At 34.1% G+C, this 288,358-nt stretch overlaps 31 protein-coding genes, 6 long non-coding RNA genes, 2 other non-coding genes and 3 pseudogenes across 50 annotated transcripts in view; 20 read left to right on the forward strand and 22 right to left on the reverse strand.

The window, feature by feature from the left end:
- Positions 1-1,494, forward strand: part of LOC106417325 (suppressor of disruption of TFIIS-like) — a 5,735-nt gene extending 4,241 nt beyond the window's left edge. Inside the window, exon 8 of the mRNA XM_048748628.1 lies at positions 1,362-1,494. The gene's annotated coding sequence lies outside the window, so the exon portion shown is untranslated. The remainder of the gene's footprint in view (positions 1-1,361) is intronic.
- A 1,733-nt stretch (positions 1,495-3,227) lies between these two features.
- LOC106417331 (mannose-P-dolichol utilization defect 1 protein homolog 1) lies at positions 3,228-4,315 on the reverse strand. The gene is made up of 2 exons (XM_048748629.1): positions 4,036-4,315; positions 3,228-3,952 (listed from the first exon to the last, which is right to left on the reverse strand). The coding sequence occupies exons 1-2, from the start codon at positions 4,192-4,194 to the stop codon at positions 3,386-3,388; spliced, it is 726 nt and encodes a 241-aa protein (XP_048604586.1). The 5' UTR covers positions 4,195-4,315; the 3' UTR covers positions 3,228-3,385.
- Positions 4,316-4,799: 484 nt separating this feature from the next.
- Positions 4,800-6,238, forward strand: BNAC02G09980D. Its single transcript, XM_013858157.3, has 5 exons — positions 4,800-4,943; positions 5,201-5,298; positions 5,484-5,565; positions 5,652-5,737; positions 5,866-6,238. Exons 1-5 carry the CDS (start codon positions 4,902-4,904, stop codon positions 6,065-6,067), a joined length of 510 nt encoding a protein of 169 aa, XP_013713611.1. The 5' UTR covers positions 4,800-4,901; the 3' UTR covers positions 6,068-6,238.
- Positions 6,239-17,328: 11,090 nt separating this feature from the next.
- LOC106387119 (methyl-CpG-binding domain-containing protein 6-like) lies at positions 17,329-18,724 on the reverse strand. Its single transcript, XM_013826930.3, has 3 exons — positions 18,268-18,724; positions 17,869-17,994; positions 17,329-17,798 (listed from the first exon to the last, which is right to left on the reverse strand). Exons 1-3 carry the CDS (start codon positions 18,595-18,597, stop codon positions 17,565-17,567), a joined length of 690 nt encoding a protein of 229 aa, XP_013682384.2. The 5' UTR covers positions 18,598-18,724; the 3' UTR covers positions 17,329-17,564.
- Positions 18,725-23,393: 4,669 nt separating this feature from the next.
- LOC106417346 (actin-12-like) lies at positions 23,394-25,667 on the reverse strand. Its single transcript, XM_048748630.1, has 5 exons — positions 25,587-25,667; positions 25,049-25,121; positions 24,581-24,974; positions 23,599-24,212; positions 23,394-23,506 (listed from the first exon to the last, which is right to left on the reverse strand). The coding sequence occupies exons 2-5, from the start codon at positions 25,106-25,108 to the stop codon at positions 23,441-23,443; spliced, it is 1,134 nt and encodes a 377-aa protein (XP_048604587.1). The 5' UTR covers positions 25,109-25,121; positions 25,587-25,667; the 3' UTR covers positions 23,394-23,440.
- Positions 25,668-31,987: 6,320 nt separating this feature from the next.
- Positions 31,988-33,386, reverse strand: LOC106387128. Its single transcript, XM_013826939.3, has one exon. It carries the CDS (start codon positions 33,024-33,026, stop codon positions 32,190-32,192), a length of 837 nt encoding a protein of 278 aa, XP_013682393.2. The 5' UTR covers positions 33,027-33,386; the 3' UTR covers positions 31,988-32,189.
- Positions 33,387-35,484: 2,098 nt separating this feature from the next.
- LOC125582135 lies at positions 35,485-36,108 on the reverse strand. Its single transcript, XM_048748663.1, has one exon. It carries the CDS (start codon positions 36,106-36,108, stop codon positions 35,485-35,487), a length of 624 nt encoding a protein of 207 aa, XP_048604620.1.
- A 12,505-nt stretch (positions 36,109-48,613) lies between these two features.
- LOC125582108 lies at positions 48,614-49,640 on the forward strand. 2 transcript variants are annotated; one of them, XR_007319967.1, is made up of 4 exons: positions 48,614-48,774; positions 48,888-49,047; positions 49,199-49,288; positions 49,384-49,640. It is a non-coding gene; the product is annotated as an uncharacterized LOC125582108 (long non-coding RNA). The 2 variants fall into 2 exon arrangements; XR_007319966.1 differs by having other exon boundaries at positions 48,615-48,774; positions 49,199-49,640.
- A 5,307-nt stretch (positions 49,641-54,947) lies between these two features.
- Positions 54,948-57,844, forward strand: LOC125582109. 2 transcript variants are annotated; one of them, XR_007319968.1, is made up of 4 exons: positions 54,948-56,157; positions 56,260-56,962; positions 57,048-57,437; positions 57,517-57,844. XR_007319968.1 is itself a non-coding variant. In XM_048748631.1 (3 exons), the coding sequence occupies exons 1-3, from the start codon at positions 56,879-56,881 to the stop codon at positions 57,721-57,723; spliced, it is 681 nt and encodes a 226-aa protein (XP_048604588.1). In that variant the 5' UTR covers positions 56,842-56,878; the 3' UTR covers positions 57,724-57,844. The 2 variants fall into 2 exon arrangements, 1 of the variants encoding a protein (XP_048604588.1); XM_048748631.1 differs by lacking the exon at positions 54,948-56,157 and having other exon boundaries at positions 56,842-56,962.
- Positions 57,845-58,221: 377 nt separating this feature from the next.
- LOC125582110 lies at positions 58,222-61,236 on the forward strand. Its single transcript, XM_048748632.1, has 4 exons — positions 58,222-59,442; positions 59,520-60,029; positions 60,095-60,322; positions 60,412-61,236. The coding sequence occupies exons 2-4, from the start codon at positions 59,976-59,978 to the stop codon at positions 60,673-60,675; spliced, it is 546 nt and encodes a 181-aa protein (XP_048604589.1). The 5' UTR covers positions 58,222-59,442; positions 59,520-59,975; the 3' UTR covers positions 60,676-61,236.
- Positions 61,237-72,903: 11,667 nt separating this feature from the next.
- LOC106364804 lies at positions 72,904-74,090 on the reverse strand. Its single transcript, XR_001273325.3, has 4 exons — positions 73,630-74,090; positions 73,398-73,552; positions 73,271-73,310; positions 72,904-73,189 (listed from the first exon to the last, which is right to left on the reverse strand). It is a non-coding gene; the product is annotated as an uncharacterized LOC106364804 (long non-coding RNA).
- A 1,407-nt stretch (positions 74,091-75,497) lies between these two features.
- On the reverse strand, positions 75,498-77,492 carry LOC106364805. 2 transcript variants are annotated; one of them, XR_001273327.3, is made up of 4 exons: positions 77,006-77,492; positions 76,764-76,919; positions 75,977-76,635; positions 75,498-75,890 (listed from the first exon to the last, which is right to left on the reverse strand). It is a non-coding gene; the product is annotated as an uncharacterized LOC106364805 (long non-coding RNA). The 2 variants fall into 2 exon arrangements; XR_001273326.3 differs by having other exon boundaries at positions 76,019-76,635; positions 77,006-77,490.
- A 2,319-nt stretch (positions 77,493-79,811) lies between these two features.
- Positions 79,812-81,163, forward strand: LOC125581266. The gene is made up of 2 exons (XR_007318953.1): positions 79,812-80,798; positions 80,873-81,163. It is a non-coding gene; the product is annotated as an uncharacterized LOC125581266 (long non-coding RNA).
- A 6,196-nt stretch (positions 81,164-87,359) lies between these two features.
- On the reverse strand, positions 87,360-88,903 carry LOC125581267. 2 transcript variants are annotated; one of them, XR_007318955.1, is made up of 3 exons: positions 88,429-88,892; positions 88,192-88,319; positions 87,360-87,842 (listed from the first exon to the last, which is right to left on the reverse strand). It is a non-coding gene; the product is annotated as an uncharacterized LOC125581267 (long non-coding RNA). The 2 variants fall into 2 exon arrangements; XR_007318954.1 differs by having other exon boundaries at positions 87,360-88,319; positions 88,429-88,903.
- Positions 88,904-89,246: 343 nt separating this feature from the next.
- LOC106417355 (WUSCHEL-related homeobox 2-like) lies at positions 89,247-91,287 on the forward strand. Its single transcript, XM_013858173.2, has 2 exons — positions 89,247-90,150; positions 90,430-91,287. Exons 1-2 carry the CDS (start codon positions 89,811-89,813, stop codon positions 90,891-90,893), a joined length of 804 nt encoding a protein of 267 aa, XP_013713627.2. The 5' UTR covers positions 89,247-89,810; the 3' UTR covers positions 90,894-91,287.
- An 8,240-nt stretch (positions 91,288-99,527) lies between these two features.
- Positions 99,528-100,313, reverse strand: LOC106417365 (non-specific lipid-transfer protein 4-like). Its single transcript, XM_013858181.3, has 2 exons — positions 99,889-100,313; positions 99,528-99,724 (listed from the first exon to the last, which is right to left on the reverse strand). Exons 1-2 carry the CDS (start codon positions 100,215-100,217, stop codon positions 99,715-99,717), a joined length of 339 nt encoding a protein of 112 aa, XP_013713635.1. The 5' UTR covers positions 100,218-100,313; the 3' UTR covers positions 99,528-99,714.
- A 7,661-nt stretch (positions 100,314-107,974) lies between these two features.
- Positions 107,975-113,779, forward strand: LOC125581268. The gene is made up of 2 exons (XM_048746365.1): positions 107,975-110,668; positions 111,434-113,779. The coding sequence occupies exons 1-2, from the start codon at positions 108,051-108,053 to the stop codon at positions 113,583-113,585; spliced, it is 4,770 nt and encodes a 1,589-aa protein (XP_048602322.1). The 5' UTR covers positions 107,975-108,050; the 3' UTR covers positions 113,586-113,779.
- Positions 108,507-108,613, reverse strand: LOC125582688. The gene has a single exon (XR_007320144.1). It is a non-coding gene; the product is annotated as a small nucleolar RNA R71 (small nucleolar RNA).
- Positions 113,780-126,246: 12,467 nt separating the features above from the next.
- LOC125582557 lies at positions 126,247-126,353 on the forward strand. The gene has a single exon (XR_007320014.1). It is a non-coding gene; the product is annotated as a small nucleolar RNA R71 (small nucleolar RNA).
- Positions 126,354-134,903: 8,550 nt separating this feature from the next.
- LOC106387148 (non-specific lipid-transfer protein 4-like) lies at positions 134,904-135,781 on the forward strand. Its single transcript, XM_013826962.3, has 2 exons — positions 134,904-135,422; positions 135,562-135,781. Exons 1-2 carry the CDS (start codon positions 135,091-135,093, stop codon positions 135,569-135,571), a joined length of 342 nt encoding a protein of 113 aa, XP_013682416.2. The 5' UTR covers positions 134,904-135,090; the 3' UTR covers positions 135,572-135,781.
- Positions 135,782-139,745: 3,964 nt separating this feature from the next.
- LOC106387159 (ubiquitin-conjugating enzyme E2 7) lies at positions 139,746-141,185 on the forward strand. Its single transcript, XM_013826973.3, has 6 exons — positions 139,746-139,930; positions 140,012-140,114; positions 140,287-140,384; positions 140,468-140,568; positions 140,685-140,762; positions 140,842-141,185. The coding sequence occupies exons 1-6, from the start codon at positions 139,888-139,890 to the stop codon at positions 140,917-140,919; spliced, it is 501 nt and encodes a 166-aa protein (XP_013682427.1). The 5' UTR covers positions 139,746-139,887; the 3' UTR covers positions 140,920-141,185.
- A 4,269-nt stretch (positions 141,186-145,454) lies between these two features.
- On the forward strand, positions 145,455-147,922 carry LOC106387167 (UDP-glucuronic acid decarboxylase 3). The gene is made up of 10 exons (XM_022695903.2): positions 145,455-145,488; positions 145,649-145,790; positions 146,097-146,271; positions 146,362-146,453; positions 146,594-146,658; positions 146,734-146,822; positions 146,896-146,973; positions 147,050-147,274; positions 147,354-147,394; positions 147,466-147,922. The coding sequence occupies exons 2-10, from the start codon at positions 145,710-145,712 to the stop codon at positions 147,646-147,648; spliced, it is 1,029 nt and encodes a 342-aa protein (XP_022551624.1). The 5' UTR covers positions 145,455-145,488; positions 145,649-145,709; the 3' UTR covers positions 147,649-147,922.
- A 3,366-nt stretch (positions 147,923-151,288) lies between these two features.
- On the reverse strand, positions 151,289-152,125 carry LOC106373874. The gene has a single exon (XM_013813991.2). It carries the CDS (start codon positions 152,123-152,125, stop codon positions 151,289-151,291), a length of 837 nt encoding a protein of 278 aa, XP_013669445.2.
- Positions 152,126-152,286: 161 nt separating this feature from the next.
- On the forward strand, positions 152,287-152,982 carry LOC106407678 (NAC domain-containing protein 6-like). The gene has a single exon (XM_013848548.2). The coding sequence runs from the start codon at positions 152,287-152,289 to the stop codon at positions 152,980-152,982; it is 696 nt and encodes a 231-aa protein (XP_013704002.2).
- Positions 152,983-157,477: 4,495 nt separating this feature from the next.
- Positions 157,478-159,989, forward strand: LOC125582067 (annotated as a pseudogene).
- Positions 159,990-163,850: 3,861 nt separating this feature from the next.
- On the reverse strand, positions 163,851-164,852 carry LOC125582136 (circumsporozoite protein-like). The gene has a single exon (XM_048748664.1). It carries the CDS (start codon positions 164,850-164,852, stop codon positions 163,851-163,853), a length of 1,002 nt encoding a protein of 333 aa, XP_048604621.1.
- A 16,626-nt stretch (positions 164,853-181,478) lies between these two features.
- LOC106387176 (copper transporter 1) lies at positions 181,479-182,477 on the reverse strand. Its single transcript, XM_013826995.3, has one exon. It carries the CDS (start codon positions 182,181-182,183, stop codon positions 181,689-181,691), a length of 495 nt encoding a protein of 164 aa, XP_013682449.1. The 5' UTR covers positions 182,184-182,477; the 3' UTR covers positions 181,479-181,688.
- Positions 182,478-184,235: 1,758 nt separating this feature from the next.
- On the forward strand, positions 184,236-185,249 carry LOC125581567 (copper transporter 3-like). The gene has a single exon (XM_048747221.1). The coding sequence runs from the start codon at positions 184,671-184,673 to the stop codon at positions 185,130-185,132; it is 462 nt and encodes a 153-aa protein (XP_048603178.1). The 5' UTR covers positions 184,236-184,670; the 3' UTR covers positions 185,133-185,249.
- Positions 185,250-191,077: 5,828 nt separating this feature from the next.
- LOC125581722 (copper transporter 3-like) lies at positions 191,078-192,726 on the forward strand. The gene has a single exon (XM_048747650.1). The coding sequence runs from the start codon at positions 191,352-191,354 to the stop codon at positions 191,811-191,813; it is 462 nt and encodes a 153-aa protein (XP_048603607.1). The 5' UTR covers positions 191,078-191,351; the 3' UTR covers positions 191,814-192,726.
- Positions 192,727-195,100: 2,374 nt separating this feature from the next.
- Positions 195,101-200,147, reverse strand: LOC106416662. Of its 3 annotated transcripts, XR_002655735.2 has the most exons (6): positions 199,747-200,147; positions 199,478-199,675; positions 199,121-199,328; positions 196,950-197,100; positions 196,200-196,307; positions 195,101-195,605 (listed from the first exon to the last, which is right to left on the reverse strand). XR_002655735.2 is itself a non-coding variant. In XM_013857583.3 (5 exons), the coding sequence occupies exons 1-5, from the start codon at positions 199,966-199,968 to the stop codon at positions 195,451-195,453; spliced, it is 891 nt and encodes a 296-aa protein (XP_013713037.2). In that variant the 5' UTR covers positions 199,969-200,141; the 3' UTR covers positions 195,101-195,450. The 3 variants fall into 3 exon arrangements, 2 of the variants coding, with proteins under 2 accessions (XP_013713037.2, XP_022551626.2); XM_013857583.3 differs by lacking the exon at positions 196,950-197,100 and having other exon boundaries at positions 199,747-200,141; XM_022695905.2 differs by lacking the exons at positions 196,200-196,307; positions 196,950-197,100 and having other exon boundaries at positions 199,747-200,145.
- Positions 200,148-203,295: 3,148 nt separating this feature from the next.
- LOC106416367 (D-inositol 3-phosphate glycosyltransferase-like) lies at positions 203,296-207,239 on the forward strand. The gene is made up of 2 exons (XM_013857235.3): positions 203,296-204,049; positions 205,821-207,239. Exons 1-2 carry the CDS (start codon positions 203,558-203,560, stop codon positions 206,841-206,843), a joined length of 1,515 nt encoding a protein of 504 aa, XP_013712689.2. The 5' UTR covers positions 203,296-203,557; the 3' UTR covers positions 206,844-207,239.
- Positions 206,981-208,333, reverse strand: LOC106416368. The gene is made up of 4 exons (XM_013857236.3): positions 207,835-208,333; positions 207,698-207,740; positions 207,471-207,595; positions 206,981-207,367 (listed from the first exon to the last, which is right to left on the reverse strand). Exons 1-4 carry the CDS (start codon positions 207,964-207,966, stop codon positions 207,266-207,268), a joined length of 402 nt encoding a protein of 133 aa, XP_013712690.2. The 5' UTR covers positions 207,967-208,333; the 3' UTR covers positions 206,981-207,265.
- An 11,538-nt stretch (positions 208,334-219,871) lies between these two features.
- LOC106417099 lies at positions 219,872-224,716 on the reverse strand (annotated as a pseudogene).
- Positions 224,717-233,601: 8,885 nt separating this feature from the next.
- LOC125581441 lies at positions 233,602-236,236 on the reverse strand. 6 transcript variants are annotated; one of them, XR_007319042.1, is made up of 8 exons: positions 235,614-236,236; positions 235,338-235,527; positions 235,194-235,243; positions 234,912-235,093; positions 234,775-234,822; positions 234,517-234,641; positions 234,301-234,432; positions 233,602-233,933 (listed from the first exon to the last, which is right to left on the reverse strand). It is a non-coding gene; the product is annotated as an uncharacterized LOC125581441 (long non-coding RNA). The 6 variants fall into 6 exon arrangements; XR_007319041.1 differs by having other exon boundaries at positions 235,194-235,258; positions 235,614-236,235; XR_007319044.1 differs by having other exon boundaries at positions 235,417-236,232.
- A 2,568-nt stretch (positions 236,237-238,804) lies between these two features.
- On the forward strand, positions 238,805-240,889 carry LOC106418307 (ras-related protein RABA2d-like). The gene is made up of 3 exons (XM_013858982.3): positions 238,805-239,003; positions 239,121-239,318; positions 240,210-240,889. Exons 2-3 carry the CDS (start codon positions 239,154-239,156, stop codon positions 240,696-240,698), a joined length of 654 nt encoding a protein of 217 aa, XP_013714436.1. The 5' UTR covers positions 238,805-239,003; positions 239,121-239,153; the 3' UTR covers positions 240,699-240,889.
- A 1,085-nt stretch (positions 240,890-241,974) lies between these two features.
- On the forward strand, positions 241,975-244,506 carry LOC106418304 (serine/threonine-protein phosphatase PP1 isozyme 2). The gene is made up of 4 exons (XM_013858978.3): positions 241,975-242,389; positions 243,206-243,765; positions 243,847-244,021; positions 244,247-244,506. Exons 1-3 carry the CDS (start codon positions 242,185-242,187, stop codon positions 244,018-244,020), a joined length of 939 nt encoding a protein of 312 aa, XP_013714432.2. The 5' UTR covers positions 241,975-242,184; the 3' UTR covers position 244,021; positions 244,247-244,506.
- Positions 244,507-245,234: 728 nt separating this feature from the next.
- LOC111202363 (DNA-directed RNA polymerase II subunit 7) lies at positions 245,235-246,886 on the forward strand. Its single transcript, XM_048746886.1, has 7 exons — positions 245,235-245,446; positions 245,923-246,088; positions 246,165-246,215; positions 246,319-246,384; positions 246,451-246,519; positions 246,622-246,714; positions 246,775-246,886. The coding sequence occupies exons 1-6, from the start codon at positions 245,331-245,333 to the stop codon at positions 246,685-246,687; spliced, it is 534 nt and encodes a 177-aa protein (XP_048602843.1). The 5' UTR covers positions 245,235-245,330; the 3' UTR covers positions 246,688-246,714; positions 246,775-246,886.
- A 150-nt stretch (positions 246,887-247,036) lies between these two features.
- Positions 247,037-249,638, reverse strand: LOC111202855 (annotated as a pseudogene).
- Positions 249,639-258,882: 9,244 nt separating this feature from the next.
- Positions 258,883-259,464, reverse strand: LOC125582137 (probable L-type lectin-domain containing receptor kinase II.1). The gene has a single exon (XM_048748665.1). It carries the CDS (start codon positions 259,462-259,464, stop codon positions 258,883-258,885), a length of 582 nt encoding a protein of 193 aa, XP_048604622.1.
- An 8,531-nt stretch (positions 259,465-267,995) lies between these two features.
- Positions 267,996-268,880, reverse strand: LOC106383900 (NAC domain-containing protein 96-like). The gene has a single exon (XM_013823951.3). It carries the CDS (start codon positions 268,878-268,880, stop codon positions 267,996-267,998), a length of 885 nt encoding a protein of 294 aa, XP_013679405.3.
- A 10,297-nt stretch (positions 268,881-279,177) lies between these two features.
- Positions 279,178-282,269, reverse strand: LOC111213030 (putative L-type lectin-domain containing receptor kinase II.2). Its single transcript, XM_022714691.2, has one exon. It carries the CDS (start codon positions 282,264-282,266, stop codon positions 280,188-280,190), a length of 2,079 nt encoding a protein of 692 aa, XP_022570412.2. The 5' UTR covers positions 282,267-282,269; the 3' UTR covers positions 279,178-280,187.
- A 4,012-nt stretch (positions 282,270-286,281) lies between these two features.
- Positions 286,282-288,173, reverse strand: LOC125582138. The gene is made up of 3 exons (XM_048748666.1): positions 287,580-288,173; positions 287,365-287,423; positions 286,282-287,218 (listed from the first exon to the last, which is right to left on the reverse strand). Exons 1-3 carry the CDS (start codon positions 288,171-288,173, stop codon positions 286,282-286,284), a joined length of 1,590 nt encoding a protein of 529 aa, XP_048604623.1.
- Positions 288,174-288,358: the final 185 nt, after the last annotated feature.

Here is a 288,358-nt window from a genome sequence, read left to right on the forward strand (position 1 = left end):
TTGAGATATGAATGGAGTAGTACATGATACTCCTCTAAACAAAGTTAATGGCAAATCACCTTGTGAGTGTGAAATGAGGCCGTTTCTAGGAGAATGAAGGAAATGCTATATTCTCCAAGTTCACTCATGATTAACCAGGACTGTTCACGACCAAAATGAGCACAATAGAGAACCTAGTTCTGTGAGAGAATGAAGATGTGTTATAGCTATTGTCTAGGTTTACTCCAAAGCCCGGGAGGTTCAAGACATCATGGCCACCTCCTGGCCGAGTAAATCCGATAGCTATTAACAATGACTGGTTCAAGGCTGAAAAATTGCTACCAACTCATCATGCAGTGAATTTCTCGTTTGTACTCACAAAAGTCTTTAGGTCGAGTCTTGTCTAGGAAGTCAAGTCTGTCGAGTCATCTAGTGTCTAGAGTCATTTCTATTCATGTGGGGGATTGTTGGAACTCGTTTTTGACAAAAATGGTTTTAGACCATATTTCGGTAAGTTTCTGGGAGAAGACGTTCGTCGGAATAACCGAATGTTTGACACTATGAAATAGTGTAACCACATGTCAAAATCGTAATGGTTTGAATGAGAAATGGAGATTTAAAGTGAGTTACTTGAAAAGCTTATAAAGCTTCAAAATTTGGCTAAATATAAAAATTAGCAAATAACCACTTTAGAGATTATGGATTTGGACTACGGTCTTAATTTGTTAATTGGACATTATATCCATTAACTTATTATTACACCAAACTTATGATAATCTTTTGTGTTAAATTGATTTTACACAAAAAAGCAAATCCATATTGAAGTATATTAGTGTTTTTCAAATTGGTCAAACATAATATCTTCATTTTAATCACACAATAAAATCTAGGTGATAATGGTGTTTGACTCATCTTTTTTGTGATTAATATATGTATTAAAAGTCTCCGTAATGCACTTGTATGTTTTAGTTTTGTAAAAGCCACTAACTTGTGCTTCTCAATCTCTTTTCTATATAAGGCTAATAAGCCATTTAGAAAAACAGACTCATACGATCAACAACAACAAAACCAAGATCCTCCGCTTGAATATTTTTCTTAGTTTTTGAATCTGAGAGTACAACACAAAATTAGATTCGATAGATTCTGTTTTTCGGTGATGGTAAACAGAAACAATGTTGCAGTTGTATCATGGGAATTTGAGCGCCATGAACTCGTCACACTACGGGGCGTTTAAAGATTTAAGAAAAGAGATTAACTATCTCGACTCTGCAATTCTTCTTTATTTTTATATTTCAGTATTATAATTTTAATTTATGTTCTTATTATTATTTACAAATATCAGTTGTCCTATGGCAGTAAAATAAGGTTCTTACATATATTATATAAGTAATTAATGTATAATAAAATAAAAGTATCCAAGATATACCGTTTATTGTTGCTGCAACGGTTGATATATATGGTCTCTATGTATTTGAACAACAAAACATGTATTATCTGTTTTCGTAACACTTAGGTTAATTAGAAAAAGTAATTGTTAACTTTTAGTTTATGTTGTTGGGAGAATTCTGCTCATGTTGTTCCGACTGCTGATTAGTGATTATAGCATTCTGCTAAGTCATGAGTTACACCATCTTAATACATTAAGGTGTATATTTTGAATAAAGTGTTCTTGGACAATATGTTCATCTATACCAAGTTTCTGAGTCATATAATCAAAATGGCGACAACAACAAAGACAGGTTCAGATATAACTTGCGCCTTGCATTTCGCTTTATAAAGTGACCAACATCAATCCTTACAACTCAGATATGAGTAAGAACACAACCAAATCTCTACGTCTCTCTCTCTTGTTCGTTTTACCTAATCACAATAGCTTAATAAGTTCAAAAATTCATTGGTCGTATTTTCAATTGTTCTTCGATGTCAGCAACCGTAACATTGAACCCGGGAAACGTGTGGGTGTCCACACCGTATGGGAAAGTAAAAGAAGCAGTGACTTACAAGTATAAAACAGAATTCAAAGCCACCTGTGTGTTTTATCTTTCTGTGTTATTAGGCTCAGCGTCGGGATGTGGACCTATCTCAGTGAAACATCGGCACTGGTCTCCAAAAAAATTTGAAAAAACATATACATGAACATATGACACTATATTATAGAAAAAAAATTATTATAACTTTTATTAGTAAAATATTGAACAAAACTTAGGTTCACCTTTAGGATGAAGGGTTAAATTCACCTCATCTCTTATAATCAACCTAAGTGCCATGTAGGACTAGTTAAAAAATGTAATAAAATTAAAAAAATAAATGGCTGAAAAAAACAACACGATGTTAATGCTGTCTGCGAAACCCGAAACTCTAAAAATCTAAAATCTAAATCCTAAACCAAAAACTTAAACTTTAAACCCCAAATTATAAACCCTAAACTCTAAATCTTAAACTCTAAACTCAAATCGTAAACCCTAAACCCAAAACTCTAAACCATAAACCCTAAATACTATCATAAATCCTAAACCCTAAACCATAAACCCTAAATACTACCATAAATCCTAAACCCTAAACCCATCACTTGATTAAGGTTCAGGTTTAGTATTTAAGGTTTAGAGTTAAGTTTGATGGTTTAGGGTTTATGGTTTTGGGTTTAGGATCTAGGAATTTAGTATTTAGGGTTTATGGTTTAGAGTTTTGGGTTTAGGGTTTATAGTTTTGGGTTTTGGGTTTAGGATTTAGTATTTAGGGTTTATGGTTTAGAGTTTTGGGTTTATGGTTTAGAGTTTGGGTTTAGGGTTAAGGGTTTAGATTTTTGGGTTTAAGTTTAGGATTTAGGGTTTAGAGTTTTGGGTTTAACTTTTAGATTTTTTGAGTTTCGGGTTTTGCATACGTTGTTAACGTCGGTATTGTTTTTTCTCAAATTTTTATTTTTTTTTATTTTGTTACCTTTTTTAACTAATTCTATATGGCATTTTGGTTGGATATAAAAGTTGAGCCAGAGTGGTGAACCCAAGTATTGTTCTAAAATATTTACGGCCTCTCTCAGATCCTATATTAATTAGGCTGTGACCTCACACAAAAAAGAAGTGGGTAGCTATTGCATTGGAGCATGATTGGTTGTGACCTTACACAAAGAGGAAGGCGTAGATATCGCATTGGAGCATATTCACAACATACGTGAAGCTCTTTCTGAACTTTGGGAAGCTGTTGACGACAAAGCCGTGGAGATTAGATACATCATACATGCAAAGAAACCATTGCTTAAACAAACATTTCACTCACATTTCTCAGCTGACAGTAACTTAAAAAATAGCACAAAGACTACTTAATCACTGTGAATAGAATAATTTTCAGGGATTACAGAACTGTGAGATGGAACTGTAATCACTTTTACAAAGCTAAAAACATGACTAAATCAAGACATCTTTTTAGCATCCACTTGCTTTTCTTCTTTTACCCGATACAAAAGAATCTGACTCATGATAATACCATTGGTGAAAACCGCAAGAACAATACCCAAAAGCATACTAAACGGAGCATTCACCTGAACGGTAGTGAAAACCCTCGCCATGGACCCACCCAAGTTCATCAAACAAGTCAAGAAACTAAGCTGCCCAGTGCTTTGACTTCTAAAATTCTTCCAAATCTGAGGCACCCTCGCGGACAAAAAAATCAAATGCTTAGAAGCGTAGAGAGCTTCAAAGACCAAAGCATCAATCTTCCCAGCGAACAAAGCCGGCGCTAACGCAAAGTACACAACCACTCTAACCCAAGCCGAAACAGAGAGAGGCTTGGAGAAGTAGTAGATACAACCCATCAAGATCAAAGCTTGGATCAGAAGAAACGCAATCTCACCGAAAGCTGAGAAGGGCAGCTTCTTGTGGAGACAGTAGGCGAGCGAGATCGTGTAGCCCACGACTTCTAGCTCGAATGCTGTAACGCTAAGGCCTCTTACGCTCTTGTTGTCAACTATTTTCATTATCTAATTACATAAAGTTACAGACTTTTTTATTTAGAATATATGAATCTAGGGAAGTAGAGTGTTGTGAGATTGAGTTTGGAAACCTGAGGAAGCTTGACGGTCATTGAAGCTGCGACGAGGAAGTAACTGAGCAGCTTCGTGACGAGAGGGAAGAGACAGTCTTTCGCCGGAAAGTGGCCGTGCCGGAGGGAATTGGAGGCGCAGAGAAGGTCGATGCCAAGATAGTCCATCGCTTTCTCCATCGTGGGATAAACGAAAGGACCAGACGTTAGTTGCTCTTCGTCGTTGACTTGTTTTGTAGATTAGATTTTGGTTTGTTAATACGGTTTAACCGAACCGAACTTTCCTGAACCGAACCGTTCAATATTCGGTTGGTTTGGTAAAAATATTTGGTTTTCAGTTTGATTCGGGTTCGGTAATCGGTTAGTTCGGTTTTCTAAAAAAATTTGTTTTCCAAACAATAGCAATCGTAACCGAAATTTTGAACCGAACTAAGATAACCAAACTAACTGAAATAACCGAATCGAACTAACCAAAATCCGAAAAAATAACCAAATAACCGAAATTTTTCAAATTTTATTCAGTTCAAACCGAAAGTGTAACTGAACTAACCGCAAAACAGAAAAATTTGGTAAAAAAATTTTAAACCGAACTAACTGAAAATCGAACTGAATTTTTTTGTCCATTTCGGTGAGATTTTGATCGATCTGAACTAAATGAATTCCGAACTAACCGATCCAATCTACCCGAATAAACCCAACCGTAGGCCTACTAGTTATAGCCAAAAAGAAAAACTAAACCAATTCGATTTTGGTTTGGTTTATCCATTTTATTTTAATTGGGTACGGTTTGAACCGGTTACGGAGCTTCTTCAAATCAGAAATGAAACCTAATTACACGAAAACACTCGAGTTTTGTTCCTCCTCGTCGCCGGCACCGGGAAGCTACGATGGCGAAGAGAGAGATTAGTAGCACTCTGAGAAACCTAAAGGTTTGTCTTTTATCCCTACAAGTAGCTTATCAATCAATATACACACATGCTTGCCTTGTATCTTCACGGTTTTGAAGCAAATCACTCGTTGATTGGAACGGGTTTTCTTGAGCTTAAAAACTTAGCCTTTAGAGCTTAGCGCAAGTTATAGAGTTGATTTGAGGACCAAAGTTGCAAACTTTCACTAGAGAAATTGCGTTATCAATCAATCATGTAGCTCTTACGACTTGTAATGATTGGTGCTCTTTTGTCTGTAGTTTATGCAAAGGTCTGCTCTCAAAGAGGAGAAGAAGAAGAAGATTGATGAAGAGCCTAACGAGAGCTTTCCTTCCCTTGGAACTGTTGCAAAGAAGTGGTACTTGTTCGTTTAGCTTATTACTTGATGATTAATGTTTTGTATGTCTTGTCCTAACCTTTTATTCTTGTTGTTTTGGAATCTTGATTGATTACTTCTCTGTGCTCATGAATCATGACAGTAGTTCTTATAGTTTTGGTTATTTGTCAGTGTGTTTGTTTGTGTGATTTTATTTTGAATTGCAGTGTGGTCATAACAGACTGGGATCCTCAGCCAGGAGCATCGTTAGGACGCATGTCGTTTCAGTCTTTCAACCCTTCTATCGAGGTCTGTGTCAGTGGCGCTATGGCCTGAGATAGTTTTTACGGTTCATGTTGTGGCTTTCTATGATTAAAAAACTCTTACTTTCATAGAAACTGAATGAAGAGGCGATAAGCGGTGGACAAACAGATGCTTCTCCCACAAGCTCTAGCAGTAACGGTGGAAGAATGTCTTTCAGGTCTGTGTACCCTTCGCTTTTGCAAATCCTTTTGGTTGGTTCAATGCGAGATCCATTTGTCACCTATCATTTGCTTCTCTTTTTACATTTTTAAAACTGTAAGTAGCCAAAACGTAATCCTCTTTCAGTGAACCGAAGAAGGTTGAGACAAGCCGGGAAACAAATGGTGGTGACTTGAAAAGGAAACAGCCCGAGGAACAAAACCATCCAAGCAAGTCCGTGAGGAGCAGCGACAAACCATCACCAAGCAACAGACAAGGCGATGATGGTTTCAAGAAACCCAAGAGCTGGAGCGGTTTGAAACCACCAAAACCTCAAACCAAAAATTAGCTAAAGCTCAGCGACCTAGTTCAAATTAGTTCACATGTTTTATTAGATCATTCGTCGCCCGCTGTCTGTATCATCATTCACATGGTGTTGATGGTTGTTTTGTGCTTGTGTTTATCTCCAGATATATGATGAAACGGTTTTGACTTTCAATTAAGATTACTACAAGTATCATTCATGTGATCAAACAGACTCTACAATACCATTGGTAAACAAAGTAACAGTTTCTTCCTCCATGCTTTCTGTAACGACCCTGATCTTGTTTTGGTGGAGCCTTTTTGGTTTTATTAAAACTAAAGCCCAATTCTCTTTTTTTATTTTGTCCTATATTGGAAGTTTAGAAAACTTACCTCATTTTCCTCCCTCTATATAAGAAACTCAATCCTTCTCTTTATTCTCATCAAGTCAAAGTATTTCTTTGCATGTGACGAGTTGTTGTTGAATTATCCGACGACCAGTCACTAGTGAATTTTTCCGGTGGGATTTCCGGATGAGCTTCCGGCGAGATTTCTAGGCGAGCTTCCGGCGGGATTTCTGAACGAGCTTCCGGTTGGTTTTTCTAGTAAGTTTGTCGCTTCCATATTTCTAGTTTTAGGAATCTATTTTAGGGAAGTTACTATTTTAGGAAAGTTTCTAATTTAGGAAATAAGTATATTAGGGAAGTTTCTATTTTAGGAAAATTTCTATTTTAGGAAAGTTTCCATTTTTGGAAACTTTATTTCCTGAGACTCTGAGCCTAAGTCGTTGATCTCGTGATGCAGTTGACCATCTCCCGTCGATCATTCCAGCCAGTGACTAAGGTGAGGGTCTATTCCGTAAATCTCGTACCAGTGTAGAATTCTCTCTATCGTAGTTTAGATTTCGAATCATGATCCGTCTGTTTGAATTGAGTCTTGATTGTTAGTTAGTTCATTCATTGTAAACTGGAACTAGGGGTCTAGAGGATTCAACCTTTGATTGGATTGTGTGATGTTAAGAGATGCGATATATATATATGTATGTATACATAGTTATTAGTAGGGACTATGTGCGCGGGCGCGGGCTCAGAGATGTCTGGGCTAGCGACGCTACTTTGATTGTGCGGGCAGGGGATCAGAGACGTTTGGACTTGCGAAGCTACTGGTGCGGGCGTGTGGTGCAGAGACGTTTGTACCATGAACGCTACTTGAGAGGGCGGGGGTACAGAGACATACTGTACTAGCGACGCTACGTATTATATATCCATATGAGGAGATGCGGGGTGTATGGACTAGCTATATGCTATCATCGCATTGTTTGGTTTGTGTGATGCGCTAGGCGTCGTGTATGTTCATGTTAGAGCTAAACTTTTATAGTGGGAGTTCTATTTACTCAAGTCAGTGGTTTGCGTGTTTAGCATCCCATACCTCACGGAGTGACTCCCTGTTGCTCACCCTCCTATTCCTTCCCCTTTCAGATGAGACTGACGAGCAGGAGTGATTGCTATCGGGCTGGTGCTTTGGGAGTTTTATTTCATTTCTTTTTCAGACTTGCGGATTTTATGCTTTTATCGATATTTTTAGGATTTATTATGTTTTTGGATTTATGGCTATTTATTGGATTTACGACTTTGGAGTTGACTTTTGAAAAGTAATAAAAGGAGATTTCAGACTTTTTATTTATTTAAGTTATTTTGTAAAAATACGGGTTTTACACTTTCATCACGAAAGCATGTTCACATAGATGAAAACAAATAATAATCGTGTGAACTAAAATTGTAAAATTTATAGTGTACTTTTTTAGTGTAAATCCCACATGATTTAAATGTTAAATTTATAGAGTACTTTTTTAATAGAGAAAAAATTTCGATGTTACTCATCAGTAATTACTAATTAGCAGCAGCAACTCCGTAGAGCTAGTCTAAAAACTGATATTAGTTGATGTGTTTATGTTTATTGATGGCAATTTTATTGATGCGAAATATACAGTGAAAATCAGTAAAAACAAATTCTGAAAGAGGCAAGGAAATCGCGGTTACGAATTTGTGTTATGAAATTTATTTTTTCTTCCGTAAATTTCAATCAGAAGAAATTAGGACAATTACATTTGACAATTAGGACACAGAAGAAGAGAGATCGACAAAAAGTATAAAGATAAAACTTCAGGAGGCATGGTTAACGTAGAAGAGATGATTCATAACACTTAAAAAAAAAACTTATTTTAACATAATTTGACAACCAAAGATGACAGTATGCTTCACAATGCGGCTCATGATAATACGTCGCCCCACTATTAACACATGACCACAACATATAGTCATATAAGATGAGAAATCGAGGGAAAATATAAAGAGAAAACTTGAGGAGGCATATGTAAAAGAGATTCATGCCACTTAAAAAGCTCTTTTAATGTAATTTGACAATCAAGATGACGGTATGATTCACAAGGCGGCTCATAATAGTACGTTCCCCCACAATTAACACATGACCACTTGACCGAGTTATTCTTTGGCGGAGGTGAACCTTTACGTTAACCAACCAATAGGATTTCATTATTTCAAATTCAATATCTTTTAGAAAAAAAAAACAAAATATTGTCAAGTTATATAATGTTTTTAAAATAAAAAATATTAAAAAAGTAGTAGTTAAATTTTTTTTTTAAGTCGTCAGCAAAACACTAAACCCTAAATCCTAATACCTAAACCCTAAATTCAAAACCCTAAACCATTGGGTAAACCCTAAACCCCTGGATAAATCATAAACTCTAAATCAGAAACACTAAACACTAAAACCCTAAACCTTAAATCATAAACCCTAAACCCTAAACTCTTGAGTGTTTTGGTGTTTAGTGTTTTTGATTTAGAGTTTAGGATTTATCCAATGGTTTAGGTTTACCCAAGGGTTTAGGGTTTACCCAAGGGTTTAGGGTTTACCCAAGGGTTTAGGTTTTAAAATTTAGGGTTTAGGGATTAGGATTTAGGTTTAGTTTTTTCTTGACGATGTTTTTTTTGTAATTACTACTATTTTTTATTTATTTCTTTTTATCTTTTTATTTTTAAAAACATAATATAACTTGACAATATTTTATTTTTTTTTATAAAAGATATCGAATATAAAATAACACAATCCTATTGTCAGTGAACCTAGCTCAGGAATAAGTCCACTTGACCTGTCTCAATGTGTAATAAATGGAAATTTTCCTTAGTATTTACATTAAAAGTAGGGTTGCCTTCTTTACACCCCCCAAACTACTTAAACCCACACCAAACCCCCCTAAACTTTTAAGCTCATTAAGAAACCCCATAAATTAATCAGCTTCATTAGTTTTCTCCCTAAAGTATTTTTCCTGAATTAATTCCACATATCGTATGATTTTGACGTGATTGCGTTTAGTTTCATAAAACGCGATCAGACAAATCACGTTGACCCTAAAACTACCCGATAATCACCCCACCCAACCGTATGACCCGAATATGAAACTCTCGACATAATTTCGCCCTCAATTGCTCTGAAACTAGGGTTCATAGCTTCATCTCTATGAAAAGAAGCTTAAGGAAGCTTCATAGAAATTGTTTTTTAGTTTAAGATTTGAATCTTAAGAGAGCAACGATCTACAATATTCTTTTTCTTTTTTTTTATGAACACGATCTAAGGTATTCTATGTAAGTTTTCTCATATGTTTTTTGCTTTGGATTATTTGTGGTTTGGTGGATGTTTCAGTTCCCTTTTGTTCCAGGACCTATGTCTAAAGCTATATATTACCGAAGAACTTTAGTTACAAGCTCCAAGAAATTTTTATTCAATGCAAGTGGCAGATGAACCCGGGATGGTCTTGCAGGCTAAAGTTAGAGCGTTACAAGCTGCAACCACGTCAAGAAAAATTCTTCTTCTTTTGTGGCTTTTACTATTGAATTTTTGAGATTGCACATTATTCTGTCCAGAGTTCTATAATCTCAATCGGGCTGTGTTCTGTGTGTTAGAAAATTTTGTTGCTTACTTATTTCCCATAAAACAAGAGAAAAGAGACAAAGGGATCATCTTGTTCTCGTTTGTAAGGAGCCACTTTGTTGTAGTGACATAGTTTGTTTTATAAATGTAAACATTTGTAAACTTGATTATGTTAAATGTAAGCCATCACAGTCATCACAATAACTTGAAGATTATTAGTCTATGTTTGTCTGAGAACAACAAAAGTGTCAATTGTCAAACAACATGCACTACAAGAAAACAGCGGTATTCCGACGGACATTTCAATGGAAAATGAAATCCTCGGAATTTCCCGAGGATTTCCGAGGATATTCCGAGGAAACCCAAAATTTGGTTTCCTCGGAATATACCGACGGAATTCCGAGGAAATATCAATCCGTCGGAATATTCTTATGAATTACCGAGGAAAAATGTATTCCTCGGAAAAAAACGATGAATTACGAGGATATATTATAGCCGTTGGAGAGCCGTTGGGGGATTTTAAAAATTCCGAGGAAATTCCGACGAACTAGCCTGTTCCGTCGGAATTTCCTCGGTCTGTCAGCAGGATTTCAACTATAAATACAAGCACCCCTCTTCCTCTTCATTCACTCCATATCTTCATCCTCCCTCTTACTCTCTTTACACACGAATTTGATTCATAAAAAACATGTCTTCTTCAAATTATTTTCGTTCTTGGATCGATCGACCTCATTTGAATCCGAACACGAGATTGCTTACGGAAGAATACCAACGAGGTATAACCGAATTCATGGGGTTAGTTCACCGACAACCGGAAGCAAAAACAGGTATGTTAAGATGTCCTTGCTCTAATTGTAAAAATAGAAAGGTTATTAAAGAGTGGGATGTTTGGACTCATCTATATTTGAGTGGGTTTACACGAAGTTACAAAATTTGGTATCATCATGGGGAAACTGATTATGAACATGGTAGTACTAGCGAACCTCAGCCAGCGGTTAGATTAGAAGAACCAATTAGAACGGATGTAGATTATGGCGTAGGTACTGAGGAGATGGTAAATGATCATTTTAGAGGGGAAGATTTACCCAATGCACAAGCTAGGAGATTTTATGATATGTTGGATGCTGGAAAGCAACCATTGAACGAAGGTTGCAGAGATGGTCATTCAGCTTTATCATCTGCTACAAGATTGATGGGCATTAAAACAAATTATAATTTGGTTGAAGACTGTGTGGATGCGATTGCTGATTTTGTAAAAGGTATTCTACCCGAGGATAATGTAGCTCCTGGTTCATACTACGAGGTTCGGAAACTCGTAGCTGGTCTTGGTTTATCATATCAAGTAATAGATGTATGCAGCGACAACTGCATGATTTATTGGAGGGCGGATGAACAGTGGGTTACATACAAATTTTGTGGAAAGCCTCGTTATAAAGATACGAGTGGAAGAGTTCCAGTGCCATATAAAAGGATGTGGTATTTGCCTTTGACGGAAAGGTTGCAGAGGTTGTATCTGTCTGAACGCACAGCGCAACCAATGAGATGGCATGCGGAACACTCAACAGATGGTGAGATAAGACATCCTTCAGATGCAAAAGCGTGGAAGCATTTCCAATCAAAGTATCCCGAGTTTGCGTATGAGAGAAGAAATGTCTACCTTGGATTATGTACTGATGGTTTCAGCCCGTTTGACAAGAGTGGAAGACAGTATTCTCTATGACCAGTCATTCTTACACCATACAACCTACCCCCAAACTTGTGCTTGTAATTAAACATATTTTTTTTCATTAAAATTTGATTCATTATTAAGTGTTTGTTCTTTTTATTAGGTTCAACCGATCCGGGAACGGGATCAGCGCATGGATCAACCGTATGATGTACTCGGCCGACAAGGGACATCCGACTTTCACTGACTTCCCTACCGACAAGCAGCATCTGTGGTTTCGTCAGTTTGCAATAAGTATTCTAATTTTTTACTTATATTTTTAATCTTTAATATAAATTTTCTACTAATTGTGTTTTTTTTTTTCAGCAAGAATTCACCTGGAATTCCGATGAGACGCTCTTTATCTATAACCACTACGTCCATAAAGTTATGGACAACTACGGGAAGCAGATCCACGAGTGGAAGAAGAAGTGGGAAATCAATAAGGTTCGATTTAATTTATTAAACAATTTTTTTATTTATTAAACTATTTTTTTTTTATTAAAAGGTCCCAAAGTCGATAAACAACACGGTCTGGACGGAGTTGTGTGCGCATTGGGATAAGGAAGAGACGAAAGAAACTTCTTCCACCAACTCCACCAACCGCAGGAGCGACCGTAAAGGGAGGGGCGTTTTCAAGCATAACTTGGGTGCTCAATCTATTGCCTCTCTGGGAGATCGCATGGTAAGTTCAGCCGTTTTTTCTTCAATTATTTAAGTTTTGAAATTTTATTTTTTGTCCATTTCTTCTAATTTCTAATGTTTCTTTAATTTATGTTTTTTTTCAAGGCGAGAGAAAATGATGGCGAGCCGGTTGATGATCTCGCCCTAATGAAGAGGGCGTATACCAACAAGAAGACCGGCCAGATTGATGACAGTCTTGTGAGGGAAGTGGTCAGCCTGGTCCAAACTCAGGTGCAAGACGAAGTGTCTCAGCTTCAAACCGAGGATGACGCTTCGACGGCTTCGACCAACTTATCCCAGTTTCGAATCAACGAAATCGTTGAATCCGTAAGTTCTTTTTTTTTTAAAGTTCAATTCATTTATTTCTTGATTTAAATTTTTAAATTTGGCTATTTTCTAATTCAGTCGGTTCCAAAGAAGAAGGGACGTTTGGTCGGTTTGGGTCGTCGCACCCGGTCGGTTCCTCCTTCTTCTGCACCACCGCCCTTTGTTGATCCAGAAGTACTTGCGGCTCAGTTGAAGGACAAGGATGATCACATATCTTTGTTGGAGACCCAGATGGCGGCTCAACAGGCGGGCTATGAGGCACAGAGGAGGCTGAACCAGCAAATGATTGAGATGATGCAGAGGATGTACCCGAACGAGGTGTTCCCGGACGTGCCAGACCCGTAGTTTTTTTTTTTTCCAAAAACTCGGAATGTTTTATTTTTATTTGTGAAACTTTGAATATTAATTAATATGATTTCAATTTTAATTTTAATTTTATATTTTCAAATTTAAATTTCAAAAATTTTATTTTTTTAAAAAAAATTATTTTTTTTTACATTCCGAGGAAATAAACCCTCGGAATATACCGAGGGACATCTTCCTCGGAATATACCGAGGGACCCCGTTCCTCGGAATATACCGAGGGACATGTTCTTCGGAATATACCGAGGGACATGTTCTCGGAATATTCCGAGGGACCCCGTTCCTCGGAATATTCCGAGGGACCCCGTTCCTCGGAATTTTCCGAGGGACCCGTTCCTCGGAATTTTCCGAGGGACCCGTTCTTCGGAATTTTCCGATGAAAATTCCGAGGAACAGTTCGTCGGAACTTCCGAAGATTAGACCATCGGAAAGTCCATCGAAATATCCCGAGGAAGTTCTCCCTCGGTATATTCCGAGGAGCTTTCCGACGAACTGGTGGTCCTCGGAATTTCCTCGGAAATTTGTTTCCTCGGAATTCCGTCGGAAAATTCCGAGGGATTTCCGAGGAAAAATGAATTTCCGAGGAGTTATTTCCGAGGACTTGTTTCGTCGGTATGTCGTCGGAATAACGTTATGTCGACGACATACCGACGATTTTTTCCCTGAGTATGTCGCTGTTTTCTTGTAGTGATGTTCACATGTCATCCTCTGGATTCATCGTAGACAACGTCTAATATAATTTTCCGTATAAAGGAAAATATTCAAAGTCAACACAAGGAAAAATGGTTTACTAAAAATTCTTAGAAAACATCATTTATAGGATCACAAAGTTATTAAAATAACCATAAGACACAAAACTAAACAAGAATTATAAAAACTCCCAAAAGTCATCATTCATAGATTTGGTTTGTTATAAGAACATTCATAAGTCACCATCCTTCCTTAGTTTATGCGTGCCTCATTCTCCATCTTTAATAAATAGAACCTTCACCTAGTAGCTCTGTCTTTCTCCAATTCGATACATGTGCTTTACGAGAGTGGCGTAAGGTTATTTAAGGTGTACGTGTAAGGTAGGGTTTGTTAGCGTAGGTTTTTTCTATTAACGTGTCGGGTCTTTTTGTGTGGATCATGGATCAAAAAAAAATTATTGGATCGGATAAAGGGTAATCGTTATTTTTAAACGCTTTTTTTAATTTCTAAATGCATGTACTCTTATATAAGAAAAAATGTGTAATTAACTTGAAATAAATAGTTTAGGTGGATATTTGATGAATCATTTAATTTTGTGGGGGTTAGGAGAAGAGCTTAAAAGTATAGGGGGATTGACCGTGGGTTTAAGTAGTTTGGGGGGCGTAGAGAAGTCAAACCTTAAAAGTATGACTTGCTTCGCTTATAATTATTCTATCGAATATAAGTTATTTTCAGAAAAGATATGACATCTATTATAAGAAATTTCAATATACAAAAGAATTTATAATGTTTTTAAAATATATTATTGATTTTGAAGTATCCAAAACAAGTATTATTAGGTTTGAAACAATATTAAGTACTCTCTTTTAAAATTAAATATTTCAATGAATAAATCAAGTATTATTAGGTTTGAAACAATATTAAGTACTCTCTTTTAAAATAAAATCATGATCAATAAAAAATATAGCTAATAGAATAATAATATAAAGCTGTACTAACGTCTAAATATCAAATTACTAGATAGTTTTCTACACAAAGCGCATAAATAATATTTTTTAAAATTATTTTATTCGAAAAATAAAAGAATTGTATTTTCCATTACATTTAGTTTGAAGTTCATTAATTTTAAAAATATAAAGTAATCATTTGTAGTTTTGATTAGTTTAATTTCTTCTCTGATTGTATTTAAATTAGTTTAATTTAATAAAATTATTTTCATATATTTTAAAAATAATTTATATAATATTTTATTTCATTTTAAAATTAAAATAAAACTTAATGTTTTTTGTTTTAGCTTAAAACATTAACTTATAAAATATTAATTAAACCTAATGAATTGAATGATGATCACTCCATTAAATTATTTTATTGCAACTAAATTTTATTTAGAAAATTGATTATAGGCTTATCTTCACATTGAGTAATAAACTTAACTATAAATTTACGTATTTAAATATACCCAAAAATATTTATATAAATTTTAATCTTTGATATGATATTAAGATTATTAAAATGTCTAAAAATCTTGTCAAAATGTAAATATCTATAATAAATTGATCATGTTACAATAATTTTTACATCATGTAATAAATTTTTAAAATTAATATTATATTATTTATAAGGAAAATGATAATGGCACAAAATTTTAATAGCAATACTATATTCTTTGAAACATATGTTTAAAAAATATAATTTTTTTGAAAATATGAAGCACATATTATTTTGCAAGAAATAAATTATTTTTAGATTTTAAAATATTATAAATGCTATAATATAAAGCACAATTTATTTACATATTATATTGTAAAACATTTTAAATGGTATAATATAAATCAATTTTTATTTATATTTTTGAAAAAATCACAAACATAAACAATATATAGAACAATGTAATCATGTAAATATAAGTATACAATGAAATGTCTTTTTGCAGTTTTGCCATATATGGATGATTTCTCATTTATAAACATTGAAAATATATAAACTACTTATTAAATAAATGAATGTTTTAATATTTATCTAAGATTTAAAGTATTTTACTTATAATTTTTTAATTATGGTAGTTAGCATATAATTATTATTTTATATGTGAATTTCTATAATTAAACTTTGTGTCGTAATTGTGTTAGACCACATCATAATTAGATATGATCTATGTCATCATTTTTAATCGGCCGTGTCACTATTTTTTTTTAATGATTGTGGTGGGAACACATAAGCAATCACTTAATAAATAATGTATAACATTAATTAGTTAGACAACAACATAGTATCAAAGAAGAAGAAAAATGACGACATATGAGTAAGACCATCTCCGATTCACCTATATTTTCATCTCTATTTTTATCCTAAATTAGAGAAACTCTATTATAGATGTGAATTTGCTCTGATGTATGTCTCTATAATAGAGTTTCTCTATTTTTAGGAAGAAATTATATAAAATTACTATTTTCATCTCTAAATATAGAGACAAAAGTAAGATTTTGCTATGTATTCCTTTAAAATAGAGAAATTCTATAAAAATAGAGTCATACATTGAAACAAAATCACCACTATAATAGAAATTTCTATTTTAAAGGAAAATATAGAAATATACATCGGTGATAGTCTAACTCAGACCTGGAGCCAAAAAAATGTAGGATATGGGGGCATCAAAACAATTTAATTTCTTAGTTAATGGGGGAATAATGGCAAAATATTACTAATTTACTAAAGATCAACTAAATATTCAGCTAAGTAAATAAAATCCTTAAATATACTGGGTCAGCTTCCGCCTCTATCCATGTTGTAGCTCCACCCCTGCATGGTGAGGTAAGGCAATGAGTGCATGGCCTTTGCTCTTGGGCCAAGATTTTTTGAGCTTCGTTTGCTTTACGTAAAGTTGGTTATGTTCGTAAAGTCCTGTTGTTTTCGGAAACTTGCATGTCACTCGCACGGTTTTATTTGTGATGATATGTTTGGTTTTATTTACCCATGGATTTTTCTTCTATGTGGTGATTTTGTGGTGTTATTTTCATGTTGAGTTTCGTGGGAATTTAGGAAGATTAATCAATCGTGCCAGTGAATTTTATCTTTGTCTTCAAAGAAAATATTCCAGTGGAGATATGTTATTTGAAGAGAAAATTCATATACAAGTAAAGGAAAAAAAGTAATGCAGTATAATGTAAAAGATTGATACAATATAGATATCAAGTAAAGTATGAGTTTTTTAGATCCAAAAAATCATGCAGTATAATGTAAAAGATTGATACAATATAGATATCAAATAAAGATTGATCATGCAAATTAATGTTGACCACTATAACTAAAGAAACCAAAAAAGTCTAGAATTGTCTGAAAAGTTATGCAAGTATAATACCGAGAGGGTCTCTTCGCATCACTTACTCTCTTCTTGGTAACAGAATGTATTTCATATGTTGGTCTGCAGATCGCATGGATTCTTGTCTATAGCTTGGCACACTATTAGAGTATTAAACCAATTAGTCCAATTGTATTTCGGTATAAGAGTTGCTAGCATTTCGTAGACGAACAAGACTTTGGAACATTGAAAAGTTCCATGTCCAAGTGTCCGAGAAGAAAAGCTTCGGCACTAAATAAAGTCTTCATCTTTTACTAGTCAAAAAATGATGTCCATAACTTGTCAAAGGCAAACACAGATATGTATATCCCATTATCATATTACAGTACAACTTGACTAAAATCATGTGAATACTAAGCAAAAAAAAAAAATCACCCAGTCAAAATAACCCTACAACTCTCCGTTAATCTTATAATAGATGCAATCATATCATGCAACAACCCAAAAAAATCGCCACCTTGTAATCAATCATCTACTTGGGTTTTTGGTAGTGATAACTGTAAACGCAGTGCACCAATCTCGTCTCACTGAATCTTGAACCTTGCCCTCCCCAACAAAAGGTGTCCAAGCTTCTTCTCCTGCGTTTCCCATACACCAGCTTACCTCCTCTGGTGGATTCTCAAAATCAAAGTTCAACGGCGGCAATGCCGGCGTCTCTTTAACCTTTCTACTGGATTTGTTCCTTCCTTTGCCTTCCAAATGCTGCAAATACAAGTTTCCATAAGTAATCACGAGTAATGAAAAATGCGAAAGGTTCAAACTTTAAACTCACGTCTGAACTGGAACCAGTGTTCTTTGCTTTCTTGCTTCCTTTCTTAGGGGTGGTTCCATGTTCCAAGTAGTAGAGTACTTCGGTCCTGGACCGAAACTTACGTCCTGTGATTGGTTCGAGATAGTACTACAAAAAAAAAAAAAAAAACAGAATAATACACAATAGTATGTCATAATAACTCTTTAACAAAATCAATCTCTGCATTGGACGTTACAAATCATCAATGACAATCTTTACCTAAAGTGGATCCCACCAGAGGAATCTAGCTAACAATAATCAAATTTATAACGGCCTTAGCACATTAACACACATCTATTACAAGAACACACTTCAAACTAAGAATCCACAATTCGAGCTACGACGCGGCACTTTTGGAGATGAGATTTGATATATATATACCTTGTCCACGGAACCAGCTGTAGCGCCGGAGGCTCGAACCTTATCTTCGACTCTCCAGCCAGGTGGCAGCCAGCTGTTGTCTAACGGCGCCGAACGCTTCCGCGACTTCGATTCCGAGTTAGCCGGCGATGGATTCACCTGATCTGACATCCCGATTGCTTCGCTTCCTCCCTGAACCGGCGGCTGCGTCGCGCTGCTTCCTAGGGCTCCGTCGGCGGCGGGGGTGGGGGAGGAGATGAAGGAGCCGGTGGAGAGAAGCGGGTCGGGAGGGAAGTCGCCGGGGATAGATCCGGGTTGGGTTACGTGATCCGACGGTGTGGAGATTGACATGGGAGTTAGTTAGAGATCTCGATGCTTCGATGTGATTCGTGCTCTCTGTTTCTGGGGTTTCGAGTTCGGTCAAAGTTAAAAAGCCGAAATCGAATAATACTAAAATCACTCTTATCTGTATTGCTACCCGCACTGTACCGAACCGTCTTGTTTGTTAACTCCTTCACTAGATCCTGCTCTGATAATTTAGGGTTTTTGATTATTTAATTAATTAAATGATGTATTTGTAATATTTAATATATTATATTCATTAAGTGAATTATTTTTTTTGGGTCTTAAATCATTGATTTATGACGAATAGTCGATATCATATAAACAAATTGAACATATGCACGTAATTAGAGAATTGTATACGATATATAAAAACAATGGTTATGAATGTAAAATATGAAGAAATATTATATAATGCCTTAATATGGCATAAAAGATTGTAAATTATTTATACATATTTAAAGAAAATACAATGATTTTTTAAACTTATATGAAGAATTTAACATATAAAAACAGCTGATTTATGTAAATAATTTTAGATGTTTCATTAATAATAAATTATTTATATTTTTTGTTTTGAGATAAAGATAAAAATTAAATGTCCATAACCCAATTATGTTAAAAGACCTTATTAAGAAACTCATGTGATTATCATTAAGGTAACTGAAAAAGACAAACAATAAAATAGGAAGTTTAAATTCATTTAAGCATATTTCATTAATGTAACTGAAAAGACAAGTAATAAATTATGCAGTTTTATTCGTTTTAGGATATTTCATAAATGCAACTGAAAAAAACAAGCAAAAAAATAGAGAATTTAATTAACGAAAAAAAAATATTTTCAAATAGGTACTTCTCTTTTAATAATATAGATTCATTAACCAAGACATGATAGTTGTCTCAAGTTAATCTTATTTTAATTATTTCCTTGCAAATTCACAGTGCGAGAGGAAAATTTTGAAAGCTAAAAGTAATTGATAGGAGATTAATTAAAGAAGAATTGCTTAGGATACTCCTCTTTTTTTTTTGTTTTTTTTTCATAGAAAGAGACTCCAACAAATAGTCCAAAATAAACTTTATCAAATAGTAAATATATTTCTCTAGGGCTAACTAACCGACTTTAGGTTTAGAGTTAACAGTGGGTTTTGAGAGTGTGGTTTAAAATTTAAAAAATAGAAAATAAATATTAAAATTTAAAAATAAAAATTATAAAAATAGTCTCAAAAGCACGAACTTTAAAAAGATTTTTTTCTAAAAAAATAGCAAAATAAAATTTCAAAAAAATTCAAAAAAATTAAAATTATAAAACATAATTTTTATTTTTATTATTTTTATTTTTTAACATTTATATATCTCATTAAGCAAATAGTAGAATAATATTGGGAAAATTGCTTTTTTAGAGCAAAAAAATAGAGACATTGTCCCATTAGACTAATCCCAAAATATAATTGTCTCATTAGGCTAATATTTTCGTAATTGCCTATTATAACCTTAAATTAACTTAATTAAAGGTAACAAATTAATTTAGTTTATTATTTATTATACGTTACAAAAAAATAGAAAAGGGGATGATTAATTTAATATTTTCGCGTCTCCTCTGTCTCATCGAGCTCGGAGCCATCCAACATCGCCTCCTCCGTCTCCTCCGTCGGTCGGAATCTACATCCACGTCGTTCTTCTCCAGTTTTTATCCTTGATAAGTTCCTTAACATTCAAAAGCTTTGTTTCCTTGAAATTGAAATCACTGAGCTTTGTTTCTCCGGCCTAATCTATTATTAATCTCTTCTTCTCCCATCAAAATTGCAGGTCATATCGTCACTAGTCAACCAGACACCGACTCAAATCTCTCCGGGTCCGACATAAGTCTCTTCTTCTCCGGTATAATCTCGTGGCTCCGTCATACTCTCTTCGTCTCCGGCGTAATCTCTTCTTCAATTCTTCTCCCATCCAAATCGAAGTTAACATACACACTTTTCAGTCCTAATTTGTTTTCATGGTATGAAATTTTTTTTTATTCTTCTTTGCATGTGTTTTGATCGTGGTTAGTCTCTGTAAAAAGCATATAGATTAGTGTTTATGTATATGTTCTTGTGTTCTTGTGAATCGATTTAAGAATGTAGGTGTTTTTTTTATGTGTTTGTGTTCTTGTTTGGTCTCTGTTAGCTTTGTTGTGTCTTGTTTCTTGATTATCATGTATGATTGTGTTCTTGTTACCTTTCGGGATTGTTTATAGATTAGATTTTTCACAATGTTGTGTCTTCTTTGTATGTTGTTGAACCGTGTTTGATCTCTGTTAATCCCACCTTCTATAGCTTAGGACAGTTTTTTAACTCGTTTACACTCATGTCTCTTCATGTTTATCCCAAAATGTTTCTTAACTCGTTTACATCAAAGCATCCCTCTAGGCATGTGATTATTGCAATGTTCAAATGATTTGGTGCTGGTTTTGATGCAAGAGGAAGATCTGAACATGGAGAATGTCTACTATTCAGAGATGAACGATGCTGGATTCTTTGACCCCGATTGGGAATAATAAGAACCTATATACACAATGTGAAAAGGATTGTTTACAAATTGTCATCTTAGGGCCTACTCTTTGACTTATGTATGTGTTAATACAAGACTCCCTATACATGAGTGATATAAGGAACTTCTATCTCTCTCTCTCTTGCACGCATTTTGCCTAATCTCGCATTTGGCATTTCGATTTAAGAAATGAAAAGAACAAGGCTTCATGTGTAACCAAAAGTTTCAGTCGACAAATAGAGAGATCCATGGCATACAGTATTAGCAAAGAGTCGCTTTACTTGACATATTAAAAGAAAATGACTGAAAGATTATGAAAACAACAAACACAAAGCCTCAGATAGTCGGATCTCTTATACTAAATTACTTCTTGGCTTGCACTCTCTTATACTAAATTACTTCTTGGCTTGCACGAGGTCATCAATGAGCTCATCAGCTTCCTCCACTGAATCTTCTGTGATTTCTCTTCAGCCATTTCGATGTGAAACTCTTCCTCTAAGCCCATCACTATCTAAACCTGCAAAAAAACACTCCGTTAAGCAGTATTTAAAAAAACTCAACAAGTTATGTATTCACATAAGAGAATTTTCGATGAATTACCGTGTCGATAGAATCAGCTCCAATATCGGTGAATTTGGTTTCTCCAACGACCCTTTGATCGTCTTCGAGTGATAGCTGCTTCTTGACGATCTTAGACACTTTCTCAACTGTCTCTGGTTTGGCCTAATAAAACCAAATAGACAAAACCAATTCCCACACCCCATAATAGGCATAGATATGAATCATGGAAGACACTTTGAGAATTTTTTGTGAAATTTTTTGTCAAAAATCAAGGGGTTATTGAAGGGGTAGATACGTGTTCAAAGAAGACGTAGCCAGGTTTTTTTTGTGCAAAAAATCGATTTTTTTTTTAAATGGAAACAAAATATTTCCAAATATTTTCAAAAATCTACTTCCCATATTTTCGGAACTGCTCATACTTATCCGTAGAATCTGCATTCTACTATGTGTAAAATATAGTTAACCCGTTAGAAATCGATTTCTACAGTTTTTAGATTTTATGTAATGTGTAGATTGTAGGTTCTACATATTTTAGAATTGTATGCTAAGCGCGGAATGTGTATTCTAAATATTTTTAGATTACTGTTATTTTTGTAGATTTTGTATTCTAACTTAGTATTCTAACTTTAGTACATTTATTGAAAAACGTGGAAGACATATTTTAATCATTGTAGATCTAATGAAAAAATGTGGATTTTATTTTCTACTTTGTAGAATGTACATTCTACAGTCCGTAGAACGAAATTTGAAATTTTTATTTAAACATTTTTAGAACAAAAAAAAAATACCTCTAAATTGGTATAGGTATTTACAATGCAATTCCTATTTTTCCTAATTTTTTTTGTTTGTAAAACTATTTATTTGATTTATTTTTATAAATAAAAAGGACATTCCTATGTGTAAAATATAGTTAACCCGTTAGAAATCGATTTCTACAGTTTTTAGATTTTATGTAATGTGTAGATTGTAGGTTCTACATATTTTAGAATTGTATGCTAAGCGCGGAATGTGTATTCTAAATATTTTTAGATTACTGTTATTTTTGTAGATTTTGTATTCTAACTTAGTATTCTAACTTTAGTACATTTATTGAAAAACGTGGAAGACATATTTTAATCATTGTAGATCTAATGAAAAAATGTGGATTTTATTTTCTACTTTGTAGAATGTACATTCTACAGTCCGTAGAACGAAATTTGAAATTTTTATTTAAACATTTTTAGAACAAAAAAAAAATACCTCTAAATTGGTATAGGTATTTACAATGCAATTCCTATTTTTCCTAATTTTTTTTGTTTGTAAAACTATTTATTTGATTTATTTTTATAAATAAAAAGGGCATTATAGGAAAAAATGGACCAAATTTGAAATTAGTCTAATGGGACAATGTCCTTATTTTTTTGTCTATAAAAACAATTTTTCCAATAATATTTTGCTTCTTTAATGAAACTTTTTAGGTCATTTTCTTTTTTGAAAACCTTTTTGAAACAAAAACTTTAAAAAAAAAATATTCGAGAGAATTGTTTTGAATCAAAATAAAAAAAAAAAAACAATAAAAAAAACACTATTGGTGTGATATACGTAATTATTAAAGAATTTTACTGACTTTGGTTGAGTTGCTTCAAATCAAAATTACAAAGAACAATTTGCATAGAAATGTGATTATATAAACAAAAATTGCAATTGGTAGAAAAAAATCAATTTTTTTAAAGTTTTTCTTTTTATCATTTTCTTTTAGTTCGGATATCCTTCTCATGAGTTGTGATTAGAAGCACTTTCTATGCACAATTGACGGTCCAGATTCGTCGTACTCCGCTTTCGCAATCCACATCTATAAATTTACATAGCAATATTTATACCACAGAGAAAATGTTTAAAATGTTAATATTAAAAAAATGTTGATTATGTTTAAAATGTTTTTACCTGTTGGAAAGTGCTGAGTGAAGCCAATATAGAACCACCGATCCAAACACTGTACTTCCTCTCCGGTGGAGCCACAACCTTAATCTTCATACTACTGGGAGCCAAGGCCGTAATCTCTTTGCTCATTCTATCACCAATCCCACCAAACATCGTGGTTCCACCACTTAGCACAATGTTCCCATACAAATCTTTCCTGATATCCACATCACATTTCATGATAGAGTTATATGTGGTTTCATGGATTCCTGGATTTTCCATTCCAATCATTGATGGCTGGAAAAGAACTTCTGGGCACCGGAATCGCTCTGCTCCAATAGTTATCACTTGTCCGTCAGGAAGCTCGAAGCTTTTATCAACGGAAGAGCTTGTGTTGGAAGTCTCTAGCTCTTGTTCATAGTCTAGAGCAATGTAAGAAAGCTTCTCTTTCATGTCTCTAACGATTTCACGTTCAGCAGTCGTGGTGAAGGAGTAGCCACGCTCTGTCAGGATTTTCATAAGGTAATCGGTTAGGTCACGACCCGCTAGGTCAAGACGTAAGATTGCGTGTGGAAGAGCGTAACCCTCGTAGATTGGTACCGTGTGGCTCACACCATCTCCAGAGTCCAAAACAATACCTAAATCAAAAATTGCAAAAAGGGTGACCATTAAAACCGAGTTTGATTTAAAAAATCCATATCTAATAGAAAAGTTACAATGTTTTTACCCAAGCCAAAACATAAATAGAGAAACTAGAAAATAATCCAGTATACTGGAATTAGTATTAAGCCAAACGAAATACCAGAATAAAACAAAACAAAGCGAATGTAACCAAACCAAATAAACCTAAAATCATTATATTTTATACACACTAGAAATAAAATACACTAAAGTTTTTTCGATACAAAACAGACTGGTTCAATGCCCTAACCTAAGACCAATCAATAGTGAATTCATCAAGCATAAACCTAACTGAATTAATGCAATAGCTCAGAAAATTAATTACCAGTTGTACGACCACTGGCATAGAGTGAGAGAACAGCTTGAATGGCAACATACATAGCTGGAGCATTGAATGTCTCAAACATGATCTGAGTCATCTTCTCACGGTTAGCTTTCGGATTAAGAGGAGCTTCGGTTAAGAGAACCGGATGTTCTTCAGGGGCGACACGAAGCTCGTTATAGAAAGTGTGATGCCAAATCTTCTCCATGTCATCCCAATTGTTAACAATTCCATGCTCAATTGGGTATTTGAGAGTCAAGATACCACGTTTTGACTGAGCCTCGTCTCCAACATAAGCATCCTTTTGTCCCATCCCAACCATCACACCCGTGTGACGAGGGCGGCCTACAATGCTCGGGAAAACCGCTCTTGGTGCATCATCACCCGCAAACCCCGCCTACACCATAATAACTTGCTTAAGTATTTTCTGGTATATAGTCATGGGACACATATCATTTAGAGAAACTTTACCTTAACCATTCCGGTTCCATTATCACAAACAAGTGGTTGAATATCTTCACCGTCAGCCATCTTGAAGTTCTATCTGTATATAAATCAAGACTAGGTAACAAAAACATTTTGGGTCGCAAAAATGATTCTTTGTAAAAATTGAATATGTTCATAACCGAATCCATGGCCACGTAAATTCCTATTGAACATACTACTTATGGCCACGTCCAATACCTTTTTGATTGTAAATTCCATTAAACTATTCGTAAATCCTGTTCGAAATAAACTATTTTTAAATCCATACATTCAATTCGTTATCAATCATTTATGCCATGAAAACTCTCAAAGCAGTATAAAATTTTAAAGAATGTTTAATAAAAACGAGCCATGTTAAATGAAAATGATTTACACATTTTTTGAAATTTAAATGATTTACAACACATCCAAGCAGATTATTCTAAAACCTACTAGACATTTCGGTGTGTCTTATCAATTTCGATGGAAGTAAACCAAAATTGATCCTAAAATGCCAAATAACAAAAGGTAATCAGTCAATCACCTGGTGGATTCAACGACGAAGAGATCCTGAAGCACCTGTCCTGAATAGGTTCAAAATTTCTGAAAATATCAAATGAACTTTCCTTTATATCGCTCGAATGCTAAAATATCCTTGGCCGGTCGTTCTTCGCTAGAACCTATATCTAAGGGTATGATGACAAGTGTACACCTATTTTTGGACAAGGGAATAAATTACAGCCAAACCTGAACGCAAACTACGGTTTTGGTCCTGGTTCTCCGGAATAATCGGGTCAGTGAAAGCTCGTTACTGAAATAGGCTTTTCAAAATATGGATCATTGGGTAACTAATTATAAATATTAATATTAGTAAACCTTGATTGAATAACTAATTATAAATATTACTATTATTTGGATCATAAACTCTATTTGAGAAATTCCACCAATACATATAGTTGATCAAAAAAAAAAAAAATCCACCAATACATATAGATGATCTAAAATATATGTTTGTCTTGTCAGTTCGAACTTCGAACCATTCACCAAAGAGTCCAAGACCTGTGTTTCTTCCTTCCTTTTTTTTTCTTTGATAAATAGAGGATCCTAAGCTTATTAATGTCCATAAAACCATGGATATGGTTAAATCTATCTCAATCAAGAAGTTGACACTTTGAACTTCCCCCCCGCCAAACATGCGCCCGTGTTGATCATCCCCACAGGGCCACAGTTATCTTATCCTTACAAAAATATTCCTCTTTCGACGTAAATCTCAGTTTATATTTTTTTTGTTACTTTATATTTAAAAATTTTAAATGCACCAACACATATAATGTTACTATTATTAAGTTATTTATCCAAACTTATTGCGTACTGTATACGCATATATGTGTATAAAAATCTAAATATACGTTGTACTGGTATGACATTAGAGGAGAGAAACAAAAACTAAAAACACACCTAGAGTATTGTATCATTTATTCTTTAATCCTAACAAAATAAAATTAAGTATCCTACTAAACCCTGGCAACTACAGCTGAGTTGATGACTAATCAAATACTTAATTACAAGGTTCTATCCAAACTAGTGAGTCTATTCTAATTTTTCTAATTCCAGAAAAGGTTAAAAAAATATAATTTGTGGAAGCAACATGACCTAGTGATGAAAGTTTATAGATTTTTACACCAGGTCTGGAACTCGATTATCAAAAGATGCAACAGTAGTACTTCAGACATAGTCGTTTGTTTTTATTACTAACCGTCCGTTGATCAGAGTGTTAGAAAGAGAGTTTGATTTTATAATGATCTACCCAGTATTGGAAAAAAAAAAGACAAGAAAAAAGTAATAGGAAAGGGTTATAGAAGCTCTGGAGAGCCAATTTTTTTCTAAAATTGTTTTAAGAATCAATCGTGTTAAAAAAAAAGAATCAATCGTGTTTTAGTTTTAAAAAATTAATGGAACCATTTTAATGGTACGTTGATAAATCTAGTCTTTGTATTAATATAACTTTCATGTATAGAAACACTTTTCCTAAATTGACGATAAGGTCAAAAGAAAAATCTGTGACTTGAACACTGCAGGTTAGATCAGGCGCCTTTAGTCCCAATACAATCCGAAAGTGTTTCGAATGCACTAGGATGAGAAGTAAAAACGGTGTTACCGATTTGGCTTATTCTCGAAACGGCAAGCAGTTTGTTAATTTCTGTAAGCAATACGAGAATCTTGGTGATTAGTAGTTTTCTCAGAGGAGGAGTTGCCTTATTGGTCTAGATCAAGATTAGACTCTCTTTTAATGCGAAATTATTAGTTTCACATGTGGCCATGCGAATATGATGTATTTCTTACGGCCCATTTAAATATCCAGGAAAAAGTCCATCTGTGAACTGCACTTTACACCCATGAGTTAGGTCTGTGTCTTTAATAGATTCTTTGAATGGGCCTACCCATTCTAAACTTGTACCGTCACAAAAACTACGTTGCTTGAAGAAGCCAAACAAATTAACTTGAGAAAATGCTTTTTGAACCTACGTTTGTGAATTACGATAGTGATCAAGCTAACTAAACTCATAATACACTGAAAAGTAAAACTAAGCTACTGATGCTATGTCTTTTTAACAGTTTTTTTTCTTTAATTATTATCAAAAGGACTTTAATCTTTTTAATGCGATGTCTTTCTGGATCGAAAATTGTAGTATACTAAAGGTTTTTTTAGTTCTAATTTAGTTTTAGTTATCATGAAAATGTTGTTAAACTAATCTATTTTATATATTATTTATGATCTGTTCCAACTATCGATTGCAGGAGTCTTTGTCTCTAATACGCTCTCTCAAGATGATGTTTTTTAGTATCAATCTCAGAATGTTTGGGTAATAATCGATAAGACAACTTTGGACCAGATCAATGTTAGATCGGGTTGGATTGTTTGGATCGAGCTTTGATACCATGTTAAGCTAGATGAGCTTCAACATAAAACCAATTGGTGATAAGTGGATTGGCTCATCTATCTTATATATTATTTATGATTCTTTCCAACTACCGATACATGAGACTTTTAAATCCCATTTGTTCCCCTAGCTTTCGTTCTCTAATACATGACTCTGATACCAAATTAAGCTAGATAGACTTTCAATCTAAAATCAATTTTCATTTTAGGTTGAAAGCCCATATAGCTTAACAAATGTAATGTTCATTTTCGTCCTTCTTGTATGCTCACAATTTTCCCTCTATGTGGGGTGAGCTCACCTTGTCTGACACCGGGAGCCTAGGAGATTCGAACGATTTATGATTTATTTAGTGATCATGTAACAATCATATAGTTTTTACATGATTTAGCCTCATTCGAACAGTATTGCAAATTACTTTCCGATAAATTATATATTTTCATTATTTTGGTTGAAGCATGTTTTACTTTTAAGTTTATCTTTTCGGACAATTGACCTAAAATATAAATATATATTGATAAGATAAGTATTACTCAATTTTTTATAAATCTATCCACATATACCACACATACCAAAAATCGAAATTTTACATAAAAATAATTAAAAACGACGAACTGAACAAGAAGTGAAAGACGGAACTGGAAAGCCACTCACTGCATAAGATAATGCCTATCTTGGATAGGATCGAGTCGTATACAATGGCCAAATAAGTTAATCCAACTGAATCTAAATGAAACCACAAGAATACAATTGTTTAGTTAAGTTGTCTTTTCATAAGTACTGGCATAGAGTAACTTTTTTTTTGAACAACTGCATAGAGTAACTTAATTACAAATTAATTAGTAATGGCAGTTGATCATATTTCTTGTGTGTAGGCAACACTGGTCATTTAGGAACTGACTCCTGCAATATAGTTATTATGACACATCGTATATTCAATAGGTATTAGTGTTAACAATTTCAAATAATGATTCATGCTCATAAAAGAGCATGAAAAAATAGAAAACAAAGGTGCATGTGAATGATATTGTTTAATTTTTTTTTGATAAAAAAAAGGGTTAAACTCGGTTATATTAAAGACACAGACTTAATCTCTGGATGAGAGGTGCAGCCCATGACGGACCTTTTCCCGGATTTTCATACAGACGTATCCGCAGCCGTGGTAGTGAGAAGAACAATGTGACTTAGTTTCCGCAGCAAGAGGATCAAACCCAGAATGTTTTTGCATCCAAGGTCCGTCCACTACCACTGAACCACAAGGCCCGCTCGATATGCAAGAAAATAAGGAAATGGAAAGAGTTGATCAAACACCAAAAGGCTAAAGATGTTCGGCTGATATTTCACAAAAGAAGGGAGAGGAGGTAACAAAGCAAGTTATCATAATTAAGAGAAATATTTACACTACTCTAGCTACTTGAATAAAACCTTAAGCACGTGGGTTTCATTTGGCTTGTTGCATATAATGGGGCTAGATGGTTTAATACTAAAGTTTACGGAATAGTTCTTTTAATTATATACTCAAAAAATTATATGCAGAACACAGTTACGACAAATATCACAATATAAATAGGAGGCAAGTGTTTAGAAATAAAGTGAGGGCCGGCTCAATGGTGTTATGGGCCCTGGAGCAAAAAAAGTTTAAATTTTTAAACTATTATTTTTTTTAAAAAAAATTTGAGAGATATATGTTTTTATAAAAATACATGTATTTTTTTAAAAATAAATCTTTGGAAATAAAAAAAAAACTTTCATATAAAAAAAATTTGGGCCCATTTTCTTATTTGTAATATAAAAATACATGTATTTTTATAAAAAATCGGGCTCTTATCTATTAAAAATAGGGAAACAACAGATTGGGCCTGGAACGGTCGCACCGTTCGCACGTTTAGTTTTATAACCCTGGGTCAAACAATCAATACTGCTATTAATATACAACGAAGTAAAATAATCTTTGAATGTTTAATTTCCTTGTGCTTATTGAATTTATCAACGCAGAATAACAATATGAGGATGTAGGAACTGTTGCATACTAGGAATAATGTTACAACTTACAATGGACACGAAGTACTTTGTTATAGTTCTGTTACATTTTACCCAAAAAGCGTCGCAAAACGTTATCACAAAATAAATGAGGCCATGCAGTGTTTAGTAATCACTTGCTACCCACTAACAAAAGGAAAGAAAGATATTTAATGTGCAGAGAATGTTTACCTCTTTGATCAATATGAGAACGTAGCCTGCAAAAGTTGAAGAAATGAGGGTAATTTCACAAATTTTGAATTTTAACAAAAAAACAGTTTTGGATCTTGAGTCGTGTAACTTTTCAGGTTAAATACGACGAATCGGTTATTGACTACTGTACCTAGTAATTTGCTGTATGAACGTATATTAAGTTTCAATGTGAATATAGTCTTGATTGTTTAAAAACTGAATGATAAGGCTAGCATATGTTGAGTTGAATTGTTTCCAAGTGTCATCGGTGAAGATTAGGCTTCGTCACTGAGTTGTATTGGTTGAGTTTTTAAGTTTATTTATCGAAGTTGGAATCTCTGTATATTTTTGGTGGTGTTTGTCTGCATGTGTAATTATTTATTGGTTAGAACTTTAGATGATGTTATAACATCTGATAGAAACATAGAAATCATAGTTAATTATGAATATTTAGCAAAGTTGAGCTCCAGAGAATTTCGAAATTAACAATTAAGGTGGGGCTCAAGATGTTGACGACTGATCTCGAACTCCTTCTCCTTTTCATGTCTCTTTGAGTTTGGTTCTTTCACGTGCCGCCATGTTCACATTTGTCATCAAATATGTAGATATATACGTATTGACCGTATGATTAATGTATTTGTACATTTACACATCCTTTTCCCTAGTGCATAAGTATATATGTAAGTGTACTTTACCAGAATACATTTTTAGTTTCTGTTCATACATACAGGGTTTGACTTTTGTAGTATTTTTGCTGCATTTTCTGATTCGAATAAAATTTTGAAGATATAAACAAAACTGTAGTGATTTTAAAATTTGTCTGTTTTCATCACCTATTCACCAATTTTATGTTCTTTTATTCAAATAAAACATTTAATAGTAAACAGTTGTTGTGCTGTCTCTAACATCCGTTTTGTCATATTGATTGAAAATAATAGATTTCCTGACGAGAAAAGTGTCGCTAACTCACCACTAATAAAGTCTTATCAGTAGTTACGTGGTCCTATAAGACCTTTTGGCACTTCAAGTAAATAGTATTTCATGCTTGAAGATTCTAAATAAATTTAAACTTTTTGTAATATTTTCTGTTCGATTTATTATACAAAAACCGCATGTAATTAATTACTAATAGGCTAATAGCTAATATATCTTCTTTTGGTTGCTTAAAAATGGAATCAAATACACCTGTTGCCTGTTGATAGGTATATATATTCCTGAAGGAAAACTTTGGAAAAGGCAAGCGAAATTAAAACAACCTTTCGGCGATACATCGCGTGATGCCATGAACTTTTCTAGTTCAGACAACACAAAAGGTATATATATTTGTTTCTTACAAGTTTTCGATTTATTCAAATAGTGTAAATGTATATTTATGTATAAAACGTTATGTTTAATTTACACTTAAGAAACATAAAGAATCAAAGTTAAGTAATAATCACAAGTGTGACTTTGCTTTACCCCAAAAAGAAATCACATGTATGGGAAAAAAATATTTATTCATGATATATTATGCCATAATTTGCGGGATTAGAAAGCATTCAATTCACTAACCGTATCAAAGAACATTGCAATTTATATCGTTTACTTGAAAATGAAATAGTAATATTTAATCGGACTGGTAAGATTAAAAAAAAAAGTAAAAAAACTAATGAGGCTGAAGATTTCAAACTTGTGGCGCCGTAAAGATTTGAATTATTAACCCCAATTTCCAAACCTAACACCAATTTAATTTTAACTTATTTCCCAAAAGCTATATACAATTTACAACTTTTCCTTTTAACTTTTTTCTTCAAACGAAATTCAAACAAGCATCTGCAGATTTTTTTTTCAGATTGATACGTACAGAGGAAATCATTTCCAAAGAAAGGAAAGATAATTCACATTTCACACAACTAAAAATTGAAATTCTTAATAAAATTTGAACCAAAAAAATAAAAATTAAAGCAAGAGAGGTCTAATACTAAACAACCAGTGCAAATGATTTCTGGTCTAACGTTCTAAGACTTTGTACCTGATGAAGTACGAAACGACACCGTTTCAACAGATTCTTGATTACTCTGTTTCTTCTCTCTGTTCACCGTCGCAGGAGTCATGAACTTCAAGAACGAACCTTCTGATACAACCGAAAGTTCCGGTTTTAGCTCTCTCCTCTTGGCTTCCTCGATCATTCTCCTCCTCAGCTTCTCTTCCGCGTCCCTCATGAACTTGAACTTCGGCGGAGGCGAAGAAGACGACTTGAAAAACTTGTTGAACTCAAGCTCACCCTCTGTTTCGAACAGAGGATTGAACTCGTGGTGCGAGTAAGACCCCAAAGGAGACGACTTTAGTGTTGTCGGAGAAGCCAACGGTGTCAATCCAGGGGTATTACTGTCATTTACTCCAGCCGGAACATCACTCAAGCCCCTCGTCCTCGATCTCGACTTCCCATCGTCAGATTCCAAATCAGCTTTCGTCTCTTCCATGATTGTGAAGAGAAACCTCTGGTTATGAAGCTTCATGAGCTCTGCTTCAAACCCTTCTTCTCCTCCTCCTTCCAGATGTTTCATCAAGCCAAGCTCCAAATCTTGATTCCTCGAGACTTCTTCTCCTTCGCTTCCGCCGTTGTTGGCATGTAAAGACTGAGGCTTTTTGAAGCAGAAGAGCTGGATAAGTTCCTTAGCGTACCCAGTTTGTTGTTGTTGCTCTTCTTCTTTCTCTTCCTCACTCTCTTGGCTTATGACTCTCTTCTTGTGCTTCTTCCATCTCAGAAGGTAATAGACTTCTGCAATAAGTGCTAAGAGAAGAAACCCAAACACCAAACTCAACCCAATCCCTAACTTAATTATAGTCTTCATCTTTCTCACCCAAAAATGCTCACATCACATGGAAAGAACCCAAAAAAAAACCCTAAATTTTAGTTTCTTTCTGTGATATTACAGAGGAATGAAGCAAGATTTGGTTACCCTTGGCAAGATATTTTAGTAGCAATTAATATTGCTAGGGGAGCAAAAGAAGGAAACTTGCCTTGGTGGTGAGCAAAATTTACGGTTGAAAGAGAAAGATTAGATTTGTGTGTGTGTGTGTGTGTGTGATATAGATAGAGAAACTTCTCTTTCAAAGCAATTTAGGTTCACAGGTTGGGTGCCTTGTAAAACTTGGCACAGGAGGGCCAAGTCTGGTGCCTTTAACTCAACAATTTGAATTAAAAAGAGAAGTTAGAATGCAATTTATGTTTTAGAGTAACAAAAATCAGTATTGTCAGTGAAAATTTAAAATTGAAAATTGAAAACTGAATTAGATGTGAAACAAGTGTAAACCGTTCAAAAGTAGGTATCATGTTGTCAAAATGCGAAAACAACAAACAATATACATTCATCAGCTATATTTGCTTATTTAGTTTTTTTTTTCTTTATAGATATATTTTTATAACCAGATGACATTTCTGTCTGAAGTTTAAGCTGCCCACTTAATTTGAAACTTTTAAATTTAATTGTGAATTTGTTGATAGTTTTTTTTCATCAAATATTCACTAAAGTTTGGAGTTATTTTTGAACAGTATCTATATTACAACTGAGATAGTCCGTTTAACATTTTGGATATAGTTATAAAAATTTAAGTGGATGTTATTAATATTTAAAGTATGAGTTTGAACCATAACACATATTTTCTAATAAAATAGTATTCCAGGTTAGAATGACTACAAAATAAATTAATCTTTTACGAGAGTTGAATACTCACGTAATTGCTAATCTAACTCCATATATGGTAGAAGTAACTTTATTATATGTTTAGAAAATGAATAGTAGTAAAAAATAAATATAATGATGTTTGGAAACATCGATAGATAGCAGTAAGTGAGGAAAAAAAAAAGTAATGGATGCTATTAAAAAAATTAGAAATCCATTATAAGGAGTATTAAAAAAATAAAGAGCTTATGTTACTTGATATACATATTCAAATCAAAATAATAATTTAAAATTGATTTATATCAAAAATTTATTCAAAAATATACATATATTCAAAAAGTGATTTTTACTAACATATTTTCCAATAACCATTATAAAAATGTTTTCAATATATATAAGAAAATTACAATACAAAGCTCAATTTCAAATACCAACTTAAATTATGGTTTTTATATTTTACATTGAAAATTAAAATATAATATATGCAATTATTTATATAATTGTACAATAAAATATTATCAATTATAAGATTACTTATTTGATGGTACGTATAAAATATGATTAATTATATGATAACACATATTTTTGTAACCTATGATGACACATATATGATATATAATAGTGATTAGGAGTGGACGTTCGGGTTCGTTTTTGGGTCTATTTAGGATTTCGTGTTCGGTTCAGATCTTTGAGGATTCGGTTCGGATTTGGATAATCAATTTAAATTATTTTAAAAAATTTAAAATTTATTATATGCTTTAATTTTAAAAAAATCTATAAATAATAGAATATATTACATATAAATTTGAATAACATATGTCAGAGTACCTAACTTAACATATAAATTGGTTTGAGTTAAATATTTGGATAGAAAATTAATAATTATTTAAGTATTTTTGGAGTTTTGAGTATATCTATACTATTATATAGGAAGTGATTTAGCTTATTTGTCATGATTTTCATGATTTTAGGTAATTTTTCTTATTTGTCATGTTTTAATTAGGTTTAAACTGAGTCATTAATTTATTAATAGTTTTTAGTTGAGTCCATAATTTATTAATTTAAATAATATAACTATAAAATATGTAATTAGATATATAATTATTTTGATTTTGCTTATTTATCATGTTTTCCATGATTTTAGTCAATTTTTCTTATTTGTCATGTTTTTTATTAGGTTTTAGCTTAGTCATTGATTTATTAATAATTTTTAGTTGAATCACTAATTTATAATTTTAAAAAATATCTGTAATAATTTATATATAATTAAAAATGAATTTTGATTTAATAATATTTAAATCTATATGTTATATTAAAATTCTTATTTTCTTATTTGTCATATTTTATTAGGTTTTAAGCTTCTTCTTTTTTTATGAAATGTTAAATTTATTGATCCTCATAGGGCAAAGAATAGTTATTTACAATGAGAGCCTAAGAATTGTTCATCGTATGAAACTTATCTTTAGCCAATATGGGCCAAAACCCACCTCTGCATCAAACCCTCCAGTCCTTTCTTCTCATAGTATCTAGTACATAGTAACCTCTGCCTGATTGTCTTCTCAATGATTTTCGCAAGTTGAGTCGCCGGTCTACTTCGCTGTGAGTGTCGCCTTTCATTTCTCTCTCGTCATACGTAATAAACTGTAACTTGCAGAGCTAATCGCAATAGGATAGATACATGTCTGTCGTGTGTTACACTCAGTATTCGAGCCAGAATCTCTGCCCAGTCCGGCGAAGGAGCAGAACGTAGCAAAGAACCAATGACCTGCAGCCAGATTCCATATGTATAAGGACAAGCAAAGAACAAGTGATCGCGTGACTCCTCTGGCTCGCCACAAAGAAGACAGCCTTGCACAATCCCCCAATCTCTCATTCTAGTCCCTGTAGAGAGCCTATCTTTGATAGCCAACCATGTGATAAAAGCATATCGAGGCACACCTTGCTTAAACCAGATTAGCTTAGACCACGACACTATGTCGTATCGTGCACAGATCATGTTCCAAGTGTTGAAAGCAGAGAAAGACTTCTTGAACTCCTCTTCGCCGCTTTTCCATGTCACTATATCATCGACAGTTTGCACTATAGTCATTGGGAACTCCTTCACACGAGTAAGGACTTGTTCAATGCTTCTATCTCTTGTCTGCCGAAACCTCCATTGTTGGTCTACTAGTACCTCAACAATCTTCGCATTCCTTACAATTCCCAGTTTATGGGTTCCTCTCTCGCCAATGACCTCAATCAAACGACCCATAGGATGCCAAAGATCAGTCCAAAACCCCACTACGTTACCACTGTGAACTTCAAAGCGAAGAAATTGTTTAGCTAAAGGTTTTAATCTTTTATATAGGTCATTGATTTATTATTAGTTTTTAAATAAGTATTTATTAATTTTCACAAAACTCGTAATGAATTTTATATATAATAAGTCTCGAATTTTATTTTTAATAATATTAAATTTTATATGTTATATTAAATAATTAATTATAAACTAATATAATAAAATTTTGAAAATATATTTAAAATTAAAAGAATTCTTATATATATTGTGTTGCTATCTGAAAACACTATTTTTTTTATTATAAAGTTAAAAAATTAAGATATAAAATAATTTATAATTAAATATCAGTCAAACAAAAATATTTATATAAAGATATTTTCTAAACTATTTCTAATATACGAGTGTTTTAAAACTTTTAACACAATAATAAGTACATAGTTTGATGAACGTTTTTTTGACATATATAAATAATTTGATGTTTGATTTAACTATTTAAAATCATAAATAATAACTTAACTTGTGCCTGAGTTCAAAACAAATTTTCTTGCTTTTACTTTAAACTGGTTTAAGTTTAATCCGTGAAACACTATATCTTCAATTTATGACCACTAGAAGAATGAAAAAAAATGAACAAAATAAAAAATAAAATTTCATTTGAATAATTGAAAAAAATATATGATTTTTTGTTCAATTTGTTCCTTATCAAAATTGCATAGGAAAAGTTTTTCTTATAAATTAATTCTTCCATGGGGAATTTAGAAGAAAAAAGTGGGATTTACCTTTCAATAATTTGACTAAAATTTCAACATAACTGGTATAAATTTTGATGAACAAAGAATTCACCATAATTTTTTCCTTCAACATGTTCACCAATAAGAGTTTTATTATGCCAATTTTTGGATTAATAAGACATAAAATAATAAGTATTTGTAAGATGATTATGTCCGCATGTGCGGGTAAAACACCTAGTCTATATTATTATTTGCGAAGTGAATTTTCGCCACGGAGATCTCACGTTAAAAGTTAGAGTGGTTAAATACGATGTTACCCTTAATGAATAAAATATATAAATTAGCTAAAATAAAAACAAGTTTTAAATTTTTTATATAAGGTAAGTTATTAACACTAATAATAATAAGAATTATCTAAAATCTAAAAAATAAATAAAATAGTTATTTTAAAATAAAAGATAATTACTTTATATATTGTGTTGTTATCCTAAAATATATTTGAATAACATATTTATATGAATCAATATAAATTCTTAATTTATATAATTGAAAAGATAGTACTGAGTGATTTCTAGCATTTATTATTTAATGTTGAATATAGTATACAAAAAAAAAAACAAAATTATAATAATTACGAATTTTTAAATAAAAAATAAATAGTAATTTATCATTATAATTGCTTATTTAGTAATGCATATATTAATAAATAATTATAAAATGCTTAAACCCGCAAATGTGGGCGAAACACCTAGTTTTAACTATTTTAGATATTTACGTTTGATTATTTATATATTTTCAAGTATTTAAATGAACTTTAAAATATCATATACAGTGAAACCTCTATAAATTAATAATGTTGGGACTACACCAAAGCTATAATTGTTTTATTAATTTATAGAGATATTAATTTACCGATATACTAATTGAACCAAAAACTCAATTTGGGACTATAAAATTATATTATTTTATAGAGATTTTCAGTGTATATTAATTTATAGAGTATTAATTTAAAGAGGTTATACTGTATATTCTGGATGTTTTTATATATATTAAATCTAAAAAATAATTAATATATATAAGTATATAAATCTATTTTGGATACCCAAAATACTTCGGTTTGGATCGGATTAGGTTTCAGTTCTTCAAATACCAAAATTTTGAATAATTCAAATATTTAATCAATTTCGGTTCAGATTTGGTACTACTTATTCGAATTGGGATCGGTTCGGTTCTTCTAATTCGAGTTTTTTGCCCAACCCTAAAGTGACATAAAAAACAAATAGTATCATATTTTTTAAAAAATACATCCGTGTGGGTGCGCAGGTCAAAATCTAGTTGTATTTTTTAATAGAAAGCTTTGATGAAAATTTTGACCAAAAAAAAGAAAAAAGAAAGTAGCGATAAAAATATTAAAATTTACTATCTTGTCTATCATCCACATTATTGCTATTCAGGATCAGACTAGTTTCTTCACTTCCATCCGCAAACATTATTTTTATGGTTGGTGTCGGTTGTTAGCGTTTCGCAACAATCAGAAAAACAGTTACAAATCGCTTCAAACCGCTCAAAACTTCTTAAAATCAAAAGCTGGTTCACGCTAGCGTTTGCGGTTGCGGTTGCGGATGGATAAATAAATATAAAAATATTTTAATTTTAGATTTCATAACCGATACCAACTATAAAGACAACGTTTGTAGATGGTAATGGAGAAATTAGCCAGACCCTAAATGGTAATAATGTGGATGATAAGACAAGCTAGTAAATTGTAATATTTTTTATCACTTTTTTTTTTTGGTCAAAATTTTCATCACAGCCTTCTATTATATATAAATTTAAAATTTAAATTTAAATTCACTAACAGTATTATAATTTATTTTATAAAAAAATAAACAAAAATTATTCACTATAATTTTAAACATTAAGATATATACATATATAAAACTATATACATACATAAACAAAACAAAATATTCTTTTAAAAATTATAAATAAATCTTCAAAACAAATATTATTGACATTATAACTTTCATTTAAACTACAAAAATATATAATAGCAGCGTTACGCTATCATTTATAACTTTCAGTTAAACTACAAAAACATAAGCCGCTGGTATCTTCTCGCTCCGCTATCAAACTTGACATCTCCAAAGCCTTCGACATTGTGAAATGGTCATTCATTGAAGCTACTCTCCGTGCAATGGGCATCCCTGGTTTATTTGTCACCTGGATCATGAGGTTTGTTGATACAACAATGTTCTTGGTCTCCATCAATGGTGATCTGGAGGTTTTCTTTCCCAGTTCTAGAGGCATTAGGCAAGGTTGTTCATTATCGCTGTATCTGTATGTTATCGTGAGCAATGTCTTATTGCAAGCATTTCAAATTTTTGGTGTGCAGCTTTTTGCTTACCACAAGACTGAATTGATGAGATAGAAAGCATGTATTCAGCTTTTCTCTGGAGTGGGTCACTAAATATTACAACTAAATCAAAAGTAGCATGGGAAGAAGTATGCACACTGAAGAAGGAAGACAGCTTAGGAGTTCGTAGAATAAAAGATGTCTCAATGGTCTTTGCTCTGAAGTTGATATGACGTTTGTTTGACAACTCATGGTCTCTGTGGGCGACGTGGATGAAGCAAGTTATTCTGTGAGATGTCTCTTTCTAGGATATTAGAGAAGGGACAGTGGGTTCATGGATATGAAGTTTCACAATGGTCAGGTAGTAGGGTTTTGGGACAGATATTTGGCACCCTAGAGAAAGATTGATTGAGGTGATAGGCGAGAGAGGCACCCATAAACTTGGCATTGCTCGAAATTCCCAGATTTCGGATGTCATAGTTGATCATGAATGAAGGTTTCGGAACTCAAGGGACCGACGTATTGAGCAGGTGATATCTCTGGTAAAGGACTTCCGGCTAGAGCGGGAGACTAGTGTGGAAGATGTGGTTCAGTGGAGGAGAGGAAATGAGGACTATGGAAAGGAGTTCTCTGCGCAGACAACTTAGGATATGATTAGGCATCGACGAGCCACAGTTCCTTGGTCTCAATTCGTTTGGTTTGCGCAAGCTGTGCCTAGGTATGCATTCATAACATGGTTAGCCATAAAGGACAAGTTCTCGACATGGGTTAGAATGCAAGCCTGGGGGAGAGTGCAAGGCTGTCCATTTTGTGGTGGACCAGAGGAAACAAGATAGCATTTATTCTTTGCATGCTCCTACACATACAGACTTTGGTTGCAGGTCATTGGCTCATTGCTTCAACCAGCTTCCACCCCTGGTTGGAATGAGATTCTGGCTCGGATTCTTGGAAGCTCCCATGATAGAGTAACCTCTATTCTATGGAGGCTAGCTTTACAGGTGGCCATTTATTATATTTGGAGGGAAAGAAATGGAAAGAGACATTTATAGAGAAGCAGGCCAACGGACCAACTAGCGAAGTTGATTATGAAAACAATAAAACTTAGAATTTTGTCTGCTCGGTATTGTGAGAAACCCAAGATATCAAGTCTTCTTCAAACGTGGTTTGGTGGTCATATGGGGTATTTATATTTTTTTTTGTCTTTTGATACATATTAGATTTTTGTGTAAATAACTATTCTTTCTTCTGATGATAAATAAATTTAAAATTTCATCAAAAAAATATATATATAAGAGCATAATATTATTATTAATTATATTTTATTATTAATTATTATAATTTATTAAGAATTATTATATTTTATCATAATAGTATGTTTTGATATTTTTATTATGTTATAATGTGTTAATATTGATAATTTTTTATTAAACCGATGCAATATCTCATAATCATCTAATCATAAATATTTCGCAAAACGCACCAGTTTGTAACCGTTGTATCAATCGTACAAATTTTTTATTACCGCTAAAATTTGTAACCAGTTACATCCGCAAACTCATGTAAGTGCACTCGCTATCTTTCATTCTATCAGACCCTTAACCAAAACAAACGACACCTCCATATTGGGACATGCTAATGTATGGTGTTTTTGTAACACGTATACATGCTTTTTTGGGCAACACACGTATACATGCTAATATGCAATAGACACTTTGTTTTCTTGTTTTGTTAGTGATTAATATGCTATGAACTAGTAATATACATGTATCAATAACTATTTTTTTTAATGTTTTCTCTAATTTATTGCTAGTTTTTAGCATGTTTGCGCAACAAACACACACATAATACATAATTTATTGTTTATAATTTAGAGTTTATGATTTACCCAAGAGTTTAGGTTTTATCCGAAGGTTTACCACTAAGTCGTCTGATATCTTCTGGCTTGTACTTTATTTTATATGCAGCATATTGATGCTTGGATTAATGTGCTGAGGAAGAGGTACAATGCTAACCCACAACATTTCAGGAGCGAGAGAATGTGCTTCCTTGATCATCTCTTTGCTCAGCAATGGAGATTCAACTTCAAGGATTTTAAGGACTCGAAGCCCGATCAAAACGGTTTAGGAAGAAGACTCCCTGGTGGGGCGTGGAATTATTATGCAGGCACTATACCATCATTTTGCCAATCGAACAAGGTTTGGGGGACGGATATTGATGATATCTATGCGCCAGTAAACTTCGCCGATAGTCATTGGATTGCTATTTGGATATCGATCCCTAAGAGGCACATAGTCGTCTTTGACAGCATTTGTTCCAGTATCTCCCCAAAAGAACTCGATGTGGTAATGGAGCCTTTTCTCTACATGTTCCCTTATCTGCTTGTTGAGTACGCTTCCTCAGACGAACTACGTGCCCAATACAGCCTGGAGCCATTCACATATGAGAGACCGACCAATATACCTCCGGCCCGAGCTGGTGATTGTGGCGTGTACACTCTAAAGTACATTGAATGTCATGCTCTTGGGATAGAGTTTAGTAAAAAATACTTTGCTAAGGCCAACGGGAAGAGTATGAGGGATAAGATGGCGGTGGATATATTTCAAGAGCTTCCTGACGCGCATGAGTTCGAAAACAAGGACATGGATGACATCCTGGGTACGTATGACGGGTGATAAACAGGCCACTTTAGATGATTTTGTATGATAGATTAGGCTGATGTGTGTATTTGAACTTGATCCCTATTTTGTAACAATATTCTGCGCAGAAGACTTAACTATAAGTAGTCTGGAAAGTCTTCTGAGCAGTGACCTTTTGTAACTATATTTTGGATAATATAAAGGGCAAGACCATCTCAAATTTGTTTGGTAGTGCAATTTGACAAAGAAGTTGACACATATAAGTTCATAACACAAATTTTTAGTACAAAGACTGAACACTGGACGACTAACTTGAAGGTCTTCTGGAAAAAAAAACTCTAGACGACTAACTGGACGACCTTCTGGACGACTTAATTGAAGGTCTTCTGGAAGACTAAACACTGGACGACTAACTGGACGACCTTCTGGACGACTTAATTGAAGGTCTTCTGGAAGACTAAACACTGGACGACTAACTGGACGACCTTCTGGACGACTTAATTGAAGGTCTTCTGGAAGACTAAACACTGGACGACTAACTGGACGACCTTCTGGACGACTTAATTGAAGGTCTTCTGGAAGACTAAACACTGGACGACTAACTTGAAGGTCTTCTAGGAAGAAAAAGCCCTGGACGACTAACTGGACGACCTTCTGGACGACTTAACTGAAGGTCTTCTGGAAGACTAAACACTGGACGACTTACATTGTGGTTTCGTATGGCCAGTTTCCTTGCATTTTGAGCATCTATAAGCTCTGTGTTGCTTCCGGGGTTTGCGTCCTCTCATCCTGGATAGCTCCAACCAAGATTGCCATCTTGATTTCTTCTGTCTTCCCGGACCACGTTTTACTTCCAGAGGAAAGCATGTGCGTTCCTCAACTTGTTGTCCAACACAAGGATATATATTCTCTGAGTATCCTGCAAACAGAAAATCCTTTGAGTACACTGGACATACAAGTGTGGAGATATGCAAACCAACAGATGTTCCAGCAGCTATAGCATGAGGGCAAGGTATTTTCTCCACTGCATAGACACCACAATCACACTTTCCATGTTCCAAATCAACCACACAGTCCATTTTCCCACCTTTCACAAAGAATCGCCATCCATCAATTGGTTGTACCGTCATCGTATCCGCTATCTCCGATCGAACAGCAAGCAAGTATTCAACACCTCGACTATGTTGAGTTGGGAGACTCAAAGCATCTTCTCTCCTTTTCCAAAACCACTTTCCTAGCTTCTCCCTTATGAACTCCAACAGGAACTGAACCGGAAATCCTCTAGCTAGCTTCAGAGCGGAATTAATAGATTCAGCGATGTTGCTTGTCTTTATGTTGTACATGTCCCCCTGACAATAAACCCTTGACCATAGGCTGACGTCGGCATTCTCCAAATACGTTGCAAGGTCCGGGTTTGCACTCCGTATCTCAGCCATGTACCGGTCAAAATCTGAAACCGTATGAGCATAAGCAGCACCTTTCACCAAGTACAAGAGATGTTTCCCTTTATACTTTTTGACAATGTTATCTTGAAGGTGATAATAACATATTCCTCGGGTTGCCCAAGGAAACACCTTATCACACGCACTTTTAATGGCCGCGTGCCGGTCAGAGACTATCACCAGAGGCTGCTCATCAGATACACAACTAGCCAATTTTGTGAAAAACCATTCCCAAGAAGGTTCATCTTCAGCATCTACGATCCCAAAAGCCAATGGAAATATCTGAAAATTCCCATCTTGTGCGGCTGCAACTAACATAACACCTCCATATTTCCCACTTAGGTGAGTCCCATCCACCACAATGACCCTTCTCTGATACTTAAAACCTTTGATAGAAGCTCCAAAAGAGAGAAATAGATACTTAAATCTATTGATAGAATCAAGTTCTATAGCCGTGATAGAATCGGGATTTGCTAAGGAGATTTGCTCGAGATATGATGGCAGACGCGAATACCCATCTTCTGCTGATCCTCTCACCAATGTTTGTGCATATAAAAGTGCTCTGTATGAAGTGGTGTAATCAAGCGTCATGCCAAACATGTTCTTCATTGCATCAGTGATATGCTGCGGATTCAACCCATCAATGATTCCAACACGATCAATGAAAAGCCTACCAACATACTTCGGAGTACAGTGTCTCCGCTGAGCGAGTCGGTCTCCCGCTGAGTATGTATGTTTTTCCACATACTTTGTTACCCAAAACGTGTTTGTCCCATGTTTCACACTCGCTCTGACCTTCCATTGACAACCACTAACCGGACATGTTGTCACAAGGAGAGTTTTCCTTGACATGTATATTCTGAAGGAGAACTTAAACCTCACTGCTGTCAACCGCAGCTCTGAAAGCAGTGCATCCTTGCTAACAAAACTCTGGTTGACATAGATACTGTTACCATTCGATCTTCCTCCTTCAATCTTTTCGATATCTTCAAAACACATATCATCATCTTCCTCATCCTCATCTTCAACCTTTCCATAAACACTGTAATCCTCACCATTCTCGTCCGCTTCAGCAACAATAGAGATACCAGCATCCTCCTCCCCATCGTCCTCATCCCCATCGTCCTCCTCCCCGTCATGATTTTCATCTTCAACCAAATCAACATCATCATCATCTTCAAAACATTCATCAGCTTCATCATCTTCCCTGAACTCTGAAACCGTTTCCACCTTGCTACGGCTTGATACACAAAGCCGTACTTCATGCGTTTTGGTTATCTCGAGCAAGTTTTGAACTTGTCTATCACTTGTAACATGAATAGGAGGGGTGTCTGGAGCCTGCATCATTTCTGCTGGTAATGAGTAGGTTATCTCCACAGATTCTGTGCTCATGTCCAGGTTATAATCTTCTTGAGCCATTGCAAGAAGTTCAGCATGTGTCGAACCTTCCCCCAAAAAAATGATTCTCGCTCCTTTGACATTATCAACCACAAAATCCCAACGACAATCATTCAACAACCATTTTCCATACACTGCATGTAACTGACGCATCATCTACAAAAATTCAAAATAAAACACATTAGTAAACATAGAGAAAATGAAAGTTTACTAAACATTGACGCAGACGACATACCAGTAAGTCGTCTGGAAGACTTACCAGTAAGTCGTCTGGAAGACTTACCAGTAAGTCGTCCAAACAGGTCATTTTTGCAATTGAATTTTAAATAGGACGACTTACTTGTAAGTCGTCCAGCTTTGTTTGTTAAAAAAAAAAACCTAGACGACTTACCAGTAAGTCGTCTAGGATAAATGGGTTAGTTTTGCATTTGACCGAATTGTATCAGATATTTGACTTTTCCTGGACGACTTACCAGTAAGTCATCTCAGGGAAAACAAAAATTTCAATATTTTATTAAAGCTAGACGACTTATTTGTAAGTCTTCTCAGGTTAGTTTGCAATTCGAAAAAGAAACTTATATATTTAACTTTACCCAGACGACTTACTTGAAAGTCGTCCAGGCAGACGACAAACAAGAAAGTCGTCCGAGATAAGCAAGGTTTGACCATAATCTAGGAATTAAATCTGGACGACTTTGCTTATCCTGGACGACTTTCAAGTAAGTCGTCTTACTGGACGACTTCCGCGTAAGTCGTCTGGGAAAAGTTAAATTTAAGTTTTATTTTCCAATTGCAAAAGTAACCTGAGACGACTTACAGATAAGTCGTCCAGATTTAATAAAATATTGAAATTTTTGTTTTCCCGGAGAAGACTTACTGGTAAGTCGTCCAGGAATAGTCAAATATCTGACACAATTCGGTCAAATGCAAAACTAACCCATTTATCCTAGACGACTTATCAGTAAGTCGTCTAGGGTATTCCCTAGTTCTTTTTTTAACAAACAAAGATGACGACTTAAAAATAAGTCGTCCGTTTGACCAGAAGACTTACCCGTAAGTCTTCTACAGCCAGACTACTTACGGGTAAGTCTTCTACACAAACAGATCTGGAAAAAAATTCAGTTTCATACCTTAAACTAGTGAGATGACTTCCTTAGCACACAGAGTCTTCTCCAACCACCCACAATCTCAAACGAAAGTAACCCACCAAGAATAGTATGCTTGAATGGCTCTATAAACCATAAAAAAATTTGAATCAAAAGCTTGAGTTTTTTGGATGAATATGGAGGCAAAGTGAAAGAGATGTTGTTTTTAGTTCATAACAAGTGAGAAAGAGAGAGAGTAAATCGATTTTAGGTGCATTAAGAGCTTCAAATTGGTTGTTCATGGTGGTTGGGGTATTGATCATAATGGCAATCTTGTAATTACTTGAAATTGATGAGGGTGAGAGAGTAAAAATATCATTTTCGGAAAAAAAAAATAAAAAAAATTTGATGGCATTTTCGTGAATATCATGAACTTGTGGGGTGAATAGGACAAAAGAAAAATTCAAGAAAAGCATGAGTTAGTTTTAGGTTTGACTTTGAGTTTTGAGTCAATCTTGCAAAAAGCTCTTTAATAATCAGACTTTAGTTTGTAACAATTGGTTCATACATATTGCTCTGTTAAGTATCTTCAATATCAATCATCCAAAAGCACTAGAAATCAAATGATTTCTGATATGCATATTTTATATGGTAAACTACAATTATATACATTAGAAAATTTAAAAATAAATATTCGATACATTAATATACACGATACATTAATAAAGTTTGTTGATCCCAAATTGGAATATTTTAAAATGTGACATAAATCGAATATTTTAGAAGATCTTATGTAAATAAATAGTCTCTTTAGAATCATATATTAATAATTTATAGAAATATAAATAAAATATTTTATAGTTTATTTTATATTCACAATGAATTTTAGTTCAAATTCTTCTTACGATTTTATAATATTTTATAATATTAAATACAATTATATCTAAAACACACATTTAAATTATATGATACATATCTCATATACATTAAATAATATAATAAAACAATATGAAACTCAAATTTGTAAAATTTAATAAATATATAAATAATGAAATCAATTATATGTTATTATATATATATTGTAAACATATAAATATAAACATATAAATATTGGCATATAAATATAAATATTTATATTTATTTATATAAACATATAAATATTTTATTATATTTCAACATATAAATATTGAAGTCAATTATTTTTGCTATATATATTTTATATAATTTTATTATATAAAATATATATATTTCAAAATATATAAATCTAAAAGAGAAAACGCTTTGTAAATTAATAGTTCTATAAATTAATAAAATATTATAGTCCTAACAGTACTAACTAATAGTGTGTTTACTGTAGATATTTTAAAAAAATAATAATATTTGAACAGTTTGTAACAGGAAATGTTTTAAGAAGAGTCCATCGCCTAAATGCTGGAATGTTTGTATTCTTAATTAAATTCTTGGTATTCAGTTGTCTTCAACAAGTAGATAAGAGCACCATTAGTGGTATTTTAGATTCTAAAAATAATATAAAGTTCACTATTTTAGATTCTAACAATGGTATTTTATATTGTATAACTATAAAACTATATATCATTGTTAGAATCAAATAACGATATGCAGATAAAATAATATAAGTTATTACGAAAAATAATTTATTTAGATAGATATTAAATTAATATGAGCGTTTTATGATTTTTTTTTAAAAAAAAAATCACAAATGTTTTGTTTTGTTTTTTTAACTTGAATTTGGAAAAAAATGGCTTTTAATATTAAACCGGATTACTGATTTTAACGAGTTTGACCGAATTTGCCGATTTAACTCAAATCTATTTTTTTTTTACATAACCCGAAACCGGTTAGAAGAGCGAAAAACGGTTTTCAAAAAACGGTAATTAACATATATGGTGCTTCCGGTATATTTTGAATTCGGCTCCTCAATTCTCGGTTTCTCCTCTTTGTGCACGATGGCTTGGAAGAGTGTGTTTGACGGTGGCAACTTCATCTTAAGTGCTGAACCACTTTTGTGGGTTTTTAGCATTCGGGCTTTGCTATCTTGATCCTATTGGAAGATTGTTAATTAGGGTCTTTGTTATTTTCTGTATTTGTGTTTCTTTTCCTTTATTGCTTATGTTGTAACAAAAAAGTCAAAAAAAAGCCTCTCTTATGAAAGCTTTAAAAATAACCGGATACAGACCCGCGCTTAAGCGCAGATTAACTCTACCAAGTCATTATATTTTATTATTTATATTTTGTGGTATATAATATATGTATATAATATTTATATATTTGTTGTGGTGTTAATTTATAATGTAAAATGTTTCATATTATATGTTGTAATATGTGTTGTATATGGTGTTAGTTTGTAATGTATAATGATTCATATTATACATTGTAATACATGTTGTATATGGCGTTAGTTTACAAAGTCTAAAATTTAATAGATTGGATAATATTTGAACAAAAAAAATAGATTGGATAATAATGTTAGATATAATTGATATAGTATTTCTTTTAAATTAATAATTTGGTAAATTTTGTTTAAATTTTAATGTATTATATTATATTTAACACATGTTATACTATTTGCTTATTAGTTTTTTTTGTCTAACTGATTAAAACATATTTGGCCCAGAAAATATAAATGTATAAACTTCTAATATTTAAAGTTTGGGCTAATAATTTCGTTTATAGATTATGCCCAACACATAATAATTTAGCAAAGAAATATCTAATTTAATTAAGCCCTAATGTGTAACTGATTTTTGTCCGGAAGTGTAAAGTCAACAACTTCTACTGTCTTTAATTTTGTTTCTGTCGGTGTAAAAGGTAAGAAATCAGATCAAGTTCATCGTTTCTCTCTCTCTTCTTCAACTGACCGATACAAGTTTTCTCTTCCTAAACTATATACACAATTAATTGATCTTCTATATTTTTTTGGATTTTCAAGACATGCATGAGGTTTCAGGATTCAATCGGAGGAAACTAAAGGTTATAATCTGAACCCTACGCCTAATACTTGATATGCTCTTAAACGTTCAAAGATTGTGTTACTAATAGGGTTTTTTCATCGGTTTTTTGATCTTGACATACAAACCATGTAGATAAGACGCTGATTTGAGAGAACGTTCAGAATCAGGCTCTTCCATGGTTTCGATGGAAAAAAAATCCGAAATATAACAACGAAATCAGTTAAGATTGATCGTCTCGGATGTTTCTCACACATGCATGAGCTTTGCTATATCAATCTCCGTAAGGTTCAAGGTAATAATATTCAAACCGGAGTCTTATTGCTCGTATAATCTTAAACGTTTTCAAAAACCAAAGTAATATATATGGTTAATCCCAGTTTTATATTGTGTTAATAATAGCTTTCTTTCATTTGTTTATTGATCTATATGTACAAAACTTGTAGATCAGACGCTGTCAAATTCAAGATCGAATCATAGAAAATGAAATCTTCCCAGTACCAAAAGCAAATTCAATATCCGACTTTGAAACTAAAGTTAACTTCTTCAACTCAATAGCGATTAAGAAAAATATAAGTTTCTTAAATTTTAGACTCATTATATGAAATAATAAGATTTTTTTATGTTGCAGTTTATGAACTGAAGAGAAACAAAGACGATGATCACCTATATACCATGGTCCTACTGGAGTTTTTGTATTGTAAATCTAATAGTAGATAACCCTCGGTTTAATTATAGTTAAATTTCGGATTAAGAGATTGGTTTAGGTTTAATATAGGATGTTGGTTTAATTTAAGGTATCCGGTTGTATTTACTTTGTAGCGTGTAATAATATACATCAATTTGAAAAGGTTCATAGTAATAAAATTGAAACCGTCCAAATTTAAATGACAACTTTTTAATTAGATAAAATTTAGGACTCTATTTTAATAGAGTAGATTCAAACGCATTGGCGTTGACAAAAAAAAAATTATGTCTGATTTCAAGATAGTTTTGACTCGACAAATAAATCCTTTTGTCTTAAAATATTTTGCGTATACGATAATTGCTGAATAGAAGAAGCACATGACCAGTTTTGGTCCATTCAAACCAATTTTTTAACTAGGCCATGCAATACATTCGGTAAAAACTTTTCGGCTTTCGGTCTTTCCAGCTGTACACGAGAAAAGAGAATAAAACCAAATTAATTTCCGTAATCTGAAATTGCGATATGAAACAGAAATCCATTCATGACACCGATTTATAAAATATTACAAAAAGGTTATTGCATGAGTTTGAATGTACATTAATATACACTTATGTGAATTTAAATAATATACATTAGGAGTATAATTTTGAATTCAGATGGTCTAGCATTTTCCGACTTCGAACAATAGGTTCAATACTAATAACTTTTGTATAGAAAAAACTGCCTCTTCTTTCTTGAGAAATATAAATGACCGGTAAAGTGTGGACGTTTTTGATATTTATTAGAATAATGGTTAGATAGGGTTTAACAGTTTATTGGTTAACTTGTTCCGGTTAACTCAAGTCTATACAAGTTTCACTATTGTAACTGAAATCTTCAATGAGAATAACATAAATAACAAACTCTCTCTCTCTCTCTCTCTCTCTCTCTCTCTCTCTCTCTTCACTTAGCTAATGTGGTATCAGAGCGTTGAATCGAAGTTCAACGATTACGATCCGAGCTTCTGTCATCATCAAGCTCATCGTTTCCTCGTCATCAACTCATCAAATCTTTTTCCGGCGAAATCTCAGCGCAAAATGATTGTTCTTCGTTGATCAACACGACAGTCAGCTCGCAATGATGGATCAGCTGCAAAATCAGCTCCTCCAGCCAAAGCTTCTTTGTCAAATCTTATTCCGATGGATTTGTCCCGATCCACCTATTCTGGTGACGATTTCGGCGATCCACCACCTTCATGAGTTCTGATTCCTTCGTTTCCAATTCTGAATCCAGTTACATCATCTGATTCACTTGATTCTGGAGGAATCTAATACTCGCCATACTTTCTCACTAATGTTGATAATCCAGTGATTTCTCTCATCTCAGAGGTACTCGACGAAACTAACTATCATACTTGGAACATTGGCGATGACTATTTCCTGAGATGGGAAGAACAAAATTGCATATGTAGATGGTTCTTTACATAGGCTTGTTGAATCGCATCCACATTATAGAATCTGGTCGAGATGTAACAGTATGGTGAAATCTTGATACTAAAATCTGTTACAAAACCGATGTATGGAAGCATCTTAAGGTTCAATGATGCATCGGAAATCTGGAAAGATCTGACAGCAAAGTTTCATCTAACTAATTTTCCAAGATCTTATCAGTTAGCTTAGAAAATTTGGTCTCTTCAACAAGGCTCATCGGATCTTTCATCATATTATACAAAACTCAAAACTCTTTGGGATGATCGTGAAGGTGAAGATTGTATGAAGACTTTTACTTGCTGCAAAGCTACAATTACATAGACATAGCACACAAAGGTCATCAATTTTTGTTGTTGGACTCAATGATTCATACTTGAATGCAAGGAGTCAGATCATAATGAAGCAACATGTTCTGGATTTTGTCAGAGGTCTACAATCTCTTGGATCAGGACTTCAATCAAAGAAACATCGCTTCTCTACAAAATGCAAGTGCCTTCTATGGTGCCAGTACTGAGAACATCCATGGCTCTATCAATGCAACATACAACTCCAAACAATCAAGCCCACTATGCTCTTATTGTGGATACAATGGACATATCATTTACAAGTGCTATAAGATACACGGTTATCCACCAGGATTTAAGCACAAGAAGAATCCTACTGACAAGTCTTCCTATGATGATAAACAAACCAACACGGTGAAACCAGTAGGTTATTATGCGTCATGGATAACACGTCTTATATGACAGAAGATTATTTGAGAGCATGTCTGATTCTATGAATAAATCAGTAACTCTTCCTACAGGTCAGAATATCAACGTAAAAGGAATTTGTCAGATTAGACTAAACGAGTATCTTCTGCTGACCAATGTTCTCTACATACCTGATTTCAGGTTGAATTTTCTCAGTATAAGTAAACTAACAAAGGATTTGGGATGTCGTGTGATGTTTGATCAAAACTCTTGTCTGATACAAGATTGGTGATTGGTCAGGTGAAGAGATAGCCAACCTCTACATTTTGGATGGAGCACTTAACACATATCTTGCAAGTTTGATCTAATCACCATCTATTAATGTCATAGTTGATACATCTTTATGGTATAGTAGAATAGGTCATCCCTCTGTGGACATAATAGACTTGATCACTAATGTACTTGGAATCAAGCAAAGAATAAATGATCTTTCACTGCTCCATATGTTCTTTGGCAAACAAAATAAATGTTTCTAATAACCTTTGTGCTAATGCTTTTGATCTTCTTCACATTGATATATGTGGACCGTTTTATATACTAATAATATAAATACTTTCTGACCATTGTGGATGATCATACAAGAGTGACTTGGATATATCTATTGCGGAGAAAGTCAGAAGTTCTACAAGTATTTCCAGATTTCTTAACAATGGTGGATAAACAATATAAGCTCATGTCAAAGGTGTTTGATCTGATAATGCTCTGGAGTTGAGGTTCGCCTCTCTATACGGTAAGAAAGGCATCATTGCTTATCACTCAAGTCCTGAGACTCCTCAGCAAAACTTTATAGCTGAGAGGAAACATCAGCACATTCTCAATGTGGCTCATACACTAATGTTTCAAGCTCAAGTTTCTCTTCAATATTGGGGAGATTGAGTGTTAAGGGCTGTATTTCTAATCAATAGACTACTAACACCACTTCTGAATAACAAGTCTCCTTTTATCTCCTGAGCCATCTTTTTTTACTCAGGCTAAGAAATTTGATGCTTGGCTTAAAGAAATGAAAGAGGAACTACTTGCTTTGGAAGCTACACATATATCAGATATCGTTTCTTTTCCTTCTGATAAGCATTCCATTGGATGCAAATGATTTTACAAAGACGCTGATGGTACATTGGAACATTACAAAGCATGACTTGTTGCTAAAGTGGGTTGACTTTATAGATACTTTCTTTCAAGTTGCAAAGATGACTAAATTCAAACACTCCTTGTGATTGTTGTAGCTAAGAAATGGTGTTTAACTCAATTGGATTTTCAAATGCATTTATTAATGGTGATTTAAGAAAGGAAATCTACAGGAAACTTCCTCCGGGTTATACACCAAAAGCTGGTTTTACTTTGCCACCAAATGTTGTTTGCAAGCTCAATTAATCTCTGTATGGTTTAAAACAAGTGTCAAAACAATGGTTCTTGAAGTTCATCCTGACTCTTTTGTCATTTGGTTTTTAAAAGTCTCATTATGGATCACATTTTGTTCATCAAAATAGTCGGAACAAAATATGTTGCAGTATTGGTATACATGGATGATATCATCATCGCCTCTAATAATGATGAAGATGTTAACTTTGTTAAAGAGACTCTAGCTGTACACTTAAGGCTTCATGATCTTGGTCCTCTTCGTTATTTATTGGGGCTAATTGTTAGATCTTCTATGGCATGTCGATTAAACAGAGGAAGTATAGTTTGGAATTACGTGAGGAAACTGGATTTCTTGCATCTAGGATAGTGTGAAACCTCTCCAACCTGATCTTCTTCTATACAAACGAATGGTGGGGAAGGTTGATGTATCTCATTACCGCGCACTACAAGAAAACACGGACAATACCGACGGAAAAACCGACCGAAAAAAATCGGTCAGGATTTTCCAACGGAATTCCGACGAAAACTTGTCGGAAATCTATTTCGGCAAATTCGTCGGAACTGCGTCGGAAAATCCTGACAGAATACTTTCGTCGGTATTTGGTCATACGATCCCGACAGAAAACCGACAAAAAACTGACAAAAATATGACCGTTGCAAAAAATTGACACATACCGACGAAATACCGATGCAGTACCGACAATTTTGGAATTTGGTCAGAATTCCGTCGGTATATTCCGACGGAATACCGACGGATTGAACAGCCGTTTCACTTCCCAATGGAATACCGACGAATTTGCAGCCGTTACACTTCCCGACGAAATACCGACGAATTATGTAGCTGTTAGTATCCGTTTAAATTACCGACGGAACACCGACGGGTTTGGTACGTTAATTTAGCCGTTATGATTCCCGACGGAATACCGACGAATATTTTCCGTCGGGAAGTTTTCCAGATTCATTATAAATACGACCTCTCCTTCATTCATTCAAATCACAACAAAACATTATAAATTATGGGTACTCCTTATAATTTCCGTTCTTGGTTAGATCAACCTCATATGGATCCAAATACAAATTTACTTACGGAGGAATACGCACGTGGTATTCAAGAATTCATGGGGGTAGTTCAAAGTCAACCGGAAGCAAGAACAAGTAAGTATTTATTATGTCCATGTTCTACTTGTAAGAATAATATCCGTGTCAAAAAAATGGAAGTATGGAGTCATTTATATTTGAAAGGATTTACACGTGGTTATAAGATTTGGTATCTTCATGGAGAAAGATTTGAGTATGGTAGTAGTAGCAAACCTCAAACTGCCGATAGGTTAGATGAACCTACCACAAATGTAGATTTTGGGGTAGGGACTGTTCAGATGGTATATGATGCATATGGAGAAAATTTACCGTCGGGTGAAGAGGAAGGAGATAGACAAGAACAACCCAATTTAGAAAATTTCCCATGTGAAGAGGAAGGAGAACGAGAACAACCCAATCTAGAAGCGAGAAGATTTTTTGAAATGTTAGATGCAGCTAAACAGCCATTGTATCAAGGATGTAAAGATGGGCATTCACCTTTATCATCCGCAAGTCGATTGATGGCGCTAAAGACTGACTATAATTTGGCTGAAGAATGTGTGGATGCGATTGCAGATTTTGTTAGAGATGTTCTACCTGAAGATAATCTTGCACCTGGCTCATATTATGAGGTACAAAAATTGGTCGCTGGTCTTGGCTTACCATATCAGGTGATAGATGTATGCATCGATAACTGCATGATTTACTGGAGAGCAGATGAGAACAGGGAGAATTGTAAATTCTGTCGGAAACCTCGTTATCAGGATACGAGTGGAAGAGTTCCGGTGCCATACAAACGAATGTGGTATTTGCCGTTGACTGAAAGATTAAAGAGGTTATATCATCTGAACGAACAGCAGAACCAATGAGATGGCATGCAGAGCACTTAACAAATGGTGAGATAACACATCCTTCCGATGCAGAGGCGTGGAAGCATTTTCAATCAACATATCCAGAATTTGCATCTGAGGTAAGAAATGTGTATCTTGCATTATGCACAGATGGTTTCAGCCCATTTGGAAAGCATGGAAGACAATATTCATTGTGGCCGGTAATCTTGACACCTTACAACTTACCACCACATTTGTGTATGCGACGGGAGTTTTTGTTCCTCTCAATTCTCGTTCCCGGGCCAGATCATCCTAAGAGATCACTGGATGTGTTTCTTCAGCCATTGATATATGAGCTGCAATTATTATGGGAGCACGGTGTTCATACATACGATGTTTCGCGGAAAGAGAATTTTCAGATGCGAGCAGTACTTATGTGGACAATAAGTGATTTTCCAGCATATGGTATGTTATCTGGATGGACCACGCATGGGAGGCTATCATGTCCTTATTGCCAAGACAACACAGATGCTTTCCAACTAAAAAATGGTCGGAAAACGTGTTGGTTTGACTGTCACAGGAGATTTCTACCACACGATCATCCATATCGTAAGAGTAAGACATTGTTTACAAAGAACAAGAGGGTGTTTGACAGTCCACCTGAAGAAGTAAGTGGCAAAAAGTTGAAGGAACAATTAAGAGATTTTGGTGCAGATAGAACGCCAGACGTGGGTGGAAACGGACATGAACCGATTTATGGTGTAGGGGAAAATCATAATTGGCATAAGAAAAGTATCTTCTGGGATTTGCCCTATTGGGAGACTCATTTGTTGCGGCACTGTTTAGATGTCATGCATATTGAGAAGAACTTTTTCGACAATTTGATGAACACCATCCTTGATGTCCAAGGCAAGACGAAGGATAACTTGAAGTCAAGACTGGATTTGGTTGATATTTGTGCTCGTCTCGAACTTCATGTTGATGAGCACGGTAAAGGTTCTATTCCCATATATCGACTGGATGCAACTGCAAAAGAAGAGTTTTTTGATTGGATAACACACAGTGTTAAATTTCCAGACGGTTATGCATCAAGTTTGCGTAATTGTGTTGACAAAAGTGAAGGGAAGTTTACTGGCTTGAAGAGCCATGATTGTCATGTAATGATGCAGCGCCTCCTTCCTTTTGCGTTTTCCGCACTATTGCCACGAAATGTCCACGAAGCAATCGCAGGTACTTTAAAATTTAACATAGTTAAATTAATTGTCATATTATTTTTTAATGCTTATATATATATATATATGCTTATGGAATTTTTTTTCTTCGTGTATGTAGGGATAAGTGCTTTCTTCCGTGATTTATGCTCGAGATCACTCACATCAGATGGTATTCGCAATTTGGAAGTTAAAATACCGGTGATCCTTTGCAACCTCGAGAAGATATTTCCTCCATCATTTTTGATGTTATGGAGCATCTTGCTATTCATCTTGCGAGAGAAGCGGCACTCGGTGGTCCCGTGCAGTACAGGTGGATGTATTTGTACGAAAGGTTTATGTTTCATCTGAAGAAGAAGGTCAAGAATTTAAGCAAGGTGGAGGGATCAATAGTGTCTCAGTGCATCAATGAGGAAACCTCAAACTTTGCTGAATACTACTTTCCATCAGAAGTTCGAACAAAAAGTCGAAGACCTGCACGGCATGATGATAGAGGTGAAAGGGCAACATATTATGTTTATGTGCCAAACATGTTTACACAAATTGGACGACATAGTGGAAAGTCAACGGACCGGATACTTACAGTGGCTGAGCATGCTCATTTGCACACATATTTGCTTACAAACTGCGAAGACATTCTTGAATATGAGAGGTACATAGATTTAAAACTATGAATTATTTGCAATATTTTTGACACATATCTAACATTTTGTGTTTTTTACAGTATTTACTTGGTAGAGATGCGCTTAAAGTACCCGGATGCGACCGAAGAACAACTCGAACAACTCAAGCAAAACAACTTTGCAACATGGCTTTCTGATTATGTAAGTGTCTACTCAGTAATTAGTGGTAACTAATCATTTTACTTATTATCTTTTAATGAAAGAAAACATTTTTTTGTTTTTATAGGTAAGCCATTGTTTAGCTACTGGGCACCCACCTAAAGATTGGTTACGTGAGATAGTTTGTGGTCCAAAGTTTGTTGCGAAGTCATATCCGAGATATTGCACTCGAGGATATGCATTCAGAGTTCTTAAGGAAAATACTGTAAGGAGAACAGTTGATTGTGGGGTTTCTTCGTCATCCGGAGACGATGTGTACTACGGTAACGTACGCGAGATTTTGGAAATTCAGTACCCGGGAATGATTGGCATGAGATGTATTGTCTTCAACTGTGAGTGGTACGACAACGTTGTTGGTCGCGGAGTAAGCACTGACGCATTCGGTGTTACATCTGTACATTCGCGACGACGACTGGATTTTTACGATCCATTCATTCTTGCTTCACAAGCTGACCAGGTATGTATGTTGAAATATATTTTCCATCGGAAGTAATCATATATAATTACTTCGACTTATATAATTTATAATTTTTCAGGTTTGCTATATTCGTTATCCGCGGATTAGGCAAAGGAACGATCCTTGGATCGTTGTCATGTCAATAAATCCCAGAAGCCGAGTACAAGGAGTATTTGATCCACTACAACAACAATTAACCGAAGAGGACGGCGAGATTGGAGAGTTTGACGAAGACGATTCAGATTCATCATGTTCATCATCAGATAATTCCTCAGATGCAGAGTAGATACTCTTTTATGAATGTATATGCAAATTACTTTTAAACATTGTAGATTTCTTCTAAAAACAAATTATGGGTTTGAAACGTTGTATACTTTAAAATTAAAAAAATAAATTAGATTTGTTGATTTAAAAATCTAACGGTTGTAAAACAAAAATCAAGCTGAAACTCTAAATTGATAATGTCCGTCGGTATTCCGTCGGTATTTACCGACGCATTTCCGACGAACCCCTCAAATTCTAGGGGTTCGTCGGTATTCCGTCGGTATTTACCGACGCATTTCCGACGAACACCTAGAATTTGAGGGGTTCGTCGGAAATGCGTCGGTAAATACCGACGGAATACCGACAGACATTATCAATTTAGAGTTTCGGTTTCTTACAGGTATGTTTTTTTTACAGTTGTATTAAATATCATATATAACATCAGACAACAAATCTACCCATTGTATTCTCACAGTTTTAAAACTTTGAACATGACATATATATAATCATTAAATCAAAACCGTTCGAACAACATCATACACTTTTAAGTTGGCTTGTGCCAGTTCTCAGAAGTTGTAACACTCAAATAAATTTATAACATTTTTTGAGAATGTTTTATGATTATATAACATAATATATCGGTTTTAGAAAGTCGTATAACAAATATAAATAATTTCGACACCCTGTGTAAACTCTAAACCGTAATCCGTCGGTATCTCGTCGGAATATTCCGACAAATAACCGACGGAATTAACTATACCGACGAGGAGCAGACGGAAATGGTCGTCGGTATTTAGAAAATTACCCGGGTGAAGCTGTACCGGGCAAAATTTCAGCGAACCGCCAATATTAAAAAACCGACGGATTTCTGACGGGTATATTAAATACCGACGGAAAAAACCCGTCGGTAATCCGTCAGTTTGTTAAATGAATACATAAGAGAAAATCTCTTCTTTTTCCTCATTTCTTCCCCTTTTTTCTCTCTCTCCGCCCAACCTCTCCTCCTCCCTCGCGATTTCCGGCTAAATCCCCCAAATTCGACCTCCTCTTTCACCCAGTCATGTAAGATTTTCAATTCCTTTAACTTTGCTCATGGGATTTTAAAGGTTACAATGTTAGTTTTAGGGTTTATGTGATTTTGAGATTGATTAGGGATTTGGAAGTTAGTTTAGGGCCGGGATTGAAGTTTTGATTTAGGATTTGTGTGATTGAAGTTATAGATTTTGAAGTTATTGAAGTTATAAAGTTTTTTTTTAATCAAATGTTTTTAATTATATAAAAATCGTTTTTATTTATAAAAAATCAGCATATGGTATAAAAAATATTTTTTTCATTATAAAAATTCGTTAAATAAATTATAAAACACATTTTAATTATTATAAAAATATTTTAATTATAAAACGTTTCTAAATAATAAAAAAGCTTACTAATGTTTTTTTTTGTAGGGATGAACCACCTCCTCTTATACTTAGACGTCGTTCTCGCCGGGGTACTTCTTCAGTCACTCAGAGTACTCAGAGTACGTCACCCGCTAGTAGCCCAGTTGCAGCTACCACTCCTCCAGCAGCCCCCACCCCTCTAGCAGCCCGCACCCCCCTTCTGTAGCTTCCGGCCCTTCTCAAAGTTCAAGAGGAGGAGGATTGCCTACTACGATGACTGTTGCGGAGTTAGTTAGGCAACCTGGCCGAGAATCGCTTCAGCGCCTTGATCCAAATTATCTTATTGTCCCAAACACCACTTGGTAAGTATTTGTTTTAAAAGGTTCTTTCATTTTATATTCATCTTTTACATTTAATTGTGTTTGGTTTTATTTCGTAGGTTTGATTTGTCTGGCAATGGTATCACCAACAGCCTTCTTAGGATGGAGTACACGATGCTAAAGCGTGGTTATCCAACTTTCTATGACATGCCTGAAGAAGATCAAGAACTTTGGTTTCGGCAATTTGCGGTATACGTTGTCAATTTTTAATATTATAAAAAAAATTTCTACAATTGTAACTTTCTAAAAAAAAAATTGTATTTATTTTGCAGCAAGAGTTCACTTGGGAATCAGGGATTACAGAACAAGTGAAAATTGTTTTCCGCCGCAAAGCAGCTTCGCACTACACCAAGCGGATCAATGAGTGGAAGCAAAAATTCGATGTTGGCGAGGTCCCAAAGCACATCAACCCAGACGTTTGGCGGGATTTGTGTGCTCATTGGACGAAAGATGAGACAAAGTCTTTGTCGACAATCAACTCGCAAAATCGGTGTAGCGGGCGTGGCGGGAAAGGGATGTTTGTCCACAACTTAGGGGCAACAAGTTTACAGACCCGAGCACTTCAGCTAGTAAGTTTCTAATCTGATTTTCTTATTCATTTTTAAATATGTGATACTAAATATATTGTTTTTAGATGAAGGAAAACGGTGGAGTTCCCGTAGATGATTTTACCCTGATGAAGAACGCCTATACCAACAAGAAGAATGGGGAGATTCAGGATGGACTTATTAAGGGCGTAATCCAGGTCGTGGAAAATCGAAAAGTGGATCTCCTCGCGACTCAAGCTTCTATGTGTGAAGAAGGCGATTCTGCATCTTCCAACTCCTTAACCGTAGAGCAACTCAACAACCTTGTTCTCGAGGTACATTCTAATTTCTTTTTGCTATGTATGTGTGATATGTGTGTGTGCATGCGTATGTGTGTGATATGTATTTGTTATTTCTCATTCAGGCTGTTCCAAAGAAAAAGGGCCGTTATGTTGGATTGGCTCGTTCGACCGGAGGGGCTTCTTCTTCTTCTTCAGCTCACTATCCACTCGTTGATGAGCTTATGGAGCAGATTAAGACCAAGGATACGGAGATTGAGTTCCTGAAGCAGGACAATGCTGAAATCCGGGTTGAGCTGCAGCAAAACCGAATGACTATGGAGGAAAACAATGTTCTCACCCAGACCTTGTTGCAGAAGTTTAGGACCCGATTCGGTGAAGACTTTTAGTTGTTTTTTAATTTTCAAAAACTTTTTATTACTTTTTATAACTTTAATGTATAATAATGTTGAATTTATATATCTATAATGTTTTTAAATTCTAAATTATCAATTTTTTCCAGAAATTAAATTAAGAATTATAAAAATTGTTTTTTTAATTAAAAAAGGAATACCGACGGATAGAGTTATCCGTCGGAATTTCTACATTTTTCCGACGAATAAGATCCATCGATATTTTCATGATATTCCGACGGAATAAAGTCGTCGGTTTTATTTTCAGTTACCGACGGACTTTTTTCGTCGGTATTTTCTGAATATTCTGATGAACACCCTTTGTCGGTATTTTCTGAAATTCCGACGAATTCTCTTCGTCGGTATTCTCTATAAATACCGACGGATATGTATCGTCAGAAATTTTAGATAAAAACCGACGGAATACGTTCGTCGGTATTTGCCGACGAAATATGTTCGTCGGTATTTACCGACAAATTTCCGACGAATATCAGTATACCGACGAGATGATACCGACGGACATTTTTCGTCGGTATTCCGTCGGTATGCGGCTTTCCCGACGAGATTATGACGGATTTGTCCATCGGTATCGCGCAGTTTTCTTGTAGTGGCGAGACATGGTATTACCATTTTTGTTAATAAACTATGCCAATATTTCTTTGCCCCCAAAGAATTCACATCTTCAAGCTGTCTATAAAGTCTTGCATTACTTGAAAGGGAGTATTGGTTTGAGTTTATTCTATTCAGCTACAAATGACTTGGTCCTTAAAGCTTTCACAGATGCTAACTAGGGTGCTTGTAAAGATTCAAGACGATCTACGAGTGGTTATTATATGTTCCTTGGCACATCCCTGATCTCATGGAATTCCAAGAATAACTATATACTCTAGCATTTCTCTGCTGAATCAGAATACAGAGCTATGAGTTTTGGAGTAAGGGAAATACATTGGCTCGTTAATATGCTTTGAGAGTTCGGTGTGCCACAACAAGCTCCTATGGCATTCTTTTGTGATTCCACTGCAGCTATACATAAAGTTAACAATGTAGTTTTCATGAGAGAACTAAACATTTAGAATCTGATTGTCATAAAGTTCAAGACATGATCGATGTTGGACATACCAAGACGTTACATGTCTCAATAGCAATGTTTTTAAACCCGACCCGGACATTGAACCGGACTACTTACCGGGTCGCTGGGTCACTGGGTCGACCGCGGTTGAACCACAGGTTAATAAATGAATTAATTTTACTATATAATAATATATTAGTTATGAAAATAAATATATAAAAACTAAAGTTCAGTATTTTCTAAATGTTTTTTAAAACATAAAATAATAGTTTGGATATGTATATATTTTATGTTTAAAAAGTATTTAGAAAATACTTAACTTTAGTTTTTATATTTTTATTTTCATTTGACATACAAAATATGAAAAAATAGTTTAGACTATTTAAATTTTTTATAAAAAAGTAAGAGTTATGACATTTAAAAAAAATCAAGATACAAAATTCATAAATATTTAAATGTCTAATGTGAATAATAAATTAAACTTCAAATTCAGAATAAACCAAAAGTAAAAGATCATTGTAATAAATTGTCAATAACGGAAATAAACTAACACCAAATCACATCAACTAGTTTTGGTTCTCTCTACCATCGTTCACTTCATTTTCTCTAGGTGGCATAGTGAAATCTTCATCAAAATCTAAAAATCACAAATATAAAACTAAGAAGGAAAAAAACCTAACTTTTTTTTGTCAGCACTTAACTTTTTAATTAGAAACTTAGAATATAAAACATAATCTAAAAAATAGTAAAAATTATTTATTGGTTCAACCGGTATCGGATTTCAGACTTTAGTGAGTTTTTGCGGGTTTCTAAATATTGGATTTTTCACAAAACCCAAACCAGATTTTTTCTGGGTCACCGGGTTTACCGATTTAACTGCGGGTCTGGGTCGGGTTTCAAAACACTGCTCAATAGGTAATCAAATTGCGGATGTTTTTACTAAAGCATTACAGCCAGAACAGTTTCATTCTCTTGTGGGCAAGATGAGACTCATTTCAATCTCATCACCATTTTTTTTTGCTCAAACATCAACTTTCATTTACCAATTCGTGGAAAGGAGATTACAATCTCAGAAGATTTAATCCCACATGCAATGCCGTGATCTAGTATCACCTAGGAACACTTGGAAGGATCTTATGCTACCCAATACAAATCGACTTTACATATTTCACCACTCCGAGGACGAGAAAAAACCAAGACCCGAGATGAACCGTCTCTTAAACCTCTAAATTCTACCACTAAAAACAGCTACAAAACATGACCTTGACCCCAAAACACCTAGAATAAGAATTTATATACTAGCTAGTTGCAATTGGATTGAAGAGTCGGAAGAATAGGCCTTGTCAATTGCTCCTTCACCTAGAGGGTGCATATTCCACTTCAAAAGTATTCGGGGATTCAGGACAGCGGTTTTAAGTCTGTGAAAGTCAGGTTGATGCCGTGGGTCCATCAGCGATCATACCTGACCTGAGAAAACATAAGAAGAGACACAGCTACCGGGTCTGTCAATAATCGGTACTGCGCATACGGTAGACTCCTCGGGAAAGCTGAAGACCCAACACGGTTCGCGTCCAAGAACCGGATGAAACGACTTCTTCAACCAGGACACCTTCATGCCAATGTCGATACTCAGCTTGTACAAAGTGAAGCACTTCCCTTCCTTTCTCGACCGAACCATCAACGATTCTTTACGTTATCCAAAAGTTCAGACATGAGAGATAATCCAGCGAACTCACGTCCATCGTGCCATCTCCAGAGAGAAACTCCAAGGTTCACATGACCGTGAAGGGATGAAGAGCAATCCAAACACCGAATCTGCTCCAGTCGCCATACACGCGCCCTCTCTTGACGGATCTGAACCTCAAGCCAGCTACACTGAAACAGCTTTCAGATCTGTAACGAGGTGACAAACAAAAGCCTCGTGCCACCGCCTCGAAGCTGGGAGTTAACCGAGACCAAGATAAAATGTTTCCTCCTAAATCTGACCCATCCCGAGACCTCCTCTCCACACGGCTCGCCACTGCTCCAGATCCACCTTCAGTCTGACCAGGTCCTACTCCGCCGCGGTCAGAATAGTTGCCGGAACCTCTGAATTTCACCATATATCGTCAGCACATCACCGGGAAGCTTGAGAGGTGTCAAAAGGGCAAAGGAAAACTAGAGATAGAGCTAAGAGGGAGACCACCCACTACAAGAAAACATAATCTTAACCAGGGTGGTTTTCCTCGCTAATTCGTCGTAAAAGAGGCTTTCCTCGCGAATTAGCGAGGAAACGCGTTTGCTCGTTACATGTCTGTCGTAACACATATTTCCTCGCTAATTCGTCGTAACTTAGCGAGAAATATATTTCGTCGTAAAGACAAAGTAGGACGATTCGTCGTAAAGACCACGTCAATATTCCACGTAAGGACGTCGCTATAATACCTCGTAAATACCTCAAAAATAGTTCATCGTAACCTACACGTAAATACCTTGAAAGAGTTTCCTCGCAAAATACACGTAACAACCACGAAATGATTTCCTCGTAAAATGGTCGTAAACTTTTCCTCGTTATTTCCTCGTAAAATACTCGTTAAATGTTTCTCGTCATTTCCTCGTAAGGTTTCCACGTAAAGAGGTCGTACATTGGCTACGAATTTACTTCGTTTTTATTATTTTACAGAATTTAAAAATATAATTAAAAAATAATTAAAATTATTTAATTTAATAATAAATTAAAATTCAAAATAAAAATAAATCAATATAAAAATATTTTATATATAAATAAGTTTTGAATTTATATAATACAACAACCAAAAAAAAAAACTAAGGGTCGTTCATCGCCCGGTAGAATTCATCACTCCTCCTCGTAACATCCGCCTCGTTATGTACGTCGGATGACTCGCCTTGAATGGGATGTTGTTGTCGCATGTTCCTCAACATGGACTCCCATTCCGGATTTGTGGCCGCAATAACGTCCAAGAAGCCCTCGACTCCACCCATACGAGATTTTGTCGCGGTCAACTCGTTACGCAGCTGAGCGGACTCTCTACGCAGCTCTGTGACTTCATCATCCCGTCGCTGACCATAAGACGATGTCGCTCTCGGAACATCGTTGACGGAACCAATACCCAACGTCCGTCCCTTTTTTTTAGGGACAACCTTAAAAACAAAAAATAAATATTGTAAGTAAAAATTTAAAGTTAAATTAAATGAATAATTAAAAATTAATTTTTTTGAAAATTTACCTCCTCGTAAATCTTATCCACTTCAAGTGTGGATAAGGTGACGGGTAATCCGTCGGTAGACTGCTGGGTCAGCTGAGTCTGGCGGTCTTCAACCCGAGCAACTACGTCGTTGTAGATTTGCTCGGACTTGCCATCTACAAATACGCCCGCCTTGTTCTTGTGGGTCCTCTCGTAAAGTTCCATAAGAGACGGGAGATGTCCCGTCTCTTTGGCCTAAAAAACAGTTAAGAAAGTTAGAATAAATTAATATATGTATTAAAAAAATTATTTAATAAAATATTTAATTACCATTTCCAAACGGACACCGGCGTGGGGTTTTTGGCCCGTAGTGTGAAGCATCGGCCCGTTCCCGTGCTCATCGACCGTGTTACGGGAGTTAGAGCAAGCCTGGGCGATTCTAATGGAATCAGGAAGGCGCCAATAACGGATGAGGCCATCCCACACATCCGTGGTGAGCTCAGCGGGTTTGCCACGCTCATACCCCTTCACGATCCAGTCACCCTTCCAGTTGGAGACCGTGTCCAACAAGCGAACTTTCGCTTTCGCGTTAAACTTCTTCTTCACCCTCTCAGTGATCCCCAAGGCCCAATTATATTTTTGCTGTTGGAAAAAATAAATTAACAATTAGTTTTTTAGAAAGTATATATATAAATCATGAAAAAATTAAAATATATATAATTAATTAATAGAAACTTACAGCGTAAATTTTGAACCACGTCTTTCTGACGTAGTGAGGCGTCTTACTCCAGTTTGGATGTGCCATGGAGAAGTAACCCTTGATCGTGTCGGTTACGTCCGATGCAAGACATCCGTCAACCCCCCACCTGGAAAATACAAATTTAAAATATAAATTATTTTTAATGTTATAAAAGAAATTTAAACGAATTAAAAATAATTAATGCAACATACCACAACGTTCCGTCCGGTCGGTCTGGGTCGATGACTGGTAAACCTTCTCTGCCTGGCAGACTGAGAATGTCCTCTACAGTGTACTGCGAGTAAGGAGCACTCGGAGGCACCATCAGATCAGGATGAATATCGGCGACCATCGGAGGTGCCATCGGAGGAGGCACAGGAGGAGGCATCGGAGGAGGCACATGAGGAGCCGATGGTGCACTAGAAGAAGTAGACCCAGAGACTCTCTGAGTGTACTGAGTCTCCGGGACAGTCTCCTGGCCCGAAGAATTGGGAGCGGAAGAAGAGGCCGGGTCTAAACGAATACCCGGCTCACCGAAGATCTCTCTGTAATGGGCAGTAAGTCTTCCTTTTCGAACCTGAGAAAAAAATTAAATTTTTAAAATTAACATCAACAATATATTTCCCAACATTATCCACCTAATCAACACTAAATAACATAAAATCCGCAAACCTATCTAAATTCCCTATACTAACCACCTAATCTATCCTAAACTAACCAAATTAGAGAGGAATCAGAGAGGCTTACCATTGCTACGAAATGGAGAGGAAGTAGAGAGGAAGTAGAGAGGAAAGAAAGAGTGAGCGCTCGGGTGTATATATAAGATTACATATCGCCGCAAATTCCTCGTAAGTTTACGACGAAATAGCGAGCAGTTACAAAGGCCCGTCTTTTTTTTTACGAGGAAATTGCGAGGAATCACAAAGGCCCGTGTTTTTTTATACGAGGTATTAACGACGATTTACCTTACGAGGAATTAACGAGGCTTGCTTTCCTATAAATATACCCACAACTCTCACTCTCAAACCACACACAAACTCCCAAATCACACCTTATCTCAAATCACAATCCTCAAAAAAATCCTATTCAAATTATAAATATTTGAAAAAAATAGGAAAAGGAGAAGATATTAGAATTCATGTGGGCGAGACTTACGTATTATAATTGCTGGAAGTCTTGCCACATGTTAATCTGGTATTTCTCTCATTTTCCTTTTTTTTTCAAGTTTGTACACTACGAGATATTTACGACGATTTGTACTTACGTGGAATTAACGGGTTTATGTATAAATCCGTTTACGTGGTCTTTACGACGATTTGTGCTTACGTGGAATTAACGAGTGTTTTGTTTAAATCATTTTACGTGGTAGTTACGACGATTTCATCCTACGAGGACTTTACGACGATTTGTGCTTACGTGGAATTAACGAGTGTTATGTTTAAATCCCTAGAATCCGAAACCCGAAACCCGAAACCCGAAACACAAACCCGAAACTCGAAACTCCATACCCGAAACCCCAAACCCCAACCCCCAAACCCGAAACCCGAAACCCGAAACCCAAACCCCCATCTTTAATTTTCTACTTCATATATTCCAAACCCCATATTTAATTTTAAGTTTCGTCGTTATTTTTAACGAGTGTTATGGTTAAATCCCTAGAACCCCAAACCCGAAACCCGAAACCCGAAACCCGAAACCCGAAACTCGAAATCCTAAACCCGAAACCCCAAACCCCGAACCTCTAAACCCGAAACCCCAAACCCGAAACCAAAAACCCGAAACCCAAAACCCGAAATCCAAAACCCGAAATCCAAAACCCGAAACCCCAAAACCTGAAACCCCAAACCCGAAACCCGAAACCCGAAACCCGAAACCCGAAACCCGAAACTCGAAATCCAAAACCCCAAACCCCAAACCCCAAACCCCGAACCCCTAAACCCGAAACCCCAAACCCGAAACCAAAAACCCAAAACCCGAAACCCGAAATCCAAAACCCGAAACCCCAAAACCCGAAACCCCAAACCCCAAACCCCAAACCCGAAACCTGAAACCCCAAACCCCAAATCCCATATTCCTTATTTTCTACTTCATATATTCCAAACCCCATATTTATTTTTAGGTTTCGTCGTTATTTCCTCGTTTTGTTACGTTATATTTACGACGATTTCATCCTACGTGGTTTTTACGACGAATTCATCCTACGTGGTATTTACGACGATTTAGTCCTACGTGGAATTAACGAGTCCTTCGTCGTTATTTACTCGTTGGAATACGAGGACTTTACGACGATTTAAGCTTACGTGGAATTAACGACTGTTATGTTTAAATCCCTAGAATCCAAAACCCGAAACCCGAAACCCCAAACCCCATATTCCTTATTTTCTACTTCATATATTTCAAACCCCATCTTTATTTCCATTCCAAACCACAATTCCCACATTTGCTTATTCATAAAACAAACTCCCACATTACCTTATTCATAAAACAAACCCCACATTATCTTATTCATAAAACAAACTCTCTCATCTTATTCATAAAACAAATACATCAATCGGATACATCGACATTCTCGTCATCACTAGAAACATCATCATTTTCATTAAACTCGTCTTCAACAGCTTCGTCTGTGGCATCATCGGTAAGATCTTCGTACTCGTGATTATGCGGATCAATGAGAAGGATGTCATCAATTTCTTGTTCAGGTTCCTCAACTTCATTTATCTGTTCTTCTTGCAATGGTGGTTCTTCTCCACTGATGATTCGTCCTCGAGGTGTAACTTTGATTACTGCTAACCAATTTATACCTGAATCTCTCATCCGAGGGTATGGAAGGAAGCTAACTTGGTCTGCTTGTGAAGCTAAGATGAAAGGCTCGAATTTGTTGTACCTTCGTCCACCGTTGACATCAACTACACCGAATTTGTTAGACCGAACACCTCTGTTGACGACGGGGTCGAACCATTCACATTTGAAGAGGACGCATTTCAGCTTCAGTATCCCTGGAAATTCGACTTCAATAATCTCCGTCAAGATCCCGTAGAAATCTGTTTCCCCTTTCACACATATTCCATAGTTACTGGTCGCCCGCTGTCTACCATAGTCATATGTATGAAAAGTATAGCCTCGTGTGAAATACATCTGTGATGTGGTGACCTTTACAAGTGGAGATTGAATTACTTCGTGTAACCACTTAGGATAATCTGCATCGTCGTCGTCATAATCAACCTGCAAAAATAAAGAGAATGTTAATGAAATACAGATAATGTATGAAAAAAAAGTTTTAGTTAATACCTGATTCCGCAACCACTTAATGAAGTGTTGATCTTTCCTTTTGTCTACGTCACTTGTGGATATACCAGGAAATGTTTCTTCGACTTGAGAAACAAATAGGCTGTAAAATCACATTTTATAGGAATGAATCTCTCGCAATTATACAATTAATTATACTTATATGTGTTTCGAAGTGTCAATATATGTTACCTTTCAAAATAACGCATCAATGGATCTTCGCAATTGAGTAGAATATAGGTGTGTGCACTATGAGCGTCTTCTTCACTCGACCACCAAACCTCTTTAGACTTCCCACCGAGTCGCCCAATCTGGCTAAAGATGTCTGGAACACCAGCAACTGCATATGTTGGCGCAACACCACCATCATCATATCTTCTTGGAGCTCTTCTCCGTGTACGTACTTTTGACGCAAAGTAGTACGATGTGAAGTGAGAAACTTCTTCCGTCAAACTTCCAGCAATTATAGAACCTTCAACTTTGGCGAGGTTCTTTGCTTTTCCCTTCAAATATTTCATGGCTCGCTCATACTGATACATCCATCCGTAATGTACAGGTCCACGAAGCAATGCCTCATATGGGAGGTGGACAGCTAGATGCTCCATGACGTCAAAAAATCCGGGAGGAAATATCTTCTCCAAGTTGCACAATAAGATGGGAATGTTCTCCTGAAGCTGTTCCACAACTTCTTCTTTAAGAGTGCGTGTGCTCAGATCCCTGAAAAATGCTCCAATGCCTTTTATATTCAAAAAAAAATTAAACACATTGTTAGTCATATATTATTTTGTAAATTATTGTGATATAATACACTACGTACCTGCAAGTGCTTCATGTACGTTTGTTGGAAGTAGCTCCGCAAATGCAAAGGGCAGTAGTCGTTGCATAAATACATGACAATCATGACTCTTCATCCCGGAGAACTTTTGACCCTTTTCAACACATCTAGAGAGATTCGAAACATACCCATCGGGGAACTTCACTTCTGATGCCACCCAGTTGAACAACACCGACTTTTTTTCTGAAGATAATCTGAATATCGGAACGGGAACTTGTCCATTGCTTTTAATATGTAACTCGCTTCTTGAGCAAATATCCGGCAAGTCCAACCTCGATTTTATGTTGTCTTTTGTCTTCCCTGGGACATTCAATATTGTATTCATGATGTTCTCAAAGAAATTCTTCTCTATATGCATCACATCGAGGTTGTGGCGCAGAAGAAGATCCTTCCAATATGGCAACTCCCAAAATATACTCTTCTTGTGCCAGTTGTGATGAACACCGTAAGAATCTGGCATATTACGAGGGACATGCCAATTACCACCCCAACGAACTGTTTCGTTAGCTCCGTAGTAGTCGATTTGCGCTTCAATTTGTTCTCCAGTTAGATATGGAGGAGGAGTGTCTCTCACAACCCTTTTGTGCCTAAACAAATTCTTGTTTCTTCGGTAAGGATGGCCAATGGGAAGAAATCGACGGTGACAATCAAACCAACTTGTCTTCCTACCATTCTTCAGTTGAAACGCATCTGTCGTTCCATTACAATATGGACAAGCTAATCTCCCATGTGTAGTCCATCCAGACAACATCCCATAGGCAGGGAAATCACTTATGGTCCACAAAAGCATCGCTCGCATCGTAAAATTCGTCTTCGTTGAACAGTCATACGTCCTCACCCCTGTTGACCACAAATCCTTCAACTCTTTTATCAGTGGTTGTAGGAAAACATCCAGGGACCTTTTTGGATGGTTCGGACCAGGTATTAATATGGTCAAGAATAGTAACTCCCGTTGCATGCACATCTCCGGTGGCAGGTTGTATGGAGTAAGAAAGACTGGCCACAATGAATATTGTCTCCCTGACATTCCGAACGGACTAAATCCATCTGTGCATAATCCGAGATACACATTCCGGATATTGCTAGCGAAATCTGGATGTACTTTGTTGAAATGTTTCCAGGCTCTTGCATCTGATGGATGAGTCATCTCACCATCCGTCTGAGTATGCTCGGCATGCCATCTCATCTTTCCAGCAGTCTGCTCTGATTGATACAATCTTTTCAATCTGTCTGTAATTGGTAGGTACCACATCCTTTGGTACGGTACCCTATTACGTCCCCGTCCTTGCGGCTTGAATCGTGGCTTCTTGCAGAATCGACATTCTTCTAGCTTCTCATCATCTCCCCAATAGATCATGCAGTTGTCGATGCAAACATCTATCATCTCCGAAGGCAACCCAAGACTATAAACCAGTTTCTGAATCTCATAATAAGAATCAGCAGACACATTGTCTTCCGGCAAATACTCTTTAAACAAGTCCGCCCATTCGTTCATGCAACTTTCAGGTAGATTGTGATCAGTTTTAATATTCATCATTCTAGCAGCTAACGACAATTTAGAGAGACCTTCTCTACAACCACTGTAAAGTGGTTGATTCGCCGCGTTTAACATTTCGTAAAACTTTTTTGCATCTATATTAGGTTCTTCATCTTCATCATGAGCTACGAATGCATCAGCTACCATATCATGAACCCTATCATAATCTACCATCTCCTCCTGATGGTAACTATGTTCATTATGCAAATGATGATCAACCGGTTCTTTTTCCTGAAAATTGCTATTACTACTACTAGCTTCATTCTGATCATAATTAAAACCTTCTCCATGTTGAAACCAGATATAGTAATTTGCCGTGAAACCTCTATTTATTAAATGCTTCCAAACATTTTCACGGTTTGCCAGTTTCGAATTGTTGCATTTCCGACAAGGACAGAACATCTTACCACTTTCTTGGGCGAGCGGTGTTGAATCTGCTTGATGCATAAATGTCTCCAGACCCGCAAGGTATTCTTTCGTCACTCTCCCGTTAGCATCTCTATGCATATACATCCACTTCCGCAACTCGTAAATAGTCCCGGAGCCAGCCATTTTTTTTCTTTCACGTTTTTTGTTGTTGGTGTGTTTAAAATGATGTTCAAACATCCATATTTATAGGAAAATTTGAATCTGGTAGTTGTAATTTTGCTATGAATTTACGACGAAAATTAATTAGGTGGGCAAAAAAAACGTGTAACACCTATGAAGTTGGTGGATTCAAAAATTTCCTCGCTAAATACACGTAAACTATTCCCTCGTAAATACCACGCAAAATTTACGTCGTATTTACGAGGAAATAGTTTTTCCTCGTAAAATACTCGTAAAATTACATCCACTTTACGACGAAACAGTTTTGTCGTTACGTTACGAGGAAATAACGATGACTTTAGTTTTTCACGTAAATTCGTCGTAAACTCGACGCAAATTTACGAGGATTGTTTTTCCTCGTTAATTTTCGTCGTTAAGCATGTGTTTTCTTGTAGTGACCGGCGTCGGGGGAGATAACGCCGCCGCACTTAGAGTTCACTAGTAGCTAGGGTTTTTAAGAAAGATCGAGTTGAGTTTTCCTTTTTTGACATTTTCATTGCCATCTTGAAAGAGGCTGGTTAGATACGGTTTAATAGTTTGTTGGTTAACTTGTTCCAGATAACTCAAACATATACTATTGTAACTGAAACCTTCAATGAAAATAACAAACATTGTTCATCTCTCTCTCATCACTTAGCTAATAGCCACTACATGAAATGTGGGTATTAATAGCTGGCGATAAACGCTATTAGTCCGTTTTAATATTGTTCCCTAAAACGCTCTCACAGCGCCCATTATCGTATGTCCGACCCTTTTGATAACGAATCTGTTGTATGCTATAGTTAAGTTAATAATGATAGCGTTATTATCTATGCAATTGTTAATATTTATAATAACATGATATAAATATTATTAAAACTCATTAATTTGATTTTATCTATAGCAGTTTGTTATACAATTATGTTATTAATTTGTATTTTAATTAATCAGAAATTTATTAAAAATAATTATGAATTGATTTTTTAATGTAATATATATTTCGAATACTTGTAAAAACTAATAAATATTTACATGTTTACAAAACCATAAAACATTTTTCTCTTTACACAAACCATCAAAACCTATCAAACATACTATCAATATACCACTAATAACCCTTACAATCATCCTTAACATCTCTGCTCTTCCACCACCCTCAAGCTTCTCATCTATCTCTCTTCCCTCGCTTCTGAACCAACTCCATCTGTCTTCTTCCAGTATCACCAAAGGTATAAGAAAGCACCAAAGGACTTAGCCTCTGTCTTCTTCCAGTATCAAGCTCTCCATGAAGCTACCACCAAAGAAAAATAAGAAACGTAAGCCATTCATACGACAACTCCAAATTCAAAACTCATGTCAGATTCATTAGTACCTTCGCCTTGTCAGATCACCTACGCTTAAAAAATTCACCACTGTACCACAAGAAGAAGTTTCAACACATACACCAAAAGCATCGAGCTTTGCTTCTCAATTATAGAGATAAGGGTTAATGTATAAACCTAGGGGGTTCCGAGTCATTTAGAGCCACAGCCAAATCCTTTGATAAACTGTTCTCTATCCCTGGAAACGCGCAACGCAAAGATGCGTCTGTTTAGGCAGAGAAAGAACAACAATCACTTAAGCTCCAGCAGATTTACCAGCCAAAACACGAGACCTGCCATTCCAAACTAACCATTAGTCAGAGAGAATCTAAATCCTCATTTACAAAACAATAAGCTAAAACTTGGTAACCTGAAGCAATGCTTTTAGATTTGGTAAAAGAACTGCCACTGGTGAGCGCCTCGTGCTTCTTTCTCAATGTAGAGAGAACAAGAAACAGAAAGTGAGAGACAGAGAGCTGAGCGGTGGTTATGATGAGCGTGACGGTGGTGGTGGCTACTCCGGTGAAGACGGATCTGAGAAGCGATGGTGGATGGGAGCGATGGTGGTGGTGGTGGTGGTGAAGGTACAGATTCCGGTGAAGAAACTTCCGGGAAAGGGAAGGAGGTGACGACGCCAATCGCGAAAGGGAGGAGGATTCTGGTGGCTGCGATGGAAATCACTTTTTGGCTGGTGCGGCGGAGAGATTTCAGATCATTCTCGAGGCCGACGAGAGAAGAAGAAGAGAAGGAGGCCGAGATTTGCTAGGGCGTCGAGCCTCTCTCTCTCTTTCTCTTTTTTTTTTCTCAAATCGCATCTATCTCTCTCACACGATCTGTTCTTAGAAAATAATTGAAAAAAAAAGAAAACAAATCTCAAGCGTTGATTCAGTACGATCTAACGGTGGAGATGGTGATCCGCGCCAAACCAATAGAAAACAAAGATAAAAATAGATATGAGATTAATTTTGGACTTTTGAGTTAAAAATCAATCAATCACTCCGAAAAAAACAGTACAAATTATCTTGGGCAAATCTCCAAAATAGAACTTTTCTAAGTTTATATCACGAAAATAATATTCAAAAACTAAAATGACCAAAATAGCACATTTCTAAGTTTATCCTTTGAAAATTTTAATTTTTTTTATTTTTCAAAATTTGAAATCTTATCTACAAAACCTCATTTCTCAACTCTAAATCCTAAACCCTAAACTCTAAACCCTAAACCCTAAACTCTAAACCCTAAACCCTAAACCATAAACTCTAAACCATAAACTCTAAACCCTAAACCCTAAACTCTAAACCCTAAACCCTAAACCCTAAATCCGAAACCCTAAAATCTAAACCCTAAACCCTAAACTCTAAACCCTAAACCCTAAACCCTAAATCCTAAACCCCACCCTTTAACTCTAAACCCTAAATTTGTGACTTTTGATAAAACATTAAGTGCTATTTTTGTGACTTTTGACCTTGAGTGCTAGTTTGGGAACAAAAACTTGATTTAGTGTTATTTTTGTCTTTTTCTCAATTATCTTCCTTTTTATTTATAATTATTGTAAAATTAATTAAACTTTAAATAATTTGATATCAGAATTTAAAACTTTTAATCTTTATTTTGTATTTAAAATTTCAATTTGTGTGATTGATTAAAAATTAAGATTTAATGTTTTATGTGATATATGTCAATATGAGGTATGTGGTTTGGAGTTTAGGGATTGAAGTTATATTATGAATATACTGATTTTATTTATATTTTCTAGTCTGTATAATTTCATAATTTAGTATAAATAAGTGTTATAAATTTAAAATGTTAAGATTAAATACTTTTTGTATAGAGTTTGGAATATGATATAGGATTTGAAGTTATAAGTAGGGCTAGGGGTAAATGTAGGGTTTGTATTATAATGTTTAAAGTTGGATATTTCTGTATGATATATAATCTGAGTGTTTTGATTAAAATGTTTAATTGAAGATTTATGTATAAAATGAATTTAAGATATAGGGTTTGAGATATGTAGTTAGGGCTTAGGGCATATTTAGGGTTTAAAACTTAAGGTAAAAAATGTTTTTTTTTGTTCTAATTTATTATTAGTGTTGGATTTTCTTTTTATCATTTTGATTTTTATGTTATCTTTAGACTTTATGATGAGATATTAAAAATTTAGAGCGTACTCAAATTTTATTTATTAATTATTGCTTTTAAAATCATTAATAAATATAATTCACTCTAATAAAACACAAATAAATCATTAATAAATATAATTTGGATATGATATAGTTTTCTATAGTTTTCCATTAAAAATTTAAAACACACAAAGTCAATACATGAGAACATGAATTGAAAGTCTATACATCAAAAATGAACTAAAAGCATCAAGCTCTTCTCCTCACCACCATCAAGCTCATCAATTGCCTACGCATTTCCTCCAACTTGTGAAGCGAAAGATCAGTCTCTTCTGCACCAAACCACTTCAGATAATCCGTAGAATCTCCAAACTGAAACGACAAGCTCAACAACTGATCAATAACTTCCTTAAACCGATTCATTCTCAGCTTTATTCCTTCTCAGCTCCCCTAACTGCACACTAACGTTCTCAAGCTCATCCTTCAAGTTCTCACCCACCCTACCGTTACACTGCAAGAAAAAGGAAACATCTTTATCATTACCCACCACAACTCAAAAGAAAGAACAAAAAGAAATCAAACCACACTACTACTAACATGAATCTCCTGCAGCATTGGTTTGTCTGAATCTGAAATTACCTCCAAGTTCAAATAATGAAGTGAAGTGATCAAGCGGCAGAGAGTATCACCCTTAAAGAACTCTTGAGTCAGCTGGGCACAAGCTTCAGCCACAGGCTCAGCGTTGCTGTTTCCATATAGAATTAACTATAGGTATACGCATTAGGCTCAGACCCATATAGAGCCATCGCACGGAATACCTTATAGCTTCCTCTACCTCAAGACACTTTGCTAAGCCTAGATTATCATCTTCCTTCACCCACAGCCACGACTTCACCTCCTTGAGGTTTTGATTGAGTTGTGGATTCAAGTAAGATACCTCACATAGTCTTTTCCTCTGCCTCTTCGATCATAAGCCAGAGACTGTGGCGTCCACAATATGTTGCTCAAGATCTCTTCTTGAGCAAGTATCTCTTTCCTACTTGAATCTTCCTCTTTGACCTTAGATATATGTGACTCAAGATGCTCCAGGACCAATGTGGTGTCCGCAATACCAGATTCTATGGCTACTATAGTCTGATCCATAGCACTATCTGAAATTGGTAACATGTGGGTTTTCCTACATATCTCCTCTAGCTCTGATCTCTTCTTCATAAAAAGTTCTCTACTTCGTCCAATCGGACAACTTCTGCCTCAACCTGCATATGGAAATGGAACTCACGTTAAGGTTTGCACAAAAAACATAAAAAAAAATCCAATAACTTATCAGCTTGATTATAGAGTTGTTATACAACAGTGTAACAATGAAAAATTCTCAAGAGCTTACGTATTGGATGAAGTCTTCAGAGAGACTATTGGCTTGAGTTATTTCATGTTCTGATGCAGCTATATTGCAGGTAATCTGCTGATACTCTTGCTGCTCTTCTATGGGTGTATCCATCAAATTCCAGAGCTCCAGCATGGTTGGTGCTAGATCTTGAAGCTTCATAAAAAAAATCAACAAGCAACTATGAGTGACAACAGCAAAGACAAAATTTAGATAACTCGTCAAAGTAATTTACAAATTACCTTCTGCATTCTCGTTAAAACCATCTTCAAACTCGGGCTGCTCTGGAAACAAAGATCAGAAATCAAAAGCAAAAGTTCAGGGACCTGTCTTGCAACTACGTAACACTCCACCATTGGAGAGGATCGAAGCTTTCTCTTCGCCGGATCTGGAGCCCAACGATGACGGCAGAGCAAGACGAAGAGGCTTGGTCACGGTGAAGCTCCGAGACGGTGAGGAGATGACTGCGACGGCGAGGGATAGCAGACGACGATTGGAGACGGTGAGGAGCTGACTCCAAAACCTCCAGCGCGATGAAAACGCCAGAAGACAAAATGATTTCGAAACCTAAGAACAGTACCAGAGAATAGCTTGCGAAAAGGATTTTGAATACAGAATAGTAAAAGGCTATCGAGCGAGCGTTCTTCTGGTCAGAACCGATTGCTTTTATAATTTTTTTTTTGAGAAACAATGAAGAAAAATAGGGTTTCAGAAACAGTGAAGAAAGATTTCAAAAAATAAAAAGTGAAGAAGATCGACGGGTATGTATCGAGCCTGATCAAAGAATATTAACTTTAAGTATTTTGACAAAAACTTGAGATATTTTACATTTACAATAGCGTTTAATTTTGGATCTGCAATGGTAATAGGTTTATACTTAGCAAATTAAGGCGGCTAGAATATTTTATTTTCCCACGATAACAAATATAGCGTTTCGAATTGACAAACGCTATAAAAAATATAAGTGTTAGTATACAATAGCAGAACTGTAACGCTATAATCTTATGCTATTAATACTTATATTTTATGTAGTGAGCATTAGCAAAATAATTTTCATATACATAATTTTTTCTTAGCTTTCGGACCTCTTAAACTATCGAACCAGCTCTCGATCTCTTGTTGACGGCGCAAGAATACTTTGGCTGAATGCTTAAAAACAGTAAACATAGCATACGAAGAAAACAACATGCTCAGTCAAAAAAGAAAACATTTACGCACAAAAACGTATACAGTAGGTGCATAGATTTAGAATGTCAACTCATACGTACGTGTACGAGTTTAGCTACAAGCCTACAAGCCTACAAGTGTCAGCCACGCCCAGCGACACCACACGAAGGACACAAGATTGCCTTTCAGGGCAGTTAGACGTACATATACGCATTTTTGCTCATGAAGAGACATACTGCAGTACATTGGAATCCATTTTAAGATATATCTTTAGTATTAGAGGACTTCTGAGACATTTTTGTAAATGCCCTTTGGCAAATCAAAAGGACCTTATTATTTGCTAGATTAATTTGTTTTTGGCAGAAATAATTCTCAAATATATTAATTAAATTTAAAGGCTTCTGCCAAATAAACTGCATTTTTAAATGTATATATACTGGGAAAATTTGGAAAAATACCTTCATATGAGTTTATATTTTAAAAATTACACTACTTATTATTGTTTTTGAAAACTACACTTATTTATAGATAAATACCAAAATACCCTATTTAAATGTTTATATGTATTTTAATATTTAATTTTAAAATGTTTAAAAAGTAAATCCAACAACAATCAGTTTTTATATTTTTCTTTTCTAAATAATAATCTTAATATCTATATAAAATCTTATTTAAAATTTTATTCATGCGACAATATATTATTATCTCGTTGGAAATCTCTGTAGTCACCGTCATAATGGAGAAAACTTACTAACCGCCACACGAGAACGTAACCAATTTTGGAACTTTAAGAAAAGAAATCAAGTATCCATAATCTGAAGCACAAGCTCGACTAGCTCCACTGTTGCTTGCCCTCAATCAACATTACAAACTTTTTAGCAAATACTAATGATCCCTTGAAGATTTTTTTTGTTTTGATATTAGATCAGACACTCATGAAAACAATCCAGGATATATTAAAACAAACGGTGCATTGATGTATCTCTTTCACTAGTAGAAAAATTCGCTATAGCTATGAATTTGCTACGTTATTTTCGTAGCAAAATGGGAAAAGCTACGAATTTGCTACAAATTTGCCACGAACCGTAAAACGTAGCAAATCGTATCAATTACGTAGCTAAATTAGCTACGATTTTACTATGAATGTAAACGTAGCAACAAACTGCTACGATTTTGCTATGAATATTACGTGGCTAATATACAAAATGTCTTTTAGCTACGATTTGCCACGAAAATTTTTGTGGCTATTTGAAACCCTATACCATGTTTCTAACCCCTAAACTCTAAAAAAAAACTTTAAACTCTAATATTTTCATACTATAACCTCAAAATCTTAAAGTTAAACTCAAATTTAATCACTTTTAAAATAACTTTTCAAATTTTAACTCTAAACTCAAACACTATATTCCAAACCCTAAACTCTATATATAAACTCTATACCCAAATCATAAATCTAAACATTAACTCTAATATTTTCAAAGTTTAACAACAAATATCAACTTAAACTCAAAATTTAATATTTTTAAAAAATTATTTCCAAAACTACTAAACTTCAAACACTATATTCCAAACCATATACTATGGCTCTAAATCTTATATCCCAAATCATAAAATTTAAACATCAAATTTAACCTTTTCAAATTTAAACACCAAAACTTAAACATATATACTAATCAAAAAATTTCAAATTGTATTCTCAAATTTTACTCTAAACTCCAAACCTAAGACTCCAAATAAACTTTAATCATGAACATTAACCTTATATTTAAAACTTTTAAATTAGGCTAAACTTTTAACTTTAATCATAGTCATTAATCAAATCCTATATTATAAATCTATATTTAAATTTAAATTCATTTGTTTAAACCCCATATAAACCCATTTATATTTAAGTGAATTAGAAGCTTATTTGATGACCAAAGAAAAAGAATTAACATTAAATCTAATATTTTCAAAATTAAACACAAATCTTAAACTGAAATTTAAAGTTTAATATTTCTTATAATTTAGTTCCAAACTTAAATTTATACTTCAAACACTATATTCCAAACCATACCCTATAACCATAAACCTTATACCTCAAATCATAAATTTCAAACACCAAATTTAACATTTTCAAATTTAATCACCAAAAGTTAAACATAAACTACTAATCTAAAATTTTTAAAAAGTTATTCCCAAATTTTACTCTAAACCCCCAAACTAATTCTCCAAATTAACCTTATATAAAAAAAATTAACTTTATATCATAAAACACTAATTAAATAACTTTATAAAATTATATTAAATCAAGTTGTGTTATTATTAACCCAAACCTAAACCCATATTCTAAATTTAGGACTTTTCAAGTTTATATTTTAAATTAGTTTTAAAAAAATTTAAACTCATGCTAAAATCTATACCTCATTACCTATTTTCTTTATTCCAAATCTTCAATCATAAATATCTTTCAACTTTAAACTTTTAATTATCAAACCCAAATTCTAATATATTTTAGTTGCAATTCTATCGAATCATAAACAACAAAACCATTAATATAATCCTAAACTATGAAATCTAATAGTTTCTATTAAAGAAATAGAATGCTTAATTCTTATTGGTCCATCTTGGAATGGTGTGGATCACCATTATCTAATCCTAACCATCGATAATATTTGATCCAACAGATCAGATTGATTTGGTTTTGTTTAACTCTTTCTTCACTTCTCCCCTCACAAACTCCATCGTCACCTCATCTCATCTACATCTCTATTCCACTTCACGAGCTACTTTTTCTTCTGTTCTTCTTCTCACGAACTCCGTCGCCACCCTCCACCTCGTCACCTTCTTGTCTCCTCCTCATCACCTCCACTCCTCGTCTCCTCCTGTGTAATCTCTCTCTCTCTCTCTCTGTTTTCGTTCTCACTTTATCTTTGTTCTTTATAAAGGAGTTCTTGCGGCAGAAGAAGATGATATGGTGGTTGTTGGATTTGCTGGAAGTAGAGTAGAAGACCACCACTATTTGTGGCAGATGTGGTGGTCGTTGGATTCACGTCACACGGGTTGAGGCTGGAAGAGGAAGAAGAAGATCTGTGAGATCCGGTGAGGTCGAGGAGGCGGCTTCAAGCTTGAAGATTAGGTTTAGTTTTTTTTTTCTGGGTTTATTTTTTTTTTAAATTCTGGTTTAGTCTGTAAACCGGATTTTAATTGTAAACCGAACTTTAATTTATATTAAAAATATTTTATTTTAATTATAATCAGTTTTCGAATTAATTTTTTTTATTTAAAATTTCGATTTATTTGTGATTTTTTTTTAAAATATTTTTTTTAAAAAAGCTACGATTGACCACGTTTTAGGTTCGTAGCTAAATCTTCTTTTGCTACGTTACCTATCGAAGCAAAAACCGTAGCGTCGTGAAACGTTTTTGCTACGAACCCGAATATGCTACGATCGTATACGTACGATTTGGTTTTCGTAGCTTTTCGTGTCATGTTCTCTATATAGCTACGAAATAACTTTCATAGCCACGAAAAGTGAACGTGTGTATTTGGTTTTTTTCTACTAGTGTTTTCTTTTTGTTTCAATTTATTAGTTACTGTAACTTTGTACTTTGATTAGCATGATTACATGGAAGATAGTCTGTTTAAGAACTTTTGTGCATATGAGCACATAAGAATTCGTGGAGTTGCAGTTGATTTTATGACATATTTGAACAGTTTTTTAAGAGTGTAGTTTGCCTGTTTTTAATGATGGTTGATGAACTTGTAAAACAGTTCAATCTATTTCGTGAAAAAATAGACTCCAACAATATTATGTATTTATCTCAAATATAAATTTTCACACACATAAATAATAATAATATTGTCGTATTTACATTTTAGTTATTTAAATTTGTAATATTAGAATCAGGATAAATATGTCTTATCATATACAATAAAGTGTAGTTTTCAAAAAGAAAAAAAGAGAAGTGTATTTTTCAAATGATAAAAATCGACATAGCCTTTAGTTAAGAAAATAGAAAATAGAAAATAGAACCAACACTATCAAATAAAATAATAGGAGTAAATAAATAAATTCAAATAATATTTTGCTTAAAATTCATTAATACTATTTTAACTTATTAGAGAAATTTTATGCTTCATTTTCTATTTCAAAATATCGTAACTCTATAGTTTTAAGTTTGAATCCAACTCTATTTTGTTTTATTGGAATGAGAAATGAAATAATAAACAAAAAAAATTCATCAAAAATAAAATAGAGATAGAAAATTTTACTTTAAATGAGATAAGATGCTCTAATGAGACACTAAAATATCAAATTTAATGTAATTTCATTTCTAACGAAACACTAAAAATATAATATTTTACCAAATTTGGTGTAACTGTAACACTATCTATCACACCAATATTATGAAACTATATTTTTTCTGTTTATTTAAAAATATATTTAAATTAATTATTATTGTTAAAAAATTAGCTCAAAATTATTTTTTTGCATTATTTTGTATTTTGCATTTTATTTTCAATAAATTTAATAATTTTATTTTATTTTAAAATTAATAATATTACTAAATGTGTGTTATCATTTACATCATATTGTAACAAAATATCCTAGATACTTTTTATATTTATTTTTAATAATATAAAATTATAATTGTAATTAATTTTTTTTTAAACATAAAATTACAAAATTTTAACAGACCAACATAATATATATAATATTGTTCTGGTTTGAAATTTGGTATTATGATTGGAGTTGGAAAATAAAATATGACATTCAATGTTATTTTATCATCAATGAAATTTAGATATCATGAAATTATAAGATATCGTCCGCCATTTGTGCCATTTGTGTCCACCAATGGTGTTTTATAAAAAAAAATGGATATGTAAGTTTTCACCCATTTCAATTTCATTGTAAGTATTTAGTAAATAGAAGTTTCAAAAAGAATTTATTGAAAAGAAAAAGAAAATGCCTCAGTTAAAAAAAAATGCTTGCAGTAATATTTAAAAAGGTCTATATGTGGGAGTATGTCACACTGTTTCTCGAGGCAAATCTCTGCTCCTATAGATTCGTAGGTGCCTAAAAGACTCAAATTGAAGCCATGCATGTCTTTTGCTTCACAATTTGTCATTCCCCATGCAACTTCTCACAAATCATACAATATATATAGAGTATTTTGCAGATTACACATTTCTATATCAAAAGTTCATGGTAACACAATAAACTTTTAACTAACTGATAGTTGTACGATGGCATCACTCTATTAGGCAGAACTGTTGAAAGTTTGACTTTTCTTTGATTTGTCTAGATTTCAGGTTTGTAAGCTAAATTATGAAAGATGAAATAATAATAGTTTCTATATGCTGCCATTGTTGTTGTGTATTCGCTAATATTACTACTATTAAGAGTAATGGAATAGTCTAGATTTGATTTCTCAATATCTTCACTTGGTGAATATTCTATAGACTGTTTAGATATGATAAGGCTAGATACAATACTTTTTTCTTTTGGTAAAAAGCTAGATACAATACTTGATAGAGTAATCTCCAAGTAAATATATTCACAAATGGAACCTAGAATGTTCCAATAAGAGAATGACGAAATAATCTATAGTTCCAGAAATGGAATATTTCATCATCAAGGACAAGATCTCGCTTAATCATTTCACAGTGTTCTTTGGTTAAACATTTCTGTCATTTAACACAGTTACTAAGTTAAGATCCGCGCCTTGCGTGGAATCAACATTATATATATAAATTATTTTATATATTAAATATTTTTACATTGAAATAATAAATATATATTAAATAATTAAAACTCATTAACTATTAAATATATAATTAAATTAGTGCGAACATATAAATCAATTTTATTAATCCAAAAAATATTTTTTTTATATTTGATAGGATATATTATTAAATTTAAATGATACTAATATAGATAATATATTTTAGTATATTTTTAATATTAATGTCTATTAAATGATGATTTCTACTCATATATTTTTTTTGATCATTTGTATATTTTATAGAAAAAAAAATTAATTTACTGATAACAAAATTTTCATTGTGGGACTAATAGTTTTAGTAATTTATAATTTTAAAAAAATAAGTTGTCAATGATTGTTCAAAACTTTTATCAAATAAATTGTTCAAAGTAAATTTTGAAACTAAATTATTGTATTTTATATGGTTTTTAGTTTAATTTAAAACGATATATATATTAATCTTAATAATTAATTAAATTAGACTTTTTACTTATATAATTTTTGTAATCATTTGTATTTTGTCATAACAAAAATTTTAAACCATGGATCATAAAATTTGAATGTGAGACTTTTAACAGTTTTAGTAATTTATAGCCGTTTGTAAAAATTCAAAATATAACATATACATAAAAATCTAAATTTTTATTATATGGTTATTGTTGTTGTTTAATTTATTTAATAGTTTAAAATTAAACAAATATGATAGAAGATACACTATTTTTATCAAATCTTTATTATTCAAAATCATTAATTGTCATATATACTTTAGTCACATTAGACAATTCCGTAAATTTTATTTAAGAAAATAATAAAGTACATTAATGATGAATTTATTGTTAGTTTAATAAAAAGTTTATTATATAATTAGATGGACCAACATATTTTTCTAATAATTTTAAGAATCATTCTAGTGATGACATGCGGCTACAAAAAGAAGTTGTAATGCTTCTCGAATAATATATAAGGGATTTTAGCTATAGTCTTTATTTAAACAAAATTAAGTGGTCTTATAAAATACGTGTACGACTATGTATATACTTGTATAATGATAAGACGTATTTTCATGTTATCTGGTATAATCGTGTTTTTGTCTTCATCGATTTGTTTTTCGAGATATTTTATTACAGACAATTTATGATATATATACGTACAAGAAAAAGTATCATAAACTAAATCCGGTCAAAATGCATGATACTTTTTTTTTTAACATATTTTAAAATGCATGATACTTTTTCTTGTACTTATATCATAAACTAACTATCTGAAAAGAAAATGACAGAGCCATATTTGAATTCGCCACTTCGTCCTGACCTTGATTATACTAAGCAAAATGTGATGGACATCGGATTTGAGAAATGAGACTGAGACGAAGAGGCGAAGCAACTAAGCCACTAGAATTTTCTGTTTTGACGGTTTACAATATAGGATCACGGTTTTGTTTCTTTGCCAAAACATTTGAAATATTTGAAATTGTTAAGAAATCGAAGAGCCAAGCGGCTCGACTTCTTATTGTCGTGTTATATAAATTACTAGGATCGGCCCGCCCTACGGGCGGGTTGTGGATTATAAAATGATCTTGAAACTAAAGTATTAGTATATTAAACCTTGGTTGTTCATATGTCTCATGGTTTTTTTTTGCTGTTGGAGGGAGGAATGCATGGGAGTTTGATGGTTTATCCGAGTTTTGTTATACGTTGTTAAGTAGTTGGTAGATATACTAAATTTAGGATTATGGATGTCTGGACAATAATAGCAACTATTGCTTCAGTTGTACAAATTAAATAGTGTTTTAATGGTAATGACAAAGGAACGGATACTATGTTTTTTTTTTCTTCTCCGTATGAAATAATTTAATTTTAATTGTTTCGTTGGAATGAATTGTTTAATTATATATGTATCTATCTATATTATATGTGTGCAGATTAGTTTTCTGTTCTGGAAAAATTGCTACTATATTTATGCGTGTATGTAAACATATATATTTTATAAACCTATATATTAGTGTTATTTGAGTATTTTCATTTAAAAAATATGTGAAGCACATAAACCCAAATCAGAGGATAGACTATATAAACGATACGATGCGAGGATCCGTAGACGATGTTTTGAGTAAGTGTAATAAGGTCACCAACTAAATGACTGTATGTCCTGATATTAAACTGTTATTAAAATTTTAAAAATAAGATCGGGATAGCAGAAGAACTTGTCCACTTCGACGCTTACGCTGTGTCTCTCCGTTCACTGAGAGAAATGAGTCGTCCCAATATCAAATATGCAATGAAAATTACGACAATTATTCACTGCAAACAGACTCGTGTATATAAAAATGTATAAAGTAAATGTGTAGCTCTAACCTCGGTCATCCGGACGTCTTTAAAGATTTCTTTGTGGCAATAACATGAACTGTGAAGTTTGGTGGTTACATTCTCTAAAATGATGTTTAATGATCCATGTATTTAGAATGTAGGCGGGACGTCCGCCATTTTTACAGCCTCATTGTTGTAGTTCCTCATTTGTGTGAGAAATAAGGAGATCATAAGCTTTGACATAAGCCTACATGTGGAACTTCTATTTGTTATTTCAGATGGAATCTAAGTCACATGCAGCCATTGTCGTCGTTCGGAGATCGGAGCATGTCACATATTCCATAATCAAACTTGTAGTTGGCAGTCTACGCACCATAATATCTCCACCTAAATCAGTGGAGTGTAGGATTTTCGGCACTTCTGACTGCGGTCGTGGGCTGCAACGTGCGGGGTCAACACACTGTGTTATTCATATTGCACGGTTTATGAGGTGTTGAGAAATTTTTCCTTTTCATGAATTGAATTTTAAATTTATTCAACCAAAAAAACTCTTTTGTTTATTTTACAAATGCATCATATTAAAGAATAAAAAAGTTTAAATTATTTATGGTCTATACTTTCTATGATCTTGAAACTGGTGTTGAGAAATTGAGAGACGTGGTAAGCTCACAGTTTCCCAGGTCTGTTGTTTATTTGTCGGTCAGTGGCATTTGTTGCTTAAAACCTTAAAGCACAATTTAAAAACGATTGCAAGCGGTACTTTGTTATGGCTAGGTTGTTCAAAATCTTTTTTTTTTGTTTCTTTGCGCTATTCTAAAAGCCCCAACAGAAGCTTGTACTATTGTATGTTTGATATGTGATGTGTGGATTGTGTAATGGCTTCGTTATTAACACATGTATTTTGAGTTTTTGTTACCCATGGTCATGGTTCCATGTCCGGGTTCGACACTTCGACACGTCATTTGGTTCAATAAGAAGTATACCATGGTTTCCATAGTGGACTGAAATTATTTTTTTTTTTTAAGGAATTTGACTGTTCCTTTTAATATAAATGTGTTCTAAGCGTTGACAACATAATTGTTGGGTGATTCCTAATTTTTAAAAAGTAATAATGTAGTCCTTACCGGGTTTATATTGGTTTAATAGCAACAGTTTAAGGTTGATGATTCAAACAAATGACCTTCAAGCTCTGCTTCTGATTCCATTGTTTTAGTTGTTGTAGGTGCTGATAAAAAAAAAACAGAAGGTGCTGTGAGGTCAGAGTTCAAGCAAACAACTATCCTGACTAACATGGGTTGCAGGGAGGTTAGTATGCAGTTCTTGAGGGTGGCTTTTATTGGGACGCTATGTTGCGCTGCAGCTTTGTAAGGGTGTTTTGCTAAATTTTTGGTTATTTGGTAAGTGACACTGTTCGTTTATATGACCCGGTGGGTTTTGTGTGTTGGTCTCAAACATTATCCTTACATTCGAACCCATAGAGAATAGTCAAATCCTCTCCTGCCAACAGCGCAAGACAAACAACAACTAAGAAAGATGCTTGAGTTTAACATGTTAACCCCTAAAATGCAAACTACATTTTTTTTCTTTTCCAAAAAAAAAAAAAACCAAAGACCTATCCAGTGAAATCATGGTATGGAACTCCATCAAGTCTAGCCAGCTTATTGCAATTAGTCATCTGTTGTCCTGCATGCTAGACATTGAACTCTTGCATATCCTCAGCGTCAAAAGTTCACTCAAAACACAAAAACCTGTATCAATTGTAAAAATCTGACGAACCGTAGAACATCCAAAGCTGTAAGAGCTAGCATCCTCATCTCAACTCCATCTCCTCACATAGCCACGTAATGCTCCTCTAACTAAACACAGACAAACGACAGAAAACTATATTTTGGCATAAAAAACACATAAGTAAACAAAAATTATCTTTTTGGCATCAAAAACACATATGGATGCAAACACTAAATTTCTCTCAAAAAGATCTAGTAAAAATGTTGCGCTTGTGGTTAAACCAAAACAATCCAAGACCTAATTTTTTTATGTTAGAATAGACAAAACAATAAGATTTACAGACAATCAAGCAATATTCAGAAGGTCAAGAATACAATTTCATTTCGTAGACAAACAAAAACTCCACAATCCGTAATCCAATATCAAAGTTCAATTTCAAAGCCTATTAAAATCATAAGAAGAAGAAGAGAGAGTGACCATGATGAGCGAGAGATCTCGAGAGGAGGAATGAGAGGTACGGAATCGAAGATCTGCGCGACTCTGTCGTCCCTAGGGCTGATTCAAACCGATGAGGACTCCGTTCATCGTAACTTCTTGTGTCGCAGCTAGAGAATCCATTAAAGCAGAGGATTGATGAGTTAGCCACTCACATAATAAATTAACTTTGGTGTTATCACGGATTGAGAGGATGATGTTCAAGGAAAGATGGCTTACCTTTTATAGGTGCTGAGAGACCAACTTGCAGAGATTAGACAACCATGAATAAATAACCATTAACGTTTCAAAGGATTAGAAAGGAAGGCGTAAAGACGCAAACGAAGCTTCTTACATAGATTCTTCAAGACTACATCCTCTTGAAACTCCATTATTGGTGAATTAAAGACGATTTAAGGTGATTGAAAGCAAAACCGTTACAGGTTCTAGACAGCCGCTGCGGCGATAGGCGACGAACGAAGAACAGGAAGGGAGCATCTGTTTAGGGTTCCCCGTAGAAGACGTATGCGGACGGGCCTCGCGACAGAAAACATTTGATTAGCGCGTGACGAAGCCCACGTGAAGCCCGTTCGGACAGAGCAACGCTTAAGTGAAACGGTGCGGATCCGACGTGGCAGCGCGAGAGAGCTTCTATTTCCGACGTGGCATCCGAGCTGGCATGCCCAGGAGAGATACAATGCTTCTTTTATATATATAGATATCTATAAAATGTAGTACTATACTCCCTCCGTTTCCAAATGTAAGTAGTTCTAACAAAAATATTTTATTTTACAATATAAGTAGTTTACATATTTCAATACATCTTTTCATTTATTGGATATTGTGTGACCAATGAAATAATGTTAGAATTTTTATAATTGGTTGAATTAATTGATTAAATGATATATATTTTTCAAATTATAGCTTCCTAAATATTTTGCTTTTAAGTAAAATTACTTACGATTAGAAAACGGAGGGAGTATAAGACATGGTGATATAATTATAATAAGATATGTCAATTTCCGAAGCAAACTATAGATGTATAGGCTTCTCATGACCTACAAAGAACACAATCCAACCAGCTATCTTTTGCCGCCCTGTTATATTAACGTTCGTATTTATCCTTACTGTCTCTTTCATTTCCAAGACTTATGGCTCTCCTGCATTAAAACACTTCACAAAAAACATTCGTAATCCCCAAAAAAGAATAAGAAAAAGTTATTAAAATCACATAATTTAAACAGTTATGTTCACGTGGGAATAATATTTAATACTAATTAGTTGTAAACACTTTGACATAGACAAGTATTGTGTTATCTTTTTCTATTAGCCGCAGTTTATAGCAAATTAATTAAATGATACTTATTTTTAATCTAGAGAGTAATGATTGATTTTACAAAAGAAAAACCTGAATAAATCCAAATGTTTTTTTCTTTCTATTTGTCTTCTCATAAAGAGTAGCCTCTTTTTTACCATTTCAGCCGCTCCCCGCCATGTTTTCAGAGTCTTCAGCACAGAAAACGACACGCATGTCACTGTCTTTCTCTCTTCATTTCATTTGACTCTGTTCCACTTCCTCACTAAATTGCTATATAAATATAAGAGCCTCCCCCTTGAATTTCATGCATCAATCAAACCCCAAAATTCTCAAATACCTCACAATGGAAAAGGAAGGGAAGGCAGGAACGGCAAGCAGTTCAAGGTGGAACCCAACGAAAGAACAAATAACGCTTCTTGAGAATCTTTACAAGGAAGGGATACGAACACCAAGCGCCGATCAGATACAGCAAATCACCGGTAGGCTCCGTGTGCACGGACATATAGAGGGTAAAAACGTCTTTTACTGGTTCCAGAACCATAAGGCTAGACAACGCCAAAAGCAGAAACAGGAGCGCATCGCTTACTTCAATCGTCTCCTCCACAAAACCTCCCGTTTCTTCCGCCCACCGCTTTGCTCAAACGGCACGTAGTTCTTCTCCATATTTTCTCTTTTACCTTTCTTATTGATCACGTAAAATATAATATCCATAATGTACTGAAATCTAGTACACAAAACATATATAATCGGTTTCTTGCTGTTTACGTCTCTTTTTGGGTATGAAAGGTTTGAACGAATCGTTTCTATCATAGAAATGTTTTTTGAGATGTCTTTTAGCGTATATATAGTCCAACAGTTTTCTTCAGTATTATATTTATAGGGTTTAAACGTGCTAAACTTATTTTAATTTTGTTGCTGTGAAGTGGGTTGTGTTAGTCCGTATTATTTACAGCAAGTAGGTGATCATCACAATCAACATGGGCATGGAAGTGTATACAGACACAGTAACAATGTGATGAATCCAAGCGGTGGCTACGATAAACGCACAATCACAGATCATAAGACGCAATTGTCAGACATAACTACAACCGCAGCTAGAATGTCAATGTCATCGAGTTCTCTTAGATTTGACCGATTTGCCCTTCAGGATCACGGTTATAACGGCGAGGACATTAACGTCAATTCTAATGAACCGAAGACGCTTCCCCTTTTTCCACTTCAGCCTTTGGACGCGGCCAGTGAGGATGGTGTTGGAAATTCCAAATTTTCCCCTGGGCGTGACTCTCCGGTGACTTCTTTCGGTGATGGCGGCGGACGAGAGCAGCCGTTTATTGATTTCTTTTCTGGTGGTTCTAGTAGGTTTGCTAATAGTGCAAATGGGTTGTAACAAAGGGTTTAAATGGGAATAAACATTTTCTTTTTTTATCATTTTGTCATTTCATTTACAAATGGGTTGAAAAAACATGAAAAACTAGTTTAGTCCAATCTGAGTAATTTTATTTCACATTTAAAATAAAATTGAAGTACATCTTATATAACAATAATGTCGATCAAAACCAAAACTGTATTACAATAATGTCAATTATAACAAATTAGTCGCATATCTGGATTTTTATAATTTAGTTTTTTTGATTTTTATTTCGAGTTGTCTAAAAGAGAATAAAAGATAAATCATGAAAAAGATACAGCGCTTCAAATACAGTAAGGGAAATGTGTTTTGTTTATCCCTGATTATCTTCAAAAAGCAATGAGAGACTTTGGAAAAGTCAAAATAAACTTTGTTTGCACAGAAAGTTATCAGTGAAGAAGAGATGCTACCAAAAGAATGACTTTCTAGCCTCCAAATGAATCTCCATAGGAAGGATGCGCAAAAGTTAAATGCAGAGACCTTCAAGTTGATAGCTCAAATGTGTTATTGAAGGGAAAGACTGATCTTGACATTGGTTGGATAGTACTCCCTCCGTTTATAAATGTAAGTAGTTTTAACAAAAATAGTTTGTTTCGCAATATAAGTAGTTTACATATTTCAATACATCTTTTTCATTTATTGGATATTGTATGACCAATGAAATAATGTTAGGTTTTTAATAATTGGTTGAATTAATTGGTCAAATGATATATTCTTTTAAATAACAATTTTCTAAATATTCGTGCTTTTAAACAAAACTACTTACAATTAGAAACGGGGAGTAAGAAATAGCGATGGAATTTCAATGGATAGTGTAGTGGAATTTAATTTGCAGGTCGTCACAACCAGAAGAAAAAACTGAATGCTCTGCACTTACGTATGGGCTTTACAACCTTGCTTGTCATTAGGATATACCGTATTGTAGAGATCAAAGGAGATATAACATGGTCATCAACAATGTTCTCAATATGAAATCCAACAATATAATCTAAAACTAAAATATTACATCTATACACTATACTGTTAGGAGTCGGAAAGCCATGTTCTGGTTGGTTAAATTATCACACATGAAAAGTTCTTGTAACTAGTATAAATTAGCTATTTTCAAAAAAAAAAACTAGTATAAATTAGCTTTTCAAAAATACATATAAATTAGCTATGAATACTGTAAAATCATCACCTCATGAGTTTGGTCCTAGTTGTCCATATATTATATGTTTTTACATGAAATAATAAATATATATTGAATAATTAAAAATCATTAACTATTACATATATAATTAAATTGGTGCGAACATATAATTAAATCAATTTTATTAATCCAAACAATATTATTTTTTCTATTTGATAGGATATGTAATTAAATTTTAAATGATATTAACATACATATTATATTTTTAATATTAATATCTATTAAATGATGCTTTCTACTCATATGATTTTTTGATCATTTGTATCTTTTATAGTAAAAACTTTAAATTACTGATAACAAAATTTTCATGGGATTAATAGTTTTAGTGATTTTTTTTTAAATTAAGTTGTCAATGTTCATTCAAATCTTTTTCAAAAAAATTGTTCAGATTAAATTTCGAAACTAAAATATTTATGTATTTGATATGGTTTATAATTTAATTTAAAATGATATATATATATATATATATATATATATATATATATATATATATTAATCTTAATAATTATTTAAATTATACTTTTTACTTATATGATTTTGTAATTATTTGTATTTTGTCATAACAAAAATTTTAAATCATGAATCACAAAATTTGAATGTGAGACTTTTAACAGTGTTAGTAATTTATAGTCACTTTTAAAAATTCAAAATATAACATATACTGAAAAATCTAAGTTTTTATTACATGTTTATTGTGGTTGCTTAATTTATTTTAATAGTTTAAAATTAAACAAATATGATAGAAGATACACTAATTTTTATCAAATTTTTATTATTCAAAATCATTAATTGTCATATATATTTTAGCCGCATTAGGCAATTCTGGAATTTTTATTTAAGAAAATTATAAAGAACATTAATAATGAATTTATTGTTAGTTTAATAAAAAGTTTATTATATAATTAGATGAACCAACATATTTCTCTAATGATTCTAATAATCATCTTAGTGATGACACGTGGCTACAAAAAGAAGTTGTAGTGCTTCTTATATAGGGGATGCTATGTAGTGTAGTATGGAAATCAATATACTACTATTAACTTTTATATTTATCTTGTATAGTTTCGTATTTTACGATATTATGCTTTTGATCTTCTATACTGTACATAATCAATATTCAATTCATTTCACAAAGAATTTTTGTCTTAAGATTTTATTGTTTTAGAATAATATTGTTTTATATTTTCGGTGCAGAAATTTAAATAAGAATCTACTTTTGGTCATATTATTTAATATTTTAATTAGAGAAAGAAAACTATTAGTATATGAATATATGGTAAAACAAATCTTTTAGATGATTTCTTAATTTGTGAAAAACTTTTAAATGACATTTCAGTATAAGGTGTTATATGGGCAGTCGCGGAGCCAGCCAAAAAAACTCAAAATAGGGCCTATATATACAAAACTGGTTCACCATCTCCCTACTCACTTGGTCCAAGTACATTTGGGGTCAACAAAATTAAATCACATGTTTAAATTAGCTATGAGCAAATAAAAGTTTACTCAGAAATACAAGTATTTTTGTAATAAAAGTTCATAGGGTTCAAGTGACATCCTCCTAGTTACGCTGCCTTAGGTAAGGGCGATGTTCGGAACTACGCTAGGCGCTAGTCGGGCGGTAATTCCGAACCTAGCGAGTTACCGAAAAATCAAGGAGTACTCGGAGATTACGCGGGGTCTAGTTTTAAATACAATTTAATATATTTATAATATATTTAGCTAATTTTAAACATGACGATAAAAGTTCTTTGACATAATTATATAATTTTTTATATATAATTTTAAAAAGTCTCTTTTTGATTCATAAATAGTGGGTTTGGTGCGAAAAAATCCCTAAAGTAGTATGTATGTGTTTTTTTTTTGGTTTGATAGCTAATTGTAATTATTTAGTACTGAATAATTACACAAAATCTGTCAATAATGAGTAAAAAATAATCAACCGTGTTTTAACTTACACAGACAAAAAAAAAGCGGTCAACGCGGGAATTAGGCGGTCAACGCGGAAATTAGGCGGTCTTACGCTGGTCAACGCAGATCAACGTCTGGCTACACCGATTTGAACAAACTCGCAGCAGTCAACCTCCGAACAGTGCCTAGGCAGCCGCGTTTTCGAATAGGGGGTAAGGGATAGTGACAAAAAGTATATACTTTAACTTGGTCTTTTTCCTGCGCAATAAAAATGTAAAGTTAAATTATATTTTCAAAACTTTTGTTAATATTTTAGATTTTATTATTTTCTTTAGCAGTATTTTAATTTACATTTTATTTAATTAAATTTAAAATTAAGAAAAATAAATAATTTTGCTTATTCAAAAATTATATTTAAGAATGAATGTGTATATATTTAAAATTATAATATTGGCTTGATTTTTATCTACTTGTTTTAGTTAAAATATATTAAATAAAATTACATACAATTAAAAGGAATTTATTAAAAATTTTCTTTACAATTATCAAAAAGCAAAATTAAATGGTATTTTAACAAATTGTAGATATTAAAAGAAAACTGATAGTCTTAGGATTAGAAATTTATAATTTAAAAATAAAATTTAGAAGAAATTATTTTAGTAAAAAGAAATGGTATAATCATTAAAAAGGTTAAATAGTTTTTTGAACAATATTGTGATGTTTGAATTTCTATTATTATATTATTTTAATGTTATATTTGAATTAATTTAATTTGATGATAATGTATGAGTTATTAGTTATTACCATATTTTAAAAAACTTAGAAAAAACTAAATTAACATTAAATACAAATGTCTATGTCATAATTAATTTGAAGCCTTGTCATATTTTTTAATAAGTCATGTCATTTTGTTCAAATGCAAGTGAATATGATTATGACATATAAACAAAATTGAAAAAAATATTTTTAAATAATGACTGGAGATATCTACTTGTACTATGCAAATTGATATACTATCGTTTAAACCTTTGACTGTTTAAAATTCTGTTTTTTTATATTTACAGTAAGGTCAATATGCAAAGGTGTGAGTGTATATCAGTAAAAATTTGGAGTAAAACATTTTGTTACTCTAGTTTTCTCTATACACTCACACCCACCCTATATATATTAATGAAATTTGGTACTAAGCTTTACCAATCAGGTGAAATGATTAAATTTTATTATTTTTGATTTAGGTTTTTTGTTTGAATCGTGTTTGTAATATGAGTCTGTTTTAAAGTCAATTTAATAATTTTGTAAGAAAAAACTGTGATTTTTCTCGCTAACATGTATTTTTCTCTCATACTTTTAATACTTTTTTCTCCCTCTTTTTATCCAAGAGAACTGCTGAGGGTATCTCCAACCATGATATCCGATTTGATGTTGAAATTACATCAAATTAGTGTTTTGGTTTCATTATTTTTTTTTGTCATCTCCAACTATGACACCAAATATTACACCAAAAATAATATAATATATTATTTGATGTTTTCAGTTTTAATAATTTTTATATTTTTATTACTTGTAATTAATAAATAATTATTTTATCACACTTTAATATATGTTTGTTAAATTTTTGTAATTTTCTGTTTATATCATTTATTTACATTTATATTTTTTTGGTTTAAATATTATACTTTTTTGTATTTATTTTATATAAAATATTATATAAAAAGTTACAAACTATTAATTATGAAAAGTACATAACAAAATAATATATTTTAATAAAATTTGTATTAGTTAGTAGTACAAATTTAACTATATTATAAAATAAAAATGTTATTTTAATTTTTGGTGAATATAATAGTACTACATAAAGCTTTAATTAATTATTACTCTCTCCGTTTTTTAATAAGTGTCAGTATGATATTTTTCACACAGACTAAGAAAATTGCTAAAATATATGTAAGTTGCTATTAATTACACTTCTCTGACCAATAGTATTTGAAATAAATAAAATTATTTATAAAATCAATGCAGTTTACAGTTAATTTTCAGCTGAAAGTAAGTATAATTTGTATTGGAATTGTAAAGTAACACTTTTTGTGTAACAAGAAAAAAATGTTAGAATGACACTTATTATGAAACAGATGGAGTATTAAATAACTTTACAATAATGTAATATTATTAATTGTTCATTAATGATTAAATTGAATAAATATTATAATCGATATTTGAAAATAAAACTATATTACATCATACTGATTCTGAAAAATATATTATATATGTAAAAATAATTTTCAAATACAAAAAATAAAATATATTTATGTTTAGTTACAAATTTTAACTAATAATAATAACTGAACTACATTATTAAAATAAAACATAATAAAATATGCATATAAAATATTTGGTGTGATGAATAGTATTACACCAAATTTTGCTTAACACTATTCATTCTATACCAAATTTGATGGATTGGTGTCTTTTTTTGTGTAAATAAACTACATCAAATTTGGTTTCTTAGTGTTTCATTGGAATTGGTCTGAATAACACTAACTTTTATTTTTCTTTCCTCTCTGGTAATCAGTTTTGTTCTATTTATTTTACTTTATATTTTACCAAAAAGACATAGATTCTCTTATAATGTTTGTGAAATTGTGAACAAAAGAAAATGTTGGTGATAAAAAAAGAAAAAGAAATCTCTTATAATGTTCACATGAGGAGATGGTGGTTGCTATTCAGATACGTAGACCATCTCCAACGGTACACAAATTTTTTTTCTATATTTCACTCTAAAATAGAGTAACTCTATTATAGAGTTGAACCATTGGAGCAAATTCAACTCTATAATAGATTTACTCTATTTTAGAGTGAAATATAGAGATAATTTTTGTGTGCCATTAGAGCATCTCTAAAAACAAACTATATTTTGAATTTTCTAAAACTCTATATTTGAAGTTTTAAAGTATTCTTCTCCAAAAACAAAACTTCAACTTAACTTCAAAACTATTTGTATTTTATAATATGGTCCTTATATTTGTCATAACTAATTTGAATTCATAAAATTTTTATAAATAACTAGCACATATATAAACATATTACAACAATATTAATTAATAAAATATTCTATTAAAATATAAAATTTAAATAAAAATAAATTAATATTAAACTTCAAACAAAATACCATACTATTCCATAAAATGATTTTCTATTAGTGCATTTCGAAGTAAAAATAGTTCTCCTCATTTTTATTTTGTAGATTACGAGCTAAAATTTATTGAAATCAGGTGATATTAATACTTATAAATACATTAGATTAGAACAAGAAAGTAAAAGAGAAACATAAAATAGTGCTAAAAGACTAATTTCATTTCGATGATATTAATACTCGTGAAATATTCGATATGAACAAGAAAAAATTGTACGAAAAAAGACATCAAAACAACAACAACAACAACCATCTTCAGTTACAAAAAAAAGTTGAACAATATTTGAAAATTTCGAAGGTTCCGGATCAAATTTATCTGATTATTAGTATTGTTGTAATATTTAAATTTGTGTAATAGTTATATCTTCATGTAATTTTTAAAAATCTTTTTTTTGTTAAGTTTCTCTTGTATATTATTATTGTCTAAATCTAGTTTAAAATATTTTAAATCTTATTTTAAAGCTTTATTTAATTTTATGTGTAAAACTTAAATTTTGTAAACAAAATTTAAAATATTTAAGAGATATAATTTTTAAAGATTAAAACAATAAACGAAAAAAGTATTTATGAATCATAATGGTGATGTGTGATTGCAGGGACCAAAATACAAATAAAATATGAAATTTCAAATTTGAAGTTTTGAATAGTGAAATTTTAAATATAGAGTTTCACTCCTCAAAACTTCAAAAGTTTTTTTTTTTAGAGCAAAATATTTTATATTTGAAGTTATAGAGTTTTTTTAGATAGTTTTAGTCAATCATTTGTCAACTAAAAAGCTGTACTATACAATTACATTTTTAATACTATCCAATTAATGCAATTTATAACTGAGGGACACGTTTATCAAACATCAAAACTCACAAAGTCACAACTCTCCCAACTAGCATAGCCACATTCCCTAAACCCATTGGACAACGTTTCACATTTCCATTAGTATTTTAGATTATTGTCTGCATTATGCTACACGTATTAATTATTGTTGGTTATCACGATCTCGATTGTCTACGGCTTAAATGATAAACCAGGAGCTTAGTTAACACTTCAACGTGTTAGTTCGGTTCTTGGAATGATTAGATTGAACTGGCTGGGCTGAAGATTGAGCTATGGTTAAGTAACCAAACCGGATTTTTCACGAAGTTGTAAACCGATTGTTGTAACGTGTTATTCTTAAGACCACCTTCTCGGGTTTGTGAGATAGATTTATCGAGCTATTGTGATATATTTGAGACGAAAAGTATTTGATTCTTCTTCGAGTTTGTTAGTTATGGATTAGACGTTTCTGATTCGAGTTCCAACGCATTTGGTGCATATTAATTTGACTTATAGATGACAATATACTTTACCGTACATTATCCCACATATTAATGCATTATTATTTATCCATATTCTCATTTTGATTTTTGAGACAATTAGGGGAATTTGACTTGAAATTCTACTGTATGCTATATTTTATATTTTGTTGGAGTCAAACGAAAATTATTTACAAATATTTGCATAAATGTAAATCATAAACTACATTTGTTTCCTTGTTTTAGACCAAAATAGTAGTCGATTTCTATTCATGTCGACAATCGTGAATATCTCCGTATTATGGTACAAATTAATAATTCATGCTCTCTCCTTTCCAAAAAATAAGATGTTTTAGATTTTTTATTTGTTCCACAGAGATAGATTTTCTATATGTTTAAGCTACTTTTTATACTTTTAAGAAACATTAAATGAAAATATTTGAACTGATTAAATTTCATTGGTAAAAAGTTATTGGAAAGTGTATAATAAAGTAAAAGAAAAATTAAATTATAAACATTTATTGAATTTTTAATAAGCTTGAATACTTTAGAAAATCTTAGTTTTGGGAACAGAGGGAGTAATGTTCTAGGTAAAATAATAATTCATAGTTCCCTGAAAGAAACCATTCAAAACACTTTCGTATTTCAAAATAAAATCATTTCTAATAATTCAGTCTATTTTTTCTTTTAAAATATAGTAACTCTATAATAGAATTGTGCTGTACTCCAATAATATTCTATTTTAGAATAAAAATAAAGTGATTAACAAAAAATAAATGAATTACTCTATATATAAAAAAACCATTTTTACTCAATTATAGAATGAAAAGACTACCATTAAAATATTTTTACTATAAACTCTATTTTACGGTGAAAAATAAAATAAGGTTAGAGATGTTTTGATAGTATTTGGTTTCTGGTACCACCTCAAATTTATAATCTTGACCACAAAACTAAGATCTTAGTTTATCCATATTTATTGGTTATAGAACTCTGCACTAGTATCATTGATATGTACGAAGGAGCTGGATAAAGATATAAAGAGAAGATGTATTAATAAGGTACTATTATCATATCTTAAACATATCAAGATACAATACAAGAAAGAAAAGATTACAAAGTAACATGACAAGAGTATGGTAATAACAGCTTAGATAGCCGTCTTTTATTATCTTATACTAAACCATACACTTCATGCTAATGTTGACATAAACTCCCATTTCACTTGACGCTGCAACAATAAAAACGATTAAGAGTATAAGTTAGGACATAAGAAAAAAAATCAAATGATGGTCTCTAGATCCAGTAATTAGCTAAGTAAAGAAAAATATTTTTTTTAAAAAAACTAAAGAGAATGTGAACTTGCACTTAGCAAAAAGAGAACGAAAAGCTTACTTGTCGCAGTTGGTACTCATGGAGATGGGATAGGGAATGCTAACACTGCATTTTCCAGGAAGGCTAGAGGCTAGACTTGGGTTGATGCCCTGTGCAGCGGCCTTTAGACACTTGCATGCTTGTTGGCGGTCCGCTGTGGTTTGAGCCATACCATTCAATTTTTTGACTCCCGCACAGCATGGAGGTGGCACCTCCCCGCCACTCGATAGGTAGGTGGCACATGGAGCCAAGCTACTTGTCACTGTGCCACATGTGATTGCTGCATCTACTGATGCGACAATGCACACCGTCAAAACAAGGCATGTAAAGAACCTAAGAGCAATAGCCATGGTGTTTTGATTCTCCTTTTTGTGGTAAGAAAATAGGTTGATTTAGCTGAGTTTTGTTTTCTAAGATTGTATTTTGCTGTTGGTTGTGAGAAAAGTGTGAGGTGGTCATGGGTTTATATAGGGACTTTAGAAGGGAAAAATGATGACTAAAAGTAGATCGTTTGTTAGTAGTTGGATTGCATTTACTTCACTCAAATGTGCTTTAAATATATTTAAATATGCTAGAATGTACATGATTTGAATTGTTGTTATGTTAAGCTAACATGATTTAGGCTAAAACATTATAACATAGTGGTTTGTGTTGCCTGTTGCGTTACCAACTAGATTCAAATCCACATAATATACATTCTGTTATAAAAATATTAATATTATAAATGTGCTTTTGATCAAGAGGTTTGTAAAAAGGTTACACAATATCAATAATTAAGCAATAAAAAATAGCAAAGCAACAATGTACACAATCAGTAATTTCTCACCTAGGTTTAATATGTATGCAATTTATATTTCATTTCGTCCAACTGAGTGCAATATGTAACCATGGCGTACGGCAAATGTGTGTATCCTATACCAGATTAACTTATTTAATAACTTATTTAATTATCAGCTATGTGGTGTTCAAAAAAAAAAAAAACAGCTATGTCATACACGTAACTTGATTTACTAATCAATTATGTGCACTACGCCACTACGTTCGTAAACTTATGAAAACATAGTTCTTTGGCCTTTGAATACCGTAAGATCAAACAAGTAATAAAAAAAAGATATAAGCTTTAAATAGAGTGTTTACGTAGGTGAAAATAATACATTTTCTATTTGTTTTTACAAAATGATCCTTTAACTTTTTACTTAAACAATTATAACCGAAAATATTTTTTTAGTGAAATATATTATTTATATAAATATAATTATATTTTTATTTACGTAATAGTTTGTAAGGAAATATTTACTGTAAATAATATCATAATTTTATAAAATATTAAAATAAATTGGGTTGGTTTTCAACTTTCACAAATAAAAAGTATTATTTGTAAACTTAGAAAATAATATATCAAGAATATTCTTTTCAAGAGAGAAAATAGAAAAATACATCGGAGATAAATTCATCTCTATTATGAAATTGATCTATTTTAGAGAAAAAAATAGAAGAATACATTGGAGATGATCTAAGGCATGGCCGACGTAAATGATCGACATTGAGATTTCACATTTTCTGATTCTTACTATTCTAAATGTTTCAATATAATTTGAATATTCCCTTTGTTTTATAATATAATGGTTTAAAAGTATTTTTTGTTTCACAATATAAATTGTTTTTATATTTCAATATAACTTTATACTTATTGAATATTGTGTGGCTAATTAAATTATGTAAATTATTGTGTAATTGATTAAATTTATATATTAAATGACAATTTTCTAAACTAATAACTTTTAAATATTACAGATTTTAATTAAAACTGGAGGATATAAGCCTCAAATAGAGTGTCCACGTATGCGAAAATAATCGGCCAATGAAAAACTATATTTTTGCCATGTCACCTTCTCTATTTGTTTTTACAAAATGATCCTTTAACTTTTTACTTAAAAAATTATAACCGAAAATATTTTTTTAGTGAAATATATTATTTATATAAATATAATTATATATATTTTATTTACATAATAGTTTGTAAAGAAATATTTAGTGTAAATAATATCATAATTTTATAAAATACTAAAATAAATTGGGCTGGTTTTCAACTTTCACAAATAAAAAATATTATTTGAAAACTTAGAAAAAAATATTCTATATTCTTTTTTAGGAGAAAAAATAGAAAAAATACATCGGAGACAAATCCATCTCTATTATGAAATTCCTCTATTTTAGAGAAAAAAATAGAGGAATACATTGGAGATGGTATAAGGCATGACCGACATAAATGATCGACGTTGAGATTTCAGCTATTCTGATTCTTACTATTCTAATGTTTCAATATAATGTGAATATTCGCTTTATTTTATAATATAATGGTTTAAAAGTATTTTTTTGTTTCACTATATAAATTGTTTTTATATTTCAATGTAACTTTATATTTATTGGATATTGTTTGGCCAATTAAATTATGTAAATTACTATGTAATTGATTAAATTTATATATTAAATGACAGTTTTCTAAAGCAATAACTTTTAAATATCACAGATTTTAATTAAAATTAAATATTACAGATTTTAATTAAAACTGATTACATTTTGAAACATATAGAATAAACTATAAACTATCTCTATATAGATATGAGGACAAAATTGTAAAGTGGTTTCACCTTGAATTTTTCTCATTCTGTGCATTCCTAATTGGAAGGAGATAATCACCATCTAATATTATGTGACTCTCAGTATATTAGAAAATGTCGAACCGTAAACCAATTATGGATGATGTAAGGAAGACATAAAGATGTATTCCAGTTATCACAAATATATAATCAATTGACGACAACTTAATTATGTCCAGCATAGGACAACAGAGAAGAGTTTTCATACCTTCCAATATTATAATATCTCACTATATTAGTGGCTAAATCAGTTTTTTCTAGCAAAAATACTCACTTCATTCTTGGAGTTTAAGTTTTTCTATCTAATGATATTAGTAGTTTGATCCCAAGAAAAAGAAACGGCCGAACTGTACATTGTAAAGGAAGAAAGAAAACAAACAAAAATCAACCGAAGACTTTTAGGGTATATGAAACAAAAAATGGAAATAGCAATTCTCTGCAATTAAAGAATAAGACAATAAAATTGTAAAAATACAAAAAAAAAATGTACACAGAAAGAAAGATTTAGTAAAATAAAATCATAATATAATTTCCATAATTGATAGTGTTCAGTTACACTAAAAAGTCTAAATTTACAACATACACAGTTTTATTTACATCTTTAAACCTATTATCTAATTAAAATGATTCTAAACAAAGTGCCAGCATGAAGAGTTAGAAAATATACGATAAAATATAATACATAACGTTAAAAATACATTATCACTGATCACTAAAAAATCATGTTAGTAGTAATAAAAATGAAATGACAACACGTTTATTAAAACCATAGAACGACACGCAACAAGGTGTAATTAAATATACAAACTAAAAATTAAATATGCTCAACGCAAACACACATAAAAATGAGACATCATATTTGGATATATTTAAATAAATAATTTTAAATATATTATATTCTTGATAATTTTAAAATTACTTAAAAAGAAACTAAATTATTAAAAAATTAATATAGAAATAAAACTAAAGCAATATTTTGTAACGTTAAAATAATAAATGAATAAAAATATATTATGTTAATAAAATAGATTTTAAAGACTTCTAATTTATGTAATATTACAAAATTCAAAATTTTTTATTACAATTAATATTTTACCATTAGATATATTAAAATAATATTCTAGATCGATATTCAATTTTCAGTTTTTAACTATTACATGTAAAAAAATATTATTAAGTACGTTTTTTTCTAAAAGGGGGTTTTATATTTTAAGTAGGTTATTGGGGTACTTTTTTTTTTCGTGAATTTATTCGAGATGAGATTCCGATCTTTTAAACTAAGATAATTTATGTTCTATACATAATTATATTTTTTTACATAACTCTAAAATCTCGGACTCGATTTTTCATATTTTTAAGTTAATTGTGTTACATATAATAGAAATACTTAGTTCAAACTAAAAAAAAAATTAAATTTAAAAATTAGTTATATATAATTTAATATATAAAAATTCATATACAAATATAAATGATAAATATAACAAATTTAAATATAAAGAAAGAATCTAGTGCATGTTAACTATGGAAACACTTAGCAACTAATAGCCTACCAAGCTGATTAAATTCCATTACCGTCTAATTAATGTAATGTGTAAATATGGGACACGTGTATCCTACAATAAACATCACAAATCTCCCAGCTAACCTGATCACATTCTCGGGTTCCACGTATATATCATGTATTTAATGGTGGTATAGCAAAAACACATATATATGGTGGTATTTCATTCAATGAAGATGTTTGTTAGTGCATACACATTTCTAACCCCAATCAAATTTTCTAGCTAAAATAAAGTTTATATTAAAAAATGTTTCAATTATACTATATTTTCCATTCTATAAAAAAATAAAAAATAGATTTACTCTATTTATAGTAATTTATTTTTTTGGTTCATCATTCTATTTTTCAATATAAAATATCATATCATTAGAGCAACAATCAACTCTATTATAGAATTACTTTATTTAAAAAAAAAATAATAGTAAAAACTATTAGAGATAGTCTTAAAATGTTTGAGTAAACTTAAATATTGCTTTAGCTTGAATAACCTAAAGGATTTGATGTTGCGGCTGTTAAATGCTAGACTTGATTCCAATGCATGTTTGATGGTATTAGAAATCTAATATTTGTTGCTTGACTGAATGGAGATTTTTTTCATGGAAGTGGATTAGTCTATTGAGTTTGTGTTAAAAAAAGGATTAGTCTATTGCTTGTGTCTAAACCTATAGAGACTTGTTTATTGCTTGATTTACACCTTGACTTGGAACTAATTTATCTAGATCAGTCACATTTGCATTCAGGTTCTCTATTCATCAATTGAATATTTGTTTTGTTCCTTGCTTACTTGAGTTAAAATTTTATTTACTTGTTTACTTTGAATGCATTTGAATTAAACATTTCTTTTGATTTTCATTGTTTGTAATCTCTATAGGATTGGATTCAACATACTAAAAGTATATGTGCTTGCATTAGTATGATGGATCTATTGTAAACTTAATCCACATCAAGGTGTTTTGAGTCTTTTTGGTGTTTATTAAATATTTTCAGGTTAAATCATGTTAGAATGAAGTTTTGGGCACAAAAATCAATGATTTGAACAAAAGAAAGAAGATGCATTTTTGACGGTCGATCCATGTTTACTATGGTCGATCTTTTGCTTGATCCCAAGAGATTGGTCGATCTTTTTTCAGTCTGATTGATCGCCTGGCTGATGTTAGGAGTTTTCAATGCTCCTAATCAAATGTTGTAATATAAAAGATTGTCGAACCAATCCTAAGTGATTCTAAAGCAAAGGGAATGTATGACCATGCTTAATCTAAGTACTATCAATTGGTGAGATGATTTTGAACTATAATACTACTAAAATGCAATAAAGAACAAAGCTTTCCTTTCTTATGAGATGAGAGAACTCATGGGCTAAGGGAATTGACCTTGGGTGATCAAGTTTCAATCTAAAGGTGATATCTTTCAATCAATCTATTAACCTTAGACCTAGACACAATTCTAAACAAACTCTATCTCTAGATGAATGCTCATTCACTAAGATAACTCAAGCATCAAATCTCTTTGGTTTAATATTATCTAAGCAATCATTAATTTCAAGTCCATTAGCCATCTTAACACCTTTAACATCAAATCCCTTTGGTAAAGAGTGTTAAAGCATAGTAGAGTTGGTTCAAACATTTCATCGAACACCTATCGGGTGTGAAATGCCTAAGACTGAACTTTAGAGAGGCCAACTCTAAAACTGCATTAAAAGCACCTTACTAGCAAGGAACAAGATGGATCTGTGTTACAACACCTTAGATCTAGCCTAATCACTCTTAGTCTCCCTAACCCATGAATCCAAATATGAGTACTCACTAATCTTCATGATAAACCCAAGAATCAATGATGATTTGGTGTTAATCATGATTAGTGATCAAATCAACAAAGCAATCACAAAGGATAATGATCAAGATTAGATCTTTTTACCTAAAGGTTCCTTTTTGATTAGATAGAAAACAAGATAAGTCCAAACTTTGGGATTACAAGAGTATTTATATGTCTTTGGTAAACCTAATGGTTTCCATTCAAAAGTCTAAAAAGCCCTTTAAAAACATTAAAATTCGACTAAAGATAAGTTTCGACTCGGGTAGAGACGATCGGATCCAACACGCGTCACACTCCCCGCGTCGGACCGTCGCTACGCCTGCAGTTCGTGCGAGCGGGTAAAGGACTCCGTGTCGCTCATCCCGCTTGACTTCATCGACGACTTCACTTTGACAACGCGGGTAAGGGAACCCGCGTGCCTCAACCCGCATCAAAACGTCACTACGCGCAGTTCGTGCGAGCGGGTAAAGGACTCTGCCTCGCTCATCCCGCGTGACTTCGTCGACGACTTCACCTCGACAACGCGGGTAAGGGAACCCACGTGCCTCAACCCGCGTCAAGAAGTCGAGCGGTGATATCTTGTGAATTTACATGTTTTTAACTTCTTATTCTTGCATGGTTTGGTCATTTAGAGCATCATTTAGGCACATTTAGGTTGCATATCATTGCATTTGTACATATCAGGTGTTGGAGAGCACCATGGATGAGTTAGAGGACCATTGGAGGGATTTTGAGTCCAAAGAGTGAAATATGAACACGGATGAAGGCCTTAAAGATCTCTTCTGAAGCTAAAAATTTGTGGAGACACTGAAAATTGAGTTAGCTTTCCAATAGAAGTGGTTTCAAGTCATTTGTAGCTGTATTGGATAAGTTATGATCGATTTACTATAGGTGTATCAACCCTTGCCGGGGACCACTGGAAAGTTAATGGGATGTCCCAACTTGCCACTTTCTTCTACCTTTCCTTTGCACGAGTTTTCCTACTTTTCTGTATAATATCTGCTTTCTTTTTATTAAAGGAGTGTCCAAGAAACATCATTATCAAACTTTTGTAATAATTTAACTTGTCAAAACTCTCTCTCTTTAAAATATCATTGTTCTTATTGTTCTTGAGATGTTCTTCATTGTTCATCATCTGTTCTTGAGTTTTAATTTCGTTTTGCTTGTTTAATCCTTGTTTATCTTTATTCTCTGTTGTATCTACTTGAATATGCTTCAATCTATTATGAGATTAAGTGTTTTCATGGAGATTAGTGAGTAGTTTCCTTAAGAATTCATGGGTTAGGGAGATTAGAGTAACTTAGTGAAAATCTATGGTGTTATTGTATTAGATCCTTGTATGAACTTGCTTGTTGAGTATTTTTAATGCTTGTTTAGTCTTGATCACTCTAAACCTGATTTCTAAACACTTCTCATCAGACATGATTAGATGAAGTGTTTGAATCAACTCAACTAAGCTCTAGTGAGATTAGCCAAGGACACTTGATGTTAAAATTGCTAGATAGTTATTAAACTTGAACTTAAAGATTGGTTGATTGAATTAAGCCAAAGACATTTGATGTTTAATGATTTCTAAGCAAATGGACATTTACCTAGACATAGGACTTGTCTAAAATTGTGTTTAGACTTAAGAGATTACTTTGATTGAAAGCTTGTCACCTAGATTGGATCTTAGTTACTTGAAGTCAATTCCCAATACCCATGGATTCACTTGTCTAAATTGATTAAAACCTTGTTGTATTGCTCTGTTTGCTATTGTTACTTGTCACACACTCACCACTATTGAATCTGCTTAGCTTAAGAAATGACTTGTATTCTCACTGATTCACATCACTAGGACTGGTTCGACATTCACCCCACTATACTACAACATTTGCAATAGGCAAAAATCCTATTATCAAATTGGCGCCGTTGCGGGCGATCCTAGTCTGATTGTGACATTGAGTTTGAGTCTTTGCTTGAGACTGAGTTTTACTTTGTTTTAAAGTTACTAATTCTACTTCTTCATCTACTTGTGATCGCAGGTGCATGAACCTAAGAAGTAGAGGCACTATCTTACTCCCTTGACAGATATCAAAACACTTGAAAGAGAGAACAGGAGAAGGTTAAGACAAGAAGAGCAAGAGGCTCAGATACAAAGATCAGAACCTATGATGGAACCAGTTCCAGAACAACCTCAAACTGAAGAGGGCAATGGTCAAGGAGCTGCCAACCTTCGACCTAGACAACCACAACGCCAAGCTAGGGCCATCGGTACATATGATCAACCTAACATAAATGGGAATAGGTTGGGCATTAGGGCACCGCCAGTTGCCAACAACAATTTCGAGATCAAGTCCAGCCTCATCAACATGATTGAAAACAACAAGTACCATGGACTTGCCTTGGAAGACCCACTAGATCACCTTGACAGATTTGATAAGTACTGTGGCTTGTCAAAAACAAATGGAGTTTCAGAGGATGCTTTCAAGCTCAGATTGTTTCCCTTCTCTTTGGGAGACAAGGCTCACACTTGGGAGAAAAACATCTCAAGTGATACTATCACCACTTGGGATGAATGCAAGAAGGCCTTCCTCAACAAGTTCTTCTCTGCTACAAGGACTGCCAACCTTAGAAATCAGATCTCTGGTTTTCAACAAAGAGGACTTGAAGGATTTTCAGAGGCATGGGAGAGATTCAGAAGCTACTTGTCTCAATGTCCCCACCATGGCTTCAACAATGAGAGCTTGCTAAGCACTTTCTACAGAGGAGTCTTGCCTAAATTCAAAAGCCAGCTTGACACTGCAAGCAATGGAAACTTCTTGGGGAGGACTGTCGAAGATGCTTTAGAACTCTTGGAGAACATGGCACAGAGTGACTCTGTCTACAATGATGAATATGATAGAAGAGACAGAGGTGGTGGAGGAGAAGATATGACCACAAAGAGAGAGCTGAAAGCACTTCAAGACAAGATTGACATGCTACTATCAGAAAAGACCAAGAAAGAGGAGTTACATATGGTTGCTGAAGTTGATGGAGTAGAATGCCAAGAAGATATGTACTATGTCAATGCTCAGGGTACATGGTACAAGAAGGAGCCTGACTATCAATACCAGAACAACTACCAACAGAAACCCTTCTACAACAACCAACAGAAGCCATTCAACAACTACCAGCCAAGACCATTCTACAACAATCAGCCTAAGCCATTCTACAACAACAACCAAGGTGGTTACCAACCCAAACAGAACTTCCCTCCTGGATTCTCACCAAAACCAAGTCAACCTGCACAAGACCAAGCTGGATCATCAACACAACCTCCACAAGAGAGTAGTACTGAAGCTATGCTGAAACAATTATTGGAGGGACAAGCAAGAAGTGAGAAACAATTAGGGTATGAGCTGAAAAATCTCCACAACAAGATTGATGGGAATTACCATGATCTAAACAACAAGTTCAAAGCCTTGGAGAACCAGTTTGTCTCTATGACAGCCAGCTCAAGTCGCCAACAAGGTTCCCTACCTGGAAAGCCTGAACAAAACCCAAAGGAGACAATGAAGGCAATCACCCTAAGGAGTGGAAGAGAGTTGCCTCCTAAAGTTCTCATTAAGGATAATGAGAAACAAGGTGGGGAGGTGGTCATCAATGTAGATGATGATGTGGTGATTGTGGATGAGAAGACTAATGAGGAAATCTTGGAGAAGATAGTTGAAGCTAAGGGCAAGAGAAAGATTGGAGAGGAGAAAGTTGAGAACAAAAATGAGGCTGCTACATCAACAAAGGAGAAATTGTTCACTCCTCCTCCCTATGAGCCAAAGCTTCCCTTTCCTGGAAGATTCAAGAAGCAACTCCTAGAGAAGTACAAAGCCTTGTTTGACAAGCAAATGAGTGAAGTTCAGCTCACCATGCCCATAATTGATGCATTTATGCTGGTTCCACAATACAGCAAGTTCTTGAAAGATGCTGTAGAACAAAAGAAGAAAGAGATGGAAGGGATGGTGATTCTTACTCATGAGTGCAGTGCCATTATTCAGAGACTGACTGTCCCAAGGAAGCTAGAAGACCCTGGTAGTTTCACCCTGCCATGCGCCATTGGACCTTTGACATTTGAGAGATGTCTATGTGATTTGGGAGCAAGTGTCAGCCTCATGCCACTATCCATTGCCAAGAAGCTTGGGTTTACACAATATAAAAAGTGCAAGATCTCTTTGGTGCTAGCTGATCGATCTGTCAAGCTCCCCATTGGCATCCTAGAAGATCTTCCTGTCAAGATAGGAAATTGTGAAGTGCCTACTGACTTTGTAGTGCTTGAGATGGATGAAGAGCCTAGAGATCCTTTGATCTTTGGAAGACCTTTCTTGGCAACTGCTGGAGCAATGGTGAATGTGAGAGATGGCACAATTGATCTCCACCTTGGAAAAGATCACATTCTCCATTTTGATATCAAGGAGATGATGAAGAAGCCCACAACTCAAGGAGAAATATTCTACATTGATGAGATGGATGCCTTGGCTGATGATTTCCTTGAGGAGTTAGTGATTGAGGACTCTTTTCAACATGCCCTGACCATTGAAAGAGAGACCCAAATGATTGAAAACAAGGAGAGTGATGAGCTAGTAAGAAGGCTAGATGTTCACCTTGAGGAGGATGGAGAAGATGAGTTCATGGAGTTGCCACAAATGACTCAACATGCTGCCTCAGCAGACATTCAAGAGAACCTCCATGAAGCTGATTGGAGTGAGCTCAAGGCACCAAAAGTGGAGCTTAAACCTCTTCCCCATGGTGTAAGGTATCCTTTCCTTGGACCTAATGAGACATATCCTGTCATTGTGAGTAGTGAGCTGCCTGAGAATGAATTGTCTATGCTTTTAAATGAACTTAAAAAGTATAGAAAAGCACTAGGATACTCACTTGATGACATTAAAGGAATCTCACCATCTTTGTGCATGCATAGGATACATCTAGAGGATGAATCTAAAACTTCAATTGAACACCAAAGAAGATTAAATCCTAATTTGAAAGATGTTGTTAAAAAAGAGATAATCAAATTGTTAGATGCTGGTGTGATCTATCCTATCTCTGATAGCAATTGGGTTTCACCTGTGCATGTAGTTCCTAAAAAAGGTGGCATAACAGTTGTTAAGAACGAAAATGATGAGTTAATACCAACAAGAACAATAACTGGACATAGGATGTGCATTGACTATCGAAAACTGAATGCAGCCTCTAGAAAGGATCATTTCCCTTTACCATTCATTGATCAGATGTTAGAGAGGCTAGCTAACCATCCTTATTATTGTTTCCTTGATGGATACTCTGGATTTTTCCAAATCCCTATACACCCAAATGACCAAGAGAAAACGACATTCACTTGTCCTTATGGTACCTTTGCATATCGAAGGATGCCATTTGGACTGTGCAATGCACCAGCAACATTCCAAAGAGCAATGATGTCAATTTTCTCTGATCTTATTGAGGATGTAATGGAGGTGTTTATGGATGATTTTTCTGTATACGGTTCTTCGTTTGCTACTTGTTTGTCAAATCTTTGCAGGGTATTACAGAGATGTGAGGACACTAACCTGGTGCTCAATTGGGAGAAGTGTCACTTCATGGTCAAGGAAGGGATTGTTCTTGGACACAAAGTTTCTGAGAAAGGAATTGAAGTGGACAAAGCCAAGATAGATGTCATGGTTGGTCTAGCTCCACCAAGAACAGTGAAGGATATAAGAAGCTTTCTGGGTCATGCCGGTTTCTATAGAAGATTCATCATGGATTTCTCTAAGATAGCTAGACCATTGACCAGGCTGTTATGCAAAGAAGCTGCATTTCACTTCGATGAGGAGTGTATGGAAGCTTTCAAAAACCTGAAGAATGCACTCATCAGTGCACCCATAGTTCAACCGCCAGATTGGGATCTCCCCTTTGAGATCATGTGTGATGCAAGTGACTTTGCTGTAGGAGCAGTCCTAGGCCAGAAGAGAGACAAGAAGTCACATGTGATCTACTATGCAAGTAGAACCCTTGATGAAGCTCAAGCTAAATACTCTACAACTGAGAAGGAGCTATTGGCCATTGTCTTTGCATTTGAGAAGTTCAGAAGCTACTTGGTTGGGTCAAAGGTGACTGTCTACACTGATCATGCTGCATTGAGACACCTCTTAGCCAAGAAAGATGCAAAACCAAGACTGTTGAGGTGGATTCTGCTGCTACAAGAGTTTGATCTTGAGATCAAGGACAGGCCTGGAGTTGAGAATGGAGTAGCTGATCACCTGTCCAGGTTGAAGGTGGAGTGTGGAATCCCTATTGATGACAGACTTCCAGAAGAGCAAATGATGGCTATTCATGCAGTGGTAGCTGTTTGTGAGACAGGAAAGAAACTTGAAGAGGTGAAGGCAGCTGATGAGAAGGGTCCTTGGTATGCTGATATAGTCAACTACTTAGCTAGTGGAAAAGAGCCATTGAACCTTGAAGGTTATGCCAAGAAGAAGTTCTATAAGGATGTGAAGAGATATTATTGGGATGAGCCTTACCTCTACATACTTTGTAGAGATCAACTCTATAGAAGGGCAGTGGCTGAAGAAGAAATTGATGGGATCCTTACACATTGTCATGGATCATCCTATGGAGGCCACTTTGCTACATTTAAGACAGTTGCAAAGGTGCTACAAGCTGGATTTTGGTGGCCTCACATGTTTAAAGACACCCAAGACTTTGTCTCAAGGTGTGACTCTTGTCAAAGAAGAGGAAACATCACCAAGAGGAATGAAATGCCTCAAAACCCCATCCTAGAAGTTGAAGTGTTTGATGTCTGGGGTATTGACTTCATGGGGCCTTTTCCTTCATCTTATAGCAACAAGTACATACTGGTGGCTGTAGATTATGTCTCTAAGTGGGTTGAAGCAATTGCAAGTCCAACCAATGATGCAAAGGTGGTTCTAAAAATGTTCAAGAGCATAATCTTTCCAAGGTTTGGGATTCCAAGAGTTGTGATCAGTGATGGAGGGTCTCACTTCATCAACAAACTGTTTGCAAACCTCCTTAAGAAGAATGGTGTGAAGCACAAGGTTGCAACTCCTTACCACCCCCAAACAAGTGGTCAAGTTGAGATTTCCAACAGGGAGATCAAGTCCATTCTGGAGAAGATTGTGGGGGTTACAAGGAAAGATTGGTCCATCAAGCTTGATGATGCATTGTGGGCTTATAGGACAGCTTACAAGACACCTTTGGGAACTACACCTTTCAACCTTCTCTATGGAAAATCTTGCCATCTACCAGTTGAGCTTGAGTACAAGGCACTATGGGCAGTCAAGTTGCTGAACTTTGACATCAAGAGTGCCAAGGAGAAGAGATTGATCCAGCTGAATGAACTTGATGAGATAAGACTTGAAGCTTTTGAAAGTTCAAAGATCTACAAAGAGAAAACAAAGGCTCTCCATGACAAACATATCCTGAAAAGAGACTTTAAAGAAGGAGATCAAGTTCTTCTCTACAACTCCAGACTGAAGTTGTTTCCAGGCAAGCTCAAGTCAAGGTGGTCTGGTCCTTTCAAGGTTAAAGAGGTTAAACCTTATGGAGCAATAGTTTTGTGGAGTTCTGATGGAAGAGAGTTCACCATCAATGGACAAAGGGCTAAGCTTTACTTGGGAACCAAATCGGAAGACCTGGGAACTTCAGTTCCACTTTCCGATCCAACCACAGTCTAACCTAAAGGAGGCAAAGTCAAGCTAGAGACTTAAAACAAGCTCACTTGGGAGGAAATCCCAAGAGTATCCTTTGTATATATGTGTGAATGTTTTTAATAAATTGTGTGAACTATCCTTGTTTGTGTGTTTGTTTGTGTGAATTGTGTGTGATTTCAGTTTGGAAGGTGCTCAGGAAAAGGAAAGGATTCAAAAGAGGCTAGGAAAAACACAAGTGCTGTGGAGACATGCTCATAGCGACATGATTGGGTCGCTACAAGGAAGATAGCATAGCGACAAGCGCATAGCGACCCACACATGTCGCTATAACCCTTTACGGACAACCTTAGCGACGTGCATAGCGACATCCTCATGTTGCTACGACCAAACGAAGAGAATGCAATATTTGGCTAAGGACCGTAGCGACATATCCATAGTGACATGCTCATGTCGCTACAGTCACAAGGTAAGTACTCTAATCCGGTTTAAAATCTCTCCACATCTCTAGTAATTTTTATTTTACTTATCATGTAAACCACTCCAAATTCAAAGTCACACAAGAGAGACTGTGTGATTCGAGTGTGGTGGGGGTACTATAAAAACTGATCATTTTGCTTGTTTTTATTTGGATGATTTGCATTTGACATATCTAGCACTTTGCATTTGTGTGGATTTTAATGATTTGCATTTTGGATTTTCTTGTGATTTTTAAATTAAAAAAAAAAAAATTAAAAAGAGTTGTGTGTTTTGAATTATGCATAGGGAGCCATGATTGAAATTGCCATGAAAAGAACATATCTACAAGCATCTCTTGAGCCTTGAAAACTCTTTTTGAAACATGTTGCTCATATGATATTGACATTGTTCTTGAAACCAATTACAAACTGAACTTGGGCATAATGAATTTAATCTCTCTTGCATATGGGCACTTGCATACTTGATCATGGATTTCATACACATTTGGGTTATCTTATTCCATGTATTATCCTTTGATTAACCCAAATGGCACACCCCTACCCTTGAACCCTTGCCATTCTTTGAAACCAATATTGATTTGTTGAGTGAGGTCTCTTATTGATAGCTTGTCATGTGCAAAATCTTGAGAGTATTGGGAGCGACATATGTTTGTTCTCATCTATTGCTAGCATAAGATCCTCATTTGAACTAGCATCTAGGATGGTGAGTGAGTTTGTGTGTTTTTAAGTTGTTATATCTTGGGTTTGAGAGAAGAGAAAAAGATCAAAGAGTGTCAATAAGAAAAGAAAACCAATAGGAACCAAGAAAATAAAAGAAGAAAAACTCTTAAGTGTGTCAATTAGAATTCCCCAAAGTAAAAAAAAAAAAAAAAAAAATGAAAGATCATAATGGGGAAAGAAAAAGAGTGTCAAGTTCTTAGTTGGTTGATCATGTAAATAAAAAAAAAAAGAGAGTTCACTTGGTGAGAAATGTGAGTGAAGTGTATATACTTGGGTTTTGAAATATAAAAGATGGGTAGAATTTGTAATCACTTAGGAAGAAGAGTAGAATGATGAGAATGAGCTATGTATGCATGAATTGCTCCTAGTCTTAGATAAATTTTGCATAATGATCATGCTCCTTGTTCTTGAGTGATTACCACCATTAAAAAGATTGTATTTGAACCTTTCTTTTCATTCATAAAAGACCATTAATCTACCAAGCCAAGTGATTGAGATCATGTGCCCATTTGTGAGAATCCACCTTGTGTGTGTGTGTGTGAATGAATGTGAGAATTGGTTGAAGTTACTTGTTGATTGATGAGCATTGCACTTTGTATAAAGAAATAAAAAGAGTTTGATAGGCATTGAGAAGCTAGACTGATAAAAGAATGACCAATGATTGTTTGCTATGATCATTTGGAATGTTGTAGAAGAGCTAGGATGTGTGTCTTTTGGCTATGAGCTCCCTTTTTCAAACTTTTTCTTTCTTAGGACTTGAAAGTTTACTTGAGGACAAGTAAATGACTAGTGTGGGGGAGTTGATATCTTGTGAATTTACATGTTTTTAACTTCTTATTCTTGCATGGTTTGGTCATTTAGAGCATCATTTAGGCACATTTAGGTTGCATATCATTGCATTTGTACATATCAGGTGTTGGAGAGCACCATGGATGAGTTAGAGGACCATTGGAGGGATTTTGAGTCCAAAGAGTGAAAGATGAACACGGATGAAGGCCTTAAATATCTCTTCTGAAGCTCAAAATTTGTGGAGACACTAGAAATTGAGTTAGCTTTCTAATAGAAGTGGTTTCAAGTCATTTGGAGCTGTATTGGATAAGTTATGATCGATTTACTATAGGTGTATCAACCCTTGCCGGGGACCACTGGAAAGTTAATGGGATGTCCCAACTTGCCACTTTCTTCTACCTTTCCTTTGCACGAGTTTTCCTACTTTTCTGTATAATATCTGCTTTCTTTTTATTAAAGGAGTGTCCAAGAAACATCATTATCCAACTTTTGTAATAATTTAACTTGTCAAAACTCTTTCTCTTTGAAATATCATTGTTCTTATTGTTCTTGAGCTGTTCTTCATTGTTCATCATCTGTTCTTGAGTTTTAATTTCGTTTTGCTTGTTTAATCTTTGTTTATCTTTATTCTCTGTTGTATCTACTTGAATATGCTTCAATCTATTATGAGATTAAGTGTTTTCGTGGAGATTAGTGAGTAGTTTCCTTAAGAATTCATGGGTTAGGAAGATTAGAGTAACTTAGTGAAGATCTATGGTGTTATTATATTAGATCCTTGTATGAAATTGCTTGTTGAGTATTTTTAATGCTTGTTTAGTCTTGATCACTCTAAACCTGATTTCTAAACACTTCTCATCAGACATGATTAGATGAAGTGTTTGAATCAACTCAACTAAGCTCTAGTGAGATTAGCCAAGGACACTTGATGTTAAAATTGCTAGATAGTTATTAAACTTGAACTTAAAGATTGGTTGATTGAATTAAGCCAAAGACATTTGATGTTTAATGATTTCTAAGCAAATGGACATTTACCTAGACATAGGACTTGTCTAAAATTGTGTTTAGACTTAAGAGATTACTTTGATTGAAAGCTTGTCACCTATATTGGATCTTAGTTACTTGAAGTCAATTCCCAATACCCATGGATTCACTTGTCTAAATTGATTAAAACCTTGTTGTATTGCTCTGTTTGCTATTGTTACTTGTCACACAGTCACCACTATTGAATCTGCTTAGCTTAAGAAATGACTTGTATTCTCACTGATTCACATCACTAGGACTGGTTCGACATTCACCCCACTATACTACAACATTTGCAATAGGTAAAAACCCTATTATCAAGCGGCTTCATTCTCGTATGCGCGGGTGCGACTCTCCGCATGATCCAACCCGCGTCGGATCTCTCTGATGCTTCATGTCAAGCGGGTTAGTGAACCCGCGTGGTACAACCCACGTTGTAATCATATCAACTCGACCAAACTTCATTCTTCATCTCTTTTTTGAACCACAATGCTTCTAAACACCTCCAATCACTCTATGAGATACTCCATTGCCTGATTAAGACATATGAATGCAATATGGATCATAAAGATGCTAAATTCCTAATCTATATGATCAATATGTTCAAATTGAAGACTTAAAATGATGCAAATATGCAAGATATCAACTTCCCCAAACTTGTTCTTTACCTGTCCTCAAGTGAACTTGCAAGAACTCATATAGGAGAGAGGTTTGAAGGTGGGAACTCATAGCCAAAAGTAACACTCCCTAGCACTCAACCTAACATCCTAAAGAAACATAACAAATAGCATGAGCAACTCTCTTATTATACTCTAGCTTCTCTAGGCCTATCCCTACTCTTATGCCTCTACGCAAGTTGCAATACTCCTCAACTAACAAGTCCCTTCAACCAGCTCTCACATTGATTCACACACACACACACATGGTGAATTCTCATAAATGGGCACATGATCTCAATCATTTGGCTAGGTAAGCATGGTCTAATATGAATGAAAAGAAAGATTCAAATGTTTTCATTTCAAAGTGGTTATCACTCAAAAACAAGGAGCTTGATCATTATGCAAAATTTATCTAAGATTATAAGCAACTTATGCATACATAGATTCATTCTCATCATTCTACTCCCTTTGTTATAAGTGATCACAAGTTCTACCCTTTTTATCATCATCTCAAAACCAAAATAAACCCCTCACATCATTCACCAAATGAACAACTCTTTTTTGACTCAACCACTAGGGACTTTAATTCACTTTTTACAAGCTCTAACTCTTTCTCATTTCCTTCCCCACCTTCTCTTTGATTCTTTTTTTTTTTTTTATAAGGGGGAATGTTCTTTGTTACATAATCTAGAGCTTCATACTTTTCTTTTGTCCCTAGAATTTTCTTTTCTATTTGTACTCTTTTGCTCATCTCTCTCATCTTTTTCATTCCTCAAACCCAAGATATTGAAATTTGGAACACACAAACCCCTCTCACCATCCCCAAATGCTAACTCTTTGTGTTAGCAAGAGATGAGAATAAACTTATGTCGCCTCCAATACTCTCAAGATTTTGCACATGACAAGCTATCAAAAGAGGCCTCACTCATGCAATTCAATGTTTGGTCTCAACAAATGGTCAGGGTTGTAGGGTGTAGAGTGCCATTTGGTTAACAGAGATTGGTATAAAGGAATAAGATAACCCAAATGTGTCTGAGATCCATGATCAAATAAGCAAATGTCCATATGCAAGAGAGATTAAGTTCATTCAAGCCAAGTTCAGATTGGAACTGATCTTAAGAACAATGCCAATATCAAGCAAGCAAACAAGTTTCAAGAAGAGTTTTCAAGGCTCGAAACGTGCAAGGCTTTCAAGAGATGCTTAAGCTACTTGATATGTTTAACTAGGGTGTCACTTTGAGTTCTAGACAAGAGTTACTTTACAAGGCATTTTAAATCATTGTTCCAAATGCAAGTGAATGCAACCTATATGCTCTAGACTCAATCCTAAAAGTGCAAGTGATGCAACTACATGTTTCTTTTTGTGTGTTTTCAAATTTTTCAATTTTTTTTTTGGTTTTTCTATGCATATATGTATGTACAATGCAATGCGTGAGACTCAAATCATCAGAGAAAACATGATCAAATACTTGGTACCTCCTCCAAACTTAGTTCGCACAGTCTCTGTGTTAGGAAGTTGAAGGAGATACCGAAAAGAGAGAAAAATGCAAAGAAAAACTGGTATATATAATGGAAAGGTGGAGGAGTACCTCAATATGGAGCGTGGGAAGAGGCTGATGCCTCATCCTCGGTGTCAGATTTCTTATCTGTTGAGGCAAGGGATGGAGACTTGTTTCTTGAATCGGATGGTTGAGCTGGTGGGTTTCGCTTCCGGCGGAGCAGCTGTTTCTTGGTGGCGGGGAAACTGAGTGCCAAAGGATCTATTGGGGGTTGCGGCTAGGGGGTAAGGAAGTCAAAGTATGATGATGAGCATCCAGCCACAGCCCCTCTAGTTAGTATAACAGCCACCTTCTTCATGAACTGAGCTGAAGCTTCTGCTTGCCTCTTCACAGTCTTACTCAACTCTTTACATTTGGCTTTGAGCTTGAAGATGGTTCTGTCCTGAGCTTTGCTCCACCTTTGGAGGTTGCCAATATGCTCATGAGCTTGGCGAAGGGGACCATTGGGTAAGGCTCCAGGACGTTGCTCAAAGTGGTAACGAGGAGGACCATAGAGGAGCTCAGAGTTTAAACCAGAAGTTTTTTCTTGGAACACATCACATCTATCTGCAGTCTTCTTCCTCTTGGGAGATCTCATGGGGCCTAGAGGACCATGGGGTCCAAGGAGGTGCTCTTCCCCAATATCAAAGCTAATAGCTCCTGGTCGCGTCAAACTCGTGAGGTTCCAATTTGGGAGAAGCATTTCAACCTCCTTTGTAGACTGTAGGTAAGAGTAGACACAAGTTCCCTCGAATCTTCCACTGAAGTACTGAGCTTTCTTCAAGTAGCTTCCATCCATGAAAGCGGGACCAATTGGATCATCTTCTAAGGATATATCCGGGATTAAGCAATGGAGTTATCAAGCCACCAATTCCAATATGAGGTTCCGAGTCACTTGTTGTCCAAGCCCACTCTTTGTAGTGGATGAGGCGTTTCACAAAGAATCCCACCATTCCAAAATTCTTGTAGAAATCAGTGCTGACAAGAGGCAACTGAGATGAGTGAGCATAATGTTGGACGGTTTGGTGAAGAAGTTGTAGTTCCTCATCATTAATAGTGCCTGCTTCTTTCCTTGGGAAAATGGTGTGGACAATCAACCAGTGGAGATAGCGCACGGAAGGATGGCGAATGGAAGCGTTCTTGTCGCGGCTGGCTTTGCGACTCTTCCCCGCCAACACCTTCCAAACCATTTTGGCAATATTCTCCTCCCTAGTTGCATCATAAGGTATGGGGATGGATGATTCCTCCAAATCTTTAAGACCAAGTGCTTGTCCAATCTCCTTGAAGGTCATGTAGTAAACCTTCCCTCAGATCTTGAATTTGATCTTTCTCCATCCTTTCCGCACATGTTTGGTGGTGTGAAAGGTGGCCTCCAACGATGCCAAGAACTGACATGACTCGTCTTCATAGGTAGGGCAGGCCATAGTGAAGAAGCTCTGCATGTTCATGTGCTCCAAAATTTGCTTAATGTCGTCACCTATCTCCAACTCTTCCATAATTTTGATATCCGCAAATCGAGTTGGAGGCCACAACACACCATTCTTCAAATGCCCATATAGCTCATCTTCAGTTGGTGTCTTGGTTCTATCCCTCTCAGTATCAACCTTCTTCCCTTTAGACACTTTGGCTTTCTTGAGGGGAGCTTGGTCTCCTTCAGTGATGTCTTCATTTTCCTCCTCTTGAGGAAGAGCTATCCCCTTGTCCTTTGGCTCCTTAGACCTCTTGGAAGGGGCTGATCGTCTATCACTAGCATCTACTCCCTAGGCAGTTACAACCCGCTTGCCATCTCTCTTCTTTGCTGCCAAGGCTTGTTGCCTAGAAGTTCCTCCTGTTGTAGATTCGGAGGTTAAAGGCTTCCCATGTCTAGCAGTCTCTTGCTTGGCAAGTTCTTGTTTCTCGGTCTCTATCTTGTGTTGATCCTTTCTCCCCATTTGTACCTTACTTTGGATGAAAGGAAATGACAATTTGAATCAAGAAAATAGACTACAGGGACGAAAGCTTGGATTTAGGAAGAAGAATGGAGTGATTTGGTGGAGAATTGAGTGAGATATGGGGTGATAAGGTGTGTGAGGTTTTGATGTTTTGTGAAAGAGAGATAGAGGAAAAGGGGGAGAGAGAGACGCGGGGTAAGTTTTTAGGGTTGAATCGGGTTGGGATCCCGGGTTTAGGGTGAGAAACCATACCTGAGTGGGTTTGATCCGAGCGGATGCGGGTAGGAAGAAACGGCTACACTCCGCGTCGTCGTCCCCGCGTCAGGCCAACGACGAACTCTCAATTCACACGAGCGGGTAAGGCATCCCGCGTCGAGCCTACGATGAAGCGACGCGGGTAAGACAACCCGCGTGGGTCATCCCGCATCGGATTGCTGTCTCCGACCAAATTCGTACGAGCGGATAAAGGACCCCGCGCCACCTATCCCGCGTTTTTTTTTTTTTTTTTTTTTTTAAGTGAAGTATGTACAAAGATAGACATGAGACTTCCTCCCAAGTGAGCTTTTTTTATGTCTCTAGGTTGACTTTGCTTCCCTTTGGCTAGGTGGTAACGGGGTCGGAGAGTGAAACCGAGATTTCTTTCTTCTCCATTGTGTTTTCCATATAGAGGTTAACTCTTTGTCCATTGACTGTGAAGTCTCCACCATACCTGTCCCATAACCCAACTGCCCCATATGGCCTAACTTCCTTGATCTTGAAAGGACCGGACCATCTTGACTTGAGCTTCCCGTGAAACAACTTCAGTCTAGAGTTGTAGAGAAGCACTTGATCTCCAGCACTGAATTCTCTCTTCAAGATCCTCTTGTCATGAAAAGCTTTGATTTTCTCCTTGTAAATCCTTGAGTTCTCAAAAGCATCCAATCTAATCTCATCAAGCTCATTGAGTTGGAGAAGTCTTTTCTCCTTGGCACTCTTGATGTCAAAATTCAGCAACTTAATAGCCCACAATGCCTTGTACTCAAGCTCAACTGGTAGATGACAAGCCTTTCCATACACAAGGTTGAAAAGTGTGGTTCCCAAAAGAGTCTTATAAGCTGTCCTATAAGCCCAAAGTGCATCATCTAGCTTGATAGACCAATCCTTTCTTGTAGTTCCTACCGTTTTTTCCAAAATAGACTTGATTTCTCTGTTGGAGATCTCAATTTGACCACTTGTTTGAGGATGGTAAGGGGTTGCAACCTTATGCTTCACACCATTCTTCTTGAGAAGATTCTCAAACAGCTTGTTGATGAAATGAGATCCTCCATCACTGATCACAACTCTTAGAACTCCAAATCTTGGAAAGATGGTGCTCTTGAACATCTTGATCACCACTCTAGAATCATTGGTGGGACTTGCTACAGCTTCCACCCACTTGGAGACATAGTCTACAGCTACGAGGATGTATTTATTGGCAAAAGATGATGGGAATGGTCCCATGAAATCAATACCCCACACATCAAACACCTCCACCTCTACAATTGGGTTTTGAGGCATCTCATTCCTTTTGGTGATGTTCCCTCTCCTTTGGCATGAATCACACTTAGAGACAAAGTCTTGAGTGTCCTTGAACATATGAGGCCACCAAAACCCAGCTTGAAGCACCTTTGAAACAGTCTTGAAAATGGCGAAATGACCTCCATAGGATGACCCATGACAATGTGTAAGGATCCCATCAACTTCTTCTTCAGCTACTACTCTTATATAGAGTTGATTTCTACAGAGTATGTAGAGGTAAGACTCATCTCAATAGTATCTTTTCACATATTTGTAGAACTTCTTCTTGGCATATCCTTCAAGACCCATTGGCTCTCTTCCACAAGCTAAGTAGTTCACCAAATCAGCATACCAAGAACCTTTCTCTTCATTTGCCTTTACCTCTTCAAGCTTCTTTCCAGTGTCACAAATTACTACCACTGCTCTAATTGCCATGATTTGTTCTTCTGGAAGCCCTTCATCAATGGTTATCCCACACTCAATCTTCAGTCTAGACAAGTGATCAGCTACACCATTCTCAACTCCTGGCTTGTCTTTGATCTCAAGGTCAAACTTTTGTAGCAGCAAGATCCACCTCAACAGCCTTGGCTTAGCATCCTTCTTGGCCATGAGGTGTTTTAATGCAGCATGATCAGTGTAGACTATGACTTTTGACCCAACCAAATAGCTTCTGAACTTCTCAAAGGCATAGACAATGGCTAGCAGCTCCTTCTCAATTGTAGCATACTTCATTTAGGCTTCATTAAGAGTTTTACTCGCATAGTAGATCACATGAGTCTTCTTGTCCTTCTTTTGGCCAAGAACATCTCCCACAACATAGTCACTAGCATCACACATGATCTCAAAGGGGAGATCCCAATCTGGTGGCTGCACAATGGGGGCACTAACCAGCTTGTCCTTCAACTTCTTGAATGCTTCTAGACAATCCCAATTAAAGTTGAATGCAACTTCCTTTCATAGAAGCTTAGTCATTGGCCTAGCTATCATGGAGAATTCTTTGATGAATCTTCTATAGAACCCAACATGACCAAGGAAGCTTCTAATGTCCTTCACTGTCTTTGGTGGAGCTAACCCAACCATCACTTCAATCTTAGCCTTGTCCACCTCAATCCCATTCTTTGAAATCTTGTGTCCAAGCACAATCCCTTCTTTAACCATGAAGTGACACTTTTCCCTGTTCAGCACAAGGTTGGTATTTTCACATCGTTTTAGGACCCTGCTAAGATTGGACAAACAAGCAGAAAACGAAGATCCGTAGACAGAGAAGTCATCCATGAACACCTCCACAACATCTTCTATAAGATCAGAGAAAATAGACATCATGCACCTTTGGAAGGTGGCTGGAGCATTACATAGCCCAAATGGCATCCTTCGATAAGCAAAGGTACCATAAGGGCATGTGAATGTTGTTTTCTCTTGATCGGATGTATGGGCATTTGGAAGAACCCTGAATACCCATCAAGAAAACAATAATAGAGATGATTTGCAAGTCTCTCAAGCATTTGATCAATGAATGGCAATGGAAAATGATCCTTTAGAGATGCTGAGTTTAAGTTTCTATAATCTATGCACATCCTATGTCATGTTATTGTTCTTGTTGGAATTAGTTCATTCTTATCATTTTTAACCACAGTTATTCCACCCTTCTTTGGAACAACATGCACAGGAGACACCCATTTGCTATCCGAAATATGATAGATTACTCCTGCATCTAGGAGTTTTAGAATCTCCTTCTTAACAACATCTTTCAATTTGGGGTTCAACCTTCTTTGATGTTCTATAGAAGTCATAGATTCATCCTCTAGATGTATTCTATGCATGCATAAAGAAGGTGACAACCCTTTAATATCATCTAGTGAGTAGCCTATTGCATTTCTATACTTTTTAAGTTCATTCAAAAGTTTAGACAATTCATTTTCATTCAGTTCACTACTCACTATGACAGGGTAAGTCTCATTAGGGCCAAGAAAAGCATACCTTACATCTTGGGGAAGAGGTTTAAGCTCCACTTTAGGCGCCTTGAGTTCACTCCAGTCCTCTTGGTGACTGTCTTCGTGTTGAGTAGCTGAGGCAGCATGTTGAATCTCATGTGTAAGCTCCTCATTCTGATCCTCACCACCAATCCCCTTGTGAGAATCCAACACCTTCACATAGGCATCACTTTCCTTGTTCTCAATCACTTGGACCTCTCTTTCAATTGTTAAAGCATGATGTAGAGGGTCTTCAAGTGCCAACTCCTCTAGAAGCTCATCAGCTAGAGCATCCATTTCATCTATGTAGAAAACTTGGTTTTGGATGGCTGGCCTCTTCATCACTTCATTGATGTCAAAGTGGAGGATGTTCCCTTTTCCAAGATGAAGATCAATCTTTCCTTGTCTAACATTCACAATAGCTCCTGCTGTGGCTAAGAATGGTCTTCCAAGGATCAAAGGGTCTTGGGCTTCCTCCCTCATCTCCAACACAACAAAATCAGTAGAGATCTCAAAGTTACCAACCATCAAGGGAAGGTCTTCTAAGATACCAACAGAAATCTTCACTGATCTATCAGCCAACACCAAAGAGAGTTTACACTTCTTGTATTGAGTAAATCCAAGCTTCTTTGCAATAGACAAAGGCATCAAACTGACACTAGCTCCAAGATCGCACATACACCGCTCAAACACCATGGGTCCTAGAGCACAAGGTAAGGTGAAACATCCTAGATCCACTAGCTTCCTTGGAACATCTAACCTCTGGATAATGACGCTGCACTCGTGGGTAAGGATCATCATGCCCTCCATCTCTTTTTTCTTTGCAGCTACAACATCTTTCAAGAATTTGTTGTACTGAGGGACCAACATGAAAGCATCAATGATGAGCATTGTGACCTGAACTTCACTCATTTGTTTCTCAAAGAGTGCCTTGTACTTCTCCAATAGTTATCTTTTGAATCTTCCAGGGAATGACAGCTTTGGCTCATAGGGAGGAGGAACAAAAGAGGATTCCTTCGTTGGAGTACATGTTTCACTATGTTTCACTGTTCTCTTCTCCTCTCCAACCTTCCTTTTACCCTTAGCTTCAACAATCTTTTCCAGAATCTCTTCATCAACCTTCTCATCTACAATCACCACTTCATCATCAATGTTGATGGCCACCTCCCCACCTTGTTTTTCACCATCCTTGGTGAGAACTCTTGGAGGCAACTCTCTACCACTCCGTAGGGTGATTGCTTTCATTGTTTCCTTGGGATTTTGCTCTGGTTTTCCAGGTAATGACCCTTGTTGTCGAGTTGGCTGAGAGTTCATAGAAGCAAACTGGTTCTCCAAATTACGGATCTTGTTGTTGAGCTCATTGTAGCTTCCATCAATCTTGGAGTGAATGTTCTTGTACTCATAGCCCATTGTTTTCTCATTCTTTGCCTGAAAATCTAAGAGTTTCTTGAACATTGCATCTACACTTGTATATGAAGCTGGAGCTTGTGAAGAACTTCCTTGAGCTTGAGTAGACTGATTGTTGTGATTGTTGAAACCAGGAGGGATGTTTTGCCTCGGCTGATAACTCCCTTGCTGAGTGTTCTGCTTTGGTTGGTATCCTCCTTGTTGGTTGTTGGAGTAAGACCTTTGCTGGTAGTTGTTGTACTGAAAGTTCGGTTCCTTCATGTACTAAGTACCATTGTTGTTGATGAAGCATAGCTCTTCTTGGCCTTCCAAACCATCGACCTCATTGACCTTAGGAGGAACCTCTTGACTAGGTCCACCCACAAAGTTCATCTGTTCCTGTCTAGCTTGGTTGGAAAGAAGCAAATCCATCTTCTCTTGCAAGGACTTGATCTCTTTCTTTGTCTGCTGATCATCCTTCTGTTGACCCTATCATGTTCCTCACTGTAGACCGAGTCACTCTTGGCCATGTTCTCTACTAGCTCTTCTGCCTCTTCCTCTGTTCTTCCCAAGAAGAAACCATTGCTGGCAATATCAAGCTTGTTTCTGCACTGTGGTAGAGCTCCTCTATAGAAGGTGCTAAGCAAACTCTCCTTGCTGAAATTATGATGAGGGCATTGAGAACAGTAGCCCTTGAACCTCTCCCATGCTTCACTGAAGCTCTTTAGACCTTTCTGTTGAAACCCAGAGATTTCATTCCTGATCTTAGATGTTCTTGAAGTAGAGAAGAACTTGTCTAGGAAAGCTCTCTTACACTCTTCCCAAGTAGTGACAGTGTCACTTGGGAGAGTCTTCTCCCACTGGTGTGCCTTGTCTCCCAAAGAGAAAGGGAACAACTTTAACTTGAAAGCATCTTCAGAAACACCATTTGTCTTGGACAAGCCACAATATTTATCAAACTTGTACAAGTGATCAAAAGGGTCTTCAGCAGCAAGGCCATGATACTTGTTGTTCTCTATGGTGTTGAGCAGCCCTGACTTGATCTCAAAGTTGTTGTTCTCCACTGGTGGTGCTCTGATTCCCAACCTATGACCATTAATGTGAGGTTGATCATAGGCTCCAATGGAACGAGCTTGGCGTGGTGGATGTTGTGGCTGGCGCTGTGGTCGAAGGTGATCAGCTCTTGGATCAATGGCCCCTAGGGCATCACCATCTTGAGGCAGATTCTCCATATCAAATCCTAACCTTTGCAAGTGAGCCTGTTGCTCTACTTCTCTTCTCTGTCTTGCAATCTCCCTCTCAAGTGCTCTAATGTCTTCCACTCTTGGAACTAGGTTTGTTGTACCTCTGCTTCTTGTGATCATACACCTGAAATGCAAAGGGAGAAAAAGAACGAGAAGCAATAACACAATTAAACAAAAATTTACTTAGTCTCAAGCAAGTGACTAAATCCTAATGTCACAATCAACTTAGAATTCGGCAACGGCGCCAATTTGATGTTAGGAGTTTTCAAGGCTCCTAATCAAATGTTGTAATATAAAAGATTGTCGAACCAATCCTAAGTGATTCTAAAGCAAAGAGAATGCATGACCATGCTTAATCTAAGTGCTATCAATTGGTGAGATGATTTTGAACTAGAATACTACTAAAATGCAATAAAAAACAAAGTTTTCCTTTCTTATGAGATGGGAGAACTCATGGGCTAAGGGAATTGACCTTGAGTGATCAAGTTTCAATCTAAAGGTGGTATCTTTCAATCAATCTATTAACCTTAGACCTAGACACAATCCTAAACAAACTCTATCTCTAGATGAATGCTCATTCACTAAGATAACTCAAGCATCAAATCTCTTTGGTTGAATATTATCTAAGCAATCATTAATTTCAAGTCCATTAGCCATCTTAACACCTTTAACATCAAATCTCTTTGGTAAAGAGTGTTAAAAGCATAGTAGAGTTGGTTCAGGCATTTCATCGAACACCTATCGGGTGTGAAATGCCTAAGGCTCAACTTTAGAGAGGCCAACTCTAAAACTGCATTAAGAGCACCTTACTAGCAAGGAACAAGATGAATCTGTGCTACAACACCTTAGATCTAGCCTAATCACCCTTAGTCTCCCTAACCCATGAATCCAAATATGACTACTCACTAATCTTCATGATAAACCCAAGAATCAATGATGATTTGGTGTTAATCATAATTAGTGATCAAATCAACAAAGCAATCACAAAGGATAATGATCAAGATTAGATCTTTTATTTTTACCTAAAGGTTCCTTTTTGATTAGATAGAAAACAAGATAAGTCCCAACTTTGGGATTACAAGAGTATTTATATGTCTTTGGTAAACCTAATGGTTTCCATTCAAAAGTCTAAAAAGTCCTTTAAAACATTAAAATTCGACTAAAGATAAGTTTCGACTCGGGTAGAGACAATCGGATCCAACCCGCGTCACACTCCCCGCGTCGGACCGTCGCTACGCCTGCAGTTCGTGCGAGCGGGTAAAGGACTCCGCGTCGCTCATCCCGCGTGACTTCGTCGACGACTTCACTTCGACAACGCGGGTAAGGGAACTCGCGTGCCTCAACCCGCGTCAAGACGTCACTACGCGCAGTTCGTCCGAGCGGGTAAAGGACTCCGCGTCGCTCATCCCGCGTGACTTCGTCGACGACTTCACCTCGACAACGCGGGTAAGGGAACCGGCGTGCCTCAACCCGCGTCAAGACGTCGAGCGGCTTCATTCTCGTATGCGCGGGTGCGACTCTCCGCGTGATCCAACCCGCGTCGGAGCTCTCCGATGCTTCATGTCAAGCGGGTTAGTGAACCCGCGTGGTACAACCCGCGTTGTAATCATATCAACTCGACCAAACTTCATTCTTCATCTCTTTTTTGAACCACAATGCTTCTAAACACCTCCAATCACTCTATGAGATACTCAATTACCTGATTAAGACATATGAATGCAATATGGATCCTAAAGATGCTAAATTCCTAATCTATATGATCAATATGTGCAAATTGGAGACTTAAAATGATGCAAATATGCAAGATATCACTGGTCGAACCCAAGTTTGGTTTAGGCGAGAAAATAAATGAATTTTTTTGGCATTTTTGGTATTTTTGGTCCGATTTTCACCTAGAATTCGGACAAATTTTGACTTATATCCCTTGTCAGATAAATGTTTGTCTTTCAGCGGATGTTGTTGGTCCTTTCAAACTCCTGAGGGCCTAATTTTGGGTAATGACTCTTGTCTGCAACTCAATGTCAGCTCACCGCTTCAAGCAGAAGCATTGGTAGTTCGCGCAGATCTCCTCAGTGCCAAAGCCCTTGGTTTATCTAGTATCTGTCTCAAATCAAATTGTTAAGTGATACTCTCAGCAATCAAATCAAGGTCCTCTTTGTATGAGCTAAGAGAATCATCCAGGACATCGAAAATCTATCTTCATCCTTTATCGATTTCTCTTTTTCTTTTATCTCACGAAACTCTAACACTTTAGGGGATTCTGTCCCTATGGGCACCTTGTGTAATACTCTCTCCTCGTGAACTAGTTTATTTAATATATGAGGTGTTCAAAAAACAATCTATTGTTTTTCAACCATTGTTTGGATACACTTTCTTTTTCATCATACTTTTAGGTTTTGTAGTTTATGGGAAGATATATTAATGGGCAAATCTCCAAAATAGCACCTTTCTAAGTTTATATCACAAAAATAGCACTTAAAAACTAAAATGACTAAAATAGCATTTTATCTTTTGAAAATTTTTATTTTTTTATTTTTCAAAATTTGAAATCTTATCCCCAAAACCTCATTTCTCAACTCTAAACCCTAAACCCTAAACCCTAAACCTTAAACCCTAAATCCTAAACCCTAAACTCTAAACCCTAAATCCTAAACCCTAAACTCTAAACCCAAAACCCTAAACCCTAAATCCTAAACCCCACCCTTTAACTCTAAACCCTAAGTTTGTGACTTTTGATAAAACATTAAGTGATATTTTTGTGACTTTTGACCTTGAGTGCTAGTTTGGGAACAAAAACTTGATTTAGTGTTATTTTTGTCTTTTTCTCTATATTAATTCATACTCTCTACAATTTTATCTATTTATATTATTGTGCATTCATCTTATTTTTCTGTTTTTCCTGACATGTCCGAGTAGTTTATCAACTCATTGCGATTATATCTGGCGTTTGGTAGACAGGCCCGCAGGAGATTAGTCGGTTGGGTTCACACCGCCGGATAATCAAGATTAAAAAAAAAATTATTTCCAAAAGATGCGAGATGGTTGTTAACAATGAAAAGATGATTAAATTGCATTACCGTCAATTAATGCAATGCGTAATTAAGGGACACGTTAACAAAACATCACAAATATGAAATACCCTACTAGCTTATTCACATTCTCCGGTTTCACGTAGACCATATTTTATATTTAATCTATTAATTTAGAGTCCTATTTTATATCTACTTATAAATAGTCTAGGTTGGACCATTACATTTAATTAGATTTTCTATTATTTTTACTTATATTTAACTTAATTATTATTAAATATATACCCTACCCTAAAATTAAGGAACTAAATAACTAATCTATTATTTTAAATAATGATTTCAATGTATATTAACATTTATTTTAAGTAAATAATCTATTATATTTTATATATTAATATAAAAAGAATTAAATATGCCTACTAATTCATGTATACAACTGTACTTTAATTCAAATGTAAGAAAGAAATTCTTTAAAACCATCACCAAATACATAATAATATATCATATAGATAAAGTATTAAAACTAGAGATACATATACATATATATATATATATATATATGTATGATAAAATAAATAGTAATAGTAATTAATATTTAATGATATGTTGAAACATGTTATTATTGTTATTTTTATGAGTATAGTTTCACGGGTTATTTCAGCACATAAAATATTTATCAAATATAAAACTCATCGAACAAAACATAAAACATACTTTAAGTTAGGCTTGAGCATTCTGGTACCCGTAACGATACGGGTTGGGTATTTGGAATTTCAGTTCTAAGTTATATCACATCTTAAGCTTCATTCTGGTAAATTTGTAAGTACGGATCGAGTTTGGATGTAAGCTTCGGTTTTGCTTCTAAATTGTATCACATCTAAAATTTATAAAGTAACCATATATTGTTCCGATTCATGTTATATGGATTTGGTTCGGATATATCCAAAATTAAATCCAAAATTAAAAAGAAAAAAATAAGAAATAAACTTATTTATATAGGATTGGATACTTAAGGTACTTATTGAAGATTTAAATACTTATTTTTAGATATAATTTCAAAATAAATATAGAATTGAATATTTGAAGTAAATATTTATGTTTCAAATATTTATATTTCCGAGTAATTTGGACTTTCGGATCGGGTTTTTGGATTTTCGGGTTTTTTTTTTGGTTTTTCGGACTGCCTTCGGGTTTGGCTAATAACATTTCGAGTTCGGATATGTGGTGTACCACACTACAAGACTTATTCTGAAATTTCTTATATTTCAGAATGGGCACGGATCAGTTTTTTTGGTTTGAGTTCGGTATGAAATTTGGTTTACGGATTTTATGTCCATGCCTATTTTAAATGAAAAGAAAGTGCGATTATATAAAAAAAATTACCAAAAAATTATTCCGCGCTTCAGCGCGGGTGAAAATCTAGTTTCTATTAATGCATACAATGTCCACGTTTTACTTCTATCACTATCGATGTATAGATCGTATTGTGATCCGATAGTTAGATTGTCGTAGTCTATGAATGGTCTTATTTCCACAATATAGACTTTCTTAAAGTAAGAACAGTTAAAAATGCGTTATCAGCAATAACGTAAAGTAACGGTGTTTGTGTGAATTTGGTTAAGTCCTTGTTTTGGCATCGTATATAAAAACGAGCATATACATAAAAGTTGATTAATTAGTTGATTGATTCAATTTGAAATGTGGAAGTTGTTCGTCGGTGAAATACTTTTCTTTTTCTGTCTCTAACAAGTAATAACATTTTAATTTAACATTTTATCATAGTAATGCATAATTATTTTAAAAATCAAAATATATATATCAATAAAATTATTTTTACACTGTGTCGGCAGAGGTTAGTGTAGTGAAATTGTGATATTCAATTGCGTTACTATACACATGGGCAGATTTATCGAAATCTTGTACGACGTCCTTGACGGTTCTTGTCCGATAGTCTCTAGTATCAACACCATACATCAACCGTTCACACCCAAAGCATTACCACATGCGCATAAAAAGAAAAAGGTTTTTTAAAAAAAAATTGTCCATTAGAGTCTTATTAGACATCCCAAAATGAAAATAAATATTAATCTGATTCCCGTTTGAAAAATAAGTTTGATGTTGTTTGGTCAGCTGTTCACGGATTTCGTATGAATTTTTAAACATGATATCTATATGTTTGAATCTGAAAAATTTACCGACTTCTAGATTAGTAGGATTAGATTAGTAGGATTTAGACCTGAATTGGCTATTAACCAAATTAAAATAAAGCATTAGGCTGTGATTAGGATTTTTTTTTTTTGACAACAAGACATTCACAGACTCATATTGACTCTGTAAACCAGATCGGTAACTCCACGTCCATGTGAACGACGAAAGACGATTGTTTCCTAGCACTGCGTGCTAAGCTATCCGCCTGTAGGTTCTCCGTCCGAGGTACATGAACAATATCTGAGTTGGAGAAGCTTCTCCGTAAAAGCTTGATATCTTCCAGATAACTTTCAAATGCTGGTCATTCTTCTAGTTCCGAAACCATCTTCACCAATTGAGAACAATCCGTTGCAAAAGTAACCTGAAACTGTCGTAAACTATTCATACATTATATTGCCCAAATCAAAGCCTCCACCTCCGAGTGAAGAGGTGAAAGACATGCCCTTACATTCCTTGCTCCTAATAAAGCCTCAAAGCCCGATAATGTACTATACCATCCCTGTCCCGAAAAGAGTTCTTTATGTTTCCACGAACCATCTATAAAACACCATCGTCCTGGAGTTTCTAGCGTGGGTCTGGGCTGTACCTGTCGCTCCCTCTGCTGATCAGTGACTACTTGTGCTTCAGCCCAAAGTGTTGATTCCAATTATGATAATTGAAATGTTTCCCTTAGATCAATATCCAGATTACTAAACACTTTATTATTCCGGCCTTTCCAAATATACCATAATATCCATGCAAATAGGTGGTCATCCATCTTTGGATTGACTCTCCAAAAAAGATGATCCATGTTACCAAAAAAAGAACCAATAGGAAAAATATTGGGATTCGATGGTATTTTAGATAATGCTCACACTTGACGTGCTGGAGGACATTCAAAAAACACATGGTTTATTATTTCCTCCGGGTCTCCGCATCGAGCACAACATATATCCCCTTGTATTCCCCTCGCACTAAGATTCTTCATTACCACTATACAACCTGAAAGGAGTTGCCATAAAAAATGCTTCATCTTCGGCGGGCACCGCACTTCCCAACATAAAGCTTTTAGTATATCCATTGTTGGCCCATAAAAATCAGGTGGTTTTTCTTTGTCAGGATAGACCCGTTCCACTTGATACCCTGATTTAACCTAATATTTCCCATTGTTAATGGAATACCATCCATTCCTATCTTTCATCTGTTTTCTGCTCAATGGAATACTTGCAATGATTTTTACATCATGAGGATCCACCAAAGCCCTAATTGCCTCAAGGTTCCAAGTTTGGGATTCTGAGTTAATGAAGGAATCCACTGTGAGGTCCGGGTAACTGTTTTGAAGGTTTTTGTTTGCTGGTCTCGGGCGAGTAGTTGAGATCCAAGGATCATTCCATACTGAAATAGATGAACTTGTTCCCACCCTTTTAATTAGTCCTTTACAAACCAGAGATCTATCAGATATAATACTTCTCCAGCCATATGACGGAGAGTAAGATCGGATCGGTTCTAGGGAAGAAGCATTCCTATAGTACCGTCCTTTAAAGACTCTAGAAAAAAGAGTATTTGGCTTCTCAATCAGCCTCCACAATTGCTTTCCAAGCATCGCTGTGTTAAAATCCATAAGATCCTTAAAACCTACTCCACCATTGTCTTTAGTCACACATAACTTATCCCATGATTTCCAATGCATGCCTTTTGTACTCCTTCTTGGGCTCCACCAAAACTGAGCCACCGCACTTGTTAGCTTTTTTACTGTAGCTTTTGGTAATCGATAAATCGACATCACATGGTTTGGCAATGCCGTGACCATCGATTTAATAATCACCTCTTTTCCTACTTTAGTAAAGAATCTAAAAGTCCATCCATTGACCCGATTATTCAAGCGGTCTTGAACAAAACTAAATACTTGTACCTTAGAATCCTCAAGGCTTTCGGGCAACCCTAAATAATATCTCATTCCTCTTAAATTCTGAATACCCAAAATATCTCTCAATTCTTGACGACTGGATTCTTCGATCTTGTATCCAAATTGAATTGAAAATTTCTGGAAATTAATTTGTTATCCTGAAACAGCCTCGTACTCTTTTAAAATCCTGAGAGTAGTTTGACACTCTTCGTTGTTTGCCTTATAAAAGAAGAGACTATCGTCCGCAAATAACAAATGAGAAATTGCGAAATTGCTGGACAAGCCCTTGCTACCTTCATACCGGTTAATTGTTTACTGTGATTAGGAGTTTATGATGAATTATATAATATTTTATTTACAGATTTTTTTTAATTGTGTGCATAATTTAAATGTACAAGTAAATATCCATGCATTATCTATTATGTTTCTTTTTTTGTAACAGCATTAGCTATTATGTACGTTTAAGAAACAATACTTTATAAGAGAAAAATCTAGTAAACCTTCATGCATTTTGCTATTATGTACTTTCAAGCAACAATGCTAAATAAGAGAAACACCTTTATGTCTTTCAGATATGTAGTAAAGCTGGCCATTCCATCGATCTTGAAATCATTTGCATCACATCTTTCGTGAATGTTTACAAAATGTGAGTTCTGTCAATTTATTTCTTTATAAACAATATTTATTGTTGAAATTTAAATATATAATTTAACAAATGATTAAAAAATATAAATTTATAAATTACTAGTGATGAGACTCTAAGCTTGTTCGAAATTTGCTAAATCTAATGACAATATATACTTCATACAAATCCATAAATTAATTAATGTGATGGGGGCTATATAGTTGGGAGCGTTGTGATGTTTGGTATTGTGTACGCGTGTCACTCGGTTGCATATCGCGTTTAATTGAACGGTACTTATAATTTCTGATAGTTTATTCGATTTTTAAAGCCAAAACCCAAATGCAATCCAACTACTAACCAACGATCTACTTAATCATCATTTTTCCCATCTGAAGTCCCTATATAAACCCATCACTACCTAAGGCTTTTCTCACATCCAACAGCGAAACAAAATCTTCGTAAACACAACTCAACAAAATCGCCTTATCACAAAAAAGGAGAAAATCAAAACACATGACTATGGGTCTGAAGTTCTTTACATGCCTTGTTTTGACGGTGTGCATTGCCGCATCAGTAGATGCAGCACTCACATGTGGTACAGTGACAAGTAGCTTGGCTCCATGTGCCACCTACCTATCGAAAGGTGGGGCGGTGGTGCCGGGTCCATGTTGTGCGGGAGTAAAAAAATTGAATGATATGGCTCAAACCACACCGGACCGGCAACAAGCATGCAAATGCCTAAAGGCCGCTGCAAAGAGCATCAATCCAAGTCTAGCCTCCGGCCTTCCTGGAAAGTGCAGTGTTAGCATTCCCTATCCTATCTCCATGAGCACCAACTGCGACAAGTAAGCTTTTCGTTCTCTTTGGCTAAATGCAAGTTCACATTCTCTTTTGTTTTCCTATATATGTGATTACTTAATCTGAAGACCATGATTAATGAACCAAACTTAAACCCTTGGACATTGGTCGTTTGTATTGCTGCAGTGTCAAATGAAGTGGGACGCATATCATTGTGTGGATGATGAGTATGGTTTACAATAAGTAAAATAAAAGGGTCTATGTACGCTGACCTCACCATGCTCTAGGTTGTCTTGTTTGATTTCTTTTGTTGTTGAAAGTTTGTCATGTTACTTTGTAATCTTTTGGTCTAGATATTCTATCTTAATTATGTTTAAGATATGACAATAGTAACTTATGAATCATCTTTTACTGTGCACGGAGTAAAATCATCAAATGCATTCTAATTATATGCACCGAATGCATGCTAATTTTGTAACCATTGAGTCCAAATAATTAACATTGTTTTCTATATTGCAAACTCACAATTACAATTCTAAATATTACGTGTATTTTTATGTTTAAATGTAATGAAAATTACATTACACAAAAAGTGAAATGGAATTTCCCACTTCCAGTCACAAACATCAATTTTCTATCAAATAAAGATTGATCGAAACTGGTTGAACGAGAATTGAGAAACTTGACAGAACGTAAAAGAAAACCTCAAAATCCTATTGGTTAGAATGGATTAGGAATGAGATCTCGAGTATTTGGATCGGTTCCGGATAAACCAAATGTATAGTGATTTTGTATCCACAAATCGAGTATTTTGCATCGTTTTCTACCGGTTTTGGATCAGTTTATGAAATTTCAGAATCGTGAAAAACTCGAATATTATATACATATATATAAATATTTTAGCAAATGTATATAAGTGTATTTATAGATTTGATTACTCTCTAGGTCAATTTTTGACTTTTCTTTACACTTAGAGTCACTTCTTACATGTGAGACACTTTGTTGTCGGCCAACAATAAACTGTAGACAATTTTGCCTTTAATGACATTTGATACGTAGACGGACGATGCGTGGACGGGTGATGCGTGGAGGGATTAGAATAAATGTAAAGATTCCAGAAGCTTCATCAGAGCAAACTCCACAATAGCTGAGCTTAATGACACAACCCCAACAACAATGTTTGTTTGTGGACTGGGACGAGAAAATTTTGATTATGTTGTGGATATGAACGCTAACATATCCAAGAATAAAGAACAAGAGAGAGATCTTAAATTTGTGGATAGAGAATTGAAGCTTGATGTGGTGGATAGAACAGTGACTCAAACACTAAACATAAAAAAAAAAGTAACATATTGAAAGGCTACGATATAGATGTCAATGTGTCTACAATCTCAAAGATGAACAAATTAATAACTTCAAATCAATAACGGCCACATACATGTCTAGGGAAAAAAGTAAGCTGGAGTGATGAAAACAAAGCTAAACAAACCAAAAAGTTAAAACGAGTCAGCTCATCTTCCTAAACCCCCGGTCAAAACGAATCAACTCCTCTTCCCGGTGAGCCACGCCATGGATTCCGAGCTCAACATCATCGTGGATGAGCTCGGTGAAGATGTGGTGGTTCGAGCTCGTCACAGTCCTCCACCATGAGATATGTAGTATACTGAATTTTGAATTTTAATCATAATTTTACTCGTTCACAAATAGTCGTCGATGTTTACCCATCCATGCTTACTTGTCCACGCTTATTTTTTCACACTCATCCACATATGTCCTCCATGCTTATATTCTACATGTAGTTATTTACGTCTTTCAAACATCCACATTTCACTTATCCATAACACAATCATTGGATACGTGTACAAGTATAGACTTTAAAATATAACAAAAATATATATCAAAGTGGATATCAAATTATAGAGAATAAAAAATATAATTTATTATATCAACAAATTTGTTATATATATTTTTAATTTAAAATAAACAAAAACAAATTATTAAAAATAAACTAAATAATAATAAAGAAACAGACACACTCTCTTTCCTCCAACCTAATAAATAATTTTTTCTTCTCATTAAGAGTAAATCTATCAATTTTCTCTGTAGGTCCTATGAAAAAGTGTATTGCAAGTGCATTGTGGCTTTGGATGTAATTGAAAAGTGATAAAGTGTCTCTTGATGTAAGAAATTCGTATTTATATTAAGAAAATAGTTACAAATAAACTAAAATGGTCCCATGGCATCATCTGTGTCGTCTATTCACCTTCCAAACTCGAGTTCAAGTGAAAAAGGTATTTAATTCTATGTTTTTAATTTTTAAACTAGATCTCGACCCGCGCAACTGCGTAAGTTTTTGTTTTCATTTATTTTTATATAAATATTTTGTTTTTAATTCTAAATTGGTGTATATTATAATATATATGTGTCTATCAATTTTTAAAATATAATAAGTTTACGGTATATTTTTTCATTGAATAGATTGTTTTAAACTTTTATATGTATTTGTATTTTTTTCTATATGTATATTTTCTATTATTATTTCATTATTAAAATATTAACTATATATATAAAGATTAGTAAAATATTGTTTTATTGTCATATTCAAAAATTAAAAAAGTTTTTAAAAAATTAAAATTTTCGCTTCATAGATTTATATTATCGAGTAAATAATTAAGCATTTAGTTTTTGTTTAATTTTTAAAATAAACTATATAGTTTAAAATTTGTTTTCATTGGTTTAAGATAGTAAAAATTAATCATTGTTAGATAATATGATTTTTGTTATTTAAAAAAATCTTATAATTTTAAAATTTTAAATATTTAACATATGGAGGTATAGTATTACAACATTAAATTATATCTATTTAATTTATATTATCTATAAATCCAATGAATCATCTGTTGTTTAAATTCAATTATTGATAGCCCAATAAAAATTTCTTGTAGGCCCAAAATTTAAATAATAAGATTAGAGATTAAATGTAACATGACTTTCTAGGAATAGGTTATTTAGATTTATTTTTTAAAAAATCACACATGAATCAAGGTTGTGACTTATGTTTTAATATATAAGATAGGGTGGGCAAAAAAACTCGAATCCGAGGAACCAAACCAAATCTGACCCAAAAAGTAATACCAAATCCAAAATGAAATTGGTTAAATATCCAAACGGATTTAAAATTTTGATATCTAGAGAACCGAATCCGATCCAAACCGAAATATTTTGGGTACTCGAATGTATCTGAAATAGATTTATATTTAAAAAAATCAATTATTTTAGATCTAATATATACAAAATATCCTAAAAGTATAAGATATTTTGAAGTTGTCCAAAATAACTAAAAGTATATACATATACTTAAAAGTAAATGTCTAAAAAACTAAACAATACTCAAAACACCAAAATATTTTAATTATCTATTGATTCTCTATCCAATAATCAAGTCAAACTAATTTATATGTTAAGTTTAAGTATTTTGGCATATATTATTCAAATTTATATGTAATATATTATTTTATTTTTATATTTTGAGAAATTTACAGTATATGTGAATTTTTTTTTTTTAAATAATTTAAATAGGTTATCCAAATCCGAAATGGACCCGCAAAGATCTGAACTGAACCCGAATGGGACTAGAATCTTTAACCCTGAAAACTCAAACCCGAAACCCGAATAAATCCGAAATGTATCCGAATGAATACCCGAACTCCCACCCGTAATTTTAAACATGGATTTCGGTTAATCGACCAGTTTTGGTTAAGGATAAAAACCGAATTAGAAATTTCCTATGGTAATCATTTTTTGTTTTTTTTTTCCACTAAAGAGCCTCTAGAAAATGATCCAAATTTTTTTTTATTAAAAAGTAAGATTTAGAGTTAAAGAGGTAGGTTATGAAGGATAGGTTTAAAATTTTAAATTTTTTAAAATAAATAAATAATTATTAAAATTCAAAATATATATTTTTAAAAATAGTTTCAAAAATCATATTCAAATTTAAAAAATAAAAATTAAAAACATATAATTCGAAAAATTATAAAAAGAAATTCAATTTTTTATTTTTTATTTTTATTTATATATATAAGTAAGCAAGTGATAAAAAAATCGTTTGCCAATTTAATAAAACTTATTTAAGTTATTTTATTTATTAAGGGTTTTTTTGGGGGATCTATTCTCTCATGACAAAAATTTAAAAACAGCTATTTGAAAAAAATTGTCCAAACCGAATCGATTATATCCACGTCTTCATAATAATACGGTATGATGAAAACTGATTTTAGTTAGAATGGACTGTCCGTAGCTGATCCTAGCTTCGTTCTATACGTTGTCATAGTAGAAACATCGGTTCCCCGACAAACCCCAAGTTCCATCTTCAGAACCAGAACCTTCTGTGTTACAAAAAAAAAAAAAAAAGAACCAGAACCTTCTTGTAACCGATTATAAAATCTCAATTTCGATCCCCAGCTTCTCTCTCTAGAGCTTCCCCCACACCTCGATCCTCTCTATCATCAGCCAATGGCATCGCAAGCTAGCCTTCTCCTCCAGAAACAACTCAAAGGCACGCCGCAAAAGTTCAATATGGTATCATCAATCTTCTCTTCTTGATTGCTTATCTTCTCATTTTGATCTATTGATTCAGATCTCTGTAAGCACCCTGTTGATGGATTCTCCGCCGGACTCGTGGACGAGAAGAATATATTCGAGTGGAGCGTTACCATTATCGGACCTCCAGATACTCTCTAGTACGCTCCAGATACTCTCTGTCTCCTTAGTTTAGGTTTTGTTTGAAATGGTATTGCTTTCAGTTGATTACATCGGAACAGAGAGAGAGAGAGAGAGAGTGAAGATTGCTCTGTCCTTTTGTCTCAATGCTCTTATGTTTTTTTTTTTTTAATAAAGTTGGTGACGTTGCAGTGAAGGAGGATTCTTTAACGCTATCATGACCTTCCCGCAGAATTATCCTAATAGCCCACCATCAGTGAGGTTTATTTCAGACATGTGGCATCCTAATGGTTATTTTCTCTCTTGCTCTGTTGTTTGATTGGAACAGAGGAATATCAATCAAAGACATGTTCTATGTTCTTATGGCATGCAGTTTATTCTGATGGTCGTGTTTGCATATCGATTCTTCACCCTCCCGGTGATGATCCAAGCGGTTATGAGCTCGCCAGCGAGCGTTGGACCCCTGTTCATACTGTATGTTCTAGATGAATTTTGTTTTTGTTAGTCTTTTGTCTGCGTAGTAGACTCTAAGCCCTTATTACACCATACATCAGTTACTCCGGTGAGATCTTTTAACTGATTTGTTTCAGGTTGAAAGTATTATGTTGAGTATTATATCTATGCTCTCTGGTCCCAACGATGAGTCTCCAGCAAACGTTGAAGCTGCTGTGAGTGTTTCAACCCTCATCAGATTCGTTTGCAAATGAAGAGCAGGTCTTGGTCATGAGTGTTTTTGTGTGTTTGTAGAAAGAGTGGCGAGAGAAGAGAGACGAGTTCAAGAGGAAAGTGAGCCGCTGTGTCAGAAAGTCTCAAGAAATGTTGTGATCAACTTCAGACTTCACACCTTTGAGATCTCTCTGGAGTTTCATCCCTATCTGAAACTTTTCAAAATTGTCCAGACACAACTTGTTATAACCCGGTCTACATCGTTTTGTTGCGTTCGAGAACCAGAGCGTTCTGGAAAGTGTTGTTCTTGAGAAACTGGCAATCATAATGATAAATTTTAGTACTCTTTAAGAATGCTTTAGTATGAGGAATGATTTGCTCTCTTATTTTGCCCTGTTGGCAGTTCACAGTTTGTTTTTGTTGAAGTACGTTCCGTTTATCTGCTTTAGACGGTTTTTGTAGCGTCTTTTGTCTTCACACGCCTTGCCGGTTTATCAAATAAAACCGGCGTGCAGTTACGAGCCGCTACGAGACAATAGTTTTTTTTTTTTTTCAGACAATAGTTTCCACATTGATAAGAAAGACTATTAATCAAAAAAGTTCAGTCAATATAGCCAAAGTTGTAGATAATTAACCGATTTGTTGTGGTTTATAAAACTGAAACCACGTGCTGTTGTGTTGATAAAACGTAAGTCAGACTCTAGTTTGGTTGGTGTTACACTAAAAGTAATTCTTACTCAATTGGACAACGAGTTTGTTGAAGATATATATCTATATATGATATGATGCCTTCTACTTTTTATTAATTGTATTACAATTTCCATTTATTAGATAGTTAGAATGTTTTCCCCCCAAAATATCTACTCACGTAAATCATATATCATTACTGATAGTACAATACATTCAAAAAAAAAAGTCCTTATTAAGTTATTAAGTACATGCAACCCCATAACTTAAACACCAAGATTTTTATTGTAAAAATAATCATAAATGACATACACGATATGTTCTCATTTGGTGAATTTGCGGATGAATTGGGCCAATACCATTAATGTCTTTGATTAAGCTATATTTTCTTTTCAATATACTGATATTTCCATTAATTTATGGTGGTTTTAATTTTGGAAAGTCTAAATATTTTCTTTCCAAATACACTATTTTCGTTCGAATCATCATAAATGGACTGCGCTATTCATGTCTTGATTAAGCAATATATTTTAATATGAATACACTGATATTTCCTTTACTTTAGTGTTATTTTGATTATATGGAAAGTCTATTGTTTTCTTTCCAAATTTAGATAAATATATCCACCGTTTATTTGGTGGTTGTATGTGTTCTGTGTCGAATTATGATTATTGATTTATAAGAGTAACCATCGCTTTTATATGTTTTTTTGCCAAATGTCATACGGTTATTATTGTTTCGTATACTTTATTTTTGTCACTATACCTTCTTACTTTGCTAACATCTACTAATCGAGAGTTATCTATTCTATATTTTTTTTTTATCAAGAAAAGGTTATTCTATTACTGAGGTGGCCTGAGTAGCCAGACCGGAATAGAATAACCAACAAAAAATAAATTTCTATGGAAAGACTTCGACGTCTTAGCTAAAAAGTCCGAAATATGGTTTTGCGCTCGAGGGATGTGAGTGATCTTGAAGTCTAGAAAGCATATCATCAGAGTCTTTATCCTTTCCAATTCTGTCGCAAAACTTGGCCAGACATGAGGCTCCTTAATCATAGCGATCAAATCTTTGTAGTATGTTCCAAAACTCTGACATGTTGAATGCGTAAGCATATTTTCCATCGCCCATCTTAGCGCTTCCACTTCTGAATGCAATGCAACTCTCGTCTCGGGTAATTCCGGGTGCCCGTAAGTTGAACCTTCTCCAAACTATCCATTCATACCCATCCACAATTTATCTATTCTATTAAAAGAGGAATATGCCCCATTCATATATGTTTAGTCCAACTAAACTTATTTTTTAAAAAACTGCATTATTCTACAAAATACAAAAGTAATACGAAACCTTATATATCATAACCTCTCTTTTTTTGAGCCAATCAAAACCACTTCTTTTATTCCTATATTGTAGGGATCTACTACTCTTGTCTTAACTAATTAAAATCCATGTTTATATAATATATTTGAGCATGTAACAAACATGTTCGTCTATAATCCCGGTAACATATTTCGCCAAAAAAATATGTTAAATATGTTAATATACTTTATACAGAATATGACCATATATGACATGTTCCATATAATTCATTCATATGTGCGATTGGAAAATCCCAATGTTATTCAGTTTTTAATGGGTTGTAATGAACGGCTTATATATTGTCAAATATGTTTGATATATATATTTAAAACTAGGGGTATCCGCGCTTCGCGCGGAATATTATTTTATTGTTGTTAAGTATGATGTTTTTGAATGATGTAATCATATGGTCATTATTTATTTGTGAAGAGCATGATTTAGTATTTTATTGTGTGATGTAGTATTAGGTTATAGGTTAATATATTATGTGTTTGTCTTTTCAATAACGTGTTGTTGTGTGTATAGTAGTATGTTAGTGGTGAAATGAGCTTCTGATGTAAAGCATCTTGAATTTCAATAAATTTTCATTTAAGAATTTATTGATTCTAACATTAACGGTTTAAGAGTCAACATTGTATTTAATATTTTCACATTTTTGAACACTATTTCTTTTGTTAACAACGTCGAACATTATTCTCCTAAGATGTTTTTTCCTTCTCCGCATATTTTGACTTGAGCCATCACCATCTATGTATTTCATTTACATTTACAGTGTGCGGTGTTTCTTACCATCACTGGAAAAAGACTCACCTTCGTTTCTCTTGTTTTTCCTCGTCTTTTTCTCTTGTGAGATTATCTAATATTTGTTGTAGATCAGGTTTATGAGTTCCCAGTTGTGCGGTTGTTTCTCATGATGTTGTACGCTGTTCTGGTCAATATTTGTCATCTTCTTCCTTAAATTTGGCTAATGTTAGGAACTACATCTGTTTGGGTTGGTCAGAGTTTAGTTGTCCTTAATGTTGTCTTCCTCGTAGTTGGCTTATCGTTGATAGTCACTGCTCGTCTTGGTTTTCAAGATCTAGTTTTTGCTGATTTGACTTTTACGTTCTCTTCATAGATCGAGAATAGCTCCACAGTTTATTGATTTTTTGTACTCTCCTTTTCTCTCTTTGTTCTCTCATCTCGTTACACTTTTCATCGTTGGCTGCGTCTCTGGTGGCTCTCCATTTCGCCATGTTTGCCACTCCAGATTTGGATAGTGTTTTCCTTCGTGTATGTTATGTGGGCTTGGAAGATTATTTCTTGTCTCAAACTTGAGATTTGGTTTCTTTGGGTTAGCTTCTATTCTCCCTCATTTATGTTGTTTTTCTTCTTTACCTGCTTCCCTTGGTATAGGTGTGTGGAGTTAGTCTCTTGGAGCTTTGGTCTTTTCTATTCAGAGCTTTGTGATTCTTCATTGGCAATGAGCGTCTTGTATGTGGTTGTTTGTTTGTGAGGTGCTTCTTAACTCTTAGTTGATGGTTGTGCTTTAGGTATGTGTTTTCGTGCTTCGTGGTGACTTTTATCTTCCATTGGTTATTCTCCTTCTAACCCATTTTTTTAATTTTTTGGGTTGGTGCTTGATCGCGTTCATTTGTGTTCCAAACTTTTTCTGAGTTAGTGTTACTATAGTATTTTGCTTTTTCTTTGTGATTTTGGAAATTTAGGTTTAGATTATGTATCGTACTCTAGTTTTTTTAGTTTAGTTATTTTATAATTTTTAATAGTCAAATAAATTTATAATTTGTAAATAAAATAATAGAAAATATCAAAAAAAAATAAAAGTTTATGTTATTTTTTATTTATGAATAAATAAAATATTTAAAATATATTTATATTATATTTTTTTATTCATCTTCAATTTTACTGACCAATAAGATAGATTATAAAATATAATAATGGTTAGTATGAGAAAGATTTTATGGCACAATTAGAAAGTATTAAGCCAAATTGTAAAAGTGTAAAAGAAGAAGGACCAAAAATGTAAAAACAAAAAATATATGGGGACACATGTCATCAAACCCCCCTGCCACTTGTCATAAGAAGAGAAAAATTTAACGATGGTTATATGCACTGATTTAAATATTTAATAACTTTAAGAATATTTTAATTTTTTGTGATTTTGAATATTCGAATAATTTTTTTTTTCATTGACAATTATATATAATTATTAGCAATTACTACACGTTGATTTAGTTGAAATTAAACATAAGTATTCTGATATCTATTCTGATACGGATCAATCCTTTCAAGTTTTTGTGTTTATATATATAAAAATTAAGTTTCTCGGAAGAAAATTAAAATGGAAAATATACCCGTGCTTTCGAATGCGGGTTAGAATCTAGTAAACTGATTTAATTCGTTTACCCCCTACAAGGCGAAGATCAGCATCTAGTACATAGGAAAGAAGAATTCTAGACGTAACATATACGTCAAGGTGAGTCGACGTCATGTAATAATCTCTTGTAATCTTTTGAGAATGGGGACAAAAATAAAATTAGCTGGATGTACACCGTTTAAAAGACTGAAATTGGGAAATAATTAAAAGCTGCAAAAGTCATTAAAAAAATGTTCAAAAAAACGCAAAAGAAAAAATGGAAAGTCAGATTCATGTTAGGTCAGACATTATCGTGATTAGTTGAGGTAATTTTCTAATTTGTTAATTCCGCATTTCGTGTTTTTGAAGTCTTAAAGTTTTGTCTAAACTTTATTATACTAAATCACCAAATAATCAATTATATCGTGGAATTTAATTAAAACTGACTATAAGAAGCCGATCTCTCTTCTCTTATTCTCTCATCAGATCACAGAACAATCGGGTTTAGGTTTGTCATTCAAAACTCGTTTCGATCTCAGCAAAGCAAATGGCGGCGACAAGTGAGAAACAGAACGGATCAAAGGCTCCTCCTCTGCCTTCTCCTCTCCGCAACTCCAAGTTTCTCCAGGTGATCCGATTCAAACCCGTTCTAGATTTAAGATTCGATCGTCACCGTTTGAATCCAGTGTAGCTTCACCTCGAATCCTTTATGCATTGTTTAGTTCCTGTCCAAATCCGAATCGGTTTATCTTATGTTAGTCACTTGATCTCTTTTTGGCATTGTAATGAAACAGAATCCTAGTTACGCCACGTAGATCTGACCCTACATTGTGAGACAACTTTGTGTCATCGTAGATTTGATCTAATCAGATGTCTGTTTTGATCTGATTGGCTGTGTGATTGAAAAGGGTTTCTAATGATTTTTGTTGTGAAGTCGAATATGAGGATCTTGATCTCGGGAGGAGCTGGCTTCATCGGTTCTCATTTGGTTGATAAGCTCATGGAAAACGAGAAGAATGAGGTCGTTGTTGCTGATAACTATTTCACTGGCTCTAAAGAAAACCTCAAGAAGTGGATCGGTCACCCCAGGTTCGAGCTTATTCGTCACGGTATGCTCTCTCTCTAGACTCTTCAGTTATAGTTTTGTTGTTTTATATATTATTATCATCAGTCATCTCTGGTTTTTTTTTAAATATTAGATGTTACGGAGCCTCTGTTGCTTGAGGTTGATAGGATCTACCATCTTGCTTGTCCTGCCTCTCCTATCTTCTACAAGTACAACCCCGTCAAGGTTTGTGCGCCGAGGAAGTATATACATTCTTCTATCATTATTAGAAGCAGGGCCGGCCCTGAGATTTTGGGGGCCATAGTCGATTTATTAAAAATATTGAACTAACATTTTTTTCTTTAATATCTGATATGTTTCTGCAGACAATCAAGACCAATGTGATGGGTACAATGAACATGCTTGGTCTTGCCAAGCGTGTTGGAGCAAGGTTCATCATCACATATTTACTTTAAATCAAAATCTTCTTCTAGTTTCTAACACTTTTGTTATTCTCTTATGATAGGATTCTGCTCACCTCAACCTCGGAAGTGTATGGAGACCCTCTCATCCACCCTCAACCAGAGAGCTACTGGGGAAATGTCAACCCCATTGGTAACTTTCTTCATCTCATAATATCTCAGTGTTACAGCGTTGTTAACTTAACATGGTTTGATTATTATGAAAGGTGTTCGGAGTTGTTATGACGAAGGCAAGCGTGTAGCTGAGACTTTGATGTTCGACTACCACAGGCAACACGGCATTGGTCAGTTTTTTAATCCTCACACACCATCAATTTTTCGAATGAGATTCTTATTGTGGGCCCATTTGGTATTTTGTAGAAATCCGCATTGCTAGAATCTTCAACACGTATGGTCCTCGGATGAACATCGATGACGGGCGTGTGGTGAGCAACTTCATTGCTCAAGCACTCCGAGGTGAGGCATTGACGGTTCAGAAACCGGGGACACAGACCCGCAGTTTCTGCTATGTCTCCGACATGGTTGATGGACTTATCCGTCTCATGGAAGGCGATGATACTGGCCCTATCAACATCGGTAACCCAGGTCTGGCTTCTTCCTTCCAACATTTAAACTTGAAGAGATTTTATCTATCTGCTTATGTCTGCATCTCTCTGTTTCTCAGGTGAATTCACAATGGTGGAACTGGCTGAAACGGTTAAGGAGGTTAGAATCTGCTTTACATGAATCTTGAGTGTTAGTTAGTGTTGTTTGGTCTTAATGAATGTTTTACGCAGCTTATTAACCCGAGCATAGAGATAAAGATGGTGGAGAACACGCCGGACGATCCAAGACAGAGGAAGCCAGACATAAGTAAGGCTAAAGAAGTGTTGGGTTGGGAGCCAAAGGTGAAGCTCAGAGAAGGACTTCCTCTCATGGAAGAAGATTTCCGTCTAAGGCTTAACGTTCCCAAAAACTGAAAAATGCAAACGCACTGGAGAACGCAGACGCGTTCTTTGATTTGAGGAGTTATTCAGTTTTTTGAGTGATATGATATGCTTACAGTATTCTACAAAGTGGTGGTTTGGTTTGGTTTCTTGTGTTTTTATTAACCTTTGCTTCTGTTCGTAGAGAAATAAGTTGGGATATGTTTTTTGTTTTTGTTTAATTGAGGAACGACTCTTTTCTGTTTTTGATTTCAATATTATTAAATATATAATAAAAGAAATGTATAATATACTCTTTTTTGTTTAATTTCTGTGTTGTTATTAATCTTTTCGTTTTTGAGGAAGTCAAAGCATTTTATTTTTCTAATTAATACTCCTTCCGTTTTTGAATAAGTTTCGTTGTAGAAAATTTTTTTGTTACAAAATAAGTGTTGTTTTCGATTTTCAATGCAAAAATTATTAGTTTTATTCAGTAATTTATTTTTCTATTGGTTGAAATATGGTTAGGTGTATTGGTAATTGTATTTTTACATAAGAAATGTACAAAATTAATTGTTTCTTTAATCCGTGTGCACAGTTCCAAAACGACACTTAATATGAAACAGATGGAGTATACAAGATGTTAGTTCATCTGTATGCAGGATTCTGAATTTCCGATTTTGATTGCTACTCCCTCTGGATTTAAATATAAGATGTTTAAGGTTTTAATCAATAAAATTTCACTACTCATAATTTTACTTTTCAATTTATGTTTAAATTTTAAAAATAAATGCATTAATTATATCTCAAAACATTATACATTTATATGCAAGATAAAAACATAGAACATCTTACATTAGTATCCGGAGGGAGTATTAAATAGTCTGAATTGGTACTCTTATGACAGACAACATTGTTATTGTATGCTTTTAAATGATGTAACAAAATTAATGAAGATGATGTGATTCAGATCTAAATATGTTATTGATGCCTGTGTGGATCTTTTTAATTAATTGAGAATCAAAATTTACATCCAGTTAGGCGATAAAGTACGAGAAATTAGGAGAAATTCTTGGGTTCGAACCTCTAGATTCACCAACCAATAGTGTTTAAGTATTTGATATTTGATATCTTTTAAAAAAGGAAACAAAATTGAATTTCCAAATAAGATTATATTTTTAAAATAAAACAATAAAAATACATAAAAATAGTTACAAAAAATAAATAAATAAATATTGATAAACTTTTAGCAAAATACTAAATCCTATACCCTAAATCCTAAACTCCAAACCCTAAATTATAAACCTTAAATCTTGGATAAACCGTAAACCATTAGAAAATTTTAAACCCTAAATCATACATTAAAAACTAAATCTTAATAACACTAAACCCTAAACCCTAATCATTAAACCATAAACCCTTGGATAAACCCTGAACCCTTGGATAAATCATAAACTCTAAATCAAAAATATTTAAAATTAAACCCTAGAGTTTATGATTTATCCAAGGGTTCAGAGTTTACCCAAGGGTTTAGGGTTTACCCAAGGGTTTAGGGTTTAGTGATTAGGATTTAGAGTTTAGTGATTAGTAAAATTTAGTTTTTAATGTATGATTTAGGGTTTAAGATTTTCCAACGGTTTAGAGTTTATCCAAAGTTTAAGGTTTAACGTTTAGGGTTTAGGGTTTAGGATTTATGGTATAGAGTTTACTATTTTGCTGAAGATTTAACAATATTAATTAATTTATTTTTTGTAATTATTTTTATGTATTTTTATTATTTTATTTTAAAAATATAATCTAATTTGGATATTCAATTTTATTTCTTTTTTTAAAAGATATCAAATATCAAATACTCAATCACTAGGGGGTGAACCCAAGAATTTCTCGGAAATTAGTCAGAGACAATACCGCTGCCATAACTACTAACAGGTCAAAGTTTTGTGGAAGTTTGACCTTGAACTTTGATTCAAGTTGTTCACAAGGCAATCTAATAATAGGCGATTTAATTATCATTAGCATTGATTGAAAAACATTTCAAGCTTGGATCAACCAATATGATGATCCTTAGTGGATTTAAGTTTAAGTGGTTTACAATGTAATTTGGTAACATGTGATTTGGTTACTACTAACGTTATTCGAAAAACATTTCAAACTTGAGTGAAGTAGTATGGTGATCTTTTGAGAATAAATCTGCTCTGTATCACTAAATATTGAGGATAAATCTAGTTTATAATACTAAGTATATGTCTCAAGGTTAGGCATTTTATATGTTAAATTAATTCGACAGTTATTCATTTCAATTCAAAAAATTTGAATATCAGTAAACTATTAAAGCAAAAAAATACAAAAAATCAATATCATTTAAAAACGAATCAAAAATACAAATACTAAAATTTTAAAAGGCAGATATCCGCGATGCTTCGGCAGATATATAAACACACACATATAAATATATAAATAAATTATATAGAGATTTAAATGTATAATTTTATCGGATTTTCCAGATATCTGATTTTTATAGTTATATATATATACATTTTTTTGGATATCCATGTTTTTAAAGAAAAATAAATAAAAAAATAAATAAAAAAAACCACAAATACTGAAAAGTTTGATGGTATTTGCTCCACGCCCCACCCTTATTACGTGTGTATCATGGTTGTTCGGATCACTGGTCGTTTGGATCAGCTTCATATAAGAAATACTAACAGGTCAATAGTCTCTCTTCCTTGTTAGTTTATGTGGTTCGAGCAGTAACAGGTTAATATTCTCTCATCCTTGTTATAAAACTCAAACGGGACGTCGGGACCTATGAGATTAAATCCAAATATCCAAAAACTCGAGATACCCGAACCAACTCGAACGAAGACCCGGCCCAAACGCTCACTCCTAGCCTAACGGAATCATACATACGATTAACAACATTTGATTTATCATAACATTATCTTCATAAAAAAACATTTATATACGATATATTAACAAAATATGATTTATCATAGCATTATTCATAAAAACAAATCTATCAATATGATTTATCATAACATTATCTTCATAAATTTATATAAAGAACATTATCTTCATTAAACAAATCTATCAAATATGATTGGTCATAACGTTATCTTCTTGATTCTCTTAACAAACCGTTTTTGTAATAGGAAACTGCAACGATGATATATAGGATAATCCTCTGAACTTTTTTTAGAAAATTAAAATAGCCTTAGTATATATATATATATATATATATATATATATATATATACAACTCAGTAGGTTTTTTTTTTTTTTTTGTCAACCACAACTCAGTAGGTTATAACCTCACTTTTGTAGAATCGAACTTGAGAGCTAAACCCTTAAAACGATGTCAAATAACTATGAAGATGGAGGAGTTTACTATGATCCAGACGAAACCATGTTCAATAACGATGAAGATGGAGGACTTTACTTTAATCCTGAAGACCAAGAACTCATCAAATATCATCTACTACCCAAGTTAGAAACGTATCTACAACCCAAGTCGAAAGATGAAGAGTGTGAAGACTTTTTTTTTTTTTTGCTAAGAATTTGAATTGCATTACTTGAATGGGCAGTTTGCATATTACAAAGAGTTTAAGACAGGTCAGGAACAAGCTCCATGGCAAAAAAGATAAAACATGGAGATAACCTGAGAGAATAGTGCTAATTGATCACCTTGCTGTTAGGCAAAAGTTAACCATTTAGCAAGAAGGTTTTTGAACTTCTTAGGGTTCCTACGAGCGAGAATGGCGTCTCTGATTCTGCGATCAAGTAGTTTAAAGATGACTTCTGAAGAGGAGGAGATGTTGTTATGCAGCCTATTGTTCCTCTCATGCCACAAAGAGTAGATAACTGCTTGAGCAACAAGTCTTCTTAGAGTTGTTGGACAGATTGAATCCTTTGATCCCAACCAATCAGAAAAAGCATTCCAAGAGTGAAAGGAGAGAGTTCTGTACCCTAGCCTTCTGATGATCATGGCCCATAGATGCTGGCTAACTTCACACCTGGGGAAGATGTGATCTCTATTTTCTTCAAACCGATCACAAAGGCAGCAACTTGTTTGAATCTGTAAACCCCACGCCTTGAGTCTTGATATAGTAGGGAGCCTATTCAAGTGGGTGACCCATAAGTGAAAGGCGTGGCGTGGAATAGCTCCCTTATACCAAACATTACTTGTCCAAAGTTGGATAGGGGCTCTTGGTCTCAATGACTCCCACGTGAGCTTTGTGAAAAAAGCATCTAGTTCTACATTATCAACTCGCCACAAAAATTCATCATCATGAGCAGAAGCACATGGGAGACTAACAGAGGCAAGGTGAATTTGCAAGGCCTCCGCTTCGTCAGAACGGGCTGATGGAAGCTTCCATCCATTCTCATTAACCACTGAGCAGATTCTGGCGTCCGTAGGGATTCCCAGCTCTCGTGGCCCTTGGGGACCAAAGTGACGAATGAGAGGACCGAAAGGAGTCCACACGTCATGCCAGAAACTTGTTTGATTTCCGTTACCCACTCTCGACATTAAAAAAGCAGAGGCAGCATTACGCAGAGAAAGCAAAGCTTTCCAAGTCCATGATGAGTGGCCTTTTTGTTCCTGCTCCCAAAATATTATGTTTTTGATCCTGTTTTCCTTGATCCAGCATCCCCAAAGTGATTTAGGAAGAGTGTGAAGACTTCATCGTGATGAAGAACGTTTACGATAAGGAGCCATGGTTGCTGGACCATACCAATCATCCTTTGTTCAGGAAGAACGAGTGGTATTATTTCGTGACAAGGACTCAAGTGTCAGTGAAGAACATCGGTCGTGGTAGGAACTCAAAGCGGAGAATCGCCGGGGACAACGATGGTGGGAGTTGGAAGCCTAACGCTAAAAAATATATTGAGGACGAAGAAAAAGAGAAGACCATAATAGGGAAAAAGCAAACTCTAAAGTTCACTAAAAGCGACAACAATAAGAGGCAGAAGACAGGAGACGGTACTTCTGCTGCCGTTCCTGGGAGCAATAGTAGCTGGATTATGTACGAGTATTCGCTACCGGACGAAAATACGTTTCAAGAACTGGTCCTGTGCAAGATTCGCAAGATTAGCAATTCTAAGGATGAAGAAGTTGAAGCCGTGGAGGTGACACATGACGCAGAAGAAGATGGGACTGGAGAGCTCGTTGAAAGATTCACAAGAACGGGATTGGATGATCAACAAACAACGGAGAAAGATGATCAACAAGAGCCACCAATGTACGCTCTTTCTCAATCTAGTGATCCTCCAGCTAGTCTTGGCGATAAATCTCTACCAATAGAAGTGGATGAGGATGAAGATGAAGAACAAGTGATGAACCAAGAGCTTGAACAACATCTTTTCAAGTCCACCGAGAGCTTTTAGTTTTCATGTACAAACACAAGAAGTGTAAACACTTATTGAAAATCTTCTTAATGCTGCTCAAAGTTATTCTTTATTGTTTGTAAAATAGTTTCAATTATGTGATTAACTTTTTTCATCAAACAAAGATAATCAATTCATACGTTTTGTGAATATTTGGGTAATAAGTTAGATGATAAAATTACTAGTAGGTCAATGATATGACCTTTACAATGCTACGTACTTTTATTATTCTGCATGTTTTTATAATTGAATTCCTAATGCAGTGGAGTAAGAGAGTGTTTGCCCTTAAAAGAAGAAGCAATTGGTCTACTTCTTCTCCTTTGTTGTTTGACTTCTATTTTTTTCATTGTATTAGGTTGCCTTGATAGCATATATTCGCTTGAGTTTAGTTTAGTCATTAGTGAAAAACACCTTTTGCTATGTAATTTAATATCCAAAATCTATATACTATACTAAAAGGAGGATATAAGCTCCTCTTAGAGTGTCCACGTAGGCACAAAAAATCGTCCAATCAGAGAGTCCGAAGTTGCAAAGGAAAGGATCGAACCCGGGTTAGAATGACATGAATATATGAGAGATACCACTAAGCCATTGAGACTTTCTTGGACACATATACAAGAATCACTAAATATGTAATCACACTCTTATGTACATTTACAATAATATGGATTCAACTTTCAAGACTCCAACACATTGTTTTGTAAAAAAAAATAAGTAAGTGACTAAACTAATATATTTTTTGAAAGTGTGAAAACATTGACATATACCACAAAGAAATAGATTTTTGTTTTCGTGACAAAGTTAAGAATTTTTGTTTTCGTGACAAAGTTAAGAATTTTGTAAAAGTAAGTTTAACATATAAATTTTTGTAACAAATATGAAAAAGCAAAGATTTTTGTACAATTTTGACAAAACAACTCAAAACATAGTTCTCTAATGTCTTAATAAAATATTATTTAAGGGTGCAATAATTAAATATATCAATTCAATAAATTTTGTAATTAATAAACAAAACAATAACACAACAAATTTTGAAACATTTGTTTAACCTATCGATTTCTTTTCATGAGAATTCAACTAAACAAGATAAAAAACAATTAGATTTATTTAATTACCATTTTATTCAATTTTGATTAAATTCAAATTGTAATAATGTATCTTTTTAAAGTTACAAAAAAATAATTTTCTTTCTTTATTACACTAGCATTATATATAGATTTCATATACACAAATAAATATAATATAACAACATAAGCTTGCTTTCCCCGATTCATATGAAATTTTTTTAAGTTATCTACCAAAACAAATTAATTAAATCAATCAAATTGTTAGAATACAACAAATTAAAATATAATTTTATTTTAAATTGAATTATTTAAAAACTGATTTGATGGTAATTTTTATGACATATATATATTATGTGAAAGAAATATAAGCTTAATATGGAAAAAAATCTTAAATACAAAAAACTCTAAAATTAACAAAAAAAAACTAATAAAAATTAAACTATGATATCAATTGAAAGCTTCTTAGACAATATTAATAAAATATTTAAGCGATAATAAGACAAATTTGATTTTTTTTTTCAGCCAAAAGTTTATTATTAATTAGCATCAATTATTTCAAAATATTTAAGAAATGATGGACTTAAATGATATATGAACTATGAATAGTAGTACTTTGTAAAGCTGACTTAGATAACACATCTGCACATCATTTCCCGTCCTTTTTGATGCCTAAATTCAAATTTTTCAGAGCAGTTATTCCACAAAGAAATCGTATGAGAAATTGTTTTGATATTCATATTTGTTTCTTGACTGTTAAGAAGATTGATAACTATAAAAATGTCTCCTTCGAATATTATATGTCTATAATCGAATCCCCACCATGAGACAACTTTGTTTAAAAAGTAAATAATTTCATTTTTTTATATTATATAATAAATATATATTATTTACTGATAATAAAAATATAGTTATTCATCTATCACAAATATCTATGCAAATATGTGAATCAAGTACAACAATCAAACAACATAATGATTTCCACAAAGAAAATTTAAAATAAATATATTTATGTTATGTAGTCTTATTTTATATTCTTTAAATAATGTAATACAATATTATACATTATTTTTTTAGAGTTGAGAAATACATATATATCAGTTAGACAAATTAAGCGATAATTAGACAAATTTGATTTTTTTGCTAGCCAAAAGTTTATTATTAATTAGCATCAGTTATTTCAAGATGTTTAAGATAGGATGGACAAAAAAATAGAATGGACATAAATGATATATGAACTATGAATAGTATTTTGTAAAGCTGACTTAGATAACACATCTACACATCCATTTTCAGTCCTTTTGATGCTTAAATTCAATTTCTTCAGAGCAGTTATTCCACAAAGAGATCGTATGAGATTGTTTTGATATTCATATTTGTTTCTTGACTGTTAAGAAGATTGATAACTGTAAAAATGTCTCATTCAAATATGATATGTCTATAACTGAGTCCCCAACATGAAACAAATTTGTTTTAAAAGTAAATAATTTTATTTTTCTTATATTATATAATAAATATATATTATTTACTGATAATAAAAATATAGTTATCCATCTATCACAAATAACTATGCAAATATGTGAGTCAAGTAGAACAATCAAACAACATAATGATTTCCACAAAGAAAATTTAAAAAATATATTTATATTATGTAGTCTTATTTTATATTCTTTAAATAATGTAATACAATATTATACATTATTTTTTTAGAATTGAGAAATACATATAAAATCTTATCTGCGCGTAGCGCGGTTAAAAAATCTAGTATACATGATTATGTTTCTTACGGTTTTGCCCATGATTTTGATGATTTAATTGTAGCAGCGTAATTGGTGCATCCCATGTCTTCTACAGTTTCTTTCTATCCATATTGCGTAGATAGTGGTTTGGAAGACATACCCGAATATGAGATAATGATGCATGACTGTTGTGTTCCATCCTGTTGTAAAGTGGTTTTGAATGATACTTTTTGCTGAGACAGTCCATATTTGAGTACAGATGTGTGTTTACCTTGTCATGGGAAAGACAACTGCCTTAGGCTTCAACTTGTATAACACATTTTAGCGATCCCATTTTAATTCCATTTTAATTTCATTTTAAATTGGTTATATTGTATATATAAACTTCTCTTAGTTTTGGATTTAAACAATAATTTATTTATGCTATTTAGATTTATTTTATTCTATTTTAGACTTTTAGATTTAATTTATCATCTATCTTCATAAAACTATTACTTTATTTATTTAATTTTTAGACTTTAAATTATTGTATGATTTTATTTTTACTATTGGAGTAATACATTTATAAGCTTACCATTTAACATATCTAAATAAGCACATATTTAATTAAACAATTATAAAATCTTCATAGATAATTTGAAATCTTGCATTTTTGGTTTGATAAACTATGTATTTTGTATTCTCTTAAGAAATAATATGTTCATTTTTTCATATGAATCTATAAATATTAAATACATATTTTTTTGTAAAGTTTTATATAATAGATATTTATTACTAATTATGAAAACTTTTTTACTCTAGCCTTAGGCCCCCAAACACCTAGGCACGACACTGTCTGAGTAGAGTATGAACATTTAAAGAATAAGATTATTCCGGGATCCGATGTGCATTACGGCTTAGATTTGTTTTTTTTTGTGTGGTGGCGTTGATAGACAGTGGCTCCGTGTGGATTGTTATTTCTTCTTGTTTAGTTCGAAATGCGTCTCTTTTGATAAGTTGTTTCAATTGCGTTTTTGCAGGTTGCCGCGGTCTTGGCTCCGTGCTTCGAGCTTTTACTTTAAGTAACGCTTTTGTTACCGGAAACTTGTTTGCATTGAACCATTTTTGAATTTTCATGGTTTTCATTATTTAATTTCTTACAAATTGCTTTTATCAGTAATCAATTAAAACTTTAATAAACAAAAATATATGAAAGTTTTTATAAAATAATCAATTAAAAAAAGAAATTTAAATCGAAGGGTTGAAAGTATATTAAAATCCAAACGGATGGTCAAGATTGATCAGGAAAAAAACTACTTTTGACATTCCTTGTCAGTAAAAGAAAAGGGAAAAAGAACAAAAAAAATCTACAACTAAATATCTATGGTTTGACTTCGAGGGTCTGCGTAAGCATTTTTGTTTTTTACTATAGGACAAAAAGTTAAAATATCCAACGGTTAACATAACATGGTTCAATCCAGCGGACGGTCCAGATCGAAAGGAGAGAAAAGTCCTTTTCCTTTATCCAGTGGTCGTATTTAAGGAGGAGAAGGTTCTCTTCTTTTATTGTATCGCCATTGACTTTCGAACCGTCTGAAGTTCTTAAACAGTTGCCAAGGCTTCGTGTCTCATCGTAGGTAACTCAACTCGTTCATGTCTGTTAAGTTGTATGAATAATATTATGCACACATACTGATTTTATTGATTTCTTTCGTTGTAAGAAAAGTTTTGTTGTTTGATTTGGAACTGTTGATTAACCACTCTGCCTCATGGGGTTCCCGTTTTGAACTTAATCGTAGATTTTTAACCCAAAAAGGTTAGATATGTTAGGTTCTATTGTGGTTGGATGGAGTTTGGTAATAACAATATTGGTCAAGATTATGTCGGTGAGATTTATGTTTTTTTTGTGCATGTATAATGTGGTTTGGCCTAGGAGCTGTAACATTTTGTTTTTTTTTTGTTCGCGCAAGGAATCAAAAACAAGCTCTAAAATGGGGACGGAATTGAACAAGGCCTATAGACAACTTCTCCGAAAGGACAAATGTGATGAAGTCGGTTATCTTCTCAAGCGGCGGCTGCAACTGGTAAGGGGCGAAATCCTTGTCATTATTGTCTATATTTTTAGAACTTAAAAAAAAACTAATGTTTTCTCTTAATTAGGTTTCTTTGCGTTTGTGCTGGTGATCACTTGTCTATGTACCTGCAAGATGTGAATACTCATAGATTGAGATCTGGATGGAAAAGGAGAGTTAGTTTTTGCTTCGTTTTGTTGAACCAATCCGGCAAAGAGCTTTTTAGATCACCTGGTATTGATGAGCTTGATTATATATGTTGCATTTAGTTTGTTTTTGTTGTACTTGTGTATCTGATTGATGAAGAAGAGAAGTTGATACATAACTGTTTTTTTTTAATCTTATTACAGACGAAGGCAGACGCAGGTTGTTCTGCGCTGAGACCCCAAGCTGGGGTTTAGGTAGGACGTTGCCTTTGACTAAGCTCCAAGAAAAAGGGTTTCTGGAGAAAAACAAACTAACCATTGAAGTCTACATGAAAGTTTTCGAGGTTGTTCATCAAGGAAAATCAACTGAGAATGATGTTTTAGATTACAATGGCTTCAATATTATTGCTTCTCAAGTAAGCCGAATGAAGTTTACTCTTTCTTATTTAAATTTAACAATTCCAGAATGGTTAGCATTCAGTAATAATGTTTTTTTTCTTCTATTTTTATTAATTAAATCATTGGTAGGCTGGTCCAGTAAAAGATATATTTGTTCAGCACCCAGACTTTGCGATAGATGTCATACCAAAGAACCAAGGGGTGAGAACATCATACATGAATCTCCTCCTTGGCCTCGTGGAGGCACTGAGAAAATCTCCACAGAGCTTTTCTGTGACTGAACTAAGCAACGCTGAGAGTGAGTTGGCTGAGCTCAAGGAAGCGGGCTTCAAGCTGGACTGGTTGGATTCAAGGCTTGAGGAGATATCCTTGGAGAGGAAGAAATTAGTCTCTGATGGGCCTTGGGTCAAAAAACTCGAGGAACAGATCAAGAGTGTGGAACTGACTTTGTCAGATCTCAAAGTCGAACTTGACAAGGAGAGGATCAAATCTATCATAGTAAGCCCCTTTTCTTCTTTAAAAAAAATTCCATTAATAATCACCGGCATGGTTAGCATAGTAACAATGTTCTTTCTGATATATATATATATAATCGCAGGCTGGTCCAGTGGGATATATCTTTGTAACGCACTCAGACTTTGCATTAGATGTCATACCGATGAACCAAGGGATGAAAACAGCATACATGAATCTCATCAGCAATCTTGCGAAGGCGCTGAGAAAGTGTCCACGAATAGTCACTGAGCTGAAGGAAGCAGGCTTCAAGTTCGACTGGTTGAAGTCAAGGCTTGAGGAGATTTCTTTGGAGAATAAGAAAGTACTCTCTGGTGGGCCTAGTGTCAAACAACTCGAGGAACAGGTCACGAATGTGGAACTGAATTTGTCGGATCTCAAAGTTGAACTGGACAAGGATATGATCAAATCTATCATTTCTTCTCAAGTAAGCTGCCACTTGTTTCCTTTTCTTCTTTTAAATTTCCATTAATAATCACCAGCATCATGGTTAGCATAGTAACAATGTTCTTTCTTCTTTTTTGGTAGACTGGTCCAGTAAGAGATATCTTTGTACAACAGCCAGACTGTGAAGTAGATTTCATACTGAAGAACCAAGGTATGAAAACAGAATACATGAATCTCCTCCTCGGCCTCGTGGGGATGCTGAGAAAATCTCCACAGAGCTTGTCTGTGACTGAACTGAACAATGCTCAAAGCGAGTTGACTGTGCTGAAGGAAGCAGGCTTTAATCTTGACTGGTTGAATTCAAGGCTTCAGGAGGTTTCCTTGGAGAGGAATAAAACAATGTCTGATGGGTCTCGGGTCCAACAACTCGAGGGAAGGATGAAAAATGTGGAACTAACTTTGTCGGATCTGAAAGATGAACTGGACACGGAGAGGATCAAATCTGCTGCCAAAGTTTCTTCTTCGTTTGGTTTATTAGATTTTTTTATAAAGAGATTCTTTCTCTCCTGTTTCTCTTTCTCAAAATACTAAAACTAGGAATAATGTACTGTATGTTTTATTACAATCAGAACCGAAGTTTTCATTCGAAAAAATAATGTAAGCAAACCCGATTGAAATATATATGTATTTATGATCTTTTAAAACTAATGTTTTAAAATCTGCATACAAGGCCTCCAATGAGCTATGAATGTGTCTGCACTATTTACTTTGAATTCTCAAAAAAATATCATCTATGTAGTGCATGAAGGAGAGAAGCAGGCCTCATGTTAATATAATAACAACACTCTATAAATTAATATTGGTTATTTTATTAACTTATAGAAATATTTTTTAAAATATTTTAGAATATAAATTTCGGAAAATAAAAATAATAGTTGATCAGTTTATATATTTATTAAATTTTATAAATTTGACTTTCATACAATTTTATTATAGTTTTAGATGTATATGAAAAATGTATCATAGGCTTTAAAATTACGTTTTAAATTTAGTTTTATTAAATATATATTTTATCAATTTATGTTATATTTTAAACCAACTTACAAAATTTATTGATTTATTATGTTTATTAGTTTAGCTAATATTAGTTTATAGAGTTTCTATTGTATAACAAAGTACATTTGCAAGAATCAAATCATTTAATAGTTAGACTAAATTTTGACCCGCGCTTTCAAAGCGCGGAATTATTTTCGAAACATTTAAATTTATTTGATATAAATTTGTATTTTAATTGTATCTACACTTATATATTACAAATGAAACATTATATTTAATGTTTTGAAACCCGATCCGACCCGCAATTAAATTGCCAAATTCGGTGGTTCATATGTAATCCATTTTAGTTTTTAAAAAAACTATTATTTAAAAATTCTATAAAACCCGTAACAACCGCTAAAACCCGAGATCTGATTATCGGTTGAACTGATAGATGACCCAATATGTAATCCGGTTCGATTTATTATTATATTTAGAGTATTATAATATATATTCATGAACGTTCAGATGAATAGTGAATATATTATGAAACTGATATTCCAATTTTAATACAATTTTAGTCCAACTAAAATTCCATCTTGTTAATGAATTAATATTTGAGTGGATGCATACTAAAAATAAAATAGATTTGAGCATCAATAATGTGTATACGTCTATTAAAAATTAATGATTTACGTCTGCAAAAAAAAATTAATTGTTTATTTAGTTAGTTTACTTTTGTTATTCACATATTATTAGATACTTTTTGATGTTTTGTCTATGGTTTATTTTAAATTTAAAAGTTAATTTCATTATTCGGATTAGAAATGTAAATATTTATTATTTTAATTTTGATATATATTTTTATTATATTTAGTTCTTAATTTTTATAATTTATATATATAATTATATTTTTAAACAATTAAAATATTTACTCTTACTCTGTGGCTTCGATTTATGTTAATGTAATGTTTTATGATACATTTGTGTTAATATATTTGTTCAATTAGTTTATATTTGATATATATATTACATGTCTGTTTGAGTAACCCGTAAAAAATATATACATTAAACTATCAATAGTAACATGTTTCATCATATAATTACTATTAATATTTACTTTATAATATATATATATATATATATATATATATATATATATATATATATTAAGACTCTAACTATAAGAATTATATTTTTATGTATTTGGTGAGGGTTTTTGAACAATTTGTTTTTTTTTTTGCATTTGGATTAATATATAGTTGTATATATACGAATGAATATATATATAGATATATAATTATTTATTACATTAATAACTAAAATATAATTGATTAGTTATTTGAATTTCGAATTAATATAAATTATATTCATTAGTTTAAAAAATAATAGATTAGTTAGTTAGTTCCTTAATTTTAAGTATGATGTATATTTAACAATTAAATTAGATATGAGTAGAAATAATAGAAAATATAATTAAATATAATAGTCCAACCTAGACTATTTGTAAGTAGATAAAAATTGCTTATGTTTTAATAGTATTGATAGGAACCTTTTAGATCATCATGAGCATATAGTGCCAGGATTTAACTCAATAACTGATTTAGTTTCGGTACGAACTGAGAACACCTAAACCAGATTTGCTGGAAATCAGACCAGCTAATCAAGGAATATGATCGGGTCCAATTCAGCATCGTACCATTCTTCAACCAAACCCTTCAAGTACTCCAATTCGACGTTGTTATTAGTCTCTAATTCATACTCTTTCCCGAAAACTAAACCCATCATGTTGCATAGCGACGCCGTTTTGAGTAAGTCACGCACTTCAAACACGGTTCCAACGTTAAGTGTAAAGGCATTCACCATCTGAGTCACGACCATTCGCCTCTGCTCCTCCGAGCGTTTGATTTGCTTCGGGTTGGACAATTGGAACAAATCCCATGTTTCGGTTAAACATCAAACCGTAAACGGTTTCGTCGACAGGCCGGTCTGCAAATACCGAACTGTTCAGTATTTCCTTTGCCACTTTAGGATGACACATCACTATCACCTTAGTATCACTGAGATTAAACACCATGAGCCGTTTGGCGTTACTCATCGTAGCCACAGCCGTTATGAGCTAATGAGCCACATGGATTGACCTTAGGCTCAGACCTTAGGCTCAGAGAACTGAATATATTCGGCCCTTAAGCATAAATTCTTTTAGCCCATTAGAGCATACCCATCAATGAAAAGGGGGGTTCACAACTTTAATTTTTTTTTATTTTTTTCGTTTGATTTAAAAAAAAAAGGAGGAGGTTCACAACTTTAATTTTTTTTTTCCGCTTTTTTTTTAAAAAACAGCGGACCAATAACGGGCTGCCACGTGGCGTTGGGTCCGCGAAACAATGATGAAACGGGTTCATCCGGAGGCACCTCTGCGAGATGAGTTCATCAGATTCTATTATTATAATTTTATTTTTTCGGGATGTGTGAGAGCTTTCCCCATGAAACTTTGATGGGTATGCTCTTAATTATTATCTTTGGAAAAATATTAATAAACCTTTTATCCAAAATTCAAACCCTCAACTTTACACCTGATCCTGAAACAGTTGCGAATCTGATACAGTTGCGAATCTGATATTTGGCCTTAAGCATGTAGGCTGATGCTTCCCACGAGTGGAACACCTCTCGGACCGGGAATAAGATTTTTGGTTTTTCGGGTAAACTAGGGAGTAAACCATCGAGTGGAAATATTTTCCCCAAGCCGGTCCGGGGACGACGTGTAAGGTAAACCAAGTGATGGCTATGGTGACAAGGAAAGAAACAAAATGTTCCTGCATGAAAAGATTGAAGTTTTATGCAAATCCACAAATTTGGTATTTCAAAGTTATTGGTTGGTGCTCAAACGGGTATATGCTAACAACCCAATATGCGCTCTAATATGTCATGTTATGTTTGGTACACTCGATTTACAATGCCACTCGACAGAAAAAATAGTCTAAATAAATATAAATATTGAAGATTATACTTACAGATGTCCGAAAACAGTACTATATATCTTCTAATGGCGGTCAGCTTTTAAATTTATTATAATTGTTTTTAATTGAGTAGTATCCTATTTCTTATAACAAAAGTCATCATCAATCGCAACACTTTGCGATTACAGTAGCAACGATAATCACGACCATAACAATTATAGCGCTTTTGATCAAAAAAAAATAAAATTATAGCGCTTATGTGAGCTTCATGACCTACGAAGTAGAAAGCCTCCACGCAAGCTACCACTCCCATAATAATCCCAAATCCTTGAAACACAGTCTTTATCTTTGCGGACTGGAACAACTTAGATACCAAGATGCACGTGACATAGGAGAACACAGTGGGGAGGAAAATTGTTGGTAGCTGCAACTGAAATGTTGAGAGTGTAGAAGTAACATCATTGCTTCCTTTTAGTAGGTAATTCACCGGCACGAAGAGGAAGCACGATGTAATCACCCATTTAATAAAATCATTTGCCTCGGCAACAAATTCCAGCCACAAGTCTTTCACAACTCAAACAGGAGCGACAACCTCAGGAGCAGCAGGGCCAGCCTCGATGTCGTTTGGACCTTCACGGTGACGGAATCCCCAGATCCGGCGAAACCACCCACCACGGGGAGCAACAAGAGCGGTATCGTCAAGAGCAGTAGAGCCGGCCTCGGTGTCGTTTGGACCCTCACGGTGAGGGGATCCCCAGATCCGGCGAAACCACCCACCGCGGGGAGCAAGAAGAGCGGTATCTTTAGGAGCAGTAGAGCCGGCCTCAATGTCGTTTGGACCTTCACGGTGAAGGTATCCCCAGATTCGGCAAAACCATCCACCGCCGGGAGCACCAACGTCGTTTCCTCTGCCAGCACCGCCTCCGTTTCTACCGCCAGCAACATCGCCGTTTCCACCGCCGGCAACAACAGGAAGAGTTGGTTCACCATCGACCAAGCTGCTGAGGAGAGCTTCTTGTTCGGAGTCGTTGGGGAGTGCATTACTGGGGAAAAGCCCCACGAACCAGGTAAAGAACATCCTGAAAATGCCCTGAGCGCCGGTAACAGCATTCCCGTCAGCGCCGGTGACAGCATTCTCGCCAGCGCCGGTGACAGCATTCTCGCCAGCGCCGGTGACAGCATTCCCGTCAGCGCCGGTGACAGCATTCCCGCCAGCGCCGGTGACAGCATTCTCGGTGACAGCATTCTTGCCAGCGCCGGTGACAGCATTCTCGCCAGCGCCGGTGACAGCATTCCCGTCAGCGCCGGTGACAGCATTCCCGCCAGCGCCGGTGACAGCATTCCCGCCAGCGCCGGTGACAGCATTCCCGCCAGCGCCGGTGACAGCATTCCCGCCAGCGCCGGTGACAGCATTCCCGCCAGCGCCGGTGACAGCATTCTCGCCAGCGCCGGTAGCAACCTGACCACGAGTAGGTGTTTGTTCGTCCTCATCAGCCTCGGTTTGGATCTCACTGAGAATAGTAACTTCGTCGACGTTGTCGACCTCAACGATTTCTGTTTCAGTAGGATCCACCATTGTTTTTCTCTCTCTCAGTAGGATATTTTAATTGCTTGTCTCTAGAAGAGTTATTAATATATATAGGATATAGCCGAGACGATTACCACTGTAATTCGACCAAAAAAAAAAGTGAAGCAGAAGTATTAAAAAATCCGGAACCTGTCGACAAAAATATTAAAAGTCAGGGACCTAGATTGTAATACCCTAGGAGGTAGGGTCATCACTAGCGGTGTGTTTCTACAAGTAAGTTTCTAGATATTAGTTTATTAATATCTTTAGAATAATAGAATTTGTGTAATTAAATTTTAAGTGTAAACTAAATTTGTACTAGAAATAAAGTGCCGCGTAGCTTTATGATCGCTTGACAATTTTAAAAAGTCTCTTCATAAAGAGGTCTTGTTTTATGATCGCTTGACAATTTTAAAAAGTCTCTTCATAAAGAGGTCTTGTCTTTCGTAATGTCTCTCTCTTACTTTTTGTTATTTTGTTATTTTTTTGACAAGAGACTGATGAAAAAGACACTGATGCGGATGCTCTTTGCTCTTCTTTTCACAACTGTTCCTTTCAGTTATAGCTAACTAGCATAAGACCTTCGCGTTACGCATAGTGAGTTTATTTTTATATATTATTGATAGTTTCTCTTATATATTTGATCATTTTATTTATATATATAAAATATTTTTTGTTGTTATTATATAATTTCTTTCAGATGGATCGGATCAATTTTTATTAAAAATAATGTAACAAAACTATAATTAATACATAATGGGTTGATCGGATTGGACATTAAACAAATAATGACATAAAAACCTTATTTTTTCTATCGAACAAATTCTTTAAAAAAATGAACAGTATTGTTTTTACAGTTGAATTATTTTGACTTTTATCTTCCATATAGTTTTGAAAGCTTTCAAATCAACCATTAAATTGATACATGTCATTTTAATGTTTTTAGTCGTATACTTAAGGAAAACTTACATTTTTGTAATTTAAAGTCGTTTTAAAAAATTCAAAATATAACATATAAGAAAAAATCAAACATATAAGAAAAATATAACATATAAGGTGTCCTCATTTTTGTATTTTAAAGTCGTTTAAAAAAATATAACATATAAAGTTTTCTCACTTTTGTAATTTAAAGTCATTTTAAAAAATTCAAAATATAACATATAAGAAAAAAATCTAGTTTTTAATTATATGGTTAATGTGATTGTTTATTTTTTTAATAATATAAAATTAAAAAAAAAAATGAAGAAGGATGCAAAAATTGTTATCAAATCTTTATTATTCATAATCATTAATTGTCATATATATGTAAATCATATTAGGTAATTTCGTAGCTTTTATTTAGAGAAAGAATACACACTTATTATATTTTAGGTTAATATAATGTTCTCTAGTCGACATTAAACAAATTATGACATAAAAACCTTATTTTTTACCTCGAACACATTCTTGAAAAAGTGAACACTACTGTTTTCACAGTTGAATTATTTTGACTTTTATCTTAGATATGGTTTTAAAAGCTTTCAAATCAACCATCAAACTGATACATGTCATTTTAATGTTTTTAATCGTATACTTAAGGAAAACTTAAATTTTTGTAATTTAAAGTCGTTTTAAAAAATTCAAATATAACATATAAGAAAAAATCTAACATATAAGAAAAATATAACATATAAAGTGTCTTCATTTTTGTATTTTAATGTCGTTTTAAAAAAAATATAACATATAAGGTTTCCTCATTTTTGTAATTTAAAGTCATTTAAAAAAATTCAAAATATAACATATAAGAAAAAATCTAAATTTTTCATTATATGGTTAATGTGGTTGTTTATTTTTTTAATAATATAAAATTAAACAAAAATGAAGAAAGATGCAAAAATTGTTATCAAATCTTTATTATTCATAATCATTAATTGTCATATATATGTAAATCATATTAGGTAATTCTGTAGCTTTTATTTAAGGAAAGAATACACACTTCTTATATTTTAGGTTAATATAATGTTCTCTAGTGGACATTAAACAAATTATGACATAAAAACCTTATTTTTTCCATCGAACACATTCTTGAAAAAAGTGAACAGTATTGTCTTCACAGTTAAATTATTTTGACTTTTATCTTCCATATGGTTTTGAAAGCGATACATGTCATTTCAATGTTTTTAGTCGTATATTTAAGGAAAACTTACATTTTTGTAATTTAAAGTCGTTTAAAAAAATTCAAAATATAACATATAAGAAAATTCTAACATTTAAGAAAAATATAACATATAAGGTGTCCTCAATTTTGTATTTTAAAGTCGTTTAAAAAAAATATATAACATATAAGGTTTCCTCATTTTGTAATTCAAAGTCATTTTAAGAAATTCAAAATATAACATATAAGAAAAAATCTAATTTTTTTATTATATGGTTAATGTGATTGTTTATTTTTTTAATAATATAAATTTAAACAAAAATGAAGAAAGATGCAAAAATTGTTATCAAATCTTTATTATTCATAATCATTAATTGTCATATATATGTAAATCATATTAGGTAATTCCGTAGCTTTTATTTAAGGAAATAGTACACACTCTTATATTTTCAATTAATATAATGTTCTCTAGTGTTATATAATTATGGAATAATGTGACACCATTAGATTAAACTATACTTTATATTAGATGCTCTAGAATTCTTTGAAATGAAATTTAGAAGGCATTTAGAGTGTCACCTAGGATTTGAGGTTTTTTTAATTAATACAAAATTAAGGTTCTAATTTTTCAAATGCTTCTCAATTAATATATAGGGGATTAGATGCTCTAGAATTCTTTGAAATGAAATTTAGAAGGTATTTAGAGTGCCACCTAGGATTTGAGGTTTTTTTTAATTAATACAAAATTAAAGTTCTAATTTTTCAAATGCTTCTCAATTAATATATAGGGGATTTCTTGATTGGAATATTTGGGTTAAAATAGGCTGAAATCAATTCGTTTAGTTTTCTCCAACTAGTCTTTTTTGGTAAAAATTCTCCAACTAATCTTCTTCTAAAGTAACTCAACCGATCAATCAATTTGAAAATTCCTACTTATATCTTGTCTTTATGATGCGTTGAATATTATTATGATATTGTCAATTAATATACACTCAGTTATGATGATGAAACTAGTCAAGACCACGCTATATTGATAAGTTATGTAAACGTGTTTTATATGATAATGTAAGTTCACATATTTTTCATTTGTTTATTAAGCCCAAGCTCCAACCTCCGATTAAGTACCATAACCATAATTTATCAAATTCATATCCCTTATATATTAATTGAGAAGCATTTGAAAAATTAAAACCTTAATTTTGTATTATTTAAAAAAAACCTCAAATCCTAGGTGGCACTCTAAATGCCTTCTAAATTCTCTTTCAAAGAATTCTAGAGCATCTAATATAAAATATAGTTTAATCTAATGGTGTCACATTATTCGATAATTATATAACACTAGAGAAAATTATATTAACCTAAAATATAAGAAGTGTGTATTCTTTCCTTAAATAAAAGCTAGAAATTACCTAATATGATTTAAATATATATGACAATTAATGATTATGAATAATAAAGATTTAATAACAATTTTTGCATCATTCTTCATTTTTGTTTAAATTTATATTATTAAAAAAAATTAAACAATCACATTAACCATATAATAAAAAAATAGATTTTTTGTTATATGTTATATTTTGAATTTTTTAAAATGACTTTAAATTACAAAAATGAAGAAACCTTATATGTTATTTTTTTTTAAAACGACTTTACGATACAAAAATGAGGACACCTTATATGTTATATTTTTCTTATATGTTAGAATTTTCTTATATGTTATATTTTGATTTTTTTAAACGACTTTAAATTACAAAAATGTAAGTTTTTCTTAAGTATACGACTAAAAACATTAAAATGACATGTATCAATTCGATGATTGATTTGAAAGCTTTCAAAACCATATGAAAGATAAAAATCAAAATAATTTAACTGTGGAAACAATACTGTTCATTTTTTCAAAAATGGGTTCGAGGGAAAAATAAGGTTTTTATGTCATAATTTGTTTAATGTCCATTAGAGAACATTTTATTAACCTAAAATATAAGAAGTGTGTATTCTTTCATTAAATAAAAGCTACAGAATTACCTAATATGATTTACATATATATGATAATTAACGATTATGAATAATAAAGATTTGATAACAATTTTTGCATCCTTCTTCATTTTTGTTTAATTTTATATTATTAAAAAAATAAACAATCACATTAACAATATAATAAAAATTAGATTTTTTCTTATATGTTATATTTTGAATTTTTTAAATGACTTTAAATTACAAAAATGAGGAAACCTTATATGTTATATTTTTTTTTTAAAACGACTTTAAAATACAAAAATGAGGACACCTTATATGTTATATTTTTCTTATATGTTAGACTTTTTCTTATATGTTATATTTTGAATTTTTTAAAACAACTATAAATTACAAACAACTATAAATTACAAAAATGTAAGTTTTCCTTAAGTATACGACTAAAAACATTTAAATGACATATATCAGTTTGATGGTTGATTTGAAAGCTTTCAAAACCGTATGTAAGATAAAAGTCAAAATAATTCAATTGTGAAAACAATACTGTTCACTTTTCAAGAATGTGTTCGAGGAAAAAAATAAGGTTTTTATGTCATAATTTGTTTAATGTCCACTAGAGAACATTATATTAACCTAAAATATAAGAAGTGTTATTTGTTATTTTTTAAAAAAAACGACTTTAAAATACAAAAATGAGGACATCTTATATGTTATATTTTTCTTATATGTTATATTTTTTTATATGTTATATTTTGAATTTTTTAAAACGATTTTAAATTACAAAAATGTAAGTTTTCCTTATGTATACGACTAAAAACATTAAAATGACATGTATCAATTCGATGGTTGATTTGAAAGCTTTCAAAACCATAAGGAAGATAAAAGTCAAAATAATTCAACTGTGAAAACAACACTGTTCACTTTTTTCAAGAATGTGTTCGATGGAAAAAATAAAGTTTTTATGTCATAATTTGTTTAATGTCCATTCCGATCTACCCATGATGTATTAATTATAGTTTTGTTCCATCATTTTTAATAAAAATTGATCTGATCCATCGGAAAAAAATTATATAATAACAACAAAAAAAATATTTTATATATATAAATAACTAGTCTGTCGCAATTTGCATGTTAACCAACATGAACAAATTAACATGCAAAACTATTATTTTACCCCAACTGTTAGCATTAGTCTAATTTGTACTCCTTGTTAATTTATGTGTTGCATATAGTTGAGAGGGGAATTTTTCCGTATTAAATATTCATGGCTAAATTATATCGCTTTTTATGGGATAATAAGCTTACAGTTCCTGCCATTTTCACATATGATGGTAATTATGTTAAGTATGATATGGAAGATAAACTTTAAAAATAAAAAAAAGGTGTGATATGGAAAATAATTATGGTAACTTTGTTTTTTGATTAAAATTATTGTACTGATATTTGAAAGCATGAGAATAAACAACATTAGAAGGCGAGAAGGTTAAATATATAGAATCCTATCGAGAGAGCATATGATAACTATCTACCGTGGTAAATTAAAATTTACACGCAAATTCACGTCTGGGGTACTTAATAGGGGCCAAGCAAAAGACAGCACACGAGTTTTTTTTTTTGCTACCTCCTCTCCACGTGTACGGTTGTTCACTTGTTTGTCACTCAGACTAAATGTGAGTCTCTCTCTCACGTGTAAAGCACACGTTTGACAACTTGAGAGAAACTCTAACTCAGCTAGAGTGACTGACTTGAATTATACTATTATAGTATAGAATATGCCTGAAGAGCTGTCTTTTGTCAAGACTAGTATTATTAAATGCATAATGCAGTGCTATAAGAAGTACTTTGCCCGTAAAAGAATAGTTGATGTGGTGGTCTGGTCCTGAAAGAAAGTGGTCTAAACCTCATCTGCCCACAAACACAAATTACTAAACAGAGATATAAATTAGTCATAACAATATTGGTCAAGGAAACTGTGTAGACAATCTTGACCAAGCTATACCAAAGGGTTTATATACGGACTAAGAGCACCATTAATCCTATCACCCCTAATGGGGCTCTTAATCACTTTTTAATATTAAATGTGTGTTAAAATTTTTTTTAAGAAACTTCTATATTTTTGTCCTCCAATGCAAGTATCTTATTTAGAGGTTTTTTTTTAAAAAAAATTTAAACATTCTATATCTTCTACTTGCAGCTAAAGTTGAGTAGTAGATTCATCGGTTTTAAAACAAAATACCAATGCCAAATGATTTGAAAAAAAGTTAAACATTCTATATCAAGTCAAGAGCAGATTGCAAAAGAACACATACATTTTATAGTAAACCATGAGAATCTAAAATCTTACTGCAAATATGTTACAGTTTCATGTGATTGACAATCTAAACATTACTCATCCAAATGGATTAAAAGTTTCAAGTTAATAATATACCTGAGACCACAATGACCAGATGCCAGTTCTCAGCGTTGAGAGACGGCTTTGCATTAAAGGATAGACGGCCGTAGCCACTAGTCCAACCGTGGCACTTATTCCTCTGCCTATACCAATGATAAATGTAGGTATCCCTTCCCATTACAATGTAGCAGTCATCAATGTTCCAAAGCTGTATTAAGGCAGTCAAGAGATTCAGTAAACCATTGAAATTCAACAACAATTTACCTGACATCCACATGAGAACCTTCTGGAAGAGAACACAGCTGATTTACACTAATCCCTATCAGCAACAGAGCAAGTGCCTCCCACTACCAGAATTAAAGATAAGCAGGATTTGATCAAATATTATTGTAAAAATATACAAAACCCATTCAAGAGTAAGAGGTAATGAGTGGAAGGCTACAACCTCAGACAATAGACCTACGTATGCAAAATGAGGAAATGACAAGTGGCTGCACCTGCATTGTGAACTTGAGGTAGTTATTAATTGCAATGCAGTGGATTAGTCTCTCTTTGATTGACGAAGAAGAAGTACCTGGACAAATGTTGAACAGACAGAAGAGGCTTCTCTCCAACTTTTGGATGTCTGGCCTACAATTTGAACATAAACACTCAAGTATCAATGGACCGTCTACAAAAACGCAAGAGACTCGAGGAAAGAGTAGTGATTTGGAAATTAAAAAACTAACTTTATGAACATAACTTAATGAAATCTCTTTTCATATTCGTATCAGTTAAACAATATCAAAAACTAGCCAGAGTTGTGAATTTCTACTACTTTTCCATTATGCAGACACAACATCTAGCAACTGGTACTAGATACTATAATGTAGTAGACGTTTAAGTCAATTAAGAAACATAAGCTCTCGAAACCAGCTTCGAACGACATACATTGCACTCAACCATCTCTCGTAGAGATTGAGCCAACCTGATAAAAACAGAAACTTGAAAAATCAAGGAATCATAACAAAGATGCAAACTTTAAGCAAAAGGAATCGATCAATCGTAAACCCACGATCAGATCTCTGATAAAAATCAAAACTTTGGATCCAAATAAGCAAAAGTTTCTCCGTCCTCGTTTCCTCCACCGCTTTCAACGCCACCGAACGCGATTCCCCCATCAACCTCTCCCTCCCCGGAGATGGATTCGACGTTGTGATCCGCCCAAAACCGCTCTCAAGCTCGCCTGTCCCAACATCGTCTCTTGCTCCAATATCCTCGCCGTCGCCGTCCACTATCTCCTCATCACGCTGAATCTCAGCGTCGATTTCTGCGAGAAAAATCCGAGCAAAGATGACCAGCAAGCTTGTGTTTCGTTAAAGAGAAAAAGGCGCGCAGAGAGGACAACACGTGTCCACTAAGCAACGCCTCTTTTGAAGCTTAATTAAGCACTGCTTCTTCTCTAATTACTTCCTTTTTTTTTTTTTTAAATCTAGAAATCAGTAAGCAACCCATTAAGCACATGGGTAAATGGTGCTCTAAGTTGCTTGGAACGGAAGCTAGCGGTCCAGTCTATACAGAAAATTTAATTAGTTTAAAACTAAAACTACCACGTTATAAGACTGGATCCTTTTTGTTTTTGTGAAATATTAAAACTCACACAACATGTTTAGCTGCATTCTTAACATTTTTGACAAAAAAACAATGTTTAGCTGCATCCATGCAGAATCCACGTTTTAAGTCACTAACATCCTTTGTGTCCTTGTTGGCTCTGATTCCTTCTGGGTTGCCTGGATAGAGAGTCATATATTAGAAGGGAGAATATTTTGGACTTCTGACTTCCCAAACGTGGGTAGTTGGATTTAGAAGTGTCTTATGAAGCTGCATTTGTCAAAACCTCGCATTCTTTGTCACGTTAACTCAGGAGCCAATGCGTCCTTTTGGCATGATAATTGGACGGAATTGGGGTCGCTCACTGACATCAACGAACCTCTCGGGCCTCAGGTTTCGGGTATTCCGATTGATAGTTCTGTTGCTGAGGCGGTTTTAGCGGGTGCGAGAGTCCCGCAGCAGGAATCCCATTTTGAGAAGGCTTCAACAGTCTTTCCCTTCTCAGATTCCAGACATTAATTCACTTAAGGATGACTGTTATATGTGAAGGAACTCCCCAGATGATCCTCCATTGGTTTTTTTCAACTTCTAAACTCTGGACTTCCTTACCCAGGACCTCGTAGTCCAGTGGTATCCTCCTTGGGGAGGGGAGGTGACCGGTTCGACTCGCGGGGAGGGGGAGGCGTGTCCAGGACCCGTAAGAAGGTACAGACAAAGGCTGGCGCCGGGCCTAGGTGGTGGGCCGCAAGGTCAACACCTGGTTAATAAAAAAAAAAAAAACTCTGGACTTCCCTGAATCCTCCACCTCAGGTGGTATCATGGCATAAGGCTGTCTGGTTCAGTTAGAAAATCCCCAAACACTTCTTTATAGTCTGGCTTCTACTAAAAGGCAGAATGTTAACTTGAGACAGATTAAGATCATGGAGTCTTGTAGTTCCGGCAGAATGTCTTCTCTGTGGTCATGCGGCAGAGACGGCTAACCATCTGTTTTTTGATTGCCAATTCTCGATTGCAGTCTGGAATTTGTTGCTATCGAGTGTCCGAATGACCTACTCTTCTACCTTACAAGAGATTGTTCACTGGCTGGTAAATGTTCCAGCGAGACCTCGGTTTAAAGCTATCTTGAAGTTGGTTTTCCAAGGAGCTGTTTATTTCATATGGAGAGAAAGGAATTCTCGTTTGCTCTTAGCGAAAAAAAAAAAAAAAAACTCTCATTTGCACTCTGGTGTGAACACACCAAACCGGCCACCCAAATTGTCAAAGAGATTCAGCTTCAAGTCAGGGCAAAGCTGTTGGGTCTTGATAGGGAAAAACCCTCCTCTTCTCTCAGGAATCCTTTACCTCCACCTGGTTTGATCGATTTCAAACTTGAAAGATCATCACTTTTCTGTGCCGTCAATTTTCTGCTTCACACGAGTTTCATTTTATTTATAGTCTATCTCCGATTTTTTAATTAGATCATCTTGAATTTGGGTGTAATGAAATAGAGAGACATACGTCGACAGGAAGATGTATACTTTGGTCTCTCATTTACATGAACACATCTTATTAAAACTTTTACACCCATATTTTTTTTTTCTTCTTAAAAGCCTCCTCCGTTTGTTCCAAGTTTTGATCTGATGGGCGACATTCGCATGTGCTATTCTTCTCGACTTGGAGTAAAGGACTTTAATGCATTCCCAACCAAGTCTCTTAAAACACAACCGTACGTAGATATATTGACAGGGGAGGAGGTAAATGGGAAGGAGTGGGGTCACCCCACTATTTTTAAAAATATATTTGTTTGTGCTTAAGAAAAATTGTAAAATATTTGTTTTAATTTAAGAAAAATTGTATTAACTCCAATAAAAATAAAAATTTATTTCTATTAATTTTTTTTTTATTCCTACAAAATATTTCATGCTCCGCCACGATATATTGACCACTTGGTCTGTCATCAACTTAGATCATAATTTTGTTAATAGCGATTGTTGTGTGCTATAAGATGAATAATATGGAAGTATCTAAAGTTATCTTACTACGAATACGACATAAAAAGCTAACACCCACCCTTAATATATGACTCCAACATAAATTTTGGCGGTCGACTGGAATCATGTCTTTGTTTTCTTTTTTTTTTTTGAAAAAGGACATTCTATTAAGCATAAAAACGAAAACTCAAAAGATACAGACCCAGCCAGGCAGTGTTTATGGGGTTTAGCCCATTAGTAATATTTCATATGATAACACATAAAGGAGAACCGAGTAGAAGTAATAAAGCTCAGCCCAAAGCAGTTGAAGAGACCAGTAGTTGAGTTATACGTTCCACACAGCAAATAGAGAGGATGAGAGTCGAGGAGATCGATCGCGGAGAGCGGAGATTTTTGATCGAATTGTCGCTTCAATCTGCTTTACAATTGAGTCAGGAGGCTTGAAGATGTGTCGATGTAGGCGCGAGTTCCTTTCAGCCCAGATATAGTACAGCGTGCATTGCCAAGCTAGGAGTCGAATGATCTGCAAGTGACGGGGACCTTGGAGGTTCTGCATGTTGATCATCTCACGGTTCCAATCTTGATCAGGTCGATGACCAGCTCTATTGGCAGTTCTAGTCCAAACGCTCCAAGAATAAGGGCATTGATAGTATATATGATCCCTACTCTCAGGTGCCACGTTGCAGAGCAAACAAAGAGGGTCTGTTGGTAGTCCCCAACCCAGTAACCGATCTCTCGTGGGGCACCGGTTCTGGACAAGGAGCCATGCGAGAAAGTTCTGTCTTGGGATGCCTCTTGGTGACCAAACTGCCTTGTGCCATTGGGTTGGTTGATTGTGATGCTTCAGTTCTCCGTAGACAAGACCCGTTGAGAACTCTTGAGAAGAGCTGTTTAGGCTCCAGATATAGCGATCATCAAGAGAGTTCAGGGAGAGAGATGTTAAGTATACCTGAAGTAGAACTTGTTGTTCTGATCGAGCCGCCGGAAGGGACCAGACACCGTCCCTGTAGAGGTCATCAAGAGTTGCAGTTTCTTGGATACCAAGACGTGACCGTTGGGGGAGATTAAGAAACTCGGAAAGTTTCCCATAAGGACTCCAATTGTCATTCCAGAATCTGGTCATCCTTCCATTCCCCACTTCAATGCGAATCCAGGTATAGACCAGCGGCCGTAGACGGAGCAAACGTTTCACCAGCCAGGAGTGGTTGTTTCGTTCTTTTATAGTCCAAAAATTAGAGAGGTTTCCATTGAGAATCTCCTTCACCAACCATGCTACCCATATTGAACCACTTTTAAAGAACAGAAGCCATATTAAGCGTATTGAAGTAGCCGTGTTCCAGGAAAGCAAGTCGCGTATTCCAAGCCCACCTTCTTCCTTCGAGTGAGTGACCGTGTCCCATGAAACTCTAGCCGTATGGTGTCCCTCTATCGTCCCTTTCCATAGATAAGCCCCACAGAGAGAGTTTATTGTCTTGATACAGAACTTAGGTAGTGTGAAAGTGGTGCACCAGAAATTTGTGATTCCTGAAATCACAGTGTAAATGAGAAGCAGTCTCCCGGCAAAGAATAGAGTCTTGGCACTCCAGGAGGTTAGCTTTGCTTTAACACTGGAGATGAGGGGCTCGCAGTTGGCCATTGACAGCTTTCGGGTGCAGAGAGGTACACCCAGATATCTTATAGGTAGAGTTCCATGAGTTAATCCACTTGTTTGCTTGATATGATCTATTTCAGGTTGAGACAAGCCGCAGGAGAAGAAACATGTTTTAGTCAAGCTGACGCCAAGTCCCGATTGTGTCTCAAACTCGCTGAGGACATCCAAAACCCCATTTACAGAGCCAGCACTGCCTTCGACAAATATTAGTAGGTCATCGGCAAAACAGAGGTGAGTTAACTTTGAATCTTGACAGTTCGGGTGATAGCCATATTTTCCATCTTCAGCTCCTTTGTTGAGGAGAACTGATAAACAATTCATTGCTATAACAAACAGGTATGGCGAGAGAGGATCACCCTGTCGAAGCCCTCTTTTGCTTTTGAAATATCCTTGGACAGTACCATTGTATCCAACAGTGAAACTTGGTGTGCAGACACACGCTTGCAACCATCTGATATAGAGTCTCGGGAGGCCTATGCTCTAAAGACAAGTGAAGATGAAGTTCCAATTGATGGTGTCAAAGGCTTTGGCGATGTCTACCTTGATTGCAATCCGCTTGGCGCCCTTGTTTCTGTGATAACCATTGACTACCTCAGCGGCTAACACTGTATTCTCAACCAGTAATCGGCCTTGGACAAATGCCGTTTGGTTCGGGAGAATCAGGTCAGTGAGCATCGGTTTTAGTCTTTGAACAAGCATCTTCGATATAGCCTTGTATATTGTGTTGCAACATGATATTGGGCGGAAGTCACTGATTACTGAAGCCCCGGGTCTCTTAGGTACTAGTGTTAATATGGTTGCGTTTGTTGCTGCAGGCATAAACGCAGTGATGAAAAAATTCTGGATAGCACTAGTTACTTCAGATCCTAATACACTCCAAGTCGCCTTGAAGAATCCTGAGGTAAAACCGTCTGGTCCCGGTGACTTATTGCTGTTAAGTTTCATGATCACTCTACAAATCTCCTCCTGGTCAGGGATTCTGATCATAGCCTGAATCAACGCAGCAGAGAATCTGTAGTGGAGCACACGCTGGAACCAGTCTAGCGAGCACACAGAGACATTCATTGTCGCAGGGGCAAGTATGGATTGGAAATAGTTTACGGCGTGCTGTCCCATGGTGATAGGATCTGAGAGGATAACGCCAGAAGGCAGCATGAAGAACCGGATAGAGTTGAAAGACGCACGCACTTGGACCAATCTGTGGAAGTAAGTTGTATTGAGATCCCCTTCTTTTAACCAGTTTACTCTCGATTTTTGCTTGAAGTAGGATTCCTCTATCAATCTCAGAAAACACCATTTGTCATACAACTCTTTCTCTTGCTGGAAAAGGTCTGGAGTGGGATTGGTTAGAGCTTGTACCTGCACAACTTGAAGCAAACAGTTAGTTTCTCTCACTCTCTCTTGAATATTTGAAAAATTGGAACGATTTAGTGATTTTAATGCTCCCTTTATTTTTCTGAATTTGTAGCAGAGAGTGGAGAGATTAGACGCAATGCCACCGGCCTGATTCCAAGCATCCACAACGGTTTGGTTAAATTTGTGATGTTTGGTTAGGTAGTTAAAGAACTTGAAAGGCCGGGTACCAGCTAGAGGTAAGGGAACATGAAGATCAAGCAAGCAAGGAGAGTGATCAGAGAAGTTGGGGGGAAGGAAGGAGGCTAGGCTGTTAGGGTAATGGGAGATCCACTCATGGTTGGCAAGAAGCCTATCAAGTTTCTCCGCTACAGGGTTGGAGGGACTCTTATTTGTCCAAGTATGCAAGGGGCCAGCGTATCTCAGATCAAATACTTCAAGCTGATTGAGCACATTCCGGAGTGAGATCATGGGCGCAGTTAAGCAGTTTACCGCCATTGATGAGTGCTCAGCAGGGTGGGTAATTTGGTTGAAATCCCCTCCGATGACCCATGGCGCATTGGAGAGGTCAAGGGACTGGTGGGTGTTGATTAAGTCCACCCATAGGTCTTGTCTCTCGTCATGGGAGTTTGAGGCGTAGACTGCTGTGAAGTATATTTTGTGGCAGTGGGGAAATTCAATCTCACAGGTCATCGACTGCCTGGAACTAGAAATGACTTTCACAGCCACAAGAGATTTCCAAATGAGTATGATCCTGCCGTCGGGGTCAGCTGAGTGGTTGCTGGTATAGTTCCAACCTTGACAGGCTTTCGACATTACATGATTGAGTTGCGGTTCCTTTATGTGTGTCTCTAAGAGAGCACCAAAAATAGGCTTATGTAACAAAAGCCACTGGCGTAACGGGTCGTGCTTGCTCGGCTCATTAAGTCCTCGAGCATTCCAAAAAAAGGTCTTAGTACTCATAGAGAAGACTCCGGAGGCACTCCTTGGATAAGGAGAGGACCTACACTAGGAGTAGCTGCAAAAAGGTTGGGGAGAGAGTTAGGGTCAGGGTCAATGGGTGGGTGATTTTGATCGGAGTCAGAAGCTAGTTTTAGGGATTTTTTAGGTGAGGAGAGCAAAATAGCAAAAGGGTTTTGGGCGAGAAGGGAAGAGTGGCTGGCTGAGATAAAAGGGCGCTTTAGATTTGGTTTGTGCTTTGATGGGTAAAGGAGTTTTCGTGGGAGGTTTTGGGCTGGAAGGGCAATAGCAAGAGATACTTTATAGGGGTCAGTGGAGAGAGCAAGGGGTAGAGTTGAGTCAGAGACAAACACCTCTTCAATAGGAAACGGGTTGATGGGTGAAGGGGTAGAAGGAGAGGGTTGCACAACGGTGGGGAAGGGGATGGTGGGTTTGAGAGGGGGAAGGGTAGATGAGGAAGAACAAGGAGGAGGGGCACTGGTAAATTCAAAAGGCGGAGCAGAATGTTGAACAATCAAGGGAGTGAGGTTCTGCTCAGCAATTGTATTCTTATTTAGATCCGTAGATGCAATATTTGCGCCAACCGTAATAGTTTGCTCTACTTCTTTATTACCGGTGTTTGTAGCTCCTTGTTGATTAGGGTCCTTTTTTGCTGAAGCACTTTCCGCAGGGACCCATTTGGGATCATATCGCAGGCAGTCTTTGATGATGTGCCCTATTTGGTGGCAGAGGGAATAAGATGGAGGAACCCAGAGATATTCCACTTGAACCTGAATGATCTCTCCACTCTGGCGCTTGATCTGGACCAAGGGAGGGAGCTCTTTTGTGAGGTCAGCGTCGACTTTCACATGAGCTACTTCAATATTTGTCAGGTTCTTAGTGTATTCATCTGTTTCTTTAGGTTCTCCCACCAATCCCGCGGCGAGACTTAGACCTTCTTGGGAGCGGAGACTGAGCAGAACACCTTTCAGATGAGCCCAGAGAGGGATTGAAAGAAGCTCCGGGGTAGTAGGTGCTTGAGTTGCAGACCATGGAGATACATGAAACATTGCTGTCCCAACATACCATAGTCGCTTCTCCAAGACTTTCTTGCGAATGTATTCGTTGGGAATCCTAACAATCATTGAGCGTTGAGTAGGATTGGTGTGTATCTCTAGCTTAGCTCCTTTACCCCAAAGAAAGTTGAGGACATTCTCAATGGCTTTATAAGTGGGCATCTTTGCGAAAAAAGAGCCAGTGATGAAGTCATTGTGAAGGGATTCACCCCTTTCAAAAACTTCATCTGGAATATTGACTTCAGGAATTCCTGTTTCGGATATGGTAGTTGGCGCAAGGCGTCTAAGCGACCTGTCTGCGACTGGTTTAGCTTTATCAGCCCAAGTTTGAGGTTTATGAGGTCGTGGTTGGGTATTTTGGGTTGGGTCTGGATCAGAGGAAGTATGAATGGGAGGAGAAGGCTGTTTCTGGAGAGGAGGGTTCGGATTGGTCTTGGAGTTTGATGAATGGGGGAGGGGTAGAGGTTTCCAGTGGGGATCGGCTGGTAGAAGCACGATTAGTGAAAATAGGAGAGGTAGTTTTTTGGGGCAGAGCAGTGAAACCCTCGAAACTGATTGAAACAGTGGCATTGGGGGTAGTGTTTTGGATCTGAGGCTTAGAAGTAAAGGAGTTCAAAATCTGATTCCTAAGGACATCAGTAGTTGAGGGAGCACTTCTGGTATAGCAAGCTCTTGATGCGGTCCTCTTAGGAAGAGAAATTTGCATCGGAGAGTGGGCCTTCCGAGAAGTAGTAGCGGCAACAGCAAGAGTGGGGAACTCAGCTAAGGGGAGGGAATTGGGGTCAGGGGGGTCGGGGGGGGGACGAGGGGAGGTGGAGGAGGAGAGCCACCAGAAGTGGCCGGCGATGGAATCAGGACGGTGGCGCGGTCAGCGGAGAACCAGACGTTCTCCTTCTCTCTCATCTCTCTTTGTTTTCTTCCCAACTAACAACTACCCTAAATTAATTTCGCTAGGTTACGGTGTCACAACCACCAATAAATACATAAGTATGGGAACAGAAATGAAAATATAATAGCTACCAAAAATAGATCAACGTTGATTATCAGAATTCAGACACACAAAAGAGAGATCATTAGTGAAAAGGATTAAAAGAGTTTAATATGAGACGATATGCTGACAAATCAATATTGTAAGAAATGAAATCAAACACAAGTACGTAAATTTTTCAACAAAACTGAATTGCCACCTCTAAATAAAACTATTTTTGTAAGAAGATAATTATATGAAGCAATCTACTACATTGTTTACAATAGTATAATTTAATAGATAATTAAAAAAGCTGTATATGAACTGTGAGAGAAAACAAAACTGATGTCCTAACACTAACACTCGTGAAAAATACATAAAACATAAACCAATAGTATATTCCTCCTCCTAACACTAACACCCGTGAACCTCAAGAAGAATCCAGAAAACAATAAAGAAAAGTATACAACCCTAGATATTATTGTTCACAATAGTATATTTAATAAGATAAGAAAGCTGTATATGAACTTTGCGAGAAAACAAACTGGTATCCTACACTAGTAGATATCAAACAAATTGGTGTCCTACATTAGTAAATTGATATCTTCAGCTTTCACCATTTAATCATATTAACCAGAAAAATACAAAAAATATAAATCAAAACAAATAGAAAATATTCCTCCTCCTCACACTAACACCCGTGAACCTCAAGAACAATCCAAAACACAATCAAGAAAAGTACAAATCCTAGATATTTATTAGAAACACAAGTGTGAATAAAATAACACATTTATAATAATCAACAAGCACAACCTGAGGCAGGAAGCAGATCTTTCGTTTCCCGGTCACCGGAGCGATTCCGGAAAGTTCGGCTTCCAAACAACATGAAACCGATGGCATGACCGGCGAGGGCGGCGATAAACACGCCGGCGTTGAATGACATAACGGCTAGCATGACTAGATAAGAGAGGCCGGTACGGAGGGTGTACACGGCGGTTTGGACGAGTCCGGAGGCGGCATTAGCCGTATCTCCGCTGGTGCCACGGAGGAGAGAGGAGTGAGCAAGCCATTCGGTGAGGACGGCGAGGAAAAAGACAAAGATGATACAGAGAGCATACATGCCGGAGCTTGTTCCTGGCCAACCGGAGAAGAGAACCTCCGTGTTCTTGCCCCAGAAGAAAGTCATGTGCATCAACATCATCTTGTGATGATCTCCTCCTCCTCCGTTCATGGATCCGTTGTTCATCATGGATGATGATGGTGGAGGCATGTTATGCATGTTATCATGATCCATGCTTTTTTTGTTCTTCGGTCTCTTGTGTGTTGGGAGGAGGAGAATAAAATTGTTAGGAAGAAAGTTGTTTGATATTTTGTTGGTATTGACATTTATTGAAATTCATCTTTTCAATTCTCTTTTTTTTTGGATTTGTGTGGACATAAGAGTAACGATGTTATTGTAGTATAGTACAGCTTGTTTTTCGGTTTGTCAAACTTTCTGTCGTACAAAAACGGTAATATTTTGAAAATACAAAAAGAGTGCATTTATGTACTTCTAACATTTATAATTTAATTAAGTAATACTTCCTCTGTTTTACAAAGAGTTTAATTTTGACAATTTTCTGTTATACAAAAAATCAAATTTTAGAATTATAATGCAATTTATAATTTTTTTAACTTAATATGAATTACAAAATACATTGATTTTATAAATATTTTTTATTTATCTTAAATATTGTTGATTAAATATGGATAATTAATAAAAACATAAATATATTGTAATCATTTTTAGTTTATGTGAAAATTTGACATTTTCCTAAGATTTAGAGAGTATATGTAGTTCTCGGACTCTAAATATTGTATCATAATATTTAGAAATATTTGACCATTTTGGATTTCTAGTATCTGCTAAATCAGTTCTATGATTCAGATAATATAGCTTACATGCAAACCATCCTCAAAAATTAATTATTTAACAATTTAATTATAAAATAGCTTAAACTATTCATTATTTGTCATTTGTCACATGTTTTTTAGCTATAATCTATAGTAATAATTTTTTCCCTTGAGAAACCGTTTTTCCATTTCTCTAGTTTTTTTTCATTTTCTTTTGTTTATTGGTGATAGACTCACTGAAAGTCCCAGCTAAAGATGCACTGGCTAAACTCATCGAAGCCATCAGGCGGATGTTGAATTATTAAGGATCAAGTATCTACCCATGTTCATGGCCAGTTTCTATACAAAATATCTAAGCTAATAAATTAACAAATGTATTTAAAAGGTTGTCAAACAAAAAAAAAAACAAATGTTTTAAAAACATGAGATTTTTTTTACACAAAAATATCTTGCAAATAAATGTCAACTTTTGGATGGCCAATTATATTTTCTAAATGAATTTCAAAAATATATTTAAACAATATAATATTTTACTGTCAAAATATTTAAGTATTTACACGATTATAAATATATTAGGTGGATTCCAACGCAATGCAAATTTTTTTTTATTTTTTATATGAATACCAAATATGTATATATTTAAAACTATATTTTTGAATATATTTTGTTAAATACCCTTTGTTATATCTATTTTTTCGTTAATATATTAATAAATCAAAATTATATACTTATTCTTGTATATTAATGGTCAAGAGTACAACATGTATTGTATCGTGTCTAACTAAAAAATATAACAATTTGAAAATAAGAATCACTGATTAAAGAAATTAATTTTAATAATATTAACTATTCATAAAAGTTTGAATTTTGATTTTAAAAAGTATTATTTTGTATCTGTTAGTATATATTTCAACTAATACTGAAAATATATAACTTTACCTAAATTATTTCTTTTTAGAAGTTAAATATTAATCATGATAAAAATATGTAAACAAGTTAAATATTATTTTATTTTAGAAATCTTGTAAAAGTTAATTTTATGAAGTATTATTATGTATGCAACTAAATTAAGATATTATTTTACTATAAAATTGTACATGACGCATAAAATAAAATTTGTATCACAGTTTTTATTAAACTATTTTACCGTTTTTTTCTTTTATAACAATATGATTATAACGTATTTAATGTGGTGATGACACATGCATACATAAGTTTTAGAAATCATTTCCCAAATAATATTTAGGCAATTTTAAAAGTTGTTTCGAATATTACCATTCTCAAGACTATCAAATTATTTTTATTAGTTACATATAGGTATACCATACAACTAATAGTTTATAATCTCTAAAAACGAATTTATACCATGGTGTATAGATACCATGAAAAAGGTTTTAATATCATATTTTATTTAAAAATTCCACACACTTTTAATAAAGTGAACAATTATAACGGGAAAGTTCCGTAAAATAAAAAAGTAATATATATATATATATATATATATATAACGGGAAAGCTAGAAACAAGACGAAATGCCTCAAGTCTGAAAGATATAATCAAAGATTCTAGATTTCTCCATATCTTAGCGTTTTACTTCTTCAAAAGTTGTCTCAAGACTTGAAAAAAAAGAAGTATATGCTCAACTTTTTTTTGTCAGCAGAATATGCTCAACTAAATATCTTTTTGTTTAACTTTATCTCAACTAAGTCTCTTTAACGTTAATCTATACTCGAATATAACCAAAAATATCGCATTGTTGTTGTAAAAATGTACATTGTACTACACACCAATCTCCAACCAAAAAAAACAAAACCCTTATAATTACCCCACACGCACACACACAATAAGTAAACCCTCACATCTCAAGTTAAGAATATCTCTAAACAATATGAACGGCATGAGTAGATCTTCTACGGCGGCTCCCGCACCTTCACCGTCGGCCTTATTCCAACATCGCCGCCGTCATCACGGTGGCATGATGCACATGACGTTCTTTTGGGGGAAAAATACAGAGGTTCTATTCGATGGCTGGCCAGGGACTAGCCTGAAAATGTATTGGGTCTGCCTTGCCACCGTTTTCGTCTTTTCCGCATTGTCGGAGTGGTTGTCTCGATGCGGGATCATGAAAGCCGGTCCGGCTAGCTTAGGCGGCGGGCTAGCCCAGACCGTGATTTACACTGTGAGGGCTGGTTTGTCTTATCTGATCATGTTGGCTGTGATGTCCTTCAATGGAGGAGTCTTCTTGGCTGCAATGGCCGGGTTTGGAGTAGGGTTTTTGATTTTTGGAAGTAGGTCTTTTAAGGACACTGGCATTAATAACAATCACACCGAGGTTCAATCACATTGTTGATTCTTATTTGTTTTCATATCAACTCTGCTGTTTGTGGGCTTTATCATTTTATTTTTGTTTCCCGTTGAAATAACTATAACAATGAAAATAAAATCTTTCAAGATTTTTAGATTAAGCAATTGTACTCCCTACACCCCAACCCAAAGATATCCTATTTGCAATCCATACCCTAAATCCCTCCATTTTTCTTCCCCCATCACTACCATTTTCCTCCATTTGTATGGTATCTCACTCTTATAAGTATATTGAGCTAATTAGCTCTTTTAGATTTAGCTATATTCTCTTCTTTTTTCCTTTCTTGTTTTAGTCTAAAATATACTATCTCCCTCTCTTCCTGAAAGAAAGATTTTATAAAGTATTCACGCATATTAAAAATATAATAAATGTTTACAGTTAAATTTATTGTTTATTTCACTATACATTTTCCAATAACCATCAACCAATAATATTTAATCAATTCAAATATTTTCAATTAATTTTCCTTAAAAGCATATAATTTATCAACATTAACTACTAAAAATACCTTAAAATTCTAGAAAATCTATTATTTTGGAACAAAAAATAACTCCAGAAAATCATTCTCTTAGGAACAGAGTGAGTAATGTTTTACCGGGTTAATTTAATAAATTACAAAACAAACGCAGATCCAAGTCCTATTATTTCTGTATTTATTTACGTTTTATTTTTATAATTTTTTGGGTCAGGTAATGTATTTCCAAGAGTAAGTTAGTTTTTTTTGTAGTTTTGTAAAAGACGAGTGATTTATTTTGCACTTTTGTTTCACCTACCAATGATAACTTTTGGTTATTCTAGAGTTTTGTTGTGATTTTTACGTATGATTGACGCCGCATCTTTGACAAGTATGACGACGAGAAGAACATGAGGATGGAATTGATGACCCTATTCATATTTACTTTTTATCAGTTATTTATTTCTATTCATTTTGGCAGACTTTTATGACCACTCAAAAATCAATTCTAAGTTTACGAGTTGTTATGACATGTATATAAACAGAATTTTCCGTGGTGATCAAAACCAGCATAAGAGCCATCTAAAGATTGGAAAATCATCAACGAAAGATGACTTGAAAAGATAATTAACATCTAAACATCTGAATTCATGAACGCTAATGGTTGTTTTTAACAACTGGATGAGTTTTGTTTTTTTACTTTTCAAATCCCTTAATCATTATTACATTTTTGTTTATTTACTGGATCTTTGCATCAACCATTTGTATTTAAATATTATGATGAAATTAAACCATCGATTTGGTTAATTTCATTTCAAAAATGATATTTTTAAAAAATAATGTAATTTTAATGTAGTTTTGGGTTAATGTGTTTAACATTTATAATTTAATTAAGTAATACTTCCTCTGTTTTATAAAGAGTTTAATTTTGACAATTTTCTGTTATACAAAAAATCAAATTTTAGAATTATAATGCAATTTATAATTTTTTAAACTTAATATGAATTACAAAATACATTGATTTTATAAATATTTTTTATTTATCTTAAATATTGTTGATTAAATATGGATAATTAATAAAAACATAAATATATTGTAATCATTTTTAGTTTATGTGAAAATTTGACATTTTACTAAGATTTAGAGAGTATATTTAGTTCTAAGACTCTAAATATTGTATCATAATATTTAGAAATATTTGACCATTTTGGATTTCTAGTATCTGCTAAATCAGTTCTATGATTCAGATAATATAGCTTACATGCAAACCATCCTCAAAAATTAATTATTTTACACTTTAATTATAAAATAGCCTAAACTATTCATTATTTGTCATTTATCACATGTTTTTTAGCTATAATCTATAGTAATAGTTTTTTCCCTTGAGAAACCGTTTTTCCATTTCTCTAGTTTTTTTCTATTTTCTTTTGTTTATTGGTGATAGACTCACTGAAAGTCCCCGCTAAAGATGCACTGGCTAAACTCATCGAAGCCATCAGGCGGATGTTGAATTATTAAGGATCAAGTATCTACCCATGTTCATGGCCAGTTTCTATACAAAATATCTAAGCTAATAAATTAACAAATGTATTTAAAACGTTGTCAAACAAAAAAAACAAATGTTTTAAAAACATGAGATTTTTTTTACACAAAAATATCTTGCAAATAAATGTCAACTTTTGGATGGTCAATTTTATTTTCTAAATGAATTTCAAAAATATATTTAAACAATATAATATTTTATTGTCAAAATATTTAAGTATTTACACGATTATAAATATATTAGGTGGATTCCAACGCAATGCAAAATTTTTTTTTATATGAATACCACATGTATATATTTAAAACTATATTTTTGAATATATTTTGTTAAATACCCTTTGTTATATCTATTTTTTGGTTAATATATTAATTAAATCGAATTGATATACTTATTATTGTATATTAATGGTCAAGAGTACAACATGTATTGTATCGTGTGTAACTAAAAAATATAACAATTTGAAAATAAGAATCACTGATTAAAGAAATTAATTTTAATAATATTAGCTATTCATAAAAGTTTGAATTTTGATTTTTAAAAAGTATTATTTTTTATCTGTTAGTATATATTTCAACTAATACTGAAAATATATAACTTTCCCTAAATTATTTCTTTTTAGAAGTTAAATATTAATCATGATAAAAATATGTAAACAAGTTAAATACTATTTTATTTTAGAAATCTTGTAAAACTTAATTTTATGAAGTATTATTATGTATGCAACTAAATTAAGATATTATTTTATTATAAAATTGTACATGACACATAAAATAAAAGTCGTATCACAGTTTTTATTAAACCATTTCATCGCTTTTTTCTTTTATAACAATATGATTATAACGTATTTAATGTGGTGATGAAACATGCATACATAAGTTTTAGAAATCATTTCCCAAATAATATTTAGGCAATTTTAAAAGTTGTTTCCAATATTACCATTCTCAAGACTATTAGATTATTTTTAAAATATGATTAAGCCGAAGAGAGATATTTTATTAGTTACATATAGGTATACCATACAACTAATAGTTTATAATCTCTAAAAACGAATTTATACCATGGTGTATAGATACCATGAAAAAAGGTTTTAATATCATATTTTATTTAAAAATTCCACACACTTTTAATAAAGTGAACAATTATAACGGGAAAGTTCCGTAAAATAAAAAAATAATATATATATATATATATACTAGGATCGGCCCGCCCTACGGGCGGGATATACTTTACTTGTGATCTAGGTTATTATTTTGTATGATTTTGTGTTTTATGTTTTAAGTTTTCATTTTCAAGAGATGTATATGATAATGAGTTTTGTCTTTTATAAAGTTTTAGGTGAGGAGAGATTATATGTGATAATATATATTTTGCTTATGTTACAATAGTTGATTATGTTGTTAAAAAAAATTAACTTTATGATACTATATATTAGTTAAATTTTACCTTCTTTATTAAATTATTTGATATATAATGTGTGTTGAATTTGATGATAGTATATTATCTTTATTTGTAATTCAATGAAAACATCAAAATATTGAAATTGAAAAAAGATATGAAAGATGAATACATTTTTTAAAAGATGATTTGTTTATGTTTTATATAAAAGTTATATATAATAGTTATGTTATTATTATTTAAAAAATGAACATATAATGGAGTACAAATCAAAACCAATTGTTTCGTGTTAAGAACATCTCCAAAAGCAATTTCAAAATTTCAAATATAAATTTTTAATGGAGCTACGCGCTGGAATAATTTTCTTATTATTTTTGTTTTTATAATTGTTGTTATATTTTTTATTTTATGTGTTAAAATTGTTTAATGTCAGGAACTCAATCCAATCTTGTTGCTATTAACTAAATTTTATAATTAAACTTATTTTGGTGTTGCATATATATCTATTGATTAGTTTTGTTTTAGGTTATCTTAATTTATTTATACTTTTATTTATTTTGTCATTTTTTTGTATTACATCTATACTTCTGGCCATGCAAATATATAAAACATTTATGATTATATCAGTATAGAATCTATGGTTAATTTTGTTTTGGAATTCATGAGTTTTTTTAACACATTTATTTGAATAAATCTTTTTGTTTATATTAATACAAACTTTTTTCTTTTTTTTTGTTCTTATGTTTTTTTTTTGTTATATCTGGTTTATATGTTTTCCAATTATCTGTTGTGGTTTTTCTTAATATTTTGTTGGTTTGATTCTAATGATTTAAAAGAAAACTGACATATTCACTTATTTAAAATTTCCGTAGACTTTAATTTGATGAAATGTGAACCTGTTTTAAATATCTTTTAAAGAGAAACATATATGTGCTTTATGTGCTTTATGAAAGTACGGCCTATATGTTTTAAATATCTTTTAAAGAGAAACATATATCTTTTAAAGTTCGTAAACTCGTATGACTTGCTTCCTATTTTTCTATTTTCACGTACAAAATTAACACACTCGTCTTTGTGCAAGTATCTAGAAGTGGGCTTTCGAGGGGCTGTTGTAATAAAGCTAGAGCCGAGGCCCACTAACAGGCACCTGACCAACTCTAACCTAATTTTTTTTTCTCTTTCGACACCAAGAATCAAACAAAATCTCCTTTGTCTTCCTCTATTCTTTTTTTTTTGAGCAATCGTCTTCCTCTATTCTTCATACCTAATCTTTTCCTCATCTTCGTTAACCTCCAAGCTCATCCTAGAACCAAATCCGGTGCCACTGTTTTGTCTCAACAGAACTCCAAATCTAATCATCTCCAACAATCTTTAGTCTCCATCTGAGATTGAATTAAGCTAAGCTTCTTATTCCTTATCTGATTTTGTTGCGATGACAATATCAGCGACTCCGCTGTTGTCATGTCTATAGAGGCCCGACTTACCGGATGGTCAAAAATCCAGTCGATTCCGATGCGTCTCCCGTCGCTAATTTTTGTATTCCTCCGACGATTTTATCTCCATGGTAAGCACATCCATATTCGGTTGAGTCAGCTTGAGAGAGATTCGCGAATCTCACTCATACCTCCTTAATCGATCAAAGCTCTCCTTTCTAGATTTGACTCAGATGTCGATCCCGACCTGTAACTCTCATGTAACTCTCATGTAACTCTCGTCGACTTCTTTGAAAAAAATAGTCTGACCAACCAAATCAAGGTTTGTGACCTGAGCTTCCAATTTATTTTCTGGCGAACTTGAACCATCAAGCTTAGGCTCTTCCAGTGAGACTCATGTATGCCTCTCTTCCTTCTTCTTTCACATTCTGCTCAAAGAATTTTTTTTATGGTTGTGTGGAATGAAATAATGATGTTCACGGGTTCCAAGCTCACCTTTTATTGCAGAAGATTCACCGAGTGGAAGAAAAAAGATATTCATTGAATGAGGAAACATGGAAGGGTGGGTAATTAAGAAGGTTGTCAATGGCAACATTGAATGCATCCCTTAACCGTTCGGTTTCCCTTTGCCGTCGAGAAGGAATACATACAAATCGACACAAATGACAGCTCTTACCAAAGATTGGCAGTAAAATTCGTTTCTCATAACCTATCCGAAACTCCATGGTCGGTTTAACAAATCAGAGTTTGGAGAATATCATGAAACTTAAAAATAGAAGATTGCAAGATTGTCAATATTGGGCTTCGACAATGTTTTCAGTTTCGGCTCAACTTTATGACAAAACTGAAAGCAGCAGCCCACTCTATAAATGAAACGCAGAGTATTAATAGAAGGGACACGTGTCGGTTTTTCAGGACTCGACTTTGTGACATGGATGCTGAGGTGGCGCAACAGGAAGGAGGCAAACATTTTTTATTTTTTTATATATATAGATATAACGGGAAAGCTAGAAACAAGACGAAATGCCTCAAGTCTGAAAGATATAATCAAAGATTCTAGATTTCTCCATATCTTAGCGTTTTACTTCTTCAAAAGCTGTCTCAAGACTTGAAAAAAAAGAAGTATATGCTCAACTTTTTTTTGTCAGCAGAATATGCTCAACTAAATATCTTTTTGTTTAACTTTATCTCAACTAAGTCTCTTTAACGTTAATCTATACTCGAATATAACCAAAAAAATCGCATTGTTGTTGTAAAAATGTACATTGTACTACACACCAATCTCCAACCAAAAAAAACAAAACCCTTATAATTACCCCACACGCACACACACAATAAGTAAACCCTCACATCTCAAGTTAAGAATATCTCTAAACAATATGAACGGCATGAGTGGATCTTCTACGGCGGCTCCCGCACCTTCACCGTCGGCCTTATTCCAACATCGCCGCCGTCATCACGGTGGCATGATGCACATGACGTTCTTTTGGGGGAAAAACACAGAGGTTCTATTCGATGGCTGGCCAGGGACTAGCCTGAAAATGTATTGGGTCTGCCTTGCCACCGTTTTCGTCTTTTCCGCATTGTCGGAGTGGTTGTCTCGATGCGGGATCATGAAAGCCGGTCCGGCTAGCTTAGGCGGCGGGCTAGCCCAGACCGTGATTTACACTGTGAGGGCTGGTTTGTCTTATCTGATCATGTTGGCTGTGATGTCCTTCAATGGAGGAGTCTTCTTGGCGGCAATGGCCGGGTTTGGAGTAGGGTTTTTGATTTTTGGAAGTAGGTCTTTTAAGGACACTGGCATTAATAACAATCACACCGAGGTTCAATCACATTGTTGATTCTTATTTGTTTTCATATCAACTCTGCTGTTTGTGGGCTTTATCATTTTATTTTTGTTTCCCGTTGAAATAACTATAACAATGAAAATAAAATCTTTCAAGATTTTTAGATTTAGCTATATTCTCTTCTTTTTTCCTTTCTTGTTTTGGTCTAAAATATACTCTCTAAAGAAAGATTTTATACAGTATTCACGCATATTAAGAATATAATAAATGTTTACAGTTAAATTTATTGTTTATTTCACTATACATTTTCCAATAACCATCAACCAATAATATTTAATCAATTCAAATATTTTCAATTATTTTTTTTTAAAAGCATATAATTTATCAACATTAACTACTAATTTGAAAAATAACCTATTAATAGTTTCAAATTTGAAAATTGTACTTTCTTTTTTAGTTTTGAAAACTACACTTAATTAAATGTGAAAAGACCTTTTCGTCCATAATAAATATTTGAATAAATAAAATATAAATTCGAAATTAATGACATCATTATTATTAAAATATTTATGTTTAAGATTAATCTATGTTTAAGTAAATGTGTTATTTTACTATTTAGAATTTTAAAATAACAATGATACTATGGAAAAACAATTATGAAGTCTTCGTAATTTTATCAAAAAGTTTATATGTATGCTTTTTAACATTCAAAAACCTTATATAAAAAGATTGCCCTACACCATCATTCTTGTACAAAAGAAAAGTAACGCTAGTCCCTGCAAACATTTCATTCTTATGACAGGTATTCTCTATCAAGAAGTCTTTAAATTAGTAAGAGAAAATGAGGTTTACAAAATCGAATTACAATCAAAGATATGAGTGAAGAATTAACAAGCATGAGACTATGAAAACAAGAGAAAAGAAAAATGTTTTGCAGAAAAAGAAAATAAAAGATTACGAAGAAGAAGATGCAGGAGACGACGATTGTCCTCTTTTCCTCTTTTTCCTCTTTTCTTCTTTTAAAAAAAAAACATAATATTTTAAGACATGTCCAAAAGATATTGTGTAGATATTATTAAAATTAAAACAATTCTTGTTGAAACTGTTAATTTAAATATTAAATAAATTATGCTAATTAAAGTTTTTGATAATAATATTGAATATTTAGATTCGATAATTTAGTAAATTTACATATATCAAAGTGTATTTTTCAAAAACCTTAAATAGTGGTGTAGTTTTCAAATTAAAATCTCATAGAAGTGTATTTCTCCAAATTTTCCCATACTAATATCTATATTACTAATAAGGTCTTAATTTTTTATTGGTTGCTTACGTTCTCAATTTTACTGTTTGCTTATTTAGGTTGTTGGCACATACCATACAATCTGTTCGTATGTCCATAATATGTTCCATGCCGTTTCCAAATCCGTTGCATATACACTACGTTGAGATGCTAATAAAAACCCCTTGTGTGGTGTCAGGTGTGGGCGTGTGCGGTCGTTGTCACTGATGATTTCGTGGAGACTCTTGATACGCTTCCTCAGTTGAACAACGAGTTGCGTGTAGGTCACTTTAACATGAAGGCTAGTAAAGCAAAGGGACTTGCTCATTTATTGAATTAGTCGAACCAAACCTGGATCACCGATATGAAGAAGAAAATAACACAATATATGGTTATAATGACCAAGAGGAACAAGTATGTTACTCTGTTTGCAAAGCAGATGAAACCGTAACTTAACCAACCTCTAATTTAACTTCCTTTAACATACTTAAGTAGCCTCAGTATAAAACATACTTGCTGGGATATTATCATATTTAGAAGTTTTATATATCGGAAGATTAGACTACAAAACCCATAATTAACTAAGTAGCACGAAGATATCTGTTAACCTAACCATATTTAACTTGTCGGCGTAAGTAAACAATTGAAGAAAGAGAAGTCACATGAGAGGTGGAGAAATGCACTATGTAACCATCACCAGACACAACTAATATGAGTAATGACAAAACGGGAAAGCACATGAACCTTGTAAAGTGAGAGCACGAAGAAACGCATATATTTCCACATTTCAATACATTTAACTGCGTTCTGAAGATATAATACTAACAACTAGATTTTGATCCTCGCTTTTTTTTTCATTTATTAATAAAAATAATTTAAAAATTGTTCTATAATAATGTTTGGGTTTAAAAAATATCTGATTCAGACCCGTGGTTCAATCCATAGATTCAATACTTTGTATATAATTCGGTTCAGATTTAATGAAAAATTCATTAATTAAAAATAAGATAAACTCCGATAAAAACTCAAAAATTCGCTATTAAACCGCGATCTGATACCATTGATCCAATAAAAACATAAAATATCTGATAATATTTTTATTTTTTAGTTGCATTGCTCATATAATTTTCAATACTGTATAAACTTGTGATTCCTTAGATTTTGATGAAATTTTTATCATGGCATTCAACTAAAAATGATAATATAAAAAAACTTATTGATATGATACTATTAGTTTATTTTTATTATTGATAACATATCATAAGTTTGTACTTTATTTTACATTTAAAATTTAATTTTTATGATAATTTTTAAAATACTCTTAAACACTCATAATTTTCATATCAATTTTATGTATAAAATAACAAAATAAATAATATTTTTAATTTTTGTATATATATTAATTTTTGATTGATGAATAATATTATACGCGAAAAATAATATTCAAATATGTAAATGATATATATTTAGGATATAAAGTTTTGGTTTGTATTGAAAATATGCATGATATTTGAATGATCTATTTTGAATATTGATACATAGGTTTAATAAAATAATATTTGGTGTCATTATGTTAGTTTTCATAAATATTTATTTCCCAATTCTTTTACTCCAGATTATGTAGCAAATGAACAACAAATGATCGATTGTGCTAATTAAATAGTAGTATGAGACTAATATTAGGTGTATGTTAAAAATGATTAGTTGTATATTATATACATGCAGTATAGTCCAAGCTGTGAATAACCGTTTGTGCATGAATCAATTATTGTTTTGAGTAATTTATATAATACAAACCGGCTTGAATTCACGGTTAAGGAAAGTATTATAAACATTATTTTAGAAAGTATAAGACGATGGTAGTAGATAATGGTTTAAATTAATAACTAATAGGTCCAACAATTTTTTATTAGTAAATTTTTTAAAACTCTTTCTTTTTTAATAGTATAGATACTAAACTAATAGTTATTCCAAAAAGGCAAAATACTGACTGTAACTCTATAGGCGTAATTTGCAGAGACTTTAAGCATATAAAGTAGACGTAAGAACTAAGGCTAACTAATCAAATAAAGTCTTTTATTTATTTTTATTACATTGGCGATGATTTTGTTACAAGGAATCCTACATAAAAACAACCATCCCTTTATTACAAAAGACAGGCATATTTTATTGTTCTTTTATCATAAGAATTATTGATTTTACTTAACCAGAGTATATGTGGAACTACCAATATAATAAAAGAACAAATTCACCCCTTTTAAAATTTATATATTTCCAGCTAAAATAATGATTATAACGCTTTTTATTTATTTATATTTTGACCCCACTATATAAAATATTCAATCCGAAAAGATACTACCTTTCGAAAACCTACAATTTCAGCAATCACGAGCATGTGCCGATGTTTGATCAGTACGTCCATTCATGTGGCAAATCCGCCGGTGGTTCTTGGTGACTCTCGGCCGACGTTTCTGCCGTGTATGGTGGTCCACTTTGTGCCTGAGTTAATGAACTGCCTTTGGTACTTCTGCTGTTTTTGTTCTTCATGGACACCAACAAAGCATCTGTGTATGGTAAATAGTTTCAATAATTATCAATTGAAGACCTTTAACTGGCCGGTTCAAAAAAAAACGTATCAAGAATTATATCAGATGATACTAAAAACCTAACATTACAAAAAACAACATACTTCGAATTATATTAGTTTACATGTGACTAATATGATGTAAGTTAATGCTAACTATTTAATTTCGTGGCGAACAGATCCTTCGGTAATAAACTTTCTTACAAATCGACACCTTGATCTATCACATGGCTATTAAAGTCCAAAATCTAATTAGCTGGAAGTTCTGATGTAGATAAGTATTTGGAACATTTTCAAATATCTTATTATTTATTTTATTAATTATAAATTTAGATAATTATTTTTGTTGTTTTAGGGTTTTATAAAGAAGTTTCAATATAAAATAATATATAGCAATGAAGATTCAATTTCCGAGAAAATTTTGAGAGGTTTTGTACTGTTTATAAATGTATACAGATGCAGGGATATATGTTATAGCTAATTCTTGTAAATCATAACTTTACTCAAAAGAATAAATTTTTTTTTTAAAAAAATAGAAAAATTGAATAAGGAAAACGATATGTGGGGTTGGTACCATGAAAAGGAGGGATATCAGATGAGAATGTGGAAGGAACACCCAATTTGTCAAAGTGAAGTTTCAAGGCTTCAACTACTCTTGCTGGTATAATTACTGTTGAACATCCTGCAAAACATTTTTTTTTCAAACAAAAAGTCAAAACCAAACCAAATCCACGTCTAAACCAAACTAAACCGGTCTGGTACTTAATTCTCAGAGTAATAACTTTAGGAAATTGTTTGGCTGAGACATCAGCTTCATAGAACGACAATGTTAATAGTACAATATATAGTAAATTGCCACCACCTCACACCAATATCTAAGTCACATCAAATCAAAGTTATGCCAAAAGAAAGAATAAATTTATCAGAAGGTTGATGATATTCGTTTAACCCACCGACTCCTAGATTGGGTAACGTTTAGGAATAGAAAATGAAACAATCAAAGAATCTTAATGTTGAATATTATGTATAATTATTCGTGTTTAACGAATACGAGAAAAGTGTTACAAAAAGAAAAAAAAAAAGAATATGAGAAAGCCTTGGTTAATTAGTGTTACATATGTGTGGGTTTAATACTATACTTAAGACAGAAAGAAAAGTTTATACTATGTGGTTAGGATATACAGTGGGTATCGTCAATGATCGAACGGTGACATGAGGAAGAACCACAAGACGAATAGGTTATCTTAGACTATAATCCACTTGTCGAGTGAACTTAGCAAGGTCTTACGAAAAGATAATTGTTGGACCCAATTTTGAGTAATACCTTAACGGACCGCGATCAAAGACATGAGTCTTAGGGAGTTGAAGCCCATAGAAAATGGTCGAGTTCGAAGAAGAGTCGTCGAGGTCGTCGGAGATCGCAGAACAAGAGATGAAGATCTCGGAGCCGTTACGAACATCACGAGGTCGGCGTACTATAAAGGAAGAAGAAGGGATACAACCTGAGACACGTTGAAAACCCTAGAGAGAACTACACATATACATCGACATTATTTTCTCTTGTTCTTAGATCATTTTCTTTACCGATCTCACTTGTGTAATTCGATCTAGTTTAACTTATTGTATTCGATTCTATTCATCAATAAAGTCCATTTTTGCCTACTGGAAACTGTTAACATCGTTGTGTTCTAAAGATATCGTTGCCTACATCTTTTGTCTTTCCTAGATCAAACTTCTGATCACTATCAAATACTTAGCGTAAATTTTAGGTTCTACAATAATGATAATGATTTTTGAACTTAAAGGGTCTATTTTGTTGAAAGGGAAACCAGCAAGTTGAGGCAATATTCTAATCAAGTAGGGCAAATCTGTCCCACCACCAGCCAGTCAGCCACGTAAAATCTTAAAAGAAAAAAAAGAGATATTAATAGGTGAGAAGGAATCTTTGGTATACTCAGTCAAACGATGTAATAATGCAAGTGAAAGATTCTTATTATAAAAATTGTCCTAAATAATTGAGTTTTGAGCTTGTAATGATTGTACTCAACCAGCTAAATTAACTCAACCTAATCTTAATCCAACTATTAATCTTTCAAATAAAATCTATTGACTTTTTTTTGGGTTCACCCCCTAGGGTGAACCTTTAGGTTCACCAACCAATAGAAAGTTGTCATTTTAGATCTAGTATATTTTAATTAAGGAAACAAAATAACTTGCCAAATTATATTATGCTTTTAAAATAAAAAATAAAAAATTAAATAAATAAAAATAACAATAGTTCTAAAAAAAGATTATTTAAAAAAAATATTTATTTTTAAGATTTAGAGTTTAGTGTTTAAGATTTATAATTTAGAATTTATCCAAATGTTTAGTGTTTTTCCAAGGGTTTAGGGTTTACCCAAGGGTTTAGGGTTTACCCAAGGGTTTAAGGTTTTCCCAAGGGTTTAGGGTTTAGGATTAGAGTTTAGGGTTTAGTGTTTTGTTGACAACATGTTTAGTGTTTTTCCAAGGGTTTAGGGGTTTACCCAAAGATTTAGGGTTTAGGATTTGAGTTTAGGGTTTAGTATTAGAGCTTAGGGTTTAGTGTTTTGTTGACAACATTTTTTTTTTTGAATTCGTTTTTTATATATTATTTTTATTTATTTTTAAATTTTATTTTGAAAAAATAATATAATTTGCAAGTTATTTGGTTTCCTTAATTAAAAGATACTATATTTAAAATGACAATTTTCTATTGGTTGGTGAACCTAAAGGTTCACCCTAGGGGGTGAACCCAAGAATAACTCAAATCTATTTATGTCACAATTTGTGAATCCTTCTAACATTTTCAGCTTAGCTATAACTAAATGAATAAAAAAACAAACAGTTGTGAGTAAAGGAGAACAGGGGAATTTGTTGAACACCGAAAATCGATTCGGCAAGTGCATGTCAATTGGCAGGGATATGTAATTTTATCAATCTCGTCGATCACATAAAAGAATTACACTCTAACATAGTATTTAATCAAGAGTTCTCTTTAATCTATCTCTAAAGTTAATAGTGGTGTATACTTGTTATATTATGTACAAAATTATAAAATTACTAAAATCTACTATATACACAAGATTCTCACTTTGTCAACCCCAAAAAAACAAAGTAGGAATCTCGAAGTATCTAGATTCTAGACGACGACGTCATTCCAGCTTTATTTTTTTTGTCGTTTATTGTACGTAACCTTCTTTAAACCACTAACTCTGTTTCTTAACACAAACAATAAGTTCTGAAGTGTTGACAAAAAAAAAACTAAGTTCTGAAGTAAAAGATAGAAATATACGAAGTGGAAAAAAAAAGAGAAGAAAAATAGAGTTATTTTCATCAAACCTAGAGTAATAATAAAACAATGAATATATATTTTTTTCAATTAAAGCAGTAACTGAAAATAATAATTCTATTTGATTGACAATTTTACAGAGAAAGAGTAATAATGGTAAAATTACTACTATTAGTGGCTCTAACCTGATTTCTTGCGCGACTCCACAACAGTACCATGACAACGTGGTAAGAACACTCCAGTTCCACCCGACCCGGTTCTAGAACCGGATCCGTCAACGAACACCGCCTTCACGCCCGACCTTGGTCTCTGTTGGTATTGGTAGTTCCTTGCTTTGTGTCCTACTACGTCATCGTTTCTTTGCTTATCTTTCTCCTTTTTGATCTTATGGAACTATATATAGAAAGTGAACGAACTTTTTAACTTTTCAAAACATCGATGCATCCGACGGTGGTAACAAAACCCATTTATAATCAAAGGATTTTTTTTCTTTTATAAAGATTCTGAATATAAAATTAATAAATGATAAAACATGAGCTCACGTTAGCTTGAATAGATCGGATCTGGTCATCGATTAAAGCTTGTTTTGATTGGGTAGGAATCATAACAGGCTTAGTCTCAACGGTCACCGGAGTTAGCGGCGGCGTTGGTTCTCGTGAAGGACCAATCGGGCTGCTATTACCGGAGGCGAACGGTGACCAAAGAGTCGATTGCGGTGAGCCAGAGCGACCACTACAAGACTGAACCAAGAAGAGGAAAGATTAGTAAAGAGAGAAGAGTCGAACCTGTTGTGTTCTTAAAAAATGTGTACCTTTTGATGCTTTTCATCGTCTTGAAGCATATAGTTAGTCATCTGGCGAGTCAACTCTGCAACGTACTCGTCTTCTTCATCGTTTGGTGGCTTTGGTGGAACCGGGTCTTCTGATACGTAGTCGGATAGGAGCGAGTTTGTGGTTGGAGTGAAGAAAGTTGAGTTTGTGTGATCGTAAAAGGAGCTAAAGAAATCTATGTCTTGTAGTTCCGTAGATTCCATTTGATGCTTATTGTCTAGAGAAACAGAGGAAAGCAAGAAGAGAGAGAAGAGACAGAGAAGTTATGAGTTTAAGAGATATAAAAAGAAGGAAGAAGAAGACCGTACAGATGACAGCTTTATCAGAAGGCGTTACGACAATTTCACCTGTCAATTGTTGCGAGTTTGCGACCCACCAGGGGATTAAGGATTAAGGAAAGCTATTTTAAAAGAAGAACAAATAATCCGTTTTAAAAAATAAAAGAAGAACAAATAAATATGAGAAATCGGGCAAAAAAATACTGAACTTTGTGAAAATTGCCAAAACAAACATGTACTCGAGTCTGACCAAAAAAACCCAGATCTTTTGTTGACTTTTTTAGTTTATTCACAAACTTACGATTGACTTACCAGATTAGCACACCGTTAACCGACAGTTAAGACAGTGTTAACTCACCGTTAATTACTGCTGTTTAGTGAAACTACGTCGTTTCATCCAATTGTTTTGTTAAAGACAAAATCTCAAGACGACGTCGTTTTGGTTAATTAAAATTGTTGTTGGCTGGACTCGAACCCGTGCACTCGTGGTCCTTAGGGGGTTTTGCCACTGAGCTAGTGGATTTTTCGGAAGATTACCACACATGTTTATTTTTATTGATCAAAAGATGTGTTTGATTGAAATTAAACAAAACGAAACCCGTGTTTGAACGTAACCCTAATTTCTCAAATCGATTTGGGGATTTTTCTTGTGATGTGAGGAGATGGTAAAGACGAAGTTCACAAGGAATGGAAGGGAGGTAATGATTTCCGGAGCGATGAGGAATTTTGATTACGGGAGTGACGAAGCGGTTCCTGGATTGACCTTCGTTTTTGATGTGTATATCCCAGTTCTTCGACCACACCAGCATTGCTCCGGGATACCACGAATTCCCATCGTATTCACAGACGAATCCTCACAACCCGAACTCATCATGCGATACTCGAAGAAGGAAAGGTGAGAATCGAGATTCTTAAGGACGAGATCGAAGAGAATCGAGCTTGAACCGTGAACTGGATTTATGATTTTGGGAATTTAGGGTTTATACCAATCGGAGGAGAAAACGCCGTCGTTTCTTTTTGATTCATTTAACTCGGATTCAAAGAGAATAAAAGAAAATGTGTTCGTAAATCTATTGCAAAGTCCACTAGCTCTGTGGCAAAAATCCCTACCATTAAACCCGAGTGCACGAGTTCAAGCCGATGGAAGCCCATCTTTTTAATAAAAAAGCAATATAAAACACGTTGTTTCATTCATTTGTCTTTTAACTCGGATTCGAAGAGAATAAAACAAACTGTGTTCGTAAATCTATTGCAAAGTCCACTAGCTCAGTGGCAAAAACCCCTACCATTAAACCCGAGTAAACGAGTTCGAGCCGTTGGAAACCTATATTTTTAATAACAAAGCTATATAAACGACGTCGTTTGTCTTTAATCAGACAAATAGATGAAACGACGTCGTATACTTTAACACCAAAAATTAACATCCGCTTATTTATTTGTTAACGGTGTGTTAAACTGGTCAGTCAATCGTAAGTTTCTTAATAAACTAAAAAAGTCAACAAAAGTTCACAGTTTTATTGGCTAGCTCATATGTCCAGGTTTCTTTTGGCAATTTTCGCAAAGTTCAGTGTTTTTTGGCCGAATTCTCAAATAAATATACATATGTATTTCTTTTTTCCTTTTTTTTTTGGTTGCAATATGAATGCATTTTTTTATAACGAACCTTTTTAGGTGAATGTTCAGTAAACATTCTCTTAAAACAATGTATTCAAACAAAATTGATTTTCCCTACCATCTAAAGCTTAAACAACTATCATGTGACTATGGAAAATAATAATGGTATTTAGTCATCATTACATATCATTTAACTTATTATAAATTGTCTAAAAATGTTGTAAAATACGTTATCTTTGTTTATATGCCGTGTTTAATTAGTATTCAAATTTATTTTTATGGTAAGTCCCAAATTAACTTTTTAAAAAACTTTGAGAAGTTTTTGATCTCTGATTTTTTGAAACTGTAGTATAAAAACAAAAGCTATAGTGGATTGGTTGTGCTAGCTGATTTTTTATTTAGTTGTATCTAATCTATATAAAAGCTAAATAAAAAATGAATAAAAAATATTTCTATATTAATACCTTTTGTTTTGAAAAACAAGGTTCTTACAACCATTTTTTTATTTTCAGCTTTAGTTTTAAAATCTAAATAAAGCATGACAATTTTTCTAACTGTAGATAAAAAAATAAAACTAAAGAAACTTCCAACAGCCTAACTAATCACCTCCACAATCTCTCAACTACCAATCTACCATGGTAAGTAAGTCCTCATTGTGAGACTGAAAGTCTGAAGAGTTATTAACATTCTGAAGACGCATTGCAAAAAAAAAAACTTATTAATATGATCAGATAGACTGGATATATATTAAGATCATTGCTTCCAAAGATATTAAATAAGTAACTTATAATACAAACTATGTGTCGTGTATGCCATGCCTCAAATTATGTTAGCTAGGACATACAATATGATTCTTCTTATCACTTCAAATTAATGAAGATCTTCTAACCATTACAAGATACCATGCAACATCATATATTGGTTTAAGGATTTGATGTTAAGTAAGGTTAGTTCACCCTTTCTGATCTGACCAAACGTAAGTTTGCACACCTTTTCTTGGTATAACTACACTAAAATAATACCTACTACCACCAACTGATGATTGCTTATAGAATTCAATTCACATTCTATATGAGAAATATTGGTTTATTTCCCGAATCTGCAACGTTTTACTCGATATTAATTGTTTTTTGTTAAAAGAAAGTTGGTCTAATATCACTTTATGGCAAAGCCTTTAGCTAACAACCATTAACCATATATCTATTGGACTTTTGAGTGTGGGATAATCAAACTACTAATGCTGATATATTTTTATTGATTAATAAATACTTTTATTTATTAGAATTGCTTTCAGGCACATCAGTGGAAAACATAAAAATGTTAAATTGTACATATGTACAAATTTACAATTGAACGTAGATAGTGAAGACTTTGTATTTAAAATTCACCATATGTATCATTGTATTTATAATATCATGGATCGCCACTGTCAACAATGTCGTTGTAGTATAGTGGTAAGTATTTCCACCTGTCACGTGGGTGACCCGGGTTCGCTGCCCGGCAACGGCGTATTCTTTTTCCTTTTTGTTCCTTTCTACATACACTTCGTCGCTTACCACCACCTCACAATTTCAACGACTCGACGTTTTTCTTCGCTTGGGACTGGACGCAGTATAGCAACCAATGGCTCCCACCCCCTTCTCAACTTCGTCCACCGCCGCATTACGAAGGCGCGTGGGCATGTGCGTGACGTTACTGCGATGATTCATTGAATTTTGGAGAGAGCATGTGCATATGACTTAAAGAATACGGACTTTAGTTTAATCTAATCGAATCTAAACGAAGTCTCTTAAAGTCAAACGTTGTTCCCGATTCAATCCACTGACAAACTAACCACTTCTTCTCTGTCTTAAACGATGCAACTCGAGTTTCCAGATTCGATCTGTCACTGTCACTTTCCATGGCTAGAGAAAACCCACTGATGAGTTTCTCCTTCAGTCTCAGATACCTCTGTCACTTCACTCTCCTCATCTCTGTCCTCTCTTTCGTCTCTTTCCTCTTCAGACACAACACCACACTCTGTTCTTTTCCTTACGACCACAATCCCAACACTGATCACACATTCGACCACACCCACGATAACGAAACCATCGATCTTCTTACCTTCTCTTCTGCTTGGAACCATCTCACTTTCTCCCCGTCCAAACCGAACAAGATTCTCAAGATCGCTGTCGTGGTTAAGAAATGGCCGCAAAAATCACAAGCTGGTGGGCTCGAGAGGCACGCGCTTACGCTACACCTTGCTCTAGCCAATCGTGGCCATGAGGTTCATGTTTTCACCGCCGCGTCTCCGTCCTTCCCTGAGTATGGACTGAAAAATCTTCGGTTTCATCTCTCTGAGCCAACCTCCGGTGGATATCTCGATCAAGCTTCCCTCTCGCAAGAGCTTCAGGTAGACATAGAATTTTGAAATTGCTTCTGCGTTTATACCGCGTCGCTGGTTTGGACGCCAATGCTTTGCGTTTCCCCCATTTTGCGTTTCATGCAATATTTAAAATTTCAACCCTTTGGTTTTTGGAAAAAAAAAAGAGATTAAAATACCACAAATTAGCTATTATTTTTCAAAAATAACTGAATCAAAAATATTCTAACATTTTAGGTTTATGGTTTAGTGATTATTATTTAAGTTTAGTATTAAGGAGTGTGTTTTGTTTTAAAACTTTTATAATTATTATAAACGTTTATGAATGAGTTAAGAGAGTTAGATTAGTTTTTTCCTTTAACAAAAAAAAAAGATTAGTTTTTCCAGCATACAAAAAAAAGAGATTAGTTTTCTCATCTTATGAAAATTATCATCTTTTAAAAAATAATTTGAAAATTCTATGGTAAAATTAGAATTCTCCCAAAAAAAAATTATAATACCTTAATTTCTGTAACTTCTTACTAATTTTCAGTAAATTGATTCGATTTGGTCTTAATCGGTATTCTTGCGCCAGGCGTTAAGTCATTAGTGGCCGAATTTTTGACTAGGCATCCGCGTTTTTAAATTATGTAAACAACTTATTTTTAGGAATAATTTGAAATATACACCGTTTATCATTTGAAATTTGAAAAATACACTTCTCTTTTTTCTTTTTGAAAACTACACTTTATTGTATATGATAAGACATATTTATCCTGATTCTAATATTACAAATTTAAATAACTAAAATGTAAATACAAAAATATTATTATTATTTATGTGTGTGAAAATTTTATATTTGAGATAAATACATAATATTGTTGGGGTCTAGTTTTTCACCAAATAAATTGAACTGTTTTACAAGTTCATCAACCATCATTAAAAACAGGCAAACTACACACTTAAAATTAACTGCAACTCCACGAATTCTTATGTGCCCATATGCACAAAGTTCTTAAACATACTATCTTCCATGTAATCATGCTAATCAAAGTACAAAGTTACAGTAACTAATAAATTGAAGCAAAAAGAAAAGAGATACATCAATGCACCATTTGTTTTTATATATCCTGGATTGTTTTCATGAGTGTCTGATCTAATATCAAAACAAAAAAAAATCTTCAAGGGATCATTAGTATTTGCTAAAGAAGTTTGTAATGTTGATTGATTGGTTTTTGTTTCTGAAAAGATCCTACCAACAAGTATATTAAATAGTGATGAAATATTTAAAAGCATTTTGCCGGGGAAGCAACAGTGGAGCTAGTCGAGCTTGTGCTTCAGATTAATATGGATACTTGATTTCTTTTTTTAGAGTTTCCAAAATTGGTTACATTCTCGTGTGGGGGTTAATAAGTTTTCTCCATTATGACAGTGACGACAGAGATTTCCAACGAGATAATAATATATTGTCGCATGAATAAAATTTTAAATAAGATTTTATATAGATATTAAGATTATTATTTAGAAAAGAAAATATAAAACCTGATTGTTGTTGGATTTACTTTTTAAACATTTTAAAATTAAATATTAGAATACATATAAACATTTAAATAGAGTATTTTGGTCATTTTATCTATAACTGAGTGCAGTTTTCAAAAACAATAATAAGTAATGTAATTTACAAAATATAAACTCATATGAAGGTATTTTTCCAAAATTTTCCCTTATTTTTATTTCTTTATATTTACATAAAAACTTTATGTAATTAAAAACCTATGATTGTCGACTCGTAATACGCGATTTTTCCCCCCTAAAATCGCAGACGCAGAACGCTAGTGGAAGACCATTCGATGTGGTTCACACAGAGAGCGTCGGGCTTCTCCACACACGAGCCAAGAACCTCCAAAACGTTGTCGCGTCGTGGCATGGAATCGCTTACGAGACGTTTCATTCCGACATAATCCAAGAACTCCTCCGTCAAGCGGACGTCGCCGCCGGAGCAGAAGCAGAACAGCCACCGCCTTCCGCTCCAGCTCTTACGGAGCGAGCCAAGCGTGTCGTGGAGGAAGTCAAGTTCTTCCAACGGTACGCTCACCACGTGGCAACTAGCGATCATTGCGGCGACGTGCTCAAGAGGATCTACATGATCCCCGAGGAACGCGTCCACATCGTACTAAACGGCGTCGACGAGAGCGTTTTCAAACTGGACGTTTCGAAACGCGAGAGGTTCAGAGAGAGATTCGGCGTTAGGAGCGTCGTCAAGAACAGAGAGCCTCCTCTGGTTCTTGGAATCGCGGGGAGGTTGGTTAAAGACAAAGGCCATCCTTTGATGTTCTCGGCTTTGAAACGTGTGTTTGAAGAAAACAAGAAAGCGCGAGAAAACGTCGTCGTTTTAGTGGCGGGAGATGGACCATGGGGAAACAGATATAAAGAACTCGGGTCTAATAACGTGATCGTTCTTGGACCGTTGGATCAAGAAAAGCTAGCGGAGTTCTACAATGCCATCGATGTGTTTGTGAACCCGACGCTTAGAGCTCAGGGGCTTGATCACACTCTTTTGGAAGCTATGGTTTCAGGGAAACCAGTCTTAGCCACGAGGCTAGCGAGTATCACTGGGTCCGTGGTCGTTGGTCCGCATTTGGGATATACTTTCTCGCCCAGCGTGGAGTCTCTCGCGGAGGCGATTTCACGAGTTGTTAGTGATGGAACAGAGGAACTGGAGAGGAAAGGCAAGGAGGCACGTAAACGATCGTTGAGGCTTTTCACCGCGTCTAAAATGGCTGATGCGTATGAAAGGTTGTTTCTTTGCATTTCGGATAAGAGTTACTGTACAATACAAGCTTGATACATTTGAGCTATAGTTATACTGGTAGAGTTAAAACTAATCATTTGGTAAAACATGAAAGATGTGATGTTCTGTAAGAAGAAGATTAATTTTACATGCGTTGGTTCCTACGTAAAGATGTCTGGTTTGGTCACTTGTTTGAGTTGGTAAAATTCTAAGGTTTTCATATCTTTGTTTAACATGAGACATAGAAAAAGCAGAGAAAATACTGACACAAATGATTAGAACAAGTACTAGACAAATCTATTCAAGACACTTTTACTAGGAGATCTCTTTTATATTATTTTTAATATTAGAAATCGTCTAATAATTTTTCTGCATAAACTTATTTATACAAAGTCTTGGTTCGGTAGATAGTACTTGGCTTGAGCTTTCATGGGGTTTGTGGAGATATTTACAAAGAAACTAAAGGAACTGGTTCTTTAGTAATAAAGAGAACCTTGCCACCAGTTTCCTCTTGAAACATCGTGTGAGTTCTGTCCATTAGTATCGCCTTCTCCGCTTCTTAGACGCTCGTTTCTTACCTGAAAAATGGTTTCTCTGATCAGTCAAGTCCCCCTTTTATTTATTTATTTATTTATTTATTGAAATCGATTAGCAAAATTTAGGTAGATTATGAAGACTCACTGTAGGGTAAGTTTGGTTGGTGCTGGATCGAGAGTATACGTCTTGACCACCGTAGTAAAGAGAAGAGCTTAGATGACATGGCTCAACTCTGTCTTCTTGCGCAGTTGCAGATTCTCTACGTTGAGCTGTATCAGAAAACATATTCATTAGAAGAGGAGAGCTACTCTTGAACAAAGAAAGCAGAGTATTAAGTGAACAAATAAGAAGGAAGTTTTTTTCTAACTGACCTTGTGAACCATGTTTGGAGCTTGGACCGTCTCTTGCAACACCCTGAGAAATCAAATCAAGAAACCGAATAGTAAGCTTCAAGAACCATTCTGATCACTCAAGAAACAAAAGTAGTAGAAAAGGAAGGTAATATAACCTTGGAGGGATGAGGGAAAATGGAAGAGAAGATTCCAGAGGAAGAAGATGGCGGCGAAGGATCTTTGAAGCCAAAGACTTCGGCGGTGAAAGAAGAAGAACTTGATGATCCTACTCGTCCTTTACCTTCCATTAATAACTGTCGAAGCCTATACTCTAATCACTTTGAAACAGATTCTCTTTGTGATTCTTTTTATGTTAAGAGAACTAGAATGAAGAAGAGGACAGTTCTGTAATGTTTGTATATTGACATGATCACAATGGGGGTATATATACATAATGCTACAAGGGATTAGTTTATGGTGATAGTGGAACCATTGTGATCATGATCCTCATCATCATCATCATCATCCATCAAGAAAAAGAATCCCCTTATTAGTGTATGTTCTCTCTTCTTGACGTCGAAAAGACTATTGCTTCTTTTTCATTTCTATTTATAAATTATTTCAAATTTATTTTTCTTGCTTGAGAAATTTAGAAGCTTCGCTATCTTTCTTCTTTGCCATTCTTTATAGTTAGTGCTTAACTTTTGTTTTCAATTGTAACGATTTATTTCAAAATTTTCTATATATTTTTTTGTTGAAAACCTACTGAAAATTTTGGATTCTTTATTTCTTCTGGATAGAGACACAAACAATGAGATTCTTCTCAGACTTCTTGTAATAACATAAAGAGATATCTTGAAGAGGATAAGTCCGGCGTCGGATTTTCATGTCGGACCAATGATCTGTCACCACGTCTTATTCCGAGGATAAGTTGCCGACCCTTCTTTATTACATAGGGCCAAAGTGGAAAAGAAAACAGAAGAACTTGAGCTTCTTTAACTAGCACGCATGATCCGTTTTTTAGATATGAAATAGTTGCCTTTTAATTTTTTAAATAATACGAAAAGCATTATGCCAAAAACAATACTATTATATTGGTTTTAACTTTATATCTATAAAATTATTTTAGCATTAATAAAAGAACATATGATCAAAGACAAGAAGATTTGGTCCACAGAAATTCTCCACTTGATGAAGTCTATTCGTTTTCTTCTTCTTTATCTTGAATGCTCACAAATCAATCATTTGGAATTATCAAAATATTTCAAAAAAGCAAAGAGTTATGAAAAAATATATTTTTGGAAATTAATGAAGTTAATCGAAAATCAAGATATGCAAAAAAAAAAAAATCTTCATGAAATTGTTATGAAAAGATGTATTAATTTTTTATAACAATAAAATAGTTTTTAATGTAAATTTGTTTTAGTTTCGTGATATAAACTTTAGTGCCGTCCTTGGTAGGTCAACCTAAAAGGCCTACAACAGAACCAATCATTAGATTTAAAAATTCAGATAATCTAAAATTTGTCCAAACTGTTTTAAAATAATTTGGTAACATATATTTTAACAGAATTTAAATCTAAACATAATTCACTGTTATTCGAATAATAATTATAAATTCTATTTTAAATCTAATATTATTCAATGAATCATTTAAATCTAGTTTTAAAAATCTACTATTATTAAACTTTTAAATATTTTATTTTTTTTTGTATTTTTCTTTGATTTCAAATCATTTCTTATGGAGTCTCATGAATAAATGTTTGAATTCAAAACCCAATGCATACTGCAGAGAATTTAGAATCCTCAATTTAAATTATCTTAAAATTTTAAAATTTGATAGATTACAAAACATTAATAATTTATTTTAAATAACTAATTGAATAACACCTCCTAAAAACTGAAACTGATTTTTATCTATAGAAATTAAGATTTAGACCCTAAATTTCGAGAAAATAACAAAATAATGAACAAGTATCTGATTATTTTCAAAAATATATAAGATCTCAATACAGTTAAGATTCTATATATTAATATTCGATAAATTAATAAACACAGTAAATTAATAAATTTATCGATCCCATTTAGCCAGTTCGAAATATAACACAAGTCGGTAAATAATAAATTTTAGAAGATTCCATAAAAATATTTGGTCCCATTAAATGATTAATTAATTATTTATATATTTAAAATAATACAGTGTACTGTTTTTCTAGTATCCACAATAAAGTTTATTTCTATTTTTGTAAGATTTTATAATATTTTGATGATATTTCATAAAACTATATGTAAAAACACATCTAAGTTGTATGTTACTATTTCATTTACATCAAAAAATATAATAAAAATAATATGAAAGTTAAATTTACAAAATTTAATGAATATATAAAAATGAAATAATTTTTTTTAGTTTACAAAAAAAGTTATTTAAATATAGAAATCTAAAAACAATTTTTATAATTTACTACTATAAATTAATAAAATACCATAGTAACAACATTATTGTTACTATAGTAAACGGATATTTTACATAGTTTTTTTAGGGTTATTAGTAGTTTAAACCTCCAACTATTTTCAAATAGGATGAAAAACCTCCAACTAAAATTTTATGTTTTTAAACTTTCAACTATTAAACCGTTAATGCCGTAAACCTTTCGTTAACAAAATCGTTTTTTTTTAACTGAGACCCGTTAAATCTAAACGTAGCATTTCATGTGATCCCAAAACGACATGAGGTTCTTATAATCAATAGATATTTTAGTGATTTAAACCTCCAACTATTTATAAATGGGATAGAAAACCCCCAACTAAAACTTTATGTTTTTAAACTTTCAACTAAACCTTTAATGCTTTTAACCCTCTGTAAATAAAGTCATATTTTCTGAAGAGAACAGTTAAATTGATATCAAGATAGGATGGACTACATCCATGTCCACATTACAAGAATGCCCCCTCACGAGTTTTTACCTAGATATATATTTTGTGCCACTGTTTAGGCAAAAAAAACACAGACAATATATTAGGGTTTTAGAAGCTTAAGGTTTTGGATAGAAGATCATGAACTCATTCAATGCATTGTATTGGAACTCCGGTTTATCTATCTCGAATCTATCATGCAATTCATTCAGTTTATCTTTGTGTTTTGTTTGATTATTTCTGAGTAGTAACCTTGTTAGACTGAGGGCCTGACTGGTTCAAACGCAGCGGTTGCGGGAGTTTGCAGATGCGGATGGTTGCGTTTTTTAGCGGTTTTAAGAGATTTGTACGACTGGTTCTGTGGTTAGAAATTGGTGCGTTTGCGGGATACTTATGACTGGTTAACTACCAAATGCAGCAGCGGTTAAATAATAAATTAACAATATTTATATTTTATATAATTATAAAAATATCAAAAAATTATAATATTATAATAAATATAAAAATTATATTTAGAAAGTTATAGTTTTGAATTTTTTAAAATTATAGAAAATATTTTTATTTTAAAATTTTATAATATTAATTAAAATATAATATATATATTTTAGTATTTTATAATTTCAATTTAAATTTTTTATTGAATATTCTTATTTTTGTATTTATATTGTTTAAAAAAAGAAAAAAAATAGGATTTTAGAATTCGAGTTCTAGGATTGATTAACACATGCACTTAGCAACTACATCACAATTAAGATTCCCTTAACCTGAAAGTCTAGCTTATATCTTATTCTCTGAACTCAGCCAATCTATCTTATTTACTACTTATCATTATTTACTGTCTTAACCAATTACCTGTCTAGCTTAATCTTATATTTAATATGTTTTATTGTGTTTCCACGCTCTCTGTGGATTTGATTTCCAAGTGCTACATCCGATCTCTTATCTGAGAGAGTTGACTCTAGGGTTAATTTAAGCTTATCATCATTATCCATTGATATAGAGAGGTTTTAAGCATTTAGTGTCGTTTATGTAACGGTTCCCCCTTTAGAAAAGATGACTTTGTTTACAGAGGGTTAAAAGCACTAAATGTTTAATAGTTGAAGGTTTAAAAACATAAAATTTTAGTTGTGGGTTTTCGATCCGATTTAAAAATAGTTGAAGGCTGTTTAAATCACTAAAATATCGATTAATTATAAGAACCTCGTGTCGTTTTCGTGATTACATGAAACGCTGCGTTTTGATTTAACGGGTCTCCGTTAAGAAAAACTGGTTTTGTTAACGGAAGGTTAACAGTATTAACGTTCTAATAGTTGAAAGTTTAAAAACATAAAATTTTAGTTGGAGGTTTTTCGTCCGATTTGAAAATAGTTGGAGGTTTAAATCACTAATAACCTTTTTTTTTTTTTACTCACGAAAGAAAAAAAGAATCTTACTCAGCAAAGTAGTACGTGATATGATACACGTCGTTGACGCGTAGTTGGGAAGAGGGATTCTGTTCCGGGGAATAATACCCAAAGATATAGCTGATAATAATACTTTAGTTTAGATATCTCAAACTGGAGACCAAAAATTCTAGCTGCCTTGAAAATTTGTAACATTAATGGTCTTTTTGTGTATATTGTTAAAAGCATCATAAAATACCTATATTATGGATATACATACATATTTACTCAAAGATTAGTGTATGTATTACACAAACAAGTATTTTCATTTGTAAATTTATATACGGAGTGATAGCTAAAAGCATCTAATTAAAGACTGAGAACGGTTGTCCATTTTGGATAAGAGATATATTCTCGTGTAAGAGATTCTTCTCACTAGTCCCTATCTTACTTCCGGACGGAAGTCAATAATATACAGACACAGTATATAGTATAAAATTACGTATGTGTATGTGGCTATGTATATGTAACCATGCGCATGTGTTATGTGTATATGTATATGTACGGTTTGTTGAGGTATATGTATATGTAAAGTGATGCATTTTGACTTTTCAATGTAATTTACCCGTTTACTCAAAATTTGTATTAATAAGATGATCGGTATTCATGAAAGAAACAATTACGCTTACAGACAGTTTTATGTTTTTATTAACACAATAGATCAGTTTGTTCTACTAAGACATTTTTCTCTAACATTTTCCCTGATTTCTAACTAATTCAGTTACTCTCTAGTTAACTCATAACCAATATTACCTTTTTCTTTTTCATATCTTATTTTTTAATAACTAGATCTAAAAAAAACACAACGATGATGAACACTACACCCACAGTTAATTTCCTGAGCTCTCCGTCACGATCCGATATGTGCTTCTCTCTGGCTGCTGAAGCTTTAATTGCACCACCAGCCGCCATGCCTCCTGCCTTGTGCTCGTCTCCATCGTGCTCTACAACTCCAATCATCATCTTCAACTCATCTCCGGCAAATCTGTTGCTCAACGACGTTTATCATCTGCCGCATTTCCATCGATCTCATTGAATTCTCCACTTGTCAACTCGCCTGAAACCCTCCCAAGTCGAAGCTCTCCTCTTCCACGATTGAAACCATGAATTAAGATTGAAATGTAAAACCATGAATTAAGATTGAAATTTATCAGATCTGGACAAAATACATAAAAAACTAGTGAAAAATGTAAAGAATCGTGAAAATAGGTGAAAGAGGCGGAAATTAGGGTTTCTGGTCGATAGTGACCAAGAAAGAAGACTATGGTATTTTCGTAAATTTCCATCATTAATGAAAAAATCAAAAAAAAAAATTTGTGTGTACATTACTTTCAAATTGTACATGTGTACACCTAATTTTGTATTATACATCAAAGTGATTGTGTACACATTTTTGCTTCTTGTAGGTTTTCTATCTAAATAACTAAGCATATGCGACTTCATGAACTCACGATAATGTTAACACAATGTACATGTGATGTTTTTTCCTTCTTCCCATGTACACGCAGGGTCGGGGCATCTTTGAAATCTGACTGAAACCAAAAACATTGAAATGCATCTTTTTAGCAATCGTACTCAAAATCATTGAAATTATTAAATATCATAATTTTAGCAATGAACCAATGAATCGGTGTACATGTGATTTTTCGTATAATATTGTACACGTGGACAATTAAATATATTTGTACACGTTGACGATATTTGACACACTGATATTACCTTTTCAAGTATCATTCTCAGAACTAAATTAATATCAATGTCGTGTGTACATTACATTTAAGCTATACATGTGTACACCTAATTAAACCATCATTGAGCAACATTGAAACTCGCTCGTACATGTCATGTGTACATTACATTTAAGTTATACACAAATGTCGTGTGTACATGTCGCTCGTACATGTCGTGTGTACATTGAAACTCGCTCGTACACAAATGTCGTGTGTACATTACATTTAAGCTATACATGTGTACACATGTACACGCTTGTTTCCATGCAATTGTGGTGCAGTTTGTTTATATCTAAAAGAACATATATAGTGTACACATATACACTTTGAAGTTGATGTATATATGTGCACTGATATATATGTATGTGTACAATATGAACACTTAGATGTTATTATTGCATCTTAATTAGCCAGATTAAATTATTTAAGTAGCGTTTAATTGTTAATAGAAAATTGTATTTGCATACATAATTGCATAACCATGGTCTCGAATGCATACATGTGGATAATAAATTGTGTGTACATATGATTATATACATATATCACAACAACAATGTACACAATAAATGACTCATACTCCAATGTTATGATTTTAATGATATTTAATATTTTCATGATATTTAGCATCTTATTGAACTTATTTTAATAATTTAAAGATGCATTTAAATATATATATATATATATATATATATATATATATATATATATATATATTTGTGTGCTCATTTACATAGAACATAGGCTAAAGTGCGTATTTAAAATTTGGATCCAAATGAAAAATGCAAGTCAGAAACATATGGGGCATAAACACATTTAAACAATACGACATGGACTAATGATGCAAAAAATAAATATTTGCTTGGTATATATTGCACATTTTGAAGTTTCGGGGCAAATTCGTGAAGAAACTCGAACTGATTAAAACTTTGAGATAAATTGGAGAATAAGAAAGAATGGGAGGACCATAGTTGCAAATAATCAAAAGTCAACCATTGTTGCTCCTATCAAGCTTTCTCTTTGATCTGCAAACGATTCCGGCGGCCACAACTCATATCCGGAGCATGAAGACCACAACTAGAAGGAGACGACTTGATCTTGAAGCGGATTACAGTAGAACTCTGCCAGAATTTTGCTCACAGTTTGAGGTTACGGACAATGGAGCTCTCCGGCTTCTCCATCACGTTTCTCTCCGGAGTCTCCGGTGCTCCGCGAATGACATCAAGGCGATTCTAGCAGCCACAATTCTGGTCCCAAGCACGACGACCACGGCGGAATGGAACTCGCGATTTGAGGTCCGTCACGTTTTTTTTCAGATGCTTCGTCACCTCCATATAACATATTTGTCTCGAATCCCATAGCCTATAAGTCAACATAAATTTAATAGTTACGGTTTAAAAAAAGTAGATCTGATTCATTTAAGCTTTTGAAATTCAAACGCACAAATTTTTTTATAGAAGTTAACTAAATCAACAACTAGATTTCCTTATAGTTAGGGTTAATGTTGTAATTAGCCACCAAAAACTGCCAAAAAACCAAATTAAAATTTTAGAGAGAAGATAGAGTGATAGAAATAAAAAAGATTGAGGAAAAAGAATATGATTTCGGTTAGTCCGTGAATTTTAGTTTTTTTTGTCAGTGAGTGCAATGTCTGTAATAAGATTTCAAAAGAGATTTTTGTATAGTACTCTAATATCAAGTAATTTATGTTAATGGTCTTACATCGGGTTCCAAAACGTAAAAAGAAAACTGAAAATATACTTGATTGGGATGACACATTAAGCTTTAGGGATAAGTGAGTGTATATTACTTTCAGGGCATCTCCGAAAAACACTATATTTTTAAATTCGCAAAACTTCATATAAAGTTTTAAAATATTTTTTTCCAAAATCAAAACTTCAAATTTAACTTCAAAATTATTTGTATTTTATTGTCATAAAATTTAAATCATAAAACTTTTATAAATAACTAGCACAAGTATAAAAATATTAAACAATATTAATTAATAAAAAATTACACCAAAATATAAAAAATTACGTAGAAATATATAATTAAATATTAAATTACAACCAGAATACTATATTAGATCTATAAAACTATTTCCGTAATACTTTCATATATGTTTAACTAGTGCATCTCGAAATAAAAATGATTGACCTTTTTATTTTTAATTTGTAGATTATAAGTTTAAATTTGATAAAATTGGGTATCCTCATTTTCTATAATTTCAGATGTTGATTCTACCACTGATTTTTATACTTTATTGGCAAAAAAGGTCAAAAACAAAAATAATAACCATTTTTGGTTACACATAATTTGTTTAGATAATAGTTTGGAAATTTTGGAAGTTCCGGATAAAATTTACCCAACTATTAGTATTTTTATAGTATTTAAATTTGCGTAGTAATTATGTATTTATGTTTTTTTAATAGTTAAGTTGATTTTGTGATATTTTTTTGTTTAAATAGAATTTTAAAATAATTTAAATCTTATTTTGAAAAAGATATGATTGATAGCATATTGTTTTGGTAAACACGATTTAAAATATGTTTATTTTAATCTGCAGATTTGTTTTGACAACTTTATTGGGTAGTTGCCAATTATTAAACATGTTTATTTTCTTTTTTGCAAGAAAAAAAAATAATTTATCAAATTAATACTCTCTCTTTTACCTTGCTGGCAAGCATCTTCTTTTGAGGTGTATATGATTTTTGGGCACTAAGTGCGTTTCCAATTTTTTTTTCCCAATGATCTGTAGTAGTAGGGTAGGTCTCTGATACTCAATCGAAAGAAAAAATGTTAACTGGATTTGGAGCCAAATCTGATCAGCCTCGTAATTCTTTTATCATTTTCAAATAATTACGGGTTGCCTAAAGTAATACTAAGTTTTAGTTTTGTCTTTGGTGGATATTTTTAATTTTAAAATGGCATTCACATGTAAAAAATCATGTAACATTATAGCTTACAACTAGAGTTGAATAAAGTTTAAAGAATATTTGGTGACCTGAATCTTTTGCATGTTTGTTCTCTGGACTCCAAAATTCGTAATCAAAATTTTAGTATGAACAAAACAAGATTTATAAAAACTACGAATAATGATATGTGTGAATAAATCTTTAAGATATTTGCTTGAACTGAATTCATATTAATAATAATGAAATGATCGAATACAAAGAACAAAGAAAAATGACAAAGAAGAAAAAGATATGAAGAAAAAATGGAATATAAATGATTAGAGTGTGTTTCAAAAAAAAAAAATGATTAGAGTAGTTTTAACTTGACACAAGATTTTTTACTTCACAAAACATCGTTTATGATCCTTTAGAGTATAGTGATTTTTTCTCTTTATTTATATATTTTTTTTGTTTCAATGTTTTATGTTGTTTTAATTACTCACAACTCCTATGCATACAGAGACCATATATTGCAATATTTAACCACCAAAGATTGCAATGGTTAATCAAATTGCAATGGTTGAACACCATAACATGCGATAGTTAACAATTAAATGTTGTAATGGTTCATTTAGGCAGTTACAAATGTTCATCCAAACTATTATAATAATTCATTTAAATGTTTGCAATGATTTACTAAATCTCCGACAGAACATAATAGAATTGAAAAGAAATAAGTGAAAAACATAAAATTTTCCAATTCCAAAGTGGTAATAAACAGAAAAATATAATATACATTTATGAAACACACAAAACATAATAAATAGAATTGAAAAAACATAATCTAAAAAGAAATACAATTTAAAAAAAATGAAAACAGTTATAAACGGAAAAGTACCATAAACGATTATAAATAAACAATTATGAGTAAATTATAATGAAAAGACATGTGTCTGTTAGAATTAATAAATTAATTAGAATTGCTATTATTAATAGATTAATAAAACCTCGTCAAAACAGTTATTATTTAATTTTCTTGTAGAAATTATTTAGTCTGAGAGGAATACTTAATTGATAGCACAACAACATGCTGTCAGCGGTACAACGGCCTCGGCCTGGCCCTGGTATAAGCTTCAATCTCGTACAAAACACGCAGCCTCTTTCCCATCCGCTTGCACACGGAGCTATTGTGTAGCAATTATAAGCACTCTGCTTAATTCCAAAACCTGTTGAATAATAATCATTAAATCGATACACAGATTCATAAAAGTAATAAAATTACCTGTAATATAGAAAGAAAAAAAGAATTAGTGAGTTTAATAAGTCATTACCAGAATGCTATCAGATGTTGTTTGGCAATGGACAAAAATATTTGACAAAAGAAAATAAAAATATAAGACAAAGACGATGGCAAGAACAAATGCAACAAAAACTTTCTTGGTGATAGCCATTTTATGATATTCTTTTTATTTGCTTGCTTTCTCTTTACTGAGACCGGCCAAATTGTCCTGGATCTTGTGGTCAGGTCAGATAGCAAGGGGAAGGGTCTGGGAGGCCAACACATTTTAAGTTCAATCCACATGCTGCATGAGTGAAACTAAATCATATTGTTTTGGACATCTACACGGATATGTGCTCTTCCTTACGGCGTATTTGCATATCCGGAGAAAATATATATATGTGGGTTACACTCCCCATTAGGGATTAGTCTTGGTTCTTTCATGAATCCGAAATATCCCAGGTTAATAATAAAAAAAAAGACAGGCCAAATTTATATACGTACATAACACAAACGTATATAAATTATCTTTTACAGTCAAAGGTCAAAACCTACGTTGCATGGAATCTTATCAGACGTTCGCTTCTCACTTCGGAATCGGAATCGGAACCTTGTGGAAGCTTACGGAATCTCGCTTCCAAAACGCTTCTAAAATATTTTTTTCAAAAACACGTTGGAAGCTTACGATTCTGTTTTGGAACCAGGCTTCCGTACTTTAAAAAAACAACACAATGTTTTATATCAATAAAAATATAAAATTTTAGTTTTAAATTTATATAAAATCCAAATTTTAATAATATTGAATAGAGAGAATAGTAATATACAATTTAATATTAATATTATAAATTATCTTTATGCATTGAGGTTTTTATTAAAGATAAATCATATATTCAAATATATTATGTCAATTAATTATAAAGTATTAAAAATAATTAATATAATAATTTATTTTAAATTTAATTTATGTGTATTTTCATAATTTTAATATGAAATTATTTCAAAATTATTATAAATGAATAAATGATTTATTTTAAATTTAAATCATATAATTTTTAGTTGTAAATTTTTTTTAAAAAATCTTATATAAATAGATACCCTTCCAACACGTACTTGCTTTCTAATTTTTTAAAAAATCTTGCTTCTGCACTTCTATATGATTCTGCTTCCACGTATCCGATTCCGTTTCTATGTAACATAAGTCAAAACGCACGGAATCTTCTTTCCTTTTATGATTTACATAGTCAACGAACTTTAGTTTCTATTATTTTTTTGGGTTAAATGCACTTTTTAATCTTTTGCAGACAGCAAGGAGATATTGCAAAACAAGGAAAAAATAACACTACTGTTTTAGTTAAGTATTTTGCTAAAACTATTTCGAACGCTATTATTTAGATTTTAATTATAAAAATATTTGATTTTGTCATTTATTTATATTAAATACAGTTTTGTTGATTAATAAATAAAAACACTAATAGATGGTTAGAATGTCGTTAGAAAATAAGTGGTCAAAAGTTTGTCAATAATAAATTGTTACAAGCCAGTCAAAAAGTAATCAAAAGAAATAGTCACAGAATGGTCAAATTCATCAAATAAAAAAGGTTAGAAACACGTCAGGAAATCGTCAACATTGTTGTGACCAGTTTATGACGATAATTCTGACGAAATTACTGACCATTTATATGGTCAAAATTTATTGACCATTTTCTAACCAAATCCGATTTCTGATGGAGTATTTTTGACGACTATAAGTGGTGAGAAATGAGACAAAAATGCTTGTTTCTGACCAATTTCTTTCTGATTAAGTGGTCAAAAATCGAACAATTTCTTGTAGTGTCTAGTTGAATTTAGATGCATATGAAAATAATGTTTTAACGCTGCAAAAAACCATTAGAAAATAGTCGTTCTGGTCATTGCTTGAAAATTGTGATTTGTTCTTTTTCCTAAAAATATTAAAATACAGTATTGGTCATTGCTTGAAAATTGTGTTTTGTATGTTGAAAAAATTACAAAACATACTAGGTAAACTAAATTTGTTTCGAAACTAAACTATGTTGATGTTTATACATATTTTATATCCTCACTCACTTTTATAAACAACAATAGGGCTTCTCACATTATGAGTGCCATCAGACCAGATAAGGTTTGCAGACAAAAGCAGTTTTGAGTCGATAGCGCTGCCTGTAACAATTGCCGTGAATGACTGCTTCTCGTTCACCTTCTTAAAAACCAAGGCGCTAGGGAAGACCTTGACGTTGAGCTTAGAACCTAAATTTAAGACAACTTTTGATTTGTATATAGAGTTTGGGGCACCCACATTGGTGACGGTTCTTTTGAAACTCACGATGAATGAACTTTTAGATCCCAACAACTTTGCCGACATTGAAGGATAGTTAAGGTTTCTTGGTAAGTTTTCTCCAGTGCAAGTGGCGGCTTCACCAGATATGAGTTTCACCATAGTTTCATTGTACTTCATGCCGCAGAGGAAGGCAGTGTAGTCTGCTTTAGTCAAATCATATACGAGTCCAGGATTAGTAGCAGATATCGGGTCGACATGGCCAGCTCCATAAGCAAATTCGTTCGATACAAAGCCAGTTTCAGAAGCATTCATCGGCCAAGCTATTAGGAGACCAAAGTAGACAGAGTGTAAACAAAAATTTACAGGTTTCTTGGGGCGCGCAAGAAAAGTATGCATGCTAGATCCATGTTATAATTTTTGCTTACCGGTTGTCATAATGGCAGATTTGATCATGGAAGGAGACCATTGAGGATGAAACGTCCTGATGTACGCGGCCACGCCTGTAACATGTGGACAAGACATTGAAGTTCCGGAGAGAACAGAGTACTTCACACGTCTTGTGTCATACACACTCGAGGATGGTGAAACCTCAGGTGAAAATGCAGCGAGGATCTCAACTCCTGGTGCTGATATGTCCGGCTGCAAGTCATCCACCATTGTCTCTCAGACCAGAAAAATAGAAAAGAGAGTAATAAGCAGAAACAAGATTGTGTAGACGTAGACCTTGAGAATATCAGTTGCGATGGTGTTTGGACCACGAGAAGAGAAGGCAGCAACGACTGGAGCTAGCTGACTAAAACTTTCCTCTGTTCTTAGAACAGTAGCCACTGGAGAACTAAGGAAATAAAGGTCGACTTATTTGTGTAAGACTTTAGATTGCTTTTTTTTCAGTGCTTAATATGCGAGAAAAGAATGTTACCTTTCGGACTTAATGTAAGAAACAAGAGAGTTTAAGTCTTCTTGTGATAAAGCAGAGAGGGGAAAAGAAGTGACGAAGGCAACGTTTGGTGTACGGTTGAGAGAAATGCCTGCAACAGCTCCATTTGCAAGAGCTTCGAATGAATCCGTGGAGTTGCAAACCACCACTTTTCCTTTCACTAGGGATTCTTGAAGACACCCTTCTTCACATTTCCTGCAAAACATAAACTCAAATTCTTTAATCACCTGAAATTTATAAAGTCATAAACATGTTTAAGTTAATTTTATTTTAAAATTTTGATAAATTGGGAACTATACGATCTATGTACAGTTTTTTTTTTAAAAAATTTAGGGCCAAACCAAATGTTTCAAGGTAGACATATAAGACTATTTCTAGGTCATATTCATGAACAGAGGAACTTACTCTGCCGATTCCACGCTGCATGCAGACGAATTAACAGCAGATTTTCCATACACAAGAGGATACATTGTTCCATTCAAACCAAACGTGTTCACTGACTTTCCCTGTTTCATATAACGAAAAGGATTTAAAGACACGAAGATAAGATGATAGAGATCAAAAACAGGTTTCTTGATACGCACGACAAGTGTTTTACCGTTACCGAGAACAACTTTCGTGATAAACGCACGGTTGGTGTTACTGGCAGCAACCGTGAGGATCCACGGAGCTACGCTCTCTAGCGTTTTCGTTTCTGGACCGTTGTTACCGGCTGAATTCACAGTGAGAATCCCTTTGGCTATAGCGTGAAAAGATCCTATAGCGACGGGGTCCTCTTCAAAAGGTTAGGGGTATCCCATATTAACGGAGATGCTAATGATGTCTACACCATCTGCAATGGCATCATCAAAGGCAGCCAATATACTATCGGAGCTACACCCTAACCAGGTGCAAACTTTGTAACTGACAATTCTTGAGGCCGGAACGCCTCCTCTCATGGTTCCATTGCCAAGCCCGTAAAAACTTGCGTCTTGAATAGCGTTTCCAGCAATTGTGGACGCTGTATGTGTACCATGTCCAACAGTGTCCCTAGATCCTTCGCTTGTGTAGTCCCTTGCACCAATCAGCTTGCTGCAGTATAATAAAATATATTATTTACGATAGTTTATGTGACTTAAAAGTCGGCAATCAATCATTTAGTTCATATAATATAATATGTAAGAGTTTACTTGTTGCACGTGAAGTTCTTGCCTCCGGAGCAAACACCTTTCCATTTTTGAGGAGGAGGACCAAAGCCTTTGTCAGAAAAGCTTTCAGATTCCGGCGTGATCCCAGCATCGATGACTCCAATAATGGTGTTACTCTCCACGGCCAGGTTCCGGTTTGTGGCCTTTCCTTTCTTTAACCCCATGAAGTCCCAAGAGGTAGTCGTTTGGAGCTGTAGATTCTTATTAAGGAATACAGACACAACTCCTTCCATATCTAAGAAGGAGATAGAGGTTTTTAACTAACCTTAAAACATGAATCATTATATATTTTAATTTCACTAATTAGGATCAATGGATTTTAATTATTTACTTGGTTTTCAGAGTTTAGTCTATTTCGAAGAACACTTACTGGCTATTCTTTCTCGTTCTGACTGAGTGAGTCGAGCGGCGAACCCGTTGAAACTCCTCTTGTAACTTCTCAACAAACGACCTTCGTTAGAACTAGAGATTAATATATCATTTGTTAGAGTGTTCATACCATAACTTTGTTTATATAATATTAGCTATAATCGCTAGAGAATGGTGTAACTAATTCACACCTCTCTCCGGTGATTCCTTGAAGAATATTCATGTGATCGGACATTGGTGTGTAGACCTCGCTAGACGGAAGTGCACCCATGTAGACGACATAGACCTTTCATGGATTACGACATCATTCATCATCATCATCATCGTTGTAATCATGTATCATGATTGATTTTTTTTTTTTTAAACTCCATGTATCATGATTATAAGAAATATAATAGTACCTGTTGGTCTTGGTTATCATCTATGGCTGCTGAGACTGAACACAAGGACAAGACAATGATGTAGGAGAAGAGGCAAAAGAAAGCTAGTAGTTTCGCCATTTTCTAGAAAAACAATTAAAGGTCGATGTGAGACTTAATATTTCTGTGTAGTTTCAACACGAAAATGTATATATATTTATAGTAAAGTATTCAAAACAAAATATTTGGTCAGCAATCAAAACTGGGAACAAACTTAACGATTTGACCATTTAACAAATGTTATAAAGATTTCTTCTTCATATCCTCTTTCTGGCGAAGATAAATAAAAAATATATCATTGATATCACGTTACATCACTTCAAAAACATATTTGCCACACTACCCCACACGATGAGGCAAGAATAGAAATAAAATTATTTCTTCTATGGTTATATGGAACAGAATTATGATTACTATAGAAAATCTTACGGTACTAAAAGAAGAATATGAAACCCTCTCGGCTTATCCATCTCAGCAAATTAAATCAACCAATTAGAAGACTCTAATATGCCACGTCTCTCACTTCAACCATAGATCGTTCAATGACGCCTCTTGTACTCCCATCGGAAAACTCATTTCTCTGCAATTTGCTGCTAAAGGCAAGTTTATCGGGGGAGATTAGGTAGTTTCTTAGCAAGGTGGGTCCCAACGAAACACAAAAAATGGTAACAGAAAACCCAGATTAAGGATCGACTATTGTTGGGGTGTTGGACTGTTCGCGGACTCCATTGACACGTGACCGCCCGCGGTTGGTGCATTTTTTTAATTTTTAAATTTTTTTATTGAGAAAAAAAATTAATTTTTTTTTAAGAAACCCATTAAGGGTTTTATGGGATAATCATGGTCTAAGGTGTATTAATGTGGACCCCCACTTTTCATTTAATTATGTTTTTACTCCTCTATTCACGAGATCGTTCCAATTCCCTTTGTTTCTCCTCCGATATAAACTCATTCGAGTCTGTAAATCTTTCCAGCTTCTACCACTGGACAAAATACTTGCCTCCGGTTTTCCATCGTTACACTGACGTGACGAAGAAGCTCACACGCTTGGATCCGGTGACGTCGTCTGCCACCAAGGGTACATATCCTTAATCTGAGAGACTTCTGTGTGCTTGCATGTTTGATCCAAGATACTTCGTCAGAGACACGACTCCCTCAGTCGTATCCACCGCTATAGTTTTCTTCATTTAATGTTGAGATTTTGGCCATAACACCCAATGTTTACGTGCTCGACAGTTTGAGAGTGTTGTCAAGCCAAAGGTATTGTTTATCATTTAAGTAGTGCTTTATATGAAATACTAGGGTCGGCCCATCCTACGGACGGGATATACTTTGCTTGTATCGAGATTATTATCGTTTATATGATTTGTGGTTTGTGTTTTAGGTTTACATTTTCAAGAAATGTATATGAGATATAATATTTTCTTAATTTAAAATTAACCAAAAAACTAATTTTTACTATTGGCATAATTTTACTCTCTCTCTCTCTCTCTCTCCACGCTACGAGCGTGTTAGTAACCAAAAATACATAAATATATTAGTTTAAAGAGTATTTCAAAATGTTTAGCTTACTTAAAATTTAAGGTGATATTAACTTTTATTGTATATGTTTTGTTATTCTTTTCATAGATCATGATTATCTTAATATTAAAATGTTCATGAATACATAATAGTTTTACATATTTTCTTTGTTTATTCTACTGTAATTATGATAATTTTGATAATAAGTAAAATAATTTTTAATACAAAAATCTTAGATTATATTTTCTCCTATGAATATTTTTAAAATTTATGTCTTTGATATTATATTATTAATTATGTGCTGAAATATTATTTTAGGTTGATGTCAAATGAAACATTATTTTCATATATATATATATATATATATATATATATATTTGAAACTATTTATTTTCATATCGTTGTTTAGTTGTTTTTATCCGAAATAGGAGGTGCAGTTGGACAAATTTTCTTTCAAATGTGTCAACGTTGTGATTGTTTTTTTTATTAGGCTAGCAGGTGTTATTTGCCGAGAAGAGAGTATATATGTTATGGGAAGTGAGTGTTCTAAATAAGGCATAAGTTAGTATTTGGACAAAACTACAACGCTTCAATTTTATATAAGAACATGTTTAATATTCCACACTCAGCTCATTCGTTCACCGTCCTCATTTTATTGTGATATATGCAGACTCAAACTTAGAAGTATAATAAGAAAAATGCATTCTATGTATTTATCAAAACTTAGCCAATTTTGGAGACATAGAAGCAACCAAGTTAAATAGAATTCACAGTCCACTACTCAGTATGGAAAAGATGTAATTGAAATATACTCACATATCACAATCATGCATACTCACACAGGATTCTGTATCCATAAGTGTCTGCACTAACTGTTGTATCCTTGAGATCAGGGCCAACAAGCTTTTAGGGAGCCACATTAATAAAAAATCAACACCAAGATATTGGAAATTATTATGAGCTCTTTAAAAAAAAGGTTCACTAAAAAAAGTTATCTCTCCTCTTCTATCGTCTTCTTCTTTTCTCTTCTTCTCTGCTTATTCTGTTTCTCATCTCATTTTTTTCTGTTTCTTATCACTTTTCTGTCACAATCCGTTAAGTACAACCATGGGCTTAACAAATATTTTTTCATCACCTTTTTGTATTGTTTATTAAGAGAAATGAACTGATGATTTTGTTGGAAGAAAACCTTGATATTTAAAATGGAGGATTAATACAAAAGAATGAATGAAGGGATTCATTGAATGTGAGATTGTGTGAGAAGTAGAGAGTAGGTATTAATGTGAATGTTAATGAAGATGCATGAGCCAAATTAATTTTTGTAACTGCGCCAGATTAAATAAGTCTATTCGGCTTCCGACTGACATTGATCGAAATCGTTCGTCACCGGTGAAATCGTTGGATTTCTATTGACGGTTGACTGAACGGAAATTTTTGCTCGACAGCCACTTTCCCTAAGTTTCGTATACAATTTTTTTAGAGAAGTTGTATTTGGACCGTAGTAAACACATAAAACCCATTAAACTCAAGAATTAATGAAACATTGACTTTTGATTAACTGTGACACGAGTCGTCACCACAAACTCTGAATTAGTGACATGGAATCTGATGTGGATGACCTAGGAGTAAAGGAAACCATTCTTTATATATATATATAGATAGATGTTTTATGTCTGGTTGTGAATTTTGAATTGTTCAAAACAAATCCACTATATGCGACTACTGGACCTGAGATATGGAAAGTCACAGGTGCAAGGAAGTATCTCAATGAACAGAACCGAACGTTAATGTGAGAAATAGCACAATGGTTCTGGTTTGAATATATGCCTATGCAATGTTCTTCTCTCTGACTATTGTTCTGATTATTTTTATTTTCAGAGAAAGCACTTGCTCTTCTCCTAATATTTGTGATGAGTATAGTTACGTCATTAGAAACTTTAATGTCTACTCAAACGCATAATTTCACGGTAAGTTTTCACATAGTTAAATTTACGCATACCAAATTGGTTGAACAAAAAATTGGGCATGCACAAGATTACATGGCTTAATTTGACTTACATATTTCATTTACTGTGGAGATTTTGATCCTTTGAGAGTTCAGTAACTAGAACCAGTTTTTTCATTCTCCATTTTCCATTTCATATGCTCAAATGGTTATCATGGTCTGAGTTTTGGTCTCGAAAATTCTGTTACTTTGTATTTCCACTCAACTTTTCATCTACTACCGATATTACATACAGTTCAGTTCATTCTTGATTTTTTTTTTTAATTCTTTCAGATTGGTGAATATGCGTGATAAAGATGGTTTTGATTCGTTGATGCTTCATATGAGATAATTTTTAATTCAGAGGTACTTTGGAGGTTGAAGGTCCCCAAGAATTTATGGTGTTGATTCCGGTGGCAAGTCTTGGATCCCATGTTACAAAAGAAACTTGATCCGAGATGCTGAGCCTCTGATTAAATAGGAGCCTCTAAAGATACATATACATGATGTTGGTACAAGAAAGAGTACCGAAAGCAGAATAAACCTTTCCATGCTTTTGCCATGGAAGCTGACAAAGCCTTTCATGAGGAGTATAAGATCAAGAAGAAGAGGCAGCTATTGCCGTATGCAGCATGGGTAAGGGAAGATATATTGTCGTCTGAGATAAATCACGTCCATGAAAGGAAGTGGAGGCTAAAGCAATGGCTAGGGAAATATGAAAAATAGCTTGAGAGGAGAATCTGATTCAAGGGTTTAATATATCAGACTGGCTGAAGGGGAGTGGTAGAGAGAGGGGACTTTGTTGTGATGAAGATGGCTGGTGAAGAAACCAAATTTAATCTTGATCCCGAGGCTGATCAAGACCGGAGTGAATTTTCTTATTGTGAGTTGTTCCTTGAATGCCATTATAACAGGTGGCAAAGATGTTGATATAGATGCAAAAAACGAGAGGTAAGTACTATTACTAAGCTGAAAAATTAATTTTGTTCTCATAACTACTCGCGAGATGTTATAAAAGTTGTAACCTCTTTTGCCATTTTATGTGAATGATTGATGTTTGTTGAAGAAGTAATGGAGTTAGTGGAGCTTAAACCTCTTAAAAACTCTATACTTGGCCTTCCTCGAGTTAATGGTCGTTTGCCAGAACAGAGGAAAAGGCTTACTATTTCAGTTGAATTAGTAGCCCTTTCTTTAATCTTCATGGACGAGCCTACATCTGGTAAGCAAGGGCTGCCGCCATTGTTATTCTTAGGGCATCACATTTTCAAATCCGTCGATGAGGTTTGCCCATGGAATACTCTACTTTTGAGTCCTGAAACCAGAATACATTTGACAAATCATCTTTCGATTAATGCAAGTATGCAACTTCTGTCGATGAAACGAGGAGGGTAAGTTATATATGCTGGAAGTCTAGGGCATCACTCAAAAAAACTCATCAAATATTTTGAGGTAGCCTCATGGCCCTCGTCCGTCTTTATATATTGGGATGCTCCATTTCCTGGCCTTATTAATTTGTAATACATATTCCATATTTCTTGCAGGCTACTGAAGGAGTTCCGGATGGACACTATCCTGCCACGTGGAAGCTTGATGTCACCACTTTTTCAAGGAAGTAAAAAATGAGCTTTGACTTTGCTCAAATATTAGACAACTTAAGGTGCAAAGAACAAGATCAGTGAAGAACAGAAACATCTTCATGGGAAACGAAGTCGACCAAAGGGAGGATTTGATTACTATGCCGTTAATCCTCGGTATCAGTTCGTTTTGAACTTATAGCTCTCTAACTAATAGTTCACTTCGAGTCTCACTCCTCACTCCTCTCTCCTCAGATCCTTTGTTGCCAACTCCTTCGCTGGACCATCACGTTTGCTTCCATCATCTACCAAAATTATTTCTTGACTTTAATCATAATCGTTGACTAATTCAAGTTAGTGAGAAGTATACTATTATTCGTTTGAAATATAAAATATTTAACTAAATATAATACATAGTTTCAACTACCCCCAATATTAATAATATAATAGAGAAATTTCAGATTATGAATCTGTTTGACTATATGTCAGTATTAAAAAGTAAAATAAAGTATCTTTAATACATAAAACTTTGTAAGATCATTTACACATGCGGAAGCTCAAAACCATTGTATCATATTCTCTCTGCAAATGTGGAAGTTAAAGCAAATCTGACTTCTAATTGTTACATCTACCTAATGGTCATTTGTGTGAAAAATTATATGCAAGAAAAAGTAAGATATATTATTGTTTTTCAAAACTATGATATATTATAATTTATTTAGTTAAATGGTTTAATTTGACATCATAATATGCATTTTAATTAAATTTTCTTCAAAAATATAAAGAAAAAAATATTTTTTAATATATATATACATATGTGTATATATCATAATCCAACCCAACGAATACTTATGATGATATACTATTACACGTTGGAAAACTATTTTCACATTGGTTCAATTTTTTTTCATAAGTAAAGGTAAATTAATATTTGTGTTGATATATTGACTAAGAAAGTTATCGCATATCAAACCTACTGAAGTTTTGTTTATTTTTTTCTTCACTTTTTAAAATATTTTGTAATATTTTATAACACTGGATGATAATTTAGAGAGGAAATTTTTTAAAAAGGTTTTGACAAATTATACTTGGAGAGTAGATAAAATAATATAATAAAATAGTTTACTGATCAAAAATATATATATAGCATAAAAATATAAGTTGACAATCCGCGCATAGCGCGGAATAAGCTCTAGTATAACTAATAGTATCACTACAAGGGTTTCAAAAAAAGTATCACTACATTATATATATATATATATTGAATTAGCATGCTAATTAGATTATATATAACTAAACATATTAACTAACATGCTAACATAAACACCACCAACAATCCTCATAATTGTGAACCAAACGGCTCACATGATGACGAGAGGTGGAAGGTCGTCAGTTAAACCGACCGAAAAGGTTCAAGAAATAAAGTGAGAAACAGTTAAAAAGAGAGGATACCATGTCTTGAAAAGACGTTGTAACCGCAACTTTGAAAACTTTGTTTGCTTCGTTTTCATTTCTAGCTAGCTTAATGTCATATTATGATTATCTAAATTGCAAGGTTTTGTAATCATATATGGTCTTCCATCAAACTTGTAAAACTCTTTATAGCTTTAAAGTCGTATTACTTAAATTTATTTATTAATGCATCAATTAGTTAAAAAAAAACATGCTAACATAAACATGCTTAAAGAGATTTTAACGACATAAGAAAAATAATTTCTTGTGAATTACGTCTGTAGCGATAGACCAATTTTCTACTCCCAAACATTTGAAAATATAAACACCTTAACAGTATCAGATTGCGTTATATACATATATAGGAAAAAATATTTTGAATTTTGGAAGTATGCAAAAGTTTGGTATCTTTGACCCTTATTTTCTTAAGGATCCAGAATTAAATTTAAAAATTAAAATTTAAAGAATAACAGTATGTGCCAAAGGAAGCTTGAATCCTACACACAAAACCATATAATACGATTGTTCAAGCATGTATATGTTAATAAGAACCTAGGTGAAAAAAGAAGCAAGTTATTAAAGACCTATCTCTTGTACACTATTAAAACGAGCTTAATTTTAACGTCAAATTTTTATGGGTTAACGTCATTAACAAACAGACCCTAGCAAGATGGCGTCAGTTTGATAACTGACTTATTATTGGGAGACGCAAACTACCAGATGCTCCAGATCCCAAGCCACTTCTTACTTATTTCCAAATCGATTTATGTAACGACCTTAAAAAATACGTCTTCTGGCGGATCTCTTGTAGCGTGCAGCCTATTGAAGAATAATCATGTGCTTGCCAGATAAGTAAGTTGCAGAAGTATCGTGAGAGTTCAATCAATGCCTTGATTTAAGGGATCTTGAATGCAAAAACAAAATTTTGGTATAAAATCAAGAAATAGGTTTAGAGTCGCGTGGATCCAGTTATGCAGATTTATTTTGTGAATCTAGTTGACTTGTTTTTTTTTATAGTGAGTTCAATTTTGTCGTGGTGCTAAAGAATAGGTTTTCAAAGTCAAACCTTACCTGTGACCTGTTGTTCCAATGCACACTCTTTATCGTTATATATCTCCTCCCTATGTTAAGATATAGCTTATCTTATACTAAGACATCAACCACGTTATGCTAGTGGTCGAGTGGTAGCATGGCGTTCCAGCATCGCTAGCGAGCTGAGTTTGAATCCGACTACACTCAGATATCCCTAACACGTTTTACCGTTTTTTTTATACTAGACATCTATTGATAGAATTCAACCAAGTTTAGACTTCCTAATCTTTATATGTGTGAGTATAAATTCTCTTCTTCTTCTTCTTTTTTTTTCGAAACAAGAGGTTCTAGTGTTCTCAACAGATACATATTCAATTAATGGAATGATAACTTTAACTTCCAATTTAGAACTGTATAAGAGTTCTAAGCATAGCCTTGCTCACCTTGTTATGAGAAAGGCAAACTGCTTTGGACCCCAACTTGTATAACACATTTTAAGCGTCCCATTTTAATCCATCTTCCAACTGGTTATACTGTATATATATATATAAATTTCTCTTAGTTTCGGATCTAAGCAATAATTTATTTATGCTATTTAGATATATTTCATGCTATTGTAGACTTATATTTAATTTATCATCTATCTTCTTAAATCTACTATTTTATTTATTCGCATTTTGTAGAATTTGTATTATAAATTTTTCTAGCTTGTATAATTTTATTTTTACTATTGTAGCAATACATTTATAAATTCACCATTTAACATATCTAAATTAGCACATATTTAATTAAATAATTACAAAATCTTCATAGATAGTTTCAAATCTTGTATTTTTATTTAATAAAATGTGTAGTTTGTATTCCCTTAAGAAATAATATGTTCAGTTTTTCAAATGAATTTGTAAATATTAAATACATAATTTTGTTTATGTAATATATATATACTAGGTGGACAGTTTGCGCGCTTGTGCGGGATTAAATATGATTTATAGTTTCATAAATACTGTTTTTTGTTCAACATTTGTAACCGTTTAAACATTATTTACTTTTCATTCTACATTGATGTTTAAAGTTACTAGAGGGTTTTTCCGGGCTACGCCCGGATTTTTCCCTATAATATTATTAAATTGATTTAAACTTGCGTTTTTAGTATTGAGTAGGGTTTTTTCTGGTGAGATTGTATTGTAATTCTTTTTATATATACAGAGTAATGCATCTCTTTTAAAAGGATGGTTATGGCTGAAGTTATTGATTCAACTGTTATTATATAATTTTGGTAAGTGGTGCTATGAGGTTTGTATATCTGAATTATTAGTTTTTATCTTATTACTATATAAATTATTCTGTTGAACTTGTATTAATTTGCATATATTTTTTTGTATATTAAGAAGTTTTTATGTAATACCAAATATCCTTCGATATTATAAAATATGTTTACAACTTATGAAATAAAAAATGAGTTTGATAACTAACAAAGAACATTAGCTTGAGCGATGGTCTCCAGAACAACTTAATGATCGTAACAAAAAAAAGAAACATAAAAGAAAAAGTGATCAGTATACTATGTAAAAGCAATATGGCTATAACTGAGTTTTAATAATTTGTTTGAATATTTTTTTCATGTCTATTTTGATCTTATATATGGTATGATATAAGAAACATTAAATTGTAGCTCCGATAACATATATAGGTACTCGTAGCTAGTGATGAAGAGAATTGTAATTTTCCTGCAGTAGTAAACTTGAAATTAATTCTCTAAACTATATTTGCGAAGTGATTTTGCCACATGTTTTCTCTACAATCAATTTCACAAAACAAATATGACATGACTAATGAAATTGATGACATGGCTTCCAGGAAAATATGACATATATAATTTCATTTAATGTTGATTTATATTTTTGGCAAACTTATTAGAATATGGTAATAATTCATATATTATATTTAATATTGATATTTATTTTTGGCAAACTTTTTTAAAATATGGTAATAGCTCATACATCATCTATAAAATAAATATATTCATATAAAACATTTCAAATTTCAAAATATTATTATTTTTGTAATACTAAAGCTTTCAAAATTTCTACAATTTTTTAAAAATTAAATAATATCTAATCGTAAGATCATTAGTTTTTTATATACCTACAATCATGCAATGTTATATCATTTTTATTAGTTTTATACAAATTGATTGTCACATGTCATTTTACAATCAATTTCACAAAACAAATATGACATGCCTACTAAAATTGATGACATGGCTTGCGGCAAAATATGACATGGATAATTTCATTAATGTTGATTTATATTTTGGCAAACTTATTAGAATATGGTAATAATTCATATATTACATTTAATATTGATATTTCTTTTTGGTAATTTTTTTTTAATATGGTAATAGCTCATACATCTCCTATAAAATTAATGTATTCATATATAACATTTCAAATTTCGAAATATTATTATTTTTGTACAATTATACAATTTGTATTACTAAAGCTTTCAAAAATTTCTACAATATTTTAAAAATTTAAATATCTAATCGTAAAAAAATTCTTTATCGCACATGGTGCAGGAAAACACCTAGTAATAAATCAAAATTCAATTTAATAAATAAAATAATAGTAAAATTGCCACAGATTTTAGGTCCTTGCAGTTTAGTAGTTGTATTAATAATAAATTAAATAAGGATCAGTGCCTTTATATATTGTTGGGATGATGCTTGTGACGATAAGAACATGAAATCTTCTATCTCTCTTGGCTTGTAAGGATCTAAAGTCTGCGGCTTGGTTGTAAGTAGCTTATATTATTTGATAATTTATTGGTCAATGGTAATCACAAAATCATATATTAATGTCTTTCCTCTCCTAAACTCTGAACTATTTACGTTTCATGTCATAGATATCAAATATACAATAGAACCTGTTTCTGAAGACATAAATAATAAACTGAGCAATGTAATTCTGATGAAGCAGAGTGATAAAACAGTAAACATGATTTTTAGCTGCTAATCATGCAAAGTAGATAAAATGTTTCAAGGAAAAAAAACACTGAAAAGCAAAAAAACTGAAAGGAAATCATAAGTCAATACTTAAACTGAAAAAAGACTTAAACATCATTGAAGCATGCAATAAGTGAGAAGATGAATGGGAGCTCTACTTCTCACATCTTGGGCGCTTAGCTTTCGCTGGCCCATCACTTGCAGAGTTCCTCTTACTCTCCTCATCTGCAGAATCTCCACGCCTGTTCGAAGGTTCACACACTTCATTTCCAAGAAAATAATATAACTGCAGACGTAATCTTTTTAAATTATCATATAATTTGACAATAATCTCTTCCAAGAAAATAATATAATTTCCTCAACGTTACATGTTTATTTATTTATCTATACTAAGCTTTCTTAACTACCCAACAACTTCAACTAATGTAAATAGAGATCCATACTTGCTTTTAGCTGCATTAGTGTGGAAGGAGAGGTTTTATGTTAAAATAAAAGTTAAAGATCGAGAGATAGTAAGATGGAGAATCAAAGTTGGTCAGATTGGTGCATTCATCCAACTAAAAGACAGACGAAACAATGATTGCAAGTGAAACTACTCTAGATGTTTACCTTTGGTATAGATAGTTTCTCATTTAGCTTCTTTTAAACCAGACCACGATGTGTTATCATCCGCTGATTACAAATTCTACAATGACTCCAGCTATCTTCTCCACAAAACACTCTTTCATAATCTGGTATCTGCTGTATAGAAAAGTGTATTGTTATTTCATGAACCTAACTACCCAAAACATCAACGAAAATGACATGAACTTATAGCATTATTACCTCTAACGTACTGACTCTGAGATTGGTTAGTGACGTCTCTTCCTCGAGTTTTTACTGTTTTCTTTATTACCTTGGCGAGCCTTTTCTTTTCAATACTACCATGCTTTGAAGTTCAAGACACGTAGCTTTATGTCAAAGAAACAAATACATTTTAACTAATGATCAGTCATGGATGAGTCTTTTGATACAGGAAGTCAAAACACTCTAAGCATTTGGAAAAAAAAGGGATCAAATATTTAGGGTGTCAATGAAACTTACCGGCTTGGATAATCATATGAGCATCACCCATCTTATACTCAAGTGCTCCTGTTTAAAAAAAAAATAACATAAAAACGTGAGGAGAGAAATAGCTCCGACCAAACTCATCGATCCATTATTAATCACATTTGAATCACCTAAATTACACTGTCAGCAACAATAACATCAACCGAACCACTTCGGATTGAAGTATCCGCACGACTAAGGGCTTGTTCGCGCCAATTAGGCTGTGATAGAAGTATATTTTCTGTATTTATACAGATTACCCTAGCAAGTGGCGAGTCAATAGAATGCTCAGCATGTACAAACACACAGGTCCCTGTACGCGAAGATACATTTTTTAAGAAAAGTCAGACCTTTTGAATCCAATATCGTTCAGTAAAGAACATAGTCATAGAGTTGAAGAAATAAACAATAACCCCTTGTTTCTATGCTTAATGCTTCAGCCCGTGTTGTTTTCTTCAAGACCCTACAACACCCAAATCTGAGACCAGTAATATCTCTACATTAACAAAGGACACATTTTTTTTTTTTTTGAAGTAGTATAACTAAGAGATGTCTACCCTGGGAAGGCCACCAACTACTATTGCTGCATCGAGAGCAAAAGATCCGGTAAAGTATAATGTGACATCTAGGAGAAACCTGGAGGTAAAAGGAATGAATCAATCTCTTCTGGTGTCAATGGTCGACATCCTCTGTTTCTTAGCTCTCATCTGTTAACCGTGAATCTTGGGCTCTTCCTTGCCAAATCACCTGAGACAAAATGAACAACAGGAAATCAGATACGATCTGCCATTAGTAACCTAAACACAAAGCAAGGTTAGGTGAATGACATAGACCCTTTTGAATAATCAAACAATACATAACAACGTAAGATCAATATTTCCTCTTCGGACATCCATCTCCTTTCAAAGAAACCCACATTCAGATAAGAGAAGAAAGAGGAAAACAAAGACATAAACAGAGAGATGCAGCTGCATATATCTCCGAGCTTAAGACATGTGACGGTAGTCACGGGGAAAGGATTGAGAGAGTTCATAAAAAAGAAGGTAGGGTTCTAGAAGATTCTCGTATCAGATGATGTTTTAATCTCTGCTCTTCTTCACTTTTCTTCTCCGGTTCGTCTTCGTTCTCTCCACCGTTGATACTATCGACGGCGATCCCTCTCCTTGAATGTCATAATTGCAGACGTTTCTCAAAATCATCAATTGAGAGGAGGAGTTAGACCGTGAGCGTTCACACAGCTAAGAAGAAGAAGAGTCAGCCACGATAATAAATTAATAACTTTCATTGGAGATTTGGTATTGATGAGGTGGGCTTCATATTGGCACTGGATATTATTAATGGCCCAAACGCCTGGCCCGATTTTATATTAGTTGACTTAAAACTTCGTATGACGTAGCATAATAATGCTCTCTGATTGGCTGAATATATTAACTGACGTGGATAGGTTTAGAGGGGAGGATATCCACCTTTTAGTATAGTATAGATATCATATATATGCAATAAATAATGCATGCATGTTGTCATGTTGATATGTAGTATTCAGATGTTTGTACCATATTTATTATCCAATTAGTTTGATGTTTACATTTCTTTGCTTTCTCATAAAGAGATGTGAGATGTTTCTATTATTCATATATTACGTGTTTTGTTATACATATCGTATGACAGCCAGTATATCACGTAGAATATGATATTACAAATCATGGAGAGTCATATTATGTTTATATCAAGTATGTGTATTACTAAAAAATTAATTAATATGGTATATCAAATTCCGAGTGATTTAATTTGTTAAATAATCTCTAGAGTGATACCGCCACGAGCCAATCTTATCACGTAAATAACTATGTCATTAGGATAAATATTATAAAGGTAAAAATGATTAGATTTCGATTTACATATGTTAAATTGCAAAATTATGTACTCAAATGTTTTTTAGATATGTTATATTATAAGTTAGTCTATAATAAGAGAGTTTAAAAAGGATAACCACTTCCAAAAAATTAAGTACTTAACATATATACAAACGGTATGTAATAAATCATAACATAAATATTGAATCTATGTTGGATCAAATTCAAATTTAGCACATTGTCTTCCGTTTGTGATCATGACTTTTCCTGAACATTGACAACAATGTAAATCTTTTAAAGACTATGTTAAATGGTCGATAAAAAAATATAAATTATGTTAAATAGATGTCAGTAATATTTAAATGATTTAAAATTTCACTTTTCTCGATGTAGTTTACTTGCCAGAAACACAAAGCTAAGAAGGTTTTATGGTATATACTCACGCTAAGAAGGTTTTATGGTATATACTCACTCTGTAGTATTGTTAGTGACATATGTATATAAATTGAATGTTAATTTTAAAAAGAAGTTTATTTGATGTTTATGAGTTACTTAAACTAATAATAGTAACTAAGAAGCGTTTTTACTCTAGCCTTAGAGCATGATTATTGGGGAGTTTTTAGGGTGGGCCGGGGTTCTTAGCGGAATATAAGAAACCGTCTCTTAACTTTTAACTACAAAAGTTAAGAACCGGCTCTTAAAACTCTTATTTAAAAACCAGTTCTTAGCTTTTTTAGTTAAAAGTTAAGAGACAGATTCTTATATTACGCTAAAAACTTCACCCCAAAAACCTCCTAATAATCATTCTTTTAGGCCCCCAAATACCTAGGCATGCATGACACTGGTTCTAAGGCCTTCGTAAATTAGCCTCAAATTACAACTTCTTACCTAATTATGAGAAAAAGGTGAAGAATCATGAATAAGAGGCACATTCCAGTTGACGTCGTCAGCCTCAACCTCACTAGAGTCCCTAGAGTTTCTGGGTGAGTCGTCTCTTGCCCCAACCGCTAAAGTCAAAGCCTCTTATTCAACAGCTGAAGACTAAACTTTTAGCACCTCCAATGCCAAAATTTTCAGAGAATATATTAACCCGAAAAAATATTTATAGCTAATATTTGAGAGCACTAAAACCATTACTTTGGTATTTTTAACATAAGAACTTCTCAAACAAAAGTTTCTGAAAGAGTATCTCCTAATTAAGAATAAAGAGAAAATGAAAAAGTAAAAAAAAACATGAAAATAGGTTCTCATCAAAGAAATTCCAAGAAACCCATTAGAACTCCCCTCTCTGCTTGTCACTATAGAACTAGTTTGATTATTTAATTTTTAATTATTTAATTACTTACTTAATTAAAATAATATATTTTCTCTTTTGAGAACCTATTTTTGAGAACTTCATTGATGAGGCTGCTCTAAGTGTCAATTAAGATGGCTAACCAGTGTCTAACAAATTAAATGACTAATCTCTGCATTTTGTCGTTAAGAGATATATATGTCTATTTCTTGTTTGTGAAAATTGCTAATCAGTCTCAGTAGCACTTCTTTGATTAGCTTGTATAAAAGACCAACCCTCTTAAATGTTAATAATGGTTGTTTAATGTTAAATAAATAAGATCAGTAGTCTCTTAGACATTATCCGTTATCATTATCTTCTGATTAATAACCACATACTAAATCATAGAAACGCAATGTTCTTTGTTCCTAGTTCCAGCCAAACCAATCAAATAAATTTCCAACTTGTTCATTATATGATTGCTTTGATCAGTTCAACCATTACACGAGAAATTTTGTTTTTAAATCCTTAATCTCGGTTGCGCGGTTTCGCCATTATAACTTCTTTTAGATTATAGTTAATTATGAGCTAATAAAATTGATGTAATCATTTGTCTACTGCGAATGATCAATCAACAGCGCATCTTCAACACAGAATAGAACGTAAATTATAGAAAAATAATTATATTACTTCTTTTTAAATTATTTTGCATACGTGTCTCTTAGTAATTGGCTGTTAACAGTCTAACATGACACTCATAATTCCTATAGTGCCCCTGAAAGTCTGAAACATTCCTCTTACTTTTTGTCAGACTGACGGCTCTGACCTGGTAAGCTGCCGCCTGGCCCACCTCAGCCCTCTTGTCATTTGCTTTAATACATCGTCGTTTTTGTTTTATCGTATCACACTATATAATATACGAAACATCATACTGTAATAAAGGAAAACATTTATAATACGAACCACAAAGACGATTAAAAACAGTAATAGGAGAGTGTTCCCTCAAGAGAAGTTTCATCCTTAAGCAGATCTAAAGAGGGTGAAACTCGCTTTTCACGATTAATCCTTCATTTTTTTTTCCGTGGAATATAAGAAGGGTATGTTCGTTTCGTTTCTGATATGTTCTGGCTAGAGTTAATTTCGATGGATCCGTCGTTTTTTCTATGATGGCATCGATTGTTTGTTGAGATTCAGGGATGTTTGTTTATGTATAGGCTTGTTTCTTTTGGTGAGATAGAAGAGGAATAATGACGCATAGAGTAGAACAGGATTACGATTATTTGTTCAAGATCGTGTTGATCGGTGATTCTGGTGTCGGGAAATCAAACATCTTGTCTAGATTCACCAGGAATGAGTTTTGCTTGGAATCCAAGTCCACCATTGGTGTTGAATTCGCCACAAGAACTCTTCAGGTGATTCAAAGTTTTCTCTTTCTTGCCACCATTCAAACTCTACTTCCATTTTGTCACGTGATCTCTATGAATTTTTTTTATGTTAGGATCTGCTAGGTGTGGTGGGATTTGTAATCTCTGTCTCTGTTTTTGAATTAAGTTTATCCCTAAACCGTGAAGTCTTTTACTTCCTCTTCAGTTTTGCCTTTTTGGTTTGGTATCAAGTTCACGATCTCATCATTAGGTCAATGTTAGTTCATCTGATGCGGTTGTGTTTTAGTTTTACTCTGTTTGCGTTTTGTTCTTTTGAATTTACATCTTGTTTTTTGAGCCAGTCTTAAAAACATGCTTGGGTAGCATATAACTAGTGAAAGGTCCTGTGGTTTCTTAAGATTCGAATAATCTAATGTCTGAGACTATTCGGTGCATTGTTCCTCTCGCCTGTTTTTTGAATTTTATTTTTGTTATCTGAGAGTTTTTATATCAAGAGAGCATCTTAGATGTGCTGGCTATGAGTCATGAACAATGCTTTTGTTTATATTTTTTTTGTATGACTGACTGGTGGAGAGAGCCCCCAACTTGTTCCCCAATAATGTTTTTTAACTAATCATCAAAGTCAACTATTCATCCCTGAAAAAGTCAACTCATCAGATAATAATTTCAAGAAAGAGTTATGTGATACAAAGTGACCTACATAAACATTCATGTGGCTGATGTATCACAAATGTTGATGCTCTGTGTTTAAGCAAAGATGAGATTTGTAACTGCCTATACCAGGTTCTTGCTTTTTAATAGTTAAACCATGTGACAGTTTCCTACCATCTACAAACCATGTTTGTGAATGCTTGAAACAAGACGATTATGAGACCTAATCAGTTGTTAACTTTTTGTGATTGTCTTACGGTTATACAGGTCGAAGGAAAGACTGTAAAGGCCCAAATATGGGACACTGCCGGTCAAGAGCGGTACAGAGCCATCACAAGCGCTTATTACAGAGGCGCAGTAGGTGCATTTCTTGTCTATGACATCACCAAACGTCAGACCTTTGACAATGTCCTAAGGTGGCTACGAGAACTGAGAGACCATGCGGATTCCAACATTGTGATCATGATGGCTGGGAACAAATCCGATCTAAACCACTTGAGGTCGGTTGCTGAGGAAGATGGTCGGAGTCTAGCCGAGACAGAAGGTCTATCTTTCTTGGAGACATCTGCCCTTGAATCCACAAACGTCGAGAAATCATTTCAAACCGTGTTGACAGAGATTTACAAGATCATTAGCAAGAAAGCTTTGGCTGCTCAAGAAGCAGTGGGTGCTAATTCCGCGATTCCAGGGCAAGGAACAACGATTAACGTTGAGGATACGTCTGGAGCTGCCAAAAGGGGTTGCTGCTCTACTTAGTATCTCATGAAAGCTTCTCCTCTTCTCTCTCTTTTATTTTGTTTTTTTTTGGCTGATGAGTGTAACAATGCAAGGGTATGTAGAATGCTTCAATTCAATCACACTCTTGTCTTGCAATCTCTGATGGTTTGTGTTCAGAAAACAAAGAAAACTTATAATAAAAAGGAAGAAAAAGCTTCTTTAGTACACTATTATATTCTCTGTGTTTCTTTGGTATGTTCCGGATAGTTCTGGTTTACAATTGGACATACTTTTTTTATCCATCTCTGGTTTAAGTTGATTGATGTGCACGTCTTCATGAATAAAAGGAAGAAGGCTTGGATCTAAGGTTGGATATAATATCCATTCGAACTTGGAAAGCTATAATCCTCTTTTATTTTTTTCTCTGGCGCATTCAACTTATTAGATTTGAAGACAGTGATATCTTATATAATATTTTAATACAATATATAGACCGATCACGCTTATAGGTGCACCTGTTGCTGGCCGGTTGAAGGAGCAGCAAGATGAATTCAAAATGTTTTTAAAAGAGCTAGTGGAGTTTGGACCAAAAATAGATGATTGTGGCTGGTTCACAAGTGACGGAGTCTGTTCAAGTCAAAATGAAGATTTAAGTTTCTGCATTTGTCTTTAGTGCCTCTTCTCTGCACAGTTGTTTATTTCTTTGTTCTAATTCTCTTATGGATTACACTTCTGCATGACACTTTTGGAGTAGAATACTAGCTTTGTAGAAAACAGGAAAACAAAAGAAAAAATTTGAATCAAAAAGCACACAGAATCTAAACTTATGTGTAACGTTAGATTCTTTTTTTTTTTAAGATGTAACGTTAGATTCTTATAAGTATTTATTAACTTCTATTTTAATTAAAAGTCAATATAATTTAAATAAATTTTCAAATCTATAGTAAAATTATATCTTCTAAACCCACTATTTTGAAATTTCACTAATAACATTGATAATATTAATCCGAAATTCAATCCAAAAAAACTCCTAAATTCTCTTTGCCCAATATATCATTAAGAAAATGAGGATGAATTGACAAAATACAATTTGATCATATTTAATCAAAAGGAACAGTACTATTTATGAAAAAATAATTATTTACAAAGGAAACAAAAAATCAGAAGTGATGTGCATAGTGGGGACCCGCAAATCCATCCACGGAGAGATGATTATAACATTATGCAGAGAGTTGCATTAAGCTATTATTATTGGACAATTACTTTATTTCGAAAATAAATATAAAATAAATAAACAACCACTAACCTTCGATAAACTCACCCATCACAGAAACTCGTTAGAAACTAAAAAAAAAATATATATATTTGGGGAAACAAAATAAAACATAACAAAGGCGAAAACTTTTTTGGTCTGAAGATCGAGAAAAGATTTCGAAAATCAAATTCGGTTTTCTGGGCGATCGATTTATGTCCGAAAGATTGAAACTTTTGTAAGATAAAAGATCGATTGGTGTTGTTAAGTTGAATGACGCAGCAAGGGCAGGGAAGCATGGACCCTGCCGTTCTCGACGACATCATTCGTCGTTTGTTGGATTACAGAAACCCTAAGCCTGGAACCAAACAGGTCATGCTCAACGAGTCTGAGATCCGACAGCTTTGCATCGTGTCTAGAGAGATTTTTCTCCAACAGCCTAACCTCCTTGAGCTCGAGGCTCCCATCAAGATCTGCGGTAATCAATCTATCTCTTTTTCATGTTCGTTTTGGGATCTGATCTGAGGTCCGCGTGATTGTCTTTATAGCTTGTGTTCTTAGATCAGCTCTCCATAAAACGTGAATTGGTTTTAGACAGAGATGTGTTTGGTCTAAGTTATAGATAAAGGAAGTATATAAAAAGGTTTTGGTGGGGTTTGTGAGCTAAGAGAGATGTTTAAATCAATCATCTGATTGATTGCGGCAGCTGATCTCAATACAAAGAGAAGTTAAAAGGTCACATAAAGATCATTGGATTACTCTAAAACTATTGGGTTAAAGGTTACATTCATTGAAAACTTTTTGTTGTTGAAGTTAAATGAGCTTAGCCTTGTGTGTTACATAAGATTAGCTGAGTATCTTGATGCAACCTAGGATGTATTTTTTTGTTTGGTTGAAAACTGTTTGTGGAGGTTTGGTTTATGTGAACTTATAGCATGTGGGTCCTAAGATTTTGGGGCTGTAGGCGATTTAGTAAAAAATTCAATAATTTCTTTTTACAAATTTGGGGGTCTATGTCTATTTAAATTTCTTCAAAAAATTTGGAAGCTTGAGTCCAATGTTTCATTTGGCTTTGACTAGGACTGGTCTTGTTTATCAGAGCCGGATCTGAGAATTTGGGAGCCATAAACATTTTTTAATAACTTTTATAAATTATTTTTTCATAATTTGGGGAACTATGGTTATGTAAAAACCTACAAAATTTTAGGGACCAAGGCCAATGTTTTATCGAGATTGGCCCAAATCCGACCCTTAGAACTTGTATGTTGATGTGATTTTGTTCTGTTTTTGTCAGGTGATATTCATGGACAGTACTCAGATCTATTGAGGCTATTTGAGTACGGAGGCTTACCTCCAGCAGCTAACTATCTATTCCTAGGAGATTACGTGGACCGCGGGAAGCAGAGCTTGGAAACAATCTGTCTTCTCCTCGCCTACAAGATCAAATACCCTGAGAACTTCTTCCTTCTAAGAGGCAACCACGAATGTGCTTCTATCAACAGAATCTACGGATTCTACGATGAATGTAAACGCAGGTTCAGCGTCAGACTCTGGAAAGTGTTTACAGATTCTTTCAACTGTCTCCCTGTAGCTGCTGTAATAGACGATAAGATATTGTGTATGCACGGTGGCCTTTCTCCGGATTTGACCAGCGTGGAACAGATTAAGAACATTAACCGACCTACCGATGTTCCGGACTCCGGTTTGTTATGTGATCTGCTTTGGTCTGATCCGAGCAAAGATGTTAAAGGCTGGGGGATGAATGACCGTGGGGTTTCTTACACGTTTGGGCCTGATAAAGTGGCTGAGTTTTTGATAAAGAATGATATGGATCTCATCTGTCGTGCTCACCAGGTTGGTCTACTACTACACTATGTTTTATGTTTCTCTTGTCACTACAAGAGTTTCTAATCGAAAACCTGTTTTAAATTGCAGGTTGTAGAGGATGGTTATGAGTTCTTTGCGGATAGACAGCTTGTTACTATATTTTCAGCTCCTAATTACTGTGGTGAATTCGATAATGCTGGTGCTATGATGAGTGTTGATGAGAGTTTAATGTGCTCTTTCCAAATTCTTAAGCCTGCGGATCGGAGGCCCCGGTTCTTGTGAGGTAGTGTTCAAGTACCTTTTAGAAAAATTTTCACTTCTTGTTTCGGTCTTTCATCTAAAATAAGTGTAGTGAGTAAAGCTCTTACATCTCATATACTAACTGATGTGCATTTCTTTTCAAATTGCTTTAGATTATGAGTCACTAGCTCAGCCTTTTGCATACATGATTATATATTATCTGAGATTCATTCACTTACGGAAGGATTTTTAATGTTGTATTTTGCAGTTGGAACCTCGCTGGAAAAAGAAGATTTTGGCGACGTGAAAGCGGGAGAGAGAGACATTTGACACTCCCTGAGACTTTATCCTGAGGCCTTTGCAAGAAGGTAGGAAAAAAAAAAACACATTTTACATGTTATATCATATAATCTTATTTGAACTCTTGTAATTTCTTTTCTCAAAACTTTTGTGTTATTATGATCTTCTCATTCTCTCACTCATATTAGACAGTAAACAAAAGTCTGCAAAGTTTTATTCTTTCATCAACCCAAAGTCCTCACTCCTCAGTGGTATATATACTATATTCCTTGAACACATACACTAGTGGAACTTTTTTTTTAAATGATCAAGAGGTTTTCGACCATGTAATATACTAACTTTCTTTGAGAGAGTAAATCCTTTTAAAAAGGTCTTTCTATTTTTGGTAATCTAGAAGTTCAATGAATCTTTGGTCGTGACTTAAACAATGATGAGTGAATACAGGTTAATTACTGGACTTAAAACTTTTTTTCTGTCGTCATTGACTTAAAACTCTACTGTGCCTCTGCATTCAGGAGAGTCAAAGAGGTTTTTGGTTACATTTGAAACGGTCTAATTCTGAAAGTGAGTCGATATAAGGAGCTTCTGTATCACTATTCTTCCTGGTTTTAGGGTTTTAAAACCATCTGTGAGGTTACAATGCAATGTGTAGTAGAATCTTGAGTCATCGATTCAATTTAAAAGCCACCGTTTCTTCTTCTTGATATTCACAACAGATGGAGTCTTTAGCAGTTGTTTTAGCTCTGGTGTTGTTAGTAAAACGCAAGGAAGGAAGCATTGTCCGTTTCATTTTTCAGAAATATTGAACCTTTTTAAGGGTGGTTAATTACGTTGAAGACCCACTAAACCACAAGAAACCAAGACACAGCAGCCCTAAATCTAATTTAACCAATTAATTAATATTCAAAGGAAAAAAAAAAAGGAAATAATCATCCCTTTACAGACGGTTAAAAGAGATCTGCAGTTGTGGAAACTATAAAGAGACATAAAACTAGGGTCGGAGTCCCAGAGCGAGAGAGCGAAAGAGTCTAGAAAAAAGTGCAGAGACCAAGATGTTCTTCCACATAGTATTGGAGCGAAACATGCAATTACACCCACGATTCTTCGGTCGCAACCTCCGTGAGAATCTCGTCTCTAAGCTCATGAAAGATGTCGAGGGCACTTGCAGGTTTCTTCTCCACCACCACCACTTTTTATCTTCACTGCTCTCGTCTCGAAATCGGAAAACCCTTTTCACCCTCAATCCTCAATCTTGTTTCTAGAAACAAGACTCGGTTTCGTTTTCTAACACCAACATTCGAATTCAATTGCATATTTTGCTCCGAAACCCTAACTCCCGTCTCGTTCAATTGGTTTTGTTTTTGGGATTACTGATTGAATGCTGAATCATTCCAATTGGGCTAAAGATCGCTACTTTAAGCATAAAGTAGGTTTCTTTCTTCATTGCAAACAGAGAAACTCAAGTGGAGTTTGTGTAAAGGATTGATTTTTATTGAGATCTCAAGTTAGTCTATTGCCTTGTCGCTAAGATTGTGTGTTTAGCAGTTAGTTTTATCTCTTTATCTAGAAAGATTTGTCTTTTAAAGCATTCTAGCTAAATTGGAACTCTTTTGCATTTTGATTTGTGTTTGGTTTTGGTAACAGTGGTCGACACGGGTTCGTAGTGGCGATAACAGGGATAGAAAGTGTAGGGAAAGGATTGATCCGAGACGGGACTGCCTTCGTCACTTTCCCCGTTAAGTATCAGTGCGTTGTCTTCAGGCCTTTCAAGGGAGAGATTTTGGAAGCTGTTGTGACTTTGGTGAATAAGGTAATGTGTTACTATATAGTTTCGTTTGTCTCTCTAGTGACAAACGTAATGGAAAATTGGTCTAATGAAATCTCAGATGGGTTTCTTCGCTGAAGCTGGACCTGTTCAGATCTTTGTGTCCAAGCATGTAAGCTTATGATCTTTTGACATCACGGTTTTGAGTTTTGACCCACTAGGTCTTTCTCTTTGGTTGTATGTGTTTGATGTTTTACTCTTTTCAATCATTACAGTTGATTCCAGATGATATGGAGTTTCAGGCTGGAGACATGCCTAATTACACCACATCTGATGGATCGGTCTGTTCCTTTTCTCTACTTCATATATCTTACAAGTAAACCTAATCTTTCCAATGCTTTCTGCAGGTTAAGATCCAGAAAGAATGTGAAGTGAGACTAAAGATTATTGGCACAAGAGTCGATGCCACTGAAATCGTATGCACACTCTCCATAACTCTAATCCACAATGCAACTTATAGTTCGATTTTTTGGCTTGAATCTTTATAAATGTTGCATATTTGTCTTTTGATTCTGCAGTTTTGTGTGGGTACCATCAAAGACGATTTTTTGGGAGTCATCAACGACCCTGCAGCCGCTGCATAAGCAAAAGTTTCAGGCCTAGTTCGGTTTTGGTCCAGAAGATGGCATGTGATAAAAGATGTATCATAGACCATTTACAAGTTGAAGGTTATGGATATGTTTAATTCGGAATAATAGTTTAATTTTCATTCGAGTGTAGTTGACTTTGTTCCTATATTATAAACGTCTTATTGTGTTAGAAATAAAAGTAATCGCGGACAAACAATCGAGTTAAGGATCCGTTTGAACATAAACATAAAACTGATGTCATGAAAACTATACAGTGTACATTTGACACTGTACTGTCCCTTTGGTTCCAAATAGGCGTTTGTTGTTTACAATTATATTCAAAATTCAGAAGTGTGCGCTTGAGTCACTGTGCTACTACTGTAACTGATCCATCTTGCTTCAGCTGCTCTGAATGTTGTTTCTAAGCACAGGTTTATAGCTGTAACAAATTGCAAATAATAAATCAACAAAACCATAGTATCTCAATAGGTTGAAGAAGAATGAAACTTACACGCGCATATGCCCATTGAATGCTTGTGTTGTTTGCTGGAGTTGAGTTGAGAGTTGGAGGACTTGCGCAGATAACGATTCTGTTCTTAACTTGTCCAGAGCTTCACGGAGTTCCACATTTTGCTTTAGGCATTCTTTCACCTACACAGTTTGCTACAAATCAACATAAAAGTTGAAAGAAAATGTTTCTCACGCAATAGTAACTGCGAGAGACTTACTTGACTCTCCCATTGCTTTGATATGTTGATCGATTCTTGATAAGAAGCTGAGAGGTTTGAGTTCTCTTCAAAAAGCTTCTCTATTTCATATGATTGGTTGTCAATCTACAAAAAATGCATGGAAATTGATTTCTCCAAGCAGAAAGCTAAGACATTACCTCCATGAGAAGCTTTTGCCTACTACTCTCCAATCTTTCAAGTGCAACAGCCATATCATGCAACTGCTTCTCCAGTACTTCTTTATCTTCCTACACGAAAACCATCAAGCTTAAAACTAAGGTATATAATTATATGACGGCAAGTGGCAATTATGGGTTAGTAACATTTTCTTACCACTGAAAACACTTTCTGACTTGATTCTGATACCTCTGCGTAACAAAGAGCACGGAAACAGAGTTATTGATACGTATCCGACGATGCACATTCAGTAAAACAGTTTCTGAATGACTCAAAAAACATTTACACATCAGCGAATGGATCCAAGCACCAGATGATTGTAACAGCTGAACAAGGACTAGTTCTGAAACAAAGAGAGTTGCATAATATTACCTGAGGCACCGCTGGATAAAACTGAAATCTTCAGTACCAGTTCCTGATTTTCAGACATTAAAGAAGCAACTCGGGTTTGTTCTTCAGCTAAACGCTGTTGTTCTTGCTGCCTCAACATTGATTCTTTCTGTGTATATTAAAAACATTATTATTGTAGAAAGGAAGACTCTGACTAGAAAGTATCTGACTCAAATACACACTCGAACCTGTAATTCTAGTTTTAGATTGGCCATCTCTTTCTCTAATACTTGGTCCGGGGAAGATGGAACAAATGAAGAACCCATTGTTTGTTGTTGTGTCGAGTTAAGCTCTGCTCTGAGAGATGCTGCATCTTCCTCAGCCTATCAACAATGTGTGATATAGTAAGTTCAGAAAACAAGTAAAGGGAAACTTAATAATCGGAAGACATAGAAACGGTTATCAGCATACTCGATACTGTTCTTCCTCTGCCTCCTTAATTAACACGTTTCTTCAGAGTCCTAACTTGTGCTGAGAGATCCTCCTATAAGTAATAGCCATAGCAATAAAAACGCAAGCAAGGGGAGGTTATATCTTTCACAAAAGAAGTAACCCCTACTCGTGAAACAACAGCAGCATCTTTCTCCATTGCAATTTCCTTGAGAGCTTTTCTCAGAGATGGCACTGTGTTTTGTTCCTGTCACCATCCACAAGAGCATTATGTCAAGGCATGACAAAACATTCTGGACACAAACTAAAATAGGAATGGATAAAGATCACAAACAGAAGCTTAGTTGTAACTCACTAGCACATTCAACCGACACTCAAGTGATCCATTCTCGGATTCCTTTGACTGAAGCCGCACCAGAATGATTTGAATCTCGCTTTCCTCTCCCCCCAGGGCCGGCTTAAACTCTCCCTTAAAGCAAAAAAAAAAATATGGCTTATTGCAAGAAAGTAAGGCAATGATGTTTATCAAAACAAGCAAAACAAATGTGTAACATCTTATTATGCTCACTGAAATAACTAATCTCATAATCTAAAACCAACAGAAATTAATGGCATAGCCAAAACAAATCATTTGACTGAGAAACGCTATTCATACGATCAAACCCGAATTAATCAGCACTTAAGCCACAAATCTGGTTAGAGAACAAACTTGTCTCCCACCGACTGGAATTTCAACAACAGCGCTTGCGCCTTGGATCCTCTGGTCATTATGGGCGAGCCGAAACAAACCAATCTTTGATGCCCACTCTTTCTCAGCAACAGAGATTCTCACAAATGCAATTGCGGCAGCGAGAGAATGGCAGAATGGCCAAGTTAAAGCCCCACAAAAGCAGAGGACAACCGACTTGTCACCGGTGAACTTAGAAAACGTTACCTTACTGAGATCCTGATGCTTCTTGGAAGGGAGATCGCAATGTTGCAGGTCTGGGATGGGTCATCTATGGAGAGAATGGACCTTTCAAGTTCTCAGCAGTGGAAGAGCATGTCTCCACGCCCCTGATGGCGGAGAGTATTGCGATGCGGGAAGCACTTGCGAAGTGTAAAGAGATGGGAGTCCATCGGATCAGGTGTGAAGCAGACTCTAAGCAGCTGATTGCTTGTATCAGGAACGAAGAACCAGTGCCAGAGATCTATGGAATTGTATCAGATATTGTAGCTTTAGCTTCTGAGTTTGAGACCATCTTGTTTGGATGGATCTCTCTGTTAGAAAACGTTATTGCACATGGCCTTGCCAAGCAATGTGTTGTAGTAAATGAGGATGTTAATTCCCTCACAAGTTTGTTGGTTGTGTTAAAAAAAAAAAGCCACAAATTTACTTGAAAGCACCTTTTGTGTGATTAAATAAAAAATTCAAATAAAAAAAAATATATTAAAAAAACAGAACACGTTATCAAATGCATTCACAAACACTTGTGATTCTATGCCTACTCTAATGGATAATGATCTTTGATGAAAACATGTTAACAAATAACCAAATAATAATGGTATCATAGTATCGTTCCGGTTTAGATCTACAAGCATTATATATAATTAATTTCTTATAACCGTGTACAAAATAAGGAAACATAACTTTAGAACCTAAAACTGAAAAATTGTAAAAACTTATTCAAGACCGCTGTCCATTTTCAGTCGGCTATGTGGAAATTTGAAACAGCTAAATGATAATCTCTGAAACCAAAAAATTTAACGCAAAATTATGGGCTCCTTTTGCCCATGGGCCCTGGGCCGTCGCCCTGCTGGCCCCACCACTTACATCTTAGTTTTCTTGGGTAGCAAGTTAGGGTTTTATGAGGATTTTGGAAAACGAAGATGATACGATACCTTGTGAATTGTGATCGATGGACGCTGCAGATCTAGAGAAATCCATATTCAGTTTTAACTCGATCTTGATACATTTGAGCTGTTTTTTTTTTCTCGAGGCGCAAGTTAGGGTTTTGCAGGATTTTCATAAAGGCCGTTTACAATAGATTTCGAAAAGTGTGATTATGAACTCTTGTCTATAGAATTGGCTAAGGAAGATGATAGAAGCTGGAGTCATAAGCGAAGCGATCCTACCATCTTCTGCTTCCTTCCCCTCACCTGCTGTGATTGTGGATGCTCCTCGTCAAACTCAAGATACAAAGTCTTTACCTGGAGATGCTGCAACTGGAGTTGACATTGATGCTCAGCTTCCATCCAAGGTAAGGTTCCTTTTTGGCTGTAGAGTCTTCTTGTTTGACGGCTCACTTTGGAGTCACACAGATGTATTACTGATGTTGAGTACGTTTTTAGGACCTTGTGATGTCCACAAAGAACGACATTCCTCAGAATGATGGATCTGGTGATGGAGATGCTGTCACAAAGCCAGAGAGTTACGATCCTTATGGTATGTGTTCGAGTAAAATGTTCTCTTGATAACTTCTGGCAGGGCCGGCTCAAAGTATCATTGGGCCCTTGGGCAAAAAGATATTTTAGTTTTTTTATATATCCATATACAACTTAAAATTTTTGGACCCATATCCTTAGTTATTTTTAAAATTTTGGACCCTTCTTTAATATTATTTTTGTTAAAAACTGTTTGGGCCCCGGGCCCACGCCCCTTTGCCCCATGCCCTAAGCCGGCCCTGACTTCTGGTTTCTAACATGTGTGAGGGATGATGTAGATGAAGATGATGAGGATCTGAACGAGAATGACGATGTTGAGGAAGAGTGTGGTATCGATGACGATAACATTCCGTATTTGATCATCTGTCAGTTTGATAATGTAATTTTGTTGTTTAGTTTTTTTTTTACATTGCTGCATATTCCTAACAATCATGGATTTCTTATAAAGAGCAACTTCTGCAGGTGAAGAGGAAGAGGGGTACGAAGAAATGGGACTGCAAATTCAAAGCTGGAGTTAAGCAGATCAACGAGAAAGAATTTTTTTTTCTCAGAGGTTTGAGACCAACTTGTATTTTTTTCCATGCTTTTTGTTCAACAAAAAATAGTAACATGTCAGTTTTTATACAAAAGTCTTATATATACATCATCATCATCATCATCATCATCATCATCATCATCATCTCTCTCTCTCTCTCTCTCTCTCTCTCTCTCTCTCTCTCTCTCTCTCTCTCTCTCTCTCTCTCTCTCTCTCTCTCTCTCTCTCTCTCTCTCTCTCACCCTCTCTCTCTCTCTCACCCCAGGAAAACGGTTTATTCATACCCGCGCTATGAAGCCAGGGAAAATACATACCCAAACAATATTAACGTGCCAAAACATTCCTAAACTAAATAAGAATTTGAATTGCATACCTAAACTCATAATAAATAGCTAAAACATGCCTATAGCCGGTTATATGATGATTTGGACTATTTTTAAATTTTTTTGTAGTTTAGTCCCTATAATTCTATTTTTTTGTTAATATGCCTTGAATAACTTAAATAATCAAATTTATCGTATTTATAATTTTAATTTGAAAAGTACAATTTTATTTTTTTTACCAGATTTTAATTAAATTTAAATAATAAATTTAATTATTTATCAGAAATTTAGATAGTTATCATATACAATATATTAATTAATTTAGTTATCAAAGTATGTTATCTACCTTATTAAAACATGAGAATTAATTATAAATAATCTTACTCATATGTAATATTTACAAGAAATACCACTCAATTTATATTTATATAAAATTTTCTTTACAAATATAGTCATTCAAATTTTAATCAATATAACTAAAAATACTCTTTAGAAATTTGATTTTACAGTAGAGATCTTTAATAATATTACCCTTACTTAATAAAAAGAAAAGAATGGCTAGTTAACCAAAAATAGTTTCGAACGCAACATCTCAAGAAAAAAAATATCGCACAAAACCACTAGACCATATTACATTATTTTTATTTTGCTACAAAACTAGTATGTAATATTAACAATACACAAAAAGTTTACATAAATATTTCCAGATTAATTCTCATATAATTACCAAATAATTGATTCGGCGCTAGGTTAGGGTCAAGCACACACATTAAGTCTAGTGTAATTAACATTGGTTTTGATAACTACAAAAAAAAATTACAAATTTTTAATTTTATTTATATTATATATATCACGCAAGCACATAATAAGATTTGCAACTAAAATAACATAAGAAAATATAAAAAATATTTTATAAGCTTTAAGAACTAGTGAGATTAAATCAGGTTTTAAATTATGATACTGTTTTTATGTTGTTTTCTATTTATTTAAATTTTTTGTATCAAATATTTTAATATGAAATAATAATAAAAATAATATATTTATATTATTAAATCTATTTTATTTGATAAAAAATATTTCTATTTTATATATCACCATATATTAAAATTTATTTGAAATTATAAATAATGTCAATTTGATGATTTTAATTATTTGTGGCACTTTACAAACAAATAAAATGATAAAAACTAAAAGATAATAATTTAAAAAAATAAATCAATATATTTTATAATTGACTGACACGTGTCAGTTACGAGGCATGTTTTAGCTATTTATTATGAGTTTAGGTATGCAATTCAAATTCCTATTTAGTTTACGAACGTTTTGGCACGTTAATATTGTTTGGGTATGTATTTTCCCTGGTTTCATAGTGCAGGCATGAATAAGCCGTTTTTCCCTCTCTTGGCCCTTCTTCTTTTGAAGTTTCTCCTTGTAGAACTCGAGCTCTTCTCTTTCTAATATGTACATGTTTCATATAACACCAAACCAAAAAAATGTATTAAAAGAAACACCAAATCACAAAGATGACCTTCAAGCCAACTGATTAAGATGTGATGATTTCAATCCAAAATCTTTTGGTTTTTAGTTTTTCCCATCATCACGATCACATTGTTCAGTTCTTTATGCGATTCAACTACAAGCAAGCAACCTTCTACTGCTAAACTGTTCTTTAAGGTGCGAGGAAAAGCAAGTTGCTATGGTTGTCGATATAGACGATGGTGGACAAGCACGGACCGAGACGCGTTGCAACCAAACAGCTAACATGATGGATACTTCAAATCTGTGAATATGGGAAAGGCTCTGAATCATGGAAAGACGGAACATATTTGGTTTTGTGCTCCCTGTATTCTGTTGCCCACTTGTGTGCTCTTATGTTCCAAGCTCAGCGCAACTACAAGTGCAACCGTGAACATGTAAAGAAGGCGATGCTTGATCAATTCCATGGCTTTAATATTATGATTTAACCCAACTTTTTATTTATAAGTTATATTATTTCCAAAACAAATATGTATCAATCCAGTATTGTTCTTGTAAATTTTGTTTGTTACATATATTCCGTTTACAAAAAAAAAAAGTTGTAGAAGTGAGATGATGTTAATAATTACATAACCATCTCCGTATCGTAATGTATGAATTGGTCCCGAGGATAATATTCAAACATGCAAATTTGATGTATAACATAAATGAAATATTAAACCTGTAATAGCGCCTGCAATTTTTTGATCCATCTAGAAACCTCGCGACTAAGACAATCTTTGGGCTCGTCTAAAGAGACGCTCACAGTCATAGCTTATGATGTTGAGCTGATTCCTGATGTGGAGATCTTCTCTTCGGGGACACGCTATGTCTTTTCCGATGGAATTGGAAACATTTCTTCTGAGTTTGCTGAATTGGTGGCTAGGAAATGTGACATCAAAGGAGTTTCTCCATCTGCTTTTCAGATTAGATGTGGATGGTACAAAGGGGTAGTCGATCAAGACCCAATCTGAAAAGCAGATGGAGAAACCCCTTTGTTGTCGCATTCCCTAGCCACCAGTTCAGCAAACTCAGAAATACCACATCGGGAATTGGGACATTAAGTAATATATAAAGGGTTAGTGCCAATCCACTAATCACCAATTGGTTTTAAGTTGGAAGCTCATAATTAAACCCGACAGAAATCTTGCCAATTCCATCTGAAACACACATGGTGTGTCCCTGAAGAGAAAATTTCCACATCAGGAATCATTTCGACATCATCAGCCATGACTGTGAGTGTCTCTTTAGACAAGCCGAAAGATCGGCCAGTATGTTCCCAAAACGTCCCATCCACGATCTAATATCCTAATCACGTCGCTGGGTGCAAACTTCAAAGTCGATGTGCAGTTTAATTTGCTAGCAGAGTAAGCAAGATCACTCAAAAGAAAAAGAATGGAAAATCATCTTCAACTATGCAACAGAGGCTCAGTGTGGTTTAGACTGATCATATTGGTTGAGATTTTTGTTCTCTGCGTTTGATTGTTACAAGAATTAAACCCGACAATGGATAATAATATATAGTACTCAGAAGATGGAGATCTCTAAGTGATGTATTAAGAATAAATGTTCTTTGTTCAAAGAAAAGGAGAAAGGAATTCAATACAATCAAAATCCAACGGCTAAATGTTGCTTTTTCAATTTATGAAATTGTTTAAAATTTAATATTATTGGATATTATATTTGTTTATATTTAATAAATTTTAAAATTCAGTGTTACTTTAGCTAATGTAATATTATTTAAGATTAATGAGGTCTTATTCAGTGATGAACTTTTTTAAAAGTTTAATTTAACCATAATATGGATTTCTTCATTTAATGATTTTGAATTATGTTTTAGAATTTAGTGTGACTAAAATAAAATTTAAGGTTAATTTAAACTAAAGAGGTGTTATCCAATGATGAATTTTAATAAATTTACCTCTAAAAGGTTATTATTTATTTAATGATTTTAAATTATCTCTTAAAACTAAATGTTATTAGATTTTATAGCTGTAAATCAGGTATCACTGATTTCTAATTTATAGTGTTTTTCAGTTAAGATTTCAAAAAATTCATTAAAACTCAATGTTATTCAAAAATACATAATTATTAAAATCTTTGTATATGGTGTCATTTGAAATGAAGTTTTAATAGATTTTCATGAGTAAATGACTAAACCCAAAATCAAAGCTTTATTAATACTTAAAAATATTTATGATATAGCTTATTTTATTAAGTTCAGAAAGATATCTATAATATATCTTATATTATATATTTTTTTTGAAACTTAAAAAGGATATATTATAGATCGTATCTCCGGACACATAATTTCATTTAAAATAATTTCCATTTTCAATGTTGTAAATTATAAACATATGTAGTAGAATTTAGAATTAATGATTTGATAACAAAACTAGATAACTTTGAAAATATTTCTATATACAATAATTTGAGATTAATTCTAATGGATTTTTCTAAGTAACTTATTTAAAATGAAATCCAAAATATATTGGAATCCACACATAAACTTTTTGTTGATATCAAATTTTAATTCTTGAACATTACAAATGCATATTTAATAAAATATTTAAAATGGACTTTTTATTAATTATATTTTATTATTAATCCCCACACAATTTTGCAAAAACAAATCATAACCATTTTTTTTTTTTTTTTTCATTTTTAACATAAACCTTAACGCGTGAGAGAGAGAAAACCCTAGCCGGCCGCCAAGACCTTCATTCTCAGATCTGCCACAGCCTCCCCGGTGGTTTGGCTTCCGCCACCGCCGGGGGAGGCTCTTCCTCCTCTTTCTCTTATGTGTCATGTGTTTCCGGTGTTCTGCTAGAGCAAGGAATGTGTGCTGGCTCCTTTTCCGGTTTGGTCTCTAGTTTGCTCCAGCCACTCCTCTCGTTTTCACAATGTTCAGTTTTTCTCGTTGATGGTGGTTGTCCGGCCAGATCTGGGGAGTGTACTTCGAGTCTTTGGGAGAGGTCTCTGGTTGTTTTCATATCTAGTTTTGTGTTCCTCTGCAGTATCTAGTTTGTGGTGGTCTCTGTCAACTGTGGCTATCTTCTGTGTTGTATTGTTGAGAGCTCCTACAAAGCAGCGGTTAATCTTTCTCTTTCCAAGTTGATCTTGGGTCTTTGAAGTTTGGCCTTCGGTGTTGAGATAGTGATAATGGCGATCCAGCGGTCTGCTTTCGGATCCGTTATGTGATTGTTTTGGTGGTGTTGGTAGAGCTATGTCGCTGATCTTACCGACTTAGTTCTTTTGCAACGGAATCATTATGGACTTTTCATGTGTGCCGGCTTATATTGGTTAGGCATTGCTACTTGTTTCATGGTGGTTTCTATCAAGGCGTTTATTGGTCGGGTCATGTGTTGTCCGAGTCGCCGTTTCCAGAGAAGTCTTATGAAGATCAATAAGTCTTTAAGTTGCTCGATTGTGAAGCCATAGGTTCTTTGTGATGGAGAGGTTATCTGTCTTGGGAGAGGTGGACTCTCATCACAGTGAGAGAGGTTTAAAACCGCTTGCTTCGTGAGTCGGACTCTTTCACTCTCACAATCTCATAACTTTTTTTGAGTTTTTGAATTTATTTCTTACCCACATGTGTATGGGATTAGTCTGTAGATGCATACTGGTGTCTTTTTCTTTGAGTTTTAGTTCCTGGCCTATTTGGTCCAGGGTTGTAAGGATACTTTTGATTGATTACCAAGCGTTAAAAAAAAAAAAAACCATTTTTTTTTACAAAAACAAATCATAACATAAAGGGTCATCAATGTGAGGTACTACTTGACTTCTAGACTAATAATTGTTTGCTTAAGATTTGGCTTATTAATTTTTTGTAAGATTGTTTTAATTCAGCCGCTAAAATCAGTTGTAATAGAACCCCAATTAATTATAATGTTTTAAAAGACATCTTAAAACGGAAAGATGGTAGACTTGGAAAGTTTCATGATTAGCCATGAGCATTCAGTTCTCAGTTGTTTGTTTTTTTGGTTCTAGAGGTTTATGATCCGTTTCGGTATTAAGAAAATTTTGTTATGGTTTGATTTTTTTGGTTCACAATTCGGTTCAGATCCGAGATAATTAGGATCCCATTTGGTTCTTGTTTGGTTCCGTTTTTGGTTAGTTCGGGTAAAAAACTCATGAAATTCGAGTTTTCAGACTAAATATCAGATTTTCGGATAAAAATTTAGATAACTCAGATAGTTTAGTTTTTCGGATAAAAATTATTCTTGCAATTAAATTTTGGGTATTCGGTTTACAAATAGTATTTTAAATTATTTAATTATTTTAAAACTAATATAGTTTATACTTATAAGTATATAAATTATATTATAGAAATTTGGATACTAAATCGGTTTCAGTTTTGTTATAGTTCTTTGGTTATAGAAATATTGGATCTGCTTGGATAATTGGTAGGATACAAACTTGAAATAAAATTTTTTTGTTCGGTTCATTTTTTCGGTTGCGGATAAATGTGTCCAGACTTACTCATGATATATCTTCGCTTCAGATTGGTTATGTATTTGATTTTCGGTATGAACCAATAATTATTCTCTGATCATTGTTTAACACATTAATATAGCTAGATGCTTACATAGTAACCAATGACAAACCTAAATATCAAGTTTATATAAGGATTAAGATTATAATTGATTCGTCGACTTTAAAACATAAAAATATTAGAAAATCTGTGCAAGCCCGTAATTTATTATAAACTCGGTGTTTTCTTGCACGATGTGCAGAAATAAGAGTTTTAAAATTAAATTTAAAATTTATTTTTTGAATTTAGATTACATTGTTTTCTTACATTTTAATTTTTATTTAATTGTATGTAAAAATTAAGATAAAATAAATATTTTTTAAAAAATATTATATTTATATTTAAAATTATAATCTGGAAAATATTTTTAATCTAATACATCGATGGCCAATATAAATACTGAAATTAGAGAATTTGTAGAATTAATTTAATTTTTTTAATCTAATTTAATAATTTAGATTTAAATAAAAATAAACATTAAAATTAAAATCTATTGGATATATACTCCCTCCATTTCACATGAAGATAATAGTTTTTAAATTTATTTTATAAAGATATTAATTTCTGTTTTCAATATAACTGTATATTTTATTTATTCATTTTCCCTTATTAATTAAAAACAATCATTACATAACCTATTTTTTATTTATAAGTAATATATTAAAGTAAAGCTGTTTTGGTATTGTAAATTTATTATTAAAATATGTAAGTTATCTAAATTACATTTTAGGCTTTTTGCAAAATTGACCTAAAACTCAAAGTTAAACACAAAACTAATCTTTTTTTTTTGGAAATTAGTTTTGCCCTATTCATCTCACAAGTTGATATAATTCACGAAAATGCCATCAATTTTTTTTTCTTTTTTTTCGAAAATGACATTTTTACCCTCTCACCCTCATCATCTTCAAGAATTACAAGATTACCATTGTCATCAATACCCCAACCAGCATGAACAACTAATTTAAACTTCTTAATGCTCTCAAAATCGATTTACCCTTCTTCTTTCTCCATTCTTATGAACTAAACACAACATCTCTCTCACTTTCTCTCCACATTCAGCTAAAAAAACCCAAGATTTTGATTCTACATTTTTTATGGTTCATAGAGTCATAGAAGCTATTGATTCTGGGTGGGTCACTTTCGTTTGAGATTCTGTGTGCTTGGAGAAGCCTTATGTGTGCTAAGGAAGTTATCTCACCAATTTAAGGTATGAAATCGAGTGTTTTTCCAGATGTTCGCCAAGACGACTTCCCAGATAATTCGTCTGGTCAATGCAGTAATATCAATCCCTACATGGTTTCCGCTTTCGTCAAGTGGTTCAGAGCTTTTATTTGTGTCAAACTCTACAGCTAGGATCTGCTTTTCAGTTTTATTTTTATTTTCTAAACTGAAAAGCCCTAAACCTGAAGTTGCAATGCCGTTGGGCATTAGGTCTATCTTAGAAGCTACCACAAAAGCCATACCTTGACCGTAGGAAGGAGGCTTCTGCAGTGGGAAGATTGCAAAGACAAACTCTGTTGAAAATGAAAATGAACTGGGAGACGACGCTGTGAAATTCATAGGAACTTTGAGCATAGCATGACCAGTGCTGGTCTCAGTATCATTTGTAAGATGCAATCGACTATCGTTGATATTTGCCATTCCATCAAGATAAAGGTTTGCTCCCCTGAAGTCATACAGCACAAATGGATCCTTGTCTTGAGCTAACACTAAAAGCATCACATGGACACTAATTATCATCATCCAGATACCATGTGATCCCATAACTCCAGCCATCTTGACCAGAGATGATCTTCTGTCACACCTTAGTTTGCGAATCTCTTATTCTCCCACTACAAGAAAACAGGGGGATTCTGATGGCCGAAATCGTCAGAAATTCGTCGGAATAGACCGATTCCGACAAATTTCTGACGAACCTGTCCGTCGAAATCGTTTTGTCGGAAAAAAAAATTCGTCGGAATTTCGTCAGAACTTCCGACGACTTTCTGACGAATACCGAGAAACGTCATTCTGACGAACTTCCGACGATATTACGATGCGGACACACGAGACCAGAGTTCATCGGAAAAACTATTTACCGACGGAGAACGTTCCTCGGACAATTCCAACGTAGTGGATTCCTCGGTGTATTCCGACGGACATTGGTCGTCGGAATATACCGACGGACATTGGTCGTCGGAATATACCAACGGATATTTGTTCGTCGGTATATTCCGACAGAAATTGGTTCGTCGGTAAATTCCGACGGATATTGGTCCGTCGGTATATTCCGACGCCCAGAGTTCGTCGGAATATACCAATTTTAAAAACGAATTAATTTTGCATTTTATATATTTTTTTATATTAAAAATTAATTAATAACTTAAAAAAATCAGAAATTTAAAACTAATAATATTATATAATTTAAATTCATACAAACCGAAATAGAAAAAAAATATTCAGAAAGTTTAAAATTCATACAAACCGAAATAGAATAAAAAACATTCAGAAAGTTTTAAAAAGCCGAAAAAACTTAGATGAACTCGAAGACATCAAACGATCTAGCTTCTGCATTATCTCGGTGTTGAACTTCTTCTGCGATGCCAACTCAGCAAGGATAGTGGCATTCTCCGAACGGATAGTGGCATTCTCAGAAAGGATAGTGGTGTTCTGCTCCTCCAATGCCCCAATCCGTTCATCTTTGTCATGTAGCTCCTCGAGAATCATGGGATCGGCATACGGAGCTTGCGAAGAAGATGCCGGATACGAAGAAGCACGGCGGGCCAACCCAACTAAACGGCCTCCTTTCCTTTTAGGAACCGCCTACAAAAATATTTAAAGTTAGTAAAAAGGGACAAGTTAGTAATCGACATTATAAAAAAAATATATTAATAAAAAAAATTACCTTTTCAATCATCTCATTTATTTGCAATAGAGACAAGTTGGTTGAAGCTCCCGTAGAATCGCCCTCATCAGAGAGAGGCTGAGATTGAGATACTATTTCAGCTTCCACCAAATCAACGACACCTTTGATCATGGGGTCCTGAATTTGACCCGTCGTCTTGTTAGTGTGAGCCACCTTAATGAGTTGGAGACGATCAACGGGATTACCGTCATTTGCTTCGATCTAAAAAAACCGCCATTATTAGCCAAGGAATATATAAAATATTTATTTAAAAAATATAAAGATAAATAATAATAAAAAACTTACAAGTTCATCCTCTTTAGTAGACATAGAGCAAGCGCCGAGGTTGTGCACATACATACCTTTCCCGCCACGATCGCTCTTCCGGTTCTTGGAGTTCCTAGAAGACGTCTCTGCAGTTTCTTCCTTCTCCCAATGAGCTATCAACTGCTCCCACACCGTCCCGTTGATGAACCGTGGCCTCTTGTTCTTCTGCCAAACTGTCTTCCACGCGTTTATCTGCTTCGTATAAGAGTCCATGGCTTTTTCGTTGAATTTCTTACAGACTATTTCCGTAAGATCGGAGTGCCAGTTGAACTCTTGCTACAAAACAAACAAAATTTAATAAGTAAATATATTTAAAAAAATGTAAAAACTCTTAAAAAATGAAGAGTTACTATACCGCAAACCGACGAAACCACAACTCTCGTTCGTCGGAAGGGATCACACTCCACTTTGGATATCCAAAACGGAGCATGGAGTACATCATCTGGTTGATGCTCCGGCTAATGCCATTTTTCGACTTGGTGAACCTTTAAAAAAATACAAGTTAGCAAGTTAATTAAAGGAAAAAAACATAATGGTACAAATAAAAAAAATACTAACCAAGTGCTATGGCCTCGTCGTGGGTTGGGTTGGAGAACCGGGAGATGCTCTCGACCTGGTTGTTGAACCAATAGATGAACTGGCATGACCCCCGGATCCTGTTGAGCAGCAGCGCGAGGGGCAGCGGGAGCTGGAGCGGGAATATATGCGGGAACCGGGTCATGAGATGATCCCGATGCACGGGAACTGCTCACCGAACTACGTTGAAGACGGGCTGCGGGGCAGGGTTCATCCTCGGCCCTAAAAAAAAAATTAAAACATCAAAAATATTTTCATCTCATTTCTATTTTTAATGTTTTCATTTATATATTTACAAAAAGGTTTTATAAACGTTTTAAAAAAAAACTATTAAACCTTTTATTATATATGTATACACAATTATAAAATGTTTTATAAATGAAGAAAAATGTTGTTAAATATTTATAAATTTTTTTAAAGAACGTTTTATTATACATAGTTTAGTGGAAACTTATAAAAAATTATAAAAAGTTTTAAAATTTTTATTATACATGATATATATATATATATATGTATACAAAATTATAAAAAATTTATAAATATAGAAAAATGTTGTTAAATATTTTTAAAAAATTTTAAAAACGTTTTATTATATATATTTCATTACTGGAAACTTGAAAAACGTTTTTAAAAATCAAAAAATGTTTTTAAAAATAAAAAAATGTTCCAAAAAGAACTAAAACAACAATCCTAACTTATATATCCTAAACTATCAATCAAACAACCTAAAATCTGAGATCTAACTTCGAAAACCCTAAACAATTGAGATTAAAGAAGGTTTGGGATGATTCTTACATGATTTAGGGTTTGGGGAAGAGATATGAGGGTGAGAAGAGGATTCGCCGGTGAAGGGAGGTGGATAATGGCCGGAATCGCCGGTGTAGAGGGAGGAATCGCCGTGAGAGAGAGGATTTTTGAGAGAGAGAGGCGGAAATTACGAAGAAGGAAGAAGAAGGGTTATTATATATGAAGATTTCGACGGACACGGGTTCGTCGGTATTCCGTCGGTATAATTAAAATATACCAAATGCCGATTCGCGAAAATTTTCAAGCGGTTTGGTTCTCCCGGGCAAATTGAATTTCCGACGGAATGTGTCCGTCAGTATATTCCGACGGACTGTGTCCGTCAGTATATTCCGACGGAATTCCGACGACTTAGTGTTTAGGGTGTTGATTTCAAGTTTCTAAATGCAAAATCCAAATCTTTGATAATATATATAGTATTTGCATAAAGATTTAACAATAAAAATGTTTTATAACACGATTTTACACAACAACATTTTTTGTAGTGTAAGCTTATATGAATATGATTGTATAAGTATATGAATGTTAAGATGAGATGTTGTGAAAACAATGATATGCATACATAAATATTTTAATGAGTTGTTATATTTGAACGGTTGCGATCTAATACTATACTAAACACTTATTATGTGTTATTTTCATAGTTTTGGCATCTAAATTTATAGATTTTTATGATTGAAATTTTTTAGAAACACATGTCGTCGGTAATTCGTCGGAATATACCGACGACATTCCGATGAACTTGTCTAGTTCGTCAGAATGTCGTCGGTATATTCCGACGAATTACCGACGACCTTTCCAAATTTCAATGAAACCCAATGTCGTCGCTATGTCGTCGGTATATTGCGAGGTATTTCCGACGGACCAATAAAAAAAAAAAAAACTAATCAGAATCTTCTGAATCTTCATCAAACTCCCCAACCTCGGCTTCTGGCTCCGAATGTACAACAACATCATGTCCAAACACAGTCAAATTCTCAACGAGTTGAACATTTTCCAAATCTTCAACTGCCTGGGCGTTGCTGGTAGACTCTGGTTGCAATGGTTCATCATCATCAGAAGTTCCATCCACTCGTCCTCTTGGGTTGATTTGCGTTACAGTAACCCATGGATCGTCTCTGTACGTCACCCGAGGGTAACTGATGTAGCACACCTATACATATCAATTATACAAAGTATTAGTAAAATATATAACATTAATTAATTATATTGGTAAAAAATTATGAATAGATTGACATACCTGATCAGCTTGCGAACCAAGAATGAAGGAATCATAATATTGAAGTTTCCGCATCAATCTTCATTCCTCTATCTGGGGTGGTGTCATACCAATCACAATAGAATATTACACAACGCAATCCAACCATTCCAGGAAATTGGATTTCCAATATTTCTTTTATGTTGCCGTAGTAGACATCGTCACCGGAAGAAGATGAAACACCAGCATCATATGTTGTCTTAGAATGACCTTTCCTTGTGAATGCATATCCTCGCGTACAAAATTTAGGATATGATTTGACCACATAGTTTGGTTCCTGCACAAATTCGCGTATCCAATCATCGAACACAAGACCTCTGGCCAAACCATCATTCACCTATAAATTAAAAACATATATGATTGAAAAGTTAATTAGTTTATATTAAATTTAAACTAATCATTTGCATAGGGTAATATGATATATGACTCACATAACTACGAAGCCACGCAGCAAATCCGTTATCTCTAAGTTGTGGAAGCTCGTCTTCTGTTGAATTCCTGTGAGTCATACGCAACTCCGCCATATATACACTATATACAAAAATATTATCAATATGAAATAAATTTATTGAATATTAATGTAACAATAAATGAATGAATATTTTTATCTCTCATATTGTAGAACATCTTCACAGTTGGTGAGCAAATATGTTTGCAAATGGGCGTGCTCAGTGTCCGTAAGTCTCCGCTTCGTGAATTTTCTACTAAGTTGTCCTATTTCCTAGAACATGCTTGGGACAGTAACATGATATGTTGCTCTCTCCCCTCTATCATCATGCCGAGCAGGTCTTCGGTGTTTTGTATGCACTTCTGGTGAAAAATAATTTTCAGCAAAGATTGCAGTTTCTTCATTGATCACCTATGCCACTATAGATCCTTCCACCCTGCTTTGATTTTTGACCATCTTCTTCAGATGATGCATATAACGCTCAAAAATATACATCTATCTGTACTGCACAGGACCACCAAGTTCCAATTCTCTTGCGAGATGAATAGCAAGATGTTCCATTACATCAAAGAATGATGGAGAAAATATCTTCTCAAGGTTGCACATGCTGACTGGTGCGTTTGTCTTCAAATTATTAATACCCTCTTCAGTCACTACTCTGCTGCATAAGTCGCGGAAGAAAACACTAATCCCTACATAGATAAAAGACATATATAATATTCGTAAGTATTAAGTTTTATAAGCATAATTGTTAAATATAAAAATAAATTAAATTGTAAAAATATAAGATACCTGCAATTGCTTCATGAACATTACGTGGCAATAATGCTGAAAAAGCAAACTGAAGGAGGCGCTGTATAATTACATGACAATCATGACTCGTCAAGCCAGTAAACTTTCCTTCGCTTCTATCAACGCAGTTCCCCAAATTTGATGCATATCCGTCAGGAAATTTCACTTTATCTATAATCCAATCAAAGAACTCTTCTTTTCTAGCACCATCCAGCCGATAAATGGGAAAAGGGACCGTACCGTTCTCATCAACGTGAAGTTCAGAACGATCACAGATATCGACTAAATCCAACCTTGACTTTAAATTATCCTTCGTTTTACCTTGGATGTTAAGGATTGTGTTCATCAGATTGTCGAAGAAGTTCTTCTCAATATGCATGACATCTAAATTATGCCGCAATAGATGACTCTCCCAATATGGCAGATCCCAGAAAATACTCTTTTTGTGCCAGTTATGTAGCTCTCCAACCGCACTGACTCGAATGTTTTCATGTCCACCTACATCTGGCGTCCTTTCTGCATCAAAATACCTAAACAGCTTCAACAAATCTTTCCCACTAACTTCCTCAGGTGGACCATCAAACACCTGCTTGTTCTTCGTAAACGAAGTCTTACTCCTGCGGTATGGATGATCAGGTGGTAGAAATCGTCTGTGACAGTCAAACCAACACGTTTTCCTTCCGTTCTTTAGGTGGAAAGCATCTGTGTCATCTTGACAATATTGACATGATATCCTCCCATGTGTTGTCCATCTAGATAACATTCCATATGCTGGAAAGTCACTTATTGTCCACATAAGTACTGCCCGCATCTGAAAGTTTTCTTTGCACGAAACATCGTATGTCTCAAAACCATACGCCCATAGTTGTTGCAACTCATATATCAGTGGTTGAAGAAACACATCTAGTGATCTTTTAGGATGATCTGGTCCGGGGACGAGAATTGAGAGAAACAAAAACTCTCGTCGCATGCACAAGCTCGGCCGTAAGTTGTACGGTGTCACAATAACTGGCCATAGTGAATACTGTCTTCCATGCTTTCCAAATGGGCTGAAACCATAAGTAGATAATCCAAGATAAACATTTCTTCTCTCTTCCGCAAATTCTGGATATGTTGACTGGAAATGTTTTCAAGCCTTCGCATCAGAAGGATGTCTAATCTCACCATTTGTGGAATGCTCTGCATGCCATCTCATTGCTTTTGCTGTGCGCTCACACTGATACAACCTCTTCAATCTTTCCGTCAAAGGCAAATACCACATTCTTTTGAATGGGATCGGAACTCTTTCCCTCGTCTCCTGATAACGAGGTTTCCCACAAAATTTGCATACATTTCGTGTCTCATCCGCTCTCCAGTAGATCATGCAGTTGTCAATACGTACATCTATCACTTCATATGGTAGTTGAAGACCGGCGACAAGTTTCTGAACCTCGTAGTATGAACCCGGTGCAAGGTTATCCTCAGGTAGAATACATTTGACAAAATCAGTAATCGCATCCATACATTCTTCAGCCAAATTATAGTCTGCCTTAATACACATTAATCTAGTTGCAGATGATAAGACTGAATGACCATCTCTACAATTTTGATACAAAGGTTGTTTTCCTGCATCCAACATGTCAAAAAATCTCCTAGATTCGGGATTTGGTTCTTCCCCTCTATAATGATCATGTACCATCTGCTCAGTACCTACACCATAATCTATATCCGTTCTAGATTCTTCTAACCTAATATCAGGCTGAAGTTCACTAACAGGTTGAGGTTCTCTAGTACTACCATATTCATAACCAGTTTCCCCATGAAGGTACCAAACTTTATAATTACGTGAAAACCCTTTCATATACAAATGAGTCCAAACATCAAATTCTTTTATAACCTTATTATTACTGCAAGTAGAGCAGTGACATCTTAACATACTACTTTTTGCATCCGGTTGCTGTTGAACAAGCCTCATGAATTCTCCAATCCCTTGAACGTATTCTTCCGTAAGCAAATTGGTGTTCGGATCCAAATGAGATTTATCCATCCACGAACGATAATAAACTTCTGAAGACATGATTTTCACGGAATTGTTATGACTAAAGAGAATGAAGAGAGAATGAAGTGTGAATGAGTTGAATGAGGAGAGGTTGTATTTATGGGAAATTGCTTACGGCCCTCCGACGATTTTCCGATGAAATTCCAACGGATGTAATTGCTTCTCTTTATTCTTTGTTTGAATCGAAGAAGTCTCCACAGATGACAATAGAGCTCTTCTGACCTACTTTGCTTGGAAATTATCTCTCTTTGACACATATATCAGATAAGATATTTTGACTCGCCAAAAAAAAAGCGTATAATTGCAATGCAAGCAACCAGAAGAAACGTCTTTAAGTTCTTTTCAAGTGATAAAAAAATTGACAAGAAGACCACAAAACTGTAGCTTCCACTCTTCATATTCGTCAGAGTAGTCATCCAATTCTTCTGGTAGAAGTTTGGTCACGATAATGCATTCTTGTGTATTTATTCATGAGACTTCCACTTCCTATCTCATCTCCATGGCTTTTGTGATAACTATTCTCGGACTAACCAGCTTGTTAGCTTTTCTGTATAGACTGCACCGTTAACTTCTCTTCCAAGTAACTCAAAGTTTAAGAAACATTTGGTATAGCTTGGTCAAGAATTTCTACTTTGTTTCCTTGACCAATATTGTAATGACTAATTTATATATCTGCTTACTGATTTGTGTTTGTGGGCAGCTGAGGTTTAGACCCACCAGGCGGTCCAGACCACCAAATTTTTATTTCTTAAAATGATAAAGATTTATATAATTTTCTAAATTTCACAATGCTATAACAATTTATTACACCGTAATTTACAAATTACAACAACCTAACTCAAGTGAATACAAGAACAACAAAGGAGAAGAAGTAGACCAATTGTTTCTAGGGCAAACACTCTCTTATACCAGTACTGCATTATGAATTCAATTTAAAACATGCAGAATAATAAAAGTACGTAGCATTGTAAAGGTTATATCATTGACCTACTAGTAATTCATGCAGTTGTATTGTATCTAACTCATTACCCAAACAAAACGTATGAATTGATTATCTTTGTTTGATAAAAAAGGTTAATCACATAATTGAAACTATTTTACAAACAATAAAGAATAACTTTGACCAACATTAAGAAGATTTTCAATAAGTGTTTACACTTCATGTGTTTGTACATGAAAACTAAAAGCTTTCGGTGGAGTTGAAAAGATGTTCATCAAGCTCTTGGTTCATCACGTGTTCTTCATCTTCATCAACATCCACTTCTATTGGTAGATAATTATCGCCAAGCCTAGCTGGAGGATCACTAGATTGAGAAAGAGCGTACATTGGTGGCTCTTGTTGATCATCTTTCTCCGTTGTTTGTTGATCATCCAATCCCGTTCTTGCGAATCTTTCAACGAGCTCTCCAATCCCATCTTCTTCTGCGTCATGTGTCCCCTCCACGGCTTCAACTTCTTCATCCTTAGAATTGCTTATCTTGCGAATCTTGCACAGGACCAGTTCTTGAAACGTATTTTCGTCCAGTAGAGAATACTCGTACATAATCCAGCTACTATTGCTCCCAGGAACAACAGCAGAAGTACCGTCTCCTCTCTTCTGCCTCTTATTGTTGTCGCTTTTAGTGAACTTTAGAGTTTGCTTTTTCCCTATTATGGTCTTCTCGTTTTCTTCGTCCTCAATATATTTTTTAGCGTTAGGCTTCCAACTCCCACCATCGTTGTCCCCGGCGATCCTCCGCTTTGAGTTCCTACCACGACCAATGTTCTTCACTGACACTTGAGTCCTTGTCACGAAATAAAACCACTCGTTCTTCCTGAACAAAGGATGATTGGTATGGTCCAGCAACCATGGTTCCTTATCGTAAACGTTCTTCATCACGATGAAGTCTTCACACTCTTCATCTTTCGACTTGGGTTGTAGATACGTTTCTAACTTGGGTAGTAGATGATATTTGATGAGTTCTTGGTCTTCAGGATCAAAGTAAAGTCCTCCATCTTCATCGTTATTGAACATGGTTTCGTCTGGATCATAGTAAACTCCTCCATCTTCATAGTTATTTGACATCGTTTTAAGGGTTCAGCTCTCAAGTTTGATTCTACAAAAGTGAGGTTAACCTATTGAGTCGTATATATATATATATATATATATATATATATATACACATATATACTACTAAGGCTATTTTAAGTTTCTATAAAAAAATCATAGGATTATCCTAGATATCATAGTTGCAGTTTCCTATTACAAAAACGGTTTGTTAAGAGAATCAAGAAGATAATGTTATGATAAATCATATCGAGAGATTTGTTTTATGAAGATAATGTTCTTTATATAAATTTATGAAGATAATGTTTTGATAAATCATATTGGTAGATTCGTTTTTAGGAATAATGCTATGATAAATCATATTTTGTTAATAGATCGCATAGAAATGTTCTTTTTGTGAAGATACTTTTATGATAAATCATATGTTGTTAATCGTATGTATGTAGATTCCGTTAGGCTAGGAGTGAGCGTTTGTGTCTTCGTTCGAGTTTGGTTCGGGTATTTGAGTTTTTGGATATTTGGGTTTAATCTTATAGGTCTTATTTAAATTTTATAAGTATCGGATTGGGTTGGTTAATAATATTTTGGATTCATATATATTTTATAACTCTATGTAAAACTCATTTTGAATTTGAATTTGAATTTATTTCATGTATTAATTTTGATGATATTTTAGATATTATATCAAAATAAATATAATTGAGTATTTAAGATACTTATTTAAATTTTAGATACTAATTATGGAAACTAAATCAAATTTTTGGGTTCAGATATATTTTATATCACCATAAATGGTCCATTCGGTATTTTACAGCTCATATAGAATATTTATTTTAAAAAAATTGGTTCTGTATTGGATAAGAGTTTCGGGTATTATGCCCTAGGTTAACCATTATATTACTAAGCCAAAATAAAAGGTTTCATAGTGTTGCCGTCTATTACCCTCACCGTTAAATCGGTTCAAATTTCCCTAAATCATTCGGTGCGGTCGTTGTTGAAAACTTATCATGGGCTCGCACCACAAGTCCCTAGGACGTCGGACTCTAACGTAGCCGTCTATTACGTGTATATGAAGATACAAGGTGCAAGATAGCATTTTATATATTTGTACATAAGGAGATGGAGTAGTATAGCATTGTGTAGTGAGTATATAATTTATATATAGTGAAGTACTGTACAGAGTTAATAAATGAGAATACATACATTCATAACAAATTTTCCTCTCTACATTTCATCTTCCTCGCCTTCACTCACTGAATCTTGATATATAAGAGCCCTCACGATCATGAATGCTTCGATCTTTGATCTTATTCTCTTTCATTTCCTTCCGATTCTTTGTTATGAGATTCATCTTTCTCTTCATCCTTGTTTTCTCTCGGTTTTTCCTTCGCTTCCTGTTAACAAGAGAGGAACTGACTTTGGAGTTGGTTGATAGATACTTAGATCATCTTTATCGCTGAAACCGGTAGAGTGGTTCTTAGAAAACTTTATTTTTGTCTGAAAAAAAAAAATTAAAAAGAGAACCAATTGCGGGTCATCACGTGTCAGTGGGGCATGCGAACAGTGCAAGAAACACTCCAAAGTCGATTCTTATTTCATGACTTTTGCAACCGATTTTAGTGGTTTTTGTGGGGTCCTAAGCATTCATTTTTTTAAGAACTTCACATAAAGTTCGGCGATAATTATGCCCTTAAAATGAAGAAGCCAAAGCTGATGACGTGGAGGCTGAGCCGGCTGACTAAATGACTAGAGTAAAGCTTTGGTTTGGAGAAGAGTCTTTGCAGTTACTGGTTCAAGAAGTATAAAAGGAAGAGTCGAAGCTTTTATGGAGTTTATGCTTTGATGTTGCATGTAGAAAGACGATATGAGTCTTCTCTCTCAGTCGCTATGAGACTGATGATTGCTTCTGTGTTCGCCATGAGAGCATAGTTGTAATCATACTCAAAGCTTCATTCATTCTTGTAATTGGTTCGTGTTATCAATAAGAAGACGTTACGGAGTGTTTCAGAGAGATCGGAGTTCAAGACTCTATCATTGGTGCGGTGAGCGTGGATGTTCAAGTATAACGGGAAGTATTGGAGTTTCAGCAGAAATAGGAAAGCTCGAGTGTTATCAATAAGAAGACGTTACGGAGTGTTTCAGAGAGATCGGAGTTCAAGACTCTATCATTGGTACTGGCGCTACCGTTACATTTAGTAGCTTCTCTGTTCCATCATAATCTATCCATATCAGAATAGGTTTCTAACTTGCAAGCAGCAGAGTTTTATTATTTCCCTCTGTAGCATCAAAGTAAGTAGCATTGGCAGATGCTACCGAGACTATACTATTAATATCAATCCCTACATGGTTATCGCTTTCATCATATTGTTCAGAGCTTTCATTAGTGTCCTGCTTTACAGCCAGGATCCGGTTTTCAGTTATATTTTTATTTCCTGGATTAAAAAGCCGTAAACCTGAAGTTGCAGCCTTAGCCATGAGGTCTGTCTTAGAAGCTACCACAAAAGCCATACCTTGACCGTATGCAGGAGGTTTTGCCAGTGGAAAGATTACAAAGACAAACTCTGTTGAAAAGGAAAATGAACTGGGAGACGAGGCTGTGAAATTCAAAGGAGTTTTGAGCATAGCATGACCACTGCTGATCTTCGTATCATTTGTTAGATGCAACCATCGTTGATATTTGCCATACCATCAAGATGAATGTTTGCTTCCCTCAGTGGCGTGCTTAGGTCTAACGAGGCCTAAGGCAAATCTCAAAAGAAAAAATACATAGAGAAGGATGAATCGAACCTGGGGGCCCTTATAAGAAACAATTATCTGTTAACCACTAGACTGCAATAGATAATTTAATAATTGGGGTTCTAAAATAACTATATTTGTCAGGGAAGGATGAATCGAACCTGGGGGCCCTTATAAGAAACAATTATCTGTTAACCACTAGACTGCAATAGATAATTTGATAATTGGGGTTCTAAAATAACTATATTTGTCAGGGGCCCGAGGCAAAAGCCTTTTTGAATACATGGTATGCACGGCTCTGGCTTCCCTGAAGTCATACAGCCCAAATGGATCCTTGTCTTGAGCTAACACTAAAAGCATCAATGGACACTAATTATCATCCAGATACCAAGCCATCTTGAACAGAGATGATCTTCTCTCACACCTTACTTTGTGAATGTCATATTCTTCTGAACTTTCTTTTCCATGAGAATTTGTGTGTTTTAAAAATTCAGAAAACTCTAAGTTGACCTTTTTATGGAAGACACTATCAAATAAAAGCTAAGAAATGTTTTTTACCTTTTTGAATTAGTATTGCATAGGCATGTCAATTGGGTTGTCCATGTCCAAATGGGCTTGTCCACGGATTTTTCTGGACATTGTTAATCAAGCCCGAATTGTACCAATCCAAATTGAACTAAAACCATTTTAGACCATGCCAGTTAGACCGTCCGCCTGAGCCCAAATAAAAATCATTCTTTAACATATAAAAATACATATACAATGTGAGAAATGTGATTTTAAGGTTTTGGCGGGAAACCATAATTTTATAGTTTTGACAGGAAAACGTGATTTTGTTGTTTTGGCGGGAAATTTGATTTTAAGGTTTTGGCGGGAAAACGTGATTTTCCGGTTTTGGCGGAAAAACGCGATTTTAAGGTTTTGGCGGGAAAATGTTATTTTGCGGTTTTGGCGGAAAAATGTGATTTTATAGTTTTGGTGAGAAAACGTAATTTTGCGGTTTTGGCGGAAAAATATGATTTTGCGGTTTTGGCGGAAAAATATGATTTTGCGGTTTTGACAGAAAAACGTGATTTTGCAAATTAGGCGGGAAAACTTGTTTTTTATTTTCTGTTTTTTTTTACCCTTAGAAAACTATATATTTTTAGGTCCAATGTCCAAATGGTTTTTTTAGTCCATCTAATTTTGGAGTTAAATGGGTTTCACTCCAATTGGACAATTTTAATTTTAGAGTCTAATATAGTCATACCATTTGGATTTGGTTTTGGCTAAACCAAGGTCATTAAGCCCATTTGACATCCCTGGACATCATTACACTACACTGCCTATGTCATCATTTAGACAGTTTCTTACAGTTGTGTGGCTTAAGAGCATCATTATCCCAAGTGCTTAGGGGGGGTTGCCTAACAAAAAACTAATATAATAGTGGGCAGGTCCTACAAAAATTTTAAGCACCAGCGCTTCTGAAGCATATTTAAGCACCGATGTTTGCACTGTTTGCGGGCCTCACTGACACGTGGCGGTCCGCGATTGGTTTGTTTATTAATTTTTTTTTTAGTCCATAAAAAAAAAAAAATTTAAGCACCCCATTATGGGGTGTTAGGATAATGATGCTCTAACTACTTTGGTAGTCTTATCCTTATGACAAGTTATAGGTACAATGCTATGTACTTTTATTATTCGGCATATCTGCTTGTTGATAATTCTAGCTGATGTATTATACACGAGACAGAAGGTTTCAGCTATGATCTGATTCTTATTTTACTTGAATAAGGACTTACCATGTATGTGGCAAAATGAAGTGACTAAATCTGCACACTTCACAGTATGTTTCATATATATGATAAGCGTGGTTACATTAGGTTTCAACTAGCCAGGGTCATATATGTGTAGGGTGTTCAATTTGGATAGGCTGTGTGAAACATGGTTATCCTACATATGTGCACATATCTCTCATCATCAGCATTAGGTTAGTAGGTTGAAGAAGTTCATACAAAACATATTCTAAATCAATAGAAGGTAGTTGTAAAACACGATATATTCCGACGGACGTTCCGACGGACAACAAAGTCGTCAGACGCATTTGACGATTTTCCGACGGCATTCTGACGAAAACAAAAAATACTACTTCGTCGGAAATTCGTCGGAATATACCGACCACTTTCCGACCAATATACCGACCACTTTCCGACCAAAGAGTGTGCGTCGGTATATAGCGACGCAATTCCGATTAAATATATAACCGTTACGTTCGTCGGAAATTCGTCGGTATATACCAACGACTTTCCGACGACATTGCGATCAATAATATAACCGTCGCTGTCGTCCGAAGTTTGTCGGTATATACTGACGAATTTCCGACGAACTTTTTGACCGTTGCCGACAAATACATATGACCTTTTTATAGCCGTTGAGATAGGAAAATACCGACGGAATTCCGACGGATATGACCGTTAAATTTCTGACGAACCTTTTGACCGTTGCCGACAAATACATATAACCGTTTTATAGCCGTTGAGATAGGAAAATACCGACGGAATTCCGACGGATATGACCGTTAGGGTCGTGTCGTCGGAATTCCGTCGGAATGTCGTCGGACTGCCGTAAGCAATTTCCTATAAATACAACCTCTCCTCATTCAACTCATTCACTCCTCATTCTCTCTTCACTCTCTCTAATCACAACAATTCCAAGAAAATCATGTCTTCAGGAGTTTATTATCATTCGTGGATGGATAAACCTCATATGGATCCCAACACCAATTTACTTACGGAAGAATACGCTCAAGGGATTGGAGAATTCATGAAGCTTGTTGAACAGCAACCGGATGCAAAAACCGGTATGTTAAGATGTCCCTGCTCTACTTGCAATAATAATATGATTATAAGAGAATTTGATGTTTGGACTCATTTGTATATGAGAGGATTTTCACGTAATTATAAAGTTTGGTATCTTCATGGGGAAACTGGTTATGAGTATGATAGTACTAGCGAACCTCAGCCTGTTAGCGAACCTCAGCCTGATATTAGGTTAGAAGAACCTAGAACGGATATAGATTATGGTGTAGGTACTGTGCAGATGGTACATGATCATTATAGAGGGGAAGAATCAAATCCCGAATCTAGGAGATTTTTTGACATGTTGGATGCTGGAAAACAACCTTTGTATAAAGGTTGTAGAGATGGTCATTCACCCTTATCATCTGCAACTAGATTGATGGGTATTAAGACATACTATAATTTGGCTGAAGAATGTGTGGATGCGATTACTGATTTTGTCAAAGGTATTCTACCTGAGGATAATCTTGCACCGGGTTCATACTACGAGGTTCGGAAACTTGTTGCGGGTCTTCAACTACCGTACGAAGTGATAGATGTATGTATTGACAACTGCATGATCTACTGGGGAGCGGATAAGGAACGGAATAACTGCAAATTTTGTAGGAAACCTCGTTATCAGGAGACGAAGGGAAGAGTTCCGATCCCGTTCAAAAGGATGTGATATTTGCCTTTGACGGAAAGTTTGCAGAGGTTGTATCAGTGTGAGCGCACAGCAAAAGCAATGAGATGGCATGCAGAGCATTCCACAAATGGTGAGATTAGACATCCTTCAGATGCGAAGGCTTGGAAACATTTCCAGTCAACATATCCAGAATTTGCGGAAGAGAGAAGAAATGTTTATCTTGGATTATGTACTGATGGTTTCAGCCCATTTGGAAAGAGTGGAAGACAGTATTTTCTATGGCCAGTTATTGTGATACCGTACAACTTACCGCCAAGCTTGTGCATGCGACGAGAGTTTTTGTTCCTCTCAATTCTCGTACCTGGGCCAGAGCATCTAATAGATCACTAGAAGTGTTTCTTCAACCACTGATATATGAGTTGCAACAACTATGGGCGCATGGTTTTGAGACATACGATGTTTCGTTCAAAGAAAACTTTTATATGCGGGCAGTACTTATGTGGACAATAAGTGACTTTCCAGCATATGGTATGTTATCCGGGTGGACAACTCATGGGAGACTATCATGTCCATATTGTCAAGATGACACAAATGCTTTCCAACTAAAGCACGGAAGGAAAACGTGTTGGTTTGACTGTCACAGAAGATTTCTACCACCTGATCATCCATACCGTAGGAGTAAGACTTTGTTTACGAAGAACAAGCAGGTGTTTGATGGTCCACCTGAGGAAGTTAGCGGGGAAAATTTGTGGAAGCAGTTGAGGGATTTTGGTGCAGGTAGGACGCCAGACGTAGGTGGACATGAAAATATTCGAGTCGATGCGGTTGGAGAGCTACATAACTGGCACAAAAAAAGTATTTTCTGGGATCTGCCATATTGGGAGGATCATCTATTGCGGCATAATTTAGATGTCATGCATATCGAGAAGAAATTTTTCGACAATCTGATGAACACAATCCTTAACATCCAAGGTAAAACAAAGGATAATTTGAAGTCAAGATTGGATTTAGTCGATATATGTGATCGTTCTGAACTTCACGTTGATGAGAACGGTACGGCCCCTTTTCCCAATTATCGGCTGGATGGTGCTGGAAAAGAAGAGTTTTTTTATTGGATTACAGATAGAGTGAAATTTCCAGACGGTTATTCTTCAAATTTTCGAAACGGCGTTGATAGAAGCGAAGGAAAGTTTACTGGCTTGAAGAGTCATGATTGTCATGTAATTATGCAGCGCCTCCTTCTGTTTGCTTTTTCCGCACTATTGCCATGTAATATTCATGAACCAATTGCAGGTATAAGTGTTTTTTCCGCGATTTATGCACCAGAGTAGTGACTGCAGAAGGTATTAGTAATCTGAAGGCAAACATACCAGTCAGCATGTGCAACCTCGAGAAGATATCTCCTCCATCATTCTTTGATGTAATGAAACATCTTGCTATTCTTCTCACAAGAGAATTGGAACTTGGTGGTCCTGTGCAGTACCGATGGATGTATCTTTTTGAGCGTTATATGCATCATCTGAAGAAGAAGGTCAAAAATTTAAGCAAGGTGGAAGGATCTATAGTCGTCCAGGTGATGAATGAAGAAACTGCAATCTTTGCTGAAAACTATTTTCCATCAGAAGTGCATACAAAAAACCGAAGACCTGCTCGGCATGATGACAGAGGGGAGAGGGCAACATATCATGTTACTGTCCCAAGCATGTTCACGGAAATAGGACGACTTAGTGGAAAACCCACGAAGCGGAGACTTACGGTGACTGAGCACGCTCATTTGCAAACATATTTGCTCACCAACTGTGAAAATGTTCTACAATATGAGAGGTAAAAATAGTTATTCATTTAAATTTTTTGATTAATATTCAATAATTTTATTTTATATTGATAATGTCTTTTTATACAGTGTTTATATGGCAGAGTTGCATTTGACTCACAGGCATGCGACAGAAGATGAGCTTCAACAACTCAGACATAACGGATTTGCTGCATGGCTTCTTAGTTATGTGAGTCATATATCATATTACCCTATGCATATGATTAGTTTCTATTTAATATAAAGTAATTAACTTTTCACTCATATATATATGTTTTTAATTTATAGGTGAATGATAATTTGTAAGTTCTATTTTTTTTTATCTTTATATTTATTTAAATAAATATTTTTATATATTCTTTGGCTAATGACTGTTTTTAAGATTGAAGCAAATGACGGTAATCCTGTTGATCGTCTTCAACTTATTAAGGAGGCTCACACTAACAAGAAGACGGGTCAAATTCAGGACGCCGTGATCAGATCCGTCGATGACTTGGTGGAAACTCAAAAAGAAGCTCTTCTATCTTCTCAGCCTCTTTCTGATGACGGCGATTCTACGGGAGCTTCAACCAACATGTTCCGATTGCAAATAAATGAGATGGTCGAAAAGGTAATTTTTTTATTAATATATTTATTTTATAATGTAGTTTACTAACTTTAAATATTTTTGTAGGCGGTTCCTAAAAGGAAAGGATGACGTTTAGTTGGGTTGACCCGTCGTGCTTCTTCGTATCCGACGTCTTCTTCGCAAGTTCCGTATACCGATCCCATGATTCTGGAGCAGCTACAGAACAAAGATGAACGGATTGTGGCATTGGAGGAGCAGAACGCCACTGTTCTTTCTGAAAATGCCACTATACTTGTTCAGCTGGAATCCCAAAAGAAGAACAAAGCCGAGATATTGGAAAAGCTAGATCGTTTGTTTCCTTCAGGTTCTTAGTTTTTTTATGAATTTTAAAACTTGATGAATGTTTTTTTTTCTATTTAAGTTTCTATGAATTTAAATTCTATAATATTATTAGTTTTAAATTTCAGATTTTGTGTATTTATTAATTTTTAATACAAAAAAATATTTATAAATGCAAAATTTATTCATATTTAAAAATGGTATATTCTGACGAATCTGAGTCGTCAGAATATACCGACAAACCAGTTCGTCGAAATATACTGACGAATCAGAGTCGTCGGAATATACCGACGAGTAAAGTCGTCAGAATATACTGACGAATTTGTGACGAATCTGTGTCGTCGGAATATTCTGACGAACCTGCTTGTCGTTATATTCCGGCGACTTTGATTCGTCAGTATATTCTGACGACCTAATTCGTCAGAATATAGTGTTTCCGATGAATTCTGTTCTCGGAATATGTTATCGGAGTGTCGTCGGAAGTTCGTCAGAATGTGCTTTATCGGTATTCATCAGAAAGTCGTCGCAAACTCAAACGAAATTCCGACGAATTTTTTTTTTCCGACGAAATGATACCGACGACCACTTTCGTCATAAAGTCAAATTGTCTCTATTTCGACAAACTTCTGACGATTTTGTCCGTCAGTATCCGCCTGTTTTCTTGTAGTGGTATATAGTTTTAAGTTTTTTGACTTGATCAAGGTCAATGATGCTAACACTGTTTTAAAAAAGGTTTATGTATGAGCAATTTAGAATCAGCTTGCTTCTCTTTATTCTTTGTTTGAGTTGAAGAAGTCTCCACAGATGACAATAGAGCTCTTCTGGCCTACTTTGCCTGGAAATTATTACCTCTCTTTGACACATCAGATAAGAAATTTTGACTTGCCACAAAACAAAACGTGTACTTGCAATGCAAGCAACCAGAAGAAACGTCTTTAAGTTTTTTTTAAGTAATAAAAAATTGACAAGAAGACAACAAAACCGTAGCTTCCCACTCTTCATATTCGTCAGAGTAGTCATCCAATTCTTCTGGTATAAGTTTGAAGATAACCCCTAAACTTAATTATCTAATTAAATACTTCATAAAATCAAATCAAACTTGAAAAGTGTTTACTATACACAGAAATAAATACATATAGGTGAAAACTAATTTTTGAAAAAAACATTTCAGCTTTCCAAAATCTAACCCTAAGAATACATACAATACTACAACATATGTTTGCCAAACCTCTAAACCAAAGAATATCATGATTCACTACTTCCACACATCTATCTTGAAAACAAATTAATTTTATCATATCTTAATTTATATCACTTAAAATTGTTTATAATTACATGATTTTTATTTTTCACCCATCAAAATATTTTTTACAAAATTTATAAATTATTTTTAAGATAAACTGGTACCAAACGACTTACAAAAATGTCGTCCAGACGACTTCCAACATCTCAGACGACTTACTGGGGCTATATTCGTAAAAATGGCTTCTGTTCTTTTGTTTGGTCACAAGAGGCTGGACTGTAATTTCACAAGATTTTTAGGTTAGTTTTGCATTTGATTCAAGTTTGGGTATAGGTTTCGGGTTAAAATCAAGTTGTGGGTTAGTTTTGATAAATTCCCCTTACATTTTTCGTGGAATAAAGAGAGTACATATTAATCCGCACAAGGTGCGGACACTGGTGGAGACATTTATTTGGGCCCCCGTCAAATCCACCATCTAGTTTTAATATATAATAAGTGATTTTTCGATGCATAAACACGGATATAAATATTTATAAAATAAATATATTATAAATTTAATATTCTAATTTTAATTATTTGTATGTATGATTTATTTTAATTAATATTATATTTATTTTAATTTAAATGTGCAATTTGAATATATAGTGTCTAGCTGATTTGGTTATTATTTGGGTATATGGAATTGTATTTACTTCTCTAAGTTTAACTATAATATTTTTTAGCTGAAATAAATCAAAAAAAAATTTTGCATTTAGAGTTTTGATTTTGGATATGCAAATTTAGATTATTTAAGCTACTCATTTTGCGGGTTATATTGAACTACACATATTTCTTCGAATCAAGACACAATTACTTTTGATTCTAGTACTCTATTATAAGAGCCATGTGATGCTCAAACCCGATGACAAGGCTTGGCTTCAAACCTGACATGTCAGTGTGCTTCCACAGTTTGGAACAACAACACATCACAATGCAGCCATTTATATCAAGAGTAAACAACATTGTAGCAAAAATAAAAGAACATTTCAAATACACAATCATTCACTGAACAACATTGTAGCAAAAGGAAAAAAAACTGTCAAATATATTACATTCAGTTAAAAGACAGCATTGTAGCAAAACAAAGAAGCTTACTTGTAAGTTTAGCAGCATGTGAAGCAGGCTTCAACGACCACCAAATAGGATTGTAACATCTTCAAAAGAGAAATTAGCTGAAGTGGAAGTGGTTGTCATTTGTGTTACCGTTTCATTGCTTATATTGGGCATACCAAAACCAGTTGTATCAAATGATATGCTCGGAACAGGAACATTCCCTTCCAGATATTGTACTATATGTCTCATACTAGGTCTATTCTCCGGATTGCTCTGAGAACAAAGCATGCCTAGCTTCAAAAGCATCTTGACCTCTTCAGCTTTAAAGTTTCCTTCAAGTTTACTGTCAACAGTAATCATTAAATTATCTCTGCTTCCGCAAGTAGCAACCCACTTCATCAAAATCATTTGCTCAACTGGTCTCTCAGGGTCTACTGGCCTCCTTCCACAAACCACCTCAAGGATGAAAGATCCAAAAGCATAGACATCGGTTTTCGTGGTAGCCACTCCCATTGCAGTAAGCTCAGGTGCCATGTAGCCAATGGTTCCTACCACACGCGTGGCTTCAAGATTCTGGCCACGGTCATGAAACCTTGCAAGCCCAAAATCTCCCACCCTACCATTTAGTTCAGCGTCCAAAAGAATATTGCTAGATTTAATATCTCTGTGTAACACAACTTGCTCCCACTCTTCATGAAGATACAAAAGGGCAGATGCTACTCCCTTGATTATATTCAATCTCTGAGACCAAGTGAGGTCTTTCACTTTTTCTTTATTGAACAAGTAGTTATCTAGGCTTCCATTTGGCATGTAGTCATAAACCAAAAGCAATTCACCTTTGCGTCTGCAGTAGCCAAGGAGCTGCACCAAGTTCTTGTGCCTTAGCCTTCCCATGCTAGCGATCTCTGCTACGTATTGTTGCATTCCTTGTTCTGCATCATGGGAGACTCTCTTAACCGCGATTTGAGTACCGGAAAGAAGTTCTCCTTTGTATACTTTTCCGAAACCTCCGGCTCCAAGTAGCTGACTCTCCTTGAAACCTTTGGTTGCTTTGTAGAGGTTCTTGAAGGAATATCTTTGGGGGATGTACTCTTGTTCCCATTGTTCAAGCACCTCTGCATACTTCCTTCTCTGGTACAGGTACAAGATTCCTCCAAGCATCAAAATTATAGCAATTGACGGTATAGTAGCAACTAGAATTAGTGTTGAGCCTTTAGACTCTGACTCTGGTGGAGAGGGTGGTGGTGGTGGTGCTGAGGGTGGTGGCGGTCGAGTAGGGGGATCCATAACCTTTGAGAGGTCAATGCTTTCTGATTTGCCACCTTTCTTGAAACTCCATGCAAGTATGTATTGGTCACTTTTAACTGTGCCTGTGGATCCAGAGAAACCTACAAACATTGTTTCATTGAAAATCTCTGAAAGATTGATGGGTCTTGACAAGAGAGGCACACTTGGTTTGATGGAACTTGACAAGAGAGGTGAAGCTGGCTTTGGAGTTGGTACTGGAGCCAACGTTACATTTAGTAGCTTCTCTGTTCCATCATAATCTATCCATATCAGAATAGGTTTTTCACTTGCAAGCAGCAGAGTTTTATTCTTTCCCTCTGTAGCATCAAAGTAACTAGCATTGGCATATTGGACGGAGAATATACTATTAACATCAATCCCTACATGGTTATCGCTTTGGTCCAGTGGTTCAGAGCTTTCATTAGTATCAAGCTCTATAGCCAGGATCCGGGTTTCAGTTTTATTGTTATTTGCTGAGTTAAAAAGCCCTAAACCTGAAGTTGCAGTGCCGTTAGCCATGAGGTCTATCTTAGGAGCTACCACAAAAGCCATACCTTGACCGTATGCAGGAGGTTTTGCCAGTGGAAAGATTACAAAGACAAATTGTGTTGAAAAGGAAAATGAACTGGGAGACGAGGCTGTGAAATTCATGGGAGTTTTGAGCATAGCATGCCCAGTGCTAGCCTTTGTATCATTTGTAAGATGCAATGGACCACCGTTGGTATTTGCCATCCCATCAAGATAAAGGTTTGCTTCTCTGAAGTCATACTCCAAAAATTGATACCCCTCTTGTGCCAACACCAAAAGCATCGCATGGACACTAATTATCATCCAGATACCATGTGATCCCACAACTCCAGCCATCTTGACCAGAGATGATCTTCTCTCACACCTTAGTTTGCGAATCTCAAATTCTCCTGCACCTTCTTTTCCATGAGAATTGTGTTTTTAAAACTGCAGAAAAGTCAGAGTTGACCTTTACATGGACGACACTATCAAAGAAAAGCTAGAAATGTTCTTTTTCCTTTTTGAATTAGTAGATATACCACAATTCCTTTGTCATCATTTAGACGGTTCTTACAGTTGTGTGGCTTAACTACTTTGGTAGTCCTATCCTCATGACAAGTTTAATTAGGTACAATGGTATGTACTTTTATTTTTCTACATATAATGAGTACTTACCATGTATGTGGCAAGATAAGGTGATTAAATATGTACATTTGTGTTTCGATATATATGATAAGCGTGGTTACATTAGGTTTCAACTAGTCATAGTTGATCATATGTGTTCAGTTTGGATATATATTTTATGTGAACATGGTTATGCTACATATGTGCACATATCTCTTGTCCTAAGCATGGGTTAAATCATACGAAACATTAAAAATCAATAAATGCTAGTTGTATGTAGTTTAAGTTCTTTGACGTGCTCAAGGTCAATGATGCTGACACTGTTTCAAAATAGGTTTATGTATGAGTAATTTAGAATCAGCTTGCTTCTCTTTATTCTTTGTTTGAGTTGAAGAAGTCCCCACAGATGACAATAGAGCTCTTCTGACCTACTTTGCTTGGAAATTACCTCTCTTTGACACATCAGATAAGATATTTTGACTCGCCACAAAACAAAACGTATACTTGCAATGAAAGCAACCAGAAGAAACGTCTTTAAGTTCTTTTCAAGTGATAAAAAAATTGACAAGAATACCACAAAACTGTAGCTTCCACTCTTCATTTTCGTCAGAGTAGTCATCCAATTCTTCTGGTAGAAGTTTGGTCACGATAACAGCTTCTAATCCATTCTTGTGTATTTATCCATGAGACTTCCACTTCCTGTCTCACCTCCATGGTTTTTGTGATAACTATTCTCGGACTAACCAGCTTGTTAGCCTTTCTGTATAGACTGCACCGTTAACTTCTCTTCCAAGCAACTCAAAGTTTAATAACCACTAGAGATTGACTCGAGCACTAGCAGGGGTGTTTATTTTTGTTTTTTTTTTTTAATATTTATTTATTTTTAAATGATAACATCTATTTTTAAAATTTACATGTATTAAATAATTGTTTACTATGACATTAATAAACAAAATACTTTAATAGTTTACATTGTGTAATTTTATTTTGAATAATAAACCGTCAATTGTATCATCCATATTTTAAAATATAACCCGTGCATCTTCACATTTTTTTCTGAATCAAAAATTGATGATAGGTATAGTAAAATTATTTTATGTACTAAATCTATCATGTTAATTTTTTGTTTATACAAACATTTATCATATTGAATTTATGTTTTATGGTTGTTTAATTTGACAAAAATATAATAAATGATAAAAGTTAAGATTAGGCAGTTTCTTAGTTGTATTAAAGTGTAATTAAATAGTTTTTTTAATTAATAATCGATTTAGGAAATGATTTAATAAATAAGAAAAGCCAAAATATTTAATGTTAGACTTCTTAATTATTTCAGTGGCATGGACTTGTAAATAAATAGAAAATTTTAGGGTTATTTTTTATTTGTACTCTCAGACGAGAAAAGTATCGCCGGCCGGCGGAGTGGGCTTCCACAGCCACCGTCGGTCCGGTTTAGTTTCTGTTTAAGCCTTCCTCTTCTCTCATTTTAGTTTTGTTTGTAATTTTCGGTGGTTCTCCGGTTCCGGAAGGTGGAAGCTTTGACAGCTCCGTCGCCGCCGGCTTTGTTTCCGAGAGGTAGAGACTTCCATAGCTCTGCTATCGTCGGCTTTTGTTTCCGGGAGGCGGTGGCTTTGTCAGTACCGCTGTCGTCGGCTTTTGTTCCCGGGGGGTGGTAGCTCCTCTAGTATCGCCTTCTCCGGTTTTGTTTCTTTGGCTCCCGGTTTTTATTCTTTTTCTTCTCGATCTATGAGTCTGCACTTCAAAGACTCTCTGCCTCTTGATCTATCATTTGAAACTGCTGCATGGATGTCGGAGGTAATGGATTGATTGTAGGCGTTTATTTGTTCGAGTGATATCATAGATCTGTGTTGGTGTGTGGTGAACCGTTTGGCTTGGGTTTCCGACGAGATCTCGATGTGTTAGATCGATGAATGCTCTCCGATGAAGGTTCTCGAGCGGTGAAGGTCGCACAGTCTCGATCTGGTGGTGTGCGACGCCGTTGACGTCGGTTAGCTTGGAGAGACTAGGGTTTCCAGTTTCTGGGCTGTGGGGTTTGGACTTTAGGCCCGTATGTGGTTTTTTCTAGTTGGGCCGAATGTTTGGGCTTTTTATTGTAATGTTTTCGGATGGGCTTTGACCCTTAATATTAAATATTCAGAGGAAAAAAATATATATATAGATTTGGTATAGCTTGGTCAAGATTTTCTACTTTGTTTCCTTGACCAATATTTTAATGACTAATTTATATCTCTGCTTACTGATTTGTGTTTGTGGGCAGCTGATAAAATGAAAAAGATTTATATACTTCTCTAAATTTTACAATGCTATAAACAACTTACTACACCGTAATTTACAAATTACAACAACCCAACTCAAGTGAATACAAGAACAACAAAAGAGAAGAAGTAGACCAATTGTTTCTAAGGCAAACACTCTCTTACACCAGTACTGCATTATGAATTCAATTTAAAACATGCAGAATAATAAAAGAGAAAAAGACAAAAATAGCACTAAATCAAGTTTATGTTCTCAAACTAGCACTCAAGGTCAAAAGTCACAAAAATAGCACTTAATGTTTTATCAAAAGTCACAAACTTAGGGTTTAGAGTTAAAGGGTGGGGTTTAGGATTTAGGATTTAGGGTTTAGGGTTTAGAGTTTAGGGTTTAGGGTTTAGATTTTAGGGTTTAGGATTTAGGGTTTAGGGTTTAGGGTTTAGAGTTTAGGGTTTAGGGTTTAGAGTTTAGGGTTTAGGGTTTATGGTTTAGGGTTTAGAGTTTAGGGTTTAGGGTTTATAGTTGAGAAATGAGGTTTTGGGGATAAGATTTCAAATTTTGAAAAATAAAAAAATTAAAATTTTCAAATGATAAACTTAAAAAGGTGCTATTTTGGTCATTTTAGTTTTTGAATGCTATTTTTGTGATATAAACTTAGAAATGTGTTATTTTGGAGATTTGCCCATAATAAAAGTACGTAGCATTGTAAAGGTCATATCATTGACCTACTAGTAATTCATGCAGTTGTATTGTAGCTAACTTATTACCCAACTATTCACAAAACGTATGAATTGATTCTCTTTGTTTAATGAAAAGAGTTAATCACATAATTGAAACTATTTTACAAACAATAAAGAATAACTTTGAGAAACATTAAGAAGATTTTCAATAAGTGTTCACACTTCTTGTGTTTGTACATGAAAACTAAAAGCTTTCGGTGGAGTTGGAAAGATGTTCAGCAAGCTCTTGGTTCATCACTTGATATTCATCTTCATCATCATCCACTTCTATTGGTAGAGATTTATCGCCAGGCCTAGCTGGAGGATCACTAGATTGAGAAAGAGCGGACATTGGTGGCTCTTCTTGATCATCTTTCTCCGTTGTTTGTTGATCATCCAATCCCGTTCTTGCGAATCTGTCAACGAGCTCTCCAGTCCCATCTTCTTCTGCGTCATGTGTCCCCTCCACGGCTTCAACTTCTTCATCCTTAGAATTGCTTATCTTGCGAATCTTGCACAGGACCAGTTCTTGAAACGTATTTTCGTCCGGTAGCGAATACTCGTACATAATCCAGCTACTATTGCTCCCAGGAACAACAGCAGAAGTACCGTCTCCTCTCTTCTGCCTCTTATTTTTTATTTTTTTTTTGGTAAAATGTTAAATTTATACCATTTTCGCTTTTTGAATGTTGCATACAACTTATTTGAGAGAAAAGAAAACTAACCAACCTAGAAACTCAAAAAAGGATCAACCCTCAAGGGGGTTGGGTACAAGAGAAATAGTACTGGAGAAGCGAAGGCGAGTGGTCCGGTGATGGAAAGGAGATGAGGCGATCTCGGAGCAGACGGTCTTGAGCATGACGGAGCCCAGCAGCTGAAGTAGACGTGGAGGTGAAAATCCTGGCATTTCTTTCCCGCCAGATCAGGTAGATGGCTGTCTGGAACATAAGCTTGATCACTGGAGCTGAGAGTGAGGAAAGCCGACGGTGAATGATAAGAGCAGCCACAGAGTGAAGATCCAAAGGTGTAGCTGCAAGGATTTGCTGTGAGAAATGCTTCCAGATGCCGGAAGAGAAGTCGCATTCAAAGAAAAGATGGTGATGTGTCTCTATACCGGAGGAGCATAAGACACAGTCAGCAGGGACATTTAATCCCCATCTTCTCAGTCGATCCCGAGCCGGCAGTCTCCGCAAAAGAGCAAGCCAAGAGACAAAAGCAGTACGTGGTATATTCTCCTTAAACCACACAACCTTAGACCAGTACACCGGTGGTGACCTCTGTCTGATATGTTCCCAAGTTACCTTGGAAGAGAATTTAGGTCCAAAACTACCATCAGCTTTGCGCCAAAGAAATTGATCCTCACCTTGAGATGTTGAAGGAACAGGGACTGTGGTCAAAACAATCTGAACAGTTTCAGCCTCCGGTGACCTTGCTGGTGGTACGCGCCATGAGCCATTGCTGGAAGCCTCGCAAACCAGAGCTGATTTCCTGATTCTGAGCATGCGGGGACCGCTTTCACCAAGAACTGAAATCAGAGGCCCCAAGAGTGTCCAAGTATCAAACCAGAAGGTTGAGGTTGAACCATCATTGACTGAGCAGCGCATAAAGTCATTTAGTAGAGGCTTGAGTTGGATCATGCTTCTTACAACAGGGGACAGCCTTGGTGAGTCTTGGGTGAGCCAATAATTTTTCCTACCAAATACATTAGATTTCAACCAAGCAACCCAAAGAGAACCAGAGTTCGAAAATAAGTTTCAGGCCTGTTTAAGCCTAAAGACCAGTTGGGAATCCTCAAGAAGCCTTATGCCCACCCCTCCCTCTGATTTAGGACGACATACATCCCTCCAAGCAACTCGTGAACCAGCGGCTGATGAAGTTTTGTTCTTCCACAGGAAGGCTGCACACATGGAGTCTATTTTTGCATGAAAGCCTTGGGAAGAACGAAGACAGCACTCCAGAAATTGACCATTCTGTAGATTACCGAAGCCACCATTCTGATTTTTCCGGCAAATGATAAGTATTTTACTGTCCAAGAGTGGAGTTTCCTTGTTACCTTGTCAATAAAAGGCTGAAGAGTTGCCATTGTAATCCTAGAAGAATTCAGTGGAAAATCAAGGTAACGCGTAGGGAAAGAACCTCTGGAAAAACCCGATAGGTCAGCAAGGACTTGGGCTGCAATGTCCTCATACCCTCCAAAGAAAATTTGAGATTTCTCAGGGTTAATACTCAACCCACTGATCTGCTTAAATTTTTTCATGACAGAGCATATCCCGGTGAGAGACCAGCGAGAACCATTTGAGAAGATAAGCAAGTCATCTGCAAATAACAGATGGGTTACCTTCGGGCTTGAGCACTTCGGGTGAGGTCTGATTCTGCCACTGTCCGCAGCTTTGACCAGAAGGCTTGAGAGAGCTTCCATGACAAATAGGAATAGATAAGACAAGAGAAGGTCTCCTTGGCGTAGCCCCTTCTTTCCAGGAAAGAACCCTGCAAGCTCTCCATTAATTGCCACAGAGAACCTAGGCGATGAGATACACTCTTTGATCCAACATCTGAAGGTAGGAGGGAAATCTTGTGCTTCAAGGAGTTTCATTACGAAGTCCCAAGAGACAGTGTCGAAAGCTTTCTTAATGTCAACCTTCAGCATTGAGCTTTTCTCACAACTTGCTTTACCATAATCTCTTATCAACTCCGAAGAGAGTAGAACATTAGAGTTTTTCGCTTATTGTTGTCGCTTTTCGTGAACTTTAGAGTTTGCTTTTTCCCTATGATGGTGTTCTTTTTTTCTTCGTCCTCAATATATTTTTTAGCGTTAGGCTTCCAACTCCCACC

This window comes from Brassica napus, chromosome C2 (assembly GCF_020379485.1).
Source record: "Brassica napus cultivar Da-Ae chromosome C2, Da-Ae, whole genome shotgun sequence".
In the NCBI taxonomy this organism is placed as follows: domain Eukaryota; kingdom Viridiplantae; phylum Streptophyta; class Magnoliopsida; order Brassicales; family Brassicaceae; genus Brassica; species Brassica napus.

Coding starts and splice junctions, on each gene's coding strand:
- LOC106417331 (XM_048748629.1), bottom strand. CDS start 4,194: ATGGAGAAAGCGATGGACTATCTTGGCATCGACCTTCTCTGCGCCTCC. Junction 3,953..4,035: donor TGACCGTCAAGCTTCCTCAG/GTTTCCAAACTC, acceptor TTATGTAATTAG/ATAATGAAAATAGTTGACAA.
- BNAC02G09980D (XM_013858157.3), top strand. CDS start 4,902: ATGGCGAAGAGAGAGATTAGTAGCACTCTGAGAAACCTAAAG. Junction 4,944..5,200: donor GCACTCTGAGAAACCTAAAG/GTTTGTCTTTTA, acceptor TTTTGTCTGTAG/TTTATGCAAAGGTCTGCTCT. Junction 5,738..5,865: donor GGTGGAAGAATGTCTTTCAG/GTCTGTGTACCC, acceptor ATCCTCTTTCAG/TGAACCGAAGAAGGTTGAGA.
- LOC106387119 (XM_013826930.3), bottom strand. CDS start 18,597: ATGTCAATCTCCACACCGTCGGATCACGTAACCCAACCCGGATCTATC. Junction 17,995..18,267: donor CAGCTGGTTCCGTGGACAAG/GTATATATATAT, acceptor TTTTTTTTGTAG/TACTATCTCGAACCAATCAC. Junction 17,799..17,868: donor ACACTGGTTCCAGTTCAGAC/GTGAGTTTAAAG, acceptor TTGTATTTGCAG/CATTTGGAAGGCAAAGGAAG.
- LOC106417346 (XM_048748630.1), bottom strand. CDS start 25,108: ATGGCTGACGGTGAAGATATTCAACCACTTGTTTGTGATAATGGAACC. Junction 24,213..24,580: donor TGCCAGTGGTCGTACAACTG/GTAATTAATTTT, acceptor TTTTTGATTTAG/GTATTGTTTTGGACTCTGGA. Junction 23,507..23,598: donor CACTCAGCACTTTCCAACAG/GTAAAAACATTT, acceptor GTAAATTTATAG/ATGTGGATTGCGAAAGCGGA.
- LOC106387128 (XM_013826939.3), bottom strand. CDS start 33,026: ATGAAGACTATAATTAAGTTAGGGATTGGGTTGAGTTTGGTGTTTGGG.
- LOC125582135 (XM_048748663.1), bottom strand. CDS start 36,108: ATGGGTCGTTTGATTGAGGTCATTGGCGAGAGAGGAACCCATAAACTG.
- LOC125582109 (XM_048748631.1), top strand. CDS start 56,879: ATGCGCTTAAAGTACCCGGATGCGACCGAAGAACAACTCGAACAACTC. Junction 56,963..57,047: donor CAACATGGCTTTCTGATTAT/GTAAGTGTCTAC, acceptor TTGTTTTTATAG/GTAAGCCATTGTTTAGCTAC. Junction 57,438..57,516: donor TTGCTTCACAAGCTGACCAG/GTATGTATGTTG, acceptor ATAATTTTTCAG/GTTTGCTATATTCGTTATCC.
- LOC125582110 (XM_048748632.1), top strand. CDS start 59,976: ATGTTTGTCCACAACTTAGGGGCAACAAGTTTACAGACCCGAGCACTT. Junction 60,030..60,094: donor AGACCCGAGCACTTCAGCTA/GTAAGTTTCTAA, acceptor TATTGTTTTTAG/ATGAAGGAAAACGGTGGAGT. Junction 60,323..60,411: donor TCAACAACCTTGTTCTCGAG/GTACATTCTAAT, acceptor TTTCTCATTCAG/GCTGTTCCAAAGAAAAAGGG.
- LOC106417355 (XM_013858173.2), top strand. CDS start 89,811: ATGCATCAATCAAACCCCAAAATTCTCAAATACCTCACAATGGAAAAG. Junction 90,151..90,429: donor CCCACCGCTTTGCTCAAACG/GCACGTAGTTCT, acceptor GTTGCTGTGAAG/TGGGTTGTGTTAGTCCGTAT.
- LOC106417365 (XM_013858181.3), bottom strand. CDS start 100,217: ATGGCTATTGCTCTTAGGTTCTTTACATGCCTTGTTTTGACGGTGTGC.
- LOC125581268 (XM_048746365.1), top strand. CDS start 108,051: ATGATGGAACCAGTTCCAGAACAACCTCAAACTGAAGAGGGCAATGGT. Junction 110,669..111,433: donor CCTCTTCCCCATGGTGTAAG/GTATCCTTTCCT, acceptor AAATCTTTGCAG/GGTATTACAGAGATGTGAGG.
- LOC106387148 (XM_013826962.3), top strand. CDS start 135,091: ATGACTATGGGTCTGAAGTTCTTTACATGCCTTGTTTTGACGGTGTGC.
- LOC106387159 (XM_013826973.3), top strand. CDS start 139,888: ATGGCATCGCAAGCTAGCCTTCTCCTCCAGAAACAACTCAAAG. Junction 140,385..140,467: donor AGACATGTGGCATCCTAATG/GTTATTTTCTCT, acceptor TATGGCATGCAG/TTTATTCTGATGGTCGTGTT. Junction 140,569..140,684: donor GTTGGACCCCTGTTCATACT/GTATGTTCTAGA, acceptor GATTTGTTTCAG/GTTGAAAGTATTATGTTGAG.
- LOC106387167 (XM_022695903.2), top strand. CDS start 145,710: ATGGCGGCGACAAGTGAGAAACAGAACGGATCAAAGGCTCCTCCTCTG. Junction 146,454..146,593: donor ACAAGTACAACCCCGTCAAG/GTTTGTGCGCCG, acceptor ATGTTTCTGCAG/ACAATCAAGACCAATGTGAT. Junction 147,275..147,353: donor TATCAACATCGGTAACCCAG/GTCTGGCTTCTT, acceptor TCTGTTTCTCAG/GTGAATTCACAATGGTGGAA.
- LOC106373874 (XM_013813991.2), bottom strand. CDS start 152,125: ATGTCGAGAGTGGGTAACGGAAATCAAACAAGTTTCTGGCATGACGTG.
- LOC106407678 (XM_013848548.2), top strand. CDS start 152,287: ATGAAGAACGTTTACGATAAGGAGCCATGGTTGCTGGACCATACCAAT.
- LOC125582136 (XM_048748664.1), bottom strand. CDS start 164,852: ATGGTGGATCCTACTGAAACAGAAATCGTTGAGGTCGACAACGTCGAC.
- LOC106387176 (XM_013826995.3), bottom strand. CDS start 182,183: ATGGATCATGATAACATGCATAACATGCCTCCACCATCATCATCCATG.
- LOC125581567 (XM_048747221.1), top strand. CDS start 184,671: ATGAACGGCATGAGTAGATCTTCTACGGCGGCTCCCGCACCTTCACCG.
- LOC125581722 (XM_048747650.1), top strand. CDS start 191,352: ATGAACGGCATGAGTGGATCTTCTACGGCGGCTCCCGCACCTTCACCG.
- LOC106416662 (XM_013857583.3), bottom strand. CDS start 199,968: ATGGAATCTACGGAACTACAAGACATAGATTTCTTTAGCTCCTTTTAC. Junction 199,676..199,746: donor ACGATGAAAAGCATCAAAAG/GTACACATTTTT, acceptor TTCTTGGTTCAG/TCTTGTAGTGGTCGCTCTGG. Junction 195,606..196,199: donor TGATATCCCTCCTTTTCATG/GTACCAACCCCA, acceptor TACCATACACAG/ATGCTTTGTTGGTGTCCATG.
- LOC106416367 (XM_013857235.3), top strand. CDS start 203,558: ATGGCTAGAGAAAACCCACTGATGAGTTTCTCCTTCAGTCTCAGATAC. Junction 204,050..205,820: donor CCCTCTCGCAAGAGCTTCAG/GTAGACATAGAA, acceptor CTAAAATCGCAG/ACGCAGAACGCTAGTGGAAG.
- LOC106416368 (XM_013857236.3), bottom strand. CDS start 207,966: ATGGAAGGTAAAGGACGAGTAGGATCATCAAGTTCTTCTTCTTTCACC. Junction 207,741..207,834: donor TTTTCCCTCATCCCTCCAAG/GTTATATTACCT, acceptor TTGATTTCTCAG/GGTGTTGCAAGAGACGGTCC. Junction 207,368..207,470: donor CCAACCAAACTTACCCTACA/GTGAGTCTTCAT, acceptor ACCATTTTTCAG/GTAAGAAACGAGCGTCTAAG.
- LOC106418307 (XM_013858982.3), top strand. CDS start 239,154: ATGACGCATAGAGTAGAACAGGATTACGATTATTTGTTCAAGATCGTG. Junction 239,319..240,209: donor TCGCCACAAGAACTCTTCAG/GTGATTCAAAGT, acceptor ACGGTTATACAG/GTCGAAGGAAAGACTGTAAA.
- LOC106418304 (XM_013858978.3), top strand. CDS start 242,185: ATGACGCAGCAAGGGCAGGGAAGCATGGACCCTGCCGTTCTCGACGAC. Junction 242,390..243,205: donor GGCTCCCATCAAGATCTGCG/GTAATCAATCTA, acceptor TGTTTTTGTCAG/GTGATATTCATGGACAGTAC. Junction 243,766..243,846: donor TCATCTGTCGTGCTCACCAG/GTTGGTCTACTA, acceptor TTTAAATTGCAG/GTTGTAGAGGATGGTTATGA.
- LOC111202363 (XM_048746886.1), top strand. CDS start 245,331: ATGTTCTTCCACATAGTATTGGAGCGAAACATGCAATTACACCCACGA. Junction 246,216..246,318: donor AGATCTTTGTGTCCAAGCAT/GTAAGCTTATGA, acceptor CAATCATTACAG/TTGATTCCAGATGATATGGA. Junction 246,520..246,621: donor GAGTCGATGCCACTGAAATC/GTATGCACACTC, acceptor TTGATTCTGCAG/TTTTGTGTGGGTACCATCAA.
- LOC125582137 (XM_048748665.1), bottom strand. CDS start 259,464: ATGGCTGGAGTTATGGGATCACATGGTATCTGGATGATGATAATTAGT.
- LOC106383900 (XM_013823951.3), bottom strand. CDS start 268,880: ATGTCAAATAACTATGAAGATGGAGGAGTTTACTATGATCCAGACGAA.
- LOC111213030 (XM_022714691.2), bottom strand. CDS start 282,266: ATGGCTGGAGTTGTGGGATCACATGGTATCTGGATGATAATTAGTGTC.
- LOC125582138 (XM_048748666.1), bottom strand. CDS start 288,173: ATGCTGAAGGTTGACATTAAGAAAGCTTTCGACACTGTCTCTTGGGAC. Junction 287,424..287,579: donor TTCAGCCTTTTATTGACAAG/GTAACAAGGAAA, acceptor CCATGTGTGCAG/CCTTCCTGTGGAAGAACAAA. Junction 287,219..287,364: donor CACGAGTTGCTTGGAGGGAT/GTATGTCGTCCT, acceptor TGTATTTGGTAG/GAAAAATTATTGGCTCACCC.